This window comes from Neodiprion virginianus, chromosome 4 (assembly GCF_021901495.1).
Source record: "Neodiprion virginianus isolate iyNeoVirg1 chromosome 4, iyNeoVirg1.1, whole genome shotgun sequence".
Lineage (NCBI taxonomy): Eukaryota > Metazoa > Arthropoda > Insecta > Hymenoptera > Diprionidae > Neodiprion > Neodiprion virginianus.
The window spans coordinates 31,016,256-31,277,748 of NC_060880.1; the positions used below are offsets into that span (position 1 = coordinate 31,016,256).

The window sequence follows — 261,493 nt, forward strand, 5'->3', positions numbered from 1 at the left end:
ATAATGCAAGATTGGATAATCGCAATTATTTTTATTAACATATCTATAGTTTATATAGACAAACGATAAATAACTGTATATACATTACATGCATATAGTATATATCCTACGTACACGTGAAAGTTTGTACAACTGTTGATGGTAAAAATTTATTTCAATGATGAAAATGAAATAAACGAAAATTATTTAGTTATTTTTGGATAAAGAAAAGCAATATGATTACGTAGTTGAAATACATATGTACATACATATATTCATTTACAACAGGAGCAACGGTAAATAAGTGAAGGTAAAAAAAAAAAAAATAAACAATAAGAAAAACTCAAATGTAAAGTGATTGCGAACTCTCTCTCTTTGCGGTACGATCGTTTACGATTCACTTTTAACACAGAGCATCACACCGGAACTGACATACTACTCATTGGCAAAGGCAGCACTCATCGCCAATACCAGAGAATCTAGCCTGTGAGATATCGGATGCGACGTCACAAGTTAGGGTCTCAGGGAATCGGCGATGCGGCAGGCTATACACGCCCGCCCGCCATGCCTTCCGTTTTTCCTTATTTCCATCCATTCATCCTTCCTCCTCGTTATTTTCCTTCTCTATAATTTCTTGCAAGAATTCTTCTCTCATTCGTTGTTTGTTCTCGCGGTCAATATTTCTTTCCCCCTGTCTCCCTCTTTCTCTCGATAATTATTTTACACGGATCTATTGATGGTGATGATCATGATGATGAGGATGATGATGGTCCATCGTCGGGGCACCGACGACCGGGAAAGTTAGCAAGCTGTACAGTGGACTTCGTATCTTCGAATTTTCATTCCCTACTATACAACCTACTACCTCACCCAGGCATCGCCGCAATAATTTATGGATACTCGAAATTCTTTGCTCATTTATTCTCGTCGCTTTTTCGCGTTCGTATTCCGTTTGTTTTTTCGAAAATTTCAACATTTTTTCTCAAATTTATATTGCGTACTTTCCAGTGACAAAGAAAAAAAGCAACGTTTCCATTAAACAAGTTTTTTTTTTCTACGTAGGTATGGAAAGGTGGTCGAATTCAGAGTAAGAAAAATTATACAATAATCCAATTTTTCTCAAAACAGTATATGTATAATACGGAGGTGTTCGATTGGTTAGGAAGTGCAGCTATATACGAACTAAGGGTACACGTATCATATTATAAAGCAAGAGTTCAAAGTGACGTATATATATAAAATTGAATAAAACAAAAATGATATAGCAGGTATCGTGTTCTTACTATCTCTGATGAAGATACTATAGAATCAATTAAGAAGTTCCGGTAAAATTGTGTGCCGAATATTTACTTGCCCCGTTCAGTTTATAAAATTTATAAAGCAAAATTTCTAATTAATTTCGATATCTCACCTTACAATATCCCCTTATAATTTATGGCATATAATAACAAAATTTGTCACTCGTACATTTCATGAGTATGCAGTTTGTTTTAAAATGACAGTAACTAAACCCCGATTGCAAGATCTTTGCAACACATGATCACTTGAAAATCATTCAGTCTTATTCAATAGGTGATTTTGAATTTTTCCATTCTTCTGCAAAATTTTACACCTTGTATTATAATATAGCGTAAAATTCGACGGGAAGCAAACCATGTACAACAGTAAAATTTGCTGGATACATCAGGCCTGCAGATCTCATCATTGTAGATATGCATCGGTTAGTTAGGCACGTTGGAGATCACGAATCGCCTCTAAGAACGCCTATAAGCTCAAAAAGCATTTGAAATCTATCGTTGTAAGACTCTCATTCGTTTGGTCGTAGTTTTCGTCCGAAGGATGTATGTCATCAAATCGACGGCCTGACTACATGTACCGGTAGATAGGAGCTTGCGGTGTGCAAATTATATAGCCCACAAGTTCGGATCTACGGGTTAGTGTCATCAAGTAACTGCTGAACGGCTGGATCAGACGCCTGCCTCGCTGCCCAAGACAGCAACAGCATCATCCTCTCCGGTAGGATAACCAGTTTTCAAATTTTGCGCTTCGAAGCAGCTGGTCGTCGTCTGCAGCATGAGATACAAATCCGAACTGCAGGTCTGCAACAGCAAAGCAGAAAATATTTGTGCCATTTGAATTTGATCGGTAGAATATTTACTCCCCGAAATTTTCTGCTTTCAGAAACTTTTCTCACAGTCAAATTTCCAACATTCCATCTATCAAATAGCGATCAGATTTTTATAGCACAGCATGGCTAATTTGCTAACGCGAGATGTAAACTGTAATATCGAGGGAAGAATCTGCATAGAAGAAAGAGGTTGCGAGCTGGCGAAAAGACGGAAAGAAGGACGTAAAGAAAGAGAGGGGGGAAATTAAGGAGCAGGAAAAAAAATTTAATGACGAAAGAGAAGAACGTATACACACACACATATTACATATAAATATAATGTATATGTATATGAGCAGAGGTAAAAGAAGGGCTCCGGCCTTCTCGTTCTCGTTGATTTTTCCTTTGTAGACAGTTTAATGGCCGCTGCAGCACCGTGCAGCTATCTTCTTCACCGCGCGCAGAACCGGATAAAAGGGTCTATTTCAAGTGATCTCCGTTTATCCGCAAAGGAGTAGGGCATTAAAATTCCCACATTGGATGCTGCAGGAACCCCAAAAACGTTGAGAAAAATCCATCAAGTTTACCGATTCATACAAATTTACACCATAAACGGTGGTGAATGATTCAATAGAGGATGAAAAAACCAATCGCCTAACTTAAAATGTGATCCGACACATTAAAACACACGCCATCTGGTAGCATAATAAAATATGCTGGGCGAAAGAAGTAGTATGTAATTATAAAGGTCGTTTTTCGTCATACTTTTTACTCCGTATTATATATATTATATAAATAAAAGACTATCAGCATAGCAGTTTTTTGGCAGATGGTATTTACGTACTTTACTTAAAACCAGCGATCAGCTGATAACAATTTCCAGCGCCATGTTGCCGAGCCAATATCGCATCACGTGATTGTAATTTCAACGCGGAATGCTAAACGATTCTTCAAAAAAGGGCAGAGAAACAATGACGACAAGAGAAAAATGATTATCGTTTCCAAGACTGCCACCATAAGAACAAAGGCCATTGAACTTGATCTCGTATCTGTTATCGGACACCCAACACCGGACGCCTTTGTACTGCGTGACGCTTATTTTCTGTCGTTTGATGATAAACTACAGCTAATTTGAATATCATCACCACGTAACGTAACTAGAATTAAATGGGGCAGGCCCCAACGAAATAAAGTCGATAGATTCGTCCGGAAAATACCGAAAAATTTTCCATCTATTATTCATTCATCTATTGAATAAGTGTCATTACTAAAATTCGCAATGTTAAGATTAGGCTCCCAACGATTCAGAATTACAATGACTTCAGAATTTTCTTAAAGAATTACATTCTTATACTCTAGTGAATTGGCTTGTATATAAATTTCGGAGGCAAAGAAACGATATCGGAAGAAAAACTGCGACATCCGCACAAACTGATTTGACAAATTCAAGAGCTATAGGACTCTGTTCGCACATGAATAAGTTTCATTCATTCGAGACGTATGGCAAATACACTTGCAACATGCACAGAGGCGTGCAAATTGAATTAATCGTTGTCCGTTTCTGGTTACTCCAACTATTCACAGTAAGTAATACAGTTGTATATTGTGCATGATCAGAGTATGTGGCACATGAGTCTTTGACGTGGCCCGCGATGTATAACAACAGTTTACACAGCTATAGGTATGGAACAGGGCAAAGTGGCCACGGTGAACAATGTGAATCTTCCAAAAATATATCTTACGGATATAGGTGGGTTATACAGACTGTCGACAGTGGTTTTGACGTTTTGGTTCTTATTGTAAGAATGGTACACGCAATTGTATAATCAGTATTCGAACGAACGTATGGATGAAAAAAAAGGTAAAAAAAAAAAATTTACGCTGCACAAAACCTGAAAGGTCAAGTGGCGAAAGTCATCTCGATAATTTATCCAATTTTAACCCTTTGGAGCCCACATTTTTCTTCACACAGCTTTTGCAACTCTTAGTCTACCGTACCAGATCAACCATTTTGCATTTCGACATTTTAACCATAGGAATTGTAATGTAAATAAATTGAAAACGTTTTTTTTCTCCGAAATACTTACTAACTATATCTACGAGTATAAAGGCGTTACACAAGACCATAGTTGTTGGGTAAATTTTTATACGAAATAATTTGCATCTTGTGCTGCGGTTGACTTCATTCTGTATTAAATGTATAAGACTGCAAATATATGGTACACCATGTTCACGGATTAAAGGATTAACGAATTAACGGATTAACCAGTGCTAAATAATTCCACCCCTTTATCTACGCATGCAACGAGCACTCGATCATCCTTACACAGCAGACAAACCCGCGTACACGTCACATGAATCCGAGAATCACCCTACGCAGTACCAATAAGGACTACAACCCACAATTGCCTGCTCAAGTCAAAGGGTTCTTTCTACTCCCCGTTTCTCTCGGCCTCCCTGTCTGTCCGTCTCCGCGGTTACGTTCTTTATACCATATACACCACGCAATTGCATCCTCGCGTTCCATCTTCGTCCACGATTAAAATAGAACCATTATCTCGTCTCTGATTCCATCTGTGAGAGTCAAGTATTTGAAAGAGATGCGTGTAACCATGATCGATGATCCTATATCATACACGGTATAATAAGGAGACCGGGTGAAGAAAGGTTTGATTCGCTCATTGTGGATCTTCGATTTGTGCAGGTTTATTTTTTTCGACACGAGTGGGTCGATCAGTAGCAAGCGTTCTCCAACTATCGTCGACAATATAGGAAAAAGATGAGAAATTATCCGGGTGATCACGCGACAGAGACATAGGCGTACGGAACGCAGGTCGTCGATGCGTCGTATATAAGAATTGAGAAAAGAGCCCCCCCTCTCTCTCTCTCTCTCTGTCCTCGTCTAAAATATGTGGCTTTTTTATTTTATTTCGTTTTATTATTTTATTTTAGTGATTCTATTTTTAGGTTTTTGGTGTTTATTGTTCTCTGCCCTACTAGCCTTCTGTTTCTGTTTCTTATTGTCACGAGATAATTTTCGCCCCGGCTACGTCTTTATCTATAATCTTATTATATATATGTATATATTTTATTTATTTTTATTTTTATTTTTCAGTTTTTGGCTCACTCCCCGAGTTGTTATGCTCAATTACTGGCGATCTCAACTACTCCTATCCTGTTTCTTTCTCTATCTTTACTTACTTCTGCCTATTTATTGATTTATTTAATTATCTGTGTATTTATTTATTTATTTATTTTTATTTATTCATTTTATTTATTTTCTATCAATGTTATTGTTTTATTTTAATTTTTTTATTTTGTATTAATTAATTAATAACTTACTTATTTTCGTATTTATTAATTTTTCTGTTTTCGTTATTGATTATACATATGCCGCCTGAGGGGACTTGTCCCAGGGCGAATAAATAAATGCTTCTCTCTCTCTCTCTCTCTCTCTCTCTCTCTCTCTTTCTCTCGCCGGTTCTTCGTCGGCGCTTATCTACACACCGAAGCATTTCGTTCGCCTCGCGGAGGTTGTACTTTGAGCAGATTTTCCCTCCCGCCTCTGCCTGCCTGGCTGCAGCCTGCACGAGAGAAGAAGGGAGCTTCGTATTCGGTGGGCGTAGGACTGGAGGGTCCAAGGAGAAGGGGAAGGGGAAGGCGTGGGGGAAGGAGGGAGGAGAGGAAAGGAGAGGAGAGGAGAGGAACACTTGTAATCGCAGGGGCGTTGGATTAGGGGGACTTCGAGGTCCGAGTTCCACGCCGCGGAGTGGGGGGGTCTACGAACTACCGCCATATTATATTTAGAGAGCCCGCCGTGTGAATGAACTGCGTAACAGGGACGCACTTTGCGCTGGGGTTCCCCCACGGGTTCAGGGCGCTCAACTTTCCCAGCATATACCTCGCAAACAACCGCAGTTGGTATACGAGTAATCGCGTCCATACCGTCTGCGTTCGTTGCTCTGCGGTAATGTTTTTGCGACAATGTTTCACATGTTTTCCTAAATTTTCATTCGCAGTGTACAGAGTGTGTGTCATGAATCGTATCGCACATTTGTCCAGTGAGACAATTATCTTACAATTAGCGTAGAATTCAAACATCTCTGCATAGTTTTCAAGGGACGATCAGTGCATTAGGCTTCTTGGTCTATATTTTCTCTGCAAGATTTGCGTAAGATAACGAATGTCAACTTTGAGTACTACGAGACTTCGTGTGCTGATAAGTACAGTCTCCGACACGCTAATTTTAATTTTCAGGTTCTTGCACTCCGCCGAGTCTTAACGATTATTGATTTCTGGACGCAACGTGCAACAATAAAAGTTATTGTTACTTAAACCATAACGTAGTACGGATATTTGCATAATTTATGCTGTTCAAAGTCCCTGAATACTTATCATACAATCAAATAGCTGAGCATGCATTGTATGGAACAAACTTACTGATAATTTATTTGCGAAAAAAACTCTGCAAAGATGAATGCTCACCGCAGTACGACTTCGAAATAGACAGAACATAGAATATTCACTCGTTGAGAAAGGCATTCGTTAGTCAATCCCGAGTAACAACAGTTACGTAGGCAAATTCCCAAATTTTACTGTTGTGACTAAACTAGGTTTGCACTCGACGTTGGCATCTGCCTCGTGCATGGAACGAGGCGTTTGCTATAAACAGCCACGTCAAACCGTGATACATGCCGCATGGAGAATCATTCAACTTCTTATATTCGACAGACGTATCGCTCAAGCTTTGTACAACTCAAAACAGACCTCTACTCTAATACAAATTAACAGGCAATTTTATCAATGGGAGATGAAGCTGAGCAGATATTTTCTGGCCAAGCCCAGTATATCGATGTACGTATTCTAGTTACGTCTGCGTTTCGGCCAATTAATATAGTTTAATTTCCGGTCTTGCGTCACATACGACGACCTGAATTTTATCCTACAGGGCGATTTAATCAGGACTTATACTCTCTTCACCGGAAAGCCTCTGAACTGCATTTCGCGTAACGCTCATACATTCTTCGGCTTGTAATAATTGCTTGTATCGAAACATTCCTACAGCTGGTTATTAATACGTACATAGCACAGTAATGTTAATTAATCGCTTAACTGCCAAGGCAACAAAACAGCGTTAAGGAGTTTCATGGGTTTGGAAATTTCAAACAATCGGTTTAAAATTTTTTTTTATCTAATAGTACAACATATAAAGAATATTTTCCCAAGGTTTCAAGTCAATTACAGTAACAGTCTAGGAGAGAAAACCTTCGAAAATTCCTATTAGTAGGCTTGACCGGCCGGAGCGTTGCAAGTATATCGTTCTTTTCTCAAAACTGTATTTTCAGATGTGAACGACTGAATTTTCAAAATTTTTGCAAGAAAATTTTATGAAATATTGTTGAAATATTGTTCTTTCATATGTCGTAAGTTTGAATAAAATAATTGTTTTATTATATTTTTTTTCAATGAAACAAAATATGCTTTCTTTAACCTTCGAAACCCACGTAATCCCTACAGCGCGCCCGTGGTATAACTGCCAAAGATCGCGGAATCGCGTCATAAAGTAATTCAATGTTTTTCGTGTCTCAGGTGAATATTTACTTTTAAGAACTTGTGTTTTAAGTATATTCGAAGTCAAGAAATTCGATTATGACCATAAAAAGTTCTTTTCTCCGCGCATTCATACAGTTTTCAGTCCTCGAAGTTGACGAATTTTTTTATCATTTTCTCAAATGGTGTCATAGAACAAACTATCACCTTCTTTCTTCGGGATGAATTTTTCTTTTGACAAACACTGTATGAATTTTTTGAAACACTGAAAATATTCATTTTAGACACCCAAAAACATTGAATTACTTTATGAAGCCATTCCCAACGGTTTGCTACTTTTTTGGAATCAAACCTGAAACAAGCATTCTTTCTATGGAAATTTTATGTGCTTATGATCCACGAATCGTTTGTTTGTCCTGTCACTTGCGTCGCTAGTCTTTGGCACATAAAATTTACTTAGAAAGGAAACTCGTTCCAATTTTGATTCCAAAAAAATAGAGAGTTACTGGGAACCTATTAACGAACATTACTAACTGCATGATTGCCTAAACTTTTTTTCAGTCTGAAAAAAAAAAATGCGACTTCGATTCTATACGAATTATGTGACAATGCAACCAATGTTCTCACGTCAGCTGCATCGGCAGTCATCGTCACATAATTCGTATAGATTTGAACTCGCGTTTCGTCTCGAACCGAAAACAAGTTAGCCGAAAGGTTAAGACATTTATGCATTTTACTGTAACATATACAGACATTGGAAGTTACATCAAAACGTAGCATTTCCCCTCAAACATTATTTGATAGAAAATCAGGAAGAATTCGTATAATTGTAAAATTTCGATTGACGATGCTGGGGGGAACAATTATTTCGAAAGTACGTCTGACGAAAATTTTAGCAAGAGAGTAAATTAGAGAGACGACATAAGTGACCGGAACGAGAGAAGGAAGAAGAGTCGAGGCACAGTCTGGACGGAGAAATTCGTCTCCATAGCAACACGCGATATACCAGCATGCACCGCATTATGCAGGACTTGCCTGACCAAAGCATCCATCGCACTGATCCTTGATCCGTGATCCGGGTTCTATATCGAGTTAAGGTATCTGCTGATATCACCGGCGACCAAACGGAAAAGTCCTGTACGAGAAACACAGCAATGTTATTCGCCTGCGTGTGAAACCCGATTTTCCTAATACACAACAAAAAAAAAAAAATATGTGTCGTTAAATATTAAGCTCACGATAGCTAGGGTACGAATCATAAAATATTTTTAATTAATCCGTGAAGATGAAGTACCTAACTCATGAATCATCACGTATTCGTATAAGCCACTGCTGTACTGTCATTTTGACGAGATTCTTAGAATTATACGAACTAGTAGAAGTCTTGATATTGTAACGAATGCTTGTTTCTCTAATGGACTTGCGCATTTTTTCAATTATTGCTCTTGCCCGCATGACGAACCATCAACTAATCACGTAGGTAGAAAATTGAATGGTTACAGACAAATGCTTTTCCGCCTATTAATACACACTGGCTCATTTTCGTTATTGAAATGTTTGTACAATATCGTCAATAACTACTGAAAGAAACTACTGCAAGAAATAAGTTTCATCCTGATATTCGTGCGTGGTAAGTATAGCTATGCGTGATTTTGCGAACTGCGTAACGATACAAACACGCGGGTTAATTGCATAAGAAAATAGTTATTTATGAAAAATTTAATCGAACCATGCAATCGAACGAGTAGAAGGCTCTGCAGTGCTCTGGACATCCCGGCGAAGTATGGCTTCTTTTCGAATAAATTATTCCGTAGGGTGAACGTGTAGTGTTGCTAGTCTTCGTCTCCACGTAACCAGAATCTGGAAGACTGCAGTTTTTTGCCCTTCTCGTTGATTAGCCACCGCTTGATACGCAGCTCAAACTAGCAGCCAGATTTGGCAGCCAAACGTGTTAAACTTTTTGGAAATAGAAAAATGCAGTTCAGTGTTACCCTCATAATTCTATGAACGTATTGGGGGTTCAAGGAATTTCACAAAATTTTGTTTTTCGGATTTCACTCTCTTATTCGAATGAACGTTGGAACGTTGGGCTGCTAATTCTGGCTGCCAGCTTCAGCCTCATCCGCTTGATCGATTACGCACATTGCACAGTATAAAGACGTATCACTATCAGCTTCGCGAGTTTTCCTTTGTAGAGGATTCCGTAGCATCTATAATGTCGGATGATAAATTGTCTTGAAGTAGCTGAATCGCGGAGAAATTGAATAACCGATGGAAGAACAGAGTTCAAAGTTCTTCTCGCACAATTACGCCAAGAAATACGAAGCGCATTCACCGATTGTGAAATCTGGCCGGTTGATAAAATCATACCGCGGTGGTGGATGTCATTTACCCCTAAATGATATGCCGGATAGTATATTCTAATCCATTTAAATTTTACGAGAAATGAAAGAATTAGAGTCGGAGTGGAGCGTGGAGAACAATCGGCGAGGAGTAATTGAATTTTGAGAAATCCCCGTCCTTCCCCACAGACCGTGAACATATCCCTGCAATTGCGGTTAAGTCTGGCGCGAGTCTTTGATATTACCGCATTTCTCTCAACGTTCAACTTGCATAAAATACCGTTGACTCGAGATTTCATTACCTCACATCATGCAGACCCTTGGAATACGATCACCGAAGCAGACAGTAAAAGGGGTACATGTGAATAATAAAATTTTATAATAGAGACGAGAGGAATTAAATTTGACGGGCAATTCGCGGACCTGACGATGCTGCAACACGTCTATATTTCGCACCTTATACCCGTCGGCGAAGAAGCGCTTTAGAAGCAACGCCATAGCTAAAAAAATTTTACCCCGTGACAAGAACCGGTAAGGCACCATTTATTTTTTTTTTTGCCGATTTTTCGCAACGCCTCGATGTATGTATATACGTTGAGTATTACACAAGTGTATATATTTATATACACCATCGAACGAGAAGCTTCGCTGGGCGTAAGGGTGCGTTCACGACAACGGGTATATTAGTTACACGCATGGTACAACTACCTAATGAATTACGTAATGTATTTCAAGTCGGGCCTCATTTTTCTTGCGGGCTGCATCTGCAGTCTGTTCGCAATTGTTCGTCTGGAGCTTTAAAAAAAAACAAAAAACAAAAAAACAATACAAGTTGAATACTTCCGTAGCAAGACCAGAAAAGGCTGCAGCCATTGCCGGCTTCGCCGAGAGAATGCATTGCGTGTAATTATGGGATGTAAAGTATGAGTACAATTTTACTGGACTTCTTTACCTCGTAACTTTTATATGCACTGATCATTGTTATTTTTGCAAATTTGTGAGGCGGTGCGTGTAATTAGCTAATTCACTAAATAATGTGTAAAAATAAACCGAATGGATAACTGGTCTAGCATGCAAGAAAACACTTTGTGATATTTTACGATAATAAACAAATTACACGGTAAGAAAACTTCAATCTCTCAACTCCGAAATACAAATCCTTATAAGAAAAGCAAAGGTAAACAACTTTTGATTATAAAATTGAGTTTATTAATTCGCTGTTCATGATAATTAACTGATCGTGGAAAGATGATTATGAATACACAAAACAAATTTAAATATAGATAATCGAGTAAATTATTAGTCTTACAAAATTACAGTAAAAATGTAAATACACTTTAGAGAGATTCGTTCAACAGTTCCAACACGCAAAAAAAACAAAAAAAAAATCCTTCTCGACTACGTTACAACGAATTGTGAATTTCATTCATTAATAAGCAAACGTCCCAAGTGTCATAAAATGTCAATAAACAGTTCCCAACTTTGAGCAGTGCTATAATATTGAACATCAAAATTTTTTGTTTAATACTTGTACTTTTTTAAATTGTAACACATAGTTCTTTTTATGTTTAATCGTTAAGAAAATAAATAAAAAAAACAACATTCCGCACGGTTATACGATGCGGTATTTCAACCGAATTGAAACTTTGAGACGATCATATATGTATATGAGAAATGTTGCATGCACATTACCGTGAATGAGAAATTTTTCGGAAAAAGTCACGGATTCCAATTCTCCGTTAGCAGGGGACGACGTACATACCGCGATTCCGTATCAACAAAACCCATCACAAGATTGTTAATCGCGTAGTTACTACACGACGCGTGACGAACCGCACCATCGAAGCTGCACCGACGTACACGTATATTAACCGCGAAACGTTTCGCACTGCGAGGATGCGGCACATACGTGGTTAAATCGAAGACCGCGTCGTTGATGCCGCACGCGGAAGGAAGCCGCAGGGACAAGGTTCGGCGTCAGCGTTCCAGCCCTGCTGCACCACGTGCCCGACGTGTACAAGTCCGCCATTTTTATCATCAGACAGAACCAAGGTCCCCTTTGTGAGGGTCCAACACAACCGGCAGTGCAGCTCGACTCTCTAGGGTCTAGACGATTCCGGACAGTGACGCTCTCGCGCGCCTGCGTCCCATTCGATGTGGGTCGAGGGTCGCCCTGGGTTCTATGCACCGCCCAATTGCAGTTGCATCTCGATTCTAGCATGGCGGATCACTCTCGCTGAAACGCTTTTCCATGGGAACCCCATGTGGTGAAATCGCCTCGGCTCGTTTGCCCTTTCCCCGCCTACCTCCTAGCATCCTCTACCAATGAATGAACGCCTCCTCTAGGCGCGGTAGCCTCGCTAGATGCTGATTACAACTCGTGCGGCCACCGACTTCCTCGTTACTCGAAAAGGCTACAACTAGGTCGGCGTGTGCGACGAAGATTCTCATACCCGTATCCCAAAATCTAAATCGGCATTACGATCGGCGAATCTAACCCAACGAAATCATCGCGTGGTCTTCTTTCGGTTGAAAATTGTTGCGAATCGTAATTCCACGCTTTGCGGAAGTTGGTACTTTACAGTTGTTCTCTACGAATTAATACCGTGGCAAGGAATGCTTTGAAAAATAACACCCAACGAGTTTCAGAACTGTAGAATTTCAGTGACGATACTGTCCGTGGAACTTTCGCTACGATAATTCCGAAGTCGTCCAACAGATTGTTGAATGTACTGCCAAAAATCCAAAATTTTCAAGTCTGTAGTGTAGTTACTTTTCGAATTAGTTCGAAGAAAATCCATCACCTCTCCATATTCGTTTAGGATGTCACGAGAGATGTTTGACATCGATTCATCAGTCTACCCACTAATTTTAGGATTCTGTAGCATTTCTCTATGATCGCCAATTCGAACATTCTCTCATGACTATTATAAGAAACATCGGAACTACCCTCGTTACTGGACATCTTGTTTCGGAAATGGAACAATGTTTAGGAGACCATCGGACCACTTTGTACGAAATAAAATGGAACAAAGTGAGCAACGAATAGAAAGAAGAAACATGCGATATCGCGAGGCATCTCAACTTGAAGAGTTCGTGCTATTCCCATGATATTCTTCGATCACGTTCCTCAATGTTGAACGGGGCTTATTTACTTTTACTTCACGGCGATATATCACCTTACCTTCTCTGCAACAAACTGAATGGTAAGCTAATTGCAATTCACGGCATTGCCAACTGATCGTTCATACATATCAGACCGAGTAAAGGTATTCAAGACCGAGTGATTATACCGATTCTTGAGAGAGGGGGGAAAAAAAAAACCATAACAATCCAACCATCGTCCGCGGTATATAATGTAGGAACAAGACGTCGCTGGGGGGCGATGGATGCAATGTAATAGCGGTAGGATGTAGCCGAAACCCAAGGGTATAGAAAAGAGGCATTCGCACAAAGCGAAGCGTTCGCATAATTTGATTTTCATATCCGGTTTCGCTCCTCGCCGCGTATTATGCCTATATAACGTATACGTACGTAAGTACGCATAAGCGGCGATAGCGCGAAACTGACCTGTACCACGAATCTCTTGAGAGAAGAAAAGGTACAATATAATATCTCGCCCTTATAACGCGAAGAGAGCTTATGCGATTACAACCCGTACATACCTAATATACATATGTACGTGCATACATCCCCACATACATACATATGTACGTACATAGACGTAGAGGTGAAGATATACAGTACAGAAGAGACAGTCGTTGCACAACTTGGGTATTGATCTTGGGCCGGAACTAGTTTTCGTTTTCGTCATTTTAACCACCAAGTCCCGGACTACAGCTTCGATGCTCACCTGCGCGTACGCTAAAAAATGATGAGAAAAAATGACGCGAAATAAAAAAATAAATAAATAAAAAAAAAAAAACCATCATCCATACGCATAGAGTGTACCTGAGAGTTGTCTGACGATTTTTGAGAGAATGGTACTAAAGACTTGACCTTATACCTACTGTGTTCGGTATCGTGACTGAGATCGTGCGGAAATGAGTGCAAGCACAATTACATTGCACGGAACTACCGAGCCGAAAAAAAGCTGAATAAACCGTATGGACTACGGTCTGCAGAATCGCGAAATGCTATTTGGATCCGATCTTTTTACCTCGTTACACAATTTTCTCTCGTCTTCGTCTAGGGGCGCCAGACTAGCGCCGATGGCAACGACTTTGGGGTTGAGGTCGTTGCCTCCGTCCGCCGGACCGATTGTCGTTGGTTCGTTTCCACACTCCCGTCTCGTTCGCGGAGCTGACTCTCTCCGAGAGTTCAACCATCTATCCAGCTCTTTCTCTCTCTCTCTCTCTCTCTCTCTCTCTCTCTCTGAATCAGTTCCCCGTCTGAATCCCCCCCCCCCTCCCGCCCCTCCCACCCTTCCCCCCACATTTTCCTGCACCACGGATATATATTACGGTGTTTCGGAAAAAAATAATCAGAGTTTTCCCAACATGGCACCCCGCAAATAAGTTGTTCAGGTTAACGGAAAGGTTCTGTCATAAGATGAAAATTTTACGGTATGCGGAGGATCGCGCTCACTTGATTTTTCACTTTATACCATTTTTTTTTTTTTTTGAACTCACGAAGTATCGTGAATAAAATTTTTTATTTTATTTCTTACATCGATCATAACATCAATTCACGTCACAAGGGAGAACCACACTTTTAACATTAATTCGATCTTATATAATAGTTATTTTTCATGTTAAATGAAGTTTTAATTTAGGAAAATAAGATATATCGTTGTGTTATGGATCGTGATCTTTGGGCTGATAATAAATGTCAGGAAAGAAATAATAATTGAAGTGCTACAACGTGTTTCTTCATAAAAAAAAAAAAAAAAAAAAAAAAAAAAAATGTGAAAAGAAAGTAAAAAGTCAAATGAGCACAATCTTCAACATAACGTAGAACGCTCATCTTTTCATAGAATCTTTCTTTTGATCCGAACAAACTTTTTAGGAGGTGCCACGGTGGAAAATCGCAAAAATTATTTTTTTCTATATATTGTTATATTTTATACGTATATTATAATATTATACGCAATACTATGATAATAAGTTATAAGCCACATGAATGTAGGCAAGGTATTATCAGCGGTTATATTATACTCACTATTACGAGCTCCTGAATACTGCCTTTATACAGCAAATCGTTGCGCAATTACACGGCAGACCAGTTCTCATGGTTAGTAGGATTCGTATTATGGATGTGGCGCATTGTTTGATTTCAATTGATAAACACGATTCACGTTATTTACGGTTCATGTTCTTCATCTTTATACCGTTTAAGACGATTACGATTCAATCGACCGAAGATTCCTACATCTGAAACCTCGCTAAATACCCAAATAAAATGTACAATTTTCATTTGAAACGAATGGATACAATATTATATTTTGTTGTAAAAAAAATTACCGACAAAATTGCTTTTCCGACAACGATCTGGTTGTACAATTGAAAACTCACTATGGCAAGTTAATGGACATTGCATAACGAAGTAAAATGCAATACATTAATTTAAAATCGGTATTTTACTCATCGTCGACATTATATTGTACAAGGTGAATATAGGCATGCATGCATATCCCTACTTCTCGAAATCTACTAAACACAAGGGAACAAAAGTCAAGAGAAAAATATACATAAAGTATGCGTGATCGTTGCAGAAAATAATAGTAATAAGAATAATAAAACAATACCGTGGCGATAACACATGCACGTTTAATGCATGAAGAATATCTGCATATATTTATAGTATGAATAACCGCACGAGCATTATTAGCTGTGCTGCACCGACATTTTATCTAACAATAAAATGGATTTCATGCCGAGTTTCGATAAGAAAGTAGTACCGAGTCACAATATAATATGTATTGATACGTTCGGTATATGTATGTACCAGATAATACTTATGCAAGCGGACAAAGGAAATCGCGAGCAAAATTCTGCTGGTGATTCGAGCACCACTGCCGGAAAACGCAGCGGTTCGTCCGCGTCGGAATCGGACGTGCGAGGGCGTAAGCTACAAGTTATACGCGTATATATCATATGTATATGGTGTACTTATATACGTGAATTGGTCTCTTATGTAAATGCTCAAAGTATGTACAGTCCGATGTTACTTGATGTTTGAGAAAGTGAGTCCGATCCGTGTATCGCATGGCTTTACGTCAGGGTGCAGGGTAATTTGTGCCTGGTATGTGTGTGTATCTGAGTGGATGCACGAATTCGCCGAACACTCATATTTGACCGGAAAGAAAAAAGGGAAGCGAATGAAATTTCAGCCCTAATCTCGTATTGAGTATAAGAAAGAAATCATGTTTGAATAGAGAGGAATAGAGGTAAAAATTGGGTAATTATTCAGAATTAAGTTACAGGAACGAAAAAAAAAAGAACAGAACGCAATTTCTTTTTGTTAAATGAAATTTGTTTTTCGATCCGTTGCCTCAAAGCGAATACGTTTTTTCTTTTCACTTTTGTACTGGTTTACATACGTTATACATGTAAGGGATACGTCAAAGATGTATTGAAAAATATTATTTTGAGAGACTTCCGGGAGATAAGGAATTGCCTGTTATGCGCGATAAGATACAAAATCTTTCTACCTCACGGTAGCGAAGTTTTGATCAACTTTTGCGTAGTCTTTGTTATTGTTTTTTTTTTTTTTTTTGATTCTCTTCGTCTGGTTCGAGTCGAACAACGCGATGAATGAATATTCAAGAATTAATGGGCGAGACAAGAGGAAGAAGAAATTTTCGTTTTCGTTATCCGAGAACAAGGAAAGTAAAGGGGGTGGAATCTTATCTAGGAATAAATTGTACAAGGATTGATAAAGTGATGGAGAAACTATTTCAGGGACGGGCGATGCGACCAGAACAATTCGGCTGATTGTGAATTTAACTGCTACAGGATTAATTATTGTTCCAGGAGCACGTGAAACAGAAACTATTTGATCGTCGTTCACAGTGTAAAATACAACAAGTACTGAACGAATAATAGACGCACATCGATTTTCCGGCGAAAATCACCGCAGCACAAGTACTCGAATATCAGCCTTGGATAATATTATCACAAATGTAAGATTGTACAATTATGGTGCATGGTCACGTCACTTTCAAGAATTAATCTTTTTCATGCCTACTTTTATCAGCGGCGTTTTCAATTTCACGTAAATTACTAATGGCGGAACCAACCATTTTTATTTCCGGTTACCGCTCAGTCCTTAACTATTTTCATTTTTTACCAACATCGAAAACTATAGTTCAAGGTGCTAAGTGAAAATTAGTTTTGTAGCTGTTACCAGAAAGTCTAGTATCGGTTACTATTCTTTCTCATTACGATCACTGTTACTATATTTTCTTGTAACTGTTGCGAAAATTTAAGCTTGTGCAACAATAAATTGACGTTAAGGCCTTGTTTAACTAAAAAAGTAGAGAAAACCGAACAAACTGATTTTGCGTTGCAATTAGCAAAAAAGGATCAACGATAGGGCAAAATGGTTACGCGTACCTCGTTTTTTGTAATGCCAACAATATTCAAACAGTTTTTTTAACGATACCTGTTTTACTCAATTTTTCTAGTTACTATAACAAATGAAATTTTACTCAGTGCAGGATGGTGAAAAGTAAGTGGTTTTCGGGAATTTTTTCGAAAGGTAAGAATCGAATAGATATTTTCTAAACTCTGAGGATCTTTCATTGCTAGTTTGAAACACATCTGGTAATTTTTTCAATTCATTTTAACCATAATTGATCGGAGTATCAAGTATGAATCGTGTTGGCAATTTGCGTACACTACGGAGGTCCTAATTTCTATCTAAAACCAACGAAACTGAATTTTTCTTCGTTATTTAGATGCATTTCTAAGAAAATCACACAGTAGTTCAAACTAGTAATAAAATATCCTCAGAGTTGAGAAAAGATCCATTCAATTCTTCCCTGACGAAAAAATTCCCAAAAACCACTTATTTTTCAGCCTCCTAAGGTAGGTTCCCCTCTTAATTGGAAAGAATACTGAAAAGCAACGACGTAAGTATATAATAAAGTTTTCAACGTTACCGCAACAACCGTTGAACATTTTTCTTTCATCGGGAAAAATTCAATAATTCCTCCCCGTGTAATTTTTTTCTTAGATCGAACGTGCGCAAAAAATGTGCAGCGGCCCGTCGTGCACGGTGCAGTTCCGTACCGATGTCGCCATGTTTTCTATACAAGCACTGCGAAGGCATAGGTAACTGGCGAGGCAGGCGTAAATATGCGCTAAATCTCGAACACGAGAAAACTCACTGTACCTACAATTATGCACATTACAAATGTCCGTACGCAGAAATGACCGAATCACTGGACGCGATTTTTCCGCACAAATTACAACATACAGAGTTGTTCACAGTTTAAATTTTCATAATCTTAGATCAATCGTAAATGAACTTTGACCTGTTGTGGAGATTGTTTTAATCAATTAGTACCGAAGCAATGTAATACCTACGCAGATGCAGAGATGAGATGTAATATCGACATCATACGAACGGCACGTGCACGACGAAGTTCGGCGATGGTTCACTTTTGCACAAGATGAATATATTCTTAAGCAATAACAGTAAACAAACGATCGTCTACAACACGGTGAGATCCGTAATGTCCGTTGGTTTCCTTTCATTACGGTACGAGAATAAGGAAGAAAGAAAGTTCGTTGTCATTCGATTCGAGAGAAAGAAGCACGTATGTATAAAATTCGTGCAGAGAATCCGACTGTCACACGAATTTTGCACCACTAGCACGTCGAGCTGCAGCAGCAGAGCACCGCTCTGGTCTTTTACCGTTTTTCTCTTTCGTCTCGGCGTCGTTCATTCTCTCCTCGAGTATTACCCGGCAAAATCACTGCGTTGCGGCGTAACGATATTATACACTGTGCATAAAACGACACACACACGCACATCTGCCAGTACGCGGTATTACTGCATACACTTTTCTCCTGGGTTCGAATGCTGAACGCGTTAAGAAGAGCTGCGCGCCATCGAGATCCAGGAGACCAGGATGATATCGTCGCCGTCGCTGCAGCACGTAGGTATGTATAACGTATTTTGCAACGCAGTTTCCGACCGACGACTCGATAAGCGAGTTTCTCATTTATCTTTCCTCCGTCTCCGTGGGTAATCATTTTTCAAACTCTTCTTTCCAGCCTCAGCAAACGTGTGTGTAATAAACAATTCAATGTATCTTTCACGTTCCACCGACATTATCCGAAATCGCAAATGGGATTTATACACGTACAGCGTACGTAAATTTCTCTCTTATCTCCGCCTTATTTTTCCCTCTACCAAAAGTTCAACGACACGTACATACATACATACATACATATACGTACATGCATGCAGTACAGATGTACGCGTATTCAGTGTCGGTCCTCTTTGGAGTTGACTTTCCTACGCGGGGGTTGGAGTTACTCTAATGCTAGAATTGAGGCTGCAGTCGCCTCCGCCTCCGCCTCCGCCTCCGCCTTCGCCGCCGTCGCCGTCGTCCCGGTTGCCCGCCGGTCGAGCAAGAGTTGCGTCCGCGACGAGGAGCATAGGGAAGGTATAGGTGTATAGGTGGGTAGGTGCACTCAGGGCCGCCGCCACGCGCACACGCCATGATATTCGCCTCGGCGAACTTGCACGGGAGATCCTGCGAAATTTTCACTTTCAGACGCGACGCGTCCGCACAAATATAGGTACGTTGAAAAACGTATCATTCCCGTTCACGATCAGTCGTAACGTCGAAATTAGTACATTAGTACATCCGTTTTGAAAAGAGATACCAAAAGAGAAAATAATCACACGATTGCGTTATTAAACATGGAGGAAATAATGAAATTCGATGTTTTCGAATTATAGATATAAAGTGGACCGAGCTGCAGGAAAACGTCGAAGGAAAATTGAAAATTCGGTGCTCGAACTCGCAGTAGGTACCAACGATTTTTCGTCGATATCCGAGGGAAATCGCATGCAGAATAATCCGAATGCGAAAGAAGATGATTCAAGGATTGGACATAGATTTCGTACGAGGATGCGCGTTAAAAATTTCTTTCATGCAAAGAAAGAGAAAGAGAAAGACACGTAGAGAGAGAGAGAGAGAGAGAAAGAGAGAGAGAAGACGGTCTTTGTAAAAGAATACGACGATGCAATCCGGTTGCTGGAACGTTTCGGTACCAAGTGGCGTGTCGGATAGATGCAATGCACTCGTGTTTTCGGCCACCGGAGTAAAATCGACTAGGTACGTGTCTGGTGGCGAGTCTTCGTGGATCTCCGCCGGGCTTCGGCGCTTATATTGATCACGCGACTGCACGATATTCGAGAATATGTTGTAAAGACTCTATCCACGCGAAATATAATGGCGAATACTCTAGCGGCCGGCGGTGCTCGGCTGCCGTTCGTTCGCGGTGCACAGCAGAGGCCGGTGCACTCCGTGGCCGACGCGGAGGCTGGCTGCATCCACCGGTGTACCAACGCTTCTCCCTCTCCCTCTCCCTCTCCCTCTCCTCCACCATTTCTCGCTGTCTGTCTCTCCTCCCTCTCCCTTTCTACCCACACACAAAAGTACCCGAGGCTGGGGATACTCTCAAGAATTTCACTCCCGGCGTGATGATGGATACGTGTATGGAAGTGTGCGTGTACGTACGTACAGCGAGCAGCTGATCGCGGCCGCGTGTACCTGAGTGTATAACTTTATCCAAGATGGAAAGAAGAAGAAGAATATTGTAAAATTGAAACGTATTCGCGTAAACGCTCGAAAAATTTCGACGCCTCGATTTGCAATCGGATAAAGAAAAAGAGAGGGAGAGAGCGGGGGGAGGGGGGGAGGGGGGGAGGAGAGTTGGAAAAAAGGAATCGATAATGTCGTCTTGCTCTTCAAGATCAGCACCCTGCATGGACCAAGGCGTGCGAATTCATGCAATATAACGTATACGAGGGTATTGACGTAGGTATATGAAAAGTATTGAGACAGATTTTTCGATATCGAATTTGTTGAATTTTCGCGATTTTTAGACATGTATTTAAAGTGCGGCTGGACGTACAATTGTACGTGCGACGTGAGAATAATTCTGCCTCGAAAGTTTACCCAACAAAGATGGGAGAAAAAATTTTCAGCAAACAAATTCGTTGAGACAAATAATTTATCAGTTGCTGGGAAATAATCGTAGATATGTAGGTACCTATAAAAGTAGGCCGCGGCAGCGTGAGTAAAAGTTGAAAATTTTCACGATTCGACGGCGTTCGGCATGCACGTTGAAGATATGGAGAAAGAAAAAAAAAAAAAAAAACAGAAAAGCAAATGTCTGTCTGGCATTGTGTATCGCACATCAACGCCGGGGTCCGAGTAGCCGGCGATGCAGCGGCGACTAATCGAAAGGCTGAAGGTTCCTCGCAGCATCCCTCGTCTCGCTGTTGGGGCTGGACGGCGTGGAGCAATGACGGTGGTGGGGAGGGAGGACTCGCGAGGACCTTGGCCTTTTCGCTTGGCAAAAATAAAACCTGTTGATACGGGAGTGCATCGCTGCTGCTTTTGCTGCTGCCGTTTCTGTCGCGGCAGCAGCACCGGCATAACTGAACATCTCTTCCTCCTTCTGCAGTTCGCACTCGGAAATTCGCACGTTAAGCTTCACCTGCGAACCACGCAGCCTAGCTGCGCGTCGAATATAGGCTTCTTATTATGGAAGGCCTTCCAACTAACGAACGTTAATTTCCTACTTCGGTTACCCGGTGGCGGAATGTTTTGCTGCGCTCATGCTGCTCGTATGCTCATCGTTTAACCGTGTATAGGTTACCCACTTGCGTTTTATAAGTGTAAGAAAGAACGAAAGAATTGATTGGAGAAAAAATTATAACGATTATGACGATCGAAGATGTTACTTAAACTTTTCTTCACGATTTCAATTTTTTCCGTTCTTTCTTTCGAAAAATCTGTACACATCAAATCTGCATTACTTATATTAAGGTATCGTTCGTTTATTCGGTACTAAGTCGCAGCCTTGCACGGTTTCTTGGGTAATTAGGAATTATCAATATAATTCCGAAGACGTTTAAATTTATTTCCAATATGACGTCAGTCGTCGTGACGTACGGGTGCGACCGATACCGCGAATAGACAAAAAAAAAAAAAAAAAACGTAGATGATAAAACCCCACTGTGCAGTGTACAAGAGTACTCGAATTGCGATTGAATCAGGCACGAGGAAAAAACAACAAATCGAAAAAAAAAAAAAAACGTAAGAGACACAAAAAGAGCAGAAGAAGGTAATCTTTAGCCACAATTAGTGGGTAGCAAAATCGACCGTGATAAATGAAACGATTGATAGTACGAAGGGCTCTATCTCTCTCTCTCTCTCTCTCTCTCTCTCTCTCTCTCTCTCTCTCTCTCTCTCTCTCTCTCTCTCTCTCTCTCTCTTTCTCTCTCTCTCTCTGCACGAGGAGTCGACCCTCGTTCCTCCCTGCGAATAAATAATCGCGTATAAATCACGGCGTATACGGACGACAAGGCGCCGGGGGTTGCTAACTGGAGGGCCGCAGGGCATTGGGGCGATTGCCGAGCAGAGGTTAGGAGCAGCGACACCGTCGACAGGCTGCCGCGTTGGTCGTTCCGTCGGTCTTGCTGCAGGGGTACGAGGAGGAGAGACGCAGCCAACCACCGGCAGCACCGGTCGCTCGACCGGCGAGCAGACGCCTCGGCACGACCACCACCACCACCGCACCGCTCCCCCCGTCCCGGCGCGATCCTTTCCACCCATCGAGCCCGCAACCGTCGTTTCGGACTAGACAGACGTTAGACAGAGTCCGCGACCTCTTCGGCCCTCTCGCGATTCCACGACGACGACGAAGGATCGTCGACCACCCCGTCCGACGGCGAGGAGGTGGTGGTGGTGGTGGTGGCGGAAGGGCGCAAGCGCACCGCCGAACCGCGACCCTCGACGTCTTCTCGACAAAGGGAAGCCTTGGCCCAGAGGCCTACCACAACGTGCCTGTTCTGTCGCCGCTGAATGTCTGGTCTGCCCGGTGGCGGACCCGACTGGTCCTGATATCTATAGATGCTAACTATTATGCTGTCTTATACCGCTCTCGCGTAGGCTGCACTTCGCTGAGAAACTTACCCCATTGTAACGCGCGCCTAGATCCCGTGGCGACACCCTTCTTCGTGCCAAAACATTACGCCCCTGTGGTATTCTACTATGAGTGATTTTTTCTTTTTTTTTTCTATTCTTTTGCAAAAAGAGACGCGGATTCTCTCTTGACTATATGTATACCGGTTACCCTTTTCGATCCGATCTCTTTCAATGCTGCGGGAAATCTGCGATGTTACACGGTGGACGAACTTTAACCCGGGTTTATTGATCATCTGCACTCGGTGCTGACATTTTTGCGATACGTTCTTGTACGCGATCGGAGAGAGGAAAGGCTGTACCTGTGTTTTTGCACAGTATCGTCTCATTTGCGATTCAAGCGCCATCTCAGAGCAGGCGTAAACTCGGGTATTAACCTCGATTTTTTTACGACCTTAAATTTCGCGCTGGACTTGGAATATAAATTGCCGTATCCTACTAAGAGACTAATGTTTTATATATTCTACAACGTTCGGGGACGGGAATGATATTTTTTGCTAGATCAGGTTGGGTTGCGTTAGGATATTTTCATGAAACTTTACTCATTCTCGTTCTGGCTACGCCCGATTCCGTCGCAAAACAATATGGTGCCACCCGGGCTGGCAGGCTAGGCAATTAATGCAGATTTCAAAATCACGAAGTCAGTTTCATCAAGAGCAATTCCTCGGGGCAATTATTTTATCGTTATTATTGTTGTTGTTGTTGTTGTTGTTGTTGTTGTTGTCGTTGATGTTGTTATTATTATTCAAATTCATATCATCCCATGGTTTCATACGCCTCTTGAACGTTTATTCCACATGAGTGGCAAAATTTTGTCGCAAAAAAACAACGGCACCATCTGAGTTACACTTGCCTGACATTTGTCATAATACCTGGCCGATGTGAAACTAGTGAAAATTTCTAAAATATTCTCATTCCGAAGAATAGTATATACCTAGGTACAATGATTTATCGAAAAAGTACATATAGATATAATGTTGCGAATGAGCGGACACGCATGAAAGCGGGGGCGATCGCTCTCTTGATAATGGGAGCTTTTGTTGATGAAGCTGTAAAGGTTGAAACACAGGGTGGGACATGGTAGCTTCCATCGTGCATGATTTTAGAAGCATCGAATGTTTCGAAAATTGTCAAGTTACTAAAACTTTATAACTTGAAGATACTGGGTAAAATGTTTTACTAATATTAATCGTATCATTGACCGAAATAAGGAAAGTTGAACAAATATATTTATGCAACAATGCGAGCGTGTTTTACGCGTTTTTATAGGAGTGTTTTCTGTACACAAAGTACTCGTTTCTACGATTTTAACTCCTAGGACTTAAAAGTGGTCTTTTCAGTATTCCGCGCATACGCCGTTGCGAACAAATCCGACATTAGGCGACCTAACCTCAATTTCGTGCTTCGTGAAAAACGCGTAACGTACTCTTGTTATGTAAAGAATCAGGACTACAATCATTTACGCCAGTCAGAAATACCTAATTTCGGCCTTTTTTCGTCCGGTGCGGGTATCGCTTGCCGAATGTGTTCCATATCGCTCTCCTACATTATTATATAGCCTGACCGAAATCTGAAATACATAACGCAAACGGTATGTTGTTACCGAATCTGCCGGGAGTTGTTTCGCGTCTAAACAGGGAAAAGCAAACCTTTTTTCTTCTTTGTCCTAACAATACTTTCCTAAATACTTGTAACCTCATTATGATTAAATTGCTAAAATTGTTTGCGGCATCGTAGTTAGTATAATACCAGTACACTAGTGGCGGGTACATGTGTTTGCTGAAAATGCAGTCAACGACGTTATTATTTTAATAAAAGTCATCACAGCAGATAAATTATTGCGGGTGATGAAAGAAAAAAAAGAAAGAATAACGTAGTCTCTTAAGCTGCAGATCTGGAGGTAAATAAAAAGTATTCATGTCTGATTTATAATCCGGCGTAATTCGAGGGCATGATGCGTCTCGAAATTGCCAAGATCAGGTATCCGGAATTCAACTTCCGGTATGGGAAATATTTTTCGGGCTCCTTCAGCTGCGGAATGTTTCGGAATATTGATAATTTTTTAATCTAACGTAGCCAATGACGTATAGGATATTCCATATAAGGGCTATTATACATACTTTAAAACGTTCACTTTTTCTCATCATATCTGCATCAGTAAAGTGGTGTGAAAATAAGGAAGGAAAATAATAATAGAGAAGCACTTTTCAAGATATGTAAATCAAGAGCTTCTTTTTCCCAATATGGAATCGAGTATTTTATTCTGGCCGGTTAATTCTTTGAGGCGATCCCAACCGCAAAGGCTTGGCCAATATACATCCACGAGCCAATCATCTGCATGAGAATGCCCAGAGATTTGAAGTGAGTGGCCGGTATGCGCAAAACTCGTTTATTACGCGTTGGGAAGAAAAAAAGTAACATTTTTTTTTACATTACCAACGTCCTGTGGTCACATTTTATTTCTACAAAAGATGTAGAATAAAATTACGCCATAACGTCCGCGTCTCTGTGTGTTTTATTTTCTCTTTTTTCATTTATACCTTTTCGCAAACACAACGAGTTTGGCGTATCATCGGCAATTCAAGTGCAAAAATAAGTCAAGCCGGACGGAGCCAGCGGCACGGCGCGTTACGTATGGCTTGAGTAGGCTATAATCGCGTCTCGTGTTACTACTATCGCGAAATTGAAGTGCTATAACGGTTCGTCAAAAAATTGATTAGTCTTATAGAGTTTGTTTTAATTTCATTTCTAACCGCAACGTAATCGTACAATACGTACAAAAGCTGTTGTAATGTAACGTATGATAATGTTAAAAAAATTCTGGATCGCGTTTGAAAAATAAGATTAGAGAAAAATGCGTCTATGCTTTCATCTGGCATACGTATGAATAAAAAAAAATCTACCGTAATTGGAATTTTCTTTAAATTTTGATAAAGCCTTTGCAATATCATATAAGAAACAAGGCGTAATAAATATCGCGTGTGAAATATTCTGCCTTTTCCGTTTCTGTTCACATCTGCAGTAAGCTGCACATAAGAATATGCATGCAGTATACAGATACACGGGGACACATGTCTGACAAACTATGATCTAATTGTTCTGGCGTATTAAAATACGAGTTAAAACTAATTATCGCGAATATCGATGTGTTATATAAATAGAACGGAGGTGTAATGATCGAGGAAAAAATGTTAATGGCTGTACACCCAGCGCGTTTTACAAAATGGTGGATTTTACTCGTGGCAATGAAAAGGAGGAAGGGTGGATTGAGAAAACCACCAATACGTTCCACGTATACGATATTACGGTAATATTTGATACGAAAAATTCTATAATTAATGATTTATTCGTCTCAATAACCGAAACTTCGTACATAATAATCAGGCCATTTCATTCACTTTCATTCTTTTTTTTATTTTTCCCGAAAGACCACGAATCGATCATTCACTTGCAGTGTCAGATTAGCGTCGTTCCGACTGAGATATAACAGAGTTGAGACGTTTTGCTGTTTCATTTTTGCAATGTTGCAGAAAGCCCGGGGCTCGATCACGAGTCATATGATTTTCACATTTTTCTCCGAAAATAGTCCAGCAGTCTGATTATACGATCTTAGGCTTACCGATGAAACAATCATCCGATGTCGCACGTAATCGAGCGGCGTATAGTTTAATCTCGAAGTCGCGAAAATGCGCGGCGAATACCGCGACGGTGGTCCGCGTAGGCCTAAAATTCAACGCGATCACTGATCACCGTACGCATGTAGAGTCGTGCGATACGTACGGCGGTTCGCGTATCTTCGCTCCGTTGCGAAAAAAAATTTACAACCAACGCGATCAGTCCATGGACTCAATTGGAACCACGTTTCCCGTGTGTCATTTTTTTTACGTACTGATTAATATAAACGTTTTATTTTACATCCTGCAAGCTGATTGTCGCGTTATTGATTATCATGCGATTCGTACTCTCAAAGGTGACTAAAAATATTTTTGCTCCTTTCGTTATGGCTCGTTTACAGAAAGAGAAAGAAAAACAAAAAAAAAACGCAATTGGCAACGTTTACGCCGAGAAAAGTATTTCTTAAATTGTGTTTCGCTGTTTCAAAAGAATTGTTATTTTTATTCACCTTGAAATAAGTAGACGAGAAAAATAATAATTCACTCAGCTCGAGGAAATTCTTCTTTACGTACTTCTATCATTATAATATCTAAATTTTGCGGAGTAAAAACCGAGCCGGTCCGACAAGAGTAAAATTTTACGACAGAAAATTTACAAAATTAAAGAGCACTCCAAGGTTTCTTGGATAAAATCTCAGTCCTATCGGAGTGGCTCGGTTTTTACTCCAAAAGCGTGAAGTTTTATTTTACTAAATTTACACAGTACGGCGAATAATTTCTTCAAATTGAAGACAGTATTTCATTACATTTCAACATTATTATCAATCGTTCTTCTGAAATCGCAATTCCATCGAATAATTCATAGCATGCAATGTCAAAGAAATAGCTGCAGTTCGTAAGAACCGTTGAATGATATTATTTTATAAAACAAATAACAATTTTCTGAGTCAAAGTAAAAAATTCGGATAAATTTCTTCGTCACATCAAAGATTCGCAAACTGAACAATATTTTTTCCAGATCAGTACCACCGCAGCCGATTGCATAAATTTCAAACTGCAAAATGGAAAAGAAGCAAATGAAAAAGAGAAAATAAAATAAAAAAAAAACTTACAGGACATACGAACTTCGGCACATCCTCCAAATGTTCGATAATATCGAATGATTTTTTTAATTAATCACCAACAATTGTTACGAGGTGAATCGTAGCTGATGGCATCCGTTCAATTCTCACCATCGCCGACATTCACGCGTCGCATAACCCGTTAGCATGTAATACATAAAAATATACAGAAGCACGTACGGTACGATTTTGTGGTAAATTTGCCGAGCTCACGTACACATCGACAGAGTGCGTAGGATAATGGAATAATTAAAACGAAATTCATTGGCCGTGGACACGTGTCACCTCCTGAAACGACCCAACGATTCGTTCGATTTTTTTTCTTCAGCGTGTAGGCCTTATTATACACGGCTGGCTATACGTATCATACTCGCAGTTCGAAACTTCTCCACGCGACGTTCACGAGCCATTTTGTATTTTTTTACATACATTATGTACAATTTATGTTACGAGACAAAAGCTCAAGTTCTTCTATGCGAAGAATATTGAATCACACGGTGTGCGCGCCGGTAATTTTTATTTATTCTGGTTTTTTTTTTTTTTTTTAATCAATTTTTCCTTTCTTCCCCGACCATTTGCGATCAATCGTCGACTCGATTAATTGAAAATGGATACGCGAGCCATGCTGGCCAACGACGCGTGACATATACATACGTGTAACAACGTCCGGTATGCACACATATAATGATTTCGATGCACGACTCAAGCTGTTTTAAAATGGCGGCCATAAGAGCCGACGGTTTGAATTTTATGGAAAACTTGACGTAGCGTAAGCCGTCTCGTCTTATAGCTTCGTGGCTTCGGGAGATTGACCTAACAAATGGAAAGTATAAATCTACACAACTAATGACGATCCTTGGCAAAAACCCACGCAACTACACAATAGTCGATAATTTTTTGGAGATTTTATATTCCGAGCTCTGTTTCGCGCAACGATTTCATAAACGTCAATCTCGTCCACGAGCGTCGAGAGACGTTATCACGAATACGTTTTTAACTTTTTTTTACGTTAAGCGCGTCGATTTTTATTTTCTACAAGTGTACGTTATTAATATTACTGTTATTATTTAAAAATTGAGTGCATTTTGTGCACGGTACGTATACGTGTATGAAAATAATTACGCGTGCGTTAGAAAAGTGGAGAGGTTGAGAGAGAATATATATATATGTATATAATTCTCTCCGTGGAGTAGACGGCGAAACGGTGTTCTCCTCTCGGTTATACAGTCGCGCAGGAATATGTAGATAGGTATTTATAAAACTAGGAATAAGCGAGTCAGGCCGACCGAGCATATCTCGAAACCATTATGTGTGCACGGACACCAACGAGAGAGCCGCAGGACGGTTGGAGACCAAGTTAAGTCATGATCCCCACTTGCCAATTGGTACCGTTCAACAGTAAGAATTAAAACGTCGAATTACCGAGCGAATTTATACTCGCTACGCGTAATGTAGTAACGGAGAGAACTCGAGGAAACGGGGTGTAAATGGGGGCCACGATTTATACCCTGTGTGCTAATATACAATGTACAACAGCGAGTGAAAAACTGTGAGAAACGTGTAAAAATTATCGAGACTCAAATATAATATTCGCATACGCGCAGAAAATCAGCAAGGTTGGCGATTCTGAATATGTATGTATATATATTATACGTACATATATACATATGTATATGTTTTTCACCGCTGTTATAATCAGCGTCAGCGTGTTTTATTATATACATTTATTTCGATAAGCAAAGCCAATAACCGACACGCTGTGTTACGAAAGAGATTTTATTAATTCCTAGCTTAGATTATGACAATAGATGACGATGAGTTGTCCATGCTCGCGTTGAACCGCGCCGATGTCTGCGGATTTCAACGATGATACTATCTTCGATGTCGGTAGACATCTCGACGAATTTTCTCGATCCGGTTGCCTATCTCGGGACATTGGTCGCCGAAATGTCCGGTAAACATATTCGGTTATGTGAGATGTAGTTCTTTTTTTTTTTATAGTTTTTGCAAAGGAAAACGTAACGACCCATTGGCACATCTCGCGGTATAGATTCATCGATCAGTCTTCTCGCAGCTTCCGTTCAACGTGGAGGCTAATAAAAAGTATCGCGAGTTACGAAGAAGCGAAAAGAGATGCCTCGCGAAATTCGGTGTCTCGAACTTTGGTATAAAGTCACTGTACCTACAGTTGGTCGATATGATCTACCGATTGATCAGACAATTCTAAAAACGATACTGAAGAGAGAGAGAGAGAGAGAGGGGGGGGGGGGAGAGCCAGAGAGAGAGAGAGAGAGAGAGAGAGAGAGAAAGAGAGAGTGAGAAACTGATGAGACTACTGATAATGCGGAGTAAAATATAATTTTTTGATAATTTCTTTGGTATGTGTGAGTATTTTACCTTGGTTTGAAAAATTTGCTTTTCGAACGTGTGCCTCTGTCCTCGGTTACACACGCGAAGAGTATAGAACGTGGATATTGTGAGAGAGAATCCTTGTCCCAGACTCCAGTCTGCAACCAGCCAGCCAGAATCGCCAGTCTGCGTAACGAAGAGGAGAGTATATCCTATAGGTATATCTATGGACGGTTCGCAGGTCGCCGCTCCCTGAGAGATCACTGCCCTCATCCGTAGTCGTGCTGGCCTCTTCGTTCTTGGTTTTTGCAACAGGGTTTAACGATAAATCGTAATCCCCCGTCCCGGCGTCGAAACGATCGTCGAAGAGTGTTCGAGGTTCCGGTTAAAAGAAGTTATATTTGATAAAATTTCAATTCAATCTGTGCGTGGGTATTTATTACTTTATTTTTTCATTCTTTCGTTTTTTTTTTTTTCTCTTCTCGTAAATGAGAATTGTGAATTTTTTCGTCTTTTCATGTGTTAAAATCATGTTCTCACATACGTATTCCCGTCCTTTTAACAGTACTCAGTATTTCCGGCCTGAACCCAAGGCACTCGGCAACAGAGAGCGGCAGCAGCAGCAGCGAGCACGCGAAGGCAGCAGAAACACGGCACACAACGACTGCTGGGGCCTCTCCGAATCCGTTTCGGTGTTAAGCTCTGCTGCTATTTTATTATTTTATTTCTCTATATTGAAGCGGAGTTTCAGCGAGGTTCCCGGCTCGATTTGATAGAAATATGCGGGCCCGATACACCAAGATTAAATACCCTGACCCCTGGCGATCGAGGAGGACGTCCTTAAGCCCAAATAGCACTGAAAATGGTAGGATTTTTCGCGGGAGGTATCCCCTCCGAACAGCGGCGGCGGCCCGGCGAGGCAAGCGACACTCGCGAAATATCACTCACTCTACCAACACTGATGCAAACGGCGAATCTCCCCCCTCCTAGGCCGCCCCGTCGCAACAGGCAACGTGTGCTGATACAGGACACCGTCGCCATCTGGTCGAGAGGTGAAGAGATTATTCGCGAATGCGCGATTTCTCGTTTTCGCGAGTCGCGCGCGACGTTTGGAAATCAAGCTGCTACGCATTTTCCCCCCTTGGTTTTTCTCCGCCACGGAAACTCGGTGCGCGATGCGCTCTTTCCTTTCCTCAATTTATTGCTACAGGCTCCTTTACGTAAAGCTATCGAAGGTCTTTTCGTCTGTGTTGAAACTTTTACATTGCACGTGACTACGTTACTTCCAATTTTATTCTGTACAAGCGTGACGTAACACAACCGCGACCACGTGTAGACCTGCGATCGTATCTTCCTCTCCCCCTTGTGCGATCCGAAGATAGTCTGTTCGTAGATCGCCTTCGACCAAAACTCGAAATACTAATATGATGCTCCCAAATACGAGCCCTACCTCTTTCTCGTATACTTATTCGCATTAGCTAACCTCCTCGTACACACCCCGGCGTACATGCCTACGCAACCTATACATACCATACGTTATATCTGTACACTAGCGTTAATTTGCTATAGTATATTAAAACTCGAAATTAAATTATCGTGTAGTCGACAGCTGATCGATAAGAACTATAATACACAACTTCCGCTTGGGTTTTTTTTTTCATCGTTGCTTTTGTACCTTCTGTTTCGGATTTTTTTTTTTTTAACACTTAACGGGATTTGTTGTCCAACGACTTCTCAAGGAAATATTATTCTTGCCAATATAATTTTTACTACTTCCACTTTTGGTATGCATCGAAAAAACTGTTCGTCGTCACAATTTCTGTAGCATATACATGATATAATATAACGTGAATTCGTCTGAATCGATTGGTTTATTTCAATACACTTTGTATTTATGCGAGCAAAAAAAGATGTAGTCGAATTCTTGTAATTCCGAAAATATAAAAATAATTTACGCGTTATTCATGCTTTTTCCAGTCTTCTTCTTTAAGAGGGTGATATAAGTCAGTTCTTACCGACTGCGTCAAATGTCTTCTATTTTGGCTAATATTAGAGGTTATGCATCGCAATGTAAAAATGAACGTAACGGCCGAATTCTACATGCAATTCTGAATAAAAATACAACATGCATTTGTTAGTTTTACGCAAAAATAACTAAATGGTACGAAAAATACGAAACCGTGATCGCGATTACTTATTTTTCGTGCCATATCTTTATTTTTCCGTAGAAACAAAATGTATTTGTTCGTTATTGTACAGAATTGTATGTAGAATACGGTCGTTATACCCTCTTTCACATTCCGATGCATAGCCTCTGATAATAGGCACAATAGAAGACATTCAACACTGTCGGTAAGGACTGACTGTGACATTTCCTTGATTACCATTCCACGTATTCGCCAGAGCGGCTATCTCACGCTGGGATCCATTTTGGTGCCTCCATACTTTTTCACGTTTCTCGCCGCTGACCTAGCTCCATTGAATTTATCTATACAACTGCGTATTTTACTAATAGTTCCGGCTAGAAGCGATTACATGATCTCTTGCTTGATCGACATCGATTAAGGCTCGCAAATTGATCTACGCTGTTTTGTTTCATTATTTGATTTTTTCAATAAAAATATACTTGATAGTAAAGCACAATAGAAATAGCATGTTATATATATCTCGACACCTGGAATCATGCGTTCCTTCGTGAAAATAGTGGAATTTTATGTAGAATTTTGAAAAATGAAAGACTGTAGTACAAACGATTCCGCATTGACTGGAACTAATATACACGTGCACGCACACAATGCATACGTACATGTAGATACATGCGAATTGTTCAGTCATAGATCAACGAACAGGTGAAACCGTGTGTACAAAGGATGATCAAAATCGTGAGAACTTGATTCTCCGGTTAATTTCCGTGCAGGACGAAAGCGATTCATTACTTCTACTGAATTCGGCTAACCGAGCATAACATTGGTCATCATTTCAGCCTTTTTTGAGCCACGTGTTAGGTACGCAGCAACGTAATGTCCGACGATATAAGTTTTAATAGGTCAAGTACCGTTTCCATGTGTGTTCTATGCATATTTTACAGAGAAAAAAAAAACCAAAAAGGTAATCAACCGAGACGAACAAAAAAAATGTAATGTTTTACGAATAGTTAAAAAATTAAAGAAGAATAATATATCTTTGCTTTGCTGAATAACCACGGCTAACTGTAAAATATTAAAAGACGTGTATTCGCATGAATTGCATTAAAATTAGTAACCCTTGTTTCATATTATCACAATATTATACAAAGGGAGAATAATTTGGCGATGTACCTATCGAGTTACCGCGCCTTAATAGTCGTCAAACTTCATCAGTTTGAAATCTAGAACGAGGTGGAAACTGGCCTCCGTAATTGTTTGCGGAACTAAGCTAGAAGCAGCGGTACCGCAAATGTAGTTTAACTATACAACTATTAATAACGTTTTACCTTGATGTGTGTCACATATACGTGTAACTGTTAATAACTACACGTTTTCTCCTTCGTAACTGCGACGAATGTATCTTACAGCGTGTACAGCCGATTATTAGGGTTACGCTGTACAAAGAAGGATCGTTAACGCGAAAATAAATTAACGATAAATTAAAATATGCAATGCAATATTGGTCTGCCATGGGAGAGCATTATCTCACAGAACCTATTTAGCTCAAATCAAATTTACGTTATTCTCGGGTTAGAATAGTTACCTGTCTTCAGTTTCACGATTTTTGTTTTTTATCAAAAACAATTTTTTGTACAGATTCAATCTATAGATATTAGTTGAAAACTCATTACGTTTTAACGTTCAGCTTGTTCTTCTTCTTTCATTGAAGAATTACAAAAGTAAAAGTTGCGTTGAAATTTTCCGTTCCCACAATCATTCGAATAACAACGGTAATAACATGCGTGAATCAATTATCACTGCAAAACTGTAAGGTATTTTGTTTTTTCTTCGTACGAATATTGCAGAGATATATCCAAGAACCTTTTTTCTTTATTTGCAATAATCAACTTTTGTTAGGTTTTTATTCGTAATGTATTAATATACGTATAATAATATATATTATGTCCATAAATATCGTATATATTAATATTTTTATTTCCATAGTCATTACTCTTTTTTTTTCATCTGTTTTCATAAATTAAATAAATAACTCTTTGACTGCAATAATTAAACAAAATATTTTACAAAAGTAATCAGATCTAGACATATTAGTATAAACTACCAAGAGAATCGATGAAAAGGGGTGTGAGGTATAGGATAAAAGAACTAGTTACGTCGACAGCCTTCAAAGCAGCTACCTATACACGGGTTATCAGTTCGATAAGTTAAAAATTTAATAGACAAAGGAAAAAAATATATATGTAACAACTTAAAGCACGTAAATTCAGTTTTGTAAGGATTTCAATTACGTCAAACCAATAGCAAAAATCAATGGGTCGATTGAATAATTGTTTCGTCCCTAAACGACAAATATAAAGTCCTGCACCAGGCGATTTTCAGCAACGAATCAATGTTCCGAATCCGAAACTTGACAAATTGTATGAACAAATAATTTACGCCTAATTCAGTCTATGATTTTTCTTTTTTTTTTTAATTTTCTCAATTTTCATTTTTTTCTTTTGGTTTCTTTTACACATGTCCCGTCATAAAAAGTAGCGTATGTCAATAAATGATGACAATTTAGAACGTGCAAAGATGACCCGATAATTATTATGGTTAAAACGTTTTGTATAAAATAAAAATGCTATCAACCGCAACGAATAATAAATAAATATACAATTAAATTCTTGCAACTTTACAGTGTTGAGTCGCTTGTGATTGAAAAAAGAAATTCTACGAACCAAAGATGGTATCGGGAGGTTATGAACCTGAGGTACTGAGAGGCAAGGTGGTTCTAAGCGTAGCGAAATGTTACAAATTAGAGCTATGTGGTTGTTGTTCATAGAACAATACGTATCCCTCGCTGGAGACGACTGATCTAGCCGCTATTGAAGACACTCTGCTGTCGTTGTACTCATGCCACTCTCCCGAGTAAGGATGTTTACAATAGGCAGTATAGTGCCCCGAATAAGTTGTCCCCGAGTGATTTGCCACTCCATATAAGTTGTAGGTACAACCGGCCACTCTCGGTGCAGAAAAGGCACTCAGGTCCAAACCGGTCAGTGGAAAATCAACTAAAACGTTCAATTTACCACGAAAACGTTCCATGGGGGAGAAACGTTTCAAATCTGATCGTTGATTACGGTCATGGGAAAATCCGATATAATGAATTTGTCCTTGGAGAATAGGGATCAATACAAAATTGGCAATAATGAAAAATTCTGCAACAAATGCAGTTGATTCAACAAGAGTATTGATAAAATAAAAATTTCACCTGAAACCTGATTTATACCTATATAAGCAAAGTATATAAAATCGAGTAATGAACAGATATTTTTCTTCCCATTTCTCTTTTTCTCCAGAATTTTCTTCTTTCTTTAGAATTAACAACGGCAATCGAGTTTTCGAAATATATCCGATACTGATATTCATAAATAATCGATTGGTAAAGTAGACCACGTCAGTCTCAAAAAATTATTTGATGCCTTTACCAACAGTTTTCAAACTATTGGCTACCTTTGATTACCCTTGTCGGTTCAATATTCTAACTCATAAAAATCTGAGTTAAATTGGATTTCGCAATGCAGGTAATGTAGTGTTTTACGAATATCAAAATGTAAAAAGCATTATGTGAAGATACTGAAAATTCCAAAAACGGGTTTAAAAGGATACGAATAACCAATATCTTTGGAAATTTTTGGATGCTGAAACTTTTCGTGCACTTTCTTCTCATCTGACACTTGGAGCAGGTCGGCTTTTCGTCACCGTCAAGTACTTCCTCCTTAGTAAAATGCTCCAGACACTGATTCAGCTTTACTGTACCGCTCCTCGTCGGGATGGGCAAACTCAAGTCCCAGAATGGATCCAAAGTCACAGAAACGTGACCGCAGGATGTACAGTGCAACGAGGATCTCAGCTGTCCGACAAATACGTCGACGATCGTGCTGTCTTCGTTTCTTAGATACCGCTTCCAGCTTTCAGCAGCTTTCTGGCTATCCCTGCAGTGAAAAATATTTATAGATAATGAAGCAAGACTTATTTTACCATTTGATACGTAATAAACAATTCAATTTTACTAGTGATGAATAATTATTCAAATGACGTATGAAATCGATCTGTATATTTCAGTTGCTTTGGTCTTTATTATTCGAGAGTAATCAACGGCAGTTCCGAACTTTCTTTTTTAATTCTCTGACTTTCCTGTAACCATAAGATTCAGTAGTTATGCATTACGAGCCAAGAAATAATTGTGTCCGATACGCTCAATGTTCACATTATACACCTGCCATTACGATTGAATATAAAACGATCCAGGGATCATGACACAAGCAGAATCTCGGATCAGACCCGTTTTCGTTGAAGTTGAGATACAACTGAAAAAAATGTGAGAACTGCAATCTAAATTCGAAATTTTCAAAAAAAATTTCTAAATGTATCCGAATTTTCATATTTCTCACAACCCATCTTCATTTCTTCATTTTTATAGTAACGTCATCTTACGTGTAATGTTCGGGTATATCCGTGTGAATGGGCTGCGGTTTGACGGTGACCCTGTTAACATCTTCGTGCAGTCCTTCGAGAAGATATCTCAAAAACTCCTGGGCGTCTTGCTGACTGTAGCCCATAAAGCGAGGAGCGAATCTCTGGATTTGAGATTTGAGGGAAGTTGTATTGACAACATGCTCTCCACCCACTTCCCAGAGTTCTTGTATCACCTGAGAGAACGCCTTGATCAGGGCACCCTTCATGCCTGATGTCGAGGTGTTGATGTCAGCTAGATACTGCTCGTTTACTAAATACTCCAGCAGCGGTCTCGTGTTGCTCAGACATTGGATCACGCTGTTCATAAAACACTGAAATACAGTCATTCATATAGATGCCCATTGTCTTTGATTCTTTTCAATATGAATAGCAGTGAACAGTCATCAATTGCATAGTTCACGTAAGTAAAAAGTTGTATAATATTGAATGTAAAGAATTTTGCATAAGGTAATGGACAATACTAACTGTGTTTCCGATGTTTCGGAGGCCGTTCAATCCACATCGTTCGTCTCGAGGAGTCTGCAACCGGTTGCGCGGTGCCCGAATCGTCGGACTTCCCTCCTGTAATTGAAATGATATTTTACAAATTATTATTATAATATAATAGTTGGTAAGTTAGAGTGTTCGAATGACTTATTCTCGTTGAATTTTAATTTTTGAATAATTTTTTTCATTACATAATTCTGTATAATGTACATTCGCCTACAGTCTAGAGTCCGTGAAAAAATATTTACGTGTAATATCGGTAATGTCTCGTAATGTTCTGTGCACAATCGGAAGAAAGACGTAGAACGTGAAATAACAGTAAATTACAGATATTTTCTGAAGTTTTAAATGTCTTTCTAATCTTCGATAGTGTCAAAGGATAATGGATATGGATATGTGTTACTCGATAATAATTGTATAGAAGGCGTTAAAAAGCATGAGTTAATGTCTGTTTGTGAGTTGAAGAACTGAAAAAACACGAAGCAAAAAATAAGGACGCTGCATCTTTGATCAGATGCAAGGCAGAGAAATAAAAATTTATAAATAATTAAATTGCATACCTTTTATTTCTATAGCTGTCACATAACAGCGCTTTGGTGAAAACTTGACTAATACTTGTGCTGAATGAGAATGTATATTGTACAATAATTCGATAGTTATTTTTATACAACCAGTTGTTTTCAATTCGCTCCCCTGTTTTTCGACGATGTTTTATACTTATAACTTTGGACGCTACATGCGCAACTTCATCAATATTACAAAATCTCATCAATTTATATTGCATAATACGAATTACGATTGATATCGATAACACGATAAAAAGCTATGGAAAGAAAAAGTAGAAAGATACGGGCAAGGTTTAGTTATCGACTTCACAAATATTACAGGTGAATTATAAATAGAACATACTTAAGCCTTTAATTATAGGGCGACGGAGAAAGTAAAACTGTATCATTATGTTATCAAATTCATTTTCTTATCATACGATTAACGTGGGCCTACTTGACCATGCTGATTAAATTATCGATGTAAGTAGTGGCTATTGACAACTACCGGGTGACAAAATATCACAATCCGTATAAAACAAGAACAAAAACCAAGTTCGCACGACTATTGCCCTAATTTTTGGAAATTGAAAACAATTAACTATCAATACACGATGACCCAAAAATTGAAATACTGCTTCGAAATTTCATCTCACCGATGTACCAACCTACATTGGCAATAAAATGCATGTTAGATATGCAGTAGAGATAGAATAAGAAAATGCAACTACTGCAGAAGCGCAGGTAAAGTGTGAAGCCTTCGTAGTTCCGGTGACGTTATAACTTGGCAGGATTCTTCGATTTTATGACCGTTAAAGTTCTATACAGTACGTAAAAAAAAAGTAGTTCGTAACTGGATTCAAACCTTGCATCAAACTATTGAATAAAAAAATCAAACAGCAATTGCAAAAATTTCATAGGCCTAAAAATGCGAACGAAGGGAACAATACAATCAAATAACTTCTTTACCCTCACCAGTTGTCTATAATTTTTTTTTTTTTTTTATGATGCAAAACTAAATAAATAAATACAATTAAATTTACGTCAACGATATCTTTAAATTTTCGGAGTTGGTTCCATCTATCGCTTAAATTAGATATGCCCGTCCATCGATCGCTTCAATTCCTAACATATCACCGATTAAGCGCGAAAAGAGAGAGGTGCAAACAGTTGGACTCACCTGTCTGTCGTATGAGTGCGAAAATCTGCGATCAACGGCACGTGTTTGCGTCGTCGTTGTCGCGACCCGAATACTAGCGTAATTAGATCTTACGTAATTGCAGTGGGCAACAGTATCAGCAGCGCAAGCAGCAGGAACGGCGACGCGTTTGCGATTTTCGAGGGGCGCCGCGACGCCAAGCGCGAAAGCATAACCGACGCCAAGTGCGGCGGCGGTCCAAACGCACCACAAACCCCAACCCACGAGTTCTACGTAAGCCAGTTTAATATTTTACTCGTATTGAACCCCTGGTTTTGACGACGAAGAAAGTATTAAACTTAAGAAGAAGGATGGAAAGTCTTCTGTTCTTTCATCACATCTTGAGCATTCGTTCGTTATAGTTTTGTTTTTATTTTTTTTTTTAACCCAGTTTAAAAAAAAATTCTAATTTGCCCCGAAATCTAGGATTGGGTATACATATAAGAACAAATACACGGTGCACCGACACCGACGCAAATCTTATACAAGCATATAATTTCGTCCGACGCGAACCAGCGAACAAACTCACTTCGAATCCTCAAAGTTTAAAAGCTCAACGATCACCAGCAAAGTAGTAGTCTATTAATAAATCTTACTACTTGACGGGAGGACAGAATCATCGCAAAGCTCTGGTCACTCTGACCGAATTTTCGACACTCCCAGTGAATTTTTTCTTCGCCTCTTTCATTTTCTCAGATAAAATTCTACCTGCGAGCTAAAGCTTCACTGTCCTTACGTTTTTTTATTTTTCACAATTTGTAATTCGTTACAAATGAAACGACCAACAGAAGCTGGCCAGCAATCTTATCTTTCTCTTACAATTAGTTGAGAATTTTTCTGATCAACACGTTTTACGAGTTTTTATACATGTTAAAGTTTGCAATCCTATTTGAATGGAGAGTTCTACTATAAATGAAATAGAAAAATGCATCGAACTTTCAGAATTCTCGTTGTTCGATGTTTGGCTTGAATTCAATCTCTGTAGTCGTTTCTTCACCAGCAGCTATACTTGACCCAGTGAAGTGGCGAGCTGTCCTCCCATGTAGGTATACTATAGTTCAATAGAATACATGCCTATGCGGACCACCGCTCGTCCGGATTTGTCTACACTCTACTATATATGTTACGTATACATTATACACGTGTAGAAGCTACTGGCATAAGCGACGAAGAGGAGACAAATAGTGTCCCACTGTTCCACTAGTCGACACAAGAATTATATTTATATATCACAGAGCGAACCTTTCTAAATGAAGTAAATGATCGGACCAAACGAAAGACACGTGTGCTCGTCGCGAATATAGTAGCCACTTGATATTTATGAGGTGGTTGTGGGGGGCTGCGCAGCAACGGTATAATCATCAAGAAAGAAAAAAAAAATAATTTAATGAAACGCTCGCTACTCCGAGTGTTCAATATTTGTCGTTCAACGATCCGATTTTATCGGTTTCTTATTAGGCCGCACAACGAGCAATCTTATAATGCGAATCGAGACTTTACATCGGAACATACTTCGCAGCATAAAGTTTTCTGCACCAACCAGTTGACTCATAAAGTTTATTATAACTAGCATAAGTGTGCATTTACACCTACCTACATGCTACATCAACTGAGCAGCTATTTTCAATGCGCAACCTACATATATCTTATACCTGCAATACCTTGCCCGCCGTTCTGTTATGCACGTTAGATATTCAATCCCGGGTCTTAAATTGCGTAAAGATACCCTGGCATAGAAGTAAGGGAGTGAAATAAATAAATAAATAAATACAGGAACGCTATGATACTTACCGATTATTTACACGTTCGTCTACGACTTTTCTACTATATATCATTTAGTTTCTATTCAATCTTACCATAGAAGTAAAGTAAAAGCCAGACGCTTCCGACTCTAAGGGGTCCGTATACACCTTTACGGAAGTCAACATGCTCATGGGAATTGCATTCGGAGTCTGAGATTTTACCGAATTGATAAATTTTCGGAAGAATAAAAGTTATGCTAAATATACAACAAGTACCCAGCATGGGACTAACTTGATTTAAACTTTTCAATGTAAATGAATTTTCCAACTTCTTCGAAGAATCAATAACAAAAAGAGAACACTCTCAAATGTGTAAAAGGAACAAAATACAACGGTCGCGTACAAAACTTGGTTCTAGATTTGCTACGTATAACTTGACGTAAAAGTTACATAAATTTCTTTGGAGTTCAGTCCAGAGTCTGAACCTCAAAACAGGAAACAGAAGAAGCATTAAAAATGCTTAGTATGCCACAGTAACCGGATCTTTGTTAGATACATCCAACGATTGTTCACCAAAATTTTGTTTAACAAATCCGTCAAGCGTATGACGTATGCAGCACGGACAAAACGGAGGATCGATAATGTGCAGCAATGCATTAAAGGTGTACGGAACCCCTTAGACGACCACAGGACAACAAACAAACCAAAAAAAAAAATCCATGTCACTTACGATTTGATCGTTGATACCGCGATAGATGTTTTGATGGGTGGCCGCAGTAGCCGTTTGTGAGTTATTTCCAGCAATTCCGTTTGCCGCGTTACTGGTACTTCCGTTACCGGGATAAGTGTCACCCCGTCTCGAGGTGGAAGGTAACGAGGATAAGGACGAGGTATTATCTCCGGCGTGGTTCACGCCGCTGGGTCGAGAAACGACGGGTTTTCGTACCGCGGAGTTGAAACCATTTACCGGATCGTTTGAAATGGTATCCAGTAAGGAGGCGGCGTTATCGCCGCTACTCTCATCGATAAGGCCACCACCGGATATTATCCCTAGCTCTGTATCAGAACTCGGATCTTCGGGCGTTAAAAATCCGTTCAAACGATTGGTCGCCGTTGAGTTTCTTCCACCGAGCAAACCTTCGTCGTCTTCGGCTCCGTGAACTCGGCAAGTTCCAGCCGCGTTCTCGTCATCGGCGTTACGATCGGCGTTATTGTTGTTCGTTAATAGAGTGTTAGTCAATGAATTGTTAGACGTGTTAGTTACCGGCCCATAAATACAAACCGAGTTAACGTTCACACCATCATCATCAGCGTCAGCATCGACGCCATCGTCAGCGAGACAAGAGTTAGAGGGACGTGAATTGGTTTTCTGTAACCCGTTTGATTCAGGGATTCTCGAAGGGCACGTAGCGGCACCATTTGTCTCGTAACACCGTGTGGTATTAATGTTAACGAGTACAGGCGGTTGCAGCCTGGCAGCTCTCGACTGCAGACCCTCGGTACAATTTCCGTATTCGTGTTCGTATTCGTATTCGTTGTTGTTGTTACTGTTACTGTTATTGTTGTTGTCGTCGTTCTTAGGCCCCTTTTGCGACGTCCCCGTTACCTCTGTCGCCGCGCTGTCCGGCTGCGCATGATTGCTGCCAATCAGGTTGCTACCGATCGGAGATCTTCTCAATGCCCTGGGTGGTCGGCCCTGGAGCAGCGTGTTCGAGGTCGTCGATTCGTTGCCGGTGAATAGATGGTTCTTCGCGCTGGACGCGTTTCCCCCGACGATCGAGCTCGAGCTCGACGAATGCACCCCAGGACTCGTCCCCAACGATCCGGCGGTCCCGTATCCGTTGACCGTGGCTTTCCCGATTCCGTGTCGTTCGTTGCTGCCCGATATATTTGGCACGTAATTAGCCGGCGAATACTTCGCGATAAAGTCCGCTGTCGAGGTCGCCAAACTGCCTGGGGTTTCACGAGCCTCGCTGTTTCGCTGATCCCTCGATGACGAGGATGACGAGGAATATCTACCAGCACCCGACAACACTCCGCTTCCTGGACCACAACCACCACCACCGCTGCCCGTGTCCGAGTAAGACGCAGACGAGACTGATAGCGACCTGCGAATAAAAGCAACCGTTGCGAATTACCACTCTTCTCTATACCCAACCGACCAACCGCCCCCCGCCAACAATCTTTCGGGCCGATGGCCAAGGGCTCCCAGTAATGTTACGGCTGCACTGGTTATGCAACCCGCTCAATGTCTACTGGCATGCATTCGCGTAAGGGTATATAATAACCATTGCATACGTGTGTGTGTGTGTGTGTGTGCTTGAGATTACAAGAAATTTTACATCAACTTGCCACTTTGACTTTTCCGACTCGTGGTATCGGTGTAATCGTAAAGGTATACAAAAAACAACTGCTCAATATTCGGATACAAACATGTAATTTATTGCTTGATGAAAAGTAAAACTCTACCTGTGTAAAAATATATAACATCGTGATCAAGAACCCGAAGCAAATCTGCAAAACAGTTTAATGGACGGACAAAACTGTACTGCACTATGGACGTATGTACATGCATAGGTAGATTTATTCTCGACGGGTATACAACGTAAAATGTAGTTTTACTGCGTTCGTGCCGGTAATTGCGGTACCTCCGAGTGAGAGGAATGTTACGGTGTAAGAATGTATTTTTTTACGGTATAAGTTTCTCTGTACCTTGTAAACATGTTTTTACGCACATGCATATCGTGATCCAAACATCTATTAAGGACATTCTGAATAAATAACTACATAACAAAGAATAGACAACTGTACAATATAATTTAAACAAATGCGATCATAATTTGATCACCGTATAAATGAGGATGATGCGCACTTGGTCTTGAGGGTGAAAATTGGAAAACGAAAATTGGTTGATCGGAATTAATTTGTAAAGTGGCCGAACGAATTTAACATAAGCCAGAAGACGTTCTACGATGCAGAAATAATAATCTTTATTCTATCTATCCCGTTCAGTGCTTGCCAAAAATATTTTTGACCGGAAGTTTTAAATCTAGGACGTAGAGGCTACATTCACTGCAGTGCGTAAGGCCGTTCCAATACATGAAATTATACGGCCATGTTGCAGCGGAAATGTATGTACATTGCGCATATGTGTACCTAGTTTTATTATTACACACACCGAAACTTTCAAATTTATTTTATATTCCCTGTTTTTCTTTATCGCATTTTCTTTTGTCCTTATCAGTTTTATTTATTCATTAATATATGTTTGATATTTATTCCGTCGGCGTTGATGGAAAAACGATCGTCAACGTCGCTTTGACCGACGACTTACGCGACTGAATCGATCAGCGGATTACATAAAAACGTTTTGAATTCGTAACCGAGTTTCGTTGCTGTTTCTTTTCATGCATCGGGCAGACTTTTAAAATTTGTTTACTCGTCGGCCATGACTATGTGTAGATAATCGTGTCATTCCGGAAAAATATGTGTGTATTTACTCTCGAGGAAATGAAGATTAAATCTTTTTGTTTCGGGAAAACAAGTACTAGAATTGTAACGATGCTTCGAATTGGGGTGTGAGCCGTTAAACGAATTCAACGAACTCGGCACCAGGAACACTGAGGCATCGATTGCATCGTTTACTCTCGGATAATATCGCGTGACTCAGCTGACCTAAATTTTATATGAAAATCTGTGGTACATTAGAAGTCGCATTATCCAGAGGCGAAAGTCCAGGAAAATACGAAGTTGAAGTTCGTAACGTTATCGTAACGAAACATTGGGTAAAAAGTCACTATTTTCTTAATTGTACAATAATTTTGAAGTAACTAAGATTTTGCGATATGATCGTGTCTTGTTTGATTACGGTTTACCGAATATCAGACAATTCCAAAATCGCATAATAACGATTTTTCCTCAGCATGAATCGTTACGATAACGTTACTAACTTCAATATGCTATGGGAAAACGTGTTTTTTTGCATGAACATAAAAATGGAATGGACCTGAAAAATTGAAATACTGTGTAGATTCGAAAAGATGATTTTTCAATTTTTCTTTTAGTTTTTTCTCACATCCCACTCGAACACACAACATTTCGAATAACAACGGTGACAAATATCGACAGATTTCACAGCAATGATAACGGAATAAAGCAGAGATTTCAGGTTACCTGGCGGGTGAACAGAGGCGACGATAGTCGCAGGAAGAGTACGAGCTAGATCGATGAGTGGAGCCGTAGACGGAACCGGAACTGTGGTAGTTGGTCGAACGGTCGAAGGAACTGGTAAATCCGGAAGTTCTGTACGAGGCGAGCTTTGACGATGCAGAACTGCCAACCCCAGATGTTGTGGTGCTCGAACTGGAACCGCTAGAATATCGCCTGGGTGACAAAGATGTGGGCATCGCGTTCGTGCTGTACGATACTGCAACCGCGCCGGCATGCCCCCCTCTGTTGTACGCCATTGCTTTAAGCCACGAACAATGATTTCGTTTATATTTCGAACATAGACTATGTACATAAATGCCTCGAGGTATACGTGTGATTCAAATCATTGAATGATCAAGGGGTTGTTGGTTGGCCGGAAACTGATTCGTTTTAGTCGTTTCATTTATACGAATATAAACATTTTTTAATTAATTTGTACGAACATCTGTTTGAGATAACGAACAAAAATTATAGAATGTACAACAATTATGAGCAAAAGGTTAGATATCGATGCTTGATTTCACTCTTGTGCGATGCTTCGTTTTATTTCGATTAACTAACAATGAAACACGTTTTTTCCATCAGGTCGGCATCGGCGAATATTTAAATTTACAACGGTATGTGGATATTAATTATGACGAAAAAGTGACAATACTTACTTAATTGAATACTGCCGTGAAAACAAAGTCTAATTCAGTAATTGTGTAGAAAATATAGTTTTCTGAATTAAACAAGCCATCGTAGAGACGCATCTATCGATATCTAAGTTTCTGTCTATAATTACAGTAATTTCTATTTTGGTATTTTCAAAGAGCTTTCTTAGCTTACGAATACGACAATTTGATAAAACCGCAATGATTTTAGGCCAATCAACCCCCGCAAATGATCAGACCAGAAATATAATTTTCATGAATTCACAATAAGTACAAGGAGGAAGAGGAGGGACGGGATGCGGTTAAGAAACAATCAATGCGAAAACAACCTAAATAGGGTATTCCATGCCAACTCGACTACGGTCTAGTCCTTACACGGAGAGAAAAGTCTGAGAAAAATTACACTGCTGTTACTATAATCGTGATGTAATAGACACCTAATGCAGTTTTGATTGATGCAGTTACAAAAATTATGGGTTTTTATGAAAAAAATTACTACCTTGCTTAGAAACTATGTATTTCGGCAGCACAAAATGTAAAATGTGACGACGCATTTTTCTGATGCAGCACCGTAAAAACTGCATTAGGTGTCTTTTACATCACGATTATAGTAACAGCAGGGTAATTTTTCTCAGATTTTTCTCTCCGTGTACCACGTCTCGGATCATTTTTGACGTATGTAAGTAAAAACTTCTTTTTCACTGATACGTTCTTTTCAAAAACATTTACACTGTATTTTGTTCATAAAATTGTGGTATCAATAAATCAATGACAATATGCGATTATTAACAATAACAAAATCTTTTGATGATCGGTTTAATAAAAAGAAGATACAGAAATAAATTCCGTATTTGACGTAAAATTTCGAATGCTTCGAAAAACTTTTAAAATTCAAGACACTTTCTATAATTGATATAAAAAAAAAAAAAACTCTGAGAGACCTACAAATACATTTTAGAACTGAGACAAAGATACCCAAATATATAAATCCATGTTCAAATATGATCCACAGATCAAATCCGAAGTGATTATAAAGCTAAGGCGATGGTGAAGTTGGCACGGAATGCCTTGCATGGCATATAATACTCGAAGTCTTTTTTTTTCGATATCATGATAATCCAGTAGGCCTGCTTTTTTATGGCGCGGGTTACGATTGCTCGCCGTGGGATTGTCCAGGAAATAAGATGACAAAAAAATAACTATAATATACAAACGATATTAATAATTATATAGATAAACGTATGAGACGACGGTCAACGCGTTGACAGACTAGTATTTAAGAGACGATCCGTTATTGGCTGAGTCGTTTTCACAATTGTACGAACTGTACATACATGCGATTCACCAAGCTAAACATCCACTTCCGGTTTCGACTCATTCGTGCTTGAACGCTCGCTCGCTGTTACGGGATGATTAAAATCTCCTTCCTGATACACCGTTTTACAGAATATAATAAGGCAGCGAATGCCGTGTCAAGTCATAATGGTTAAAGTATTTTTATGTAACACCAGTATGATTTACGCGTCTGTTTCTGCCTGCGTTGATCCTTGCGTAATGTAATCGTTTCTGCGACGGTACAAAAGAGAGCATCCGAGTGAAACAAGTGGACTTTTCCGCCCTAGTACTAAAAAGTGTTTATATAACGAATGATTTTCGAATGTTACAGCATATAATAACCATTCGTCGTGTCATCTTTTGCTTAGAAAGAAGATGTACAACTTCAAAAACAGTCGACTAAAAAAATAACTGGCGTTGCGATAATTTTATATATAAACTATACATCAGGTGTATACAAGAGTTTGAAGCAAAGTTAATACCAGAATATTCGCAATCGGATGTATAATTATGTAAATTCTCGCATCATCTTGGGGTCAGCAAGGATTTTATAAATATGATTTTAATTGATTCGATAATTTCAATGTTAACAAAACGAATCGCTAAAAATAACCCGTGGAATGTTCAACGGTCTGGCGTAAGCAAAAAATGTGCAGTAGTTCACTGCTACACGTGTCTCGCGCGCTAAAGTGCGAAAAAAAAGTAATCAACGAAGCGCTTGTGCTGTAGGTGTATTATATGCGTCCACATACCTATAAAACATACTAAATGATCGAATGAGCGAAATACATATACATACCTACCGCGATGTAGGTACGTACGCGTATAAGGTAAAGTGATCTAACAGGAGATGAAAAAAAGAAACAGGCAAAAAAAAAAAAGAAAGGAATACAGTCGAGTATTCGAGGCAATGGACATCGCTGATGTTATAATCATGTGACAAAAATAGAAATAATATCCCTATATATAATGTGATTTACATGTTTTGTATATAGACATATCGGTACGTGTAATGACTGTATACATATACGGGTAATTAATTACAACAGCAAAGAATCTTTCTTGCGTAATGAAGAGATTAGACGTTGTACAAATCGTTCCATCCACGTGTTATCTATTCGTGTGTATGCGTTATTAAGAAGAAATGTGTTTTTTTTTCTTTTCTTACTCTTCGTGACAACGTGTAGCAAATCAAAATGATAATTGTTAAATCGTTGTGTATCAACGTATTTAGTGAAAAGTGAATTCAGTTATCATATACGTACACTGAAAGAAAGCATTTAACCGATAACGATAACGGATTGCGTAACAAATATTACGGCGTTCGTTACACGGGCTGAGAATCAGAAATTTGAATTTCAGTTTAGTAGGAAAAAAAAAATTGAAATGCAGTTTGAGGTTGAAAAATAAAAATTCTGAATATTATACCCATTTCTTTTGATGGATTTCAATCAATTTCCGGCACAGCTGATCACGGTTTTGTTACTTTTCAAGAATCAAGTGGGATACGCAGATATTTTATACACCTACTATAGCGTCGTCTCTAATTAGAGCGCGGCGGTATTTTGTTTTGTCAAATCCGAATTCGGTACAATAGATTAAAAAAGTGATCGCAGGTTTACAGCTGCCGGGCAAAAATTCATATCACGCTGGAAAAATCAACAATATTCTACACTCCCGAAATTTTTATCTTATTTTCAATATTCCCGGTTCTTTGCAATCGAAAGTCCGCCGTAAACGCGTTTGTTATACGCTATGATGATTTTAATTAACGTTCACTTGATCAGTTGATTCTACAACGAGCTATTATAGCAGCTGCTGCTCTCCTTCTAACAACTCACGTACTTCTATGACGTTTAGTTCCAACAAATTATTATGTAACAATAGACGATGAAAAAGATTTTAAAAAGAGAAAAGGCAGTTAAAAAAAAAAATTACGAACGTACGTATAATCGCGTACTTGTGATTCTGACGTATAACGAATTGTCATTTAGGTGTGTCAATGACGGCGGACGACACGTGACTAGACGACACAGCTGCTTACCTCATACATCAAAGGAACATTGATGCATGCGGAACACGACTGTGACGTTATTACATTGCCGCTTTAAAAGAACCGCAAACGAATCGAATAATGTTTAGGATTCACGTTACAAAAGAATTTTTTTTTTTGCAATAATTCTGAATCACAATATGTTTGCGGCTTTGGTCACGTGTCGTACGAAACCCAAAATTGAAGAAAAAACGGGGAACATAGCGGACCAAATGGCGTAGCAGCTTAAATACGTAATAACGCAGGCACAGTCGTATACTGACGAACTCTAATTGTAAACGAGGCAGAGAGAATGTTTCAAACAATTTTCTCATTGTTTGGCAGCTCGCCATTTTTCATTTTAGACATACCAACGAGTATCCGTCTACGGAGAACGTCATACATGTAGTATAACTTCTGCACGAAATTTTCCAACAAATATTATTACCGCGCGTTTCAGTCCCTGCTATGTGCAAGTTTTTTAAAATTCTCGTTTGCAATACCAATTGCGGTTCGCACGGCTTCGAGTTTTTGCAATACATACACATATTACTTCCCTGTCAATGTTATTTATGCTCTCGACATTTGTGCAACGTTTTTTCCTCTCTCTTTCCTGATCTATTTCTCAACTTCGCATGTTGCAAAAAGTTATGGCAAATATCGCGGATAACCCGCAGAGAGCGATATATTTACGTTCGATATATGCGAAAAATTTCTATTTCAAAATAAAATATCCACACAGATTATACACATATGAATTGCAGAGTCCTTCGGAAATGATATAAAAATATAAATTGAAGTCTGCAGGCTCGATTGTATACATAAATTTTCAAGGTATACGTCAAAAGATGGGAAGAAAAAATTTACAAATACATTGGCAACAAAATTTCTTTGAATATATCGAATCATTGGGTGTTAGAAACGTTTTCGCATTCTATCGAAGATCACCTGAAGCTTGGGTATCAATCAATGTTGATATAAATATATATAGTCTAGGAAGACGTGAACGTGTATAGGTAGAAAAAAAAATCTGTAAAGTTTGTGAAATTCTTGATATACGATTATAAATTAAAATAGTACATAAGATCATTTCATCATCGCAAAAATATCGTTTGAGATTTCGTATGTGACGATTGTGAAAAAAAAGAAAAAAAAAAATTGAAATTTCGCGACTCACGTCCTCCAACACGTGTCTTCTTATTATTCTTATGCATAAATCGGTAGCCCTCTTTAAACACGTCTAATTTATTACTTACGTGCGTGGGCGATAAAGCAGCTGATTGACGCTCAGATAATTAAACGCTGTTTGCATTTAGATACGTACAACCATCGTGAGATTATGATAAAAATCCGCGGTAACTTGATTGTTGTAATTAGTCGTTGCGCAAGGATCATTTGCACTTGAGCTTTGCACGGCTGGTGGTAAACAGCAGTTCTCACAATTTTGCAGAAAGGATGAGGTAGGATGGTTAAAAAATTGTTACATCATGGGGTAAAAGAATGAAGCTGACAATCAGTTACGCAAACGCAAATATATGTACAAACATTGTATGCGTATATACGCCAGGGCGGTGTTAACACAGGATCACACATACGGCATACGTAAATAATGTATATACGTAGTTTCTACAGGCTCTTATTGAAAAACATTACCGCTCCCGCAAAATCGTACACCCACCCTTGAGCGGTCGAATACCTTTCGAGATAACAAATACGACGATAAAAATAGGCATTGAAGATGACTCGACAAGAAAATCTCTTCCGATCAGAGAATCGGATTTCACTATTCCGGATTAAACTCGAGAAACTCGCGAGGATATATTCGGAATTGGGGGATTTATTTATAGCGTATAATGAAAAGAAAAGTGAGGAGAATACGTGAAATTCATTTCTGTACTCACTGTTGTAATGAAAAAAGCGTTAAATCGATGCTGCTACCGTGAAGCAATGACGGCGGCAAATTAATGCTATCAGGAAGAGACAGTAGTCAGTCGGCCCACGACCACGTGGTAGGCCTTCAAGGGTCACGCATACGTCCGCGCATACGCGACCCTCCCTCGATCCCCCCTCTCCAACCTGACTCTGGATCAGGGCTGGCAGGTGTTTCAGTAGGCCTCGATAAAATAATGACGCATCTTGCTAACTTTCGCTATCCTGGTTACCTTCCCTCTCGCACTTTGAGGTAAGGAAATACTTCGTCTCGTAAATTTGCGTACCGTGTCCTCGCGCACGTACGGGATCGAATCCCGTGACTTACTGAGCTCGAGTTGTTAGCTGGGAATATTTGAGTTAGCTAGAGCCACCACGGTTCTTCGGTCCGTACGATTCGCACGGGTTTTTTGAGACTTAAGTTAAGCCAACTTCTCCGGTTGCGGTGGCCTAGCGGCTGTCTCTCTCTTTGGCTATAACCTATACGCCCACCGCTAAACGAGGATGGAAAATGGGCAACACATTTGCCGATGAAAATACTCACAGAAAGTTTTTCGACGTGGTATTATTCCGCGGGTTTGCAGCTTTCCTTCGGCTGTCTATGATATCGCGCTAAACGCCGCGCGGTGTCTCGACGACGTTTTTCTCTCGCGTCACTAGAACTGCACTACTATCGTCGTCTGGTATGTAGCTACTAACGTAGAGGTACTGCTAGCCGCTGCTCCATTTGACAGAATATTCCAGACAGCCGAGGTCATTTCGAGAGCGCGGACGTTTCTTTTATTCTCGGCGTGGTTTTGTCAAGCCACTACACTTGGGTAGGAAAGGAAAACAAGGGAAAAAACCAAAGAAACAACAACGAACGAAGATTAGTAGAGCCTGGGTTAGAGAAGATCGGGAACGGAAACGGCCAGTCGAGACCTCCGCGAGTCGTTTCGCGTTGCCTGGAGATTCGCCGTGACGTGACGGGCCAATTCGGAAGCTGATGACGATGACGTCACCCTGGCAAATATTTAGATTTCAGCCGACCCTGAGGCGAGGACAGGAGTAAGAGAGAAAGAGAGAGAGAGTCGACTGTGGAGCTTGTTCTACATAAGCGATAGGGTGAATATAACAGCGATCGATTCACACAACCCATCGGCAGCGTGCGTGACGAGCAGGCAAAAATTCACCAACTTCACTCTGTTATAAAACATTTTCCCCACATTTCGTTCGTTGAAAGTTATCCTAGACAATCGATCAATCGACACATAACGAAGCACCGAATCTTTGCATCACCTGTTATATTTACCTTGTGTTTTATCTTGAGTTTTTTTTGATTTTTTTTTTTTGTTTGTTTACTACTGACACGATCTCCGAGGCCCGTGCGTTCTTCGAAAGTCCCGGTAAGGTAACGAGATACACCACCGCCGGATCACCAGCAACGTGTGTGAAAACAATATGGCTGCTACGACAAGGTGTCGGTGCCGAATTTCTGTGTTGATAATTCACCACGTTTCTCCGTTGCGACTTACACTATCTCTATACCCCTGCTGCCCCTCCCGCGGGTATTCCTTCTTTATTTCTATTTCCGCGCTAGCGCAGAATCACACCAAGTCAAGCTACCCTACCGACGCTGCAAAGCAGACTGCGACCTTTCCACCCAGGCATCCAAACACATCTAATATGCTCTGCGCATGCGCAGTGGCTTTTGTTTTTTATTCGGAATCTTCAACGCGTTGTTTCATATTAATTCACATAAAAAAAAGTGTGTACCTGACATACGCATGACTTCGATTTTAAAAAAGTAAATGGAGGGTTTAATGTTTCTTTGATTATGATCCAAGTGTATTTTCAACGTTATTATGTGTCACTCTCGCCTTATTCACGAACAATAATTTTACACATGTTTACTGAGATTGATTTTCAATGTAATTGCGAGCCATTTCTTGCACTTTGATGACATTTTCCGCTGTACCATGATGTTCTTCAAATGCGATGTACTTTTTGAATATTGTTTTCATTTTTCTAGCTGGCAGCGTTTGGGCTGCTGCTCTTTCCAAAACTTGCCTATGATAAAAAAAAAAAAAAAACACCACGGATTGATTACATCGTCGTATACGAAAAATGTATTTGAAAAATAAACAATTTATCCTCATCTATTGACCGGTTATACATGAACATCTATATAGATATAAAAGTAGAGTTGTTAAAACTTACCGGGCAATGGGAATGTCGGCAGATTTGATTAAGGCATCCACATACGCAGACCATACATCGACTCGTTTGGGGTATGAACTTAGAATTTTCTCAAATAACGTCTGTGCCCTCTCCTTGTCTCCGTATTTGTTTTCCAGCTGAGCAAATCTTACCATCAAGTCAACATCTGAAATTTTTTTTTAATATGTACACACATCATAAACGTATATTGTAAAAATCTTTTACTTACGAGAGTAATGTAATACAAATGCAGCCTTATTCAACTTATTCATGGTGACCATTTAATAGATTTATTCTGAATACCGTTATCTCATGTGTTGTATTATCATATTTTGTATTGGATGTACAATCCGTTTATGTTGTGAAAAAATAAAAATTTAAAAAAAATTTAAAGTGGTATATAAACCTTTCAATTCACCTTTTAAAACTTGATATAATAATTTACTAATATGAACAACTGTACATCACTTAGTCCGAAAGATCAATTAACGTGCAATATTATTGAATAAGTAACTGATAGACTCACGTTGGTGTGCAGGCAACGACTGCAAAGCTCTCTGCATGATGTGCCGTGATCTATCTTTGAGCCCCATTTTCAGTAATGCTATTCCAGACTCGATCCAAGCTAGTGGATTTTGTTTAAACTTTCCTGTGATTGTTGTAATCGTTTTATCCAGTGCTGCTTGCCTGTTAGCATTGGCGTGTAACGTTAACATATGAGTATATACTTTGAAAGCGTCATTAGTTCTCACTGCCTCCTGGAAAACCTCATTCATTGATTCTAGTGTGCCAAATCTTGACTCCAAATTCAGCCAAGCCTGCCAAACATTTAGTTTTTCATTCTCTTCTCGAAAATTAATGGTCTTAATAGCTCTCTTAGCAACTGCTCGCGCCTTTTCTATTTCAGTCGCTTGCAAATGATAAGCCATGTACTGTACCCAGACTACAGAACTATTGGGACTTGACATAACTAATCTGTCAAATTGGTCAACTGAATTTGGCAATTGATTACTCGCCAAGGCCTCTTCTCTCTCACGTATTTCGCGCTCTTTCTGCCTTTCTTGTTCCCTTCGTTCAGCAGCACTTAATTTTTTCTTCTTTTGTGGACTTTCTGCTTCTTCATCACTGTCGCTTGATGACTCAACGGCTAGTTCTTCCTGAGGTGTAGGTTCAGTGTTCCAATAAAATCCACATGCAGGAATGCTGAGATCATCTGGTTTCAAACTTTTATCGGTCACTTTTTCTTCCTGTCTTATGTCGATAATTGGTATCTCATTGACATTCGTTTCCTCTCTTTTGGATTCCTTCATTTTCTTTTTCTTTGACTCAATTCCAGATGTGCTATCCTTCATTCCTTGGTTATCACAGCTGCTATTCTGAATTATTTCATTATCTACGTTTGTTTCTCGTTCAACTTCCGTAGTTACTTTCCTTTTCGATTTTTTAGATTTTGTTTTACTCGTCGAATTTGTTGAAGTATTGTCATTTATAGATTCATCAACAATATCATGGTCAATATCTTTGGATAAATCCTTCTGATCCAACTTTGCCTTCTTACTTTGTAAATTTACTTTGGGTGCATCGTCCATTTTTCGTTTTTTTAGACTCTTCTGAGATTTCACACTTGCACTCAACTTACGTGGTTCAAATGTCGATGATAAGACGCAAACTGGTAACAAGTCAGACTCAACAGCTTCTATAATAACGTAACAATTCACTTTTCCTCCGATAAAGTAAGGTCGTAAGTCGGGTTGGACATCGTTGAGGTGTCTTCGGGCTGGAAGAGCAGCTAATCTTCCTTTTCCTTGCCCTTTTAAAACGATAAGGATGAACCAATTTGTGACCAAGATTATTTCCCCTTTTAATTTTGTACCCAAGGGAATGGAAGATGAGTCACTTTTATGAGTAGTGATATAATTTACCACTGTGGATTTGAGTGTTATCTCAACAATTTCGTGGACGTAATTTAACCATATAATTATACCAGAAACCTTGTCTCCCACTTTAAAATTCTGTTTGTACTGATCTTTGCGCACTGTACCGTGTAAATCATTGTCTAGACGTAAAACCAGGCCGTCTTCAGTAACTTTTTCAATTATACCAGATACTTGTTGCCCCAAACTAACCTTTGATATTGGTCTACTTTGGTAAAAATCATAATTTGAAAGCTCTTTAACTTTTCTGAGGTAGAAGCCCAAAATATCAACCGCATTAGTCATTTCAGTATTTTGATTCACAGAATCCATCCACAATTCATATAAATCGGTTTGCAACTCAATTTTTTTAGTATTCTCGTCAATGGAAATAATTTTTCCAAACAGCACTTGGTTGACATAAATCAATTCCAATTCAGATGGTCTAATGTAAGGAACAACACCAAGTTCACTGTAATTATCAATAGGTAAAAGGACCTTCAAACTATTTTCACCTATCTCTCTGACAGAACATGGTAAGTAATGTCCAACTCTTAGGTTTTCAAAGGCTGTTAATTCATCGAGCGGTACGAATGTTGTAGTCAAAATTATACTTGGAGTGGTGGAGAACACACTTGCTATTATTTCATCCCCTGGAGTGCATCTGGCAGCTAATAAGCTCGCTACTTCCAAGCTAGGTGACATGTGCGCAGCTGGCAGAAATCCAGTTTCTAAATCCTTGTGATTACACGTGGAATGAATCTCAACGTAGACTCCTTGTGAAGAAGATTCTGTGATGATACATTCGACAGTTTCACCAACACGTAATTTATTACTAGGATTCTTCTGTATGCCAATCAAGCTCAGGCTCATTTTATTATCTTTTTTATCTATTGTCACAATTGTTGCAGGAACTACTTGGCCGATCGAAAATTTCTGCTTAATCTCAGTTTTTTTGCAGCCAAGCAAATTCGGAGGGGCCCAGCCCTTCAAGTCTCCGAAAAATTTTATCAAAAGTCCAGTATTTTTTACTTGCACAATGGTGCCATGATGCTGGGAACCAACAGCTGCATCCTTAATATTATTTAAGATTGGTAAATTGCTATTAACTAATGACTGCTTCATTGTGAATAAAACTCTATTTCGTTGGTCGTCACGGTTTAAAGCTCTTACTTTCACCGACTGGCCAACTTTGAGTTCATATATCATATTCTTATCAATATCAGAAACATGTTCAGGGGGCACGTACCCTTTACTTTTATTAACTTTCAATGTGACAGATCCATAAGCTACATCAATTTTTGTTACTTCTGCAGTCACCAGTTCTCCAGGAGCAAAACTAGTAGCCGTAAAATATTCGTCGTTCAATATATTCTTTTCCATACTGCAAATATAGACTCTGTCGAAGCAATCGTAATTCAATACTCGACACTTATGTTTAGACTTGGGTTTAAATGTGGAATTAATCTTCTCGAAGTCAACTTCGGTTCTTCGCATGGGTATATAACCCCTGAACTTTTTTTGCAATTCTAGGAGAATCCCTTTTTGCTCCTTGCACATTACTGTGGCGTTTGTTATAATATCACCAATGTTCAATTTCTCAGTTTCACTTTCTTCCGTCAACAGACTGAAATATGCAAATTTTACAGTTGGCAGAACATACAAGAGCGTACCATGGACCGATTCATCTGTCTCATACGAAGATAATGGATTATCCAAGTAAATCTGATTGATGTAACCGATGTTACTTTCATTATACAGCACCTGCAATCCATTTGACAGAACGCTTTTGATAGTGAGAATCAATTTTGTTCCAGGTACTAGAGCATCTAATAACTGTGTATCCTGAGAAACTGCTTTGCTGCTGTGTTTTTCTTTTGCAGATAACTTGAGTGTCGATGCTGACTCAGACGTTTCAACCGTTTTAATTGCCAAAAAGAGTTGCTGTCCTATAACTTAGAAGAAATTAATTACTTTTCAACTAAGAATCACAAAATGGGGAATTTTTAATTTTTTTATTGATTTTCACACTAGTTTATGGTACTGAGATGAAACGTGCGAATCGGTCTTGTATATATACAAGACCGCATTCTGTTACTTTTGCACTAATTGATTTGTCAATTTCAGAATTCAATATCCGTTCAAGCTTGTTCAAAATTGTGACAAATAATAAATAAAAAGTGACAGGATCCCAACTTACAGTATTCTTTTTCTTCATCAACATCTTTAGAAGTTAAAAAAGCTCTGACATTAGCAACCCCAGTGTCAATGATATAGCCATGTTCTTCAATACTGGATACAGTGCCAACAATCTTCGATTTTGGGATGATCCGAGTGCGATCCAGATTTTGATTTATTAGTTCTGGTTCCAGGGACAAAGAGACTCTCCACTTCTCTGTCAAGTGCAGTTGCTTGACATAACAGATCAAGTAGTCACCAGGTTTGAATAACTCTGTCAGTGGTTTATAACCCTCAGGTTTGTCATCTTGTACGCTGATCATACTTTGCAATAACTTTGTGTACGAATTGCTGATGTCTGTAAGCTCCAATCGACCGATTAATCGTCCAGGAAGCGATACAATCAAGTCATAATCCCTGGCCTCTCGAATACGACCCAGGACAACCATTCCTTGTGTTAACGTAGTATAATTCAAACAGTCCGCTGATGTTGCCAATATATTTGTGGTATGCGAATCTTCATAATTAGTAATGGCAAAATTATCCTTGTGGATTCTTAGTTTTGATCTTGGCTTTTTTTTCAATTCCTATAAACATACATCAAGTTTTGGTGATATGAGCATTACAGGGGAGGGCAGGGGGTGATAAACTGAAAAAACTTACATTATTTGCGTGTACATTTTTTAGGGGTTTGCGGCCTCCGCGTGGAAAATTTTTTAACGTCATCTGTAACTTAATTTTAAGGTTAGACACATGAATTCTATTTTGCCCTAAAAAGTTAATATGTTTGTACTGAATGCAAATAAAATATAATAAAAACAATCACAATTCCGAGCAATAGTGCCTACTTTTTATTTCTTCGGGTTAACGTATCTATAAAATATGTGTTCACATAACACACGCACGGATCTTCCCAAGTCCGAACATTCAACTCACACTGGATGCTTAATTTTAGGTTATGTTGGTTTCGGCAGCGTCGGCTGCATGTATACGAGGAAAGGTTCGCGCATGGTCAACTTGACTCCGTGGGTGCGTTCCAAACCTAACCCTAGAGTTGAGTTGAGTTGGGTTGGGTTCATAAGGGTACAATCAGCTGATTCTCAAGACGCGCAAATATTTAAATTAAAAATGGGGGTTATCGTTGCGAAGGAAATTGCAGCGGGACTATATGATTTGATGGCGAACTCTGAGAGTTCTTGATCTGAAGACAATGATGATGATTTAGTGCTTGAGCAATATTCCATTCCGAACTCATCAATGACCCCCCTGCGAGAATTCGCAATTACCTAGATATTATTTCACAATACTCGCATACAGATTTCAAAAGGCATTTTTGCTTATCTCGAACAACGGTAGAATATTTGCACCAAAGTATTGGACACCAATTGGAAAACTAAAACACAGGTCAGTTCGCAAACAGCTATATTACATCCAACATGCAAGTTACTTTGTGCAAGTGCAACACTAGGGTGTTCCCATACTCGACTACTATCGAATTTCAATCTTGGCGCAGAAACACTGAACCCATCTCCATCTAACCCTGCTCCAGGCAGGGTTCATTTTAATTAGCTCGGAGTCACCCGGAGTTGCCACCTCGCAAGTTTCGGAACTATGAGAGTTTACGACCTATATTTAGACTTACAGGTTTGGAACGCGTAGAGTTGGCCAGAGTTGACTAGAGTTGGGTTTGGAACGCACCCCTTGCTTAAGCTGTTTTTAAATATGTATCAGGCAGGGATTATATAAACGTAATGGATGATGATTGATAAATGAGTGAATTACTTCACACTTTGTACATAAGTAATGTTGAATATTTTATTTGCTAAATATTCTATCAACAATTAATTAACTGTACAAGTTTCTACGATAATATTTTGCTTTACACATACATAATATTACTATGTACATGGATATAAATTATGTGTATATCGCATAGATACGCATATATTTTTCAAATTCATAAATAGCTACACTATCAATAACAATCCTTTGGATTCATTTACTGCAATAAAATGAGGTAAGCCAGTTACAGATGTGATATGACTTATGTAAAGTTAATACACTAACAGACACTGTGGATAGCTGTAAATACTTTAAATAATTATGAGCATTGAATCAAAATGCCAAAAGTAATTTTAATTGCTTCTTTCGCTTTTCAGGGCCAAGTTAACTAGTATTACATGTACCTTCACTGAAAAAATGTTTGTTGGCATACCTATAAGTTGGTCGAATTTTCTAAAGCTTTTGGACCCATTGGATCTTGTATGGAATTATTAGCATTAAAATCAAGATTTGCAGGTGGGATGAGCGCAGCTGCAACAAATCTTCCTTCAGCATTAAGGAAATTGAATATAGGACAAGCTTGGCATGTTGGAACGATCTCCATGTTCATTTTGAATTTTTTGGCAAACAGAGCCAGCTTCCTGTCAACTTTAATATTACTATGAGGGTCACCAGTTCCAATTACTAAAATGTCTGGTTTTGGATCAAGAATAGTAAATAGCGACAGAGTTTCCTCGTTGACATCATCTATAGTATTAACCTTCCAACTCAGTACGCTTCTTGGAAATATTGCAAGTGATCCAATGATACTAATGCCATTGTTTAAACGAAATCCAATCTACAACAAGAATTTTGTTAAGCTCTGTATTGGTACAAACGTTAATTTTATCCAAAAAACAAAGAAATATAATAGCTGATACCTTGCTGTAGGAATTTATCATGAGTCCATAGACTTCGTCCCTGTTAAGAATAGATATCGTCGTTTTTCCATCACCTTCGTAAGCACTTTTGCAAATGATTGATGAACTATGAATTTTCCTATAACAATTGATCGGTATTGGTAAGAATAATTTACAAAAGACGTGCAAATACGAAATATAATAAAAATCATTCACACATTTGAATTCGAGTAACTCACCTAATAGTTTGTCTCACGTTTGCCGAAATTATACGGCTAAATATGAAGGTAGTCGTCATCGTTTGCAGGTACAAAAAACACTCTTACGAAAAAATTGATAATTTATTTTCATGAAGTTTGAGGTTACATTGAATTTGAAATTGTATCTTAAGGTTATTTAAGGTTACGTTCTTGGACTTTGGGAGGTTATAGGAACCTACCGGTTTCGACGGACGCGTAAAGTGACGTCATTGGTCTTTTTCGTTCGCTAATTTCGAACTAATACTACTAAAGCCACTCGGCGGTGCGAGTCGCGCCAGTCCACTATCCAGTGAATATAGAGATCTGTATTTCCGTTAGATCGGCCTAAAATCCGGTGTGGACACGGCTGAAAGCTTCATTATTCTGCTTCACGCCGTACATGCAACGCTGCAAAGCTCTACCATTTCACTCACTTTGTGTATAAACTTTTGAAAGTCGAAATACCGCTCGACCTGCTACAGTTTGTGGCAATTTCAAGACTACCACTAGTCATTAGAGTTACGTGCGATGGTTTAGTACTAATCATTTAATTACTGCCTGGTCAAGCTGACAGTGATTGCGGACATAAGTTAGTTTTGGAGGGAGTTGAAGCGTTAAAATGGCGATGAGCCTTTGGTTGATTCGTCGGTGAACACGGCATACTACACACAATACCGGTGAATAATCTGGCGTCGGGTACGCGCTTCAAGTATTTTATTGAATAAATAAAGCAAGAAATTGACCTCAGCGACGAAAAATGTCCAAGCCGGAGACGGAAAATGCCGACGCTGTCGAAACGGGGGAGAATTCAAACGGATCGTCAGCAGAAACAACATCTTCTAGGGGTGGCGATTTCGAAACCAAACTGGAGACCGACAGGAGCAAGAGGTTTGATTACCTACTAAAACAGACCGAAATTTTTTCTCATTTTATGACGAATAATCAGAAAGACAAAAGTGTCAGTCCTCTTAAAGTTAAAGCTGGGAGACCTAGGAAGCAGCCCGAGATTCCTGTCAAAGGTGACACGTCGGCTGATCTCAGACATCGAAAAACTGAGCAAGAAGAAGATGAAGAGCTCCTTGCTGAGAGCAATGTCAGTGTTGCGCCAACGACTCGTTTCGAGTCATCCCCCCATTATATAAAATCAGGAGAGCTGAGGGACTACCAGATTCGTGGTCTTAACTGGATGATTTCGCTCTATGAGAATGGAATCAACGGTATACTGGCAGATGAAATGGGTCTTGGAAAAACCCTTCAGACGATTTCATTGCTAGGATACATGAAGCATTTCCGCAGCATTCCAGGACCTCACATTGTAATTGTCCCAAAGTCAACGCTAGCCAACTGGATGAATGAATTTAAGAAATGGTGTCCCTCGCTGAGAGCTGTTTGTCTGATTGGAGACGCTGAGACAAGGAACACGTTCATCAGAGACGTAATGATGCCAGGGGAGTGGGATGTCTGCGTAACGTCTTATGAAATGGTAATAAAGGAGAAATCAGTATTCAAAAAGTTTAACTGGAGGTATATGGTAATCGATGAGGCTCATAGGATAAAAAATGAGAAATCAAAGTTATCAGAAATTTTGCGCGAGTTTAAGACTGCCAATAGACTTTTACTCACCGGCACACCGTTACAAAATAATCTTCACGAGCTATGGTCACTCTTAAACTTCTTATTACCAGACGTGTTCAACAGCTCAGACGACTTTGACTCCTGGTTCAACACCAACAGTTTTCTTGGAGATAATTCTTTGGTTGAAAGGCTGCATGCTGTCTTAAGACCATTCCTTCTTAGACGCCTCAAGGCTGAAGTAGAGAAGGGACTTAAGCCTAAAAAAGAAATCAAAGTTTACATTGGACTGAGTAAAATGCAGAGGGAATGGTATACCAAAGTGCTAATGAAGGATATCGACATTGTAAATGGTGCTGGAAAAATTGAAAAAATGAGATTACAAAACATTCTTATGCAGCTACGAAAGTGCTGCAATCATCCATATTTGTTTGACGGAGCTGAGCCGGGCCCTCCGTATACCACTGACGAACATTTAGTTTATAATTGTGGAAAGATGGTGATCCTTGATAAACTACTGCCAAAATTAAAGCAACAAGACTCGAGGATATTGATATTTAGTCAAATGACTAGGATGCTTGATATTCTTGAAGATTATTGCCATTGGAGAAGTTTTCAATATTGCCGATTGGATGGTAACACGGCTCATGAAGATCGACAGCGGCAAATAAATGAATATAATGCTCCCGGGAGCGAAAAGTTCATTTTCATGTTATCCACAAGAGCAGGAGGTCTTGGTATTAATTTAGCTACAGCTGACGTAGTTATTATTTATGATTCTGATTGGAATCCTCAAATGGATCTGCAAGCTATGGATAGAGCACATCGAATCGGCCAACAGAAACAAGTGCGAGTGTTCAGGTTCATAACTGAGAATACAGTAGAGGAAAAGATTGTCGAACGTGCCGAGGTCAAGTTGCGCTTGGATAAACTTGTTATTCAGCAGGGCAGACTAGTAGATGCGAAACAAACAGCTTTGAACAAGGATGAGATGCTCAACATGATTAGACATGGCGCTAATGAAGTATTTGCTTCGAAAGACAGTGCCATAACGGATGAAGATATTGATACGATACTTCAGAAAGGAGAAGCTAAAACAGAGGAAATGAAACAGAAGTTGGAAAATTTGGGTGAATCATCCTTGAGAAATTTTACAGTCGATGCACCGACCGATTCAGTCTACCAATTTGAAGGTGAGGATTATAGGGAGAAGCAGAAAATATTAGGTATAGGCAACTGGATTGAGCCGCCTAAACGCGAGAGAAAGGCAAATTATGCAGTCGATGCTTACTTCAGAGAAGCGCTAAGAGTCTCAGAGCCAAAAGCTCCAAAGGCACCAAGACCTCCGAAACAACCAATTGTTCAAGATTTCCAATTTTTTCCGCCACGATTGTTTGAGCTACTCGATCAAGAAATATATTATTTCAGACAAACAGTTGGGTACAAAGTACCAAAAAACCCTGAACTTGGATCTGACGCAGGAAGGATTCAAAAGGAAGAGCAGCGAAAAATTGACGAAGCTCAGCCACTTACAGACGAGGAATTGACAGAGAAAGAAAAACTGCTTACTCAGGGATTCACAAACTGGACGAAGAGGGATTTCAACCAATTCATAAAGGCTAATGAAAAATATGGTCGAGATGACATTGAGAATATTGCCAAAGATGTCGAAGGAAAATCTCCTGAAGAAGTAATGGAGTATTCTGCTGTCTTTTGGGAACGTTGCCACGAACTTCAAGACATTGACAGAGTAATGGCTCAGATAGAGCGAGGAGAAGCAAAAATTCAGAGACGTGCCGGTATAAAGAAAGCTCTGGATGCAAAAATGGCCAGATATAGAGCACCATTCCATCAGCTAAGAATAGCCTATGGAACAAACAAGGGAAAAAATTATACCGAAGAAGAGGACAGATTCCTTGTATGCATGTTGCATAAACTTGGATTTGATAAAGAAAATGTATACGAAGAACTCAGAGCAACCGTAAGATCTGCACCACAATTTCGCTTCGATTGGTTTGTCAAGTCAAGAACAGCTCTAGAACTCCAACGAAGGTGTAACACTTTGATAACGCTAATTGAACGTGAAAATCTAGAGCTTGAAGAAAGAGAGAGACAAGAGAGACGAAAGAAGGGTGGAAGTATTGGATCAAAACCAGCGTCCAAACGGAAGCAAGAGAATCTTCCAGCACCTCAAGATAAACCTAGGAAGAAGAAGAAGTAAATGTACTTTTCATGAACTATGCAACACAATTTCAGTTTATCTAAATTTTAATAATTTCCAATATCACTTTAAGTTTATTACAGTGGCTGAACCCACGTCGGATACAGGCTGTTCATGTTAAAATAATTCAATATTATGATCTTTATCAAACTGGTCATCTATTATCAAACCACTGTAAACATAAATTAAAAAAATTTTAATTTTTTAACTGCACGTTAATTAAATCTTATAAAATAACTTCTATTAATTGTGTCGTTATGTGAAGTGAGGGGCACCAATTATACAAATTCAATACATTCTTCTAGACAACCTATTAACTCGTCACAAATAACTTGTTTGCCTGTAAAAAGAAGCGATAAACAGCATTTTTCATTTAAATGAAGAACACCTTCTTTCCGTGAAGTCTTACGTAATGTTTAGAAGTAACGTCTTTTCTAATTAGAACAGTACATTGTCACACACATTTGGAACCATAGTTATTTATGAAATATACATGTAAAACAAAGAAATGCTCTAATTGTTAACGCTGAAAGATTTAATTAAACATCAATCATATTTACAACATTGTCAAATGCAGTGTTCTGTGTACTCTCACTTAGAATTAATTTACTTGGTAAAACTTGGGGAGTTGATTCACGATTGATTGGTACGAAGAATTTTGTTTACTATCACGTTTATTGGATTTAAGAATTCTTATCGAGGAGCAGAGTAAATAAAAAGTATGAAATAAGATACATACGTATTATTTAATTTATATCCTAAATTATTTCACAATTTATAATATTTCTATAATTACATATATAATACATATATGTATAATAGTAACAAATATCTTGCAGTGAACACACGTCATTCGTACGTAGCGTAAATACTTGAGAACTATTAAATTATCCTCGTAATCGTCTTCATATAAATATAATAAAAATGAACTGTTTGATTTAAAGAAAGCATAATTTTGTAATACATATCGACAAATCAATTACATTTTTTACGATCAAGATTTTATCTGTAATTACCTGTGTGCAAAACATAAAAATTGAATATTTAAATGTACCGTCTCTACTGTCAAAATATCTCATCCTATACAAGCATATTAGAGATTATTACGGTAATTATGATACTACCCTACATAATCGTACAGAAATAAATGAATATAGTATGCACATAGAATGTGTGACCAGGTATAATACATACATAGGTGAATCCTATATACCTATAAATGCGTTTACACATACTATGAATACGAATACGTATGTTTTTGACAGTAGTTATAATTGTGATAATTACGCGAGTAATCTTTTATGCAATCTTATATTACGCATTTATTTCACACGTGTACGTAATAAATACCGCATTAGCGGTGCGAGATTTGTACATTATTTGTACAAATCTTGAAACTCTCACTCCTTCTCTAAATTGTTTGTATACCGTTCTATAAAACAGTAGGTATTACAATTAAAATTGATTATTCATTTCATTCACTTCAGATCATCCCAATATCATCTCATGTAGAATTCTATCAAACTACACACCCATAGTTTTCATTTAGTTATGGCAAGGGCCGGCCCTTCTCGCAATATATTTAAAATATTGAAAGACATCGCATGAAAAGTTAATTACAACAGAATCTGAAAGTACTGGGTATTCAGAAATTTCTAAATTCACCAAGTAGAATAGTGTGATTAATCCCAGATATTGATATGCATAGCACTTCTAATTCATTGAAGCACGTAAGTATTACAACATGTCCAAATTTATCTTTCACGTATCTCTTTATTCATCACTGACAATGAGCTATTTCAGATTGGTCATTTTCAGGTTCTGTTGCACTTTAGTATGTCTAATAACGAAAGAAAAACATTTTCTTAATTCATAAACAACTTGATATAATATCTTCTCAACACATCCGATTACCAGGCTTCACAGTGCTTCATGAGAATGAGGGGGTAGTAAGGTTCCAATATTTTTTTATAGTACTAATCAACTCGGGCAAAAGTAGTTGTACACTAGGGTGTCCGTTATTTTTATCGTTTTTTTTTTTTATCAAAAGTTTGAATGTAAAATACATTGATATTGTCGAAGATCTTTTTTTTTCATAAACTCAAATGAACTGAAAAAAATCTATCCGATCCTTGAGAACAACGTTTCGATTTCCAACTAAATGTAGGAATAGAATAATTTCGGTGAGTGCACATATTCTATAGAGAAGGACATTCAATAAAACCGTAATAGTTATGGTTTTGTGAAGTATAAGAGAGTTTTGAGATTCCATGTGTATTTTTATGTTCCTATGTTGAAAGTATAAACATTGCTCAAACATCAAACTAATTTTCTCAGTACATTCTAGTTTGTGAAAAAAAGTAAGTGACTGGCAAAAGTAGTGGGATTTTAGGGAAAAATGGACTGCTTTAGGGTACATTTAGGGAAGCCTTCAGGTTTACAGTGCTTATAGGAGAAGCAAAGAAAATAGGATACCTTTAGGGAACTAGGCGAACCACTGTGTAGCCTGGATTACGGAAAAACGTCATTTAAATGAAGAAAAATTAAAAGTAAATAAACCGTCACACGATTACAATTAAAAATCTAAATTTCTCATTGTGTTTTAACTGTGTTTGCTTTTTTTTCGCCGTTAAACATTATATATCAGTGTCAATACATTTCGAGATAAACCATTTCTATATATTACGTGAGATGCCTAGCGTTCAATATAATGTAATGTTAGTATTTTCGAATGACCATCATATCGTGGATTATCTATAGTTCAAAATTCGTTTAAGAATTAATAATAACAATAGTAATACTGGTACAACGTGTGGTACGGTAAGCGAAATTTTTTCTTTTAGTCTAAATACATGATACGCATTTCATTGCTCACCTAATACCTACACCGACATCTTGGATCTGACAATTTCTTCCATATTCCAACATGTAACGACACCCAAAACGTCAATGTATACCTACTTTATAAATAAATCAGCAAGCTATCTCTTGACAGCCAAGAAGTATTTAAATTTAACAGATAAAATTCGAAATTATAAAATTGTATGTTGGGGCCTGATAAAATTCGTTTCAGGTAATCTCAACACAATGTCAATTAGTAAAAGACAGTAAAATAGAAGTGTCACAGTTTTATAGATGCATCTAAAATAAGATACAAAAAGACTATAACTAAAAAAATGATCGTATATCTTATTGAACCTCGATGTTTGATCGACTAGAACACAAAATTTTCATTTCAGTTTAACGAATAATCAATTTTCCAGTTATTGAAATTACGCAGCTCCACATAATTTTTCAATGTATGTCATGTAAACTTGTTTGGCATCAGGATGGTTCAATATCCTTATAAAGCTAACTCTAATAATAACGTGAAATTAAAAACTGAATCTTATCGGACTTAAGAAATAATGTTAACGTGCGTACTACAGTTTATTTGGTAGTACCCGTGAAGTAAAAAAGTTTCACCTTGTCTCAATGGCATAAAAATCACTGGATATACAGTTGTAAGCAGTGTGAAAAATAATTATTACGGGTAAAAATATGGAGACTGTACACAGGGTGGCCACTAAATCTCCATCACGGAATTCCCTGACTTTTCTAGGTTTTCCAGACAAAAATCTTATAATTTTCCCTGAACAATTTGAATAAATCCGTTATAATAAATTGAAAAAAATATACGTATTTTCTATACAATTTTTTTTTTTTAACGAAAGTACGAATTGTCACTTGTGTCATACCATCCCATCTAGCCAATGCGCACAGTCGTTTGTAAGGTAATATTTAGGAATAATCAAAGTTTTAAGAGAACCTTCCGGTGATGGTAAGAAAATTGGTATTCGATCTAATTTATCTAAAGTTTAAAAAACTGTGGAACGTATTTGTATGAAAAAAGTATATAGTAAACGATTCCCTGACTATTCGAGAATTGCAGAATTCCTTGACTTTTCCAGCTTTCCCTAACCAGTGGCCACTCTGGTACAGACAGGGTAATGTCGAAATGACTTTTTTGAATTACAATTATCTGCGAATTTCAGAATGAACCTTAAAAATGACTGGATACATCTTTGTAGTCAATATAAATCAATATAAAAATGCAGATTTGTTTTTGCTTTGTTCGCGGGTATTTTAGTTGATTGCAAATTTTTCTGTGTCTTATAATCTAGGATAACTTATCATTGTCAGTGGCTGGAGTTACCAGGCCAACATCGTCGACATTTAAAAATAATGCTAAGTTTTATCTTACATCTTATATAATTAGTAAACAGAACATTTCAGCTGATGTGTTGATTACAGATATTGTGCGCAAACGGAACGATACCGGAGCTCTTTTTTTTTTCTTAAATCATAAATATCAGTGAATAGTTGTATTTGAAATAGTATGGGATTACTGGCATGTAACCTGCTTGCTTTTGGCACGAGGGGGTACTCACTGGTTAGAATTGCAAACTGCTTTGGGAAGTAGTCATTTTAAAATCACTTAAAATCACTTGAAATCATTGCAATTGCTCGCCACCTGATCTATGAGTGAATACATCCTCGCTTTTGCGCATCAACATGCGTAGTGATAAATATCACAAAAAGTGTTCATTACAACTGATGATGAATCCGCAAGGTATTTAGAAATTGAATGAAGAAATAAACTGTAAAACTTCAATCAATGAATACTTAAGGAAAATAGTATAATGGCTACAGATTGCTGTTATTAATTCTGCAATAATTGATAAAATTGAAGAAATTGGCTGCCATAATATACCTTTATACCTCCTCAATCACAAATAGTACCGGGTGTACTGAAAATTTAGAATATTTTAAATGAGATTCAAGTAACCGACATGGAAGTCTCTTAAAATTAATGTTTACCAAGCAATGGCTGCCCGAATGTGTTTGGATCCATCTACATTAGACAGCGACAAAATGGAATTTTTTCTCATAATAAAGATGTAGAAACGAGATAATTGAAAATTGTCTTAACTGTCACAGATATGAATATATCGTTAATTGCAAAAGCTATTGTGCAATGAATATCATACCGTGCATAATATACACTATACTTTCACATCATACTGTATGTACAGTCTGTAATAAATCGCGAATAACGGTAATAATAATGGGTACCTAATATTATTCACCCCGATAATAGCAATAACAATATCAACAGAATACGTTAAACATTTGAAGGAAAAATTTTTTTCTGATGTATAAAAAACGTATTAAAGCGATTAGGTCAATGAATACCGCAGTCAGAAGTAATAACTCAAGTAGAATAGTCTTTTTAGCTCACGTCTCTCACAAAATTAATCAGTTTACAATGGCTAATAGAAACGTAACATCATTCGTAGGTGTGTTTAATATTATCATTACTCATTCATCAGATAATCAAATGATGTGTTCCTAATCACATTTTTAATTTGTGTAATAGAATTATGTGTGTAATGGCCATTGTATACTCACTAGTTTATCTAAGAGTATAATACAAGCTCTAGTGCTAAACATTAGATAAACGCTGTACAGTGTAAACACTTCTTTCAAAAATCACACAGAGCCCCGTCAGTTTTAAAATAATGTTGAATATAAGTTTGGAGTTGTAAATAAAATGAAGCCTGACTGTTTTTACTATCATTTAGCACTGTTTGATTACACTCCAAGGCTCATCTAAGAGAAGGACATTAATTCAAGTGTAATTTAAAACCAGGTGCCTCCAAGGGGGTGGATCAGGGGGGGGAGGCAAGGGGGCTGGTTACGGACGACTGTGACCCCTCTTCCTGCCCCCCTCGTTCCCCTCATCGTCATCACCTCGCCGAACTTCTGTGTATCGTTCACCTTTTACACTCACGATCTTATTATCCAAATAGCGGACCAGTTTCTTCGGCTCTGTCTTAGGAGCCACTGGGCGATGTTCGCGTACAGCATTGTCACGATCCACGTAGCTATAGCGAGCAATTATGCGCGATTTCAACTCTTCATCATTCACTCTTGCCTTAGTACGAACGCTTGGCTGAAAATACCTTGAGTTAGATTTAGATAAGACCTTACTATCTCCATTAATATTTATACTTTCCCGAATAAAGTGGGTTGCGAATTTCGTGTTAAGCTGGTAAATTGTATCTCGATAGATTTATTCATAGAAATAATATGGCGAGACTTACGTACCGTGAGGAAAGTAAGATTGCCAACTAGACTCTGGCCTGCTTCTTGTCTATGCAACGCGAGCTGAGCTGCTTTCGCTATATCACCACCTGCTACGGCTAAGCAATGTCGTGCTTCGGCTGGACTCGCTCCTGGAAACATTTCCTGGAGAAGAGCAACCTGATGCCACGTTGATTCCTGCTACATCACAAATAAGCATTCATCAGTGTTAAATATGGAACACAGTAAAATCTGATAGATTCCATGAAAATCCGAGGTTTTGCTGTAGAGGATAATAATTATTTGGTAGACAAAGTTATACTGAAAAAATACAACGAAAAGATCCTTTTCACCTATTCAGGTTCACTTACTTCGGCAAAATATTCACCGCTAGAATCACTACCAGCATCGCTTGTTTCGGATAAATGGTGCACCCTGATCCTCTGAGCTTCAGGAGGCAAAAACGCTGTCAAACTGATATGACTCAACGGATCATGAGATTGAGGGTCCTCGTCCGGTTTGCTTCCCTGTCTGAGCTCACTCTCTATTTCCAACAGCCATTTGGATACTGCCTCTTTGTCAATAGTTGAAAACTCCGGAAGACAAGCAGATACCATTTCGCACAATCCTTCAACATCTAAATTCTCCTCGAGAGCATCTTCCTCAACCATGCTTACAACATAGCTGAGAACTATGTCATCTATCAAGCTAAAAAAATGATTTCCCTTATTTATGGCCGTCAACAATACATGGAAAATGACTAGATACAACGTGCTTCAAGATTAAACAAGAAAATTATTAACAGCTACTATCATTTTTACCTCTGTTTGTGCTGAGAGCTAAAATTGTAATGTATTGTAGATTCATTCTTTACGTGTTTCCTCAACAAAAATTTGTAACTCTAGCAAGATTAATTTTAATCCAATGGAGAGATAATCGGCGAGATGAAAAATTCAAACCTATATAGTTAGTATTAACAAGTGCCATATAAAACGTTAATTTATCACTGTAAAAAGTAACATTCAAAAAATTACCGTTTTTCTTTAGCTTTTCAGGAAAAAGACACGATGTAAAGTAATGTGATCAAATTTAAATTCTCACCTCAGTTGAGCAGTGGGAACCTGTTTCCTTACAAAGCTGAAAAGCGATTTCTTCACTAGCTCTTCCTTCTCATCCATTGTCCGATTCATTCTAAAGCAACAAAACAAACACGCTCTTATTGTTGGTCAGTGATATTGTAGAACGTGATCAGTGAAGGATAGATAGGTTAAGTAAAGTGAAAAGAAAAAAGTGCAGAAATTAGGTTCCTCGGCAGGGATAATGAAATTAGGAATTTATGCAACTTGTTATTTATTTTAAAAGCTAACGAGCTCGCCGTATATCGAGTTAAGGTTCGATTTCGCGATGTTGAAGCAGGTAAAAACGTCAAAAATGTAGAAAAAAATGACAGCTCTGTACAAGCATCGCCGGTCTTTTTTATGCTGAACAATAAACAGATGTGAAAAAATGGACATCAGGTTACAATATGTATTACTATTGCATATACTAACCTGCTGATGTCGGCTCAGCACAACTTCGTCTTATTTAATACTAAATACCGATAAAAATTTCGTATACAAACAACGTCTTGATATTTGACAGCTCGCTCCGTAGGAGGGGTGATACGCTACTATCGCCACCTGGCGTCCTGACAAATCGCAAGGCATCATGGAACCCGGGCCTCTTCAGATTCACAACCCTTTTCCAGGCCACCCCTGCAAAACAGATCAATACCTCACGGCCATGGTGGAATGCTCACGGCACTGACCAGCAAACTAGGTTTTCCATATGGGGCATACGCTATTCCAGCCACAGTGCAGGCGATGAAGACACAGATGCGAAATAGCACGATTTTATTTATCATATGCGCGATCATAGCTTCTCGATTAAGAACAATTTATTGCATACGCTGTTGTATGTGTCACGAAATTTAATTATTACTGCATCATCTACCTATATACTACGTACTTTTATTGAAGAAACATATTTCATTTTTGTTGGTCGCAACCATATATGTAATTACATATATGGTCGCAACTTGTGATTCTAAGGAATTTACACGCGTCACAATCAGAATAACCAAGAATACGTCGCAGCAAAAGGATCGTATTTTTCAATGCCCTGTTTAATAGATTTTTTGTAGCCCTCAAAATGGCCATTGTCCAAAACGCTACTTAACAACGTAAACAAATTAATTATGCATTCGGCTTACCAAAGAAGGATAAAGGGTGTGGACTTATACTGCTCCTCATTAATCTCAATAAATGCTGACCTAACTATTTTTAGTGAAATGCCTTGCTACCATCAACTTTTCTGCATTCAGCTATTTTTGAAAGACGGGAATTCCAAAAACGATGCTCTGCCTATTTTTGAACTCGGAGAACCAGGTTTACTAGATTAATAGAACATATATTTCTGTCATCGATTTGCTTGAGCTGATACGAAATTTCCGAATGCATTCATGTATTGAAATTAATAAGTCGATAGTGGCGTGTGTAATGTGTAGAGCATATTTTATCATTGCAGTTATGAACTGGGTACGTTTTTTTTTTTTTTTTTTCTAATTACGGCTGAACCGATTTAATCAAATTCATTTATCGGAAATCTAAACCGATATATATTTTACTACGGTCTTGAGTGATTACGGTTAGATCGGTCAGAATTTAGAGATTGCACAAAGCGAATGGTAGAAAGGAAAAGTAGTGTGAACGTGGAAAATCAAGTGTATTATGACACAATGATCGTTTATTTATAAGACTTTTGCGTTATCCATATTTCTTGAAATATGCACAACAGGTAGGTAGGTACATAGCTTTTATATTTATTACCTGATACCTATTTACGAACGATAAGACATTCTGTGACACAAATTTCAAACGTCGATACATACATATAAATACGTACTGCCGTCGTATGTACGTATCCGAATTGTCTTCCTTTTGCATATAGATATACACCGGAATTCATCACTAATTATTTCCAAGGAGTCTGTGATGTGCATATTGAATAATAACTTAATTCGTACTTATAACTAGTAATGTATACTATCATCAACTAGTACGTAATTTTAACATGATATAAAATGTGGCAACATTACAGGCTTCTTCTAATATTTGGATTTACCTTGGTTTTCTTTAAAACTCCACTCTGAATGAGTAATAATCTTTGTATAATGACTGAATGCAGAGAACTTACTTATCGTTACGACTAAATTGTATAAATGCATCGATTAAATCATAGATGTAGCAACAAATTGCATATTAAACAAACATAAAATCAAAAAATCACGTAAAAAATATTTAAATAAAACAGAAATAAAATAACAATTTTAGAATACTTTTTGGTGTCAGTAGAATCGTGTACAAATTCGTAAACATGTTCTTATAGCCACGCGACAAACATGAAACAAATGTGCGCATTCCAGTTGATTCAAATCCGGTACGAATAAGTTGGTTGTAGATAAAGTAGAGAAAGAGAGGTATTCGCAGTCCTCCGCGATGAGATTTGTCAAACGAACAAGGTCATCTATCGCGATCAGTGATTAGCGTTTCCAACCAGACTAAACCATACTGAGCAGTGATTAATACTGCTAATGTACAGACCAGCGTAATTTTACAATTTCTTGGCGTTCGGCTCGCAAGATTCAAGAAAAACACATTTAATTATGTCATATTATTATCTCCCGGGAGTTTTTCTGAATAGTTGTCGTCCTCAATTTCGTCATCGGGATCTCTACTCCGATCCGGTGATTCGTCTTTGTCGTTCAACTCGTGTATGTCATCCCCATCATCTCCGTCGTCTTCATCTTCTCCATCTTCCCCGTCGTGGTCCGGATCCTGTTCGTGCTCGTTTTCGTGATCATCTAAAATATCTTGTTCCTGTTCCAAAAAGTCCGTTGGTACGAATTCCATTTGTTCTTCGCTATCGTTGAGATCAGGCGGACCAGGTATTTCGCAAAAATTCAGATCTCGGTCCGTGCTACTCCGCTCCCGATCACCTTCCGGATCTTCCTCCTCGTGAAAGTCATCCAAGTTCCCATATCGTGCAGGAGATGACGAGCGGTTGTCGTGACCATCGGGAAACATTTCCGTAGGACTTAAAGGTATATCTAAAGGTTCAAGTTTCACTGTCACTGTCGGAGAAACAGGGCTCTGGGGACGCTGCAAGCGGATTTTCGTGAACGGTTTGCTTGGTTCGTTTGATTCTGAAGGGCGACGTTTCTGAGTACGTTTCTGAGCAGTTATCACATTGGCGGTATTGGGAGGTTGGCTTTTGGCTTCTTTGGTTTCTGATGAGATTCGCTGAATTATTGGTTGGGACGTCGACGGCTTTGATTGCGGGATTAACATCGGTGGCTTTGTACTCTGTGGGATAAAAATTGAAATATCACATTGGGTTTTTCAGAAGCTGCCATTCAATGATAAGCTCCAACTTTTCATCGACAACTACAAAGTGAGTGGGTGCGTATCTAATATTTGTGTAACAGCAATGACTGAAGAGGAATAGGAAATACCTGCGAGGATGGACTGGGACCAGCCAGTCCTTTGACCTGCAGCGCTTCGGCGGCATTCAATAGTTGCGGTAACTTGTCATGGGCGACGTTTACCTCGCCCCTGTACATGAATCTGACTAGTGCCTCAACTTCCCAAAATTTGATATCTTTCATGAGGATAATTGGATGCTGGCAAGGATTTTCACGCAGAAGATCAGCGAGGTAATCGCTACAGGTGGACAAAATCATTTTGTGACACTTCAAGGATCGACCCTCACAAGCTAAAGTGACATCGACGAATTGCTCAGTATCTAACAGAGAGGGAAAACTATTCTGCATGTTACTGTGGTAACTATTCCATCGCAGACAAACCTGAAATAAGTTTAAATGGCATTGTAATTTCCAAAAGCATCGATTTTCTTCTTATGAACATAAATTTGTAACTCATATACTAACCTCAGTTGGTTGTTGCGGTACAGTGGTTTGAGGAATTACACTGGGTGGTTGACGGGGTGCCATTTTTATGGTGGTTGGAGCAACGTGTTTCACCTTAAGGGGAATGGTTTTAAGGACTAAAGTCTTTGGTTGTTGTTGCTGTTGCAACGGCAGCTGGAGTTGTTGTCGCTGTTGCTGCTGCTGCTGCTGCTGTGGCTGCTGTTGTTGCTGTTGCGGATGATGTTGTTGTTGTTGTTGGGATTGCTGAAGGTGCTGAGAAGGTGCTGGCGCGATGGGTCTCGGCCTTATGAGCGATTGTCCTATCCTGATTGTTTTGCTACCGGAACTAGCCTGCGTTGGCGTAGGAAGTACTGGAACAAGAATAAGGGTAGTGCACGTTATCACATCGATGTGTAACTGTTCAAATGGTTGCATTGATGATAAAGTGCAAATTGCATCAAAGTGAAGAAGTTAAAAATAACAATTTCGCGGTGTTGCTTGGGGCAGAAAACGTAGTATTGTCTAGTTGGTTTTGTTGAGTGATTCTGAAATTTTTGTTCAAAGAAATTCAAGATGCTGGAACAATCTATGAAAGAGACTACACGCTACAAGGTCGATCCGAAAGGTTGGAATAGCATTCTTACAAGGTCCGAGATGAGACTGAAGAAGACCTTCCCAATCTCTGGGTATCATTAGCTGCTCATTGCCGCGAGCGTTAGTGGGGTCAGTGGGAGCGAAGTGGTTCTCAAGGGTGGAATCCTTGTTCAAAAGGATGTCCAGAACAGCCCTGGAAGTCGGGGTTCTACCCGGCTTGCTCGTGTGTCTCGCCTCCCATTTTAGATAAGTCCACTTCTTTCTACAGTCGGATTCGCTCCGCTCAACACCGTCGGCCGCCGATACAGCTTTAGCTACGGACTGCCAAGCTTGGAGCCACCCACGCCCGTTCGCAACGCTCATTAATATCGCGTCCCGATACTGTCTCACCATCGCCAAGAGCGTCTCGACTTCGCGGGTAGAGAAATTCACTTTCCGCTGCTTAACGATACCCGGGAACTTCTGCGACACCGGCGACGATTTGTAATTCGGAAAGGAAGAAGCTGCTGCTGTCGGGTGCATCGTGTTCATTGGTAACCTTCCGTTTAACCTTCCACCAGGTCCCTGCAGGTCTCCTCCGCGAAGCAACGATAACGCGAACAAGCTGTGCAATTTATTTTTTTCATACGAGCAAAGTTTTCATCAGTTTAGGGATGTTCGATTATGAATTGATCTTTTTGACGCGGAGAAATCGATCTTTGGTACAGATTCTTTTACTTGCTTCCGGGTTGCGGGTTCTGGGTTTTGGGACAACAGGACAATGAACAATTTTATTATGCCGAGGGCACGTAAGAATGTTCAAGTGTGAGAAGGCCTAACTTAAATTGGCCAAAATTTGCGACCCTACTAAGACTATAATTATAGATTTGACACTGGCATCTTACATGCCTAATGGTGATGATTCGAAAATCAATGTACGATTGAGAGAGTCAAGGTAGAAAAGAAAGTGCACTTGATTCTATCTCCCATTCTAAACGTATCGTAGGATTTGGATGTTGTTTATTTGTTGAGCTTTAGGTTTCGATCATTCGCCTACTTTAGAGTTTGGCTTTTTTGGAACACGTGACATGAAAAGATCGGTTTTATCAAGATCGGTTTTTTACCTTTAGATATTTAGTAGAATCGGATTGGTCCAGAGATCGATTTTTTTTTACAAAAGATCGAACATCCCTACATTAGGTATAAAGTGAATTGTTTTATTCAACGGAAGAATCGTACAACATAAGATTTGATTTCGTGGTTGTATTCCTCTTTGCACGGTTAACCAAGTTTTGCAACAACTCGATTGAACAAATATTCTTTCACGTGGATAAATCACTATTTTGCAAGATGATTCTGAATCCGTACCGTTAAATATTTACTCAAACAATCACATGCAATTTTCGACTAATAATCGAACGATTCATAGCTCAAAGGGGAAATTATAACTCGTATAATGCAACGATCATTTCGTGGAGTTGAAAATTTTATTAACTCATGATTTTTCTCGAAAAGTTTTGACTCTAAGTTTACAACTTCCAGTCAAATGCGACTGTCTTGAATATTATTTTTTGTTTTACTGCACCTGTTTGAATAAAGTACATATCACGGGTTGGGTACAAATTTTAATACACGTAATACACAAGTCTATATTTTTTATTCCCCCAATTGCGAATGCACTTACTTGGTCGTTTCATAGTTTAAAATAAACAATTAAGTTCTGCAAGCCATGCTGCAGAAAATTACAAAATATCAGGTACAAATACTGTAATAAATATTTTCTTATTCTTTGAATAAAAGATAGAAAATGAAAATGCAATCATTGTCTCCGAGGCTTTGAGGAGGACGTAAGAATACAAAAACAGATTTTCTTTTCGCCTGCTCTCTAGCTCTCCAGTATTATACATGAGTTATTTTCAGAGGCACGCGGCATAAGCAGCATCCGCGTTATATCTGGCATTCAACGTTCTTTCCCACACGTCGCGTTGCTCTGAACACACACGTACGTATACTAACGTGCGTATACGTAATTATTTTAATATAATAAACAGACAGGCGTAGGTGGGTTAGAATGTTTTTTTTGTTTTTATTTATTGTACAACCAACCCTTTGACATTTCAATTTTATACAGATATTTGTTTGTTTGTTTTTTTTTGGTCATTATTTCTGTTATCGAACAACAGCGGCAACGATTGAATATATACTAATTTTAACGACTCCGACATCGTATTATGTACAACGTACATACTTTAGACATAATATACGTGTTGTTTGCGCAATATCTCGAGGCTGAATTGACCTAGGTTATAGAAGAAATTAAAGCCGCGTTGCAGGAATACAGCCACTAACCAAACTCGTCGCAACGATACCTCTCCATGTCGATATATATATATAATATGTATATATATATATATATGTGTGTGTGTGTGTGTATATGCAGAAAGAGGCGCGAAGTCACGCGGGCGTTTGGCGATAAAAAACGATAGGAAAAAATATCGACGCTAGAGAAATTGCGTATGCACACAAAGAAACGTCGTTACCAGTCACCACACGCTCACTTTTGCACCGCACGACGATGCCTCGCGTATTAATGTATGGTATCGTATCGTATTATATTATGTTATGTTATATTATATTATATTATATCATCCGTGTGTAAGATAAGTTTTTATCGACGACGTCTAATCACCCGCAATTGCTACGACAATTCCTAATCAGCGTCGCATCTGCGCCAGTCGAACACGCGAGTCGTACTACTTGGCCGTCGACGTCCCTCTTTTCAAGTGCAGCGAGGGCAGCGGCGAAAGCCCAGAGAAAGCTACGGGGTTGCTGCACTGCGCACGTTCAGTCCCACCCACCCCCGCTTTTCACTCGCCTCAATACCGAGATACGCTTCCGATGAGAACCGACTTTTTCCCATTTCTCTTTATCCCCGTCTTTTCCCTCATCGGCGTATTATACGAAGATTATATAGGGCGGCCTTGTTCGATTTAACGATGTACTTGTATCGTAGCCGTACGAATTCTGCTGCAAAATCGTGTAAGTGTACGAATGAAAAACGTATAGTCTCGTCACAGAATCAACCTTGCTTGTCTCTTGAGTGTGGCGTTTTTGTCGCTTTAAATTTAGTTTTGCTCTACACGGCGATCGAGACTCAAGTACCTATTATATTTTGTTATCCAGGAGTGCGGCTTGTTTAACGAGAGGTATGAAAACTGTAACGCAGTCAAACTAAGACTTACGGTATACAGGCCACTGAACAACAATCAGTATAACTATGTGATTGTCGACTTCCTGTTGACCCGGAAACACAGTTTTATCACAGAACATATATGTGATATAAGCATAGCCGCAAAGTACGCCGCTGGACCAGAGCGTATATTGTGATAATTATTCGCACATTTAAATTAATCGCAATTTGAGCGATGTAAGGAAAAAGGTAAATTCGAAAAGGTCAATTGAATTAATATTAACATAATAATTTTATACTTCAAGTTGCAGAAGAATTATTTTCAAAATTTCAACAAAACATGGTACTATTTTCACCATATTTTTTTTTTCTTCAATTCACACATTGTAATTGTTAGTAACTGTATCGAACGAAAAAAATATATAATACACGCAATTTTTTGTCTCATGGAATTGATCCTGCGTACTACATGAAGTACGAACATACGCAAACGTACAATCGTTCAATTATCGGAGAAAATTTATAACCTACACGATACCGCGTATAAGTATACGCACATGTATGCGTTTATAAAAGAACAGGAAGTTTTTTAATATCGCCTAATTTCATAGGTCAAGTTTATCCTTATGCGTAGCTTGTAAAGCGTTCATCTTTATTTTTGAAACCAATATTTTTCAAAGATATATGATAACGTAAATGAGAATTCATCGACCCTCTCTCTGGAATATTGCATGGCCGGGTGAGTAGAAGGAATTAAAAGCGCGGACGGACGGAGAGGTGGGGGAGGGGGGAGGAGGACGAGGGGAAGCGCGAGATCAGGACTTTCAGCCGTCATTTTTCGAGGAAGTGAAGCGGTACGAAGGCCTTTGTTGATATTTTTTGCAATACGAGGGGGAAAGACAGAGGGGGGGAGAGAGAGAGAGAAAGAGAGAGGCGCCTGGCGCATATTCATAAAGCGATATATAAACGAGTAATTTCGAGCGGAGGCACCGCCCTTCGGTCCCCCTCCTATATAGCTGCTAGGTACAATAATTAAATTTTCAAACTTCCCCTCCGATACAGATATGCTCGGTTGAGACGACGCGGTGGAGAAGTGGCGGGGTTGTGGGGCGAGGTGGGAGGGGGGTGGGGGAGGGTCGGGTCCGCGACGCCCCCACTAGCCTCACTAATTTATACATTTTTTTAAATTATTGATTAAAAGACGCGAAAACCAACCCCCCTCGCTTCCCGACGACTCCCACTTCTTCTACGCCGCCATGTTTCACCTCTGTTGTCTGGGCTTCCTGTGCGGCTGTAATATGCCGCAAGGGTTCAACGATACTCTTTTTTTTTTATCCTGTATCATACAACGAGGCTAAAAAATTTCATCCTTTCTACGTGTATTTGATTATTCATGTAGGCGGTATGTGTGTGAATTTGTATAATCCTCGATCATCAGTCTTACAGACACCCTCGTCGTCGTTTTACTCTGCCTGGTATTTTTATTTTTTTATTTGATTTTTTTATTTATCTAAAATATGAACGGATGAAAAGTTTAAGTCACAGAAATAAATAAATTTGGTAGAATCGTTGACGATGCATTGAGGGATGAAATTTATTATGGCTGTAGAATCGTCAATACAAGCGTTGAACTTTTTCGCGCTTCGATTTTAAAACTGAAAATTTAAAGTCGTTATATCTCGAAAATTCAGTGCAATCGATAAGTGAAGGAGAGAGAAAAAAAAACGGAACCTCATTTTAGCTTCTAGCGACAATGTGCCTAAAAAAAATTTCTCAACTTTGACGAAGCTGGTGGAAAATTGAAATCCGTACAGCCAACTGTCAATCGATCATCGCTATGAGATTTTTACAAGGTTGGGTGGAATTTGCGGGGCTACAAGATACGACGGACGGCAAGATGTGAGAAAATTTAAATGTACAGAACGCAGGGAAGATGCACGAAAAGAGGTTTTTCGTCTTTGACCTATTACTTTTCTTTCCGTGACAAAAATTAAGGTCAATGTAAGCGATAAGCAATTTTTGTCGTTCTGCTACACGCCCATTCGTTGTATCGGAGGATCGTTGATAACCTTAGCCCTCGTGCTTTATTACGCCTGTAAGTTTGTCGTGCGTGTTCCTCTTAAAATTCTAATAATTCTCGTTTAGGTCGTCTATATAGTTCGAGTTCCAAAAGTATTCGCGTAGAAGTGCGCTCACCACGGTTTGCGCTAGGCTTTTTTGGGCGAAAACAGTGTAGAATTGTAGATTGATGCGTAATTTAGATAGCGAGAAAAAGTTCAAAACTGCAGTCTTTAATCCTGTTCTGTATAATACGTATTAACAGGATCGAAGGGATTTCTTATTTGTCGACAAGTGCTGAATATTATAGATGAGAATTACGAATATGCGTTCTCTTCAGATTCGAGGGGAATAAAATATTCCGGCAAAATGAGCTTCGTTGAAGACGCCGCTGCAGCAGTTCGTAATCGGTGTATTTCCCAACCCGTCCAGCTGCGGCGTTACGTCAAATGAGCCGCAAGACCGTCGAACAACGAAGCTCTCGTCGGCCAGACGGTTGGTATATGACGAATTAAAAAATTTCCCTCTATCCAGCCAGTGCAGAAGGCCTGTGCCTCATTCGTATAACAGCTGCCGTTCTGACCTGAACTCTGCATAATTACGAGCAGCCGCGAGGACTCGCAGGATTAACGGCTCACGAGTATTATAAGCCAAATTGCAATTAAGAGAAAGAGTAAAATTTGATCGATAAACGAAGCGAGCTCTCCTCGGTTCATTATACTTCCTAGAGGTTGTCTCATCACGTTCATGGTCTGCAAAGTGCGTTTGGAGGTGTATGTTTTATTGTCGCAGAATCGCAAGGCACGCGCAATGTTACGCATTTGTGGGCCGTGTCCTGCGACCAGCTCGCAAAGTTAACTTGCGTGAACCTGTAGGTACTTGGCTGCATCGCATTTAATTGCGCGATTGAAAAAGATAGAATAAATATTTGCAAGCGCGATTACCCCGCGTGTTTATACGCGGTGTAAGGAAACAGTAAATGCACTTTGTCGAAGGCGTGTTCAACGGTATTAGTCTATCTCACGTAGTATTACTCGTGATGTTGACGGTACGAGTGAATTTTCCTTGCCGGATATAAATGAAACAAAAATAGCATAGAAAAGGTATACCGAATATACATTTTACATGAAATTAGATAATGCACAAAATGGGAATAAAGCATTGCATGGTGTAGAATCGTGTTTCTCATTACCGTGATACCGTCTCCCGATAAGTCGTCCTCCGTGATGAACCCGCAAATGTCGATGCAAATTGGTGGTCCCGCACTGTCGGGGATTGGCGCCCCCTCTGACGACAACGGCACCGCATATACGGCACTGGGCTCTGAGAGGGTCGTTCAGGCAGAGATCGAAGTGGGCCCAAACGGCGCTGGGATTCGCCATGGCCCTGAGACTTCGAGAATGGGATCTAACCCGGCTGCTCGAGTGCCCGGAGGAAAATGCGGAGGTTGTCACGTGATCGACGAGGCAGTCGTCCTCGTCTTCCGGTTCCTGTTTCATGATGCCCGACACTCTCTTGTGCAAAATCTTACGTGATCCCGAAATTTTGACGCCTTTGTATTCTCCGGTATCTTGAGACGCGAGATCCTTGCGAGACGTGTCAATACGTCAAACCGTTTTCCAGTGAAACTGCGTACATACGTATATTATACTCGTTCGTGTACAACCATTTCGCCGAGTTCAAACACGCCCCGATTTTACCGAACTCGCCGTGAATTCAAATCGTTAAACTTTGCTGAGCCGGCTGCGTGGATATACGTATACGTGTACAAGCATGTCGTGCTGCAGCAATGATTCACGCGAATACGGTGACTATACCTTGACCCCTGAACCCCGATGAAAAGCGTTGCGTACACTCGGCTTCTCAGATTCTTACGACTCCTGCGGGAGTTGGACAACTGAAAAGAATTTCAATATTCCAATGGCGATATGAAAATCTCCGGCGTCCCGACAGCCGGGTCGAACGGTTATACGCGCACTCACTAGTGAGGATAAAAAACCGGGTCTAAGTCCCCTTGCCCCTTGTATTAGAGATGATCGAATGATCGGTCTAACGTCTTCCAGACGCGCTGGGCGAGCTCGACACTGGACTTTTTCATTTTGCCAACTCCTCGGTCGAGGGGTTCGCATTCCAGCATGCCGGGTGTACGCACAAGCCCTAGACTTGCCGCTTCGAATTCGGCTCTAAAACCTGGCGAGTAAAGCTGAACTCGCCGAGGGAAAAGACGGAGGGGGGCAAACGCGGTCGCCTAAGAGCAGAGGGACGTCCACCCCATTGTTCGTGCCCCCCTGGTTATTCCAGGACAGGTCGTGACCTCGTACTTTTCGTGCCTGAGGACAATTTTTTCATCTACAATGTGTCGCGCGCTGCGACTTAAGCGGTGTGAAATACATATTACAAAACCGGACGTTGCTGCTTCCTCGGAAGGAAATGAATTTTGAAAATTTACGCAGCGGGCTGGACGATTAATCACCGTATTCAAGCGCAAACTTTTTACTGCAACGGGACATGTACATGTACCATCTAATAATAAACAACAGATTTCTTCAGATACTTATAAATGAGAAATTGTCGGGTACGATTAATCAACAACGCATTGCAACTGTAAAATTATGCAGCAAAGGTGCGGCTGTCGTCAATTTTGAATCGCTGATTTCAACGAGTCTTCGTCAGCAAATCCACCAAAGTTCGATTTTTGATGACAATATTCACATTGTTAGTGTACAATTTGTGCAACGGCAATACTTATAATACGCTGTAAAGTAATGTTGTACGCAACATTTTTTGGAGATGATATCAATAATATGTTTTTATCATTTATTCAAACCGATTTCTGTCAATTATCATCACGCTAAAAGGATGCTATAGTCAGTCTTTACCGACCGTATAAAATATGTCACATATTTTCACTATTACCTAAAAATATAGTTGGTAAGTTTACACAGCATAGATGCGAACATGGCGCGGTTAGCGCACTTCTAAATTCAATGCCTAGCAAATCTGACCGAAAACATTTTCGGTTCATGGGAAAATAACACTAGGAAATGTATGCCTAGTCATAATTCAATTACAGGAATACATTTCTTGGCATCATTGTTAAGTAAAACAAAATTTTATTAGTACATTTATGTTCAGCATTGCATGTAGAATTGCGCTGTCTGCGGTAATTTCACATCAGCGATGCGTAATTTTTTTGACTATAAGATCCTCTTGAGGGTAATCTTGGAACAAAATTGAACCAAAATTGAATTCAACCGCACCTGCAGGTAATCCTATTCGTTTTCATCATTTATCTGTCCCGACATTTTTTTTTTGTTTTAATTCATTTTTCGGTTAGACTGTTTGTTGGTAAAACGCTGCGGAGATTCACATCGAATGAGGTACAGACGCTAGAGATTACGTGAAAATAAGATACCGGGTCGAGCAACGTGTCGGATAAGAAGCACGTAGCTTCCGTTCGTTACATTGATTGAATCAATAATAGTATTTAAATTTTCTTCCTTCAAGTCCCACCGCGGTTTTGAAACCGAGCATTCGTCGCCGCATCGTAGGACGCAACGTCGCTGCGGTTTGTTGTTTTGTTCGAACCGAAAATGCCTGTAATATCTGGACAAAAATTCCAATCAAATTTCGCGATAGTAACGAGCTTTCCTCGAGCGCCTAAAACCACCCACAATCATCGGTATTCATCGTAAACTTTATCCGAAAGTGTCGTAAATATACGGGAGCGACGGTACGTCAAGTGGTCACGTGGCCGCTCTGGTACGATTAGCGATATACGTCGGTATAAATAGTTTCAATTTGCGACGACGAGTCAGAGGTTGTCTGCATAGAGCTGGCCTGGTGCACGGGGTCCGTAACTCGTGCAAGTTTTTACCGGATTCGGGACCTGTACGACTGGAAGATCGCGGACAAAGAGTGTAATCTAAGTGTGAATTACGTCATCAACGATTAAGCCGACGCTCCACGTCGCGGCAGATGCCTGTTATTTTCTCTCGCCGATTTTCTTCGATATCGGCCGAGTCGGTGCAGCGGCGTTCAGTTTTCGATTCAATGCAGTCGACCCAGGGAGGATTACGATCGGATCAATAAGCGAGCGTCGCGAGAACCCGCCTCTATCAGGCACGTAGTAAATTTCGGTTTGTGCGCGCCTGGTTTTTCGGCCTGCTGAATATGCAACGGTTTTCGAAAAGATCGCGGAACGAGGTGCGAAAAGGCAATTGCTATAAATCGGCATCGAGCCGCAAACATCGATCGGGAATGAGACAATGACTCCGCGACGCTGGCGCGCTGTGTCTCAACCCGTGTACGTGTGTGCGTGAGCGTCTCTCTGTGTCGGATATGAATCTGCGGAGCGACGTAGTAGTCGATGTTTTCAATTCCGTCGAGGCACGAAATCCCGGAGCTTGAGGAAACGAGGAAGAAAAAAAAATCACGTCTCGTTTCCGACGCGATTTGGACAGTGGAGTCGAGAGACGGCTACCGATAAATTGGACGATTACGCGTACGGGAGAAATACGAATGTTGCGAGGCGATCGTCGTGCGTATTAGCCCCGCGTTTGTCGGCCGGGGGAGCCTTTACAACGAAAATATTGAGCGTGTATATAATTATTCTTAGAAGCAGGGGCTTTCTGTGGTTATAGCAACCCATTCCTTGCAACGAGACGTTCCGTCTATAAAAAGCAATCATTATCTCGCCCTGGGTTGATAATGTATATGTATATCTGTGCGTACTACGTATGCGCTTTATATAAATATGTTACAAATGCGTATGGATATGACTGTGTTGGACGCGTACGAGGGAGAACACAAGCTCGTTGCTCTTTTAGAGATCCAGTTGTAGGTATTTTGCGGAGATTTGACGGTCGCGTTGGCGTATCGAGCGCCGCTTTAAAAACGTGCTTTAAGAAAAACACTTTGGCGGCGTTGTAACATGTTGTAATAGGTGTCGGATGTATCTTAATCACTCACTGGAAATGTTATAACAAATAAAGAAAAGGTGACGATTGACTGCGGTGCGGTAGCCCGGAGAGTTTTGTTCGACGTTGATAACAAATTAGACGGAGTGAACGTAGTTGGAGAAGAGGAAACCGAACCACACGCACTATAAGCCACTCGTAATACTCTCGCTGCAGTCATTCACTACTATCATCATAACGACGAAACGCGCGCAAACCGGGCACTGTTCGAGCCGCACCGTATTTCCTCGTGTTTTTCAGCCTGATTCGGTCGAAGAACCGAGTCCATCGAAGCTTTTTTATATTTATTTGTATTTCTTGTTTTATGTATTAATTCGTTTACGTTTTACCAGTTAATATCGAAGCGCGGTTGGTGCGCGAAAAGCGGCAGGAGGACGATAAGAACACTGGGGAGAACGGATTTTCGAAAAAAAAATTTCAAAAACACACGGGACCGAGCTTCGCGAACCTGGGATTGACGAATATAAAATCGCAACGGGAAGAGCTTAGAAAATGGCCGATGTGCTTTGCACCGTGCTTCAGTGGTAACGATCCCCCCGACCCAGGAATGACTAAAATCGAAATCGGTGGCCGAGGGGCGTCGGGACGCGCATGTGCGACGGCGCCGGTCGTCAACGCATTATCTGTATCATATGTGCGCTCTACTATCCGACCTGATTACGTTGCCCGAACTTTGTCAAGACATCGATTAACATGTTACATTGTAACATGCGTTGCACGCTTTTGGCAGCTTCCGGAGCGTTGCAAAAATAAACCGCAATCTCAGTTTTCAAAATGATAACGACGCCTTTTGCGTTTTACTTACATTTCATACACCGCGTTACACATTCCACTGCAAATCGAAGTATGGAATATTTCACGATACTAAAAAAGGTTTGATGAGAAAGAATACACAGATATATCGACGGAAAGTGACGCAATTGCCGTTAAAACATCTAGTCACATGTATTTTATATTTATCATATTCTTAATAAGAGTTTTATTCTTACTTACGTACCAAATTTATACACATATCTATACACATCGCAGGTGGGTGTATGAAAATTTGATTGCAGATGTTGTTGTACGTATCACAGACATTTCTGTTTCTTCTTGACATCAATATATTTCTAAGAAGATGTACTTGGGAAAACAATCGCGCTATTGGTCAATTAAATATCAACGTTTGATGACGAATTTGAAAAACCGAAGACGAAAGCGATAAAAGGTGTCTTTTTTTCCTCTCGTTAATGAAGCGAGCGCGCGATAAATATCCGATAAGAACGTAAAAAAGAAACATATTCAAACTACCAATACACGTTAGTTTAATTAATTTTGCTTAAACTTGTATTTATATACGGAGCAGACAATGTCGTTTGAAACTCAATCCCACGTTGAACGGTAATTTGAAGATTTTTTGATGAAAAGAGGAAAGAAAAAGCTATTGGAATAACGATACGTCATGCCATAACCATCAGCAATATCTCAAATTACCCAATACCAGCTGAGTCAAACTTTAAAATTGGCGCAGATGATGTTTAAAGTGAGCCTTTCACTGCTGCCAGTTGGGTTGCATACTCCCAGGCGCCGAAATGAGCTGACGATAAGAAAAAGCTACGCGGTTCTTGCTCATAATACTCGCAATATTTTACACGAATTAGAACACTTTGTTTGTCGCGTGTTAAGGGGGGATTGTAAAATTACGTAATACGTGAAATACTTACGGTTGTGTTGTACGATACGTTGAATTTCCAAAGGAAGTAGAATAAACACGTGAAATGGCGGGATAAAAGGAGGTTGTTGAAATGTGTATGCTTTGAAGCATTGCAGGGAAATTCATTCATCTTAGGTACTTTAAACAAATCGAAACATTCCGATTGGTTACTTAATCAACGTCATTAAAAGTAATTGGCTCACCTTTTTGAAGTCCCGGTAAAAATTGACCTTCAGATTGATCACCGCCTTGCCAATCAGATACTAGCTCGAACTCACTATTATTTCTGCTCGTCGATCGTGTAATCCGCTTCGTTTCCACGTCTGCGATGTGAAATAATTACGATATCTCATATTAAATGTAAGAAATTGGCCGAGAATTTTTTGTGACATGTCTTGATAATTGGTCAGAGTTTTGAATAGATCAATGCAGCGTATAATAAAGGCAAAAGAAACTTGCGTCTCCTGAAATACAATCCATCGTTCATTTAACTCATTATTAATTTTGAAACGTAAATATAGTCCCTTATCACCGGCACTCGTCATGCAAATGAATGACTGGTTTAAATTACCGTTTGGTAGTATTGGCAGCATTGGGCACTGGAGTTGTAATTGATTCTGGATCTGCCAATCGGTCCATGAGACAAAATCACTAGGCTTTAGATTCCCAGATTGTACCATTCGTGTCCTAGGCTCATCATCTGGGACAGTAAAGCAGCTAAATTAGTAAGAACTTGGATGTACTAGTGTAGAATGTGTTACAAAAGTGAAACTCGACGCTCAAAGTTGCATTTAAAAATGAAATTCTGTTGCCAGCTACTGTTATCATTTTTCGTTCTCTATTTCTTTTAACAATAATGTAGACTGACCTGAAAGCACCGAAGGTTGACCTAAAGCAATGTATCGTTTTCTGGCCAATTGTGCTGCGGCAAAATCTGGACTATGATTGTGTTGCATTCGTATTCTTGGTTTTTTGCAATCCCCTGTAGTAATGAGACTTCCTCTACAGTGCAACGTTCTGCCAACGCATCGCCAGCGTATCGTATTAGGTTGTTTCTTATGCAATGTGTACATGAAACCCCTGTGAATGACTTTAGGACCTCCTTTGTTCGAGAGTACCACCTAAAATCAAGAATTCCACTTCATCGTACTTCCAAAAAAAGCGATTCAATCACTACATTTATATTCATAACTCGAAGATTGATTATCCAGTATCCATCGATTTTCATTATTTATATTTTCAGAAATTTACAATTAATCATCCTGTAAAATAGTTGAAAATAAAGTGTACACCAAACATGGAGCACCTCAGCGGTATTGGAATCGTCCTCATTCAGCAATTCCTCCATCTTAATCATAGACGATGTTTCAGCTTTCTGTTCCTTCGCATCAGAGTTTGCGTTAATTTTCGATGTACATCCAGTTTGTGCCAACATGTTCCAGAATGACTCTGCAGACAAAAAATACAAACCTGTTATAACTGGTAATGAACAAGCGACTACACATACCTTTACGTAAAATGCAGGTAGATTTGTTGCAACACATAGAATCAAGGTATGGAAGTAGTTGCCGTTACAATAGAAGTGAGCAAGGTTTGCGGCAAGTAGCAGTGCTACAACGATCTGGCAGCGGTTAAAAATGTAATTTGCACATTGAGATGAAGCCTATAAGGTGTTGAAAAATTCTAGGGCGTTCCGTTACTATTTTCAGAGTGAGAGACGAAAATACAGAAAACTATCGAAATTACTGTTATTCAATTATAGACCGTGTTTCTGATCCGTGCACTCTGTATCATTTTAGTTTCATTCTTTCAACACCCTTGCTTCGCTGATACGTTATATTACAAAAATCAAAGAAGTCTGTTCGGTCAAATAACTAATCGCCGAATTTAAAACAATATGCTTCCCGTGTGCTTATCCTCATTACGGCCACCAGTCATCATTTCATCTACAAGGTGACAGTTGTCGGTATCTCTTCTGTGTGGCAACAGCTGTGAACTAGTTCACAGAGCAGCAACAGAGTGCAGCACCGTAATGTTGTTCTGATTAAAAAAACGCGTAAGGGCGCTGGACGAGTAACCACCGAGCATCGAGCAAGTGCTCCGAACTGTAAACATGGTATTATACATACGTTTTCAAAGCTCGATAAAAAAGAACCCAACTTGTTGGAGACAATTAGGAACAAACGAAACTCTGACTGACGCAATCTTTGGCCACACTATAATTGGTAAACAAAACAAATCCGATCAGATACCGAGTGGATGAAAATTGCGCAAGCAAGGTACTTGTGTAACAAAAAATAACGAGATTAACGTACGATTACAGTAAAGAACTTTCTACGGCTGACAAATATATGAAACGATATACGCATATATGTTACACAGCAAATATGAATTTAACGTACGCATAAACAAATGAATATGAAACCGATCACCTGATACGGGTGACGGGCGTAAACGTCAATTATTCTGGGTAATATTCGAGTGGGTAAATGTGGTTAAAGGACGTGGCAATTCAGGTAGGCATGGCAGGACTATAATGAGACAAATTTGTACCTGACAGTCTAACGACGTTCGTCGGTTGACAATTGTCGGGGTAAAAAATTCGGAAAATGGAACTCGACGAAACGATACCGAAATGGCCAACGTCCTCGGTCGACTGGACGGCCGTCGCGGCGGGACGAGGAACACCAAGAAATATGGCACCGCTGCGCGGCGATCAATAAACGGCACCAAGGTTTCTGGTCCATAAAGGTCCGTTCATAGCGGAGCGGCGCGATAACGGACAGGCGGCGTTCGAATTTTTAAACGCGCCTGAGCACGCTCTCATTCTCATCTGACCATCCGACGCGTGCAGATCGAAGTCGCAGGGTAACTGCGCAATTCCGCTTGCACTCACAATCAGTGGCTTGGTTATGTTAATGCGACCCACATGCGACCGATCCGATTGCGAGTCAGGGGCCAATAAAAAAAAATTAAAATTATATTGAGCACGCTCTCATCTGATGATGCGAAGCGTGTAGACCGAAGTCGCGAGGTACCTGCGGGCAATTCCGGTTGCACTCTCAATCAGTGGCTTGGTTATGTTAATCCGACCCACATGCGACCGATCCGATTGCGACTCAGGGGCCAATAAAAAAAAATTAAAATTATATTGAGCACGCTCTCATCTGATGATGCGAAGTGTGTAGACCGAAGTCGCGAGGTACCTGCGGGCAATTCCGGTTGCACTCTCAATCAGTGGCTTGGTTATGTTAATCCGACCCACATGCGACCGATCCGATTGCGACTCAGGGGCCAATAAAAAAAAATTAAAATTATATTGAGCACGCTCTCATCTGATGATGCGAAGCGTGTAGACCGAAGTCGCGAAGTACCTGCGGGCAATTCCGGTTGCACTCTCAATCAGTGGCTTGGTTATGTCAATGCGACCGATGCGATTGCGACTCAGGGGCCACCTCCAGTTAGGCACAAAAAAAAGTTTTTTTTTACAACCATTTTGCGACTCGGACCCTCAAGACGAAGTAGCTCCGTAATTCGACGAGAAAAAAAAGTATCGTGAATTGAGCTCACGCGACTCGACCTAGAAAACTTTTTACGTTGATATGAATTTAACAACATTTTATATTGGAATAAGCCTAATTTGATGAACCTTTTGGTCTGCAGTTAATGTCTCATTTTTCACATGTCGTTTTCGAGAAGTTTCGTATTATTGTGATAAAGTTTTTTTCATTCGAAATAAATGTGAGCTTTGGCCATGTAATTTCCGGTATTCTACAATTTTGTTATCTACACGAAGTAAGAGTTTTTTAAACCCAGCTTCAGATTTCCACTGCCGATTTATCGTCTTAAGGTTGACGATCGACGTTTATTCAGCTGATCAGCTGAAATATGAGGAAAATACGCCACATAGAAAGTGTAGAATAACCCAATGGAAATCGATGATATTAATAAATTGAAGCTAGTTTATTATCCTTACGTTTTACTTTCCTAGTAAATTTGTATGGATTGCAAGGTACTCGAGACTAGTTCGTCTTTTTAAAAGTTGGACTAGGCGGAAGTATCCTTTTCTTGGCTACATAAAAAAATCGAGAAACATCGAGAAACCTTTGGATCGGCTACTTTTGGCTACTTCCGCGACAGCTTTCGGCGACTTGAGGGATCGAGAGTCTGGCAACCCTGGCAAATGACTTTATACGCAAATACAGTAAAATCTGACATCGGGGATTATCCTATAATTAACTTTGGATTTTAATTTAACGGCTTCTGTAGGTTCGAGGTTTGTTTAGATCATTGTAACAACCCATCACGCTCCATCACAAAATGTATACAGCTAAGGAATCGTATTTACGCGTTGGTAACCTCGGATTTATTAAAAACAAGTCGAATAAAAGAAGAGACAAAATTAATGATAATTCCACGCTTTTCAGTCAATTTCAGTGATTGGATAAGTTGATCGTATGCTGAAATATTACGAGATGAAATATTATGACATAATCCATATTATATTTACGTATTATAAATATGTTGCCTGTCTCATTACATATCTTTCTATATTTTTTTTTTAATCTAATATTTTATTTGGAATAAATTATTTATGATCATTAATTCGTATACCTTTAATGACTTTATACAACCTACGAAACTCCAGGTCCACTAGCATTGACCTCATTCCGTTTCATTTAAAAAATCTATTATCTACCGTTGGTATCACGCTCTGATACAATTATGCAACGAACGGACAAATGTCCAATGCTTAAGTCAAAAACGGTTAACGCACGAAGATCCAGTATTAGAAACGAGAGTTTACCTGCCGTGCAAGTTAAGGCATGGTGACAAAAATCCATAGCCAGAATTGTTGAGGTGTAGTTACGTCAGAGGTTGGATTGTTTTCTTGAAGAGTTTGTTGAGATAGCGAATTATTTTTCCGATTCTTTTCACCTCGGTTACCGTGAGATTCCAAAGAATCCCATTATTTGAGACTTTTTTTTCTGTTGCTGGAACAAAGAATACAAAAAACATATAGCCACAGACTTTTAATATAATTGGATGATGTGTCCGGCTAAGTAAGAGTTTACTCCCAAACGAAGGATGAAGTGTACTCGTATACGTAAGGACATTATGTGTTTGTTTGCCTTTTGCAATTGTGCGTCAGACGTCTCAAGTTCTTGGGCTGCTAGGTCAAGATAGAACCAAAAGTCAAACACTTCGGCATATAATATTTATTTTATACTTTCAAAAGACGATATGTCCCACTGTCGTGCGCAGTATCGTTAAAAGCTTTTGGGAAACTTCTTGAAGACGTATCGTATGACTGACGCGGTCAAATTTTCAATGAATTTATACCTGTACAGTCGGAAACGTATGTACCTTGCCCCATGTTTTCTGCTGTCTAATAATTGCGAGTTGCGATGTAAGAAAAAATCGCTGAAGATGATCCACATGGAATTTATCCCAATTTTCATGCAATTAGTCCAGTCAATGGGTCGTTATTCGCCCACCAGGATAATGATAAGTACGTCTAGATCAGGCAAGGTACTGCCTTTTTAAAGAAGAATAAAGATTCACTGGGCATCAAGTTTACGGAAGACTTACATACCTAAGGTTATTAACTGACACCCGAATACTTTAACCCAGCCTCTCAGCCCTTTGTTATAATGTGTGTAATCATATACCTTTGTGACGTCACCTAGGGGACACTGTCCCATGGTACTAAAATTCTATTCTATTCTCTCTCTCTCTCTCTCTCTTATTTATTCTCCTATTATTTCTTATTTTCATTAGCTACACATACTCTGTTCAATGTGTTATTATATTTATTTTATTAATTAGTTCATTTTTTATTTTATTGTTATTTAAATAAGTGTCTATTTTGTTATAATTTATAAATTACTATTGTTTATTTTTGTTCGCTTTTTATTTTTCAAGTAGCAATCGTTAGTTTAATTTGTTAACGTGGGTTATACTTGTGTATGTATTCATTTTGCCCCACAGTGTTCTAGGGCATAATATACATAATCTTTCTCTCTTTCTCTTGTATAAACTCAAGTTTTATAAAAACTCTCTTTCAACTGTGCTTAGAAATGGGTCTAATTGTAAGTTTGCTGTGGCTGTAAACCTTTCTCACATTGACTATTGTTGCCTTTTTTATTATGACCTTAGTGACGAACTCAATGCCGTATTGCAGAGAATAGTCAATTGTTGCATACGCTTCATTTTCGACCTTTGGGACGACGAGCATGTTATTCCATACAGACATCGTCTGGTATGTTTGTCTGTTAAAAATAGGGAGCTTTATTTTCTCGGCATTCAAGAATCAAGTTCATCGCATACTTCAAGTACAATCAGCAATAGCCGTGTTATTTACGTAAGCTTTTCATTTTTCTAAATCCCTCTTGTCGTTTTGCTACGCCGTCTGTAACTTTCAATATCCCTTTTCGACGCAGCACTCTATACAGAAACTCTTTTTACCTTTAATCTGTATATTTTCGAGCGAGAACATATTCCCCGGTATTTCTATTATACACGTTTTATAAATGTAAAAGAATAAAAGATCCAGTGCTGTACAGTGATAAGTTGTAATTATCTGATCTTGAAACAGCTTTATTTTTTAGAGTAACAGTATAATTAGCTTTGAACTAGAATACTGTTTATGTAAATCGGAGGCTTGCGCTTCTGTTAGGCAAACTCTTATACAGATCGTACCTGTTGCTTTTGCATATTACGTAGTATATGTAAAAGCCCGTACCAGTGTTGCGCTGGAAAAATAAGAATATAAGTACGTATAATATACGTGACACTCTTCTATCGTCCTTATTGACTAATTTATGATGCAACAACGTAGCTGGCTATTTACCCGTTCGAGAAATTGTATTTTTCGTTATATCTTATTTATTCGAAATTTTAAAATCCAGGGTGCTTGAGATCACTGATGATGCGTCTGAACTCAAAATATAACTATTTTAAATCACGAACTCAATAGTGAGAATCAAGATGCAAGCAGTTGTTCTACATGAACAAAATTCGATATCGGGTGGTTTCCTAGGTAGCTAATTAATTACGAATCTGAATCCAAGATTAAGAAATTTAGAATGCTTGACTCTTTGGATGCATTATTTTCAATTTTTGAAGTTTTGAATTTTTGAATTTCGAATTTAGACACCTAAGCAGCGCGGCAGTATGCCCACAAACTCCCGAATATCGAAGTTTCATCAAAATCAAGTAGTTTCTTCCATTTTAAACTGTCATATCGGATCCAAAATTTCGAATTTCTGTATTTTAAGTTCATATTGGTAATCAGTAACCTGAAAGACCCTTGATTTTCCAATTTCGAATCAATAAGAGGTAATGACACATGTTAATATACCTAGTACAGCTTTGTTGTATCGTATGCCCATAAAATAAGACGAGTTACCAATTGTCGAGCTAGTCCTTTCAAGAGATCCTCTCTGTGTAATACTGCACACAGGTATGTAGATCTATAAACGATAAATCACAGCCTAAATCGTCAGAAATATATTTCGTTGGTCCCCATTTCGTATGGGGGTCAAGTTCAGAATTTCTACGCATGATTGCAGGTTTTGATAACGCATTCTCTATATCTTTTCGATATGCCGTTACTATTAATCTTTTTTTTTTTTTACTATAGCTGAAACCTCGCACTGTAGTGAAATCAATTAAACTGACATCTCAAAATTCACTACGGTACCCTCCAAGAATATTTTCACACATACAAATCAAGAACAAGAAGTGTGTTTTTATAATCCACCGTTCATATTACATCATAGCCGTATTATAAGTAGACCTTATTGACTGCCACGCTTTATCATTATAAAGAAGTCAGTAAGAGGTTGGCAATTATATCATTGGATTGTAATTGGAATCTTTCATTTTGTGTGAGATTTTGTGCAGTTGGGATTTCACCTCCATTCCAAATGCGTATTATTAGGGCGGTTGAATGAAAGTGACAAAGTAAGTACTTATTATCTATGGCCAATCGTGAGAACACGCAGAGTTGAGCAATTCACGCACAGTATATATTGTCACCATTCTATTCAGACACGGGTAAGTGGCACAATACCTAAGGCTACTCTACACAAAAAGGCTGAAGGTTCGTCCTGCAAGATGGTTCAATAAAACAGAACATTTTCTGGTGACAAAAAATTAAATCAACTATGGTTAAGAGAAACATTTTTACTTTCACAACCTGAAACACAAGCGATTTTACTCTCCATGCTCAACAGAGACAAATCATTTAGATTTTCCTGCGGTACTAGGGAAAAAATTAGCAATTTACGATATTGTGTACACGTGTGTAGAAAGTTCTCGAACTCTACGTAGGGAATTCTTTGGAACCGGGTTACAGCGAGACACTTGATATTTATGCGATCTCTTTCGAACCGGATTGAAGCGAGACATTGATATTCAGGCGATCCGTTATTCGTAACGATTTAGAGTTCACATATCCGTATTTTCGAAAAACTAAGTACTATTTTGAAAATCGATGGGCCGAAAACTTCGAAGACCTAAGGCTATTATCGAGGGCGTTTTTAGCCTTGCGGTTAATCTGGGCTTGATTGTATAAATTTGCAAACATCCACATTGGTTCGCGGATCTTTCCTGTACATCCTTCTTATACATTGGTTGAAGTTCAGCGCATCTACGACTATCAATCTGTTAGTTTAAGTTTCTGCAGAATCTCAATAGACAGAACTGAAAGAAACACGACTCGTGATGTAAGATTAATTCGGTGCTCTTTGTTTCCTTGTGCTATTGTTCGTATTTGAAAACATCGTCGTGCAAACGACTCATTGTAGCAATCAGCTTAGAAGAAGACTGCGATAGTTTTTTTTTTGTATTTGAACCTCAAAACCATAAAAGTGCCTTATTAGTCGTCAAAAATTTAACGACTCAAGGAATTAGTCTGGAAATGTAGCATTGAGTGGGGGATTGATGGTGACAGGGCTCTCGATGAAAGGTGTACACTAGGGTGGGCCAAAAAAAATGAGTATTTTTTTTTTTACTTTATACTCTGGAAATCGGTTGCTAGATACCTCTAAAGGATTCTCACCAAATATGAGCTCTTAATTTTGATAACAAGGTCCTCCGCTTTACAATTTTGCATTTTTTCCTGAGTTATAGAAACAAAAATTCATATCTCTTTGACAACTGTTCGTTAAAAAATATCTCTCCTTATATTCTTGTAGGAAATCGAACGCTCTACAAAAAAGGTCTCTTACAATTTTTTCGTAAACCTTACCGTTTAAAAGATATCAAAGCTTGAAGTTTGATTATTTTAAGAGAAATTTCTGTTTTGCTTATGAATTTTTTAACTCGCTTACAAAAAATTTTGATGAATTGCGCAACTCATAGTTTTGTAGGAAATTAACTGCTCTACAAAAATGGTGTCTTATGATTTGTCGATTAAGTTAAGCGTTTAAAAGATATTCATCGTCAAACTTCAATGCATACTAATTTTAACAGTTTTTGATGAATAATTCGAAAAATTTCAATTTAATTTATAAGTTTCATGAAAATTTATTCCAATGTGAGTTCCTAAGAAAAGAGAAATGTTTTAAACTATTTTTCTTTTATTTTTTTAGTTCTATATATTATATATTTTTTAATTTTCAATTTTTAATATATATTTTTATACTATTTTTCTTTTATTTTTTTAGTTCTATATATTATACATTTTTTAATTTTTAATTTTTAATATATATTTTTATACTATTTTTCTCTTTTCTTAGGAACTCACATTGGAATAAATTTTCATGAAGCTTATAAATTAAATTGAAATTTTTTGAATTATTCATCAAAAACTGTTAAAATTAGTATGCATTGAAGTTTGACGATGAATATCTTTTAAACGCTTAACTTAATCGACAAATCATAAGACACCATTTTTGTAGAGCAGTTAATTTCCTACAAAACTATGAGTTGCGCAATTCATCAAAATTTTTTGTAAGCGAGTTAAAAAATTCATAAGCAAAACAGAAATTTCTCTTAAAATAATCAAACTTCAAGCTTTGATATCTTTTAAACGGTAAGGTTTACGAAAAAATTGTAAGAGACCTTTTTTGTAGAGCGTTCGATTTCCTACAAGAATATAAGGAGAGATATTTTTTAACGAACAGTTGTCAAAGAGATATGAATTTTTGTTTCTATAACTCAGGAAAAAATGCAAAATTGTAAAGCGGAGGACCTTGTTATCAAAATTAAGAGCTCATATTTGGTGAGAATCCTTTAGAGGTATCTAGCAACCGATTTCCAGAGTATAAAGTAAAAAAAAAAATACTCATTTTTTTTGGCCCACCCTAGTGTACACACTAGGGTGGTCCTTATTTGGGGTGTTGACGAATTCCGATAAGTGCGCCCCCTAGACACGTTTGAAATAAATTAAAAAAAATGTGTGCGAAAACGGAGCGCTGTAGTCCAATTAGAAGACGTGCCTGTAAGCTCGTTTTGTTTTTCATTTGAATAACATGGGATTTTCAGACTACTTCAGTCATTATGTTTTTGAGTTGTCCTCATGAACGCAAAAAATTCTTTTTTCACATAAATCTGTTGTTCATGGATCTCGGAATATCGTAAAATCTTTCCCGATCCAGAAAAACAGACGGCGATCAAAACATTTTAATTTTAATTATTACTTTTTAAAAAAGTATAAAGTATAAACGATGTGTTTTTAAATACACTAATTGAAATACATATTTTTTCCCACATGTACAATTATTTTTTTTTACAAACTTATGACGTAAATAAGACTGCCTTTTAATTGGTGAAATACTGTCAAGCACCAAGCGGCTAAAAAGAGGTATTCTCACGTTGATCAATTTGCCGTCGTGTATAATATCAGGGGGATGGGGGGCGTAAAGGTTGTGATAACGACTTGTGGAAAAATATACGCGTAGTTGTACCCATGAACAACAGATTTATGTGAAAAAAGAATTTTTTGCGTTCATGGGGACAACTCAAAAACATAATGACTGAAGTAGTCTGAAAATCCCATGTTATTCAAATGAAAAACAAAACGAGCTTACAGGCACGTCTTCTAATTGGACTACAGCGCTCCGTTTTCGCACACATTTTTTTTGATTTATTTTAAACGTGTCTAGGGGGCGCACTTATCGGAATTCGTCAACACCCCAAATAAGGACCACCCTAGTACACACATATGTGACTTGAGTCACAATACAGTAACTGAATGAATACTTAAACCACTAGAGAAGCATAAATATCATCTCATCTTGGGACACCGGCTGACTGTATATTTCAGAACTGCTCAAGGCGCAGGTCATATGACAGCTTGGAGGACCAGTGAAATAAGTTTGGCGAAAATAGTCTGGGAAGTGCAATTTTTTTCGTCATCCTCCAAGCCTTGTAGTGTTTACACTGTACTTCCCACTTCGCGAACCGACGCTAATGGCAATCAAACGGTTATAAAGTTTGTGCCCCCCCCACTTTTGTGCTTAAAAAATCAGTGGTCTCGTGCCGTGCACCAGCCGGAGCTACGATACTCCTTTTACAACAGCCGTGCTGACAAAAACGGGAGTGCTTCTTCACTTCACGCGTCATCCTCAGTCCGCGGAGATGGAACCGTCTTCTGAAATAGCGGAATGGTACCGTGGAAGATCGATCTTTATTACCGGAGCAACAGGATTCGTTGGAAAAGTGTTGGTCGAGAAGCTTTTGCGTTCCTGCCCCGACATCGGAACGATCTTTTTGTTGATCCGTGACAAGAAGGACACGTCCTCTCGAGACCGTGTCGAGCAGTTACTGTCGACGCGTTTGTTCGACGAGATTCGAACCGCTCAAGCAAGTCCGAGAGACAGACTCGTCGCTATTCCAGGGGATGTTGGGGTTCCAGGCCTGGGAATAACCGACGAAGACAGGCGGCTTCTGCAGGAAACAGTTTCGGTGGTTTTTCACGTCGCAGCGACGGTAAGATTCACGGAGCCTCTGCGAAAAGCGGTAGCCATTAACATCGAGGGCACCAAGGCGGTACTCCAGCTCTCTCAAGGGATGAAAAACCTCCACGCCATTGTCCACGTATCCACGGCTTACGCGAACTGCGGCAACCCCGTCATCCATGAATGCATCTATCCGCCACCGATGGACTTGTATAAGGTGCGGCACTGCGTGGCTGGCCTCGATGACGAGCTTTTGGACCTAATCACACCCAGGTGAATGTAGTTGCGTTTTCTGTATGGTTCTTGGTGCTTGGTTCCAAGTATAATATCCGCGTCGAATACAAACGTGGAAAAAATGTGCACACGATTCACGTGGTGAAATGGCTTATAGTGCACGTCTGCTTATTTACGGTTGAGGCATAAATCCATGTAGATCAACAACGCTTCCGAGACATACGCTGAGCGTCACGTACGTAAAGTTGGCCCACCCACCGCGGATTTTCAAATTTTTTTATGGCTTGGTTTGGTGGCGTTTCGTAGTCCAACTTTAAGGTTTGATGGCAAATAATTTTTTCAAAATTTTTCTTATGGAGTTATCCCCCCTTGCCCCCTCCCTCGTGTTAGAACGAATCATCTGAAATCCCGAAAAAAGTTTTGTAATATTAGAATTTCAAATCTGGGACGTTGACGAATCGACGACAAAGCTTGGGGAGAAATCCGTAATAAGTCGTAATGGCGGGTACCTGAATGCCGAGTCAGCGAAAGATGCGAGGCGTGATTTTGCGAATGGTCTTTCTTAGGGACATTTCTTTTTTCGAAAATCCTTATGGAATATTTTATTTCAATTTTTTTTACGAAATTACGAGTCTCCGCCGTGAATGAACTTTTTCCGAGCCACCTCCAAAAAATGCAAAAAGCTTGAAAATCCGAGGTGGGAGGGACAACTTTACAATAAGTTGACGCGTATTTTACTTTGGTTTGATGTTTTATTCGAAGGTTGATTGGTAAGCTCCCCAATACTTACACATTCACCAAAGCTATAGCGGAACACTTAGTCGCAGAGCATTCGACTCGATTGCCAATTGTTGTGGTGCGGCCTTCCATCGTCTTAGCCTCGTGGATGGAACCGGTTCCAGGATGGACTGACGGTTACAATGGCCCAACTTTGGCGGTGATTGGTACTGGCAAGGGATTGGTGAACAGTATTTACGGGAAGAAGGAGCTTGTGGCTGATCTGATACCCGTCGACGTGTGCGTCAATCTTCTCGTAGCTGCCGCATGGGAAATCGGTATGTTCTTCCTAGCAGTCGATTTTTTTTGCCTGTAGCTGTGGGTTTCCATGGGTAAAACTTCACCGTTGCTAGCTTTCGATATCTCACATTCTATATTATCTAAGGACACATACAGTGGCGTGGATTTTTCCCGCTCCTCGGTCACTCGGAGAAAATGACCGAGAACTTACCGCGTGCACAATAATTTGGCGTCGACGATGTACCGTGGATCTAAAACAATATCGCGAAGTTTTGTTGGGCGCCTGGCGTGATCAACACGCCTCGAAATCATTAATGCGCTATACCTCGGGCATATGCTCGATAGCTCACTACCGCGGAGAGGGGAAGGGTAATTTTTGGAGAGAGAGAGACACTCGAAATACACATGCTACTTAACAAAAGAAGTAAAATGAAATCTTATATTTCACAATAGCGGTGATACAAAAACAAAAAAAAAATAATCCAAAAGTCGCTCATCGCGATTCTAAAAGTAATCAGAAAATCACACGTAACCTACTCTATTTCTTACTCTACTGAGCTCGCGGCTCCCTAACTAAAATGCCACTCAACCATCACAAAATCGCCATACGCTATTCTCAATTTGCAAATTCGCCGTTTCTTCTCCACAGCAATAATTGCTTAAAACCAAAACTAAAACTACTTTCTCGACGCTGCGTCGTCGGGCTACCGAACAGACGGCGTCCTCAACCTTACCCGAGATCTCACCCGACTCGGAGCTTCGACGCTACCGCGAGCTGCCCTAAATCTAAACGTGACAACATAACTTAACCTCAAGCTTATTTCAACTAAACAAATCCGCAGCGCCACTTTATTTCAGACGCAACCAAAACTCAATACTCGAACTTCTCGTCTCAACCGCTACTCAACGCAACGGCAATTTCGACTATTCATCACCTCAACTCGACTAAACACTATCTTAAATAAACGGCAACTTAACTAAGCGCAAGCACCACTAAATGTAACTTCAACTAAACACAATCTCAAGGTAACACAACTCAATTAACATTATCTTAACTGAACGGGCACGGAACAAAGCGCAAGCGCAACTAAACGTAACCTAAACTATACGCTATCGCAACGCATCCGAAATCAAACCTTCTCAAAATCCTCGAAAACGTTATTCGCTAATCCGAGCACTCCAATTCGGCACTTCCCGACCTACACGAGAGGTGACACTGAAAAACCCGATAACGCGGCTCGACCCGGTACAGCTGAATTCGGCTGTACTTAATTTCAAAAACGAGAGAGACTCAACTAAAACCCCTGACTCTGCTCAACTTTCTCAAGAACTCAAAATTTACTCTACTCTAACTCGCGTACTCAGGCTACGGTCATCAAGCAAAAGAATCGGCAAAAGAATTTCGAGTACTTTTCTACAACGCTAATCCAAAACGACTATCCGTTACTCGGCAAGCCTTTTCGTAATTGGGCTCGAAATTCAATCGCGGGGATTGAAGCAATGCTTACCTTCTACATCCTTATAACCCCCTTTCCATTCCCCTCGCGATTTTTGGGCGACTCCATTACTTCGCTAAACTCCCCAAAACGCGACTAATTATCACGACCGCCAGAACTAGAGTGGTTTCAAAAACCTATGACCTGCCGCAACACGGATCTCGATACGCCATCCCATACGTGATGCACGTGACCCACAAGAATACGCAATAATCGATCCGTCATCGATTTCGTTGATTGCGCAACTCGACGCGCACCTTTAATAGCATCGCTGCGCAGAACTTGACGCTAGATCGCAATCTCGTCCTCCGCGCAACTCCATGACGACTTGGTGGTGAGCGTGGTGCTCCTTCGTCGCTAGTCGGTCCGTCGCAAGTTCGCTAGTCAATTGTTGGCGGGGTGTACGGGGAGAGGCTGCGGCGCGCCGGCCGCCAGCGGGAATCGCGTCCACCTTGGATTCCCGCGATGCGGGGATCAGCGTTGGCTCACCCTCCGCAGCCTCGACATCCGTCCTTCGCAATTGTCGCTAGTCCGCCTCGCCGCAATTTCCTCGAATTCGGTGCCGACTTCTGCCTAATGCCGGTGTAACTCGAAAAATAAAAAAAACGTGAAATATCTTACGCTATTCGCTAAGGTGTCCCCTCTCGTAGTTTCGGATGCGTGACTCCAGTCCTGGCGCTCTTTTGCAAAGACTTCGCGACTCAATTGCGAAAATTCCTAAATTTTGGTTCCGCCCAGGGTTCAAGGATCCTCTTGTAACGGGTATTAAAAATGCCACGTTACAATACATAATACAGTAGATGGTAATAGTAAAGGTTGGATGCTGAAAGATAATTTTGCTTCTCCTCCTGGGTCCGATCGTCTTAATTTGAGCGATGGCTTGGTGCGTACGCGTGATCACTTTTTATGTTTTATCAGGGAGCAGAGAAAATACGAGACTCGTGCCGGATCTACGCGTATACAATTGTGTCTCCAGACCATTCAGTCCTATTACGTGGGGCTTGTTTACAGAGGAAATCAATGATTGTGAGATGAAATATGCCCCAAGTGACGTCTTCATGATTCCAAATTTCACGATGACTGATTGCAGAATGACGCATATAGTGAGCGACGTCTTGAGGCAGATACCCGCTAGTTTGGCAGATTACCTCACCTGGATGTCGGGTGGAAAACCGAGGTGAGTGACATATACTGAAATACTGGGGCAATTATGACGGGGATAATTGAAAATTGAAATCGATTGTTTGCAGACTTCGCGCGTACCAAAAAAAGATTCATGATGTGAGCGAATCATTAGAATTCTTTACAACACACGAATGGGAATTTGAGTCAACAAATATCAAGCTATTGAGGGATCGGATGTCGCACGTCGATCGGGAAACCTTCAATATTGACATGTCGAAGATAGAATGGAGGAAGTTTATATACAATTACTTTATGGGCATTCGGCGAAATGTCTTGTGCGAGAAAGATAGTACTCTCGAACACGGCAGAAAGATGATTGCCAGGAAAGTGCTGATAGCGAAGATCATCCTCTCGAGCATCCTCGTCGGCATCCTATTCGGTGTCATTAGGTTTTATGAATTTCAGTTCCAAGATATTCCGTGAATCGTTTGCAATTTTTTGAAAATATATTCAACCTCATTGTCAGATTAGTCAAGTCCCGTATGCTCGTTGATACAAATCTATTTATTGTCAATTACAAGTATGTATGAATATTGAAAAATTGTATTTTCATTTCGAAACATCTGAAAACCGGGACGATAAAAAAAAAAACAATGCTTGAAAAAATTGAGAAAAATCTGAAATGTTTGGAATCAAAAATACAGTTTCTGACAACGCTTTGAGATTCAAGAAGAAGATCCTTTTCAAAATCATTTTAAATATTCGTACATAATTGAGCGGTTGAATAAATAAAAAATGGGTGCGTGTACTTATGTACGCGCGTGAGAAGTTATACTTCTTTGGCATCTTTGAAAAACAATAAAACAAATAACGGATGTCTTACATTATATTTAAATAATCTATTAAATTATTGTCACGAACCTTTTTATTAAATGTTCTATTAAATTTATTTCTTCATTTTGTAAATATTAAAAAACCAATAATAAATATTCAACATTGATAATTTAATAATAATATTTAGTATTAATTATATTAAATAATGATATTTTAATTTATATCAATAAATAACACATACGGATAACTAACCTCAATTATATTGGAGCACTTGAAAAAGTATTTCAGCACAATTTTTTCACTAATATTCACAAATAGTAAATAATATTAATCCAAATATTCAATTTAAATCACTACTGAATCTATTTTATTGCCACATATATAATTCGCACTTGTATGAAAATAAAACACGTGTTGTGATTGTAAAAACTAAAACCATGTGGATAAATATTTAGCTTTTTTTCGAGACTTAATGAATTCGGTTGAGTGGGCAACTTCATCCTGTTAATTTTGTGTTACAGTTTTGTGTTACAGTGATGCGCGCGCATCCTGAAATTTCACTCTCATCAGTTTTTCATAACGCGCCTAAAGAAGTATAACTTCAAAAATCTTAAAAAAATCAGTGAGTGGGCAACTTCATCCTGTTAATTTTGTGTTACAGTTTTGTGTTACAGTGATGCGCGCGCATCCTGAAATTTCACTCTCATCAGTTTTTCATAACGCGCCTAAAGAAGTATAACTTAAAAAATCTTAAAAAATTCAGGGTACTGTTTCAGAATTGGGACAAATGCAGAATTTTTTTTTAAACAAAATTAGAAACGGTGAGGGTCGGACGTTGGTTGGTTTACATGGACTTGCCCATATGCTCGTGCATGTGAATATAAATCGTCACAAAAAGTTGTTTGCGCAGAATGCATATCGAACCGTCGAAGATACAATTTACTCTCCCGAAAAAATTGCGATAAATGTACCGAGTTAATTGGCTCCTAAAATTGCTACGTACTAGCTGTTTGTCACGCAAGCGCTGAAATAAGATATTTCGAACGTAACCGCCAAGATTAGATATTTCTGACATAACTCCTAAGATAAGCTGTTCCTAACGTAACTGATGAGATAAGCCCTTTGGCTTAGCAGGTATCGATCTACGAAAATTTTCAATTATACATAAATTACATTATAGCGAAAATAGTTGGCGATCCGTCATTATCAAGTATCGGGGGCAAACCGAGATCGGCTAATCAGCGACACTTCTTTCAAACGATTAGAAAAGAATATTCCACAAAAGTATGTCTCAGCAAATGTACGCATGCACCAACAATATGTTATGTAGGTTTGTGAAAGACAAGAAATGCAACGACATGCTGGCTTATTAGTAACAATAAACTAATTTTAACGTTGCCTCTAAACAATACATGCAGCGAGAAAGGTGTTAAGGCCTTCTTACAAAGAAAATGAACCATCAAGATACATTATGCACGTATGATAGGGTCAATCAATGGCGCGATCAATGTGATTCCCTTACCAGCAGCGCGAGGAGTAAATCATCGCAGTTTGATTTCGATCTTGCTGCCTGTTCGGATTTCAACCTTCGATTTAATTTCATTCGCTTCTTAATACCACAGCAATCGTTGTTCTCTTTTAATAATGAGTATTTGTGACGTCTTAGGTATAATTATTCACCTCATGATTTTATCCCGCATACACATGTGTATTATAACCTATCGCACATAGTATCGAATATGAGAGTGCGCAATACGTATTTATGACCATTAACAATTTAATATATTTATATTTCTACTACCTCCGGTATGATCGAATCTACCGTGAGAAATTCGGCACCTCTGGGTCGTAAAATTTTTTACGTTCAGTCGCTTTGGTATCTATCATTGACTGAAAATTGCAAAGGTCGGTGGGTCAAGAATTGTTCCTACGTACAAGATCCGGCATTTAGAATTTCCAAATTCTGAGTTTAAATTCGTAATCATGCAGCTACTCTAAACACTGACGCTGCGATCTTGAAGTTTCGAATGAACAAGAGGCGAGAAGTACTGTGCGTCCTAAATGGGTTGAATAACTAGCTTTCTTTGAGTCATAGCTTCATCAATATGCGCCATGGAGAAATCTCACTTATATCCCTTAATATCATACATCATCATCATACATGATGCATCAAACATAGTTTCACAGTCCGAAACCAAATTTCGGACGTTCGGATGTTCGGATGTTCAGAAAGTGACGTCACCCAAAATTTTTTTTCTCTTGACGTCATCGATATATAGTACTCGACAGCGAAAATCAGCTAGCCGAATCACTCAGTCTGGAAACAACCGCGTAGTAGAGCGGACGTATGAGAACCGCGCTCCGCAGATTTCGAGTACCGGGTACTCTACCTCCTGGATCCTGCACCCCGGGTCCGCTTCCTGGTGCAACTCGAGTTCCAGGACAAGCGTTCCGTGATTTCTACGCTCCAGGTCCTTTATGTGCTGAATTTCGACCTCCAGGAGAAATGCTCCGTGGTTCCTCGCTATATTCCATATTCTTCCAGATATAGCCGAAGAATTAGATCTTGACATTCTGATAAACGAATCCATCAACCTCAACAACTGTAGAAAGGCAGCTTTCGGTACATCAAGGTGAAACAAAAGTGCACTTTGTGTACAAGAGACTGAGAAGCTTAAGGGTGTTATTTATCGCTAGTCGACCCCTCATCCCCCTCACACACACGCACACACACACACACACCTTGCACTCAGCTTCACACTTCGGAAATGAACGTTCAACCGCGTCTAGTCTTAATCAGCAGTTTTGGCAATGTAATTTTTTGCATCACCATTAATAGTCACGCTATTACACTGTACTTCCCACTTCGCGAACCGACGCTATTGGCAATCAAACAGTTATAAAGTTTGTGCCCCCCCCACTTTTGTGCTTAAAAAATCAGTGGTCTCGTGCCGTGCACCAGCCGGAGCTACGATACTCCTTTTACAACAGCCGTGCTGACAAAAACGGGAGTGCTTCTTCACTTCACGCGTCATCCTCAGTCGGCGGAGATGGAACCGTCCTCCGAAATAGCGGAATGGTACCGTGGAAGATCGATCTTTATTACCGGAGCAACAGGATTCGTTGGAAAAGTGTTGGTCGAGAAGCTTTTGCGTTCCTGCCCCGACATCGGAACGATCTTTTTGTTGATCCGTGACAAGAAGGACACGTCCTCTCGAGACCGTGTCGAGCAGTTACTGTCGACGCGTTTGTTCGACGAGATTCGAACCGCTCAAGCAAGTCCGAGAGACAGACTCGTCGCTATTCCAGGGGATGTTGGCGTTCCAGGCCTGGGAATAACCGACGAAGACAGGCGGCTTCTGCAGGAAACAGTTTCGGTGGTTTTTCACGTCGCAGCGACGGTGAGATTCACGGAGCCTCTGCGAAAAGCGGTGGCCATTAACATCGAGGGCACCAAGGCGGTACTCCAGCTCTCTCAGGGGATGAAAAACCTCCACGCCATTGTCCACGTATCCACGGCTTACGCGAACTGCGGCAACCCCGTCATCCATGAACGCATCTATCCGCCACCGATGGACTTGTATAAGGTGCGGCACTGCGTGGCTGGCCTCGATGACGAGCTTTTGGACCTAATCACACCCAGGTGAATGTAGTTGCGTTTTCTGTATGGTTCACGGTGCTTGGTTCCAAGTATAATATCCGCATCGAATGCAAACGTGGAAAAAATGTGCACACGATTCACGTGGTGAAATGGCTTATAGTGCACGTCAGCTTATTTACGGTTGAGGCATAAATCCATGTAGATCAACAACGCTTCCGAGACATACGCTGAGCGTCACGTACGTAAAGTTGGCCCACCCACCGCGGATTTTCAAATTTTTTTATGGCTTGGTTTGGTGGCGTTTCGTAGTCCAACTTTAAGGTTTGATGGCAAATAATTTTTTCAAAATTTTTCTTATGGAGTTATCCCCCCTTGCCCCCTCCCTCGTGTTAGAACGAATCATCTGAAATCCCGAAAAAAGTTTTGTAATATTAGAATTTCAAATCTGGGACGTTGACGAATCGACGACAAAGCTTGGGGAGAAATCCGTAATAAGTCGTAATGGCGGGTACCTGAATGCCGAGTCAGCGAAAGATGCGAGGCGTGATTTTGCGAATGGTCTTTCTTAGGGACATTTCTTTTTTCGAAAATCCTTATGGAATATTTTATTTCAATTTTTTTTACGAAATTACGAGTCTCCGCCGTGAATGAACTTTTTCCGAGCCACCTCCAAAAAATGCAAAAAGCTTGAAAATCCGAGGTGGGAGGGACAACTTTACAATAGGTTGACGCGTATTTTACTTTGGTTTGATGTTTTATTCGAAGGTTGATTGGTAAGCTCCCCAACACTTACACATTCACCAAAGCTATAGCGGAACACTTAGTCGCAGAGCATTCGACTCGATTGCCAATTGTTGTGGTGCGGCCTTCCATCGTCTTAGCCTCGTGGAAGGAACCGGTTCCAGGATGGACTGACAGTTACAATGGCCCAAATTTCGCGGTGATTGGTACTGGCAAGGGATTGGTGAACAGTATTTACGGGAAGAAGGAGCTTGTGGCTGATCTGATACCCGTCGACGTGTGCGTCAATCTTCTCGTAGCTGCCGCATGGGAAATCGGTATGTTCTTCCTAGCAGTCGATTTTTTTTGCCTGTAGCTGTGGGTTTCCATGGGTAAAACTTCACCGTTGCTAGCTTTCGATCTCTCACATTCTATATTATCTAAGGACACATACAGTGACGTGAATTTTTCCCGCTCCTCGGCCACTCGGAGAAAATGACCGAGAACTTACCGCGTGCACAATAATTTGGCGTCGACGATGCACCGTGGATCTAAAACAATATCGCGAAGTTTTGTTGGGCGCCTGGCGTGATCAACACGCCTCGAAATCATTAATGCGCTATACCTCGGGCATATGCTCGATAGCTCACTACCGCGGAGAGGGGAAGGGTAATTTTTGGCGAGAAAGAGAGACACTCGAATTACACATGCTACTTAACAAAAGAAGTAAAATAAAATCTTATATTTCACAATAGCGGTGACACAAAAACAAAAAAAAATAATCCAAAAGTCGCTCATCGCGATTCTAAAAGTAAACAGAAAATTACACGTAACCTACTCTATTTCTTACTCTACTGAGCTCGCGGCTCCCTAACTAAAATGCCACTCAACCATCACAAAATCGCCATACGCTATTCCCAATTTGCAAATTCGCCGTTTCTTCTCCACAGCAATAATTGCTTAAGACCAAAACTAAAACTACTTTCTCGACGGTGCGTCGTCGGGCTACCGAACAGACGGCGTCCTCAACCTTACCCGAGATCTCACCCGACTCGGAGCTTCGACGCTACCGCGAGCTGCCCTAAATCTAACCGTGACAACATAACTTAACCTCAAGCTTATTTCAACTAAACAAATCCGCAGCGCAACTATATTTCAGACGCAACCAAAACTCAATACTCGAACTTCTCGTCTCAACCGCTACTCAACGCAACGGCAATTTCGACTATTCATCACCTCAACTCGACTAAACACTATCTTAAATAAACGGCAACTTAACTAAGCGCAAGCACCACTAAATGTAACTTCAACTAAACACAATCTCAAGGTAACACAACTCAATTAACATTATCTCAACTAAACGGATACGGAACAAAGCGCAAGTGCAACTAAACGTAACCTAAACTATACGCTATCGCAACGCATCCGAAATCAAACCTTCTCAAAATCCTCGAAAACGTTATTCGCTAATCCGAGCACTCCAATTCGGCACTTCCCGACCTACTCGAGAGGTGACACAGAAAAACCCGATAACGCGGCTCGACCCGGTACAGCTGAATTCGGCTGTACTTAATTTCAAAAACGAGAGAGACTCAACTAAAACCCCTGACTCTGCTCAACTTTCTCAAGAACTCAAAATTTACTCTACTCTAACTCGCGTACTCAGGCTACGGTCATCAAGCAAAAGAATCGGCAAAAGAATTTCGAGTACTTTTCTACAACGCTAATCCAAAACGACTATCCGTTACTCGGCAAGCCTTTTCGTAATTGGGCTCGAAATTCAATCGCGGGGATTGAAGCAATGCTTACCTTCTACATCCTTATAACCCCCTTTCCATTCCCCTCGCGATTTTTGGGCGACTCCATTACTTCGCTAAACTCCCCAAAACGCGACTAATTATCACGACCGCCAGAACTACAGCGGTTTCAAAAACCTATGACCTGCCGCAACACGGATCTCGATACGCCATCCCATACGTGATGCACGTGACCCACAAGAATACGCAATAATCGATCCGTCATCGATTTCGTTGATTGCGCAACTCGACGCGCACCTTTAATAGCATCGCTGCGCAGAACTTGACGCTAGATCGCAATCTTGTCCTCCGCGCAACTCCATGACGACTTGGTGGTGAGCGTGGTGCTCCTTCGTCGCTAGTCGGTCCGTCGCAAGTTCGCTAGTCAATTGTTGGCGGGGTGTAGGGGGAGAGGCTGCGGCGCGCCGGCCGCCAGCGGGAATCGCGTCCACCTTGGATTCCCGCGATGCGGGGATCAGCGTTGGCTCACCCTCCGCAGCCTCGACATCCGTCCTTCGCAATTGTCGCTAGTCCGCCTCGCCGCAATTTCCTCGAATTCGGTGCCGACTTCTGCCTGATGCCGGTGTAACTCGAAAAATAAAAAAATAAAAAAAACCTGAAATATCTTACGCTATTCGCTAAGGTGTCCCCTCTCGTAGTTTTGGATGCGTGACTCCAGTCCTGGCGTTCTTTTGCAAAGACTTCGCGACTCAATTGCGAAAATTCCTAAAGTTTGGTTCCGCCCAGGGTTCAAGGATCCTTTTTTAACGGGCATCAAAAATGCCACGTTACAATACATAATACAGTAGATGGTAATAGTAACGATTGGATGCTGAGAGATAACTTTGCTTCTCCCCCTGGGTCCGATCGTCTTAATTTGAGCGATGGCTTGGTGCGTACGCGTGATCACTTTTTACGTTTTATCAGGGAGCAGAGAAAATACGAGACTCGTGCCGGATCTACGCGTATACAATTGTGTCTCCAGACCATTCAGTCCCATTACGTGGGCCTTCTTTACAGAGGAAGTCAATGATTGTGAGACGAAATATGCCCCAAGTGACGTTTTCATGATTCCAAGTCTCACGATGACTGATTGCAGAATAACGCAAATAGTGAGCGACGTCTTGAGGCAGATACCCGCTAGTTTGGCAGATTACCTCACCTGGATGTCGGGTGGAAAACCGAGGTGAGTGACATATACTGAAATACTGGGGCAATTATGACGGGGATAATTGAAAATTGAAATCGATTGTTTGCAGACTTCGCGCGTACCAAAAAAAGATTCATGATGTGAGCGAATCATTAGAATTCTTTACAACACACGAATGGGAATTTGAGTCAACAAATATCAAGCTATTGAGGGATCGGATGTCGCACGTCGATCGGGAAACCTTCAATATTGACATGTCGAAGATAGAATGGAGGAAGTATATCTACAATTACTTTATGGGCATTCGGCGATATATCTGGTGCGAGAAAGATAGTACTCTCGAACACGGCAGAAAGATGATTGCCAGGAAAGTGCTGATAGCGAAGATCAGCCTCTCGAGCATCCTCGTCGGCATCCTATTCGGTGTCATTAGGTTTTATGAATTTTAGTTCCAAGATATTCCGTGAATCGTTTGCAATTTTTTGAAAATATATTCAACCTCATTGTCAGATTATTAGTCAAGTCCCGTATGCTCGTTGATACAAATCTATTCATTGTCAATTACAAGTATGTATGAATATTGAAAAATTGTATTTTCATTTCGAAACATCTGAAAACCGGGACGATAAAAAAAAAAAAATGCTTGAAAAAATTGAGAAAAATCTGAAATGTTTGGAATCAAAAATACAGTTTCTGACAACGCTTTGAGATTCAAGAAGAAGATCCTTTTCAAAATCATTTTAAATATTTGTACATAGTTGAGCGGTTGAACAAAAAATCTTTAAAAAATCAGGGTACTGTTTCAGAATTGGCACAAATGCAGAATTTTTATTTAAACAAAATTAGAAAGGTGAGGGTCGGACGTTGGTTGGTTTACATGGACTTGCCCATATGCTCGTGCATGTGAATATAAATCGTCACAAAAAGTTGTTTGCGCAGAATGCATATCGAACCGTCGAAGATACAATTTACTCTCCCGAAAAAATTGCGATAAATGTACCGAGTTAATTGGCTCCTAAAATTGCTACGTACTAGCTGTTTGTCACGCAAGCGCTGAAATAAGATATTTCGAACGTAACCGCCAAGATTAGATATTTCTGACATAACTCCTAAGATAAGCTGTTCCTAACGTAACTGATGAGATAAGCCCTTTGGCTTAGCAGGTATCGATCTACGAAAATTTTCAATTATACATAAATTACATTATAGCGAAAATAGTTGGCGATCCGTCATTATCAAGTATCGGGGGCAAACCGAGATCGGCTAATCAGCGACACTTCTTTCAAACGATTAGAAAAGAATATTCCACAAAAGTATGTCTCAGCAAATGTACGCATGCACCAACAATATGTTATGTAGGTTTGTGAAAGACAAGAAATGCAACGACATGCTGGCTTATTAGTAACAATAAACTAATTTTAACGTTGCCTCTAAACAATACATGCAGCGAGAAAGGTGTTAAGGCCTTCTTACAAAGAAAATGAACCATCAAGATACATTATGCACGTATGATAGGGTCAATCAATGGCGCGATCAATGTGATTCCCTTACCAGCAGCGCGAGGAGTAAATCATCGCAGTTTGATTTCGATCTTGCTGCCTGTTCGGATTTCAACCTTCGATTTAATTTCATTCGCTTCTTAATACCACAGCAATCGTTGTTCTCTTTTAATAATGAGTATTTGTGACGTCTTAGGTATAATTATTCACCTCATGATTTTATCCCGCATACACATGTGTATTATAACCTATCGCACATAGTATCGAATATGAGAGTGCGCAATACGTATTTATGACCATTAACAATTTAATATATTTATATTTCTACTACCTCCGGTATGATCGAATCTACCGTGAGAAATTCGGCACCTCTGGGTCGTAAAATTTTTTACGTTCAGTCGCTTTGGTATCTATCATTGACTGAAAATTGCAAAGGTCGGTGGGTCAAGAATTGTTCCTACGTACAAGATCCGGCATTTAGAATTTCCAAATTCTGAGTTTAAATTCGTAATCATGCAGCTACTCTAAACACTGACGCTGCGATCTTGAAGTTTCGAATGAACAAGAGGCGAGAAGTACTGTGCGTCCTAAATGGGTTGAATAACTAGCTTTCTTTGAGTCATAGCTTCATCAATATGCGCCATGGAGAAATCTCACTTATATCCCTTAATATCATACATCATCATCATACATGATGCATCAAACATAGTTTCACAGTCCGAAACCAAATTTCGGACGTTCGGATGTTCGGATGTTCAGAAAGTGACGTCACCCAAAATTTTTTTTCTCTTGACGTCATCGATATATAGTACTCGACAGCGAAAATCAGCTAGCCGAATCACTCAGTCTGGAAACAACCGCGTAGTAGAGCGGACGTATGAGAACCGCGCTCCGCAGATTTCGAGTACCGGGTACTCTACCTCCTGGATCCTGCACCCCGGGTCCGCTTCCTGGTGCAACTCGAGTTCCAGGACAAGCGTTCCGTGATTTCTACGCTCCAGGTCCTTTATGTGCTGAATTTCGACCTCCAGGAGAAATGCTCCGTGGTTCCTCGCTATATTCCATATTCTTCCAGATATAGCCGAAGAATTAGATCTTGACATTCTGATAAACGAATCCATCAACCTCAACAACTGTAGAAAGGCAGCTTTCGGTACATCAAGGTGAAACAAAAGTGCACTTTGTGTACAAGAGACTGAGAAGCTTAAGGGTGTTATTTATCGCTAGTCGACCCCTCATCCCCCTCACACACACGCACACACACACACACACCTTGCACTCAGCTTCACACTTCGGAAATGAACGTTCAACCGCGTCTAGTCTTAATCAGCAGTTTTGGCAATGTAATTTTTTGCATCACCATTAATAGTCACGCTATTACACTGTACTTCCCACTTCGCGAACCGACGCTATTGGCAATCAAACAGTTATAAAGTTTGTGCCCCCCCCACTTTTGTGCTTAAAAAATCAGTGGTCTCGTGCCGTGCACCAGCCGGAGCTACGATACTCCTTTTACAACAGCCGTGCTGACAAAAACGGGAGTGCTTCTTCACTTCACGCGTCATCCTCAGTCGGCGGAGATGGAACCGTCCTCCGAAATAGCGGAATGGTACCGTGGAAGATCGATCTTTATTACCGGAGCAACAGGATTCGTTGGAAAAGTGTTGGTCGAGAAGCTTTCGCGTTCCTGCCCCGACTTCGGAACGATCTTTTTGTTGATCCGTAACCAGAAGGTCACACGAAAAATAAAATATTCACAATGGAGTTAGTCCCTACTCGGTGTTATTAGCTTCAATTAAGTTTGGTTCTAAAATGTTCGCAAATAATTTGCGGTTTTTTGAAAATGTAATAAATCCCAGATTAATCAAGTCCAGTATGCTGGTTTGTACCTACATCGTTAGTACAAATCTATTCATTGTCAGTTTGTGGAAGGAATTTGATCACGAATATCTCTTTTCCGTGCTTTGTAACTAGGATATTGTAAAACATGCGTATGTGAAATATCGTGAGAATAAATTTTGAATTCTACTTTCAAGAACACTGTATTGGAATCGAACCTTACGTTTCAGATCGATATTATTTCAGTTCACCCCGTCCATCATCTCAAAACTTTAACGGGTCAACTGGTATTTCATCATGTACTCGTATACGTCTAAAAAAACAAACCGTTCCGATCTGGTATTGTATAGTGTATAATTCGAATATCTTATTCAAATTTTAACCGATTCCCATAAAAATTGATGTACAACCGTTTTTTGGAATGCTGTATCCAAATATAGCCTCGGAATGATGAAATTCAAAATGCGAGTCTCAAAGTGGCGTTAGTAAGAATGGTAATTTTTTCAGTAACTTTGATAAAATTCGAATTTGTGGCCTGCGAGTGGTGTCATTGGATAAGTATCTCTTTAACCGTTTCCAGTTATTACTCCCGTAGTTGACTGGTGAAGTCACGGAAAAATCGGCGAACGAATTTCAGGCACAAGTCGATAACGCAAATCCATAATGGCTATCCGTTACTCGGCAAGCCTTTACTCAATTAGTCTCGGAAATCGGTCGCGAGGATATAAGCAGCGCTTAACGTTCCACATCCAGGCCACGAATTCTCCAACACCCTCGTGTTTCTTTGGCAACATCGTCGCAACAATCCACGCAAATGCTAAAAATTCGAAATCGTCAGACGGGCTCTGCCGTGCCAGGTCGCCAGAACAAGAGTGATTTCAAAATTGACGACCTGCCGCAACACCGATCTCGGTACGCTGCTTCCTACGTGACGTCATACCCGCAAGAATAGGCAACAATTGATCCGTCATCGATCTCGTAGATTGCGCAACTCGACGGGCGCCGTTTTTAATATAATAATACTGTAATATAATAAACACGTTGTTTTATTCAGAGTTTCGAACAGTTCTTTATTAAACATGCAAACAATACGTAGCAGTATGATAGATATGAATAAGGAGAGAAAACAAAAAACAACATTTTTGATTAAATATCCGCTTAATTCTGTTAAGATGGTGGTTTGATCCCGTAAGGAACTTACGCAAAAATTGGAAATCTTGGCATGTTATTTGTGGCAGCGCTACGCCTGCAAAATTTACGTTCAATAAATGGCTGGCATTTAAGTATACGCGGTTTCCACACGTTAGGCGTTTCAATGTACAGTATAAATGTATCCAAGATAACTTATTTTACACAAGACTCCGAAAATAGAGAGCGTACACAGACTTCAAGGGCGTCAAGATTATGTCACTTTTGAAAATAATTAATCGACGCCGTGCTTGATATCCGTCATAAGAACCCAGCGTAACTGATTCTACTTATAATAGCTTATACCTGAAAGATATTTGGAGTCTTGATACCTAACTTCTTAAGGATTCTTGATTGAGACTGTTCAACGTTTTGTATACTTCAATGAACAGGTATTTTACTTACACCCATTCCGCAATGAGTTTGAATAAAATGCTCGTTTTTCCCGGGATGATCAAATAGCAAGTTTTCATTGTAGTATTTCTCTGCACATGTATCAACGTATTCAAATCCAACTAATAGTAAAAGTCAAGAAATTCAACGATTTGCTTGCTTATCACTATAAGCTCGTCATTGCTCTACGATCATGAATTTGATCATCATGCGTAACAAATTATACTTATTGTTAGCCAATGTGTAACATATATGGGCTGCATGATTGCATTGAAAAAAATGTTGCGCGGTCTTGTGAATCTACAGTGATTTCAGACCAAAAATAATCAGAACGACATCTCATTTGCTTTCGATTAAAGAATTGATCCATACGTGAATTGTCAGGCAAGTATATCAATTGAACTCAACGTATAATTATATCCGAGGACGACACATCATTTTTATGATTGTTCAGCGAATAAAGTGTTTCTTCTCAAATTAAACGTTTAGACTATATTGCGAGGCTCACAAACTCAACCCGAAGTACCTACTTCAATTTACGGTGGTGTGTTGACTGTGTATATGCTTTGTATATATGTTTTTCGGATTCCAAACGGATGAATCGAATTAACGGTTCGGTGAAAAATCGAGCATTTGATTTATCGAAGTGAATTATTTTCGTTAAATAAACAAAGTGTTGATACATCTAATTGTGAGTAAAATTAAAAACGCGTTTTTGTTCGTTCATATTTGAGATGGCCTTCTTTGTTACACAAGTATTTGCCAACAACTGGATTTAATTATATAGTTTTGATCTCTACACTGGCGTATGAAACTTTTAGCATAAATCCTCAAACTTGGAGCGTATCCTACAGTGATCACTGTCGTTAGAGCGAAGAAATATCGGATTTCTTCAACATGTAATTCGTTTTACGAGTCAACACTTGCGAGCCGTTGCGTTAGCTTATTCTTTGGTAAATGAAAGTGTCGACTGTAAACCATGAGCAGTGAATTAGCATGCCCGCAATGAGACACGAAGAATTTTAGCTGGATTGTACTTTGGCCGTAAGTCTCCCACCCCAAGAGAACCTAACTCGGATCAGTGAAAATATACATCAAAATTCATTAGTATACTTCTCTGAGAGGAACTAATCGCCGTACGAGGGACACCCGCACATCAGGCGTGAGTACTTAGTCGTAAGTAGCGATTCAAACAACACGACCCTCACCGAGAGTCTCGGTTCGTGGAAAATTAACTCGCCGTTATCGTGCAGTCCTTTAAATTGACAAGGAATTGGCCGGTCGAGATGGCGGCTGAATCCGAGATTGCGAGATGGTATCGAGGAAAGACGGTTTTCATAACTGGGGCGACGGGTTTCATGGGTAAGGTACTCTTGGAGAAACTGCTACGATCCTGCCCGGAGATCGGACCGATCTACATCTTGGTCCGTGAGAAAAAAGACGTTCTCTCCCACGAGCGGGTCGAGAATATGCTGACATCCGATCTCTTCAACGAACTTCGGAATTTCGGGATCATCCATGGGGACAGAGTCCACGCCATTCCCGGGGACGTCAGCCTTCCAGAGCTGGGAATATCCCCCGAAGACAGACGCCTCCTTCAGGACACGGTGTCCGTGGTTTTCCACGTCGCAGCCACCGTCAGATTCGACGAGCACCTCCGACTCGCTGTGGCGATGAATTTCGAGGGCACCAAAGCAGTGCTACAGCTTTGTCAAGGGATGGCGCAACTTGCTGCCATAGTCCACGTCTCCACTGCCTACTCTAATTGCGACCTTTCCGTTATCGAGGAGCGTGTATATCCGCCGCCTGCGAACCCTACCAAGGTCCTGCAGTGCGTCGCGGGACTGGACGACGATGCCTTGGATTTCGTAACGCCAAGGTAATCGATCGACAACGTCAATTCGTGTGAGACGTACGTAACATGAAATGCCGATGCAAACGTGACCGGTACAATTAACTTCGAGTTGGACTCTCACTATCACTCTGTGCAAGTGATCATCCGCAACTCACAATCATTCGTTTGATATCGCACACAAACAATTGGCTGATTCACAGCCGGACGTAGACGAATAGTTAATTGCCATTGGATGGGTATCATTATTTGCAGACTTCGCATCGGCCGTATCAATTTGCAATTAGTCAGCGACGGACGTCCGGATTCTCCGAGCCAGGAAGCTTCGTAATGGTGTTTTGTGATTATTTACAGGCTGATATACGGCCATCCCAATACCTACACTTTCACCAAAGCCCTGGCTGAGGACATCGTCGCAAAGCACTCTACCGTTCTGCCAATTGTTATCGTGAGACCTTCAATAGTGGCAGCATCTTGGAAAGAACCGAGACCAGGATGGGTCGACAATTTCAACGGGCCAACTGCGCTCGTAGTTGGAGCAGGCAAGGGTCTGCTGACGAGCATCTACGGTCGAAAGCATGTAATAGTTGACATGATACCCGTCGACGTTTGCATTAATTTGTTCATAGCTGCCGCTTGGGAGATGGGTAAGCTATCGAAATTGTAATACGCAAAAAGCTAATCACAGGTCGTAATTTTAAATGAGAACTGACGTCTTTTCCCGCTTTTTTTGTAATTGATAATGGTGAAGCTCGGTACAAGTACATAATGGATACATGAAGAGAAACGGTATATTTTTGAAATTTTTAAGGTACGAGAAAGAGTAGCAAGCTTGTATCGGATATCCGCGTCTACAACTGCGTCTCTGGTCCATTTAGTCCGTTAACGTGGAACGATTTTATAACACACATGACTCCCTGTGGAACAAATTATGCGATGAGTGACACGATCTCGCCACCCGATATCGTTATGACGTCATCAAGAATCAGACACGCATTCAGGACATTTTTTTATCAATCGATAGTTGCCCACGTGGGAGACTTTATCATTCGGTCTTCAGGCGGTAAGCCAAAGTAAGTTTCTCTACGGCAATAAAAATTCCCCCTAAATACAGATGGCCTTTTTCCAGACTGAAACACTATCAACAAAAATTGAATCACATGGTCTCATTACTCGAGTTTTTTACCACGCATGAATGGGAGTTCAAAGCGAACAATGTTAAGCAGCTAAATGACCGATTAAATTCAGCCGACCAGGAAATCTTTGGTTTTGATATAAGTAAGATAAACTGGAAAGACTACGTTGTGAGCTACTACATCGGTATAAAAAAAAATGTGCTGAGAGAAGAAGACGACGCGATTCCTGCTGCTCAGAAAAGGATTGCGGCGTTTAAATTTGTGGGAAACACTTTCAAGGTTGGTCTCATGCTCTCTATCAGTATGTATTTATTGAGATATTACAATTTGTCGAAGTTTCGAAAAATCAGGTAACTTACAAAATGTTGACAAAATCAACCTTCAAGAATTCAATACGATGCTTTCTTGTATCCCTGCTTTGTTAACATACAGAATGCATTATTTGCATTTATTTATTGCTCTTATGTTTCCTCCTAAAGGAATGATAATGTAGATAACTATTGTTCAAAAATAAATCAACAACCACAATTATATTGATAGTAATATTTTTCCTAACATTTAGTTCGCATATCATCATACACATTTATATGTGACATGGCTACGCTGTTACGTGATTGAGTCAAGTATAATCCAGGAATCATTGATAAAATGCATCTTGAAACGAATGTGTAAAATTTGCGTTCTACATCCTTTATACGAAATTATCACATCTATCGGTTATCGACTGATATAAATGTCGCTTGAGCACAATGACGTATCCGCAAAGAGTAACGCGACTTTCGTATATTTTTTCATGATTTTATAAAGAGCCTAGGATTAGGCAGTCCCATAAAATTAGGATTGAATTGATTAATGACTAACGATAAATATCGTATTTACTGCTCGTGCACATACTTATAATAATTAACATATGTGCTGTATGAGTATGTGTATACATATGGTTTGCATATTAATTACCTCCATATCTGTACGTGGATTATGCAGTCAGCCCTGCAGAGTTGAGTGTTGCATGCTTTTGGTTTCGCAATCCTGGTTCTTGGGTGAGGAATTTTAATGTTACACGTACATTTACCATAATGTTGTTTACACTGTTAGGCTGTTACAACGTTTGAAGTCTTCCAACGTTGATTTTATCCTTCTCTTCTTGGCAAAGAGATTTCATTTACTCTAGGTAAATATAGTTTAAGCTCCATTGAACCGCGCCGCGGTAGGATAGTTAATATTTTCTACGAAGGAGGCTCAATTATTTGAAAATTTCAGGGAGACAGAAAATATTTGAATTAACGATTGTGCCCAGGGAGACAGGTGTTACTAATGTCGCAAAGCAACGAGTCGTCAGTGTTACAGACATATCTTTACCATGACGTCTCGTGCCATGTAAGTATGTATGTACGTAATTGAAAAGTTTGCAGAATCGCGTTTTTAACCACTTAAGCCAAACGAAGTCAAGATAGATCGGGATCGTTATGCGATTCCAGGTAATTTTATTTGCTAATTCTTTTTTCTTCAACACTGTCATTTGCACATTTGAAGTGAGCGATGCTTTTGCTGATTTATTCGTAATTACAAATACACACGACAATTCGAGGTCAGCTGTATTTTCTTTGAAGAACGCCTTCATATTTTAATAAACATTGGCTCTTGTGCAGTAAAAAAAAAGAAAGAAAAAAATAAACGCTTATTCACGTCTTCGCGAATTTGTTTGTACTGAAGAATTCGTTATACCGTCAATTACGTCATCAGTAACGTTTAACACCTATTTTTATAGAAATTATACCTTTTTTATATTCAAGCATTCCCGTTCGGAGTTCAAATTTCTTACACATTGATCCATCACTAACGCACTTTGACAAGTACATATGGCACAGACGCACATTCAATGCCACGCGGTAGGGAGAGCCAACCTCTGACATTATACTGAAATTAGCTAATTGTAAGTAGCTACGGTTTTTGTTTCCGAGTCCTCCCGTTACGCATTTGATGCGAATCAATTGAATATCAATATGCAGCTTTCATTCTGATGCTCCAAGAATATAGGTATAAGTACTGGGTATAACAAGCGCGTTCGTTCTATCATAATTCGGTACCACACGCCATCAAGCCAAATGTGATTCTGTTTTACCGATTAAACGACAAAGCCTTCTTGTTCTTTAATTTGTCTGGTCAACCGTCACTATTAGTTTCAATTTTGAGTTATACAGAGTGCATAAGCTCGTAACGGCGTAACGACGACGAATAAATATCTTGACATATTACATGTATAATTGTTATCAGAGGTTAAGGTGAACTTACTTTTGCTGAGGCTGATTCTCGCTTGAGATCGTTTTAGCTTTCAACGCGGTAACGAATACTCGAAATATTACATCACTTCGATATAAATCTAATTTATTGCTAATAAACCGGAATTTCGGGCCACTTGAAGTAAATAAAATTCGAAACGATTCGTCGATATTTTTCGCTGATGATACATTTCGATAATTCGATACATTCGAGATTCGATCGTTGCATCAACTTTTTAAGAGAGGATAGCGAAGCACAGGGAGAAAATGAGTTTCATGTGAGTAATCACAGTCCCATCGTGATTTTATATTTTTATTAAACGCACCCGTGATCGTAAGCTATGCAAAGAAAATATCACCGTGGCAATATGGATGTCCGTCACGTCCATCATGTTTGCACGCTGCATATTCTCGAGGATATTTAGCACCTTGGGTTATACAACCATAATGCAGGTAAGACACGCAATTTCGAAGACTGGATATTTGTTTAACGACTAATCAAACGCGATTCATTCATTATCCGTGGCATAATCGACACAAGTTGTTGGCTCTTGACAATCTGAATTACGTAATTTGAAAACTTAGTTAGTTCCATATTCGTCAATGATTTCTCACTATTACGTGACAGTTAAAATTGCTGTATGAGAAACAGTGATTTCTGAGTACTTGTACTTACGATTATCTGGCCATTTCGCATATAATATATGCGCGCTACACGGATCGTCGGTACTGAATCTAATTTTGCTCAATTAAGCGTGTTGATGCCACATTCACAATCAGATGCAATTACGGGTCGAATTACCGAAGTAAAGGATAGCATTTGGCCTGTGGTCAATATACCAATTCTTTCGAAAAATTGTGTAAATTAGTCCGAAGCAGTTGGTCCCAATTTTGTAGATAGTTTATGTATATTACGTAACTTTGCTACATAGGTATGTATCATTCAAATTTCTTTTTCAAAATATAAAAAGGGTCAGATGCTTCCACGGCCTCGTGGCATAAGTGCGACAAGTTTTCTTTTTCTTTTTATTACCTTGGGCGATTCCAGAGGCGCACGTTGATTATATTTTACAACTTCGTGGAAATATATTAGACGGGATCAGAGCTTTTCGGAATGTAGTTGACAATTTTTTTATAACAACTGACTCGATTGGATTTTCGAGCGTATATTGCGGGAAATTAAAAAGGAATTTGGTGGTTTGTATTGACAGAAAAATCAATAAATTTTACAGAATATTCTTGTTGATTGCCGCTTGGAGAGATTAGCTAAATGACACAGGGGTTTAACATCAAAAATTTTTAATTGAAATAAAATCAATTCCTTTAGATATTTATGATGCGCCGACAATCCGATATGACGCACATTTTTTTTCTTTCGTCATGCCTCAGGATAACCACTAGTTATCGCGCATGAGAGGAGAAAAGAAGAGTAGATAATTAAAAATGTTAAAACAAAACTATATAAATAATTAAATAGCGCGTCATCACACGGAAAGTGTCTGAAACACGAATATATGATCGTTGCTATGCTTAAAATTACGGATTATCATTAAAACTACTGCGACTGGTACGTGTCAGTAAAGTGAAGCAGACAATTTTTTAAATCTTTCATTTTTTTCAAAGTTTTGTCTTGTAGTTCTTCTGTTTTGTAATAGTACAGTACGATTATTAATTAAATTAATAATAATAATAAATATTGTTTTCTTGTATGCATCATGTGATTGGATAACATTACAGATGAGACTAGCTGGTGATGACCTTCACGGCGCTACCTTTTTAACCTTGGGCTCTACATTATCATTATTCAACATTTTCTTATTAATTATTAATTAATTTATTTTACCTTATTTTCATTTCGCTTACTTATTTCAATGAGTTGCTTGGCAAAGGTGAACAATGGGTCACCGAACAATGTTTTTCCATGGGAAGCCCACTTCGAAGTGCATAACAAACGGTCTTCTCTTGTTTTTTTATTTTCTTTTTTTTTAATTCTTAGTCTCTTCGAGAAAGAGTTTGTTTGGTAACGAACGATTATTAATTGAAAAATTACTCGCAATCTAATCATTTCAAAAGGCACAGGCAACTGAAATAATTAATGCCACATTTTAATCTAAACACATTTCCTTTTAGATCGAAATATTGTGATTTTCTTGTCACAAATTTCTAAGTATCATGTACAACTCTTCTAATATTTTATTTGCACGACGCAAGCTTAGTAAGATCGAAATACACTATACATGTGAACTCAAACGTAACTAGAACCAAAAATATGTTACACTCAATTTCGCCATGGCTTATACGAAGCGGAGTTTGGCCAAGTGCGTAAATCTTCTCAGTTTTCAGTTTGACTATATCAATTCACTCTTAGTTGCGGTGATCGATAATTTTATTCAGCATATGTACATTCCTTAATTTAATAACCTAGACGCAAAGTTGAAGCTATAGAGCGGCGGAAGTTTGAACTTGCAATTATAATAATTTGACTTCAGATTGGAATATTTTCTTTATCTACAACTACTGCCCGAGTATGTGATATTATGTATAACTTATTTGAAGAAAAATGCGCAATTCCCTATATAATAGAGTATAGGATTAAGTTGCCAATGCCTTCAAAAATTTTTAATATTCACATCCTACGATAATTATGTGACAACAAATCCGTAATAGATATAAATGGAGCAATTTTTGAACATAACGTAGCACTCGTTAGCTTTGAACACGAATTTTATACAGAACGTAATTAGCAAATTTCTTTTTATACGCGTTCAGGCTACGTTTAAAATTAAACGTCGTTCAGTTGCGTAGTGGCAGATTTGAATTACTACACGAATTAGCAAGTGATACAATTGACCATTTTTAGGTGCCTGAATCCATAGTATCAATCCGTCACTGAATGTGACTATAACTGGGATACAAAAAAACCCATAAAAAAATATCGAAGCCAACAATTAGGACGATTCAATTTTCAAAAGAGGTAATCGTTTAAGAAAAAATACATTACTATTCATTGATCGTTCTTGGGATCATGAGTTTGCACACGTAGCAGTTAGAAAATATTTACCTTACATCATGCACTGAAGATTACGGGGAAAGAATTCTGGATATCTCGATGGAAAAACGGGATTAGATTCTTCCACAGAATTATAAATACCATTGAAAACGGCAATTCTAAGTTATTATCCAATTATCCGACGGTATCCCAATAACGTAGCCACTAAAACGCGTAATAAAGCTTTCAATTACGAACTGTCATCATATTTCTCTATTATAAACGTTTATATTATTTAAGCTTCTATCCATAGATTGGCTGATCATATTAGATGATTACCGTAGGAACGGTATTAATTGGCGCACTAATCGATCCCTGTCTTAAATGAAACCACCACTTTTCCCTGCATAATACTCCACACCATTTGCTAATTTTATAAACAATGACCATAGTTAAAGTTGCCAACTTGGGAGAGTACATATACCAGCACCTAGCCGTCAGGGTAGCTGAGCATTGAAATCGTTGGGCGATTCGTCCCTTGATATTATGCTCAGAGTTTAGCTTTTGCTTATTTTCATTATGCGTGTTATCGTTTACTTCGGTTGGGGTTCTGAGCCGTCAAACAATCATGCGGCACATACGGAGTACGAAAGTCAGCAGGGAAAACCATGCCGAACGAGCCAGTGAACTGCGAGATAATAAAATTCGCATAACTACCAACAACGTTCCAAATTGTACCGCTCTGTGCAACCAGTATAATCTGCAAAAAAAAAAAACGGGTCTTTGTAATTGTCATGAACAAAAAGCACTTATCGAAGATGAAGCATATTCTTGAAGTTCCTGTACATTGCAATTACTTTCCAAGTGTTTCAGAACGTTTGAACTTGAACAATCGAGAATGTGATACTAGCGTAATGATATTTGAAAGAGTCCGGAAAAAGTCTCGGTCCAAAGTATGCTCAATACGAGCCTCTTAACGGGGATTGAACTTACTTTGTAATATACGAACGAGCAGCGGGCAAAGTTTCTGGACTCTCTTTTAGAATGAAATGTCGAATCCCCAATATGTACTGTTCAAGGTAAGCTGGCCAATCGATTTGGCTAACGTCAAACATGAACGTTTGCTTATCTTCAGGACTAAGCTGTTGTCCTAATCTCCTGACATTGTCATCCCTAAAATTCCATTGCTGAGTGGTAAAGTACTCCAAGCACTGAGCAGCCTTGCCCAATTTGGCTTGAACTCGGACCATTATGGGCCTGGAACCTCTGAGCCGTGCCAGAAAATCCAAAATATGAGCAGGCAATGTATGCTGCAAGGTATTGCACACAGAGTTGATAACAACGGAACTTCGGCAACAGCCATCTGGATACCAAACAGCATCGTTAACAGGGTGTAATCTGCTGTACTTAAACGACAAGTCAACAAACTCTTTCCACGTTATAGGGTTTTGTTGTCCTGTACAGCAATTATACACTGTGATACTATCGGAACGATGTGTTGCAGTCTTCCAAGCGGCACAGATCATCAGATTTATTACTATGTCGACGGGTACCAAATCTGCGACCTTGTTTCCATGGCAGAGCATAGTTCTATTGATAGAAAAGGACGGTTTCATATTAGGATCTTGACAAAGTTCCTTAATCCTTAATCCTACGTTGCTACCAAAAATGAATACTTGTAACGTATTCAATAATTTCAAAATATCAGCATTTCATCAATATTCAACATGTTAAAAACTTAAATAATACAAATACACGAGGTATAACTACGAGCGGAAATTGGAAATAAATAAAAAAAAAAAGCATTATGAGTAATTTCAATTGGTAATCTGTAGTCTGATTTTTATGAAAAATTAGATTCCTTAAATCATCATTACCTGAAGAAACCTTTTCCTGCTGCAGCAATAATTCCAGTTGGGCCGTTCCAATTGTCAACCCATCCTGCAACCGGCTCTCTAAACGAGGACAAAACGATCGAAGGTCTGACAATGGCGACTGGCAAAGAACCGCTTTCCCGAAGCAACATTCTTTCTGCTAAAGCTTTGGTGAACGTGTAAGTATTTGGACGTCCGGCTATAAGTCGAGGTGTTAACTCTTCCACCAACTTATCATCCATCCACTCTGTGCAGGCTATCACTTGTTCTGGTTCCTGCGGCGTCGCGTAAATCTCCTCCCCGACATCCTTGCGATCGCAGTTGCAGTATGCTGTTGATACGTGAATGACTGCCTATACACGGAAAGGAAATACACGTGAATTGCTGTAAAGGTAAGAGTTTACAAATTGACATTCTTGTCTTCAAGTACAATTAAACTTTTCCTTGTAAGAATAAAATTGCCCATTGAATTATTTGGTTCAATGAATCAGGTTATTTTTGCATGTTACAAATGATCCATATAATATGGATTAAGGATAAAATGTGCTTCATTTACAAGCATTGATTTTTGTCAACTCGCTGTGTTTATACGGAAATTGCGAAACTTTCGTACATTACAAAAATTTGTAGGTGGCGAAAGGCAATTAGCATTAGCATAGTAATGTGATGTGCAAATTATCGCATTTTCATAATACTTGTTTATACCTGCTGGCAACAGATGTGAAAATTAAACTTCAATAGACCCTGTCCTTTGATATTCAGCTACAATTGAAAAGTTTTTGACCTGACTCAAGTCAATTTTCATTTGAATAATAAATTTGATGGTAATGCGAGGTTGTTTTGTCAATACAAATTTACATGCTCAATCAAGGGAAAGCTGACTGCCAGTATAAATTAGCACGTTCATACAACGCTACCTTAAGACTATGTTAATTTGGTATTAAAGACACGGGTTGTCTGTGCGCCAACTCAGGTTCAGCAGCAGCGAGGGGTGGAAAGTAAAGTTCATTGAAACAGGGTGAAAGCTAGTTTTTACCGAAATTACAATCAAACTTTTAAACTGAATCCATTGAAAATCGAGAACACTTTCTATAAATATAATTACCTCGAGGTTTTGCATGCGGTGACAAAGTTGTATAAGACGTTTAGTTCCGAGCATGTTGATGGTTACAGACAGCTTGAGAGCCTCGTCGAATTTAACTGTCGCAGCTGAGTGAAAAACCACAGATACAAAGCGAATCAGAGTTGCCTGATCGCTCTCCGAGATGCCGAGTTCTGGTTCCGTTACATCTCCAGCCACTGGTATAATTTTAAATAATTCGTGCGGACAGTCTCGTCGAAGTTTCTCAAACAACTGCAAAAATACAGACAAAATATTATATTACAAAAAAGGAGTGAAAGAGAGATATCAAAAAAGACATTCGGCTCCTGCCATACTTTGCTCGCGTCTTCTTCGCCGCTGACTTTTATCAACAGAATCAGTGCTTGCGGGATAAAGTTTTCATTGTGTTTTGAAACTTACCGGACCGTTAAGAAGTTCCTGCAGCCTTTGCTGAACGTCTTGTCCTTTCTTGGGCCTCATAAGCAAATAAATATTTTTGATACCGGAACAGGAGCGGAGGAGTTTTTCTACTAATACTTTTCCCATAAAGCCAGTACCCCCTGTAATAAATATCGATCTGTCCCGGTAGAAATCCTTTACGGAAGTATATTCGCCACCTGCCATTGTGGCCATTTCCCTGATTGACTAGATTACACGAGGTAAGAAAGCGATACTTGTAGATGGAAGATGCCTATCTTATCAGATAGTGCGTTCGATTGAAGACTCAAATGCGAAGACAGTTACTACACGACGTTGAAATATTAACTTTGGTATTACTCTTCCTGGTGCTCGGTGTTCCTGTTGAAACTTGCCTCATTTCGCGTTAGTGAAGATTTGTCTCCTAAAACAGAAATCAAAGAAATTTATAAGCACATAAAATGAAACAGATAAATATTGGTAGGTATTTGAATTCGAATGCAAATGCAAGAAAAAAAATTCTATTACCACACTAAAGGCATGAAGTTGTTGTTTTGATCTAAAAACATATTCTGTTCGTAACAGCTCTGAAATTATTTGTATAGTCAATAGTGTAGAGTGTTTAGCCAACGGTCAGAACGACATGGGAATAGAAAAAAAAAAAAAAAACCCACAGTCAACAATGGATCCTATTTTCCGGTATATCTACTAATAAGCCATAAGTGAATTCAGCGAATCTTTCGGTCCTTACTCCCATTTTTGTAACCGGTATTCCGTATTGATCCTCAGTTCGCTAACGGAATGCTAATCTAGACAGACTCGTTCTTATTCGTCGTTCCTATGTATGTTTACAATTTAGAAAAATGAATATAAAGGTGATGATCTAAATCTAAATTCCAGCTATATGATTGCTGGCGAATAGTAGTGAAAATTATGAGAGCATATAAATTGTCGAAATCCTCACTTTATAGCTTTGATAGCGTATCTTCGAATAACGGTAAACAGTAAAATTAATAGTGCGAAACTGGCAGTCGTTACTGTTGACGATTGTTAATAAAAGTCGAAGAATCGTTACCACAGCCATCCGCGATTAAGAATGAATGGGTCCCACCGTCTAAAACAAAAGTTACATTCGCGTTCACTATCATTGGAGCAAATAACATCGCTGGATATTTTTTAAACGGTTTTACGGTTTTTTCTCATTTGCTACCTTTTAATTTACAATCAGACGATGGGCCCTATTCATCCTTACTAGCTATAAGTCAGTCCTTACCGATTGCGTTAGATATTTTCTATTTTGACTATTACCAAAGTCTATGCATGGATTTGCAAAGAAGGGTACAACAGGCGCATCCTACATGAACAAAAATAGATTAAATAAATTTTGGTTCTGATAATAACAGACAAAATAGAAAACATTTAACGCAGTCGGTAAGGACTGACTATAGCATCCCCTTAAGATCACGAGAGTCGCACAATCAGTTAGACGTGTATGTTTATCTGTGTATGTTTAGATACGTCAAATCTGGTAAGCATCCGCAAATCGGATGGAAACTGGTATAAATCGTCCCTCGAAATGAATGTCCCGTGTGAATGAATCAAGCGGATTACGGTAGACGCGTTACACCCGCCGAATGACTTACGAAAATAAACAATTCGCGGACGAAAAACCGCGTTCGAAACGAGAATGATTACAGAATGTTGGAACTGATTAGGTGAACCAATCAAGTACCAACTGCGATTTCATATCACGAGTATAAAGCACTTGTGCTTGGTCGATTTTTCGTTTCTACTTTCTTACTCTTTCGTTATTTGAGAAAAAAAAAAAGAAAAAAAAACTTATTCTCTCTTTCCGTTTTCGCAAATTGTTGACTAAGAACGTATGTGCGTTGTCATGAACCTACCTACTTTCCCCTGGCTCTCTTTATAAATTACATGTGTGTATATATATATTCTGCACGCGGCTAGGCACGTTACGCGTGACGCGAATCCACGCCGCGTGCGTTTCAATTCTGAAACTAGCTGTATGTACGTACGGACGATGCATTCTAAATACGTCCTCATCTTATTATACGTAAATACACCGTCTGTGAATACACAATGCATGTGACATATCAATAGCGCAACTTCCGCTGTCTTCAACGCCGTGACATAAATAAATAACCTCGTCGGTGATAAAATAAAAATATATGCTTCTTTTTCAAAATATCAAGATTATAAATATATTAAAAAATTAACTGCATAGCGGTGATTTCGGCTTTACCGTCTAGTCATATTCCTTGCTTTACCGAACGACAATTCTTCAACGCGCTCTATGTACGTGAAAATAAGCTGCCTGCGATAATTATATTATAGAAAATCGTTTCGACGTGACGAGTAGTTAAATTTTCTCTCGTCAAGAGAAAGTATATAATATGACTACATAAAAAAAAACAAAACAAAAAAATTAAAATCGCCTTATTTGAAATATAAATTTCGTTACAAAGCGTCGTCGACAAGCATATATTTAAAAATATTCCCAAAGATGAGAAAGTAAGGCGTCTCTCAAGGCAAGTGCAAGTATAACACAGCCATGTCACATCGTAATACAGGTATATGTATGTACCGTACGTTGTGCACATAATATGCAAGTAGGTATAACGGAAACACCCAAAACATAGAATAAAAAAAATGAGCCCCCCCGGCACACACACACACACACACGTACGCCCGCGAGCACACGAATACGTATCACCATGTAAGTATATGTATACGTGCAGAAGGGTAGTGGAGAGCAAAAAAGAGAGAGAAATAGTTGGGAAGCGAAAGAAAGAGAGAGAGAGAGAGAGATAGAGAGAGACACGAGGCACGCGAAGTACAATAGCGAAGAAGAATCGATATCTCAATTGAGAGATGCTGTAGCTGTTTGCAAGGCGGACTTTGCAGCACCAGAGCCTACGCGCATAGGTGTGAGCAAGATTCGGCGCGGCTCGTAGAACGAACGATTGCATCCAAAGAGGAAGGGTAAAATCGGTGAACAGGGTAAAGCGTAGCAACAAAAAAAAAAAAAAAAAGACAAAGAAAAAAAAAACAACGCTATCGAAGAACCTTGAAAAGTGTAAAAAAACAAAGAAAAAATAATTTGAAAAAAAAAAAACGAAATCAACCAAAAATGAAAAATTAAACGTGCTAGTTTTTTTTTCTCTCACGCACGCATACACGCGGAACCGGCGGACTTGTACGCGTGTACACAGATGGCCAGGGTCAATGTAGCTCCTCCAATTCGAATGGAGATCATCGAATGAGGGGGGAAGGTGGGAGGGACCAACGGACAATGAGATTCTAGGTCACCGTCGCGGAGGTATCGAAGCAGGAGGATCGACACCGTTCCTCCGGGAGAACCCGTTATGTGAGCACCGGTGACTCCGTTGCGGCTTAAACCGCAAGCGGAAAGGGGCGCATAGAGAGGATTCACCAGTGAATAGAACCGTGAACGTCGAGTGGACGGCGCATCGCGTCGCGACGCGTTGCATCCTCCGCGGGCGTTTGACGCAGGCTTTTCCGCATCCAGATTATCTGTTATAATACAAGCGTATGCATGCACGTACGTATAATCGTTGTCCTGCCACGCGATTTAACGCCGTGCGCGTCTAATATATGCATATTTACAATGTACGTGTGTATCGTATTTCAAAATATGTGCAGAAGCCATCCCTCCGGTGGGTATTTCAAATTATACATACCTACGCATTCTCGACTGTGAAGCCAACTCCGAAACTGTTGTTTTATGTCGTTGACTTTTTTTTTCTCACGTCATTTTTCGCTGTGCGTGTATGTACGATACGCATTGTGTATGTGTCTCGCTAATTCTCGCATTTAAACGGTCACGGCCACGCGTCACCTCGTCACGCTTACATGTGTATGTAGACATATACATATGCCTACAAATACCGTGGACGTGTACGAATTACAATTGTTTGTTTTTTTTACCCTCGCGGATGCACTGTACACTATTTGGGTGTTTTACATATAGAACCGTTATAAACGATTCAAACAATCCGGTGTTTGAATGAAAATATTTTACAAACCGGACATTGTCGTAAGCCGAGAGAGAAAGTAAAAATATTTGGGTCGTATTTTTCGCAAAAAACAAGAGAAAGAAAAAAAAAAGAAACAGCGAAAAAGATTTACTTGAATTACATTTAAATTGGAAAATCAGAGTGAAATTCGATTCCTTGTAACATCCGCAATTGTAATTTTTTTGTATTACGTAAATGAAAAAATACAGACTGAATCCTAGGCTTCCGATGTACCGGAAACGGATGATTATCGTTACTGTGACGGTTGCTCACGATTATTTGATCTTCTCTTCTTTCTCTTCTATTCTAGTACACGCTTCTCTTGTATCCTGAGTACTTACGCCTGTACATACTATTGTGCCTATAACAGGTGTATGTATACGGAGCGCGAGAGTTACGAAAGTTGTCGGTTTTGTTGTCTTGTCTTTTCCTTGTTTTGTTTTTATTTTTTATTTTTATTTCGTTGTCTTTTCACTTGTAGCCTCAAACCGGTTCCTCGCGCTGTCAGTAGCTGTATCAAGCTGACTAAAATCACGGACACGTACTATTCGGTTTGGGAAGAGATAACTAAGGAAAGGGGTCACTGAGGAGAACTTTTTGAACTTTATACGGGTGGTCCTTGATACGGTCATTATCGAAATTTCTTACTTTCGTGTGCTGGGATATCTTGAAATATGTATGACAGTCTTAAGTTCTGCCCAAAAGCCTCCAAATTTTCCCATTTTAATGACATTCAAGATTTTTGGCACTTTACGGTTAACTTTTCTCCCCATGTGTCAGGTCAAGTAATCTGAAAGTTGACAAAATTTCTTACCTGTAACAGTACGTAAGGTAGATTTGCTTGAAAACGTTGAAGATTTTAAGGGATTGAAATTAACCGCGAAGTGCTAAAAGTCCTGTTTTATTCAAATGGGAAAATTTTGACGGAATTCTTAAAAAATGTTTACGAGATATTTTACACCATGGGAGCAACAAAATTTGAGAATGATCGTATTTAGAAGGTTAGTTCGCCAAAAGGTCCCCGTACGTTGAGTAATTATCAAATCACTATACTCGTAAACTATGAAGATTTATTAAAAAAGAAAAACCTATTCAGCTCCTCTTTGTTACAATTTTAGCGTTTGCCCTTCAAGATAGATCTTCGTGGCCCAGAATCTGGTAGTAAAATTCCTAAAAGCTATCAATTTTCAACGACGGCATAAATGGAGTTTCATTTAAAACCTTACGCTCTAGCACCCACCACCCTCTACTTACAGGTACATAAGCATATTATTATACCAATATAGACGGTGCACCGCACCGCCGGTTCGTTCACGTCGAAATACCGGCGTCGCGACGCGGCGGGGTAAGGAATGGTAAGAAAAGGTAAAGAAAGGTAAGGAGTGGAATGGAAATGAATTAAGGATAGGGAACCCTGAGTTAAAATGCTGGGATGCATACACGACGCGTAGTTGGCTGAGCGATCGACGAGTTCACCTGGAAGATGTTCTCACAGTTTCTTCTTCTTGTTACTTGTCTTTTTTTTTCTTTATCTTCATTTTTTTTGTTTTTCTTTTTTCACACAGAACGGACGCGTCATTCCCAAGATATTTCGGTCTTACTATATTTCTTACTCATCTTTTTAACCGCGATGTTTCATAAGCACTTTTACCCGAACGTATCCGGCCACGTCAGTGCGTAATATAGGTCAAGAGGATTTTCTTCCGTGTTATCTACGTTACAGGTGGCATCGTATCGTGATCTCTGTAGCCTAGGAATGCGGTGTGATAATCATATTCTCCACGAGGTGTAACTCATACATAATGGGGCGTTCCACGTCAAATTAACATCCCATGTACATCGTCCTCTTTGATTTTAACCATTTTTTAGTACGATGTTCATACCGACTCAAAAAGGTCGCGGAATTTTTATCATGTATTTTTTTTTGGTCCCGGTGAAATTTGAAAAAAATCGAAGAAACAACTCAGATTAGAAAAACTGAAAACTCGCAAAAAAAAAAAGTAAATATCGAGATCGCGTTATCGTGTGCTGCTCAAAAATCACATTTTGAATCATAGAATCAGGTTGAATTTTTTAGGATTCAACGAACGGGCGTTTTTGTAATTGGTTTGGCAATTTTGTACAAATTTCGCCAACGGCTGACGAAAGTCTGAAAAAAATCCTTAGACCCTTTTGGGTTGGCAAGAACGTCGTATTAAAAAATGATCAGAATCGAAGGGGGTGACGGGGGTAAATGGGCGGCTAATTTTACGTGGAATGTCCCATATACATATTGCAATACGTAGGCAACGCACGGTCTGTCTGTATTTTAATGGAATATAAAGATATCTGATAGGAATGGGTCGTATTCGGATTCTCGACTTCGTACACATTATACTTTCGTATATAAGTCTACGCGTTACATGAACGACGTATTACGTGTATGCACGTTTGATTAGATTAAGCTTTGAGCCGGCAAAGAGGGATAAGATTCTGAGATTACGAATTAAATTACGTTAAATCGAGCTGCAGGCTAGGCATACATAGAATACATAAGTTATATTTGATTATAATAGTACTGAACTATAAATTGTAAGCGTTAAATGCCGCCTGTCCGACGTTTTTTTTCTTTCTCTTCTTTTTTTTTCTCTTCAACACCTATCAAATCGTTCATCACATCGTAACATCGTGTTTTTATGCATAATCATGGCAGACGTGTGTTCCTTATCGTAATACCTAATTCACGGAGGTTGTATGCGTTAAGAATATTTGTATGATAAATGATTGATCGTTATAAGACACGATTATGTATATCTATAAGCTGGTAAATTTTAGGCGGGATTGAAATTCCAAATTGGAAAAGCTCCGAAAGTGCCAAATTCCGTTTTTCTTTTCGTGGCAAAACTTAAAGTAAAGAAACCCGACGCACAAAATTCCAAAGGGCATAACTCCGACAAGTGAAAGTTCCGAAAGTGCGAAAATGAGAAAATTTCAAGATCTAACACATCGAAATTCCGAATGAAAGAAGATTTTTAGTTCTGAGAATTTCTGACTCGGTGAAGTTTCACCGTTTTTATCTTTCTTTGTTTTGGATTTTTGGTATTTTTACGTTCGGAATCCCGATCACTCTAACTTTCGGTTTTACTGACTTTTTACGCCCGCTCGTTGACTAAACTACGCTGTGCGAGTATATTTTAACTTTCGGAATTTCGCTCTATCGGGGCTTTAGTTTTCGGAACATTGCCCGATCGTAACTTGAATGTTTTTAATCTTATATTGCGGAAATTTGAGTCGTCGGCTTCCCGACCATTCGAAACTTTATTGTTTCGTAAAAGTTTAATTTCTTTCCTTCAAGTTTCGACATTAAATAATTCGGAATTAGGCGCTTTCGGGACTTTTCAAATTCGGAACTTCCACCCCACCCCTTAATTTTTCGCCCCATCATATCAAATGTTTTACTCCTTTTCCATTTCTCGAAGTAATACAACATCGTGTGTATAAAGCGAATTAATCTATGCTTGGAATTTGTTTAATGAATAGGCAACAGGATTTTCACATGAATAAGCAATTGCCGCAATATCAGGAAGTATAATTACACGTAATGTTATCCGTGCACTTTCATTGCATTGTAATTATATACCGATTACCGTCTTCAATAGCGTTTCAGTTTTTTGGTTTTTTTTTGTTTTTTTTTTACCATTCAAGGGTGGAAGTGAAGAGCCGGAAAACAATCGAAACTTTCCGTTTTTCGCGTACTTTATACATTATAAGGCTCTTGATGATACCGAGTTGTTATCTGTGTGCTGATACACAGCTGCGGATAATGATTCGTGCAAATGTTAAATTGACGCGTTATTTTTTTTTTTTGTTTTTTAAATACTCAACCAATTTACATCCCGTCTACTAATTGCAGCATCAATTCGCATCAATTCTCTTCTATAAGCGATACGGCATGTGCTGAACAGTATATTCAATACGGAAATACCAACAAAGTCGTACATAGTTTTTCTTTCGAATAAAAAAATTGTCAATTTGCACGTTATCATATTGAAATAGAACGAAATTTACGTTCAGTGTCAAATGAATAATTTCAGACTCGCGGTGTAACGTATTAATTCTATGTTATTCGAGTTGAGGCATTATATTTCAACACATAGTTTTTTTCATACCAACAGTATAACGCTAATTATGCGTATCTGTTATATAGACTCCACTTCACGAGTAGCTATATTTATTTCTATGTCAAATGTACCGTTAGTGTACTAGATAAAAACTAAAACAAGCACAAAAGAAGGAAGAAAAAAAAAAAAAAAACAGGAATAAAAAATAAAAATTGTACGCAGAATATACGACTAGAGTTACAGGGATATAAAAGTTACGGAAGTGAGAAATTATCTACCGGTCTTCACTGCAAAATACTGATGTTAAAAATACCGAGTTGCCTTATTGATAAAATATGAGATACCTAAAAGTCGTGCAATTCAGTGTCTTCTTAGAATTTATACTAAGATAACTAGGATAACTCGGAATGTTTGCGCGATTAGTAGTTTCATATCGAACTTTGAGAAGCTGCATTACGCATCAATATCTAAAGGCGAAAATCATACACGAACGTAAAATATGTAGATATATACGCGTGGGTAAAACACTGGAGGTCAGTTATTTGCTCGATAGTATTGAGCTTCTTCGCTAATTGTTGACATTTTATCTTTAATCTGTATGCAAGTGAGGTGAATCAACTTTGTATATAAGTATAATACGAATACATATAAAGTTATATAACGTGGATATACGAGGATCGCGCTCGACGAATGAGGCGATTAAACAGCGAGAGTGAATGAAGCGGAGGCAGGGGGAAAAAGAATTTGAAAAAAAAGGAGAAAAAACAAGAACCGAAAGAAGAGGAATAAAAAAGGAGAAAGAATCGTCAAAGGCGGTCGAGTCAGCTGACGACACTCTTGCGTTATAACCTGTAATATATCTACGCGGTTACACCGAACTTTGCGCAAAACGAGAGACCCGGAAGTTCTAGGGGTAGCATTTGATAATAATGTAAAGATAAGTATTCAAAATTTCAAAAATTTTTACATAGTTTTAAGGACTGTCATGAGTTTCCCTGTATGCAGTATCGCACAGGTATGGAATTACTCCCTACCTTGATCGACGATCATTTGATCATGCTCGTTTAGTAATCTCGGGACGTCTGACAGGCAGACTTGTACGCCGGTATCAGTGACAGCTTCTAATTGAAAATTGATCTCTGTGTTGCAATCGATAATATATATATATTTTTTTCACACAGTTGCGTATAAATTTTTCATATTATTATTACCATTATTGTTTCTTCGGAGTAATTTTATTGGAATTTAGACGCGTTGTCTGTCAGAGGTTCGATTTGGGCTCTAATCTTTGGGAATCGGAGTAACTTGTCGAATCTGTGAATACACATAGGGGGATTTGAATCCGGGTAAAAATTATAAATGACTAAGTCGAAATGAGTGACTAAGAATTTTTTCGGCAAACAAAATCAATCTTATCGTTTATACATACACGCGAGAAGCTTACACGTGTAGTTTCTCGAAAAACGACACGTGCAAATTACATCCGAATCGATTTAGCGATTCGCCTGAAGTTCTGCCTCCCCCCAAAAAAAATTAGACGAATCTCACATGCGACATCCTCTTCCAACATTATTTTCAAACTCTTTTTATTTCAATATTTGTTCTTAATCCAACGTTTTGTGCGATGGCAAATGTATACGGCGTTCCATTTACTAATGATCGTGTATCAAAACGAGTTTTATAGCCAAGTAAATTGACATTTTGGATCCGATTTTTCTACGTACTTATACACAAGAATATTATCGTTATCGTACAAATGGTGGAGGCCCCGAGTAAAGTTAACGAGCTGCAATCGCTGTAACCAGAAAATGCTGTACTCGTGTGATATAAAGAATTATTAAATGAATATTCGGCCGCAGTAATTGGAAGATGAATATATATACATATATATGTATATACATGACCGAGTGTACGAAATTCGTTATCATCGGGAAATAATTATCGTACACTCGGTCACTGAGCGGTGAATCGTACTTTTCACCATTTATAATTCATCCTCTAAAACGCAGAAATAGGAAATTCCATGGGAAGTTCTTTTCATTTGTTTTATAAACGTGAAAAATTTCTCTGCTGTTACATACTACGATATAGCGACAATTTTCAACCGTTTGCAAATGTGGGATTACATTTGTTGAATGAAAAAAAAAAAAAAAGAAAAGAAATCGATTTCTTTGCTTATATAATACATACGTTTAATGGAATAATGTTTGTTTAACCGACTTAGCGATTTTCTCCCCCCTTTATAGTATATATATGAAAAGGGGGAGAGGGATAAGATTAATTTTAGAGTGAGAGAAAAAGAGTACAACACCTTTTGCGGAAAATAATCTGAATAAAAGGAAAAGAAAAATCCAATTCATTTTGACACCTTGTACTTTCGCCACGTATTATATACATTTAAAAGTTTAAGAGAAACTATACTAAGTAAGGATGACCTAAAACACGCGCGAATATTATACGTATGAATGTACACAGGCATGTGTTACATGCATATAGCGAAGCACCTTACTAACCTGAAAATATTACCCAGCTCTAAATTGATATAACGTTGTGTGGACGGTGTGTATGTAATATGCAGTGCAGTATAGAACAGAAATCGCGAACACGTGATATTTGACAATCGCGTCTGAAACGAGCGGCTAATGCGACGTTGGATAAGAAAATAAAGAAAGTTGGCCCCTGGTGGCTGCCGGTGCCCCAGCACGTAAAGGAGAACCCACTTTATTCGCGGATATCCCGTTCTTCGGCGTTCCTACGAACTGCAAAGTCACACAACAACGGTGCATCGTGATCTCATTATCTTGTTTCACCTATTAACAGTATTATTATAGATTGTGTAACAAGGGTGAGAAGAGTCACGCATGCAGCTGTGGAAATCTCGATTTTATGGGGGATAAAAGAAGATAAATAATAACATAAAACGCGCAAGACGAACGAAAAGAAGATTAAGAAATCACGTTAGATTGGTATTAAAGTCGCCGGCTGATGATCGCCTTATTTCATTAAACCGTACGTACGGGCGTATATGCATACGTCGACTGAAAGTAGGATACTTTTTTCATTGCTGTATATTAGCGTACCGTAATATAGGTGAGTGTCCCAGTTTTATTCTCCAAACGATGGTAATAAAAAGAAGTGTCAAGAGCATGAGGAAACAAAATGATCGTTAATCGGGTTACGCTCACCTTAAATTTCTAAAAATGAAGAAATAATAGGCGTATGTATGACGGTGGGAAAGAGAGCGCTTGTTATACGCTGTGAAGTATTTTGGCGAATCAAGGGACGACGGTGATATTCGCGCACTTTGACGATAGTTGAGAGACACGCGACGATTCTCGCAACTTATCGTTAGGCTCCGAAAGCCGGAAGATGTAGGCGGCGTTCTGTGTCTGCGATATAGAAGCATGGAAGAAGCTGACGCGTCCGTCAGACAAAATGAGTTAATACCAGATCAAGTCGCTAATTAAGTTTTTAATTTTCAACGTTTCAACCATGAAATCTTCAGGTTGAACCAAGCGAAGAAATTTAGCATCCGCACTTTTCTCAACTTTTCGACAATATTAAAACTAATATCGCGGACGTTCGTTAATAAAAATACACTTGTTATCGCTTATCCGTAATAATTACGTGATAATTATAAGGGTTATAAAATAATTACGTGACAATTATAAGGGTTATAAACGCTCGTTGTGCGTGAAGAATCGAATATTTCAGCCGAACTTTCGAAAATTTCTGCACTTTAGAATTGCATTTTTTTTTTTTTTTTGCAAGAAACGATTTCGTTTCGGTTTTGTATTAAAGGTACACTGCAGTGTTTAAGAAAGTTCATTTCCATCTTCTTATTTTCTTTCAATTCATTCATTTATTTCAAGTTATCATACATTTCGGTGACTCATTTGTCGAGATTAACTTTCCGCACGTTATCGTAAGTTAAGCCTGTCGATTCACTCACGCTTTCGTTCATTCGTTGATCGTGTATATACCAAAAACGATGACAGATATACGCGTGTTTAGAACCAACTGCAGCACACAATGGTTAAATTCACTGACGGATACGTGGTAGAGAAATGTAGGAAGGAATTGGAAAATGCATCTTACCTGCATATCCGGTGCAAAGGTGTCAACACGGAACGAACAACATATCTGATATCAAGTAATCCACGATTGAAACAGAAAACTGCAGATCATACTATACAGACGTATCCTGTATAATAAAACAGGTGTTTAGGATGCGGATATGTATATATGATGTATATATGATATATATATATATATATATATTTGCTTATGCTTTTCAACGGTTATGATTTGCAAATCGCTAAATCGATCGATACTATAAAGATAACGAAGAGCCGGCGACGAAACGAACTGAGCTTATGCTGGGCCCACCGCGGGTCTTATATATCACGAAAGACATCCCGGTGATGCGTTCTTTGTCGGCCATCGGCTCCCCTTCCTCTCTCTCCCTCTCTCTGAAACCTCCCCCACCCTCACACTCATTATACCGTCGCCCCGACGGTCTTCTCCGTATCCCAAACGTGATACTGGACATCGAAAGACGAGGGTACATTTCCCGGGTGGATCTGAAATTTTGGGGCCCGATATTCTTCGCGTCTGTAAGAAGTTTACAATTAGTCCAAAAATTGCTGTGCTGCCGCAGGCGAGTATGTGTATTGTTACTTATTACTAGACAGTCGTCGTATATCGAGTATTTATGAAATTGTATTACACACTGAGAGAAATTTTTAGCTTTAGTTACCGCTCACTCCTTAACTACTTCCACTTTTTACCAAAATCGAAAAATATAGTTCTAGGTAGAAAGTGAAAATTAGTTTTCTAGCTGTTACCGGAAAGTCTAGTATCCGTTACTATTCTTTCTTGTTACGATCACTGTTGCTATATTTTCTTGTAACTCTCGCGAAAATTTAATCCTTGTGCAACAATAAATTGTCGTTAAAGCCTTGTTTAACTACGAAAGTAGAGTAAACCGAAGAAACTAATTTTGCGTTGCAATTACCAAAAAAGGATCGACGATAGCACAAAATGGTTACGCGTACCTCGTTTTTCGTAATTCTAACAATATTCAAACACTGTTTTTAACGATACCTGTTTTACTCAATTTTTCTACTTACTGTAAGAAATGAAATTTTTCTCAGTGCAGGTATTATTACGAAGACTCGCTTTAAAGATGAAAAAGAGATGATAATAGAGATGCTTCATTTCAAAATCTAATAGATTCGTTAGATTTCGTTCTACGATAAACTAAACTGATTTAATTTTGGAGTAAACCGAAAATGTAGTTTTGACAAGTTTAAGTAGACTAACAACAAATAGTGGTTTGTGCCAAATTTTTTGTTTTTGCAATCCAAGCAATATTTGAACGGTTATCGTAACGGTACCGATTTCGCTAGAATTTTTTGTTGACTTGTGTAGTGTTCTTTTACCGAGCACTCATTTTTTTCACCGTGCTTCACCATCTTTGTTGTAATTCCTCGTTTGATTGAAAGGGAATACTTGTAATAATTGTTTACGAAAAAAAAGTGAAGAAATTCATGACTTTCTGTATTTAAGCACTTTAAAAACTGAATAATTACTATCGATGATAGCGCTTCATATTAATGATGAGAATCGAAATATTGCATATGTGCAGACAGAAGTTTTATCGACCTCTTTGGATTTATTTTAATCAATACATCGTCCATCTTCTAATTTTTAGTACTCTATCGCACGAAAAGAAAAAAAAATAAGGTCAATGGCTTATAGGTAAAAGGATATTTCAGGATTTTGAGAAAAGTTTCAATTTTGATGTTCAGCCTCAAAAATCCGTGAAAAATTAGCGTTGGCGCAAAAATATAAAAATTCGTTTTTCATCATGTGCGACTCTTATTTTACCCTCAATTCGATATTTTTGAGATATATATGACATTCTGCGTAGTATCAATCAAGGTCAAAACCTAAAATCATAGATTCGCTCCAGAACTTTTTGCGTTGTATAAAAGTACAGGTTGAAATATAGATTCCCCAATTTGAAAAACCCATATTCTGACGGTAACAAATGTCAAATTGGGCGAATGATGGGCCGCAAACCATGAAAAATGTTATTTCCTCTGCGAAATAATGAATGTTTTGTTCTTCGGTCAGTTTTTAACATTTAAGAAATAACAACAACAGTAGATTGTGCGTCAATGTGGTAAAACAGTCCGTTTTACCTTTTTTACGAAAAAGACTTTGCCTCCATGATATACATGATACTTGTCGTAACGATAGTGTTGTTATTCAGAAGTTTTTTTTTACGCTGTGTTGTGATGTTGTTTTTGTACTGTCAGAGAAACGACTACTTAACGCAGGTTAAAAAGGATGTGCAAACCATACTAGTGTTACATAAAACAAGCGGCTTTAGGCTGACCTCGAACTTCCCGTTTTCACACCGCAGGTTCCAAGTTCACGTAACAAAAAAATATCAACATCCGATTCGAATTTCGAACTACAAATTAAAGATTCGTAATCGACGGTTAAAAATCCCTTGGATGCCATATTACATGAAAATATTACGATTTTTATCATTTTGAAACACTAAAGTGGTACCACCATTGTAAATTTTGAAATTCTGACCTTGGATTCATAATCGGTGACCCAAAACACCTCCGCTTATTAATTTCTACCAAAATGAGAATAATTTTAGGTTTTTGGTTTCTGCCATATCGGATTCGCCATTTTGGGTATTGCAAATCTGATCTCAGATTCGTGATCAGCGATATCAAAAACCTTGCGAAACTTCTCATCTCGAAACGTTGAGATGTAGTGATTATTCAACTTTTCATTTTCGGGGTAATTACAATAAATTCCATTCTGCCACTGAAAACAAAGAAACGGGAATTTTAAAATATACTTTAAACAAACGCAAAAGTTGTCCGATAACTCGCCAGTCTGTCACAAGATTGAGTACAATATAACTTTCGAAGCGAGCTGTAAATAACAAACCGCAACTTTGATCTTTGGATATACTTTTCAGACAAAAATCTTTGTATCAAAGTTCCAAATTTCTAAAAACTGAACTGAATTCTCAAGAATTGCAGCCCGAAAAGTTACGTGACACTTTACTCGATCGCTACGTGATACCTTAAACTTTTCGATTCTTCACCACGATAATATCCAATTGTATAAATACAATTTCTACGCTGACGTGTGACTCATCACGTAATGATAAGTCTTAATTTCGCACTAATCGTCGCATAATCTCTTTCGTGCAATTTTCGGTGTTAATAAGCAGGATGAAAAGCTTCTTATACATATACATTAAAAATTAAAATCTTTGCGGCGCCCGAAAAAATCCTTCCTTCTGATGAGAAACTACGGGAAAAATTTTGCTTTTGCGATTTAAACAAAAATAACACGTGCCGAGCGCCAGTTGAAGTTAATTTTTCGATCAAATTATAGTTTTTTTTAAATTCGTCACAGTATTCAAGTTTGGGTAAAAATCATTAAATACGGCTAATAGAAAATTAAATTCTCTGTAAAAATGTTCCTTTAAGTTTCTGATAACGTTCATATCCATCGCAATAATCTCAATATCAAATTTATAAATTCTAACTTATTATCAAAATCACTGCTGAAAATTTTGTAGAGAATTTAATTTTCTACAAGCCGTTTTTGATGATTTTTACCCAAACTTAACTACTGAGACAAATTAAAAAAAAAAAACCATAATTTTATCGAAAAATTAACTTCAATTGGCCGTCGGCACGTGTTATTTTTGTTTAAATCGCAAAAGCAAAATTTTCCCCGTAGTTTCTCATCAGAAGGAAGGATTTTTTCGGGCGCCGCAAAGATTTTAATTTTTAACGACCACCCTAATATACATGTACATTATACACGGGAAAATTCGATCTGATTCACGCGTTCTATCATTAGTTGTTCTTTGACTCGTCCTCTTTCATTTCATCGAGTCGAATATTCCGTGAAGGAAGAATTAGAATCGGGGAAATTTGAAAGAAAAATAAAACCACCACCACCACCACCAACGATAATGCACTTTGATGAATATTTTCCGCTTTCCGCAGCTTTCGGCTCTCATTCCAATCAACGCCCTTATCTCCACTCGCAGAATCTCTTTTGCGCAATTTGTATGATACAAGGAAAGAAGTTTGCAGATGAGAGGTAAAGATTCCGCTTTCGAATATATATATATTAACCTGAAAAAAATTTTTAGGGGTTGCCATGGTGGAGAATCGCAAATAAATTTTTTCTGAAGATTGCGCTCAGTTGATTTTTCACTTTTATACATTTCTTTAAATTTATGAAGTGTAATGAAAAATTTTTTTTTTATCGCTTACATCAAACATAATATCTATCTACGTCAAATAGAAGACCCACACTTGTAATATTAAGTCTCCAGCTGATGTTTGAGAAGCGTATCTGACGACGTTTTTATTATCAATTCAATCTCGTAAAATAGTTTTAATTTAACATGAACTTTTAATTTTGGAGAACAAGATTCCCGGATGATATATTGTTGTGCTACGGATCGTGATCTTGGCGTTGAATATAAATGTCAGGAAAGAAATAACATTTGAAGTGCTACAACGCGTTTCGTCACAGATTCAAAAAAATGTGAAAAAAATGATAAATCAAATGAGCGCGACGTTCCACATAACGTGGAACGCTAATCTTTTCACAGAATCTTTCTTTTAACTTAAACAAATTTTTTAGAGGGTGCCACGGTGAAAATTCGGAAATTATTTTTTTATAAATCACCTTAATATATACATATATATATATATATATATATATTATCGTTATATCGAAACTCTGTAGGCTCCGTTGGTGGTGCAGGTATAATAATACGTGCCTCAACGGCGAGATCGATATTCGTTATTACAACCGCAGCTAAGAGCCAAAAAGTTTACTGCTGGAGCCGGAGCTAGACGACTTTGAACGGCTTACGGATACGGTCGGCTGGTGCTGCGGTCTAGATACCGCTTACCTACATCTCGGTCCCATTACACGGAGTTAGGGATTACTTGGTGAAACCCTCTCACAGCCCGAGATCTCTAGGATCTAGACGTCCTTCCTACTGTCCTTACACCGACTAGACCCGAATTTCTACCTATATCCTCCCCAAAAAACTCGCTAATTCTTCTCGCAAAGTCCCGTATTAAAATGCATCGCGGATGTCGCGAGACCAGAGTGATTGTACAACATTTGAAGTTTGATCAATACGAAGAGAATTATTTCGGCAGATTCACAATCAGCAACAACAAGGTTCAGGCCTTATTAATGAATTTGTCACAGCTTATCGCCTGAGTAAGCGAAAGAATTAAGCGAATCGATTTTCCAGCAAATTGACGCAGTTTTCATTAAATTCAACGAGTACGTATATAACATTCCTCTGCTTTCAATAATGCCACGTACGGTCTCAAACGAATATCGAACCGAGAGTCAAATACTCGTTGCTAAATGGAATCTTTTCATCACACCTTCAGCGTATTTGCGTTTAGCTGAGAAATTATGATTTGCAATTAATCCTGATGACTGCCGTTTAAGTGGAACGAGTTTTAAAAAGCCTGAGCCTCCGGTAACGTCACCGACTTTCGGTCGTTGGTCTAAATAAACATCAGGAATGACGTCGAGCCCCTTGGAGATTCGAATGTAATAAATATATATTCTTGCATAACCGTAGAAGGCCCGAGTCAAGACATCGGTAGCAATATTCCATGAGTTATTAATAGAACTCACCGACTTTCCCCGCAGTTTACAATCAGATAATAATTGCGTTATCTTGCGCGGATGCGGCATGCGAACTCCGGGATGACGCTTTTCCGTTCGATTGTTCAACGGCGTGCAGGTTTCAACAATAAACACGTGCGCGAGTGTGTGAAAACGACGATCTCCATCGTGGGAGGAAAAGAAAAGGAAAGGAAACCGCGTGCGCGTATTACGAAACAGCATGTATTTATAATCACGTATAATGGTGATATAGGCATACATAGATGAGTTGATGTTCGTGGCCATGGCGAATTTTATCAAGATTTGAATACTTTGGCTACGGTCAAAGATAGAGGGATGCACGTTTGGCATTAAATTCTGTCAGGTTTATAAATCGATTGCCTGGTATGAGAGGAGGAATTCATGGAACGTCGTACGGAATAAATTGAATGCTAAATGTGTATCCGTCTATCTTTGACCGTCTGCAACGAATTCAAATCTTCGTGATGCAGGTATAACGGTCATAAGTGTGAGATATAAAGGAAATGACGAACCAGCTTCTCACATCAGTTTCAAACGATCGGGATAAAGTTCGTAATGTTATTGCATGAGTTATGCATCTTAATTTAAAAACGTTCGTTTGGTACATCGCTAGTTTGATATTGCCTGAAATTAAAACAAACTCATATTTCGCAAATTCGACTACATATTTCTACAAAGTTATTCCGAGGCTGAAAAAAATTTCCGATCAATTTTTAATTCAACGTTTCGTTACGTTACAAATTAACTTGACTACGTATTAAACTAAGGTGCCGTTCAAGTGCTAGATAACGCTAAAACAGGGGTAGGCCATTCAAAGAAACGTCATGAAATGTTACCCTACAGTAGTAGACACTCCGGGCAAACGTTAGCTAACATTGGAAATTTGAAGCGCGTGCTCAAAGCCAACACGCCACATGTTTGAGAATAGTAAAAAAATTTCTTCAAGAGACGGCGTTAATAATGCATGAATCGCTCAGTAATGACATCTTAGCAAATGTAATGTTTATTGAATGTATTTAAGAAAAAAGACAATACGTAATGTATATAATACACAATGAATAATGAATTCACGTTTTACTGACCGCGCTGACGTGTATTAATAATTAATAATACCCGATATTTAATAAAGTAGGAATAAATTGATCAGGATGTGACTATAAATGGTATTTTTGCCATTCCGATCAGGTAACTAATCGATTTACCAATAAACTTTTCAAAAAGCGTTGGCTAACGTTAAAAAACAGTAGCGGGCAACACCAGAAAACGTTACCAATCGTTATCACTAGGGTTGGGGATGGAAAAATTTGTAAAAAATGCGTTAGCTAATACTCGAACTGCCCCTAACTCGAGTCTAATGACTTTAAATCGCCTCTTGGTATCGAGCCGAAGCCTTCAAGGCGTTGAACCGCGTTACACAGACACGGCTAACAGGTGAGCCAAGACTGCAGTTGCGATTATGCGACAAAGCTGCACAGGGGCAGGTATCCGAATGCACGCGGTGCAACACTATGCGCTTGCAAGGCTTCCCCGCGGACTTTCTTCGCCATCTTTCTCCTCCTTTTCCTTTATTCGCATTCGCATGACACTTGCCTCGCACAAGGCGCTGATATAATTATTTATCTTTTCGGCGGCCACACGCACGTTGTCGGTTCGGAACCGCAGCTTCCCGCCGCGGTGATTACATCATGGGAACCAACCAGCATTATTGCTCGCTCGTGCATGCATCAGCGTCGCTGTAGGTATAAGGTAAGAGAGGCGAGCATCGGCACGATTTACAATTAGTCCAAAGCAACGTCATTAAACGGAGGATGAAAGTCGGCCGGCAAGAGTTTACTCATACTTATACAGGTGCACACGTATGTATAAACGGACCGCAATTTCTTCCAGAGGAAAGCGGAGGAAAATTATGCACGTGCGGCGGTAGCGGTATCTCACACCATGCTTTATGTCGACCACTATGCGGTATATTCAAAGAATACCTCATGGAGGGACGGAGGAAGTAAATTCGAAAAAGGCTAGAGAAAAAAAAAATGACAAAGCACCTACGATCGCGCACATGCGTGTCGGTCGAATGGTCGTAAAAAGGTTATTCAAGTTTCACTGTACTACTCTACATTGACGAATTAGTTCAGACGAGGTTAATTGTGTGAACGTGGTGAAGCAAATTCGTGCAAAACTTCATATCGTACGGTATAATACGTGTACAGGATGATATTATACGAATAGAAATTTTTCAGATGTCTCTGCAGTGGGATAAAACAACAGTCACTTGTGAGTTGGCACCGTTTGTTGGAATGCCTTGGCGTCTAGGAATATCGCGTGCGTGAAAAGCGAGAGAAAGAAAGAGAGAGAAAAATATAGATTCATTCGGAAATCGTTGCGTCGTTGTTTTACACGGCGGCTCGATCATTTTCGTCTCGGTTATGTGTGTAATTGTTTTGTTTCACATGGCGATAAAAACCTAATGACAATTAGATAAAAAAAAAAAACAAAAAAAAAAAAAAGGAGCACGATCGAACGGGGAAGAAGTTCCGCCGCAAAGGCGTCGGATGCGACGGTCCGTGGGAAAGGGGGGTGGAGGGGGTGTAGAAAAAGAGGAGAAAGAAGTCAAGCGATGTACGTTGCGGACGTTTTTGACGTGTGGTTTTAAATTCGAACATGGGTTGTATAATCGAGGAGCACTTCCGGGGCGGGCAGGTCGAGTGACGTAATTATTAAAGTCCGAGGAGCAGAGTCCGCAGCGAAAGGGGGATGGGATCGTCCGCAGTGGGCGGTGGTGCACCGCTAGCAGACAACCCGAGGCCGCGAGTTCCGTGTCGCCGCACCAAGTTGCGAACGCCACCCTCGGCGCCGCAGGGGGTTGAAAAAAAAAATAGGGAATTTACGGGAGACGGTCGGCGGATTACGGTAATAGAACGAACGGGTGTATCGTTAGAGGAACGGAGACTGTCCGGGAGAGGAGACTCGGCGGCGGGTCGCGTAGGCGCGGCTCGACCACCGAAACTCCGGACGTAAATGAATCTACGCACGTACCTAGTCCCCAAAACGCCGATTCCTGGCCGTACGGGCCCTCTTTCACCTCCAGCCAACCCCGGCTACACACCTTTAACACAGAATCGAGGTTTTCACGCTCTTTCTCGGCTTTTCCTCGGGTCCCCGTCGCACGCCAACCGAGTCCGCCATCTTGGGACAACTGCCAAAACAACACGCACCCTGGCGGCGCGGCGCCACGATCAATTTTCAACCTACCGTCCTCGTCGATCCGTCGACGACGGATTCCGCGATGCTAAACCGCGGCAAGGCCTGCGCTGCAACACCCAACGCCGCCACCCTCTCTTCGCCCTCCGTCGGGATCGTTGCACGCAAGCTCTCCACCCTTGGGCCAAGGAATACGGTGGTACCTAGAAAGGAGTCGCCGCTCTTGCCACTGTGGCGGCAAATCTTGCCTCCGGCACTGTATTTCAAACCGCGTTACACGGTCGAAGGGTATTCTTTCGTTTCTTGTTTTTAAATCGCAATAGGTTTACCGTGCATATACACTGCTGGGCAAAGTGCTTCGATAGATCCATTTAAAATGAGAAATGGAAAAGGATTTAAAAAACGTCAATTGAAATGGATAAGTGTAAATGGTTAGTTTGAGAACATTTCAATTGTTAAATGCAAAATGCCATTTACATTTTAAATGCCTGTGTTAGATGAAACCATTTAAAATATTACCCGGCAGTGGTTAATTTGAGATCATTTCAAATGTCAAGTGCAAAATGCCATTTACATTTTAAATGCCTGTTTTAGATGAAACCATTTAAAATATTGCCCGGCAGTGGTTAATTTGAGAACATTTCAAATGTTGAATGCAAAATGCCATTTACATTTTTAATGCCTGTTTTAGATGAAACCATTTAAAATATTACCCGGCAGTGGTTACTTTGAGAACATTTAAAATGTTAAATGCAAAATGTCATTTACATTTTTAATGTTTATTTTAAATGAAACCATTTCAAACATTACCCAACAGTGTATATGTATAAATATTACCTACTGCATTCGTGATTGAGCCGAATGTACTTTGGTACGCTGTGTACAGTACTTGCGTAAGGAGGATCACTACTCTGACAAACGCGACGCTTTTCTAGCTATCTCCGTATTCCTTGCCCTCGAACTATGTTACGCATTTAGACGAGGCGTTCGACCGTTCCTCGCACCAAGTAATACACCGCAATTTTTTCAACTCCCTGAAACAATGTTCATATATCAGGCTGAAGTTTGTAACGTTATTGTAACGACGCATCATTCGAAAAAGTCGTTATTTTGCAACTTTAGGGTTAGTTGAGTAAACTGTTGATACAGCATTGACGAACTCGGATTTTGTAAATTCAACTTCTTCGGGTATTCTAATGATGCAAAATAATAATTTTTGATTTAACGTATCGATACATCAACGTTACTACCTTCCGCCTCGCGTTCATATTTGGAAATCAAACTAGAACCCCTTTTATTTTAATGTGCAATCTTAACTTTTCGGAAATTCGAATTGCAGAGGAATGAAAAAATGGGTTAAGATTCCCGAGTTTCGAACCAGTCGAAAAACTGGATAACTAGGAAACTGCGATTTTTATGCACATATCCATGTGCAAGTTGATTACGTTTATTGTTAGTCGTAATCTCTTGCTCCTTAATTGCACTATCACACCTCCTTTTTTAGGGTCGTTTCACAGCTATAATAGCGTCGGATAAGAAATCTTTTTTGGAATTAGGTATACGGAAATATACCTTGATTACGACTGGAGGGCGCGGATTGTTCGGGCAAAGTTGCCATCAAAGATTCAGAAAAATAAGGCAGACGCTGGCTTGATCAGTCTAATAAAGCGAATCTGTTGAAATCTATTTAAAAAATCTAATTTCTTGTAGAAAAGAATTTGTAGAAACGAACTTGTAAAAACGATATCCTCTCGCCCAGCCGACGATCTCCCATCTGCGGCCTGATCGGTGAACTTCAATCGCCTCTAAGTCGAAAGCCATTGCTTTCAAAAAAAATTGTCAAGTGTAATATTAGTCTTATTTTTTTGTAAGAAATCCGTGAGTGTCCGATGGTCCCCGCATACCGAATCACCCTGCATATGTACGCATTGGGTCATTATATGCGAGCGTAATATTTCAACAAACAAATAGGTAAGAGCAAACAAAAGCATGCAAGTAGCTTGCTCTAATCACAGGTGAACTATCGTCTACGCGCGCATAAATGTAATATAATAACGAGACGCGTTATTCGCAATGACGTCTGCGATTCGCTACTTAGAGCTCATCAATAATTACAAAGCTTTTAACAAAACAGTTACAGCCTGAAACTATAAATATATAACGCATTTCACCATCCAAAAAGAGATAATTTATTTCCGGAGTAACCCAGCACCGCATCTAAGTTAGTCGAATTATAAGTGTAAATTTATGTTTCTGTGAATTGTCCGGTGCGCAAAATTGCACCTTTTAATATATCGTGACAAATATTTGCCAGGGTATTGAGCTTGTGTCACCTGACCATCGTCACCGTATAGAAATTTTTCCGACCGCGTCATAATAACACGTCGTGGAATTGTCCTTGTGAAGTATTATTGGATGCTGTCGTGGGATAAAATTTTTCGTGCGAGTAATACACGGCAGCATTTGTACTCCGCAGGTTCGCTAATTGCCTTGCGGATATTCTTTCATTAGTATCGTACTTACTCTGTTTACCCTGCGATATAGCAGCGTGGCATTACGTAATCATGGCATCTTTTTGCACGCAGGAGCAAAATCCAACGCACAGCCGAGGTCCTCAATCCCGTCATAAAATTTTCCAATCAATGCGGTGCCGTCTGCCATACTTAACATAACACACGACACGCTTAGGCAACCTTCCGCTTCGAGTCACCTCCTGGCACCCTCCTCTCCACGCGGTATCCATTCGATTTTTGCGAAACTCGAGTACTATCTAATAGTAGGTACGTAGCGGCGGAGCTTGCCAACTTGGGCGAAACTACGGAGCAGTTGTCATCCAGCGGCAGGACGTTTTCCCATGAAAATCCACGAGCTGCTGCCCGTCATCGAACTACATCATGTAGGGAGTTTTCTGTGAAAGGTCCCGACGCGAACGACGTTTCGCCGGAAAATAGACAACCGTTGTTACATCTTGGGTACTTGCTGGGTGTGAGATGTAACTTCGGTTGCCTGTCTGCCGGCGAATCCAGCGTTGCCAACCCTGAGGCAATTTCTTTAGATCTAGAGTCGATTTGAACAAAAAAGAAAAGTTGTTTTCTTATTAAGAAATATTGTCGGTTGGGCCGGAATGTAAAGAAAATCTGAAGATCTGTGAAGAAATCTCAAGACTGTGAAATCTCTAAGTATGATCTGTGAAATCGGAACAACAGATTAAAAATCAACCAGTTGTGAGGTTCCTGAGAATTACTGAACAAATATGCACCAATCAGATAGTTTCTTCAATTTTCAAACGCAGTTATTTGACAAGTTGGTGGTCCTAAATATTAAAAATAAAAACATGTTATACAAGTACCTAAAAGTTCCTGATATCTTTATACTTACAATTCAGATTGCAGGATATAAATCTTTCTCTGTTACTTCGTTCGATGATTATCATTATGTATTGCTAGGAAAATTGTCCTTGTTATAAAGCGAACAAAATAAGTATATTATGTGTTCCCGTATTTATTGAGTTTCAATACCGTCGAACATGACTCTTGAAAATGAGAAATATGAAGAATTATTGTGGTGCGATCTAAATAGAAAATCTAAAGAATTGTTTTGGCGCCATTAAAAGAAATATTCGTCTGATAGGTTGGCAATGCCGGGCGAAATATTGTAGTTCGTGCCGGTACCCTCCACCGAAAACTTCCGGTATACATATACATAAATATCTGTAACCATCCAGCCATCCGCAAGAACATTTCTACAATCTAAAACCTTTTTTATTTAAATTCGCCATGATTCCGCAACTGTACATTATAAGAAAATTCAATTTTTTACTACGCACTTTTGTAACACAAAGTATCGTCGCAGCCTTGGACTTCTAATTATTATTCTAGAGAATGCAATCCTGAATGCACGTTTGTCGGGTGTAGTTAAGGGGACCTTGCGGTCTAGCGGGTGAAAGTTTGACTGCTTTTCCAAATTTTTTTTTTTTAATGTAAGAAATGAACAGTGTTATTTAAATTTTATAGGTATGTTTTATTACTTATAAATTTTACGAAATTGGAAATTGAAAAAAAAAAAAAATTTTTATTATGTTAAAAATGGTGCTGAAGTCGTCCCTTCGAAAAAAGTTGACCTTGCTGCTGTTAATCGATTTGGTTCTCCACTTATCTGAAATCAAAAAATTAAAAATGACCGTTAATTATTATGAGTATATCTATCGCTGGAACTAAAATGGAAAAAAAAAAATGGCAAAATGGTGTATTGTCAAAATTAGAAGTCGGAAAACAGCCTGATTTTAACAATGTTTTGCTTATAAGAAAATTATAAATATTTAATGTAAAATTTTCGTTTTAGTCCCTGCGATAGCTGCCAGTGTACTTAATAACGTATTTTAATTTGAGATGAATCGGTCGAGTAGCTTTTTTTAATTGATCAACATAAGACAGAAAAAAGTAGTTTCGAGATAAACGCGTTTAAAATTTAAAATAAGTATTTTCTCAAAAAAATTTGATTTAAACGTGTACTTACATTAATCTGCAATTCCAGCACCATACAATATCCCATCAGTCTTCTCATACTCTTCTCTCATATTTTCACTACAACTCAGGTAGTAGCTGCTTTTCTACGAACAATGGAACCATTTACTGAGCGGACCGACCCTTCTACTTACTTTCGCGCCGACCTTCAATGGGCTGTAAAACTTGAAATACTGTGAATATCATTACCACATTTTCACAGTATATTCTTAAGATACAATACTTTCGAAATATTGAAAAAAAAAATCGATTGTTTGAAAATTCTAGACCGCAAGGTCCCCTTGTATGCACACGGAATGCAGCTGCGAATAATTTGCCTAATCGCCAACTGAGAACTATATGCTTAATCGAGACCTGATGACATCTCAACTGATTACTGGGCTCTGACGTGCGGGTTTTTCATTTAAAAAAATAACCTTGTAATGGATTTATATACTCAACTTGACACCCATGAATGCCTCTTAAATCGACATTTGCATCGCAGCATTCAAACTTGTTTTTACGCAGTCGAAAGATTTCCATAACACATTTCGACCATTTCGCTCTGGGTGCGCGCAGCCTCATGGATGTCAACGACTATTCGGGCTCACAATATATTTTTTACATTTATTTGCTATAATTTCTCGTCATTCAACGTGTAATATAAGACGAAGATTTATTGGCAATTTTATGGGCACAACAAATTGCGTTGGGACGTTTTATACCTCTGCTCCATTATTTCTTCCCGAATTTGTTATAAATGCATAATTTGACAGTTGCATCAAGCTTGCAAGTTTTTCAGACATTACCATCGTTCAATTCTCTGTTTTGTCGTCGATAAATGGCTTGGAAAAACAATTGAAAAATTAGCGACATACTATTTTTGATAACCAATTATTTTTTTGCCGGGGTTTGCAGATTATTAGGGGCCATTCAAGTATTAGATAACGCTAAAACAGGGGAAGGCCATTCAGCGAAACGTTATCAAATGTTACCTTATAGCAATAGGCTTTCCAGACAAGCGTTAGCTGACATGGAAAATTCTAACTGCGTGCTCAAAGCCAACACGCCTTGAAAATAGTAAAAAATTTTCTTTAAAAAACAGTGTTAATAATGCATGAATCGCTCAGTAATAACATCTTAGCAAATGTAATGCTTATTGCATGTATTTAAGAAAAAAAACCATGTATAACATATTTAATGCGCAATAAATAGTGGATTCATGTTTTACTGAACATGTTAATGTGTATTAATAATTAATAAACAAGAAAACGTTACTAATCGTTATCACTAAGGGGGCGGGGGGGGGGGATTTGTAATAAATGCCTTAGCTAACACTTGAATGGCCCCTAATATACAAGGACTAATGATACTGTGCGATTGTATTTTTATATAATGGTAATTCAAATTCACGAGAATAATCGTGAATTTTATTTCGCTATAAAATTCTTGCTCGAGTAAATTATATTGCTGTACAAATGCAGAGATGTGTTCGAAAATTGATGTGGTGGTAGCCAGTATGTATAGCTACAGGTTAATTTGCCGTTTTTACCCAATGGCACAGTCGCGAAAGCGTAATCCTGCATTCGAGATCAATAGAGTTATTTAATACGGTGGTCCGATCATTTTATAATTATTGCTCTTTCGGCTATGGTTCTCGAGGCGTAAAAGGCCTTGTTTAATTGTAAGTACGTTCGTCAACTTGCAGTATATATTTATATTCTGGCTATAATTTAAAATCCTGGACGAATGAACGTCTTTCTACTTGAATGAGTGCAGTGTTAATCGTCGAACCACCTTCTACGCGTTATGTGACTAATGCTTCCTTCTGTCTATAATAAGTCGACGCGGCAATCGACTGTAATTAGTATGATAAATGACCGCACGAGTGCGCGAAAAACACGTATGTGCCTGAATCGTGATTTGGTACAATTCCATTCTATCGATCAATTAATCAAAAATTGTTTTCAAAATTCATCGTATCCTTTTAGTTCGTTGCTGCAGCCGCGATGATGGTGATGACGAAATTTCGTACATCACACGCTCACTTCCGTTTTAACCGACTTTATGTATTGGTTTTGATTAAGAAAGTAGTCAGGTGACGTAACGGTCACCGAATGAAATCTACATATATCTCATCGTCTACAATAATCGTGTTGCGTGTATATAATATAAGGTTGCCAAAGGTTTGGCGTGATGTACTTTTTCTAGCATGTGAGTCTCTGCGAGTCCTTCGAAACAAGATTTACCTACTTTTTATACACACGGAATGTAATTAGGTGATGGAACTTCGATTGTCACGCAGGAAACACCGAAAAGTAAATTCACTTGCTTTCATTATTTATTACTTTTCGGGGTAAGCATTTTTCTGTCGTTTCACTCTAATATTTATTCTACAATATTCTTGCGCGTTATTGAAATTTGAATGCATTTGGGACGTTTGTCACAAATTTTGCGTAAATTGAAACCATTTGACCAATTTCGGCGTGCGGGAGAGTCTGACTACTGCCTTAAATGTAGAAGACGACCGCCACTTGGTTTCGTTTGTATCGTATTAGGTTCTGAGTTGAAGAAGGTCTTTCGTATTCGGTTTGTTTGATTCTTTCGTTAATTAATTTATTTTCAATGCTATGGACGAGAGGGCGAAAACATCGTGTTCTAAGTATAGTGAAAATATACCATTCGACGTGTACAGAGAATTTATGTATTCATCGCGTATTTGTTGAATATCGTTTCGAAATGTATGCGTACAAAAGTCAGTGTGTGATACGTGTAAAAAGCGATTAGATAAAGGAAAGAAAGGGAAGTGAAAGAGAGGAACGTTAACTCGGAGTATAAATTATTGTTTTCGTAATTTGTTAAATATCATATCAGCTGGTGCGATCCTTTTCCGCGGTTCGGTCATCGCCCATAATCATGCCGACTGTCGTGCTGTTTTTCTTTGCCGTAACCGGATTGGATGAGGTATATTTTATAAAACTTCATACACGCGCTAGGCTGCAGTTACGCAACCGAAGAAAATTTCTTACGCAATTTTATACATCACACTTTCTATTGATATAATATTTCGTTATGAAAACAAATAAAGTGCCAAGCAATAACGTACGCGCAGATTTCGAAAAATTTATTATTCCTCTCGTTTATAATGTTATACATTTCCCTTTTCAGTACAAACATGTAATATTTTACATTCAATTATCTGCATTGAATCTGTAAAGTCATACGATTATTTTACACAAGTTTTGCAACAGGTCGAATAATCATTTCACTCGTTGTATTATGTTCACGTATAATGTACGTATTATCGCTACAGCAAGCACATTCGATTTGCAAGTAACGTACTGTTATTATAAATTTGCTACAATTACAAAACACGCGTTACGTAAGTAATTCGCTGCGCAAGCTGCACTGTAATCGTGTTAATGACAATTTATTCACTAACCGAAATAAACTGAACAGAAATTTTCTTAGAATCAATTACTGCACCGTGCTAATTAATTGCAAGTGTGCTAATTCTGATTCAAATGTTGATTTTACGAATTATTTGCGTTTTGACCTTCGTTCTTGCGAGTGACGAGATTTTTTAGTAATCAACATTCGTCAATAATACCATGTCGACACTCCTTTACCATTTAATAGCGGTCAAGAATGGCGACAAAAAAAAAAAGAAAGAAAAGTACCAAGTTCCTTCCGCTCACCGAGATCTCACTTCGAAATAAATGATGATGATAACATTGAAAATTCTCAAGTTCATCGTGTTCCAGTGCCCCGTCTAATTTTGGCATTGAAAAAAAGCCTCGAAATCCGACGAGTGCATATTAATCACAAGCTTTCAATAACATCGTTATTGCTGCTCGTTAAGCCGCAATGGCGTCGATTCCGCCCGAAGGGATTCTCTAGCAACGGCTGGCCTTCGTGATTTAGGTATCATTGTCGAGTTGTTGAAGCATGAAAAATTTGCACGTCGTTTAACTGAATATTGAACTCTTTATACCCGGCTATATTGTATAACGTTACACGTATTACGTACCTACATAGATAGGTATGCGTGCGCGTCGCTCAGGATACGTTAATACAACATATTTTCATTATATTGCACACATCGCCACGCTCTTGTAGTCAATAGGCGAAAGTCTCGCGACCGGTTCACTAGCCTTCTATAGAGGAGAGACTGTCAGACACCTCATAGCCTCGGGTTCTATGGTGTAAATCGTATCCCGCGATGCTCGTGCCCGCCTTCTATTACCGTCATGGAAGAAAAGAGAGCCGACGATAGTAACATTCAGTTTAATGTTTCATCAGGACTGTAGGGCGCTTGCCTTAATTTGTTGCTGGAAATCGCTTCGCTTTCGGTATTACAAGTTGCCGGACTTAGTTGCGCCGTTTCGAATCCGTATAAGTTGTTATTATTCTACAGCTTTACGAAAATTTTCCGACACCTTCCAAAGTTCACCGGAACGAAAACGTCACCAGTACTCAAACAGACGATAAGATGAGCCAATGTTTGTCGGTCAATGCTGCGCACCTCCTCAGTTCCCAGTAAAATTGTCACGGACTGTTCTGTCCGCAGCTGGTTCTTGAAATTTTTCGATTCGAAACAGCTTTGATTGCAAGTGAAAGCGTTGATAACGTTATATTTGTCTATAAATTGCAACATTGTCACAGACAAAGCTACTTTCCTCGGTAAAGTCGCCATTGGAAGTTTCGCGATAACGGGACCTTCATGAGTCAGAATTTACCTGCGTCTTGTGGGGACTTGCGGGAGTCGACGGGATTTGGGACCGAATGGTTTTAATTTTTACTCTATAATAAACATAAGCTTGTAATATCACGGCACGTATAACGATGAACCTTACTTGGCTTTTTACCGTGCCACCACCCTTCAATTACTTTCGTCTTAAGCGGTTGAAGAAATTTTTTTTCTCCAACGATACCACCGACCGTCTTCGAATCGGTCGATTCCAAGTGAAAGTTGATCGAAGGTTGACGTAGCTTGTTTATAATCAGGCGAGACAAATATCGTGGTGAGGTGTACTTGAGCAACATCCGGTTGTTCGCTTTTGATCCGTCAATTTCGTTACTCGATAGTAAAAATATGAAGAAAAAGTAAATTATAGTACGTATGAACTTCCGAGTAAATTTCACGGCAGCTGGAGTCACACCGAGTTGTATAAGTACAATTATCCAGAATGGTGCAGAACCAGGTTCTCAATTTTAATCTGCGGTGTGAATGTCCTAGCTGTATTACCACGCGTTTTAAGTCTGCTGATGCGAGAATTACGTGGCCTAAATTGCCAGCGCAATTAAAGGATCCGGGAAAAAGGGGTCACACGTATATACGTATATATATATGTATATATACGTGTGTGCGGATGGTAAACGGAACGCGTCAGTAAGACGATGACTTTGGTATTCGTAATATCGTAAAATTGCTCCGTGCTGTTGTTGGCACGGTGCAAATAATGATTTCGAGAGTTATTTCCTCGCCTCTTGGAAACTAGGTAAATCTTTGAAATTTGCGGAGCGTTGCTAGGAGTCGACGCTAGTTTGTATCCGTGTACGCAGCTGCCTAGGCCTATTCATAGAGGCAAGCGAGGGAGAGCGTGAAACCCGTTGGTGGACTCGGAGGCACCATTTCCTTGGGTCAGAGAGCCGAAAGTCAGAGGGGAAGAGTGAGAGATAGATACAGTTACCTGCCTCGGGGAAACATACATACGCCGGTGTTGCGTGCGGATTGGTGGATATCAGATGACGAGAAATTCAGTGCCAATTTGGCAAGTTTGGGGCCTTAACGCGTCGAAATCGTCAGAGCCGTTGCCGTACGTGCATCGGAATTTGCTGACGGCGATGCATTTGGAAACGTGTCACAATGTCGCGGTGAGCGATAGGCGGTAAGAAAGAGAGAATCACTTTCAAAGACCGCGTTACGAGAGCAAGTTATGCGCTAGTAAGTGCCAAGGCTCGAAGCTTCTTGTGTATCACCTAGAAGACAGTGCACCGCCAACATGAGACATCCGGCTTCGCTGAAGGAGCTCGTATCCGATAGTACGATATTTTTGACCGGTGCGACCGGGTTCGTTGGCGGCGTTTTGCTGGAGCGTATCCTGACCGCCGCATCGCCGCCGAGGAGGGTCTGCCTCCTGGTGAGGAGTCGGCGTGGAACCGACCCTCGGGATCGTGTCAAGGACATTTTTTCATCGCAGGTAAGTTTTTCTCCACCCACGCATTCGCCCACGTGCATGGACGCACCTCGTAGCCGAACTCGTCGTAGGTATAGTGCGGAGGTTTCGCAAGTGCCCACAACATCTCCGGGAAGCGTAAAAGTCATGGCCACGGCCGCACGGCTCCGTCTGCCGACGCGGAGAGAAAAAAGTCGTTGAATCAACCGAGTCGATTTAGTCGGTGAAAATATTGTTGCGTAAGTAATGTAACGTAGTTGACGTAACAAATTCTGTCAAGTCAAATCAACCGGACGAGTTACTTGAGAACTATGCGGTTGATTTGATTGAGAACTTGACAGTTTCAAACAATGTTTTGTTGCGTCGATTCAACGATCCGGTCGAAGAAAGGGATACTTGCGATCGAATGCGTGCAATTGCTTCGACTAAATATTTTTTTGTCGTCAAAGAATTGGGTATTTCGCGGAGTCAAATTTTACCCTCTCGAATCAACCCCTGCGCGTGATTTAGTAAAGAAACTGATTTCGTCAAACTAAATGATTTTTATCCTTTCCGTTCGAATTTATATACATTGTTGAATACGTGCACTGAGAGAAATTTTTAGTTCCGGTTACCGCTTAGTCCTCAACTATTTTCATTTTTTACCACAATTGAAAAATATAGTTCTAGGTAGAAAATGAAAATTAGTTATGTAGCTGTTATCAGAAAATCTAGTATCCGTTACTATTCTTTCTCATTATGATTAATGCTACTATATTTTCTTGTGACTGTTGCGAAAGCTTAATGCTTGTGCAACAATAAATTGATGTTAAGACCTTATTTAACTCAAAGAGCAGAGTAAACCTCACAAACTGATTTTGCGTTAGAATTACCAAAAAAAGGATCGACATTAGCGCAAAATGGTTACGCGTACCTCGTTTTTCGTAATTCAGACGATATTCGAACAGTTTTTCTAACGATACCTGTTTTAGTGAATTTTTCTAGTTACTATGACAAATGAAATTTTTCTCAGCATGTGATTGAATGAACTAAATGAGCCTTCCGTCAGGAACTTTTGACGATTGGAAGAAACAAACTAAGTTTCTCAGTCTAAAAAAATCTACGTCTTGTAGACACCATTTTTTTTCGTTTATCCGTGTGAATAATTATAATTCGAATAACTGCAAATACTTTTGTTGAATCAAATGTATCCATTAGGCGAAACAAGAAGAAAATTATTTCCATGGAAATAGGCCAATGAATCTCTATCTACAATCACGAATAGGCGATTAAATTTAGCTGCGATTTTTACAACTGAATATTCAGTTCTGTTAACTCCGATTCTTTGAAACCAACAGAATATGATCAGTGCATTGACCAAACATTTGCTGGATGAAAAAGTAGGATATTCAGATTAACAAAATGAATTTCATGTTGACTATACCTATAAACACAGGTCGTTCAACTTAACATTTCGTCGACTGTACATCCTCGTCCTTGTATTAAATAGTAATTTACTCAACAGACCTATTTTTCGTTTACCATTTACTTTGCCGGCCGTGATCGTCGCATTCGGTTGATCGAAACATTTTTTTCTTCCTCTTCTTTTTTGTTTTGAGTCAACGACTTTTTTCTCTCCGTGTAGTCGCATCTTCCTCCCAAACATTATCTTACCGGATACATATCGGGTGATCTTTGTAACCATGATCAGCAAGGCTGCACACTTTCCATGCTGAAATTATACCCCCGCTTATGCCGTAGATGTAATATCCGAGGTTGCCTTCGGACGTAACACACCTTCCAGAAACAAAAGACAATATATCTGTTATACCTACAGTTTTTACGCGTCCTTAGCCGTTTTCAATCCCGCTCAATGGCACTTCCGTACCCTATCTCCTGACATACGTCGTAACCTACACGTCTAGTAGACACAGACAGAAGGTGCTTTTGTACAAGGGCAGTGCAATGGCCTTCGTCCAACTGACCTACTCGAGCAAAGGCCTGACTGGCAGTTCAGGGCTAAACTGGTCCACCGCTCCGGTAGGAAAAATCCATTTTTTTAACTTTTTATTCTTTCTTCCGTCAACGGTCGGCTACGATTTCGGCAATTTGCCTTCCCATTAGAGAAATGTTGATGAGATTACTGATTCGAAAATTAGCTAACCTCGCGCGACTTTCTCCACTCCTATACCGTTATTCGCTCGTTGTCGCTTCATGCACATTATGTATACGGACGTATGTACGTACCGTATAATAAATATACTTTCAAATGCGGGTTTTTGATTGGTTTGAGAGAGATGTTACGTGTTCGTTGGTATAGACGGCTTGCTGCAGTCTACATCCTTTGACAAACAGCGCCAATAGCTCCTGTCCTCGCACTGTACAATTGGCGTAAATATGATTGAACAATTGAAGCATCCGGTGAAATTTTTTCCACCATTCAATTTACGTGTTTAGATTTTTATTAGAAAGCATCCAGTTCCCGTCCTTTCGCGTGTCGCATGCATGATACCGTGGTCTGTGTACCCTGGTGAAAATGATTTCTATGATTTTCTACGAATTATTAGAGAAATTGTTAACATTTGGTAGAATTTTTCAGAAAAATTGTTTTCACAGAGTATTGTAAATATGCGTAGCTGCTCATAAAAATTTGTGTTTTTTCAGTAAAAAGTTTACAAGACAATACAATTCCTAATGAAAATTAACAATTCTTTATGAAACACTATGCGTATTTACAACTTTGTACCAAATAATACGAAATGTTCCAATTTCCGCAGATATTCTGAGTAGTAAAAATTTTTGCAAAACTGCAGTTCCGGTTTGAGATCATGTTGCACCCCGTTTTTTACGACCGATTCGATCTTGATCATTGTAGTTTTTTGCAACACTGTGACAACCGCAGATCACTGTACCAAAACTGTGTCGCCACTCCAACGTCTCTCTTTCTTTCGAGAAAGTACACGAACCTTATTTATATTGGGTTGAATGACTCTCCCAACCACGCTAATTGTTCTTTTACCGAACTTTGATTATACTCGGTGGAATATCTACGCGATCGAGTTATGCTCAACTCAAATTGATTCATTAACTGATAAATCTTTTAGGGAAGTTGATCTAACAATCGAACGCTTACGCTTACATGTAAAGAGACAGCCATAGTCGCAAAGCGATAACGATGTGACAAAGTACTTGTAATTCTGTCACTTCAATCATGCTCTCAACCATAAAGACTCACGGCGGCACACGCGGATGCGAATATAAAAGGTCCGTTAAACGCAGCTTATCGATGCTCACGACAGAACACATAAATCAATCGTACTTGGCGAGCGGTTAGTTCCTCGAGACAAATGCGGATTACCTTCTTAAAATTTTGTAATTTCTTTCACGGATTTACTATAGGAGTATTATGGATGCAAAAAAAGTGCTCAATCTCGTAGAGAAATGTCAATACTCAGCGTTAATGGATTACGTGACCTTTGCAACGAGCCTCGAAAAAGTATGTAAGCTGTTGCAGATTTACATAATAATTATATGAAGGCACAGAATCAGTTCTGTCGAAAGGTAATCAGATAAAAAAAAAAATTGCCTCTAGGTGATCAATATGCATTGATGTCTCTTTCTATTACGAAAACAAGGTGCTGACTAAATAATGACGTAGCACTTCTTCACGATTACGTATAACTTTGCCTGGCAGGTGTTGCATGAGATTTTTTCTACGGTGTAAGAGTGATATTGAGGCAATTGTCAAATTCAGATAATTAGTTCTTCAGTATTCGGTACAGATCATTATTTATTTTTAAAAAATTTTTTAAATTCTTATTTTTATACTTTTGATTATATAGTGGAAACTCCTGGTAATGACGACCTGTCGCAGAAGTTTGCGAATCGTTATTTGCATGAGTAAACACTGATTGCTATTACGCACACGTCAATATGGTCCAATTGCAACGGTTGTTGAATAAATTAAACTTTATACGGAAAGTGAAACTGCTCGGTATTACAAAACTATTAAACGCGTGCGAGAATGTGTCTAATCATCGTTTCGAGTTGGATTAAAATTGCGTGTTTATTGCTTGTTTTCAACTCTGCATATCGAGAAGCCTTTATTTAAATTGTCGAGGTTATCGAGCCTTGACACAGAATGGACGGTAGTGTTACCTGCAAGTTGGGTAAAAGCGATCCTGGGATGTTCACTGAACTCACCGAATGCCCACATCGCAATATCGGTTCCTACGATAACTCGTCCCAGGCACTTGCCTTGGCAAACATCGTCAACATGCAGGATACGTCAGATTCAAGGGCGAAATAAATTAAATACGTTTTCTTGATCGCGTCTACCGAGTTCGAACTTGTGCCTGATTGATGATTTCGGTGTTATTTATAAATTATTATATATTAGTGAAAATTTCCTCACGATTTTTTCTTGAATGCAGTTGTTCTCAGATGTTCAGCCCAGCAGATTGGATTTGGTGCAAGTGATGGAAGGTGACGTGGGTGAAGAGGGACTCGGACTTTCCGAAACTGATCGAAAACTTCTGGTGTCCGAGTGCACCTTGGTTTTCCACGCGGCGGCTTTCATCTCATTTGCAGCACGCCTGGACTTGGCAATCAGAATTAATCTCGAGGGTACCAGGCAAGTCCTGAACCTGGCCAAAGAAATGGCCAACTGCAAAGTCATGGTGTACGTTTCGACTGCCTATGCCAACTGCACCGTCAGGCACGCTGTTGTGGAAGAAAAGTTATATCCGACTCCGTGCGACCCGATAAAGTTTTTGGAAATGGTAGGTAGAACATAACGAGCAACGTTAGGGAGAATTGGCTTCGGTTAGATCGATGACAGTTCTATACTTTCGCGTACTTCTAATTGTAAGTAATTACCAGGATACTCGTGTTAAGCGGCTTGTTGAGACCCGATTTCGGTGGAGTGGAGCTTGCGTAAAGATTGCAAACATATATCGTGCCAGTAGTATTTGGATCACGTAAACATCAATGTGACATATTACGGACTCGCTAATGAATATTGGTGTTGTCACGAAATGCTAATGCGTATCTTTTGTAACGGCGGGACGGTTGTGAGATGATGTATTTAGTCACTGAAAGTAATTAAGATGAAGCATACGTTTTTTTTTAACTCGATGTTTGCTCGAGGGTTAACAACGTCGGGACAGAGTCACAGAGGTCTCATCCTCATTGGACAGAGTGTGATCCCAGTATGTATCTGCGTCAGAAGACACTCGAAACGCAATCAAGTCCAATATCAATATCAAACAAAGGCAACGCCACTGTCGTCATCCGTGAAGATAGCAAAACAAATCATTCGCAGTAATATTTTTCCACGATTCTTGAGGGGCTCAAGAGTCCACCGATGGCTAACGTTATGCAAATTTTACCCTCGATGCAGGTGAAAAATCTATCCGCTGAAGAGGTGCAGCAAAAAACCGCTGAACTGATAGGGGGTCATCCCAATACTTACACTTTCACGAAACAAATGGCTGAAGCCCTACTGGCAAAAGAACGTGGTCATTTGGCGCTGAGTATAGTGAGACCCAGCATCGTCCTGAATACTTGGAAGATACCGAAGAGAGGCTGGGTGGATAACGTGAACAACGGGGCCTGCGGATTTATAGCGGGAGTCAACAAGGGCATATTTCGCACGTAAGGATAACGATCACGATGATACAGATACGGTGCAGACTTTGAGTCGGTTGGACGTTTTTATTTTTTATTTTATTTTCTTCACTCGTTTCGTATTAAAAGTTCTAGTATTATTTCGATGAAAATCATTACATGCCAGAGTTCCGTCACGACCGGATGGTATCACCGATGTCATTCCCGCCGATATGGTCGTCTCTGTGATTCTGGCTTCCGCACTTCAAGCGGTCCGTGATCCAGAGACTCTGCATATTTATCACTGCACTTCCGGGACTGAGAATCCCGTGACTTGGGGAAGATACTGCAACGCGGTTGTCAAGGCAGCCCAGGATCACCCTTGCAAAAGGGTGCTCTGGTACCCCGAAGCCAAAACAAGACTGAGCGGATTCAGGAACTTCATTGTTATCTGGGTCTTCCAAATAATTCCTGCCTTATTCGTGGACACTTTTCTACTCCGCGGGCTGAAACCTACGTAAGTTATACATATCAACCTACAACTCAATACGATCAGAGCTTTGCTGAAATACGGAGATTTTTGTTTCAGCTGAAACGGCCAGAGTTAATGGTTAATGTGATTTGTGTTTATCATTTGCAGGCTATATGAATTGCAGCGAAAGTATGCCAGAGGCTGCAAATACACGGCGTACTTTACGATAAGGGAATGGCCCTTCGATACCGCAAAGGTATCGGCGCTCGCCTCGATATTGCCCGAAGAGGAACGAAGGGCATATCCCTTCGACCCTAAACTAATTAACTGGGATGATTATCTTGAGGGATGTGTCATTGGGATGAGGCAGTATTTCCATCGGGAACCGCAAAACACGACGGAAAGGGCGCGTCGTGAAATGCATAGGTAAAAATTGCGGACAGCGTAAACCAGGTTTCGTCTCGTTACGTTACTCGAAGGTTTGACGTAGGCTGTAAATAATCAATTAGGAATCAGTAGCTGCGGGCTACTCTGTCATTTTCGAAGTGTAACCGCGTAGGGTGTGTAAAAACGATACTTGTTTACCGTATCTTCAAAATTTCATCATCTGACCTACAGAACTAGTTTTATCGAAGGTCCCTTTGAAGGGTCTCCGAGTGATCTTGGAAAATGTTGAAATTGATCGTAACAATATTACGCAAGAGGTAATCGTGAGAGGTATGGTTTATGTGTGAACCTAATTCCTTTCTATTATAATTAGTTGCTTCAAGATTGTTGTAAAAGAGTTTAATATGACTTTTTCTCTGTTTCAGGTTGCGGATAATCGCTGCCGTCACTCCGTTTCTAAGTTTTTTCCTTCTTTGGGGAATTACTTCACTTTTTGTATGTTCTTCTTGGGTAGCTGCGTTCGTTGCTGGCTGTATCGTGCTTTTTTTGATTTGGGTTTAATAATGGTAATAGAGTTGGTTAAAAATAAAATGAGCATGACTTTCTCATTTCAGTATTTATATCGCAATGATAATTCACACGAAATCAATCATACGTTTATCTTTCTTGTGCAGATTACTCTTATAAGGCATGTATTTTTGTCATGTGAATGTCGTTGATTACACCGGCACACAAAAAAAAAAAGTTATTTGTACATTTGACCGGACCCACCTACAGACATGTAATTCGACCCGCTGAGTCCAAATTTGAAGTCCGTTTGGCCCAGTCACCCTCCAAATTTGAGTAAAATGCAAAAAACCCAAAAAAAAAGGCAAAAAATTGAGAAAAACTGCAATCACGGCGATGAAAAAATTTTTGTGGATTCGGATCAAGTATGATTTTCATGTATTTAAATTCACTGAATCTAAATCTGAACGTTCATTAGCCCGTTGAGCCGTCAAAGTTTGAAAGAATTGCGAAAAACAGAAAAAAATTGCATAAAATCATGATAAACCGAAACTTTCGGGATGAAAAAAATTTTTTGGACTCAGATTGAGTATGATTTTCATGTATTTTGATCCACTGAATCTGAACTGAAGTTTTTTTTTATCCCATTAACGTTTCAAAATTTAAAAAAATCTGAAAAAACCAAAAAAATTGGGAAAATTGCAGTTATAAATATAAGAAAAAATCTATAGATCTATTTCCAATTTTGTTGGTTTTTTGAGATTTTTTTAAATTTTGAAACGTTAATGGGACAAAAAAACTTCAGATTTAGATTCAGTGGAAAAAATACATGAAAATCATACTCAATCTGAATCCAAAAATTTTTTTTCATCTCGATAGTTTCGGTTTTTCATGATTTTATGCAATTTTTTTCGGTTTTTCGCAATTTTTCCAAACTTTGACGGCTCAACGGACTAATTAACGTTCAGATTTAGATTCAGTGAATTGAAATACATGAAAATCATACTTGATCCGAGTCCATAAAAATTTTGTCATCGCGGTGATTGCAGTTTCTCTCAATTTTTTTCTTTTTCTTTGGTTTTTTGCATTTTACTCAAATCTGGAGGGTGACCGGGCCAAACGGACTTTAAATTCGGATTTAGCGCGTCGAATTACATGTCCGTAGGTGGGTCCGGTCAAATGTACAAACAACTTTTTTTTTTTGTGTGCCGGTGTTATTATACGTAAGGCCATGCGCTGAATATCCAAATACAGAGTGAGGTTTTTTTTAGACAGTTAGGCATTACAGTTTACTTCCCTCTTGCTCGAAAAAACAGGGCCATTTTCATTATGTAATAGAAAATTATTATATCTGGTGTGCAGAAACTCTACTATTACTACTATTGTACATACTCTGTTTTCTGCAAATTTAAAAATATATATAGAAATAATCTAAACATTATTAATTCCTATTTATATTTTAAAACACCAGCGTAAAACTGTTCAAAATATTGATTAAAAGATTTCATTTTATCCGCAATAATTTTTACCAAAATTATTATAAATTTTCCCAAATACTCGTAGTATAAAAATATAATTGTTACGTGTACTTCATCGGAAATACGCACGAAACAATAACGTGCAGAGTGGTTCCGAAGTTATTCAAAGACAACTCACGGAATGAATCTTTAGTTAATCGTGAAATTCTCTTTCGTAAAATTCTCGAACCACGCTTCCCTTGCGGTGCCTTTCTTCCACTGAGCTTCAATCCGTCCAGGATTGTCAGGGCTGAGAATCTATAAAGAAATCTTCTACGTATTAATAATAGTTTCCATCCAAAAATATACCGTTTTTACAGCTTGGTACACGTCCTTTTGGAGGAAGTTCTGTCAGCGCTATGGACGATAGTTCTTCGGAGAAAGATTTTTTTGACTTAAAAAAAATAATTAATACCATTAAAGCTTCGGAGGACCTTTTCAAGCGTCAACGCTGGAATTGATCTTTTTCAAAAGAATTGTTTTAAGATATTTAGTAACTAGAGTGAGTTGGAAAGTTTTTTCAATAATTTTAATGTCCTTTTTCATACATTTCAATATACGATAGATTTCTTTTAATCAAAAATGAACGTTTTATTCGTCTTTCCGTTATTATTGGTAATAATACAATCCAAGATACGTTAAAATACGATTCACGATATTCAAATTCCGCGCCTTAACATCGGATTCCGGACGCGACATTTGAAACCTAATTGCATTATCGTGCCTATCATTAAAAATCTTTTTGGAACGGTTGGAAACGTCTTCTTTTCAACATATTTTTTTGGAAGATCATTATTCCAACAATCATCATCTCGTTTCTTGTCAAGGGGTATGGATTTTCTAAAATAATTCTGATAGTATTTCCGTTGAAAAAACTTGAAACGGCCATATGCGTTATGTTATATATCCAATTTTTAAAAAGCTCCTTTTCGCATTTTTGGCCAATAATCTGGTCTGATATTCAACAGGAGGATTCCCTTCATTCCTATTAATAATCAGTCCAAGTCTCATATCAGCTAAAAACTTTGAATTGACTAAAGAAACAACTTAATCTTGTGGATTCCTTTATTCATATTTTTAATATTTAGAGCTTTCCGAACAAATCTTTATCCCAAACAGAATCTAAAAATTTGACACCATCCTCGGCTCAGTTCGATAACTTTATTATCTGTGGAGACATCAACGCATTATGTCCTGGGCGGAACTTAATTAGTTAATCAGGACGGAAAATTTGTGCCTCACAACGGGGGCTAGTCGATTTCGACGTTATCGTATACCTATATCGCCAAATATCGAAATCCACGTATTTCTAACGCAAAAAAGATCTTAAGAGCCCCATTCTATGCGCAATTCTGAACAAAAATACTTCAACAAATTTTCATCTAACGCAGAAATAATGAAACGGCATAAATTCTACCAATTTACCGTCGCGATGTTATCTGTTCTCGCCCCCAGGAGTGAGAGGAGAAATTCAGCTTCCGCTCTCACATATACCGTAATAAAAGGCAATCTATGAATTGCATCCAAGAAAATGACTGAATCCTCTGTGCGTGATTACTAAAACGTCGAGTCAGTGAAATCTCACAGCACAAAATAATATGCAAAAAAAGCGGATATATTTTGTAATCGAAGTGCTTTTATTACAGCCTGGAGACTGACTATTTTTCCAATAATACTTCATGGCCGAGTAACCGCACGTCACACAAACGATTAAACATTTGATGAATATTACAGCGGATATACGCATATCGCAATCTCTGTTCATGGTCCGTGCATAAACTTAATACACAAGTTTTCAAAAAGACAGCAGTGGTTTTAAACAGGGTTTTTAAATACAAGCAGTTTTACGGCCGTTCTCATTCGCCAGGGTCGCCTCCGAGCAATTCCCCGCCACGCGCCATAGACACGAACGTCACGAACGAACCGCGTCTCTTCCCTAGCAGCAAGCGGTAGTCATTTTAGTGCTTTGGATTACCTACGGATGTTAGGTTCGCTCGCGAAGCCTCGTCGTCGCATCTCTGTTGTTTATGTTAATGGCGCGGAGAGAGTGGACACTTTTTACGCGTTGCCTGTAGCGTTTGTGGCGATCTGGGAGTAATAAGTAAATTGTCAAGTGCGCAACTACGACTTGTTCCACGAATCTCCGGCTCATAGGATCGTTCGAAGCGAGAGGGTTAAGGAACCAGCAAAGAAAATTCGAAAAATCGGAATAGAAGGACAGAGATGGCTTCATCACCGGTCACGGAATTTTATCGTGGCAAAACCCTGTTCATCACGGGTGGTACCGGTTTCCTCGGTATCTGTTTGATTGAGAAATTCCTGCGCTCCTGTCCAGATCTGAAAAATATTTATATCTTACTCAGGCCAAAGAAAGGAAAGAATATCGAAGAAAGGTTAGATGAGTTAACCAACAATCTGGTACGTTGTTGTCAACTTCATTATTCCTGTATAATAGAGCCTACTTTAACAGTTTCGGAACCGCCTCGGAATCCGTTTTCTCCCCTCACCTTTCAGCCGTCAGCTCTTACATTTTTTTCCTCTTTTCTTTTTCATGTCAAACCCGTTCACAAACCTGTTATGCCGACTATCATTTCTCGAACAGTCGCTCGGTTATCATTTACTTCGATTCCCGTTGTCTGAAGGTGCATTATCATCTTTTTTGACATGTAATTACTGTCTACACATTTCTCGTTTGTACTTATTTACCACATTTCAACCTACTTGTATTCATGATATATTACCGGTGTACGTAATATGTTTATGAAAGCAGATACCCCAATGTCTACGACTTTACGAGGTTGCTACAGTTTTAGTTGATTTGAAATGCGTATTCATTTTCGTTTCTTAAAAATCTCAGGCCTACATTATATAATAATAAAATTTATATGCCTTCTTCATCCCATTTTTGGAATAATGGCAAATATTATCTTTCCAATTTAGGTTTCTGTATAGTTTACTATCGCTTTAAAAATGAAATATTACTTATTATTGAACGAGTTTCTGAAATAAAAACGTCTTCTTCGACCTCAAATGTCTTGTACTTGATTACTAATATTTCTGTTGATTACTTTCAAGATATTTGAAACACTTAAGGAACAGGGTGGTTCCGATCTATTGAATAAGCTGATCCCAGTTGCTGGAGATGTTGGGGAAGATGGTTTGGGATTGAGTGCCTCTGATAGGCAAAGTCTGATTGATAATGTTCAGATCGTTGTCCATTCTGCAGCTACATTGGACTTTGAAGCAACCTTGAGGCCGACTGTGAACATTAATTTACTCGGTACACGCAGAGTTATTCAGCTATGCAGAGAAATCCATGATTTCAAGGTGAGCAACTTTTTTTAGATCTCTTAACCCTCTCTCATACACATAATTTTGCTATCATTCGCCAGATGCGTATACACATCAGTTTGAACATAATTAGTTTTATAATCGTTTTACAAATGTGGGCTGTGAAATCATAAATGTTATTCGAGACCTCGTTTCAACTTCTGTTCGTGAATATGTATAGATTGTCCATAGGTCTTTGAAATTGCCCATGGAAAGACTATTTACTGACCACTGACTATAGCTTTAGCTCTGAAGAAATAAGTAACTAATGAAGGATTAGATGTAAAATTGTATGATTCTTGTGAGCCATCAATGTTAATTGCTGTGGAATTATTTGCTACTTGTTTGTGATTGATTTGAATTCCAAATTTCAATAGAACGCACAGCATATTTTTAGGTACCCGTAATAAATATTAATTACAGGTACTCGTTCACGTGTCCAGTGCCTACGTAAATTCCGCCATCTCCGAACCAGTTGAAAAAGTCTATCCTGCACCTGCAGAGGTTGAAAAAATCATCAAAATGGTGAAGGATTTAGATGATAAGGAATTGGACATTGCCACACCTGGTATTCTGGGAAACCATGCAAATAGTTACACGTTTACAAAACATCTGGCTGAACACGAAGTTCTCAACGCATCTATATGCTCAGCCATCGTGAGACCATCCATGAGTTAGTTGAAATTCATTTTACTGCAATCTTTACAGGTTTATAAGGAATGAAAACCTGGTTTACCAAGGATTATGCAAAGTTTTAAGTGATTTAATGACACTACGCTATATAGGGCGTTACTGCAACGATAAAATACTATCAAACATTCGAAAGTTTAATCATACTCATAATATTTTGAAGAGTTCAAACTAGTTACACATTGCAGTTATTCTTAATTTTGTTTATTTTATGGTTAGCAGGTACTTTGATACGTTACTGCAACGTAACAGTAGGTTTGGAAATATTTTCTTATCATCTGCAAATTGGTTTTTTCCTAACAAAATCCTGATTGCGGCTTGGTAGTAAAAATGTGGATATCTGACAATGCGTGGAAAGAATTTTTAAGGGTGACAGCTTCTAATTATACAATACTAACTCAAATCTACAATTTCCACATACATCAACATGTTACTAGAAAGTGAAAGTCACTTTTTATTTATTTAGAAAATTTTTTCACTTTGCATTAAATCTTCATTCTTGGGCCTGTTAACTCCTAAAGAAACGAGTTCTGTTGGAAGCTAAACTTTGTTAGAGACCTCCTCTTGCAGAGTAGGTGTGCAGTACATTGTCAATAACAGAAAAGTGGGTGCAAAATCAACACTGTTAAAAGTGTTGGTATATGTATTGCGAATTTGAACTACAGCATGTTAAAATATAATTAGACACTCCTATTAGTGCAACAGCATCAGTATTTAAAATAACTTATTTACAATGAAATAGTTTTACAAACTTATGTTTTTATTCTGTGTTTCATCTGAAGTTTTAATTTATAAAAACAGACAGTGGAGTTGTTGATATGCATAAACTTACTTACCACTGATAAACACTCCACAATTTGTAAGATAGTAAATTATGCATTTGCTGCTCGGTTTATAGATACGTTTTTTCTTAATAACACAAAGTTTCTCATGCCTTGAGTACATAAGTATTCTGAAATTATTCATTTTCATGATTATTGCATCATACCTGAGCTGAGGATACTATTCCAAATTATTGACAAATTCTAACACCTCAAGCCTTGTCTAGAGTAATGAAAGAGAATTGAAGCATTTCTTGGATGATCCAGAGTCAAGCTGTTCAATGCACGATGAAATCAAAAAGATAACTTTGAGCAATGTAGATGAAGTTGACCTCCATTAAATATTACAGTAACTGCCGCGTGGAAGGAGCCAGTACCTGGATGGACGATATCCAAAAATGGTCCGCAAGGTTTTCTAATGGGAGCTAGTAAAGGTGTACTCAGACGACTGCCTGTTGCGTCAGCTCTGATTTATGACTACATTCCAGTCGATGTAGTAGTAAATAGTTTGATTGTTGCTGGATATAATGCGGACCGCGAACGGTAATTGTTGAGATTTTTGGATGGTGTCAGTGTTGCCTCAAGTCAAAGTTACCTTGTGATTGAATCGCTTTTCAGAAGAGTCAGTCATTCATACTTCTACCAATTAATCATATTGATTTTTTTTTCATGTCACAGTGAAGCTGGATTGAAGGTTTACCATTGTACGTCGAGTACCTGCAATCCCTTCAAATGGGAAAAGGTTGAAAGCCACATTAATACTTATCTTCATCGTTACCCTCTGCGTAGCGCCGTGTGGTACCCGTACCTTAAGCTTCTGCCTTCGTTGTTACTGTTCAGAATCTCTGCAATTTTTGTCCACATGATTCCGGCATATATTCTCGATACAGTTACACGTGTGTTTGGTGGACGGCCCATGTAAGTTTGTGCTCATGTTACGCTCTAAATTCTTTCACTATTGTATAGTCAAACTCTACTGTTAGAATATAACATTCTTTCTCCTACATTATATATATGGGGTATTTAACACCAAATCGACGAGGGTATGACCTTGAACCTCTTGGATTTGCTCTGCAATTTTTTATATTGTTCCGACTCTAAAATGCATGTTTTCAAAAATCATAAGTAAAACTGAGGAGAAATTCCAGTATATTAAGAGTTGGAACAACAATTGTTAACCAAATCCAAGATGTGGGGAGTCAGACCCTGGTTGATTGGGCACGGAAAGCCCCATATATATCTACCTGTATAATATTACCGAAATACTTAGGTATTCAGTTGTGCATTCAAAGCTCAATATTCAAAAACTTTATTTTTTCTTTATCGAGGAGATAACAGTAATAATAATGAATGGTTTTAATTTGGTTTGAAACCACAAAAAAAAAAAAAAATGAATAAATAAATAAATAAACTTGGAATACGATATTTCACAGATTGGTACGTCTACACACAAATGTTAACAAATCATTGAGTCGTCTAGAGAAATTCATTTTTACCGAGTGGAAATTCAGTAATGCTCGGCTTCTTGAATTAAATGCAACTCTATCAACAGTCGACAAGGATAAATTTATTTTGGACATTAGATCGTTAAAATGGGAAGATTATTTTAATGATCTGGTACAAGGAGTTAGGAGGTACCTGAGTAACGAAAGTCCAAAAAATCTGGGAAAAGCTCGTTCAAAAGATAAAGTGTATGTATAAACTAGATTCTGGTAAATCTTTTCATTCTTTCTATTTCTACTTTTTCGGTGTCTAAGGAGGTAAATTATGCGGTGATTTGTCCTTGAAAGTGACTTAATACAATTTTCTATTAGACATCACTCTTTCAGAATGCATGTGATGAATTTATTACAATATTTAATATATATTAGGAGGCAGTTAACAAATTTGGTATCCTTATGATTTCAGATTACTGGTCGCACATTTGGTTCTACAAGCTGGACTAATGGGTCTGGTTTGGTGGATCTTCAAATTCTTGTTAGCCTCAACTTGGACAAAAACAGGATTGGTTGTTCCCTTGGCATACATGATCTTCAGTTTATTATAAATATCTAAATATTTTTACGTCAAATATTATATTGCATTCGTCCTAGGTGCTTTGAGCGCTGTGAGCGCCACTTTCTATAGCATTTTATACGTGATGTATATATATAGATATATGCTGAAAGCGCGTAAGCGCCGAAGTCGAACGCATCCATAATAATTAAGTCAACTAAGTTTGAATGGAATATGGGAAATAGTTTAAGCAATATCATCGCCTATTCGAAGGTAATATTAGAGGAAGTTGAAGGTAATATTGGAGGAAAAGATATTTTGATAATTGGTGAGAAATCGTATTTTTAAGATTGCGAATAATTTTGAGTGGCTGCAGAAACTGTATATGTAGTTAGAATTAAGCTAAAAACGGTAAAGCAATTAGCGACATTCTTATATCTGATGAGGTTTTTGAAATTTCACTTCATATCCAACCAGATCATTTTATTGAGATCTTTTATTTTACAAATGTACACAATTTGATAATTTGCATCAACTGGTCTTTCACTCGAAGTCGACTCGTTATGTTTTGAGTAATTGAATCTCTATCTTTTCACGGCATTTGAAATGAACTTATTAAGTGTTATACTGTTGTTATTATTGTTACTATTAATCCCATAAGAGTTGGAGTGGGATATCTTTTTATATTCGTTTAGGTACACAAATACAAAGATATGCTTTGATAAAAGCCTACGATCGAGTTATTCTTTAAATAAGGAAGCTGCATAGATCATCATTTGCAGTCTTTCTCTCTTTTAATTAGTTCTCCGTGACGAAGTACTTTTGTCGAGTTTCATACAGCGACGGATTCTATTTTGCAATCTATCAACTTTAATCTCAAATATTTCTACCATTCAAGTGTGAACTTGTTTTAACAATCATATTCAGTTATTCATATTACATGTAAATGCGAATGCTACTATATCGCCTTTTTAAAATAATATATCCATGGATGGATGGATTCCAGTCAGATAAGGTAGATATGCCAGATAGATTCAAAGCGTCTGTCTCGGGGGGGTAGACTTAACAAAGGCTCGCGGAATATATACTTGACAATAGTTTGTATGCAATCTGCGTCTAAAATCAAAAAAAAAAAAGGTTATCGTTATTTTCTGAACGCCACTTTTTGCAATATCATGGTATTGCACCTGGCTGATTATGGTAAAAATGAATTTTGCACCTCTCGGGTTATCAATGAAAAAGTAAGTTAATGTCACCACGGAGCAAATGGAGAAGAACGACGTGTTTTGGAAAAAATGGACAATCGTGTGAATTATATAGGTAACCGGGTAGGTAGGTGGTCGTTTCGGGATCCGCCGTTTATGCATGTGCGTGCAAGTATCTTTCTTCAACGTATCATGGTCAAAATAATTCAATGAACATCCTTCAACGTTAGTGGAAATCCCATTGACAGGGACAAATTAGGCGCTATCTAGACTATCTGTAGGAACTCTAATGCCTTCAATATTTGGATTGAAAATTCAGGATTAACTGCTAACTGCGATGGTTATTGTGCTTTGCCTTACCCACTACTTTTGGGGTGGTAAGTAAGGATCGGTTACCAACATGCGTTTACAAAAATCTGTTTCGTGCCAGAAGGAATCAATTTGGATTCGCAATCTTATCGCGCTAAAAATAAAGAAATTGCCCGAGTAGAATTTCGATCCTCTGATGTCCACTGAATGATGTCTGGTATCCAACCCTAATAGCGTTGGTGATCTCATCCACGATTCAATGATAATATAAATAAGTCATTGTGATATATTGGTATCGAGACTGCTTTTTTCGTACTTCCCACGAGATTCGGGTTTTTTCGCTGATGCAATTTCTTGAATCAAATTGATCGTTATTTGAATAGTTAGCGCGTTTGCCTTGAACTTAGAAGCATATACGATATGCGACCTCTAATCGGAGGTGTGAGGAACGAAACTCATCGTTAGACGACTGAATCGTGATCAGTGCTGTGTAACCGATTAATGTTGACCGAAGCATTTTAACGCATATGAAAATAATATTATTTTTCTTTTTGCGTCGCGAAACTCAGGTGTATGGAATGTTTTCGCAATTTTCAGATGAATCAGGAAGAGAAAGATGCTGAATAAATAGTGTGAGGAGAAATCACGTCCGCTTATTATTGCGGAATGAAGCGATGAAGTCATAAAATACTTTCTTATTAAACATGAAACAATAAATCTGTACGAATATGTATGTCAATCATTATATGAAAATGCGGTACGAAAATGAATTTGAAAAAATGGCTTTTATTGTAATATAAATTGTTTATTGTGCATTCCGAGTCGAGAAAAAACTTTCTAGGTACAGCGGAAAAAAGTTTCGGAAATGTATCAAAACAATTTGTGTGAGATATCTTATATTCTACCTTCTGAAAATATTTTGAACATTACGTTTCAGACAAAACATAAGAAAGCTTTCGATATATTTTACGCGATATTACAAATTTCTCGACACAAAATATTCTATGATTGCTTTATCAGCAAAATTGAATATGCGACGTCACAATAATATATTGAAATATCCAAAATGAAATATTCCAGAAATGTGCTGCAGTGTGAAGAAAGTATTCAAATCATGCTCGCAATATTTTGTATATTTTTCACGAAATGTATAGCAAAATATCTGATATCAAACATCCTGCAAAATTTCGATTATTTTTGCTCACAATCGGTTTTCGTTTTTTCCTCCCATGAACTACGCTATACAATATCAATTATTATCATTGTGTTACTTACTATAAGTACCTATTTGATATAATTAGTGAAAGATAAATGAATATTTTTACCTGAAATTGAAAAATATTTCGAATGAAAATATAAATTATCAAAAAACTTTTCCGCCATCAAGACTACGTCCTGAAATTTACAAAATTTTGGCTTCAAATGCACTGTTCAATAAAATGCGAAATAATCGATTAATCGTTTTATTTTTATCGATTTAATAGAGTCATGTTTGATTATTTTTAGCTTATTGTTAGTGGCCATCGCTACCCCGCCGGCCCCTGCACAGGTGATCTCAAAATGTTGAGGAAGCAACTCACTAGCGACGAGAACTAACCAGATACCTCTTTACCGGATCATTCATAAGTTGTGCAAACGACGCTATTACGACCCTAGTCTTAAGGGGTAACAGCACTGTAAAAACAAAAGAAAAGCACCTTTTTGAGAATTTGATTTTGGATGGTAAAGAAGATAATAAGATGATAATATTTGAGGAAGTTATTAGGTATATATTTAAGTAGAATACAAAGAATTATTGTCAACCAATATTAAAAAATGGCGACACTGGACTCATTTTCGCGAAACATCATGAATTTCGCGGCACGCAGTGTAACTGGTGCAAATTTGAATTAGAAAAAAAATCACTTCGTTTAAATATTATTAGCTACAGAAATACCTAAGAAATTTTTACAAAATTGATTTTTGATTATTTGGAGAGTATTTGAATTTTGATGTTCAATTTTCGATCAAAGAAAGGGCACTTATTCGTTAGTAAACAATGTTTAAATTAACTTATCGAAAATCCCGTACGCATTTCGGTAGCTATTAATATGTAGATTAAGTGATTTTTTTCCAAATTCAAATTTGCACCAATTACACATCGTGCCGCATGTCTCGCGAGAATGGCTCCAGTGTCGCCATTTTTTAATATTTGCTGACACTATAATAAGTAATTGTATTACACTTAAATATATGCCTAATAAATTTCACAAATATTATTAGCTTTTCTTCCATCAAAAAAAAAAAGTAAGTGCTTTTTTTTAGGTTTTTACAGTGGTATACCCCTTAAGTTCTGCGCTACTGACATTACGGTAGGTGCCAGACGAATTGCACAATCATCGAATATGATCTAGCGTTGATTATTGCAAATTCTTGCAAGTACGTGACGTCACGGAACAAGTGGCGCAGAGAGTCTGCGTTGAGGCAGTCCGGAAAAAGTTTCAACACTCTTTGTTGTTACGCTATCGCTAATAGTCGGTTAGTCGTAGAAGAAAAATTTTGTAAGCTTTTGCGAGCGTTCAGTTGCGGCAAAGGCTTAAATTAGTGAGACGATCGGGAAGAATTTCGCAGCGTGGAGGTCGTCCGTTTCTTTTGGTTTCCGGGGATTTTTGGTCCTCGAGGACAAATTCCGACTCCGGGTTAGTTTTTTGACACGAATCGCGAGTCTCTTGCAAGCAGCGTTGTTGCGGGGTTTTCCGTGATATTTCGAATCTCGTTCCATTTATTTTTCGTTAGTTACAACAATTATGGTAGTTTTAGTTAGTTTACGCGATTAGCAACTGGCATAACGTCTTGCGTTAGAAGAGCGCCAATTCGCTAAGTTAGTTTATTTCTGATTGTATTGCTTTTCGATTACGTTAAATTTTAAGTTCTTTTCTTATTTGTTCGGTAAGCTAAGTCATTTGGTAGTGTTCGTGCTTACGCGCAGAATACCTTAGCGTTCTATCCTTTTGTTATTCATTTTGCAATCTCGATTGTAAACTGTGTACATTAGTCATCTTACACGTAATTGACACCCCTTACCCCCACGACTAAAGTACCCCGAAATTAGTGGTCTACACTCGTCAATTCGTACCCTGAAAATTTGCGTTTATCAGAAAATCAGTAAACTGTCGATTTTGGAAAATTTGAATTATACCGCAAGGACGTCAAATTTATTTTCCCGTATTTTCTCTGTCTTATTCTATGTTTCCATCAAATCGTCCCACCTCCTCTCCACAATACCGCGTTAGCGGGAGCTGTCGCTAAATAGCGGATTAGCCAGTAGCAAGTTCAAAAGTTGCCGTAGCAATAACACCTTGCGCCCAATAAAATTATTCGCGACGTTAACATCTGATCTGAGGATCATTGTGGGTGTCAAATCATTGTATGCCATAGAAAGCAACCATCTGTTTATCCGGGCTGGGCGATTGTAGGGAAAGCTAGATTACAACATATGTAATATAAATAATAGAAATATATGCATAAATATAGGTATAAAGTTAGAAGAAATAACGCAGATAGAACCGTGTTACAGAAATCCACAATTGAAATCGTGCATCAATTTTATAAGTGCAATGTAATGTCATATTCGAAATACTTTCACCCGTTTTCAGGCGTATTGAGCTAAAATATTTACTGTGAAATCTTGCTTGTACGTTTTTTGAGGAGTATTGCAATTATGACGTTTAACTAGGAATAAGGCTAAAGTGAATTCTTCTCAATTTATGTTTATAAATGACTTCATAGTCATATCGTTTTATGATTGCATGCGTAGCAAAATTGACTAATATTATCGAATGAATATGAATATGAGACGTAACTCGAATCAATATGTACATTCAACCTAACTCGTATAAACAATTCTATGAAATCTTCATTTATTGCTCATACGCTATATACGTATGAGTTAAAAAATGACAGATATATCTTGAGGTAAAATTATCAGAAGAGTAACAAATTTTTCAAGAGACATCGAAAAAAGTGTTCAGTATTTTATTTCTCGCTAACAAATGCTCGTTCTATGAAATGCCGAAACACGGCTCTGTTAGGATCGGCTAAAAAGTCTGTTAATTTATACTTGCTAAGAACAGCTTTTCCTTTTGTGCAAATTGCCCTTGTAGCTGCCTTTCTGCGAGACCAAACTTGGTCCTGACACTGATTGTGAATCAGACGATGTGAGTGTGTACGTAATCGGTAACCAACCGCCCCACAAAGAGCAGAATACAAACTAGCTTATAAAATATTCTGTGCTAAAAGGACGGTCTCCAGTACGCCGCAAATCATTCAGCTGGTGACTCTTCGATCGTACGGTCAAATTTCTCCTTTTTCATCACATTTTTAACGTCTCTGACAGTCAATCGCTACTCAAGCTATAACAATAAGTTCGCGAGGATACCCGAAGATTGTTGCAACAAAGCCAAAGTAATTGGCTCGAAACCATTCATCTCGAAACAATTAGTGAGTGACAAAATTTGTCAGTGATTAATCAATTGTTCAATATTACAAAAAATAACAGTGGGCAGGTACGATCGGTTTTAGAAGTCGGTATTGATATAGTGGAAATTTAACGCTATTAGATCATTTTTATGAATCTATATAATATTTGAGTCGACAAATTGATATCGATGCCATGTAAATGAGGGTAGCAATCTGTTATGGTTTTTGTTATTATTATACTTTTTGTGAACCATATTTTGAAACCGTCGAACAAAGTACCGGTTATAATTTTTTTCAAATCATTTTTTTTTTTTTTACAGTTGGGAAAAAGATGATTCGTGAACCATCGATACCAGAATGGTCGAAAAACAGAGGGATACTAGTCACTGGGGCGACTGGTTTTCTGGGAAAAGTTTTAGTTGCAAAATTGCTAATGTCTTGTCCACAAGGTGGAAATATTTATCTATTGGTCAGAGAAAAAAGAGGCCAGAGTCCAAAAGCAAGACTCCATACACTGATACAGGTAAAATATTTTTTTTTTCACCTGTCTTCTGAACTCTAATAGTAATGTAGGTAAAAAATTCATCTTCGGCTCACTGGATAAAATTCTAGGTTTCAGTATTTTTGTAACAATGTTTTTGATTTTTTCAAGTGGTGATATAAACAGTGATTGAATATATGCGGTATTTGAAAATCATAAAACATGAAAGGAATGTGCGGGTAGTTTTTACGAGATAAATGGTTTGATGTAGTCATTGATTTATAACAGTTTTCTCTACCGAGATTTGGTCTTAATCTGAATCCAAATTACACCAGCTGCAACGTATAGCTTTTTGGATTTGTAGATGACTTGAAAAAAAAGTGATAAACTCACAATTTACGTGCAACAATCTGCCTCAAAAGTTCAACCTCGGCTTCGGTATTGCTCAGCAATAACTATTTTCGTATCAAGGGCGTGAAGTGTTATAGCCGTAATGCGAACAATATTTTTCGTTCTACGTAGGCATAAAACGCTATCTTATGATCTGGGCGAGGGCGTGAAATCTCGTTTTCGGTCTTACATGACGAAAATATTACTTTTGAGCCTGCTCGATGCAGAAAAAAAGACCATGATGCAGCAGATCATATCACACATACTGATTTTCTGATAAACGCAAATTTTCGGGGTACGAATTGACGAGTGTAGACCACTAATTTCTGGGTAGTTTAGTCGTGGGGGTAAGGGGTGTCAATTACGTGTAAGATGACTAATGTACACAGGTATTATGCACTCGGGATTCATCCTCGAATTAGGTCAGATGAATAATATTTACTTAATTTTGGCTAAGAGACAAGGATGACCGTTAATATTTATATTGTATGGGTATGAAGCCTTGAAAATCGAATGTGCAAGTCGATGCGCTGACGATGTGCCAACGAGTATAAACACGCTACGAAAATCATAATTATTTTCCAGTGACAGTCACATTTTTTTTTCTCTCACTTTACCGTTTCGTTAGAAATTCGGTGCCGTATCCGCACTACGGGACGAGTTCGACTACAAACAAATAGAATGTGTTTACGTTTCCATTCATTGCACAATGTTTAAGAATTGCGCTTGTGTACACTTCAAAATTGAGTTGCGTACGAGTGTCAGTTACGTTTTCTTTTCAAGGTATCGCCAAAAAGCCGAAGTACGTTGGGTTAAGGACACAGGACACTCGACTAAGACCTGCACTGCAAACACTTGGTCATGCATTATAAGGTTGTTTCAATCGCTCAAGTGTAGTGCATGGCTGTAATATGGTGATTGCCACCCACGAATCATGATTACGATTGATAGTCGTTCATCATATTGATTAAAGTTATTTTCAATTCGAATCACAGGCTATCATCATAATCATGAGGACTCTTATACAGACTTTCACGAAGGGGTTGCGACTATAATTCCTTCAGGAGATCGTCTCACCAACGCTTCCAGAATTGTTTCACTTCCTTACTTATGTACCTACTTATTACTTACGCCTCGGCCTTTACTGTTGCAAATGTGAAAGTTTCAGCGTCTCAAAGCGATACTTAAAGCGAGCGAGATATACAGTCTATAAGGTGCCAAGAAAAAAAAACATGGGAATAGATGCTACGCACCAATAGTCAGTTGTTATCTTTGAACTATGGTTGAGCAATGGCTCATGGTAGTGAATGTCTTCACGTATTACGGCCGCTGAAATGGGCAAAGCTACATACTTGTATAATTACATAATATGAGCACCTTTCTTTACATTCAGTACATGTAAACGATATTTTTTTTATTTTCAATTTTTACCTCGCGTGGGTAAATTATACCCGGCGGCACATTGTCTTCGTCTCGGCCAACGTGAATAATTATTATTGATTTCTATGAAGCATGTTCCGTTTTAATAACGTATAACATAAGGCGACGAGAGAAAGTATGGAATGAATCTTATGATCGGTGTCATCATACCGCCCGTAGCTTTGGGATGCACATGCTGCTAATGCTAACCGGTTAATAAATCATTGGCATTAGACACGAGCGTGTACTTATACGGACTTGTTTCTTTTTCTTTTTTTTTTTAGGTAACATACGAATAGGAACGATCGTGATTTACGAGTTCATTCTTATTTTTCAGCAAGAACCTTACAGAGTGGTTCGCGAAAATCATCCTGAACGCCTGAAGCGACTTGTTGTCATTTCTGGGGATACAACCGTCGAGGGTCTCGCCCTTTCCCCCGAGGACAAGGATCGTCTGATGAAGGATGTTTCCGTTGTTTTTCACATGGCTGCCAACGTGAGATTCGATCTTTCTCTACGGGCTGCTATCAATATGAACACCAAAGGGACCGCGAATCTCATCAAAGTTGCAAAGCAGGTACACATCGAAAAAGTTCAGAGGCATTTTTATGCTGTACCTACCGTTTGACTATAACTTCTTTACCCCGAATCGGATCATCAGAGTTGAAATATCGAATTGTTCGTAACGAAGTGTACTTCTTAAAATAAAATACACGAAAACTTTACAGCAAGTTCAGAACTGCGAAATCGTGCCTCAAAATTTAAAAACCAATTTCTCGAAAGGTATGACCTTCTTGAATGTTTTTTTAAGTTTACCATTATTCTCAGCATGCAAAAGAACAGTTTACGCGAATGCCGATGATTGCCATATTTTTGGAATATTCCTCGTGAATTTTTATGTTATGATATTGCATTTATCGAATATCTCTCGCAACAAAAGAGAAAACACGAACTGCACTGTCGTCTTGAGAAATAACGCAATGCAGTTTTATTTTTGACATCCAATCGACAATAGATTTCTTGCCGTTTCATATTATTCTTTTAAAACGAATTGCAGAGAAATTTCATAAAATGTGGTACGGTTCGTGTTATAGCTTTATGCACGTATGCAGGTTTTTTCGAATTCGAGAGACTACGAATTTTAACATTGTAATATTACTTTCGAAATAAAATTAAACTAGGATTTTGAATGTTCATTGTTGATGAGTTTCCTATTGAAGTTCCGATTTGCTTGTATCATTCTAACACAGTGTGAAAACGATTTGAGAATCCTGTTGCTGTGGATATTCGATAAATGAAATATCAATAATTTAAAGATTTATAATATTAAAAGAAAAGATAGCTAGCATCGGACCCTGCTTGAACTATTCGTTTTTATGCTATAAGAATTGAATTTTTTTTTTAATATTATGAATTCCCGCAGTAATCACTATACTTTTCTAAAAACGTGGTTTCAATTTCGTATAGTTTTGAAATTATTGTTAATTTTTTTTGTGTTACTTTTCGAAAAGTTCATAACAATTTCTACAATTTGATGATCCAATTAATTAGGTATTCAGAAGTTATAGTCAATTGAGAATATTCTTCACAACGGATATCGTCAAAATCCATGATTTTATATCTCAAAAACTGCATGAGACAAAAACTTAAAAAATACCGAGAGTGTCTTCTTTGTCTTAAATAATGGAGTTAAAAAAAAATATATATAAAAAGACAGCCAAAAAATCGAATCGGGTGAGGGTTGGACGACGGTGGAGTTTGTATGGACTTCGATTTCCATTATTTATTCGATTCAAGTGTGTATCATGATTAGAATTCCAGAAGTTGCCACATGTACCCAGGTTTTTACCTGTTCAATTTTTGGTTGACTGTTGTGGGTTTAATGCTGATCGCGAGTATCGGAGATGTAATATCAAATATTCGCAGACGTAATTCATGAAATTGGCAATTATAACTTGTTTGGAGGCAAAACCCGCAGAACTATTATCAAATGATGAGATATTGCCTCGCGGGAAACTGGCCTATATCTTTGTGAATCGAATGTAATCTTGTCATTCACTTCAGTTTAGCTGCCGACCATGTGGTTTTAACCCATTGAAATTTAGGAACACGCCATTAATGCTGCATATCATTCGTTTTTGTGGATGCGTATCAAGCGTCCCCTAATTATAGGCAATTCAGGGTACCAGTTCACTCTAATTGTAAGCAGCTCCGAGCATGGTGTAAGGAAATAAGGTGGTTCTTCCCGTTCTTGCGCATCACTGCCGCTTCGGCCAACGAGAACGTTCCCCCACATGACGTCATTTTGAGCACTATTTTTAAAAGCTATAAAACACAGCCATTCATTCTTATGTCCAGCGAATCTTATTTTATGGGGGAATAACATTCAAATGTTAAATAATTAGTTACAGAAGTTATATTGTACTTTTTACGTTAGAAACGAAATTTTTGTCGTTACGTCATGTGGGGATCACGTGACTTTGCTAATGCGCATCTCCGTCTAGAGCTAACCTTGTGGCCTCGTACCATATGGTACCGAGTTTTGCAGCAGCAAATGTGTGCTACAAATGAAGAACGGAATAGCTCAAAGTGGTCATGGGGGTCATCAGGGTGGCTCATAGTCCGCATCTACGAAAACGCACGATATTTGTTTGAAACTAATTGTAGCCAATCATTTAATCCTACGCATCAAATTCTTATGGTCCTTTCTATAACTGCCTTCTTTTCAGCTGCCTAACTTGATATCCCTGATTCACGTGTCAACGGCTTACTGCCATTGCGGGCAAACTCGTCTCGAGGAAAGGGCTTACGCCCCAAACATGTCACCGGAATCTGCAATCGCTGCTGTTGACTCCATGAGCGACGACCTATTGAAGCCTGTGGAGTGCAAATTGCTAGCTCATCAACCCAACACCTACGCTCTGAGCAAATGTCTCAGCGAAGACCTGATGGTCAGGTCTGGACTTCCGGTAGGCATCGCGAGACCTTCCATTGGTAAGCCGTTCGCATTCCATAGTTGCGAATTGATCTCTCTTCGATATTTGTACGATCGCGGATGCAAATTATTGACTTCTCCTGCACAGTGATCGCGTCTTGGAAAGAACCAGCGCCAGGATGGGTGGATAACTTGAACGGACCAACCGGTTTGATAGTAGCCGCGGGAAAAGGTGTGATCCGGTCGATGCACTGCAAGAGTGAATATCTTGCGGACCTAATGCCTTGCGATATCGTGGCGAACGCCGTGATCGCCCTTGCCTGGAAGGTGGGTTTGGAAAGTTCCTGTGAACCGATTTTCGTCAACGTTACGGAGAGCGGACGAAATCCAATCACCTGGGCTGATGCCCTGAATGCCGGCAGAAGACATGCTCTGTCAAATCCATTTTCAGGTTTGTTATACGTGCATGAATATCGTGCACAGTCTACAGATCATCGATCGGTGCGCGAACGATTTAAATATCAAATTCCGACCTTACCGACTCATGATAATCCGTGATCGAGTCATTGAATCGCAAATTTTCTACAAATCACCGCCACTAACATTATACGTTTACTCCATTAGTCGGCATTGGCAATTATACAAATACCTACCAGAGTACGTGGGTATAATACGCATGCTTGCTCTGTTTTTAACTATTCATGATTTTCTGTTTAACTCGTTCCATTCGTTCATGCCGATTATTCGAAGAATTTAAATGAACAACACCACGATGATTCAGAAAACTATTTTTCAATACTTTACGCATGAGTTTCTTTCTTAAAATTACACTGTTTCGGTGAAAGTTATAATGAGAAACTGTACGATATTACAATGCATAATGAAATTCGGTGTGAACTTGCGTAAGTGTGTATCAACATACCGAGTGAATGGTTAACTATTTCCCTTCATTTTCGTAAAGACGCTCATCATTGTATGATTTGAACTTATTTTAATTACATCACCAATACATAATTCAATGGGCAATTGTTTGCAAATTATTTGGTTCGGTTGATTGTGCGATCACTGCACAATCCTTATTCTAATAATTTTTATTCTTCAACTTTTAGGCCCACTCTGGTATCCAGGCGGTAGATTCACTTCCTCAGCAGTTCTGCATTGGTTTGCTGTGATATGCCTTCACCTTCTACCTGCCTACCTGTTGGATCCTTTGATATACTTGAGCGGGAACAAACCTTTTTTGGTCAAGCTTCAAGGGCGAGTTTCTACCGGGTTGAGCTTGCTGCAATATTACACGACCAAGGAATGGGTCTTTTTGTGAGTAGAAATCTTCCTTTTACAATACGGCTTGATTTAGTTTTTTATATACAAAATTCAGTCACTAAATTTCTTGCCTTTTTCGAAAAGTTTCATTTTCTCACAGCTTATATATATTAATCAATGGTTAGAAATATTATAGTCTACAATTGGAATCCGATAAATCCCCTCGAAGTACTAGGAAATAAATTATTGATTATATAAGATATAATTGCAGCAAAGAAAACAAAAGTTAGATAAAAAAAAAACTTGGGCATTACATCTTCAAACAACTTTAACGTCACAAGAAGTATTTTTATATATTTGCATACCCGTTATAGTCTCGGGAAATTTCGTGATCATTATTCGTTCCAAGGTAAGAGGTCATAGTCTGACATACGTGACTACATTACACTTTTATCGTTATCGCCGTCCGGTTTAGAGACGTCGTTTTGTAATGGGACAATTGCAGGAAATAAAAGATCGCCCTGAACTCGCCTGAACATATTCAACTGATTGGCGTCCAATTACACAATGTATTTCAATTCAATTCTGTTAATTCCAACATTTCCTGAGTTTATTTTACCTTGTCTAACATCGCGATGAAATAGTATAATCTGAATAACTGAGAATCCTGTTAACCTTGATAAAGCGAGCGGGAAGTACAAGGTATCGATAAGCATCATATAAATACGGGCTGGTGGTTCGGAGGATATAATATATAATAATGTAGGTATAATTTCGCTAGTCTTATTTTATGACTTTATACCGTAAATTCTCAGACTATTAGAATCATGTGTGAAATTCGAGACACGAAGTTTTATGGTAATCCTGACCACGTCTACAAATCACTGGATTCCTTATGTACGTGAATTTCAGAGAAACAATTGAATTGCTCGCGAAAAAAAATTGCTGATTTTTGGATCTTTGTTGTAGGAATGACACGTTAAGAGATCTGCAGGATCAGTTATCCTCCGAGGATAGAGCAATATTCTTCATGGACACGAAGGACATATGCTGGGACGATTATCTCTACGAATACATTCTGGGCATCAGGAAATACTGCCTAAAAGACGACCCGTCGACTTTACCTCGAGCAAGAAGAGTTTTTCAGTATTTATACATCGCCGATAGAATATTGCGAATTGTTTTTGTAGGATTCATCGCATGGTTCTTATACTCATGGTTCGCGCCGGCAAGGGCGGGCACAGCGTCGATAATCGAGATGCAAGATTCATAGTTATATTTTTCCTTGTATCTTTCACGTCACGTCGTGCCCTGCGGGTATTTGCCGTCCGCTGTTTATAGTTTGCTAAATCACATAATTATACACATACTGCCAACACATGGACGTATTCAAATTTCACATCCAATTAGACCGCGTGCTCCAATCAGCGGAAGAAAAGGAGAAGAAACTTGTAATAAAAATATCGTGAAACGGTCTGATTGACACCGTATTGTAAATATAATATTTTTTTAAATAATTTTCAACTGCATACTTTGTATATTTCTCCTATACCTCGAGCTTTTATCACTTACGCACTTTTCCAATTCCTTGCTGTACTTCTTAGTCTGGAAATGAACCAATTACAATCAGATCGAACGAGTATAACCAGCACAGCGTCTTCGCCCTATTCTGCCACTCAAATTTAAAACTGGACTTAACCACCTTCTGAATTTTCACTTGTAACAACTGATTTAAGTGGCTTTACGTAATTTAGTTACACTCCTGGATAAACTTTGTACGATTTCAATACGAACCCTTCGGTTCTTTAGGACAAATATTATTGTTATTTATTTTTGCAATCTATAGAAATCGGTATTCATCTATATTGCTATCTATTTTTCAATTCCCACTTTCTTTTAGAGAACTAGGTGTCATTATGGCTAACCTTGATGGGGTCTTCTTTGGGTGATTTTCGTCAATCTCTTTTAAACTGAACGATGATTAAATTGTGGTATTCGACCGGTCCGGTTGTTTTCAAGTTATTTGAATAATGGTTGATAAATTCGAAACGTACCGGAGTGGGAAGTTTTTAGGCTACATGGTCCATTAAGATCAGCAAGACGAACCTCTGATTGTTTTTCATATCTGCGTAAGAGTTAATTTTCCTGTCGCGCCGGTTACACGCTGTACGGTGACATCAATCGACGTGTCTTGTACTAATAATGGTAAAAACAATATTTTGCAATGTTTGTTTATCAGAATTTGCGCTTTCAGGAATCGACGCGACAGCGGTTCTACTGGACATTCTGATTTCCCACATGTGCTGGGTCTCAGCCTTCGAATAGCATAAATAACCGTGAATAATAACAGACGCGATTAAAATCACTGAAATTAAAGGCTATATAAGAAGTCATCAAAACAGCATTCAGAAGTACAATCAAGTGTAAGATTTTACTTAAACTTAAGCTATGCAAAGATGTCTGTAAAAGACAAAAGGAAAGAAATAGAAGATGAAACGTGTCAGGTTCGCATCTTGACTAATTCAGTCTTAATTATGCGTCGTATATCCAAGATACGTATGTACATTATATCTTATACTCCACACATCGTGAATAGACTGCATCACTGATCTCTAGATTAACATAGATATATAATATAGCGGGATGTATGGCATTCTCCTTACGTTCTATTCCTACCGGGCTGATCTGATCGCTGCGAAATATCAAACGTTGGACCGATCTATTGTAGGTATTATAGTAACGGGAAGCCGTAAAACACCTTCGATGAAACGATATTGTCGCGAGAAATATGCCGAGATAATAGCATCATTGCAGGTGACCAACAGAATGATTTTTACTGCAAGACTCGTAAATCGAGCAAAGTTGAAGTCCGGTAGAGATTCGAGGTATCCCAATTCTTAGAAAGTTCTGTTACGTAAGTCAGGGATTATCATGGTATAGTTTAAGGGGAATCAACATGGTCGTATTGTCGATTGAAGAAACTTTAAAGCGAGTCAAGGCAAGGCAAATAGAGGAGGGGACGGTTTTTGAAAATTAATTACAGCTGTTCGGAAATTTTGTTGGAAGTATGACCGCAGCTTCTGGAAAGCTGATTCGTCGGCATCGTGACGTGTCGAAATCATTCACTCTCCAATTGACTCGCGTTCGCTACTCGCGCGGTCGTCGCGCACGAAAGTAAAATTGCATCATTGAATGAATAGAGGTCGGGCAGCTTCGCATACGCCGGCTTAGCTTGCCCGTCGATCTTGGAAAGTACTGCCAACCTTAGCGGTCACATTTTACGCAAAATGCCCACATCGCAGTATTTATTGTTAGACCTGCGAAGAAACAGCGCTGATCACTACGCGAATGTTTTGTTTTCTTGGATTAACCACGTGCCTTGTATTTCCTTAATACCGGGGGGTACGATATATCGGTGTGCGCGATGAAAAAATGATCCTTGCCTGTTCCAAATATTTGATGCAACGTAGCGAACGTTCCTGAAATTTTGGAAATATTGAACATGGAAATTTATACGCCTGCATTCGTACGAAAGGAACGTGGTTTCCGTTGGTGCAATCGCAATTTCATTTCCGCGGTATAGGGTTCGTTCCAGCACTCACTGCATAGTTGTTGGGCGTTATTTAACGACGAACAAACTGAATTACTGCAAGAATTGTTTATTTACGATTACACCATTACTGAACGCCTAAAAAGCTAGGTGTTTACAACTTTCGACGCTCGTGCAAACACGATATAGGATCAGTCCTCAGATGACGTGTAACATCCAGTGATTGACTGTAGAAGATCTGATTTTCCCGAAATTTTGACAAACTACCTTTTCCTTGAATAAAAATCAGTGCACAGATAATCAAGTCTGGAGAATTGCGACTGCGCGAAAAAAGTTAGTACATTTGCCGGTGTAGCAGATCGTATTGCAGGGGAATTGTTTTTAATGATCACAAGTAAGTTCCTCGGGGTATATTACGCAGTATATTTAATAGTTTTTTTCAAGCACCTTGAGTGGATTTTTTTGGTTTACAGACGTCTGCGATCGGCCCGCAAAGTTTGTACACCCAGAGACTGCATGCAGCGCGTGGTATTTCTGTTACGGAATTGCAGAAAAGCGGCACGAAGACTGGCGGGAGGCCCAAAGAAGAATTGAGGAGAGGTGGAGTCTGGGCCTTACCGAATGCAAGGTTCTGCGAGATCGTAAGCCAACCATAATGCCAGTTTAGTGCTCAGTCTGTGCCAGGCTCACCATCTGATCAGATCAGGTGGATGTCGTAACTCGCCGGAGGAATTCATTGCACGTACAATACGCGTCGTTAACAAGTTTTCACGTGGAATCGCAGCAAGGTTTTCGCTCTTGCCTTTGCAGTCGCGCAGGATAATAAACGCATCACCAGTAAGTGAAGTTTAATTTCATTTTTAATTTCTTCATGAGAACGACATCGAGTGTGAGAGCGAATTTAATGAAATTATCGACAGAAATCGCCAGTACGCGCATTTGACGAATGACGAAAAACGCGATTTCATTGCACAACACTAAACGTATCATGCGTGCTCTTTGCACGGATTGGTTGCGTCATGCGTGTATAGTAACAGCTTGAGACGACAACTTCTACCGCACATTTCAAGACATTTACTGATTCCAGGAGTGTGTTACGTGGTTGTTTCTACATCGTTATTAACAACGTGAAATAAAGATCCATGCGAAAATGTCAGGAGAGAATATTTATCGTCATTAAAACGTAATTTTGGATTGTTCAATCGTTTTTTACACTACTAATCAATCCTGTTGTGAGTTTGTTCGCCAAAGGTATCGGACTATTTTGCATCATACTCTTTACTGACTGACAAAAGAAATCGATAAATATAGGCCTTCAGCGTTTTCAAAACTCGAGACTTCATAAGCAATGGTGTTTAGTCTAGACTGTGTGAGCTTTTGTTGTCTTCTAGGTGTTGGTTTCATATTAAAGTATACAAAAATAATCTCTACAGTCCGTATATACAAAGGTGTCATGTCGATCTTTATATCAGTTGATATTTGTATATACTCGTATTATTCACTGTTTAGAGTAACGGGTATACTATATGTATAATCCCCTCTCGTACAGCCCCTCAGTTCGTCAGTCTTGTCGAGTACCTCGAATGAGGCACATCAAATAAAAGTTTAATATAAATCAGAATAGAGAACAGAATTTATTAACCCATTTCCAACACTAGGAACCGTCTAAAAAACAAATCTAGTACAAGCTTTAATCCTGCACATTTGATCGGCGAAAGAGCTCGAATAATGTGCTTAACTACTGAATGCATGTATTGTTTATTAGTAGTATCTAGACCTGTGTTCGGAACATGAAGAAGCTATGCACAAGTGGTGAAAAACATGCAAAATCAATTTTTTGTCGTCTTCATACCTTCCATTAATCAGTGAGGCAGCTCGTTAACGTTCTTTTGTCACCTTCAATACAAAAAAAAATGGATTCTTCAATCTTATTCGTTGTAATTATTGCCCAAGTTCAAATATTAGATAACATCTCGTACGGTGTATATAAAACTTATTCTAACCGTTGCGCCGTGATTGATTTTCTTCGATTTGCTTTTTTAACACCTGTTTACCTTGACATTTCTTTCTACCAGCTGTCTCACGTTTTTTACGCGCACCACTTGCCTCTCGGCACAACAATTCGCCACTGCTGTAATGTTCCACACTTCTGGCATAACTAGTTCCCTGTATCAATATGTGTGACTAGAAACAAGTGGAAATCATACACGTGAATCGGTTAGCGTCAAGCACTCGTTTCGCCGCTTGAGCACATGCAAATTTATTACCAGCAATGTATCACAAAGAAAAAGAAAAGTGGACATGTGAAACCAAGCATAGTTGCGAAATAGGTGGTATAATATACTCGGAACTCTTCTCTTCAATTCGTGCGTGCGATTCGACAGGAAAATCAGGATAGAGGAAAAGATCATTGAAAGCGTCAGCGGATTGCGTAGTAGTTAACAGCAGCGACTGGCTTACTGGTAAACCAGTTGGATTCTGGGACAAAAGGTAACTGTTACATCGAGGAAGCGTCATGTGAGACAGAACTTGCCGTCTGACAGGTTGAATCTGGGCTGCAAAGTTAGCCGTGCACGATCTGTTATGCCGTTTAATCAGTTACTCATTTACTTTCGCAGATCAGTCATACAGAGTAGCGTTAACTTTTTGAAACAATCAAAACCGATCAACATGTAACAGTAGAAGATCTCTTTTCTTTCCACCTATTTGTTTCTCAATATTCTTCATTTCGTAATTTTAGACTAATTCGAAAGGTTTAATTTACGCAGTATTGATTCCACAGCGGGAGGTTGAAACCTGTGGTCAAATAGCTGTCGAATAGTAATAAGCACAGTGACTCGGCTTTTAAAGTTGCTTGACGTCCACTCATTAGGAGTTGGTATCAGGCGCTTGTTCCAACTGGTCAATTATATTCAACATCGCTTTTTTGCTTTCCACCTCCGTGATCCGGGAGAGTTCGAAAACTAAATGGTTTAGAATATTACGCAATTGTTTATACTATACATATAACCTTGATCAAATGCTTTCTCACCTTGGGCAGTTGTTCGTCAAATAGATTCAACGTTATTTCGCAGCTGCTTGTATGAACATATATAATTGTGGCTCGAATGCGATCAATGTTTTTTCATATAAAACCATGATTTGCCAATCAGATGATTTGCGAAGCTGCAAGGTAGACTTGTTGTAGCATGAACGACAATCGATAAACAGATTCGTGCAGTGCATACCGAATACTCTAAATCGTAACCTGTGGTATAACTTCGTCAGTTTGGTTGTTCCTTTTCAGCTCCGGTAGAGAAGTGTCGAAAATTTAATTATACCATCGAAGGTAATGCGGTTCCTAGTAATTTGAGAAAGGTGTTTCTCGCGGATCTCCAGCGTGAAACGAACCTCGTGGCTAATTACAGACATTACATAATTATGTGAGCAAAATGCAGCAATGAGTGTAAACGGAATTGCGACCGCACTTCGCTGCAGCTGTATTGTATGCTGAAGCAGTGACATTCGTCAACGCATGACGACACGGGCAATTCAGAGAACATTTTGTACGTGCATATTTTAAGATTTGTTCCTTGCTTCAGGAAGGGAAAAAATGACAGAAGCAAACATGGACGATATTCCCGATAGGATCGCCGAAACCTTCAAGGGACGAGACATTTTCATCACCGGTGGTACCGGATTCCTAGGAAAAGTGATGCTCGAAAGATTCCTTCGTTGCATACCGGAAATTGGAACGATCCACTTGCTGATCAGGCCGAAGAAGGGGAAGGACCCGAAACTTCGACTGGACGAAATATTCAATGGACCGGTAAGTCGAGGTCCTTTGGAGACCAGTGTTCACTGGTACCAGAGTTTCTAACGCTCATGTTTGTTGCGAAATACAATTGCGAAATGGTAACGCGACCCACCTTTTTCTGGAAAACTTTTCTTCTCCACCGTAACTCATGAGATGTATAATACTGTTGGGCAAGTCAAAGTTGAAACACCGTTTTGCATTAGAGCGGAAATTATGATGACAAGCTTTCTTAGATCTTGCTATAGACGAGAGGCACATGTTACGTAATGTATTATTATGGTGTCTCTGCTCGTCTACTGCACGGAGGAGTCCTTTATATAGTATGTCACTCTTATTTCATCGTCGAGCTGAATAATCGTTGCATCTTAACGTGTATGAAACTTGATAATTCATACCCGTGCTCCATTCTACCAAGAAATTCGCGACGCATGAGGGAAAGTAAATTTTCTTCGAAACTTCGATGTGTTTACGCGTGAACTGCATTCCTAGTCTTTTTGCCAAAATAATCAACTCACACGCCAAGATTTCGAAATGAATACTTTTCTAAATAGCAAATGCCAGATAGTTCACTATCGATCCCGGAAAAATTGCGAATTGATTTAATTTATCTATTTCGTAAATGCACCAATAAGGGTATGTTAAAATCTTTGAAAAAATAATCCCAGAAAACGCAAAAGGAACGGCTCGTCAGAGAAATTCGGACTCAAGAATGTTTACGCGTCCTCGAACAAACTTCACAGATATCAGTTTCCGGCTCTGCGTGGCCGTAGTGACAATTTCGGATTACGCACGGTTCAGAGAAGTATAGGCGCATTTTCAGTATTTTGCAAGAATATACAAGAGATAGGAGAGTCGTATAACGAACATCGTAATTTATACATATAATTACGCGTACGTGTAATACGGGTAATAAAATTATCCTATACAATTTCGCTCGAACGTATAGGTAATGGTAAATGGTAAAAATAGGTAAATAACCCATACGGTGCGTCTGTGACGCAATTTCTTGTCTATTGTCGCTTTCGAATATGGTATTGTTAAAATGAATAAGTAAAATGAAAAAGTGGAATGAGTGTTGTCGTTTTTAATAGAGAGTCGTTATTGAAGTTGATATGCATGATCAGTGTATAATTTATTACATGTATGTGATGTATTCACTATACACGAACAGCGTGTTAAGTTTTGGTTTTTAAATATGCGGCCAAAAATATCCATACATTCATGCATTATTCAAACTTTAATTCAATAAGCATTCCAAATGTTTTACACGTGCAATTCTAAAATTTGATTACTAACTTTCCTCTTGTAAGAATTGTTGAAAGTTGTCAAAATATAAATAAACAAATTTCTCTCTATACTCCAGCATCCGTTATAATATTTGCACTCATTTCCATATTTACCAATACTTTCTATCCACAATGCATATCAATTACCATGTGATAACGAGTATTAATTCAGCATAATTCCGAAAAGACGTATTCAGTAGCGAAAACTGATCACTGGGAATAGCTGCTGCATATTACATACGATTCAAGAGTGCCGGCAAAGAAAGCGGAACCATAAAATAAAATTTTTAAAACCCGGAAGGTGTTCAAATTAACCAGTTAAACATTCTAAATCAAATTGATTTACTATTTGATGTTAGATCAAGTTGATTAGGAGTAGATAGGGATAAGGTGAGAGGGTACCGAAAATGCAGACGCAATTATAAATTAGTGGGTAGAGAAAGTGGTTAGAAACTTGAAGGACTCTTTGAGCACAGAGAGTAGCACGTGGGGACGCAAAGTTTTTGAGGAATGCAAGGAGCGTTAAAAAGGATTAGCTATGCGAAGAGTGGTATATACTCACAATTTCACAGACCACGAGATGGGTGCATGCTACGCAAGACGCATTACGAATGAGTATGCCCTAGAAATCCTTGAAAGCATGGCACCTGCGACTTATAATCCAACATGCAGTCACCCTTTCAACATTGGCAGGTATACGTGAAACATATAAAATACGTGTTCATGTTGCACCTCATTTCATTCGCCTAATCAGAATCAGGTGTATATATAAGCATGTGACGACATTCCCGAGAGGCAAGACTGCCCCTCGTTCCGGTTTTCTCATGCCGGACCATTTTCTAATCGCTCACGCCTTTCTAATTTAACCGCTAATAAATTGGTCCTAAACTACCGTATAGCCTGCACGTTGCCAGATCGTTATTCTTTCGAAATGGTACAAAAAATGATCTACGTTATACTCACGATCAATCGTGCGCTGCGTCTTCTGCTGTTGCATATCAGATTCAGGCCGCTGGGCGAGGGGATGAAATTGATTAAAAACTAGAGCTAGAGGTCGTCCGAAATCTCTCTTCTGACCTCAGCTCCTTTGGGATTATATGGTCGACGGTTTTAACTGAGTCAAGGACGCGTAAAGCGAAAAATTCATCGGCTGGTAGTGAAAGAGAAAGTTCCTTCTGCTGTTGTGCAATATTTTCTCCAGTTACTCGGTAATACCAATCCACACTAACGATACCTTCGCAGTAAGCAGGCGCGTTAGCCACGCATATATAAGCGAGTTCATCAAGGCCAATAGGCCACGTGGATTTAGGTTTCTGTATGGCATTTGTCTGGCCACACATGCAGAGAAAAAACACAAAACGGAATGGAAATTTATTACTCACGACTATTTGAACTCCCTTGAACCGTGCCGAAATTTATATCCGTCTATGCGTTATAAGATACTTTGGTTTACGAACGTTACATTTCGCGGATACGAGTGAATTGGCGATAAATAATACCAATAATAATCTCATACTTATGAACACTTGACATATTTATCGCAGGAGTACTCGTACTTGGCACAAAGGAAAAAACTGTCTCGCAAATTGATCTGAGGCTTAGATGCAACTTAATATGCAATAATTCACTGAAGATTCGGAATGTCGAGAAACACGCAACTCGACAAGAGTTCCGCTTGAATAGAATAAAGTTTGGTATAATATATGATATAACCCAGATAGTCAATACGGTATTACGCTATTTTGTAGAAGACCGTGAAACTAGATTTTGGGTTACGTATAATGCAGGTTACCAAGGTACAACAGCAGGTAACCAAGGTATAACAGCAGACCGGAATGGGTCTGGGGGTAAAAGATGATGAGGAAGCAGGTAGTGTAGCAAAAACGAGGATTTTCATATGCTCGTGTAAGCTTCAAGGCGTATAGAATTAGGTACACCGAAAAAATATGTGTCATGCATTGGAAGTAGCTGATGATTTACCGTGCTAAAGAATGTTTAGATGGTGTAAAAAAATCTCACTGCTTTTCAGTAATATAAGTGAAAGATCGTTACATCTTCAAATATTTATTTCACTTTGCGTTACCCAGGTAGGCAAAACTTTTCTTCGTATGTTGTTCAAATACTCACTATAAACACGCTCTTTTTGCGAGTCGGTAAACTTTTTCTCACCTTTTCGTTTTTATTGAAATAGCCGGGAATGAAACAACATTCCAAAACGAGACGTCCGCGGTTTTGAATCAACAGTATCGGTTATTTCGAGTCACGTATTACGTATTTATGCTAAATCAGAATCACACCAACAGCCGAAACGGAGTTTTTTTTTCTCTATGTAATAAACCCACGTGCTCATTGGCACGTACATAGGTATGTACGTATACATCCGTCGGCATAGCTCGGAGCGTGATAAAAGTAGACTTTTAAAATTGCATAGTTACACTCTTGCTTTCTCTTGGTCTATCTGACGAAATGAGACATACAGATTCATCAAGTCGGTGGATTAGCCAAACAAAATTCAAATCAACGCTGTGCGTGAATGGGTATAGGAACCCCGTGCCGATGGAGCATCTCACGTTCTGATGACGTTTGACTGACAGGCTGATGCCATTAATTAAACTCACTGATTATCAATCACTAAATATAGCTGGGTCTTAGATTGGCTCGCACGGTTAGCGAAGTCAAGCCGAAACCCATGCAACGTTTGAATTAGGAACAGTCTAAAATTCTCATTGTCAGACAGGAATGATTAATGTTGAGCGTTACGCGAGACGAGTATACTTACAGTGTGATTATGCGAACGATTCGACAGTATTCGTGACGTGGATTTTTGAACGGGAAAAAGTTGTTCGCGTTCGAGTTGAACGAACTGTAATATGAGTGGGGTTTGATCGCCTCGTGAGCATGTTGCGAACGGAAACTTATACGGTACGTCCCCATTCTCGGCAACGTGTAGTAGAACTGTAGAACAATGACCAATAGTTGGGATAAATTGTCACCTCGATTGATCTGTTACAGCTTTTCGAAAAAGTTAAAGAACAGAGGGGACTGCCAGCTCTTCACAAATCGGTCTCTATCATCAGCGGGGACGTCTCTATGCCTGGACTCGGCTTGTCAGCGGAAGACAGAAAACTGTTGTGCGAAAAAATTAGCATCGTCTATCACGGAGCCGCTACTGTCAGGTTGATTAAAATATGCTGTTTCTATACGAAATAAAGCTTGTGCTCATTTGCAGTTTAAATATTCAAGCATAGTCTTTACCTGATTTTGAAATTGCTGAGTCGAATCTGTAAGCTGAAATGCATGTATGTGTAGTAGCAGAGCTGTGTAAATATATACACGTGGATAGCCTGTATCTTGACCTGTCTTTACGATTGAATTATACGCGTTGAGGCGACTAAGCAAGAGTAAAGGAAAATTATGCAAAAGTGTCTCATTAGCAACTACGACTTTCTATCGCTTCGTTATTTTTTTACATTTATACTTTCAAATGACAAACTTTTCAAAAGTCATCCATTCTCTTAACTGTGCAAATCAATTTTACGACATCACATACGCTTGGATTGAAATTTTACATATATATCCTGTAGATTCGACGAGATGTTGAAGAGGGCCGTTCTGCTGAATACACGTGGTACAAAACTAATGCTAGAACTTGCCAAAGAAATGAAGAAGTTAGTTCTCTTCGCTCATATTAGCACGGCGTATTGTCATCTCGAGGAAAAGGTAACGATATCTCATTATCGCTTTAATTCTTCTGTAAATTTGTCCAACTTGAAATCACGCACATGCCAGAAAATCTTAAAGCCTGAGCCTTGGCCTGTTGGCATAATTTTTTTTATCAATTTGAAAACGAGACTATAGTTTTGGAGAAATGTTTAAAATCAGTAGTGGTTGCACATGCTAGCTAATTCTCGTGCTTACGAAGCATTACGCTTTAATACAGTCGGTCCAGTATGGCGACGGAATAAGTGCCAATTGTGGCTTGAATGGCTGTTGCAATCACCGTATATGTTGATTTGCCAATTGACAAGCAGATACATGATGAATATTCTATTATTCGTCATACGCGACTAACAATTTCTCCAATTTGATGTCGATTTTTCATAACATGGTCGGGTTCGTTAGGCCGTACCTATAATGATAAATCGCGTCTCTTTTCTACGGCTCTGCCAAACGAATGTAATTACCATTATTTACATGTTGTAATCCGTGCATTGTCACTGCATAGCTTCTAGGGGAAAAACCATACCCACCGCCAGCGGATCCGCATAAGGTGATAAAGTGCGTGGAATGGATGGAGGACGATGTGGTCGAGGCGATGACGGACAAGATCCTGGGGGATCTGCCCAACACATACGCGTTCACGAAGGCACTTTCCGAGGGTTTGGTCGAAGAAGCGATGCCTCATATCCCCGCCGTTATTCTTCGGTGATTATAATTACGTTACCGCCACTCGGTTACATCAGGTTATTTTGGCCAACGGCCATAAACGGCGAGTGTCTGGTATCCCTGTCTTCGTCCCTGCCGGCGTCGCGTCTGCAGTCCGGTATATTTTGCAATTTCAGACCGATCACCGTCCACGTGTGCGCCGATTCTCACGGCTTTATTATAATTTCGCAGGCGCGCTCAGCGGCTACGTGACTCTTTTCGCGTAAATTACGCCCTCGTAAACCCTTGTTTTTAACGATTCCGACTGCCAGAGATATATTCTCATCCTTACCTAAATGTAGACGGTATACCGTACAAATGCATTTTGTATACATGAATAATCGTTTGAGAGAAACGTTTAAATGGTACAGTATAATTTTATATGCGAATAAACGATCCACGTACAACCGATCGAACCCAACTTTTGGGCATGTTGCGATATTCTCGTTGATATTTCACAAACGCGAGCTTTCCTGACAAACAAAGAGATTCAACACTTTCCAAACGAAATATGCAGCCAGTTTAGGGTGGTACTTGTACTCTCCGTCAAATAGCTCGATGTTCGAACCGAATTTTATCGCCTTCTAATTGGTCTCATTCCCTTCCAGTCCCAGCATAATAATTCCGGTGTGGAGAAACCCGCTCCCTGGATGGACAGACAATATAAATGGACCAACGGGTCTCCTGATCGGGGCTGGGAAGGGAGTCATCAGGACAATGTACTGCAATCAGAATGGGTACGCCGACTACCTCCCTGTAGACGTTGCGGTAAACGCGATATTCGTTACCACGTGGAATTATCTGTCCAACAACGATCGTGGGAAAAACGTATACAATCTCACAAGCAGCACCGAGTTCAAGGTGACACTCCAATTGTCTAATATAGTATTACTTTATCAATACATTGTTAGAGGTTTCGGAAAATCATTTCGATTTGTGGATGCAATTGCGTGATATGTATAACAAAGTGAACTCTTTTTAATTTCAGGTGTCGTGGGCAGAAATTATCGAACGTGGTCGTCGCATAACGGAAAAAGTACCTTTGAACGGAGTGGTTTGGTACCCAGGAGGAAGTATGAAGAGCTCGCGCTTGATGCACAACATCTGTGTATTCTTCTTCCACATGCTTCCAGCTTACTTTATTGACACTATAATATTCCTCGCGGGACACAAGCCAATGTGAGTCTTGACAATTATCCATGGGATGCTCAATTGCGTGATTACGATCCTGAGAAAGACATACTCGGCGAAATCAGGTTCGGAATGTATGCGTGACTCGATAAGTTTAGTAATCGTTTGATGGTTACAGCATGTGCAGAGTGCAGCGAAGAATTCAAAAAGGATTCGAGGTGTTCGAGTACTACGCCAATAATCAGTGGGACTTTGACAACGCGAACATAAGGGAAGTCAGAGAGACGCTCAATCCTAAAGAGCAGAAATTGTATGTGCTTAACGGTGACGATATGGACATTGATGCCTATTTCGAAGACTGCATTAGGGCGGCAAGGATTTATATTCTTAAAGAGTATCCGGAGACTCTACCTGCAGCTCGCAGGCACATGAAAGTGTAAGTGTGTGATTGTACCCTCCGTGGTTTTTGCTCATTAATATTTTATTGTGATTGCTAGCTCGATACGTACACAGAAATTTCTTTGGATATTTTCATTTCATTTCACATCAAATTCGTTTCGTAGAAATCGCAACATCACGTTACGACATACGAACGAAAGACTTCACGATATGTTGAAAACATTCCGTTAATTGATTGAGATCAGAGTAACGTGTCGATAAAATAGATAAAATGAGTGATGATGACTAATTGAAAAAAGCATTCATAATTCGTATGATTGCTTATTTATACTGGGTTTATCATTATAAGTTTTAAAATTGCAAAGTTAAATCAACGCGAGTCTCTAGCAGTGAGCCATGCTGATCCAATGGTCGCAACCGTTTTAAATGTCTTGTGTTCTAGCAGGGTTATAGCAAAAGGAATTGAATATAACGAGATATGAAATTCGTTCGTTGAAATTCAAACGTTGACAAATCACGTATATATAATTCGTCGCATTTTTACAAAGAATTCCAACAACGTAAAAACCGCCAGTCATATTCTATTTCCTATTGCCGAACATCTATGTGAAGTTCTCAATTTCAAGCGGTGTTGAGTATCGAAATGTTCTTTCCTTGTTGCAGTATGTACTGGGTCGACGTTATCACGAAAGTCCTGTTCTGTTTGCTGATTATCTACACGTTGGCATCGTGGAATGACAGTTTTCGAGCTATGTTAGTAGGTGGATGGGCCCTGATAGCCGGAGTTTTATCCTTATAGCTGTTGTACATTACATTTCTTTTTTTTATAACAAGTTTGCAATACCTTTGTATTACAATATGAGTACCAAATGAAATAGATAATCTATGTATGTATATTTACATAGGTTAATTAAATAAATTCTATAAATCACTATCACAATAGGCTACCTCTAATCGTACTAATTATATATACTAGTGAAACTAAAACTGTATTTTAGGTTGTGTGTCTAGTTTCCGGTTTTCACGGTTTCTCTGCATTTGAAAGCACAACCGTAATAGACCATAGCAATACGGCCCGGCATCATGAATTGCCTATCAAAGAATAACCGAAAAAAGTTCGATCCACGTCTTGAGTCTATGTTCAACCTTGATCCTTGAGTAGCCAAAATCCCACGAGTCTGAACTACGTGGGTGAATAAGTGGTAATAAAATACTAATCTAAAAAGTAATAAGGTACTTGAAAGTGTGAAGAAACGGCAAAAATAGAGAAGCGAGAAGGAAATCGAATAAAAAATCAGTTATTCGAGGTAAGAAAATAATGATGAATAGTATTTTCTTGACCTCAGAAGTGTTGAATTCAAAATGGTTTTCTTCATTATAGAGGTCATTAAACGAAACACCGAAGAATTGTTGACGTTTCCGCCCGAGTAGGGGCCCTTCTCAGAACGAATATTTATTTATTGACCACATCTATGACAAGTATGAACAAAAGGTAACAGAAGGAAAAAAGATAAAAAGATAAAAACACAGAGGTAACATAAAGAAAATAAACTTAGATTTAAACTTATTGTATAGGAAAAAAAATATATCAATATCGAAGCAATGTGTGCCAAACGGAAAACAAGACGTAAATACCTGATAGTAACGCTGTATGTTGCAAAAATGCTGAACGAAAACACGACGAACATCACGAGATAAAACACAATAGGATGACTAGCCAACCGTTATAATATAAAAACAAAGCGATGCGTTTTTTCCAAGCGTACATCTTAGTCTACTAAATATTTAAAATTCAAGTTCATAGTGTTATAAATTTAAAAGTTTAAAATTATCATAATCGAGACGGACGAAATAATTTGAAAAAGCACGTGTGGATCTTCCGACGTGTAAGCGGGAAAAGAGTTAAATATCAAGGTAATGGGCGGCAAGGCAGTGACTCAAAGAGTTACTAACTTATTTGCTAATTGAGACCAACGTAACTTGACAGCGTTGATTGCTACCTCTTGTGGTACATTCGTAAACAAGGAGACTGCATCTTTCGAAACCAAAATACATATAATCGTTCGGAAGTGTGAGATTTTTAATAGCATTCACAAAGGCATAACTATCTTTGACCCGTGAAGCGGGAGGAACAATGTTATTTCCAATCCAATTACTCTGAATACGAGCTAGGTTGAAAGTCGGGCTGTTGGTGAAGTAGTCAATAATTCTAACACGTACATCTGGTTTATGAAGAAAAGAAAAAAAAGGTAAGAAAATAATGTAGTTCAGTCTCATTATTCCAGAATCATGCACTTGTGTATAAGTAAAATGCCTTTGCATACGCTTGTTACCGCATAACCGCAGTCTATACTGAAAATTTTGTGTCAAGGGCCTTTCTTCCGAACAATGAACAATGGTAAAAAGAAACATCGATACTTCACTCATTTCAATGCATTACATACATTACGATTCTAGAATTATTCAGAAAATTAGTTTAATCGATTCTCCAATGTACTGTATCTACGTAATTTTGTGAGAGCAATCGATAGGGCGCAGTTGGAATACGCTATTAGCTACTTTATCTCGCTTCGTTATTTTCTCCATTTCTTTACTTTTAAATAATACTAGTTTTTTCAATTCTGCGAATAAAAATGTAATTGAGAACCATTGACCTAACCATGTGGGTTTAGACGGGCGGCCTTCTGCTGCGGCGTCAGTATCCATTCTCATATGCAGCTATTCCTACCGATGAGCGTGGCGCTGCCGCGTTGATTTGACGCCCATGAAAATCGAGACAATAGGTGTAACGCTCGTTAACATAGGTCTGTCGACGGTGCATTGATTGGAAATATCCGTATGGGAAACTGGAGTTGAAATTGCATAGATCACATTCGAAACCCGTTTCAAAAAATAAATTCAGCAGTCACACTGATGAGTGGTTTTTATTTTTATAAGGGATGATAGAAGTACAGTTTGTTTTAAACGGACTCCTGAACAGGTGGTTCGTAGCCTTCGGGCCTGTCGACCTTTGAGCCACCTTCACCACCTTCTCCGCTCTTGCCGCCACCTCCATCACCGTGGAGCTCGAGAAGTTTGCTTAGTTCAAAACGCGGCTTCTTCAGTACCTTAACCTGAAATATATATCGTAGAATTAGGCATCAATAATTGAAAATATGTATGGAACTATGTATTGTTTATATTTAATCTAGAAAATTGCATGACACGGGAGCAGTGTCAGGCGTAAAATCCTTTACAAGGCAGTAGCCATTCACAAGGTATCTATATCAAGTTCAAGTAAATCAATTGAAACATGTCAATAGAAAAGTAAACATTACGAACCTTGCGAATATAAACGTCGTGAAGTGGGTAAATTCCTTGACAAGCTTTTTCAATGTCTTTAGCAATAGCGTCGGGCAATAGCTTGCTGACGACCCCCTTGAGGTCGCTGGATGTAATGTCACTTGTGATGATTTCAACCATCTTCTTCCGGATGTTGCGAACCTGCGAGAATGAAACATTTTAAAATGGATTATATATTGCAGCTGGATAAGGCGGGGCATATACTTTTGCTGGTGTTCCTTAATTAGTAATACTGATTAATAAGACTCCGTCTCAAATGAAACAATTACGCATTACTATTTAGTCGAAGAAACACGAACATTAGCAAGTCCAAACAGTATGACTTATTTTAGTATACAAATTTTTCTAAACATAAATGGCAATACAAATGTTTTAACCAGCTTAATTTGGAGATAATAGAAATTTATTAACTATGTCCGAGTTTCACTAAAAACTTTTATAAGCATTCAACATTAAAATTTGATAGTTACAATATTAAAAGTGACGCTACTTTAATACCAAATAATGAAGCAATTTGCATCACGATCGTTAGTGTAAACCTTAAAGATTTATGTGATTTTATTGAACCACGTTTAAGATACCTGGGCATGTTGGGCGTAGCAGGTCTTTCTTCCACTCATCTGGTCTTTGTTGGTAAATCCAATACAGAATATTCTGAGGAGGTATCCATCAGTTGTTTTAACATCTACATTAGCTTCAATAAGGGTTTGCCATTTTTTGACCATTGAGCGTAGCTTGTCGGTAGTCAAGTCCATTCCATGGAAGTTGGTCAAAACATTACGGCCTTGTACATCTTCGGCGATGAGTCTAAATTTGCGGAATGATCTTTCTGCATCATTATCGCTCTGAAGATCAGCCAAAGATACTTCGAACACACGGAATTTGAGACCCTCGGAGGCAATTTCTGTAGAATGAAAAGTTGCAAATCAGAGAATGAGATTACAGTAGTATCAATCATTAAATAGATTTCTATACACAAAAATGCACCATTGAGATTTCGATAGGTTTCATGTTATTTGTCGCAGCATATAATTTCACCATTCTTATTGACCAAGATATGGTGTGGTAAGCGTCTGCTTTGATTTACGCAACACTAAACGTCACACAGACATGAATGAGTACCAGTGTGAAGCTGGGGTTGCGAGTGAACGATTCAAATTTGTTTGAGACAACTGCACTGCAATTAAGTTTGATGGATGATGAATATTGAGATGAAAATCAGAGAAACAGACAGAAACTTTAATGAAAGAAAACAAAAGTTCACATGAAAATTAGTAAATTACATCACATTTTGATTTTGAGATAACTTACTTGTTCCCTGAGTTCTGTTCACAAGAGTCTTACCCACTTGGCGGGTGGTGAACATTGATGGTGCCTTGACATCGTACCAATCCTTACGAGTGAAAGGGTCAACACTAAAAATACATAAACCTGGCTAAAAAGGTGAAATAAAAACTATGAAATTACAGTAACGCGTTAATTCCCGAGTTTCTTGCCATTTCAATTCAAATATGTTTTTGGCGACCCAATGCCGGAGTAAGATAATATATAAGATACCAGAGGCCTCAACGACCATAACCTAGCTTTTCAAAAATAGTTGCTATTCACTTGGAAAAACACAAATATAAAAAGTTCTGCATAACCGAGTACTTTGGTCGCAGTATAATTCCATTTCAATAGGGATGGCCTATAAGTAATCGATATTTAAAATTCAAGTTCTGTTGATCGACTGCTTGAACGTGAATCTTCAGCCCCGAACTTTTTCAAATCCGAAACAAATTAGTACCGAGTAGTCGAAGAGAGTTTGAAAAAGTTTATAACGGAGTAGAATTCCTGTCGCAATGTTTAAAAATTAAATAGTTGACAGGTCATAATTGAAGAAACGAATAGTATCAAGTATGCCGAAAACACAGCATGGTAGATCAGTCACGGGACGTGGGAAATCCACTCGAATTACGTGCATCGCTCTACATATCGAAGTAGAATTGAGATGTTTTCACTCACGAAACTTTAGGTAAAGAAAATATCGTAATATTATTCACTCACATCTTCTTCTTTACTCCTTTCTTGCCTCCTTTCGACAGACCCTTGTTTTTCCCTACCGCCATGATTAGGGTTATAAACGGAAAGAGAAAATGTGTTTACAGCGCTGCGGACGGAAACGTGGTCGATGGGCCAAGCTCGAGTGGATGACTACATGGACTCGACATGCTGATGTCCTAGCCTATCGAATCTACCAATCTACTGGTCGAAGTATCGATACGCTTGAAAATCGATTCGGGTGATTGAAAAAGATAGAAACATGAAATGTATTTTGTAAGAATGTTTAGAATGCAGGTAATATTTATCGTTGGAGTTAATTATTCACATTATAAGAAACCGAATTACCAACATCGTTGACTGAAGAATATGAAGAAAGTTACCACTGGGTAAATTTTTGTGACCAGTCTTTGACTGAAGAATATACAGAAGACTGATACAGACAGTTCTGGACAGTTGCCCTAATGGGCTTTGGTGTGACAACCGAAAATCGTCGTGCGCTTGCGCTTCCTGAGATGTTCCAACGCGACGGTAGAGTTGAGAACTTATTGCAGAACATCAGAGAGTTACTGATTTCGACATGATGCTGGCTGCATTAACCTTCCGAGTAACACAGTCTTCGCAATGGTAAGCCCAAGCCAGTATAGGTATAGCCTGTGTGTACTTACCAACTTGTCGGTGATACAAGAGATTAATGATGAGAATAAATTTCTTCCGAAATTCGTAGCAAATCAGTGATTTAATTGAAGTATAAGTACCCGAGAGAAGAATTTATACATAGATCATAAATAATAATGGATCACATGTAATAATGATGCAGAGACCAAAGAGTATACATATATGGATATGCGGTCCATGTACGATATTATTATATATGATCCATTTACGATTAATACGTGATGCAAACGATAAATTTTATAATTTTCCAGGAGACAAACTAGATTATCTACATTAATACGACTATAATATGAGAATAAAAGAATTATTCATTTCGAAATGGGATTCTATTCGACACGCGCTCGATGTATCCATAACATTAATATTCATAATTATTCCAACAACTTTTCATTTGCTCTCTCGATCTTGAATTTTCATAGGCATAGAATCGAAACGTTGTTTTAGCTGGTCGCAAGTGAAGTATCTGCGTTGGGTGGATGAGCAGAATTGTTTTTCGAAAAGTATTCGGATGGAAAAAAATTCAGAGTAACTGTAATACATCACGGATGCGTTAATTTTGAACGAGATGAAACGGATGCTTCGTATATGAGACAGTATTTAACGCTGCGTAGTGATTTAAAGACCTAGAAAGGTAATAGGGAAAGAAAGAACGACGCTTCTTGACATTTCGAGTTTATTTTAACACACATTTGAAAGATACGAGCGAAATTTTTCATCATCCAACTGTCGCAGAACGGCAGCGTTATTAGCCGACCCGTTCACTGAAGAATATATCTTGAGTCAACGGCTGACCATCGAAGGGCCTGGCCGCTTGAGTCTGGAATCGGCAGGAGAGATAAAGTGTGTATTTCTTGTATGAAATGTGAAAACTAAAATCATTATACATCATATCATATCATCATACATCATACATCATACATCATACATCATACATCATACATCATCATACCTAGTATTACAGTTCGAAACCAAAGTTTGAATTTTCGGATGTTCGGAAAGTGACGTCACCAATCTAAAATCGGCTAGCCGAGTTCCTCAGTCTGGTAACAACCGCGCAGTAGAGCGGACGGTTGAGAGTCGCGCTCCGCAAATTTCGAGTACCGGGTTCTCAGCCTCCCGGATCCCGCGCTACGGGTCCGCTACGCGGTGAAACTCGACTTCCAGGATAAACGCTCCGTGGTTCCTGGTTCATGTTGACAATAAATTATTTCAATTCGTTTTTCGCGCAACCCCAAATTCGGTAGCTGTCGGTCCGCTAATAAAATTTCTCGACTTCCAGGATAAGCGCTCCGTGGTTCCTGGTTCATGTTGACAATAAATTATTTCAATTCGTTTTTCGCGCAACCCCAAATTCGGTAGCTGTCGGTCCGCTAATAAAATTTCTCGACTTCCAGGATAAGCGCTCCGTGGTTCCTGGTTCATGTTGACAATAAATTATTTCAATTCGTTTTTCGCGCAACCCCAAATTCGGTAGCTGTCGGTCCGCTAATAAAATTTCTCGACTTCCAGGATAAGCGCTCCGTGGTTCCTGGTTCATGTTGACAATAAATTATTTCAATTCGTTTTTCGCGTAACCCCAAATTCGACAGCTGTCAGTCCGCTAATCAAATTTCTCGACTTCCAGGATAAACGCTCCGTGGTTCCTGGTTCATGTTGACAATAAATTATTTCAATTCGTTTTTCGCGCAACCCCAAATTCGGTAGCTGTCGGTCCGCTAATAAAATTTCTCGACTTCCAGGATAAGCGCTCCGTGGTTCCTGGTTCATGTTGACAATAAATTATTTCAATTCGTTTTTCGCGCAACCCCAAATTCGATAGCTGTCAGTCCGCTAATCAAATTTCTCGACTTCCAGGATAAGCGCTCCGTGGTTCCTGGTTCATGTTGACAATAAATTATTTCAATTCGTTTTTCGCGCAACCCCAAATTCGATAGCTGTCAGTCCGCTAATAAAATTTCTCGACTTCCAGGATAAGCGCTCCGTGGTTCCTGGTTCATGTTTACAATAAATTATTTCAATTCGTTTTTCGCGCAACCCCAAATTCGGTAGCTGTCGGTCCGCTAATAAAATTTCTCGACTTCCAGGATAAGCGCTCCGTGGTTCCTGGTTCATGTTGACAATAAATTATTTCAATTCGTTTTTCGCGCAACCCCAAATTCGGTAGCTGTCGGTCCGCTAATAAAATGTCTCGACTTCCAGGATAAGGTTGCTGGGTGAGTAAAACACTTTTATCATATTTGATGGCAATTGTAATCATATTTCATCTGAAATATTACAAACTTGTCACGTTTACAATAAATTATTTCAATTCATTTTTCGTACAAGCACATATTCAGTAGTTATGAATAATCTTATACAATTTATTGTATTATTAATTAATTAAATAATATTCTTATAATATTTAATGGCAATTGTAATTATATTTCATCTGAAATATTACAAACTTGTCACGTTTACAATAAATTATTTCAATTCATTTTTCGTACAAGCACATATTCAGTAGTTATGAATAATCTTATACAATTTATTTTATTATTAATTAATTAATTAATATTCTTATAATATTTAATGGCAATTGTAATTATATTTCATCTGAAATATTACAAACTTGTCACGTTTACAATAAATTATTTCAATTCATTTTTCGTGCAAGCACATATTCAGTAGCTATGAATAATCTTGTACAATTTATTATATTATTAATTAATTGATTAATTACATTAATCCTTACACAATATTTTTGATGTGTTCCTATACTAAAAATATTCATTACTATTCCAGGTATTACCCGAGGTGGTCGGAGGTGGACGAGGAGGAGGACGAGCTGGACGAGGAAGAGGACCAGGTGGACGAGGAGGAGGCGGGGTGGGTCGTGGGAGAGGACCTCTCCTCTCCTCAGAGGAGGGGAGGGGGAGGGGCAGGGAAGGGGGAGAGGTGGGCGGGCAGGGGGAAGGGAAGGGGAGGGGCGGGGAGGGAGGCGAGGAGGGGGCGGGAGGGGTGGCGCGGGAGGGCGGGAGGGAGCGCGGGCGGGAGGGAGGGAGGGAGGGAGCGAGGGAGGGAGGGAGGGCGGGCGGGCGGGCGGGAGGAAGGGAGGGAGGGAGTGGACGACGGATGTCAGTACAAGTCCCCCACACGCCCACCCACCCGCCCGGCCCATCCCTCTCCCTCCCTCCCGCCCTCCCGCCCTCCCTCCCGCCCGCCCGCCCTCCATCCCCCGCCCCTCCCCGCCCCTCCCCGCTCCCCTCCCCCGCCCCTCCCCCGCCACTCCCCTTCCCTTCCCGTCCCTTCCCCCTCCCCGCCCGCCTCTCCCCCTTCCCTGCCCCTCCCCCTCCCCTCCTCTGAGGAGAGGAGAGGTCCTCTCCCACGACCCACCCCGCCTCCTCCTCGTCCACCTGGTCCTCTTCCTCGTCCAGCTCGTCCTCCTCCTCGTCCACCTCCGACCACCTCGGGTAATACCTGGAATAGTAATGAATATTTTTAGTATAGGAACACATCAAAAATATTGTGTAAGGATTAATGTAATTAATCAATTAATTAATAATATAATAAATTGTACAAGATTATTCATAGCTACTGAATATGTGCTTGCACGAAAAATGAATTGAAATAATTTATTGTAAACGTGACAAGTTTGTAATATTTCAGATGAAATATAATTACAATTGCCATTAAATATTATAAGAATATTATTTAATTAATTAATAATACAATAAATTGTATAAGATTATTCATAACTACTGAATATGTGCTTGTACGAAAAATGAATTGAAATAATTTATTGTAAACGTGACAAGTTTGTAATATTTCAGATGAAATATGATTACAATTGCCATCAAATATGATAAAAGTGTTTTACTCACCCAGCAACCTTATCCTGGAAGTCGAGACATTTTATTAGCGGATTGACAGCTACCGAATTTGGGGTTGCGCGAAAAACGAATTGAAATAATTTATTGTCAACATGAACCAGGAACCACGGAGCGCTTATCCTGGAAGTCGAGAAATTTTATTAGCGGACCGACAGCTACCGAATTTGGGGTTGCGCGAAAAACGAATTGAAATAATTTATTGTAAACATGAACCAGGAACCACGGAGCGCTTATCCTGGAAGTCGAGAAATTTGATTAGCGGACTGACAGCTGTCGAATTTGGGGTTACGCGAAAAACGAATTGAAATAATTTATTGTCAACATGAACCAGGAACCACGGAGCGCTTATCCTGGAAGTCGAGAAATTTTATTAGCGGACCGACAGCTACCGAATTTGGGGTTGCGCGAAAAACGAATTGAAATAATTTATTGTCAACATGAACCAGGAACCACGGAGCGCTTATCCTGGAAGTCGAGAAATTTTATTAGCGGACCGACAGCTACCGAATTTGGGGTTGCGCGAAAAACGAATTGAAATAATTTATTGTCAACATGAACCAGGAACCACGGAGCGCTTATCCTGGAAGTCGAGAAATTTTATTAGCGGACCGACAGCTACCGAATTTGGGGTTGCGCGAAAAACGAATTGAAATAATTTATTGTCAACATGAACCAGGAACCACGGAGCGTTTATCCTGGAAGTCGAGTTTCACCGCGTAGCGGACCCGTAGCGCGGGATCCGGGAGGCTGAGAACCCGGTACTCGAAATTTGCGGAGCGCGACTCTCAACCGTCCGCTCTACTGCGCGGTTGTTACCAGACTGAGGAACTCGGCTAGCCGATTTTAGATTGGTGACGTCACTTTCCGAACATCCGAAAATTCAAACTTTGGTTTCGAACTGTAATACTAGGTATGATGATGTATGATGTATGATGTATGATGTATGATGTATGATGTATGATGATATGATATGATGTATAATGATTTTAGTTTTCACATTTCATACAAGAAATACACACTTTATCTCTCCTGCCGATTCCAGACTCAAGCGGCCAGGCCCTTCGATGGTCAGCCGTTGACTCAAGATATATTCTTCAGTGAACGGGTCGGCTAATAACGCTGCCGTTCTGCGACAGTTGGATGATGAAAAATTTCGCTCGTATCTTTCAAATGTGTGTTAAAATAAACTCGAAATGTCAAGAAGCGTCGTTCTTTCTTTCCCTATTACCTTTCTAGGTCTTTAAATCACTACGCAGCGTTAAATACTGTCTCATATACGAAGCATCCGTTTCATCTCGTTCAAAATTAACGCATCCGTGATGTATTACAGTTACTCTGAATTTTTTTCCATCCGAATACTTTTCGAAAAACAATTCTGCTCATCCACCCAACGCAGATACTTCACTTGCGACCAGCTAAAACAACGTTTCGATTCTATGCCTATGAAAATTCAAGATCGAGAGAGCAAATGAAAAGTTGTTGGAATAATTATGAATATTAATGTTATGGATACATCGAGCGCGTGTCGAATAGAATCCCATTTCGAAATGAATAATTCTTTTATTCTCATATTATAGTCGTATTAATGTAGATAATCTAGTTTGTCTCCTGGAAAATTATAAAATTTATCGTTTGCATCACGTATTAATCGTAAATGGATCATATATAATAATATCGTACATGGACCGCATATACATGTATACTTTTTGCCTGTGCATCATTGTTACATCTGATCTAAATATGTATAACTTCTTCTCTTGGGTACCTATGCTTCAATTAAATCACTGTTGTGCTACGAATTTTGGAAGAAATTTATCATTATTAAGTTCTTGTATCGCCGACAAGTCGGTAACTACGCACAGGGTAGCAACAAGTACTGGCTTGGGCTTACCGTTGCAAAGACTGTGTTACTCGGAAGGTTAATGCAGCCAGCATCAAGTCGAAATCGGTAACTCTCTGGTGTTCTCTAGTAAGTTCTCAACTCTGCCGTCGGAACATCTCAGCGGGCGCAAGTCATGTGCAAGTGCACGGTGATCTTCGGTTGTCACACCAGTGGTCACACCATAGCCTATAAGGGCAACTGTCCTTATATTTTTTAGTGAACGCCAATGTTGTGTATCTACGTAATCGCTGTAATCTGATTTTTCCTAAAACAATACGTGAGACGAAAATTATTAAGCGATACGTTATAATAATTCATCTATACCGATAAATTTATCTTTTTCCACTTTTGCTTCTATTGAAGGATTTTATATTAGAATAAAATTAATTTAACGATGTTCAACTGCAGTTTGATTCGGGAAATTCCAAATCTCGAATATTGAAAGTCAATGCTGTGAAGTGGGCGCTCGTCCGTAATGTCGAAATTCGATATCTAGCTACTAATCTACAGCCATCGCCTAATTTCAGTTAACTGAATGTACGTGATTGGACGTACGGTTATTTCTTATTTGCGTAAATGCGCGAGATTGGGATTACGTGTTTTGCAATAATCAAGTGAAAAATATAGAGCATCTATATGATGAACATGTTCATGAATGACTATCGAGTCTCGTGAAAAGCCTAACCTAGTTGGCAAACCGTCACGCTAACCATGAATCTTCAAACCTTATTCCAAGACTTCAATCCTGGGTAATTTCATTAGTGCATATTCGTTACCTGCTCGTTCTTCGTTTAAAAAAAAAACTGCTTACACAGAAACTTGACAGTATTATTTCACCCCTTCATAATTATCTGTCAACATTTTCCATAGCACGCTTCAGCTTCAATAAAGTTCATCCACTCGCATTGGAACACCTACAACTATAACCGATGTTTTCCTTTCACCAAATCCGATTGATTTTTATCAAAATTTAGATTATAATGTTATAAATTCAATTCTACATGTTGAATCCATAATAGTATGTACGATTTTTACACATTTTTCTTCAAAAAGTTTCACTACTGCACCTAGGTGCCTTTTTTCTTCGATGAATAAAGCTAATGTCCTAGATATTTGGAGTATTACATTAGTCACGAATGAATTCTTTTCTATTGTTTGACCTGTGGAATCCAAAAGATTCTATATTTCTTAGACAACTACATCTAGCTTAACCTCTTTCTCTACACAATATTCACGCTTACGTCTGTATTTTTCTTCATAAATTCCAGCAAGTTCTTGGTGCACTGCTGCCTAATGGTATTCACGGTGTTATTTGCTCTCCGAAAGGACGATGAGATAGAATGGAGCTACTGGTCCGTTTTTAGTCCAATATGGTTTTGGAAAGGCATGGTAATTCTGGGGGCAACGGTTGGAAGCTATATCTGGTGGAGGCATCCCCATGCTAGGCTGGAAGGCGAATCCTATGTTCATTATAAAGCAATGCTGATCACTTTAGCACTACACCTAATTTTGTTGATGTTCGAATTACTCGTATGTGACAAGCTAGAATCCGGAAGACACTTGTGGATATTAGTCTTCATACCACTGATTTTTATATCAATCGTATCGATAGCTGTAAGTATAGAGCTTACTTGATTGAGGCACTTTACCCTAGAAGTACGATTTTAAGTTTTTTTTTCTGTATCTAATTTACCTTAATAATAATTTCTAATCTATCTCGAATACAACTGTAAAATTCAACTTTTTATTTTTTCCAGGTATGCATTTGGGCTGTGAAACACGATCGATCATTTGAGCTGGAATTATTTTGCGCAGTCAATGTGTTACAATTTATATTCATTGCTCTGAGATTGGATGGTTTTATTTCGTGGAGTTGGGAAGTTGTATTTGTGCCTCTCTGGGCGTTGTTATGTTTGTCGCTAGTTGCTGTTTTATATGCTATCGTTTTTGCTGCCGTCTTACTTAGAACTCCACAAATAAATGCGCGGCAAAGGCGGACGTCATTAAATTCTGCATTGGGATACACTTTTCTAGTAGTTCCCATTTTAGTATTTCAGGTGAGCCCTTTTTGCTATTAGAAAATAATACGTTGGAAATGAAATAAATCCATGAAAATTCTCATATCAAGAACTTTATAGTTCTAATTGAACTAACGTTTGTATAAAATTTTTTATGCAGGTGCTATTAGCTAATAAATTAGACGGTGACCCGATCAAGTATACAACCGTGGCGATGCCGTTGCTAGTTTCTCACATCACTCTTATAATAATGTCATTCGGAGCCAAAGGTGGAAATAGATGTAAGTCTCACAGTTTTAAAGTAATTTGTACCTCTTTAAGCTTAACTGTAACTTCCAGATTTACTGATTTTCGTCTTGTTATAGATGGAGGCACGTAACATTCGAATCTAAATTATTTTATTAAGAAACTTTTCGGACCACTTATGTTGTAGTATAATCACAAAGTCACAAAGTGGCAGTCGGGCTGGCGAACTCCGTTGCAGCTGGCAGGGGTGGCGTGTGTTCAAATCCGTGTTTATATATATTTCAATTTATGGCAAACACGAATTTGGAGTATGTAAGAGCATTTTTTTCTAAATTCGTTCAGTGAAGATTATTACTTTTTTACTACCATTACATATCACACAAGTTGGTTCAGTTGAAGCCATGATGACAATACACAAACAATGGCGTACACTATTAGCTGATTTGATGTAAAAAACATACGTAAGGAAATGTGCTAGAATCTATGAAAATTCGCACTTTTGACATGATCTGTCGGCATATTAGCCACGGGATTTTGGTCTGTCATTTTATGTCCGGCTTGCAGTATCTTGACAAGAACTCATTGGTCTGGCAATATCATTATACAATAGATCACATCACTAGTTATCATTTAAAAAAAAATCAGCTTTGATACAATGATTTATTTTTAATTTTCTTTTTTACTTGCAACGCGGTCCCTGCTAGTCACAACGGAATTCGCCAGCTAGGCCGCCACTTTGTGATCCAGTGATTATACTACCATTTCAAAAACTTCCTTAATAAAATAATGTAGCTTCGAACATTGCTGATTCTTAGACAATTATTAACATATCATATGAATAGAAACTGTCGTGTTAAAATTCTTGAATAGTTTTACTTATTTATTCATTTACCTTTGTCTTTTTAAGGGTGGTTTGGCATTAGAAAAGATTTCTATCACTTCCTCTTAGGGTTGTGCCCACTGCTTCAAGAGTATGGTAATATCTCGTATCAACCAAGGAGTGACGCAGATCAGCCACCATCCGAGCCGATGATATCTGAAAAAAGTCAAAAGCGTATTAAGAAACACGACCTAACTAAACCTGTTGTGCCTGTAGAGATCATAGACATGCCTGACTGAGCGTCCAATTATAGTTGCTTACACAAAACGAGTATAATCAGGTCTACCTGATTAACCACTCGGTTCAAATCATCACAATAATTGTTCGTAACACAATCGAATGTATAGTTCTTTCTCTTAATTACACCAGGATGAGCCAAAGTATCCTAATTATGAAAAGTCAAATCTTGAAATTCTGCCAGTTATCATTACAGAGTCCACATTAACTAAAACGATTCTCTCTAAATTCTCCTGTCAGAAATAATTGAATTAATATTTTTTTTGCTGCTTGGAATTACGCATACAGTACATAGAACTTTGAAATGAGTTACTTGAGGCAAGTTGAAGGACTCTTAATTATTAGTTTATTCTGCCAAATGGCCGCTGATTAGATTTGTGACTGAAATCAGCTGAAGCGTGTAGCGTTATCTCATCGTTTTTAATCAGATGGTAAGTTTCAATTGCAATATGATCGATCAATTAAATCCTACGCAATATTGGATTTCGTCCTTGACTGAAGTTTTTCAAAGTTTTCCCAAAAACTTCGCAATTGACTTCTCAAATGTATGAAATCTCGGGAAATTGTTTCGAATCACTTCAGATTATGATTAAGACGTTAAAAACTGCACAAGCAAAATATGTTCAACAGCTCTATGCTTTATTGGTCAAATTTCAAGAAGGTTCTCTTACGCGGAATACTAAGGGCAAAATTTCAAATAAGTTGACACCTGTCATTTGTGAAAAAATTATTAGTGTGGGACTTTTACCATCTATATGTGGATAGTTATATTCCTGAAATCAATGGTAGGTCAAATTTCCAGTCAGACGATCAAGTTTTGTCACTCGTCCATGACAGCTCAAGGGAATTCCTTTTTGAGTAATATATTTTGGAACTCTACTAACTCAAGTGGTAGAATATTACTTGTCAAGTGTTGAGTAATGATCAAGTAAATCAAAATGTTAACATGTTGCCTGACAATCGATATACGCCGGGATATTTTGTCTTACGAAAGATTACGAAACGGGCCATAAATAAAATACATGAAAATTCTTCGCCTGTATATTTACTCACCGTGCAATTGCAGTGTCATTAGTATCTTATTATTAAAAAATTGAAAAATAGGAGCTAAAGACTGTAGGTGTTTGTATTACGTATACTAACATTAAGAATCGTTCATGTATGTACGTCACGTGTCAAATAATTTTTATCTTATCAGTTTCGTTGAGGAAACGGATTGGACACAAGACTGAGTGCCTCGCATCTGTAGCATAGTATTAAATTGTACAAACAGAACTTGACGAAAAGGAAATAATGATGAGAGATGAAAATCACGTAAAAATTATTACTTTTAATGGAGTGTTGTTGGCGTTGGTATAAATGGAAGCATTAAAGTGCTCAATCATTCGTCACTAATTATACGTTACGTAAAAATTATGTACAGATCTTGTTATATTATAATAACATTATTATATAGTCTATATATGTACACACCATATATATGTATATCAGGGTGGACTTTAAAAAGGTTATTTTGGAATTTCGACTGTCCCGCCGCCCAAATCGACTCGAAATAATTCAAAAATAATTCCCTCATTTGTTCAGATTTTCACCTCAACTGTAACCCCACCCACCCACATGATGGATTTACCCATTTAAAATACACGTGTTCCGGATACATTCTCAGTATATATTTTATTGAAAGAGTAATAATGTTCAAAAAAGTCAGTAACTGCGAAGTTTTAGTGGGCACTAATGCTACTATCTGAGAAAAAAGTCACATCATCATACCAACCGATCTAGACGAATTGCACTTCCTCTGAATAAATAAAAAAGTCAGATTTCAAGGGTGTGCAATTCGTTGGGATTGCATGATATAATGATGTGAATTCTTTCTCAGATAGTAGCACTAATGCTCACTGAAACCTCGCAGTCAGAGATTTCTTTGAACGTTATTACTCTTACAATAAAATAAATGCTGAGAATGTATCCGGAACACGTGTATTTTAAATGGGAAAATCCATCCTGTTGGCGGGAGGGGAAAAACTGAAAGAATTAGGGAATTGTTTTCGAATTATTTCGAGCCGATTTGGGGGGTGGGACAGTCGAAATTTAAAAATGATCTTTTTAAGGATCATCCTAATATATGTATATATACACACCTACATAGGTATATATATATACATTAGGGTGTTTCAGAAACAAAAATTTTCCACCGTGACACCCCCTAAGAAGTTTATTTAGGTTAAAAGAAAGATTGTGTGAAAAATTGATGTTTTGCGTTATGAGGAAGATCGCGCACATTTGATTTTCCACGTTTTTCACATTTTTTTTGAATTTGTAAAGAAGCACATTATAGCACTTCAAGTATTATTTCTTGCCTAACATTTATATTCAGCCGAAAGATCACATCCATAATACAACAATATTTTAACTGGGAATCTTATTTTTCTAAATTAAAAGTTCATATCAAATTATAACTATTTTATGAGATTGAATTAATAATGAAAACGTCGTCAGATACGTTTCTAAAACATCAACTGAAGACCTAATATTACAAGTGTGGGTCTTCTTACATTGATATTATGTGATTGATGTCAGTAATAAAAATAAAATTATATTCACGATACTTCATAAATTTAAAAAAATGTATAAAAGGGAAAAATCAACTGAGCGCGATCTTAAATATAACGTAGAACGCTAATCTCTTGACTGAATCATTCTTTTAACCTGAACAAATTTCTTAGGGAGTGCCTTGGTGGAAAATCACATATTATTTTTTGTTGAAATACCGTAATATACATATACATTATTATATTGTATCGAATAATTATTATACATTATACACGTTTACTGATATAACAATTGATTGATTGATTTATTATTATTATTAATATTATTATTATTATATTATGTGTACATATATATAGTATAATATATATGTATATGTATTACGCGTAAGAAAAAATTACGACCTAATAAAGTTTATATTTTTTTGGTATGACGTTAATATATTGAGAATTGGATTTACTTAATATTGAATCATTTCAATGCGAAAGATGAAACAACTAGACACGTAAATTTCAGTTTCAATCAAATCCTTTCTCTCTGAATTGACACATCCATTATGACGTAGCTATTAAAATATAACTCGTTCAATATGCAGTTTGATATCGCTGCTGGGCTGTATGGATTTCCCGACTTATTATTAGTCTAACAATGATGGTACATAATTGTAATCTGTATGCTTCGGTTCGATCGTACGTTTTACCACATCGGAATGTACTCGGGTGCCCAACTTCGTCCTAGCAAAGACGATACTCTGCCGGCTGCACTTGCAACGTCGTACTTAGAGTCTTCCAGCAGCGACGTTTCGTATACGTACAATTCCCGAAGACGCTCTGCGCACAGAACTACAAAATCGACGAATCCAGAGCATCTGAAATATAACAAAACAATAACTTGAAAATTAAAGTCAACCGGGTACTGAATTCCAATTGCAATTTAGCATCTATTAACTCCTAAACAATTCAGACTTATTTCCAGTTCTGTAAACTGTAAAAGTTTCCGTAAATTTATGGAAGTCTTAAGATTGCGTTGATGTAACTGTTTTAAGATTTCTGAGTTGTATACTATTATAGGTTCATCTCTAGCAGATACTTTGAGTGAAAAATGTCTGTTAGAATGAACCAAGAAACTTGTGGAATAGTGTGCATACGTGAGTTCACAGTCACCAAGGCCGACGGCAGCGAGTTGGGGGCATCCTCTAGCAGCGGATATCAAAGCTTGATCAATTGGTCCAGGACTGTGTCTACTGATGACGAGCTCCACAAGCCGGGGACAAAACTTTCCAATCCTAGCAACGACCGCTGCAGGTGCATCTTCGCCGAAGTAGAGGTGAGTAACGGGTACATAGGAGGCAAGAAGTGGTGCGAAGTCGTCTTCGTCCGTGATGTAGGATAATCTGCAAAGGTCAGGTATAATCTTTTGCACTAACTGTCCATTAAACGATCGAGCGATAGCTAATCATTTGGAGCTAATTGATGCAAACTCACAATACAAAGTTGATGTTTGGCGAGTGAGTTGCCAAGGCAAGCCACGCTCTGTCACTTAGACGTGGCAGAGGTTTTGATTCAGGATACGCTTCGACCCTTAGCGTCTCTAGACGAACGTGTTTCTCCACGCTGAGAGCCACCAGAAGTTCATCGCTTAGGAGAGAATAAGATAGCGAGAGTTCACGGAGACATTGGCAATGCTCAGCGAGTGCTAGAATACCTTGCGTAATTGAATAAAATATTATATTATAGTTTACCGTGTAAAAGTGTTGATGAGCTGAGGCTTTGGTGATTCGTTTCATTCAATTAGCCCATTCGATTTTTTGTACACTATAGTGTGCAATTTTGACTTAAGTTTCTTACGATTTTCTCGAAATATCACTGCATATTAAATAATTGTCAAGTATGTGAAGTTGGGGGTAAAATTTTCTGACAAATCGATTGCCGCTATTTTTTTTTTGTAGAATTATTCTCACATTGCGAGAAAAGTGTAAATTTTGATTAAAAAAAAGTCAATTTCCAAAACATGTCCAAAATATATCATAATCGTCCAAAAAGTGTTTCTTTATTCAAATAAAGGGATTTTGGTGGCAATAATTTTACCTCTTGGCGACAATCGAGGGCAACTCTTGATCCGTAGAAGTTGCAGCGTTCCAGATGTACTCAATGCTAGGGTGGCTAAAGATGGATCATCCACGGGCGTGTGATCGATATCTAGTGACCTAAGCGGCGAATGATCAAGGGCAATAATTAGAGCTGACGTAAATTTCTTCTCCTCGATGTCCATGAATGCTGGCTTCGCAGCACTCATCAGCGTTAGTGTCTGGGGGGTTGAATAAAAAATTGTCATTCAAGAATGGTAATCTTAATTGTGTTTGTGACATTTAAAAAAACTATAATCTTCTCCCTGGGCGAATAATCACCTTTCTCTAATGTGCGTGAGACGATCATAATCGTACAGTCTTCAAAAACAAATTTTTGAATTTACTCCGTAATCAAAAAATGTAAAATCTACGAGTATACGAACCTTCAAGGAAGAGTTGACCAGGCGAGAAAGAACGATGCAGGCAGCCTCCGCAGACTCGACAGAGTTGTCCGTTTTGAGAGAAACGTCGCGGATATGGTTACCGTGACGCCGTAGTATGTAGTCAATCAGGTGGGGGTTGGTGGAGCTGCACAGAGATTGAAATGAAGGGAAAGGATATTTCGGAGTAGCACGTGTTGCTGGTCGTTAGAAGCGGACACGTGCTAGCAAAAAGAATAATTCTATGAGCCTTCTGCAGGTAGGTGAAAGAACGCGTATCCTTGACATCTCACTGCGCGTACAGCTTTGTAGCTCTTTCACTAATCGTTGCAGTATTCAATACGTCGACGAATGTATACACGTCAACCCCTTTCCCACCCCCAATCTATTTTTACTATTACCCGTGGCTCAATTGATTTCTCGACTTACTTGTCTGCTTGGCTCAAGTTGAATTCAACCGTTCGCCAGAGCGACGGACTATGCACAACCATCTCCCAGTGTTTGCAGACCAACGAAGCCGATATTAATTCGTCATAAGATAAATTGCCGAAGATTCGAGCCAGCGCTTCAGCTGGAAGCGTCGCCCAGCTAAATTTGCTGCCGTTGTAGTTCATCTTCATTGTAGCTTTTTATTTCACAAGTTCGAAGCTGCTGACATCAATTCATCGATCAGACGGTCGCTGCAATGTTTTGAACTAATTACACTCACGCTGTGTAAAATTAATATACCATACTAACGTACTATATTTCATACAGGTACATGAAGCATTGCGTATCGAATTTGAACGAACCGTCATCAGGACTAGAAAATATGTGTAATACAGAAATTTTATAACAACGTGTAAAATAGTATTCGTTCGAAGCGATTCTTATATTCTTGGCCTCAAAATCGAATTTCTAAAAGTTATTACGCTAATATGGAGTTATTGTTATGGTGTAATGATTATACCTTAGCGTTGTGTTATGTTGGATATAAAAATATTTCACATTATTCAGTATGTGTAGATTCATGTCAGTTTCTTCGAATATATTTCGCTTTCTAGTTTCACTTACATGTAGCCCAGATCACAATACAATCGCGATATATCAATCAGATTGCAACGCAGCTGCAGAGTGCTCTTTATTACAACTAAAACGGATGTTAGTAGGATGAGCAAAATTCTCGTTTTACCCTTAAGCGTGGTACATGATCAATTAACGACGCTAATTCGCTACACATTTAATGTCAAGTCGTATAAGCTGCTCTCACGTTGTATGATCATCGAATACGTAATAATAACGACCTATACCTATATTGGGATGCAAACGTACAACGAAGTAGGCTGAAAAATTATAAAGACGATTTACAGTTAAAAATCTGCGTTCACGCTCTAGTACGAATTGAAGTAGTTTCTATCGACGTTTAACGTTGCACCTTGTTTCCGTAGCCAGCTTATATCTCGACGGATATACCAAGCGTACATTGTCTAAACGAGGCAGCGACTCGCGAGTCTCGACCAAGTTCAGCGCAGCCACGTGCCAGCCGCTCACGTGCGCCTATCAATGGGAAATTTCTGTCGAATGCGGGACACAGGCATCGGGGTATTTACGTAACCTGTATAACTATAGTGCACGTTGTACGTATATTAGTACCTCTGAATATCAGGACTGTCAGCTTCTGCACTAGACATTGCGCAACTCAAAAATATAATTGGAATCGATTTCATTAAATTGTTTTTTTGGTGTTTTAGATTCGATCGGTTCGATGAAAGTTAAAAGCTGTACGCGCCGTTACAAATTGAGACTGACGCATAATACCGAATCTTAACATTTCATTAAAAATCGCTCACGTGCATTCTGAGATATGTAGCCATTTATAACATATTTAAACATTTGTATCCGAGTAATGTATATAACTTATAGTTATTATCGACATTTTACGTGCTGTTTCTCAAGCTGCAGTTATATTTTCTTTCAAAGATCAACTTTTACACCCAGCTGCGGTTGCTATTATAAACGCTACTTGCGAAACATCGATGCAGCAAAATTATTCCCGAAGGCGTGAAAACTCTCTTCGTAGTTTAGAACATTATATACACAGTATTCGCAATTACTTAGACATTCTTGTATTGTATTATGTAGCACGATAGTTTTGTATCCATAGATGATCTGTGGATTATTCGCGATGGTGCATGGTAAGCCTAAAAATGTTTCGTTATGTTTTCTAATACCCATCACATATTCCGTAAGTATTCAAATTTATGGACCTAATCTACGCGATGAAAAATAGAAAACGGACATGTTTCTACGATACGTGCAGTAATAATTTTGGAAGGGAAGGGAAAAAACGGTATCTTGCACAGTTGGATTTTGAGGCGGGTTCACTTGAGACGCCTTCACTATCTAATTCAATATAATACTACAACAAATCCGATTATACGATATCGTATTCAAATTTACCGAGATCATAAGATACTTTAATAATTATTTTAAAGAATGAGCAAGATGTGTAATTCATTAACGTTTAAAGAATTAAGTTTTTACTTTAATAACTTTGCACTGCTTTTATTCCAATATTAATATTTTTTTTATCCAAATCCGCAGAGTGCGGGACTGAGATCGTTCTGTGTTCAGCGAGGTTCACAGACTGTGGGATAACCGACTGTTGTAGGCATTGCGAAATTCGCACGCAGCGCTGGAGAATGACGGCCGGCATCGCGATTACGAAGTAATGATCGAATTGAAGTTTCGCGATATTAAATTTAGTAGAGATTCATGTGTACCCAAAGGAAAATCTGAAAACTCGTAACGAGATGAAATAACTATAATTACTCATTTTCCCTGGAAGTAAAGTGAAATTCGATATCAACGCAAATTTCTGTATCAATAATGTATTTCGATACTACACGAATTTGCGATTTCTCGTTGAACGAATTAAATCCTGTCCTTTACGTGATTATAATTGTAATTCATGTAGGTATAAATAGATGAAAATTACTGCAGTTATTACTTACTTTTACACGCATATAATTGCACAAATGAGGGAACGACCTGTTTGGAGATTATAAACATTTATTTACGTCACATAAGTACAGTTGAACACCGAGGGGGCACTAAAATTATTATTATTATGTTGTTATTATTATTCTTTTCCGCTACTCTAATCGTAAGAGTGGTTTTTTGAGGCTCGCACACGTATATATCTATATATGTGTGTATACTTAGGTATACAAATACCCATATTTATATAAATATATATGTACATATCCGTATATTAATATTATAATTTACTCTTTTAGATCATTTATACAAACACATACTACCTCTCTCTCTCTCTTCCTTTCTCGCAAATATAATCATTTATCATTATTATACAGGTATTTAATATATCACAATCTCTCCCAATCATTCTCTATAATCTGTGTATTCATTCATGCTAATAAAAATTACACGAAAATGACCATGATTTACGTTATACTTAAATTGTCTTATTTTTCCTGTTCCTGTTAAACTCGAATTTCGAAACAAATAACGAAAGAAGTTTGCATTTAAGTTTTTTTTTTCTTGCGAGTAGATAAATACTAATTCCACAGTTAAATATTTTACAAATATTCGGATACTCGCAGTCATGGATCTTCAAGTTTAATCTAAATATTCATTAATCACCAATTTTTATCTTGTAGGCATTCTACATTATTTATCTATCTTTCTAATTGATATTTTAGACATTGATTTCTTTTACAAGGATCCAACATATTCGTCACTTTGTTTATTCTGCACAGCTTTTCGTTTTCCTTTTTTTCTGATTCTATATGACATGGAATTTTCAATATATTCTCATTTGCATACAGAATTTTCAAAAAAATAAAGTAACAATAATAACAGTAGTAATAATCCATGATAACACATTGTACTACTCGCATTCAGTCTTGATCAATAAATAAAATAAAATAATATAACAAATGTTAGTAATTAATACTAGAAAAAAAAAAAAAAAAACATTTAGGAACTGGAATCAGGATGTAAGTATATATTCGTCGTGGGTCCCAAATTGTTCAAAGCATTCTCTCACTTCGCACAGAGCTAAATATTATTTTCATCCGCTCGTACGGTTTAAAATAAAATACTTCACGATATTAGAAAATTTTGTTTTTAAATTGAATAGCTACGTCAACTCTATACAATACCTGGTCGTTCACCAGTTCAATACTAAATTTCAGATCTTGTTCTAAATGTATAATTATACATGCCGGAGCTGTATGAAAAACTCTCCAAGATTTCGAGCATTCGTGCGAAATGAATAGTTGCCGCAAACGTAACTAGTAGGGTTGATACGAAAAACGAAAAAAAAAAACAAAAAAATACGAGCAAGTATTGTAAAAAAGATAAGCAAAATAAACATGAAAATTGTGAAGTTAAAATGATATGAAGAATATATCGATTGGTTCGCATGAAATTAATTTCTGGTCACAATATTTTTGACAATTGCCAGAATCTGAATAAATTTTGTTTATCTCTTTTTGGAATGTATTTGTAATGTAAAAATGTTCCGTTTCTAAGGGGATGAAAAGTTGATATTAGTGAAAATGCTTGTTAAAAAATAAATTTTCATAAAGCACCGTAATATACGTTAAAAATGTCATTCCCTTCGAACGAACATTGCGCTATCCAGCCGCGTTAATCTCAGGCGATTGATGATATTACCAAAAAAATATCCATCATTTTGATTTGGATCATGAATCGGTATAGTTTCGTCGAAAAATTCCCCACATATCCGCCGAATCCTAGATTTTCATTGAGCTTTACGCCTTTGAGATTAGGTGTCAAACAGTTCGACGTGGCAGTATTGGTGATGGCAGCTTGGATTGATATAGACTTTATACTTCTCAGTTACATCCACGATGGATTTTGTAGCGAAAAGTCCGTAGTAGCGCAGGTCAGAAGCCTAACATCCGAACTAGTATCGAACGAGCCTGATTTTTCTTTAGGAACCTTTGCGCTAACAATGTTTCAATCACCCGACGTTGGCGTCAAATTACCGAGTGTTTGTTCAAACAGATACAATGCCCTGTGTACAAACTCATATTGCTCAGCAGTTTGCACCATGCCACCTCTGTCATACCTGTAACGTCAAATCGCATCACAATGAATTTCAGGCGTAACGCGGGATTAAACAATGTATACAAGAGAAAACGGAGACTAAGGGCTTATTATCACTAATGAATTTACTTATTTACAGGTTTAAGATATTAGTGTAAATATTTCCAATAGTTTCGGTATACATTATCATTACCCCTTTTTAAACTTTTACGAAATAAACTCGACTTAACTACACATTTAAGGGAATCTATAAAAAATGTGTCAAACAATGACTGCTCTCACCTCATTTGGCAAAGAATACCGAGTACGTCGACATTTCCATCCCTCAATAATTGAGCCATTCCTGTGGCTATAGCTATAAAACATCCAGTTCGTCCAATTCCGGCACTGCAGTGTACAACAACTGGGCCTGGTAACGAGTTAACTTCGGCAGCTAGGCCAACCAATGCGCCAGCAGCCTGAGGTACTGCATGATCTGGCCACGTGTCATACCTGTGAACAAAAAGAGAAAATCATTAGACGTTCTTTTCTTAGAATAAGAGTTCAGTCTAAAATATAGAACGGATATTTTATCCTCACCAATAGTGCTGTATGTGTCTTCTTTCTCCTTCGTATCCAAGCTCTAATTCTCTGACCATATAGCCATCTTTAGATTCAACGGAATTTACGACGACGGTATAGGTACCAGCTTGCATTCGGCCGTTTTTCTCTAGCGGAAAATAAGGGTCGCACTTGGTCTTTGTTGCCTCGTGCAATCTGGTCATCATAACAATGGTAGAAACTCTTTCTGACCAAACCATTCTCCAGAAATCACTGATGGTATGCGACAATGGCCCTTGGGTCGCGATGTAACGAGTATCTTCGCAGTCATAGCCCTACGTCATAAAAAAACACAATGCAAATTTATTATTTCATTGATAATGACAGCGAGGTAGCTGAGTTTTCACCCATTACTCAAAATTTCACTTACACGAATATAATTGGCGTTAATATAACTGGCGAGGGGATCGTCAGATCCTGGGAGGACAACTCGTGACTGTGGATTTGGCAGGACCGAGCAATATCGATTTTTAATACCAGAACCACAGACGTCGACCTTGTGTGGTAGATTTAGAGGCACTTCCCAAAATTCCTTGTGTAACAAGGCAGGTTCTTTTAGTACTTTACACAGCTGGGCACGTGATAGAACATTTCCAGCACTCAATAAGAATTCTTCAGCTGTACATTCACGGGTTGGCGTCACCATCGATGGCGGGCTTTCCGGTGCAGGTGCCAACTCTATTGTCAAACTAGCACTAGAACCTCGGCGTTCTAGGAGACCTTTAGCCTTGATGCGAATTGGTTCAGGTCTTCGTTCTGGCGCAGATAACGTCATTACCTAAATAGGATAATTAACATTTTGTTAAGAAAAAAAAACATTGCAGCAGCAGCTGTTTGTATGTCACTGGAACTGGGTAATTCTATTTCGTATTGTAAGTAGTGTGCGAATTACCTCTGGAAGTGCAGCTGGCTGCTTAACAGGTCTAGTCGGTTGAATAGCAACAGGAGGTTTCATAACTGGCTGACAAACCCACTGAGCTTCAACAGGGTCTCTTAATTCCTTAGCTGGCTTTTCTGGTAGGCCAACTGCGCCTTCTTCTACCAATCCTCGCCTGTCTCCATCTTCTGTGTCTTTTTCACACGACATTTGCTTTCGAAGCCATAACAGGATCTGTAGATATATCGTTTCAATGGTTTGTTAGTAAATCTTACGTTTGGTCTTCCTAGAATTCATCATGATCTTTAAACCACGAATTGCTCTTTTTGACTGACTCAAATTGTTAAAAATTTGCCAACACTATAGGATTTTGATAGCTTAATTCAATGTACATGAAATTAGGAGTGATTGATTGACACAACTGGGCTGCTAAGAAATGGCCGGTGATTTCTCTCAGAAGTGGAAGAAAGTCCCTTATCAAATTTACTACTATTTCAAGATTTATATGCGATAGCATGGCATCAGAGCTCAACAATTTAAATGTGAAATGTATGGTATCTGACTGCAATAATGAATGAAATTACAGAGTCTAAACGCTGCACAATATTTCACAAAAAAAGTGACTTGCTAGCATTTTTGGTAAGCACAACATTAGGTTCCTGAATTTTGTATTGCAATGAAACATGTCGTTGTTTTCAACGATCAATTTCTGTTCTTACCACAAAAGTGAACAGTATGGCGCCAACCAAGGCGCAAAGTACTACGAAGAGTGGTAGTTGCCAGTCGAGCCAGGATAGCGTTGCGGTGGAACTAACCTCCTCTCCACCTTTTGCACCCAGTTGTGCCATCTGTAGATCCATTCCAGCATCGTTCGGTCCCGTAGAGGACTGTCGAATCCTGTTCAAAATCGAAAAACAAACTGTAGTTAAATAATGAATTCGTATTCCCTTTGGCATTAATTCATTATTCCCATCAAGTTTGCAAGCTTCTGTCAACAATCGCCTTGCAAGCTTCTGTCAACAATCGCCTCGCAAGCCTACCTGTGCTGGGATCTCGCCGACATACCCTCGGGTGCTGGCAGCAGGGATACTGGCAGCACTGCGTCCGAGCGCCACTTTGGCTCAGCAATTAAGTAGTGGTGGTTGTAAGTATCCGACGAGCCGGTACCATCTTCGATCTCACTTGGTTCTCCATAAGGAACTGCATCACGCTTATAGTGATGAGTTAAAGGGGTGCCGGTGCCTCCTGAAACACAAAGATAAAAAAATTGCAGGTTCATTTTACTCAGACGTCGATACTACCGATGATCACTCAACACTGACGACAAAAACGATACGTTCGAGGCGTTCCTTAATTCCCTTCCACAGTACGATATCTTTAATGAAACTAATACTACACCGGAAGTTTAAATGATGGTCAATTTTTTTAGTCTCGAATTAATACATAAGAAAAAAATAGCCTGAAACATGGACACGTCACCATAATTTCCGTAAAAATGTTTAACGGGTTTCCGTAACGTTCTAAAAATCACAATCTCCGAGAAAAATGACAAATGACACGTATTGGGAAATTGCTATGTTACTCATGTGTCCACTCTTTCGAGATAGCAGTAATTGCAACGTAATTTCATTCTTCCGGGAGGCGAGTGTGTACGTGTATGTACGAGATGCACAAGTGCCAAGGTGTGTGCGTACTGAAAAGACGGGAGTTACATATGTGACGAAATACGACAATAAAGACTGTTTGCAGAATAGGTTGAACGAAGTGACGAAGAGTTTGACCACCGTTACGGTGTTGACAAATTTAAAACACGTTTGACACAGACTCACACATATTGCGTTCTCGCGATGTTTTCGCAACAATTTTTTAACTGCCTACCCGATCAATAAATCGGTTTACCAAATCAAAAGCAGTCTAATCGCGATGTATGTATTTGTTCAGCACAGGCATTAACGTGCGTGTTGAAAAGCGTATAATATATGTATATATATAATATAAACACATGTGACAGCATAGCATATTCATCTATACACGTATCTATCTATTTGTCTATAACACGTATTCGTGTACGCGCGTATGCACGCGAAAAGGAACAGACACCAAGGCTGCTCTAGTCACCGCATATTGCCCAGACAGGAAGTAAACATTAGAGTTAATTTTATAGGAGACGTAGAGACGCTGGAAGAGTCGGGATGCATCATGCGCCGATTAGATGACTGCTGCTGCCAAACAGGATTGACGGAGCTGCTAGACGAAATATACCCAGATACCCAGATACACACATGCAATGTTCGTTAGATACAGAACGATAAGTAAGTAAGTAAGAAGGTAGGTAGGTAAGTAGGTAGGTAGTTAGAGAGGTAGAGTGTGAAATACATAGAAACGCACAGGTAATGCATTCGAAAAAATCCCCCGTATTATGGATTGCACTGTCATAAACACGAGCGTAGTACACATCCTGCAGTACGTAGTAATAGCGAGAAGACGAACGAAACCGTTCGGTGATGAAATTTATGTCGTTTTTTTATTTATTTTATTTCCCATTTCTCTCTTTGTAGCGAAAATCGTCGTGTTAGTGAACAAAGCGGAGTGGAAAAAACTGAGAGAATGAAAAACACAGTGAAATCCTGCAATTTATACCTCTTATCAAAATCACGCACACTAATATTGCGAGCGGTGCACTGTTCGCGGCTAAGCTCATTCTGCGTATCGCGTGTGTAATTAACGTCGTATATTCGCTCGTCGATCGGCTCTTGTTTCGTGTCGGTGATCAGGGATTCGCCTGCACATCGACGACCGACTCGCACGTCACAACTAACCGAGACATCCGTTCGAACTGTCGACCGTCGAGAGCCCGAACTGCCGACCGACCTCGCTACTCGGCTCGGCCTCGGCACGAAGCGAAGAGGGGGGGGGAGGCCGAGCTCGGCGAGCCAATCGGTGAACGGCGCTGAATCCACCCCCCGTGAATTTGGCGGGAAATTATCGCTCGCCCGAGGTTCGTTCGTGTGAGTGGGCGACGCCGTCTGTGATCGTATAACACGCATTCGCACCGTGCACACGAACCCTTTTGATATCCGCTCTCACATGCAGGGGAGTAGGTGTTGTGGCGGTCGAACGGATCAATGGAGTTTCAGAGTGTGTCTTTATTACGGGGATCGTTTTTGTTGTTTCTTTGTTTCTTGTTTTTTACTTTTTCTTTGTTCTTTTTTTTCTCTCGTCATCGCATCAATGATTCTTAGGAACGCGACGATTTCTTTGTACCGTTAAAAATGTTGCCACGACGAAGGAAGAAAAAATAAAAATGAACCCGGAAGAGTTAAACCTTCGACTTTGTATACCTGCGTATATTATATTACGTTGATGTTTGCGTAAAAACGACATTTCGCCCACGTTGTTATACGGAAGGACGGAAATAGACTACGTACTTCGTATACGATATCCGATTGACATGCGAGTGAGACAGAAAAAAAGAATACGTCTGATTTCAGTAGGTGTAGTAATATGTCGAAGCACATTTACGTTGATTGAGGACTATACGGACTTTGGCTGGGTTATGCGTGTATGTGATGCAGTTTTGAAAGTACTTATATAATCCTCTAGAACAATGGCTTTTCTACTTCATCTACTTCTTAGGCTAACAATATGTCCATGTGTTTGGATTAAAAAATTCCCTGTTCATGCACGTATATATGTACATTGAAATGAAACTGTTCTCATTCATAGCGGCTAAGCCGAAGAGCCTTGAAGAGTGTTGGGCTAAATTATTGACCTATCGCTGAGTGGGAGTTATTGTTAATGTGACCGACAGATGTCGGTAGCAGAGCCTCGCCAAATCTCATCCCTTGGATTGGATATTATTTTTCACCCGACTCTCTTTCAATTTCACATGTATGTGTCCGCTCTTCCAAGGGAATAATAATAATAATCAATTTGCACGTATAAATAAATTGTTATTTCGTCAAATTCAACAATCATTTTTACTGCTATAATTTATTTAATTCCATCCAAGCATTTTTTCCCGTTTGTTTTTCTTTCACAGCTCTAGCAAAAGGGAAAATATTTGTGCTGATTTCAGATTTTTCATCTCGATGAACCTCAATGTGAAAAGAAGAACAACAGAGCTACTCTATATTCTCAAGAATAATTAAGCCAGAGGAGTAACTAACGATCATGCATATAGATATAGAGGCGATAATAAAAGCACTATTTAACAAGAAAAATTCAGGCAAAGCTACAGAGCAATACGTGTACCTGTGATGTACCTAATTGTGAACGAAACCACATGAATATGATCAACGTGATTAACTCAAGGTAGAACAATAATCTGCAGCATATGCAGTGTATCATTTAAATAAATTTTACATTTATACTCGTAGATATGTACTAGTGACTATAACATCATGCTCACATCTATACGTACAGAAATAAATTCAAGACGCATTTGTAAATGAAATATTACATGCGTAAGGGTTTACCGTGAAACAAAACAGCATCAGCACACTGCCACATATCCCCAATTAAAATTGACTTGCAGATATTTTTGTATGTTTCAAAATGATTTCGAAGGTATCGATGACCATGTGAATTCAATCCCCTATGAACTTAGATGCCGTGACAAGGCGGGAATAGATAAAACCGGTCAGCATACGCTCACAAAAATATCGCCGTGGTTCGGACGAGAATTACTTAGGTGAAATTAATTACGTGCGAGAGCGAAGAAAAAAATGAAAATGACCAAATAAATTTCTCAGGGGAAGCCTGATACGAAGGCTTCGTTAGAGTATTTATTTCTTTATTGATTTGTCCGTTATTTAACGAGAATGAAAGATGAATGAATAAAAATAAAACAACACGTACAACTCCAGTCGATATATTTTTACATCGTTTCTTTCACGCGGAGGTGAATCTGTTTTATATATTTCCGATGGCTAATCGTCTATCAATCCCGTCAATTTCTACGATACGCGTCGATTCCCTCTGGAATTAGTGTGTACAGAAAATAAAGCAGTAGATGTATATAATTTAAACATTACTCATACGTTTTATTCGCAAAAAGTTTATGAGACAGCCATTGATTTCGATGAGATGCAACGATTGGCATCGTACAGTAAAACCTGTGTACACGGTTGGTTACCGTGCCAAGTTTTAGAAAATGAATTGAAAGTTTGGAAGCGACCAATTGAGCCGCGAACGATGCTGCGTGAGACCGTGCAATATACGCTCGTACAACGATATTGGCAAGTCTTCAAAATTGCGTGAATGATTGTATCGTCGTACGTTGATTTAGCAGGGAAACAAACTACGGTACAACGAGAAAGACAGAATAGATGGGGCGACAGTGAGTAACAGCACAGGGTTGACATTTGAATCGCGTATTAGTGACGGAATGAGGGAACGAAAAACGTATCTGCAAAATCAAGGGAGAGTTTCGAGCGAAGAGTCTAATGGCGAGGCGTAGCTTGTAGGGTCGCGATAACGCAGAACGGAAAGAAAGAAGACGCGAGCGGTGGTGAAAAACAGGGTCCCTGTTACCCGGCGCAAAGCCTCCGGCGAGGGTGGCTGTGCTACTGACTGGATTTTGGCGAAACGGTAGGTCCGAGTCGCGGCGGCATAGGGACTCCATTCAGTAATCGGGCTCTCGAGCCCTCGGCGGGCAGGCAGGCGGGCAGACAGGGGGCTCACACTTGCGTAAAGTGCGTGCTGTACGATTGGCCTCCGCTCCGTGTGCGTGGGCGACACGTCGAGGCGCGCGTCTTCGTTCTTCGCGAGCCCTTTTGACGCCGCGTAGTCGATAGGCAGAGCGGCGCGATCGGGAGCGATGGGTGCCGGGAAGGACGAGGGGGTGCAAAAGCGTGACCTTGGCTCACGGCCCATTGATAAGAGTCGCGCCCCGCGTTACAGGTAAGGCTACGGGGTATCAATTTGCGATCGCAGGAATGACTGTTGCGTAGGCGGTTCCTCGAACGAGACCTACACGTACACCTGTAATAGGTGTATGGACGAAAGAACGTCAGGAGTACCTAATTTATAATACATACATGTGCGTACATAGATATACGTACCGCTATGAATAAGGCTCTAGACATTCACACGAGTCGATCGGTTAGTTAAAAATCCGCCGGGTGTTTTACCCTTCGGCGTATATCGTGTTATGTATAAGCCAGTGCGTGTGGCTCAATCGCTTCTACGTTTACCTACAGGTATAGGTTTATAAGTGAAAAAAAAAATCGCGATCGAGCAACGCGGATTCGACCTGATTTCGACGTTCGTCCGAACAGGTTGCAGTCTGGCGGGTAACTGCGTTCAGGATTTTACGAGCTGCATCAAAGGAACGCGCGCCGTCGCATCGCCCTCGAGTCGTCCTCCTTTCCTGCTCGCATTAGCGTCTCTTCCTCCCGACATCGGCACGCATACATGTAAAAACGTACTATCGCCCCTTCTGCCCTCCGAGCTCGGTAGTGCGTCGTCCTCTCGTTCATGCCCAGATCTCTTTCTTTCACCCTCTGCTCCGCAATCCCGAAATCAGATCGAGCGTTACCCCCGACAAGAAGACATTTCTCTTCTCAACGATGCGTCATTGCACGGCTTGTGCGGTGTTCGAGTGAAATATCGAGGGTGCAGGGAAACCGGGAGCTAATTTCCATGGTAAAATAATACGTACACAATGTATAACTATTTGTATTACAAGTATAGATTTTTTAAACATATGTATCCTGTTTATCAAATCTTTGTAGATGAATGTTATAACGCGGAGGATTTAATTCCAATGCAATGGGACTGATAAATCATCGAGGACGATCCTGGTGAGTTGTTGGGGTGGCGCCTGCGCGGAGAGTCTTTTACTCCGGGTTAATATCGCGCGCGAATTCTGTACGCGTGTCTTGTAGGTGTAGGACACGCGCGACTCGCGATGCACGATCAACCCGTCGTTCAGAGGGGAGGTTTTACGCGTTTGCGCCGAGGGATGGCCGACCGAGAAAGGGGAACCGGAGGAAGAATTTGTTGAATGAGGCGGAGTGGAGCCAGGGGTTCGACTGGGTTCGAGACCACGCACGGGGGCGGGTGGAGTAATGTCGGCCAGAAGGAGAGGAAAGGGTCGAATGTAGGCTACTTCCGTCGGGGAACCGCGTCCCCGCCAATCGATACGCGAACGCAGCCAGAGCGGATGGTTTGTTACGACGAGGAGACCGAGGAAAACCAGGACAAAGTGCTAACTTCAGGAATAGGATTTTAGCAATTACTGTATATACATAATCCGATTTTCACGAAACTCTCTCGTAACCTTGCTTGATATAGCACCACTTTACAAATCGTATAATTGCATGTCGGCGGGATTGTCCGCGTTTCCGCAATCCTTATAGCGCTGAAATGAGAAATAAAAAGGTTGTCAATGGTAATTGTAAGTTACGACAGTATATATATAAACGAAATGTAGGTGATCGTTTTTATTCGAGCAACGAGACTTAGAAATGAAGTTGGACCGATATTATCAATTGAAAATACGCAAGATACTTTTATCCGTGAACAAATTGGGTAAACTACATAATTTTTTATTCAAATTATGCTAAATTGCATTCAAAATATTATTGTACTTGAAGACCAGCGGTAATTATTCGGAGAAATAATTTATCATTAAACACGAGACGCGAGAAATGAAAAAACGGTAGCAAAGTATTACCATAAATTTTCACACCACTCCGAAACGTAATGTGGGGTTAGATGTTTAAAATGATCGCCAGATTAGAGGATGATTTTCTAACAAGTATACATATGCACGCATATACCTCTAATCACTTCGGAAGCCATAATATTAGGTGTCTCGAGCAGAAAACGTGTCGAATTATAACCCAGCTGCACGGATATATTTTCAGACTCCACGCACCGCCTCCGGTCTCTCGGGGCCGTGAAGCTCGACTGGCTGCATAGGGAATCGGCGTTAGTCATCATCCCTCGCTTGTCGGCAGTGATTTAAAATCTCACTTTTATTTCAAACCTTGGTAGTAAGCGGCTCGAGTTGCGCGCTCCGAACAGTGATCCGTGTACCAGTTTCAACCTAAATGCACAACGAGATAACGCACTTGTGCGCATGAATCCTGGAAAATGGGAGAGTAATTTTGTTTGTAAGCATGGCAGCCTGAAATTTTGTTTAATTCAGCGACTAGGAATGTCTGGATGACACTAATTGCCGTCTGGTTTTGACATTGGCCCAAAATCAATATGGCCGCCCTTCTCCCACCTGGAGATCTTTTTCGGCTGTGGGATGGATTTCAGCAACTACTGTTTACCGCAGGCTATTTCAGATGAAACAAAATAATGGCAAGAGTGTTTCAGACAAGATTCCAGGCTTGACGTTGGCTCGGAAGGCGACAATTCGCCTGGCGAAATGTACCGACATTCTAACTCAAGCCTAAGACTTTTATCTCGTTCAAGCTTCGCTCGTTTCTCTCGCTACACCGTAGCTGAGCCTCCACTTGCGACCAGAAAGATTCCCGTCGGGATTCCTGGAAGGGCACCCACGCTTACTTAGATGACGAGACGAGGGTGGCTGTGACTGCTACGGTTAGGTTCTTCATACGTATAATCCTACGAACCTCCGCACTTTCTCGTCACGATCAAGGCCGATTCGTTATCAGCTCGTGGTGGTGCATGTACATCTGTGTACAAAGACGTGTTAACATCACTGTGCAATGACACTGTCACCCTTGATTTTATCTGGCTCGCGTGCGAGGTGCGAAAATTGAATACGCAGTTGGCCGAAAAAAAAAATGGAGCCAAAAATTTACAAATCCGGTTTCGGTATCACGAATAATTTCGTGCGCGTATGCTTTACTATACGTTGCATTCGACATACATATATATATATATGTATATTACGTTACAATACGTTAGCGGTATGAAGAGCAAACGCGATGGCTGAAGAATCATCGATTGCGATTTGGGAATTCGTATATTATATACAGACGCATGAAAACGAGTTTGTACTTTACAAATTGCTCGAGATGATAATCGTTTTGCCTATAATATGATCCTTGAGCAAAAGAACTCGTTCCTAACTTGTTTGAAAATTGATATCTCGCTCTGCGGCAAAGTCATAGCCACCTTCTCCCACTCGGCAGTACGACCGCGAGCCATCCTTCCGCCGTCTTAATTCAAACTGTTTGTATTATTTCTGCCGGAAATGTCTACTTCCGGTGTTGTAATCATGAACGTACACACACGTGCGCGTATATCATAAGTATAAAGTATATGATATTTCCGTATATGGGTTATACATAAAATTACAATACGACAAGAACAATGATACCCATATAATGACGACGTGCTAACAATATCGACGACGGTAACAATGAGATCGGCAATTGCGCAACTCGCGTATTTGTAATTAATTGCTGGATATGTAACGCACATTATACATGCATCTATGTATAGCGATACGAATCCGTCGTAGCGTATAATATCCTCGTGTACTATATTCGTTGTCAGCAATAACGAATCCGGAAGCTGAGTAAGTGTATTATTGACGGTTGAAAATACGAAGTTGAAATAAAATTTCGAATTGCCTACCGCTGCATGTATGAGACACGCGCGATTTGCAGCATTAAATTTCACTATAACACGATGGAAAACATGTTTGGTAAAATACTGCGGAAGGTAATTTAGAAGTAACAATGTGTCGCCGAATTTAGAATTAATCGGCTACCATGAATTCATCGAATTCACGGAGCAGACATAACACTCGCCATGCTGTGAATTTTATACATCGATGCACGACACAGAATATACACCGAGAATTCGAAAAACACCCGTACACAGTAAAACGTGATTACATTGTATTTCCCCAAGGGCACCGCGGGTTGGATTTCCTTATCAGCGTTGATAATAAGACACACGTATAAGTTACACCTGAACATACCGTGAGTGTGTGCAGGGCTTGACACGGTCTCGTCCGCAGAAACGACCTAATTAAGGCTATACAGTACCTACCAGGGGAGGAAAAAAGTAAAAGTCTCTCTTTTCAAAGTTACAAAAATACTTACCGTGACCGGCTCTTCGCCGCAGGCGGCGTCTTCGTAACATCATGTTACACAGGGCAATCATTTCGAACTTGTTTTGCTCGTCCGACTTCGGGAATATACGGAAGAAGTCGAGAAAATCGAGCACGACTTTATTTCACGCTTACAACCTGCTCTAATTTACTTTTACCGAAAATGAGAGTTAAGAAGAGTATAATGTGGTAATAAGTACCCGGATAAAAAGGATGGTAACTACATATATTGGACCAGCTTTATTTTTCTGTAGAATTCACAGCAATTATCATATAAGAATATGCGAAAAATGATTACGAAATCTAATTATTGCCGATAAATTTTAACCAATACAGCTAATGATCTAATTGTTATAGATTCTAACGAATACACTATTGCTGACATGCGTACGATAGTTGTACAACACCGCATTTTTTTATCCGTGATCTTGTAGTCTGTATACCTATTACTGAATTATTAAGGAGTGATGCGAGAATCGCGAAGATGGTTGAAAAATAATCAGCGACGAAAGAAGTAGACGCTTGCCTATCTATCGCCTTTCCATTATCCCAATATTCCCCCACGCCAGGATCTAGATCCGAATCCAACGGGAGACGAAAGTGTGATGAGGTTCGGGCCGAACCTGGGGCTCGTCGTCGGGATTTTACTTTTTTTTTTTTCTTTTTCATCAGAATTTTTTTTCTCCTCATCTTTCCTCTCAATTCTATTTTCGGTGGAGAAGGCGGCAGCGGCGAAAGATACCCGCGCGGATATCTCCGCACACTTCCACAATGACGTGCGGCGTGTGTCTTACAGCAGTGATACGCGTGTACACGTTTTACAGATATCCAGCAAACATCCGGGCCGCCGCCGAGCCGTTAACGATATTGCAACGTTTTTACGCCGCCGTTAACCGATCGGCTGGTACGTCACGTCCGGTTCCGGCCAAGTCTGACTCTGTTACTCCGGATCACGAACCGGCTGGCCTTCGGGTTGCGAACGCGCCGCGCATTAATCCTCACTCGACACAATTGCATCTAATATACATGCGTAGAACCCCGCAAGTATGGGTGTGCGAAAGTGCCTCCGACAGACGGATTACAACCTCGTTATTCCCCGCGGCTGCGGGCTATCATTGTAAGAAACCGGAAGGTCGCCTGCCCGTAACGTTGCATTATGTTATACTTCCCCCATTGACGGTGACTTTCATCGTACTCTAGGACTACAAAACGGGCCGGCTCAAAAACGCGAATGAGCGATCGACACGTGATTGCGAACCCACTTGCCGAATTAGCGTCACATCGAATTGTGCCAATTTATACGATATTTGTACATGATATTATGACTTGAGTGAAAAACGTTTTTTTTTTTTACCACAAGTTTAACCACATGTCTGCTAATTATCATTTCATTTGTCAAACCGATATTGTATTCTCTGCTTTAAAGACGATACACCCGATTTTTAAACATGTATATCTTATGCCTCCGACGGTCAATTAATAATCGCCGAGATTACAGTAATTTTGCTTGTATTACGAATATCCAAGATATGCTGCGTTCGATAGCTCGATATACAATACACACACACGTACAGGCGTGGCCTGATTTTGCAAAACTTTGCAAAACAGCGCTGACGTAGCGTAAATAAACAGTGATCCATGAATGGAGCGGAAGTCGTCAGCGAACCCGTGCATATCCTCGGTTCTAAGAATAGTTGTAGAGCGGCTGAGGCGCGGTGTAGCAAAAATCGCCAAGGTCTATGTGCCTGCAGACTTAACGTTCAGGCCTTCGGGGGATAATAAAATCGCACTGCAGACCGCTATGCAAGTTGTTAATCTTTTGATGGAAAACGGGGCAAACTGCTACGCCGTAAAAACACACGATATCATACGTGTTTACTTTGCTTAGGAAGTTAACGAACCCGCGATGTATATACTGGCCAGTGTTAAGCGCCGGCTTTCACTCGATTCCTTGGTTAGCCGATTCCCAGTTTAAATACAGGAATGAAGTCATCGCTTTTGCTGGGATGTTATAGACTACTGGTTGATGAACTCGTATTCCAGTACCTATGTTTCTCACGTCTTTAGAAAGCTTAGCCGCAATCGGCATCTCTGGACTTTACCAATATTTGCGAACTTCTATCTTCGCGCTAATTCAACGGAACAGTTGCGCTTGTTTCTATTGCTACCGTTATTTTACTCGGTAATTACACGGTGCGGAACAGGCGAAACTTGGCAGGCTGAATGACTGTCTGCGCATGCGCAAAACATCGAACTCTATTGGTCTACGAGTCAGGGCAGCCAACTTGCTCGAAACAGAGCACGAGATGTAAAACTGTCAAGCGTAAAGTGGGGGATTGAATGTATATTGTTATTATGATTATTCGTAGCGTACAGTCGTCAGTGATCAGTCAATCAATAACAAACTTAAGTTTGCCAAACCGTTCTAAATCACTACGTCAACTGTTTGAGATCTTGGCGAAAAAAAAATCGCATCACCAGAAGCTACGTTTTGCAGCTGCAATATCTTGAGGTGGCCAACCTGCACGAAAAGACGATAAAGCCACAGCGGAGCAATCCTGAACGATGAAGAATGCGGACGTGTACTTACATGGTTCGAGAAATATGTATCGTTACTTTTCTCGTGATTCGCTTTGAAATTTACGACAGTGCATTGATAGCGGGACCCCGAGTATTTTGCGAACTAGCACTAGGTGTGTACACACACTGCATATTTATAAGGTTAGCCACCAAACCCCATAGAAAAGCGAACAATACACCAAACAAAGAAGATCGCGAGGCACGGAAAGAACGGATCTTAACCTGCAGCAGTGGCCGTTCCAACCGTTTGTCAGAACTCGCGTTTAGTTGTAGATGTTGAGGGTTTCACCCTGCAGTAACACGCTGCAGTCCACCGCGCCGACTTAAGTCCTCACTTCCGCCCCGAGTTGCGGCCTTTATGCGGCTCCGGGGGTCATCCGGGCGGTTTTTTTTTTCCTCTGGCAAAACTGTTTTTGTTCGTGTCTATAATAGTCTCCGCTGAAATGGCAATTTGTGTATTTACCAGCATCCTGGAGAACCGACGGAAGGGTTCAAATCCCACGGGGTTATCCTGGGGTTGCCGTTGTGCAGGTGTGAGGGAAAGAAAGATTAAGTATCGTTAATCGAAAAATTCACTCTATTACCGAGATGTAAATTAGGGAACGTATATACACATGGTGAGACAATTGAAGGAAGATGGTATTGCGGTCTTCCGCGAATCGCTACCCGACGATTTCCTGCTGCGATTCTTCTTCTTCTTTTTACCCACAATCTTCTTTTTCATCTCACGCTCAACAGTGAGTACCGTAGTCTTGCAGAAGCCTCAAGTTCGCCATACTGCGGTCTTTGATTCGTGTTGCCGAAAAAGGTGAGAAGCTCTATTTTCTACCGGAAGTGTCGAGCGATACGATTTCTCCGCTCGGAAATTTGCTGCGCAACGATCGTACCTGCGGTTAGGTAAAAAAACGGTGAACTTTGAACTAATTCACGAATTAATTGAAAATTAACACATTGGATGTTTCAGGTGGTTTTAATCGTTCGTTCATCGTACTCTCTGAATGTCAATCAGTCGTAAGTATACCGCCGAAGAAAATCAGTGTACATGCACTGGTAATCCCTGAAATACCAGTAAAAAAGTTACTGAATCGTCAGTGCACATGCACTGGTTTATTTTCAGTGGTATACTTATAACTGATTAATGTTTAGAAATTAATCGATACAAGTGCGACGCGACGCTGGAAGATTAGATATATTTGACGATGCGAGGATTAAAAATAAAACCGAGTTTAATTGCATTTTTTATAGGAAATAATCCTGCGAATAAAATACGCTATCGCCCATTTTTAATCATTTTGAAGCGATTTCGAGCCGAGCATCGACATACCCAATCTTTTATATTAAAATACATATAATCCCATCATTGTCTATTTCTATATTGTTGAATAAATCTTGGTAGTCTACTAACATAATAATTTCATAAATACTCAGGGTGGGAATACCTCGTAATGAAATTTTACCGCAACACACACTCATTGTCAGCGGCAATTCCAGGAGGTCGCATAAATTAAGCGAAACTGCAAATGACGAGTGAAAAGACCCATGCGGTCGTACGTACCTAACGCCTTTATATTACCATGGGACTGTGTCTCTGAAATGTATAGCATAAGATTTGACTAACAATATCGTGGTGTTCACCAGTATAAGACTCACAATACTCGCAAACTTGGAATGCAATGACTTGGAAAATATATTCTTCCGGCAAACGTCCAGCACTTGGCGTAAGCCTTATATATGTATCTATAGACTTCTCGATGAGTTGCGTCGTACGTGAAATCCAAAGTTAAATCGGTAACGCGAATTATCGGGCGGCGATGTAACGATCATACAGTACAATAATGGTAATGATAATACGAACGAAGTATGTGCAGCAGTTAACTGCCGGAGATAGTCATCGGTCTGTGACGGTTAATTACTCAGTTATATACTTGGTAAGAGCTCCTAGCAGTGAGATCACTTCCGGTACGTGGGGTTACTTAAGGCGAACGAATGCGAACGAATCCCCCTCCCGCCCATCCATGTATACGTCGCGTTGCATGTTCGTATAGGGGGACCTTTGTGTCTGCCTACCTACGCGAGGAGGAAATAGCGAACAAGACGAAATGAAAGGGTCGTGGGATGGGAACCTTACGCATCGCCTTCTGCGTAATCACGGTCTTGCTGTAAAGAATTATCAAACGGTATTTCCGGCCGAGGGATACATCATCCCCTTAAAAATTGGCGACGTGTATTCGGTTGTTCGTTTCACTTTTTTCACCGACTCGCATTCAATCCTGGAACGGCAAAGTTATTTTTTTTTTTTTACCTGTTCCAGGACCTGGGTGAAAAAGCGCCCCAATATAGCAAATTCCATGTCTCGGGTACATCGTATCGTTAAAGGTCCTATAGGATCTCATTTTCTTTGTTTTTTAATAAAGAATCACGTGGGCGCAAAAAATTTTTTCCGCAAGTTTAAAATAAGTGGTAAAAAATTAGTACCTAAACGAAACCAGAAAACGTAAGCTGTTCTCTTGTGCGAAAAATTTAAATTCGCGAGTATTGTTTTTTCACCCCCGTTACAGTTCTAGGGTCAATATACTTAGAATGCATGGATTTCGAGTAAATTTCTTCGGAGTTACGAGAAGCAAGACTAATAAATTGAGAGACGCCTCGTTTCCCGAAATAATACATTTTCGGAGAGTTTCGTGCGGGGCAAGTCGTATGACATCGTTCATTCGAGGAATGCCACTTTTTCGTTAAATCGATACGAATTTGCAGAAATCACGTCGCCGTTCAATTGCCAGCCAAGTATTATCCAGGAATATATATTTCCACTACCGTTCCGACAGCCTGCTCACGCAGGTGTGGAATACGAAATGCAGGTCGCATCAGCTGTGACGAACCGTGAGCCCCGTGATTTGTGCGATACGCGTATGTATACAACGAAACAGATACCCGACGCGATGCGAAAAACGTGGAATACATCGCTCGACGGTAAGCCTTGAGCGCATTTTTATCTTTGTCTCTGAACTTTTACCTGTGCGCTTCGCTTCGCCTCAGACTCATAGCTCGCGCAGCTCGGATTTCAAATCTCTTTACACGAATTTAAATTCACTGTCAACGAGACTAATCGTTACATACAGCCCGAGACGTGTCTGAAACGGTGAGCCTTGAACTCCGATTCGATATCGGACTGCAACAATCTTTGTTTTTCAACTACGTACGATTTTTATCGATAAATCTTCGTCGAATTTTTTCTCTCGCTATACTTCTCACCTTTTTTTACGAAAGACGTACGCCAATTCACGCCGTAAATTATACCTATGCTTTTAACGATAATTATTACGCAGCGTTTCCGGGAGGGAAATCTCCGAGCCGATCAAATGTCTTGCCGGTCTATCCCAACGTACACAGGGGTTGTTCTCTCGCGTGAGACCGGAACTAGGCGCAGTAGCCGAACCACTTGAGGGAAGGCGCATCAATGCGGCCGTTCATAAAACGCGTCCGGGTTACGCGGGGCCACGCCCACGCCTGTGTGAACAGAGTTTACGACAGCGGAAGTAGCCGTCCGGAGTAAAAGATTTGAATCGTTGAGAAGAAGAGAAAAAAAAAACCGTATATATAGTTATAATAACACTAATAAGAGTCCCACGATTTCTCTCGGTCGGTTGTATAACCGTAAAATTTTTTCATTCATTTTTCTTCCTCTCTTTCTTTATCTTTCTTTTTCCGCACGCCGACGAAGACTGCAGCATTGCGCAGCCGGAACTTTGTTTTCAACACTTCGTTACATAATTGAGTTATTTTCGAGGGGGCGGACGCGCGGCCCGAATTTGAATCTTATTTCTATATAGCTGCAGATTCACCGATTTCGCGTACAATTCCAGAATTTTTCATCCCACGATTTTTTCATAATACAATAAACATTTATCGCACAGCCGAGAACGGTACGTGTATTGAAATTCGTAAATCGTAGAAATGAAAACGGAATAACAAACAGCGAATCGAAAGGGCCGTGAAGTGAAAGAGCTTTGAACCGTTGCAGCGTGATTTTCCGTTAGCTCTACATCGTAACCACGCGCCAAAATTCACGTTCGTTACTCCGAAAATTTCTGACGTCGTGCAGAGCTTTGCGCACGCACCCCGCCGGAGGTTTCCCATTGAGCAAGAAACCCATTCGCATTTGCAGCCATTAACCGCGGCGCTGTGTATGGGTTCAGGGGTTGTTGCGGAGGGTCCGGGGATACGGGGAACAGGAAGTCGGTGACAGGGGCGGGAGTTGCGGGGCGAGGACGGCTCCCGTCATTGAGCGGTGTTCCTGCTTCCGTTTTCCGTTCATGCCATCCCCCCTCCCCCATAACGCGCCATACCGCACGCGTCTGCATTTCCGTCTCTCGCATATGTATCCATGAAGCGTAATTTCTCTCAGTTGCAGCTGCATGGTGAACACATAGGTATACCTATACGCGGCTTATACCTTTTTCGATCCAACGTTTTTCCCCACTCTTTACCTAGTTCGTCTAACCTTTGCCGGGTTTTCGCCTTTGTTCGCCGTCCAAGAAAGATTGTCGCGTCGTAAAATAAAGGAATTGCGTTGCCTGCAGTGAAAGAGAATCTTTATATTCATCCCGCGCATAAAGTTCACCGCATATCGCTTTCGAACCGCGTTCCATAATCGCCGGCTCGTATCATGGCGTTGAAACTCAACACCCCATGGGGCGGTTATAGTGATGCTGGCCCATGCGTCACCGGGTCTATAACACTCCTCAAGTGATTCACTGATTTTTAGATAGGAATGCCGAGGTCTCCCGGTCCAGGGCTTGCGTCTCTTCTCGTCTTTTAGCCTCGCTGCACGTGGTCGTTGCGGAGTCTGAATCACTCGGCGGTTCACCCGCCGACGTCACTGACCGGAATAGCCGACGATGCTGGCAGAGCGGATCAAACGAGGTGTTTGAAACGAAGAAAGACCCCCCGCCAATATCTCATCGTCGCGGTTGTAACGTTGTTGGGAAACCGACGAATCGTTCGTGCCGGGAATGAAAATTCTTCACAGAAAGGCTCGATCATCTCTCTATCCATGCGTCTGTAAATTTTCGCTGCCATAAGTGCACGTATTGACGAGAATTAGTTAGAAATGAATTTCGCGTCAATAACTTGATGGCGATTTTAGTAATGGCTCCGAGGGTTGGAAGACGTGTTTAAAAAAGCGAAACTAGACTCTGATACGAGCTTGCTCTGAGCTTTGGATTCTTCTTTTTTCTTTTTTCATTTTATGTATTTTGCATGAAACGCGTTATATCGAATGCATGAAAGTGTACACAGTTTTGAAATTTTAAATCTCTCAAGGAGAGGAAAAAAATACGGCGAATGAATGATCGAAGGCCGACAACAAGGTCAAAGATTGCGGAGTGAAAGGAAGGAAGGAAGGAAGGGAGGGATCGCGGCCTTCCGCTGTGGGCAAATATTTGCGAAACTGGGTAAAAATTTGCGGTCAGTGTACACAGATAACGTATCTGGATTATGTATAATACATATTTCCCGGAGGAGGCGGCGGGCACGTAGATATACATGTAGCCATTATTCATGTATAAACTCTCGGACACCGTGTCCGATCGGCGAAGCAATCTCCACGCGCTTCTTCGCCATCGACTCGACATCGAAGACAACTGACATTGTTCATCCCACGACAACCGCAGTGGAAATAACACGGTCTGGTATACGAGCGCGCCAAACAGTCTGTACCGGACTTGAGAGTCGAGTCAGCGTGACGGTACGACGTGATATTACAATAATTTCGAATGATCATTTTTACTCTACTTTTTTAATTAAATAAGGCTTTAACGTAAATTTATTGCAGCACAAGCATTAAATTTTCGCAGCAGTTACAAGAAAATATAGCAACAGTGACCGTAATGAGAAAGAATAGTAACGGATACTAGACTTTCCGGTAACAGCTAGAAAAATAATTTTCATTTTCTACCTAGAACTATATTTTTCGATTGTGGTAAAAAATGAAAATAGTTAAGGACTGAGCGGTAACCGGGACTAAAAATTTTTCTCGGTGCAATTGTTCAACTCTTCACAATTGCTGACGCGCAGCAGCGGGATGATAATTCGTGTGTAATTAATGGTCAATGGTCGTATTCATCCGCAGATCCCGGGACCTGCGAGAGATGCAGGGCGTGAAGATGCGGCGGGGGACGGGGATGTTGCTGTTAGCGATGACCTATTTTGTCAAGGAATGACGTCAAACGAGACCATTCACCCTGGCGAGCCCCAGAACTCCGGGCCACGATCAAACTGGGTCACTGGAGTAACGCAACCCCGTTGTGCCGGCCCCGCCGATTCAACCCTCGTACCTCCAACCTTATCGTAGAATTATGCTTCCGCTGTATTATCCGCCTCTATAGTCGACCTATTTTCTTTGTATCGATTAGTGCTTTCAGACATTGGTGAGGAACCCTTGTGTTCTTCCGTTAGACAGGTGTGATAAGTATAAAAAAATTTCGATCATAGACTTTGCTGAGCAGGAATCGTACACTTTGACTTTGCTGCAAATTTTTTTTCCAGCATTCTCTTCGTGGTAAGGTGCTATTTTTACCACTCGATACGTACGATGTAAAATAAAGTCTTCGATTTTACGAATTTAGGAATGATTTATTATTAAATAATGCATACTTTGTGTACGTATATTTATTTCACTTCATAAATGGATAATGCAAGTGAAAGCTTATGAATTTCGTAGAGATGCACAGTAGCGAGTTTGGTTTATCAAATTTGTTCTGTTTTAAGAGCAGATGATAAACTGGCATGTGGTCTAAGCTGATCGACGATTTGTGACGATTCGTTCAAGTGACAAGACGTAATCTTTGCGTCACGTCGAGAGTGTTATGAATCAAAGTAAATGTGAAATACAGGAACTCGCGCTAATCAGATTTGTTCGCGAAATATGAGTAGATTATACACATACATGTAATGTATCTCATATTTATATTTGAAAATAACGTGTACGTGTATCGTGACTTGTCAATAACGACATCCGCTGCGGAATATGCACAATTGTTACGCAATTAAACTCGCGTCTGTTTTTCTTTGCTTCGATATTATTTTTGCCGGAAGTGAGCGAATTTGATGGTGACGTTCCGTTTTAGGAGGGAGTCATCGGCTGACGACGCAGTTTGGCCTTTGCCCGGTTTAAGCAAATTCACAAGTAATGAAGTTCAGTCATGGATCGAACTAAAAGAAACAGGAAATATTTGTATGAGGAAAAGAAAAGGATAAAGCCGATAAACCCTAGATCAAGATAAGATAAGATAAGAATTAACGTCAGCAGTGACTTGGCACCTCATGTGTGGATTGGAGAACCAATATAGCGAGCAAACAATGAATCGGAATGAAAAGCGACGAAGAATAAGAATAATAACAAGAGAACGAAGGAGCAAATGTCCTCTGAGTCATTATTTAAACGATATGCCGGCAATTTCCGGATGGCTAAGACACCTTCTTGCAACCGCGACGCCCTTAATCCGTGAAAAGATTTTTCGAGATCCTCATTTCCGGCGATTCCGTCAAACCCACGTGAAGCATTTACCATCTGTCGGTTTGTTCAGGCGTCGCCTAGATCTTGTCATATTCAAAGATCCGAAGGGACTGATGTTACAGAAAACGCTACGTCATAGCGGTTCGATTTCACAATCATCCTTACATCATGAAAGGGGCGCCCTTAGATGTAACCATTAACGAATCCAGGATCAAGAACGATCGGATAAAACTAGCAGCGAGAAAGCGGCGTCTTATTCCTAAGGAAATCGGACGCTTGTACGGTTTGAAAACTACCCAATTTTGATCAGCACCGATTAAGATGTATAACTAATGTAAATTAGTGTTGAAATCTACGTGGGTTTTTACGATTTATTAAAAATAAGATGATAAATTTATCGCGGGCTCAGGGAATAGAGAGTGAAATAGGGAGGCTGGCCGACGTTGCTGAATGAAAGCATCCTGGGAGAGCATCAATGCGACGTAGTTTAGAATGGATACTGTAGAATGCACAGCTCCGTATCAAGTATCAAGGTAACCGCGACAAGCTGCAAAACCGCAGGAATTTGTGCATTTCGCACGCGAAAAGTTGCCCAGCGGTTGTAAAGAATAGAAGTAAAAAAAAATAAATGAAATCAAATAATGTCGTTGCAACAGACCTATAAAAACACTGACAAAACAGACGTAGAAGCGTAAAATCGATGTAAAGTTAAAAGAAGAACAAAGAAGTAACCGCGGAAAGGGAAAAGAGGTTTTTGAACCGACAGCGACCGCAAGCTCTTGCACAAAGTGACGCTGATAAAATAAATAAAATGTTAAATACGCGGAGAATTATCGCAGCCCGACAATTTTTTGTGACAAGAAAGGAAAACAGAAATATTACAACAGTAATTCAGGGACGAGTGACGTCTAATTATAACACTGTACACTGTTGCCAATATTATTATGGCTTTGTCTCTCTCTCTCTCACTCTCCCTCTTTATAATGAGATGAGGATTCGTCGGATATGGTCAAATTTTGTTTATTCGATTCACATGATAACAAATGATAAACAAAATTTGATCATATCCAACGAATCATCATCTCAATTAAACTACCATAGTCACGAATCCCAATTCTATCTCTTTCCAATAGCCGCACCCTGAAGAAATATCGCGGTACAGACAGATACGATCACCTTCAGAGTTTCCCGCGCGCCCTATTTGCGTGTACGACATACATTATGTCTAAACTTTTCACCTCTTTCGAATGTATGTACGTGCGTCGGTGAAATATGCCATCGTCATTGTACCTGCTGTATATCCAATTCTTCATCGCACGTAGACGAGGCCTTGATGCGGTGATGTATGGACGTACAGTCGGTAGGTGTAACCTACTTGCGTTATATCGCCTAGCGATCCTCGAAGCCGCGCTTCGTGCGGGGAGCAACGAGGGATGCGATGCTGCCGGGACAAAGGTGCAGATGATGGTTAGCTCGCCCCTGTGACCTAGTTCATCTCTGGGGGTTGAATGAACGCCGTTTGCCGCGTGGTGACGTCACTGGCGACCTGGTTTCCGCGTCTCCCGACGCAACCAGCGAGGCACCTCCTCTCCTCCTCTCCTCCGTCCAGGAACCCCCTGTTCAATCTCTCGGGGTGAATCGAACGTAATTTTCATTCGGTTTCTCCCGGTTCTGCCCCGGTCTTGCTACCATCAATGAGATTTAAAACCTTGCCATTCATCCGGAGTTCTCTACGTGTTTCACCTTTTATTCGGTTTCATATTTTTCCCACTTTGATATGAATCATTTTGTAGAGCTTGCGGAACAACCTCTATTAATTTTCTGCGTACGGTTCTTTCTTCATATATTACAAGTATTCCATTTAACTAGCGCTCGAGCTTTCGTTAATAATGCTGGTTATTTTTTTTTTTTTTTTTTTTTACTGTGAATTTTCACTCGGTTTACTGCCCGCAACGTCATCGGTGATAAAAAAAGAAAAGTAGCAGATGGTTGCGATCGTTCGAGTCTTACCGAGTCGGTAGAATAATACAGCCTGCAACAAGATCCGTGCAAATGGTATAACCCAACACTTGACTGACGAGGTTGTGATCTGATATTTCCAAAAATTTGAGTATATTTTCAGCACTCGCGCTTTTTAGTGCGGTACATTCGTTTACGCATCTCTCAAAATATATATTATTCATGGAACTCTAAATTTGCAACGTATATTTTAAAATTAAACCAGTGACACCGGTACTTGGTGTTACTTATCCCCACGAATTGTAGGTTCCCCGAGTATGTTTGAGGTTCAAATTATATATAAACGTTTATATGCGTCGAGGTTTCCTTCAGGCGAAATGGATTTCCGAACTTCGTATTTTTGCGTACTGACGGTTTTCGCAGTTCCCGCATAATTTTTTAACATCGCGGCATTCACTTACACTGAGCTAAAAAATTCTGTACCTACGATTGCTGTACACTTTTTAGTTACATCCATTTTTCCAAATGAGTTTTGCCGCTGTAACAATAAAATCTAGTAAGTCTCACTTTTCAATTTTATACAATTGGTGTCACTCGTGTATATTTTGTTAGAAATATTGAAATAACTCGATGATGTGGTGCGATAATGTATTGATATGTTAAACCTTTATTAAGCTGAAAAAAGTGTAATAAACCAATCAGATTTATAACATCGGAATACTTGTACAACATTCGCTTGTATAATACTCGAACTATGTATATATTAAAGCAGTTATTTTAACGATATCCATTTTACCACAATTTACTGCTAACTGTAACGAATGTAATTTTTCTTGGTCTAGATTTACCTATGATCATTAAATTTTGTATTTTCGACACGTGTCGGGATGCTATTGGATTATGCGTAGGTAGGCTTTGTGGGCGTATAATTCGTAAAGGTCTTCACTCTTATCGCATTGTCGAGTCACAGGTATAACAAAGGCTGCAAGCCGGCCAATGCTATCGGAAAAGTTTAATTACACATCGGTCGACCGACGGACAAGCGGTGACTCCCTTCTCGTTCTCAAAATCCCATTTTTCATTTAAACAATGACAATGACGCGCAGGCATACGACAGCACCGGATCCTTGAATGAATTATCCTTGCGTACGTCCCTGGGGCTGACAATTGCCAAACAATCGGGACTAACAATGGCTATCGATGCCTCACGCACTTACCGATGCGCAACTAATATCGCCTTTTTGAAACAAGATATACTCCACTCGCACCCTGGCATTCGCAGGTAGGTACGTCTAGTGACGGAATCGAACAAACGCCGAGTCATTTTTGTGCCAAACTAACGACGAGACAAGAGTTTCCTTCATCGCAAATTAATCACCACCGTGTACGGCTTCATTTCGATGTTTTTTTCATACCCTCGGTGTCACGAAGTGCCGACAGAAGTCGAGAGAATCGAATGCACGACACTCGGGTTCGACCCTTGATCGAACCTGGTGAGTGGTCGGAGCAATCGTCACCAATTATTACCAGAATTTTCGGGCGGAGATTGCAGCAGCCTTTGTCACGGACACTATTACCGGATGAAAGAAGACACCTCGGAGGATAGCTTTTCACACGCTTTCCCGGGCCGAAAAACTTGGGACAAAGGTTTCGCTTTCAGGTTTCATTCCGTCTGCGAGGCATAATCGGGACTGCGGTGCGCTGCGTAACGCCACGGGAGATTTTTCCCTTAGTGCGAAACGGATTTGTGCGCTTATTGCCAGTCCCTCGGTCTTCGCTAAGGTAATGACAGTGCAGTATACCTTACACTATTCCATTGGGGGTTTCAGTACCAGGGATGGACCTCTCTTTCCATTCCTCGTAGCGAGGACCATTGTCCTTTAAAATTCACACCGTCGATTGCTGCGGATGGATCAAACTCATTGCAGAAATGCAGCTAGAGAGGAAGAGAGAGAGAGAGAGAAATGTACATGCGGCCTGTTTCGTTCAGCAGCTTGCGAACTCAAAGGTCCATTGTCGTATCGATATAGTGAAATTCAAGGTCTATGCCTGTTTACGCTGCGAGTTTACATGGTATAACACTCGGATAATACGTATCGGGTATCCACGCATGCAGGCACACACATCAACTGTATCACTTTCCTTTTCTGGAACGTGGGGAAAAAGTGTGTTATGCGAATATGGTTTCTCGGATTACGATAATAACGTGTCAAGTCATTTTTACCCGACATATATTTATTCACACGTGTTTTCGTGTAGGTTTATTTATATACGATTGACGACATGATATCGTATTTCTTTACTGGAAAATAAATATGATCGTTTCATTGGATTGAGGTGTACAATGAATAATTAATAGCGTTTTCGCGAAAGAAGGATTATCTCAGCGAACTCTAGTTGCAGGAGATTAAAATTACGATCTACGATTCAGAGCAGGCAGTCAATGTAATCATTGACGTAGTTCCAAAACGTGGGCGAGGTTTCTTTTTCGTTCTAGCGTATATCTGCGTTTGTACCCGTTCAAATTTCGCGGATTAAAATAGATTTTGAAAATGAACGGTGCAGCGTGTGCAGCGAAGATCGCTTTTCTTCGGCCCGCAGGCGTAATAATGGAGGACATTTATTTGAAACGTATAAAACGCTATACTATATTGGAGATTTTCTTACTCATCAAATGTTGTAACCTGTCACTCGTGTCTGTCACTCAAAGCACTCTGTACGGTATATTTATAGGTGTTTGAAAATTCATTTGCTTTGATCTCTCTCGTGCTTCCCACGTGAAAAATGAGCCGAACTGGAATGTTAGAGATGTATTTTTTTGTCCTTTCTCTCTTCTTTCTTTCTTTCTTTTATTTTTTTTCTTTTTTGTTAACGTACGCGTTTATCCGGCCTTTAATTCAGTGCATGTGTGCGCACACGGGGGATAAAAATAAAACCGAGGAATTATGACGGCTCTGCACTGCATAATTCGTTGATCGAGAATAAATAACCGTGCAACACTGGATCACCTTTTTCTGTTAAATTTGTTGCAGGGATTACCAATTCTACAGAGAATTTTACTTCACAGCTTACATAATGTTTCAATACTACAGATTTCAGGGTTCCATAATTTATAATTGCTTCGGGGGCTCAGATATTTGCTGCACTGACGCAGATGTGACACTCGAATGATTGAGGTCAACACACCGTCAGATTTAGTAACCTTAGTTTAACGTTGTCAATGAAGCTTTCTTCTTCGATCCTTAACGGCTGGTGCATTCATATTTACACTGGAACGTTATTCAATTGTATGTACACGCTATTTATATGCACGTTGCGCGTGTGAATTAAACGGTTGCGATACGCTCAACGCGACGTGTCCCACATTAAAGTTCAGTTACCGGTCATATAACGAGTCCCGATCCTCATTGAGCCGTCGCGTCGCAGCCAAGAACGAGATTATTAACCCTGAGCACGGAATAGCAGTATTTAGCGTAGAAGATGTAGTACTAGCTTCGTCTATTAATAGGTGCATAACATTACTCGCGCTGTTTCATCTCGAAAGAAACTTTCAATTCAACTTGCAGATCCGTCGGTTCGCAACGGATTTCGGCACAAGGTGGCTATAATATGTATGCCGTGTCACTACGAATAGCTTTCACCAAAATGCAAGATCAATAATTCTCATTGAAGTTTTAGCTACTTTCTCTTTTTAATATTTGGCTATGATGAGAACGATAGGTAAAATACGCTTTCTTTCGGATATGTTAAGACTGGATTTAGGCTAAAGCAGGCCGATAGCAGAGGCGAATCATAATATCGAAAGATGAATAAGATGAATAAGAATTCTTTCCAGTCGTTATTCACCTGTTGACCCAATTGGTTCAACCAACAATATTTCGTTAGACACGTAGGATTTAATTATAAAGAGCTTACCTCCACCTAATTGACACCTGTGAATTAATTTCATTGCTAATTGACTTTTTTCAATAACCTTTTAACACTATGACATATTGACTGTGAAAAAACATAGTTCTTTAATCTTTTAAATAAATGACTACCAACCTTTAACTCCTACAAAAAAACAACTGGAAGAGTGACATTGTCTACCTTCACCAAAAAGAACACTGTTTCCGCCAATTGTTATTGTGAAATCGACTACTTCTTATTACACCTACTTAACTCAAAAGTTTTTAAATAAATCGTTCTGAGGAGGGCCCATATCCGGGTCGAAACGTTAACTAAAATTACGTTTTCTTAATTGACCGATCACCAATAATATAATATATATAATATCGAAAGAGCTATGGTATACTTAGAAAAAACTTGTTGCTTTTTTGAAAAAATCAATCGTAGACACGTTTTGCGGAAGGCTTTCTTGTGATAACACAGTATTTCATTATAATACCAAAATTAACCAAATAATTGTTTCGAAATTGCAAAAAAATTTCATTGAATCAAATATACTCATATATACGTTATCTCGATTTTAATTTAGTCTATTTAACGAAATAATACTTTTTTCGTGGTATTATCAAAATATTAAATACCCTCTGGTAGATTCAACTAAATCGTTTCATACAATTCACTAAATCTATTCGGTGGATAAAGATTTAATCAAATTTACGAAATCATGCGAGCTACTAATTTATTACCACTATCAAATAATATGTTGTATCATAAGTCTACAAAATTTCCTCTTGAAGTGGCAAAATACATTCTGCAAGGCGTTGAAAATCCTTTCTCGCAAAAGAAGTAAGATTAGCAGATATCGGGAAATCAGCAGAACTGCATATCTCGTGGTAAAATATCATTGAATCAGCAAGTTCATTTTCATCAGCAAGAATCAGTAAGTTTGGCATGAGGTGCCAAACCATTTCTCAGACATTACTGAAACATTTTGTTTTCTGCGCACTACAAGATCAACTAAACTTTTTAGTCGTATGAAATGAACATTTGGTCGGATGTATATTAAGCCTGAAATTTCGTTTCCAACACCATATTTTGGTCATTATACGACAAAATTTTTTTCCGAGTGTAGACTTACTTTTTATTACGATGCTACCTTGAAGTGACACAGATGCAACCGAAAAATTTGGAACTCGGAAATCTCGATGTTTGCGTTCTATTATTGACTTACATTTTCATGATTTTGCTCTGCAAATTTGACGATCGACAGTACATGCTGTCTTTGCTTCCGTGTGCTAGGCAAGACGGATCGCTTTCATGTACTCTAGGTTGCCAGTCGTCAGGCGGCAGTTAATCTACAGCGTCAACCTCTGAAGTAAGGAAAGAAATTTAGTGAGATTCACTTAAAAAGACTAATCAGTTAGCACTTGCAAACTGCAATCGCAATATACGTCATTGCCGATAAAGTATGCTTATGCATTACACTATCTAATTTAATATTATACCATTGCCACATCTTACCCATAATAAAAACTACTTTTAAAACACTCGCTCGTTACAGCTCGCTCGGGGTCGGATGCCTAGTGTAACTGGTTTTTGTACTCGTGCGCTCGCTTACTAGTTGTCAGTGTTTTACCATATGATATAGTTGTAGGGGAGATTGGGGCACGATGGACTCCCCAACAAATTCTGATATTTGCTTCACAGTATACAGAATGAACACTGTCTTTGTGCATGTAACGCAAACCGAATCTGCCCCTAAGATTTTTCCTATACATATAATGTTACAAATCACGTTTACACATGCATGTAAGTATAACGTATTCTGAGTTTATGATAATAAATTTCGTCAAAAAATATCACAAAACAATCAGCTAAGTGCTGACGGATTTGAAACACGACGCACAGCCATTTTAGCTGTAATCGAACGACGTTATTGTCATTTATTCTTTATGTATACAATGCCAACCATTCACCAATTGCAATTTGTTGATCCTGGTCGTTCGGTTTTTTTTCCGATTTAAAATGTTATCTGAAGCATGCATATTGGTTTGATAGTATAAAACAGGACGTTTTCAATAATCAAACTTGTAAACTTTAAAATTAGTCCGGAAGGTCAAAAGTCATCAGGTCAAGGACCTGGACAGCCAGAACTACGGAGCGCTTGTTCTGGAAGTCGAGTTTCACCAGGTAGTGGACCTTGAGCGCTGAAATTACGGAGCGCTTGTCCTGGAGGTCGAGTTTCACCGGGTGGAGGACCTGGACAACCAGAACTACGGAAAATTAGTCGTGAAGGTCAAAAGTCACCAGGTCAAGGACCTGAACAGCCAGAACTACAGAGCGTTTGTCCTGGACATCGAGTTTCATCGGGTGGAGGACCTGGACAGCCAGAACTACGGAAAATTAGTCCTACAGGTTAAAAGTCACCAGGTAGCGTACCTGGAGCTCAGAAACTACGGAGCGCTTATCCTGGAAGTCGAGTTTCAGCAGGTGGCGGACCTGGAGCGCAGAAACTACGCAGCGCTTGGTCAAAAGTCACCAGGTCAAGGACCTGGACAGCCAGAACAACGGAGCGCTTATTTTGGAAGTCGAGTTTCACCAGGTAGTGGACCTTGAGCGCTGAAATTACGGAGCGCTTGTCCTGAAGGTCGAGTTTCACCGGGTGGAGGACCTGGACAACCAGAACTACGGAAAATTAGTCGTGAAGGTCAAAAGTCACCAGGTCAAGGACCTGAACAGCCAGAACTACAGAGCGTTTGTCCTGGACATCGAGTTTCATCGGGTGGAGGACCTGGATAGCCAGAACTACGGAAAATTAGTCCTACAGGTTAAAAGTCACCAGGTAGCGTACCTGGAGCTCAGAAACTACGGAGCGCTTATTCTGGAAGTCGAGTTTCAGCAGGTGGCGGACCTGGAGCGCAGAAACTACGCAGCGCTTGGTCAAAAGTCACCAGGTCAAGGACCTGGACAGCCAGAACAACGGAGCGCTTATTTTGGAAGTCGAGTTTCACCAGGTAGTGGACCTTGAGCGCTGAAATTACGGAGCGCTTGTCCTGAAGGTCGAGTTTCACCGGGTGGAGGACCTGGACAACCAGAACTACGGAAAATTAGTCGTGAAGGTCAAAAGTCACCAGGTCAAGGACCTGAACAGCCAGAACTACAGAGCGTTTGCCCTGGACATCGAGTTTCATCGGGTGGAGGACCTGGATAGCCAGAACTACGGAAAATTAGTCCTACAGGTTAAAAGTCACCAGGTAGCGTACCTGAAGCTCAGAAACTACGGAGAGTTTGTCCTGGAAGTCGAGCTTCAGTAGGTGGCGGACCTGGAGCGCAGAAACTACGCAGCGGTTGGTCAAAAGTCACCAGGTCAAGGACCTGGACAGCCAGAACTACGGAGCGCTTGTTCTGGAAGTCGAGTTTCACCAGGTAGCGGACCTGGAGCGCAGGAACTACGGAGCCCTTGTCCTGGAAGTCGAGTTCCTGCAGATAGTGGACCTTGAGCGCAAAAACTACGGAGTGCTTGTCCTGAAAGTCGATTTTCACCAGGTAGCGTACCTGGAGCATAGAAACTACGGAGTGCTTGTCTGGAAGTCGAGTTGCACCAGGAAGTGGACCCGGGGCGCAGGATCCAGAAGGTAGAGAACCCGGTACTCGAAATTTGCGGAGCGCGATTTTCGTACGTCCGTTCTATTGCGCGGTTGATTCCAGACTGAGGAATTCGGCTAGTTGATTTTCGCTGTTGAGTACTATAGATCGATGACGTCAAGAGAAAAAAAAATTTAGGTGACGTCACCTTCTGAACATCCGAACATCCGACATTCAAACTTTGGTTTCGAACTTTAATACTATGTATGATATTAGGAAGCCTCTCTATACCACATGCAAAATTTTCCAAGTTTAAAGCTTATTACATACTTGACTCCGGGATGTTAATAACTAATTGGTCTTATCGATCAAATTGACAAGCCGCCTGGACATCTTCATCGCATTGCGTTGAATCCGACTTACTATACGATGAGGCTTCATATACAGATATCGAGTAATTAAGGCCACGACACCGTCCGTGGATTCACTATAGCGACAGAATATTGTGAATGAAATACCTGTATTACGTCTATGCAGCGAGGATTATGATTCCAGGTGAAAAATGACGAATACAAGTTTCAAGTGCATGTCTATTTATAGCGTTAATACTTGTAACACCATTCCTTCAAACTCACGTATAATATATCAAACTTTGAATGTATAGGTATGTAGAACAAACGTAATCAGGTTGATAATACGAAGTCTATGACTCTTCCGCAATTACTTATATCATACAATTGTCACAATTCTTCATTTGTTAATAGTGTAAAGGCTACTATTATAAATAACAGTCGTCATTACGTGGTGTAAAAATAATCTCCCGCGTTATGAAACAACTGATCAAACAGTTTTGTAAATGATCGGCATGTTCTTGATTCAATTCCAGAAGGAAGAACATCTGGCAATCTTCAAAGCTTCGTGTTGTACATCTTTGAATCGTTAAATTTTTAACTTTATTCTGTCATGTGTACAATGTCATGTGCTGGAAGTTGCGATAGCTTCGTTTAAACAGGGCAAAGAGGTGAAGGTTCTGCAATTGTTCAGGAATTTAGTTCCGACATCTGAGATCGAAATGCCACCCGGTTATTTTAACTATCGATGCTTGACGACAGTCATTTTCTCGCATCGACGCTGCGTTCGTGTTTTGGATACGTGACTTATACCTTCACGATTAATTATCGAGTATCATTTACGCCATTCAACCCACGAAGGAATGTTTAGCCGATGAGATTTTTTGTTTGTTTATTAAACATGAGCTTTAACCGAACATGTTGACATAGGTACTTTCAATAACTATGGATTTGAGGTTCGGATCATGCGATCGAATCTGATGGCAAATTCGCAACTGCTAGGCACGAGAAGAGTGAATCCCGTTTGGACACCATTCAATAGGACACCAGTGTTACTAGACAGCAAAAAAAAACTGCAAGCAGCCCGACTGAACACCAAGATTTATTCGACACAGCCCGATTGGATACCGACATTTGAAACATCAGCGATTTTGGACACAGCCAGATTAGGCATCGAACATTGAACAAACTCCGACGGACCAAGAAATCAAATGAATCTTCAAGTATTCAATTGAAACCAAAATTCGTCAGATGTGGAAAAGTAATGCCGCAGTTCCATTTCTCAGACCTATTCATTGTTTATTCAATGTTCGGTGTTTAATATCGCTGGTATTTAATCAGGCTGTGTCACATAAATCTTGGCATCCAGTCTGTCTGCGTCTAATTAATATCGGTTCCAATACAGCTACCAAATTTTTTTGGTATCCAATAATGCTAATGTCCTACCAGATGTTGCCCAATGGGGTCTTTTCTGTCCTTCCTCTCCTATGTTGAACGAGGCTTTTGATCTTTGATAAATATTCCCACTTGTTCTGATCGTGATAATTCTAAGTCATGTTAAATTAATTCTTTTTTTTTATGCTGCATGTAGCATTAAGCAATGATAAAAATAATCTAATCGCAGTTATTTCGCTATCTCTGACTGCATTTTGGTAGATTCCAAAGGCGTCAAACAATCTTAAAATTCGAGCCCACCTATTCTTCAAACTGGTATCATTGAATTTGCAGCCATTAGCCATTGCTTCATCTTCTGGCATCGGTAGTGGTACCGCCGGTGGAAAGCAAATAGCAATTATCACCGTTTCATTAATCACTAATTAATGCGGTCAACATTTGACTGATGATCATTTTTTAATTGTCTCATTGAACTTTTTTAACGGAATATTATGCAAATAATACACCAACATGCCTCCTTACCCTGACCATGATACGAGGCCGATTAAATGTAACGAACGATATTGCACATAGTAGGTTTATGTTACAACACGTTCATCTTAATCCAGGCTAAAATTTTTATTTTATCTTTAGAATGAGAAGCTTAAGTAGGTATTGGTGCCGTGATCACAAGAATCACACAATCGTAACTACGTTATAACATTACGTAAGAGATTCGGTTTAAAATTTTCCTCGTTTCGAGTGTAATTAATTATTTGCGAATTATCGCTTGAGGATAATACGTATATTTTACTGTGTTGAAATCCCCAATAAAGCAGTATGGTATTGTCAGATTCATCGTTTCAAATTGTTGTACATCACCAGCTGCGATTGTGTAATCTTCAGTAAGCCTCGAACGTTTCAGAGTTATTACATCATTAACGAACAGATGGGTAGTACCACGATACTACTTGTTACCGTGTTTCTTTAACTCGTATCCTATTATTTTTTATACTTAAAAATTGCACTTTCTTCGACTCGAATACATGAGAATTGTAATCGATTGTAAGTGTAATTTTGTGATCTCGGGATTCATGCAGAATGCGTCCACATTACACGTCTGCATTTGCGCTTACAGATAGATAAAAAGCTTTTTGCAGCGCTGTCAGAAGCTCGT

General features: G+C 39.3%; 18 protein-coding genes across 49 annotated transcripts; 9 read left to right on the top strand and 9 right to left on the bottom strand.

Annotated features, from left to right (window-relative positions):
* Nucleotides 1-34,337: 34,337 nt before the first annotated feature.
* On the bottom strand, nt 34,338-52,502 carry LOC124303593 (ubiquitin carboxyl-terminal hydrolase Usp2-like). 7 transcript variants are annotated; one of them, XM_046760995.1, is made up of 7 exons: nt 52,328-52,502; nt 45,052-45,346; nt 41,609-42,986; nt 37,373-37,468; nt 36,866-37,218; nt 36,038-36,363; nt 34,338-35,493 (listed from the first exon to the last, which is right to left on the bottom strand). In XM_046760995.1, the coding sequence occupies exons 2-7, from the start codon at nt 45,342-45,344 to the stop codon at nt 35,177-35,179; spliced, it is 2,763 nt and encodes a 920-aa protein (XP_046616951.1). In that variant the 5' UTR covers nt 45,345-45,346; nt 52,328-52,502; the 3' UTR covers nt 34,338-35,176. The 7 variants fall into 7 exon arrangements, with proteins under 7 accessions (XP_046616951.1, XP_046616950.1, XP_046616949.1 ...); XM_046760994.1 differs by lacking the exon at nt 52,328-52,502 and adding an exon at nt 51,581-52,254; XM_046760993.1 differs by lacking the exon at nt 52,328-52,502 and adding an exon at nt 51,009-51,526.
* Nucleotides 52,503-52,845: 343 nt separating this feature from the next.
* Nucleotides 52,846-58,351, bottom strand: LOC124303585 (protein RRP5 homolog). 2 transcript variants are annotated; one of them, XM_046760969.1, is made up of 6 exons: nt 58,175-58,351; nt 57,990-58,052; nt 57,349-57,913; nt 53,762-57,103; nt 53,236-53,401; nt 52,846-53,085 (listed from the first exon to the last, which is right to left on the bottom strand). In XM_046760969.1, exons 2-6 carry the CDS (start codon nt 58,050-58,052, stop codon nt 52,926-52,928), a joined length of 4,296 nt encoding a protein of 1,431 aa, XP_046616925.1. In that variant the 5' UTR covers nt 58,175-58,351; the 3' UTR covers nt 52,846-52,925. The 2 variants fall into 2 exon arrangements, with proteins under 2 accessions (XP_046616925.1, XP_046616924.1); XM_046760968.1 differs by having other exon boundaries at nt 57,990-58,058.
* An 814-nt stretch (nt 58,352-59,165) lies between these two features.
* LOC124303624 (NADH dehydrogenase [ubiquinone] 1 alpha subcomplex assembly factor 3) lies at nt 59,166-60,607 on the bottom strand. Its single transcript, XM_046761068.1, has 4 exons — nt 60,447-60,607; nt 60,247-60,328; nt 60,029-60,146; nt 59,166-59,946 (listed from the first exon to the last, which is right to left on the bottom strand). The coding sequence occupies exons 1-4, from the start codon at nt 60,475-60,477 to the stop codon at nt 59,542-59,544; spliced, it is 636 nt and encodes a 211-aa protein (XP_046617024.1). The 5' UTR covers nt 60,478-60,607; the 3' UTR covers nt 59,166-59,541.
* A 39-nt stretch (nt 60,608-60,646) lies between these two features.
* LOC124303592 (chromatin-remodeling complex ATPase chain Iswi-like) lies at nt 60,647-64,773 on the top strand. Its single transcript, XM_046760990.1, has one exon. It carries the CDS (start codon nt 61,004-61,006, stop codon nt 64,037-64,039), a length of 3,036 nt encoding a protein of 1,011 aa, XP_046616946.1. The 5' UTR covers nt 60,647-61,003; the 3' UTR covers nt 64,040-64,773.
* On the bottom strand, nt 64,771-71,850 carry LOC124303622 (CUE domain-containing protein 2). 2 transcript variants are annotated; one of them, XM_046761066.1, is made up of 5 exons: nt 71,716-71,850; nt 71,267-71,356; nt 70,537-70,873; nt 70,190-70,363; nt 64,771-70,034 (listed from the first exon to the last, which is right to left on the bottom strand). In XM_046761066.1, the coding sequence occupies exons 2-5, from the start codon at nt 71,353-71,355 to the stop codon at nt 69,777-69,779; spliced, it is 858 nt and encodes a 285-aa protein (XP_046617022.1). In that variant the 5' UTR covers nt 71,356; nt 71,716-71,850; the 3' UTR covers nt 64,771-69,776. The 2 variants fall into 2 exon arrangements, with proteins under 2 accessions (XP_046617022.1, XP_046617019.1); XM_046761063.1 differs by having other exon boundaries at nt 70,190-70,366.
* A 1,001-nt stretch (nt 71,851-72,851) lies between these two features.
* LOC124303595 (general transcriptional corepressor CYC8-like) lies at nt 72,852-90,326 on the bottom strand. Its single transcript, XM_046761002.1, has 8 exons — nt 90,178-90,326; nt 88,931-89,073; nt 88,493-88,745; nt 88,196-88,324; nt 87,828-87,947; nt 75,153-75,502; nt 74,718-75,068; nt 72,852-74,568 (listed from the first exon to the last, which is right to left on the bottom strand). The coding sequence occupies exons 2-8, from the start codon at nt 89,057-89,059 to the stop codon at nt 73,867-73,869; spliced, it is 2,034 nt and encodes a 677-aa protein (XP_046616958.1). The 5' UTR covers nt 89,060-89,073; nt 90,178-90,326; the 3' UTR covers nt 72,852-73,866.
* A 5,071-nt stretch (nt 90,327-95,397) lies between these two features.
* Nucleotides 95,398-104,276, top strand: LOC124303607 (fatty acyl-CoA reductase 1-like). Its single transcript, XM_046761031.1, has 5 exons — nt 95,398-95,410; nt 99,205-99,806; nt 100,530-100,822; nt 103,199-103,457; nt 103,531-104,276. The coding sequence occupies exons 2-5, from the start codon at nt 99,214-99,216 to the stop codon at nt 103,886-103,888; spliced, it is 1,503 nt and encodes a 500-aa protein (XP_046616987.1). The 5' UTR covers nt 95,398-95,410; nt 99,205-99,213; the 3' UTR covers nt 103,889-104,276.
* A 2,293-nt stretch (nt 104,277-106,569) lies between these two features.
* Nucleotides 106,570-112,014, top strand: LOC124303608 (fatty acyl-CoA reductase 1-like). Of its 2 annotated transcripts, XM_046761034.1 has the most exons (5): nt 106,570-106,872; nt 107,183-107,882; nt 108,606-108,898; nt 111,284-111,542; nt 111,616-112,014. In XM_046761034.1, the coding sequence occupies exons 2-5, from the start codon at nt 107,290-107,292 to the stop codon at nt 111,953-111,955; spliced, it is 1,485 nt and encodes a 494-aa protein (XP_046616990.1). In that variant the 5' UTR covers nt 106,570-106,872; nt 107,183-107,289; the 3' UTR covers nt 111,956-112,014. The 2 variants fall into 2 exon arrangements, with proteins under 2 accessions (XP_046616990.1, XP_046616988.1); XM_046761032.1 differs by lacking the exon at nt 106,570-106,872 and having other exon boundaries at nt 106,964-107,882.
* Nucleotides 112,015-117,550: 5,536 nt separating this feature from the next.
* LOC124303605 (putative fatty acyl-CoA reductase CG5065) lies at nt 117,551-120,026 on the top strand. 7 transcript variants are annotated; one of them, XM_046761025.1, is made up of 5 exons: nt 117,551-117,587; nt 117,679-118,304; nt 118,632-118,924; nt 119,089-119,350; nt 119,407-120,026. In XM_046761025.1, exons 2-5 carry the CDS (start codon nt 117,712-117,714, stop codon nt 119,765-119,767), a joined length of 1,509 nt encoding a protein of 502 aa, XP_046616981.1. In that variant the 5' UTR covers nt 117,551-117,587; nt 117,679-117,711; the 3' UTR covers nt 119,768-120,026. The 7 variants fall into 7 exon arrangements, with proteins under 7 accessions (XP_046616981.1, XP_046616983.1, XP_046616984.1 ...); XM_046761027.1 differs by having other exon boundaries at nt 117,696-118,304; XM_046761028.1 differs by having other exon boundaries at nt 117,569-117,601; nt 117,696-118,304.
* A 3,977-nt stretch (nt 120,027-124,003) lies between these two features.
* On the bottom strand, nt 124,004-149,264 carry LOC124303598 (putative fatty acyl-CoA reductase CG5065). Of its 4 annotated transcripts, none has more exons than XM_046761011.1 (6): nt 149,083-149,264; nt 128,078-128,498; nt 127,661-127,909; nt 126,559-126,908; nt 125,675-126,271; nt 124,004-125,441 (listed from the first exon to the last, which is right to left on the bottom strand). In XM_046761011.1, exons 2-6 carry the CDS (start codon nt 128,288-128,290, stop codon nt 125,300-125,302), a joined length of 1,551 nt encoding a protein of 516 aa, XP_046616967.1. In that variant the 5' UTR covers nt 128,291-128,498; nt 149,083-149,264; the 3' UTR covers nt 124,004-125,299. The 4 variants fall into 4 exon arrangements, with proteins under 4 accessions (XP_046616967.1, XP_046616965.1, XP_046616966.1 ...); XM_046761009.1 differs by having other exon boundaries at nt 149,013-149,264; XM_046761010.1 differs by lacking the exon at nt 149,083-149,264 and adding an exon at nt 140,331-140,595.
* LOC124303603 (putative fatty acyl-CoA reductase CG5065) lies at nt 126,867-168,721 on the top strand. Of its 3 annotated transcripts, XM_046761021.1 has the most exons (7): nt 159,310-159,882; nt 164,271-164,618; nt 165,239-165,492; nt 165,632-165,961; nt 166,085-166,342; nt 166,729-166,869; nt 168,648-168,721. In XM_046761021.1, the coding sequence occupies exons 1-6, from the start codon at nt 159,685-159,687 to the stop codon at nt 166,862-166,864; spliced, it is 1,524 nt and encodes a 507-aa protein (XP_046616977.1). In that variant the 5' UTR covers nt 159,310-159,684; the 3' UTR covers nt 166,865-166,869; nt 168,648-168,721. The 3 variants fall into 3 exon arrangements, with proteins under 3 accessions (XP_046616978.1, XP_046616977.1, XP_046616976.1); XM_046761022.1 differs by lacking the exons at nt 159,310-159,882; nt 168,648-168,721 and adding an exon at nt 126,867-126,947 and having other exon boundaries at nt 166,729-166,934; XM_046761020.1 differs by lacking the exon at nt 168,648-168,721 and having other exon boundaries at nt 166,729-166,934.
* Nucleotides 168,722-170,273: 1,552 nt separating this feature from the next.
* On the top strand, nt 170,274-175,895 carry LOC124303599 (putative fatty acyl-CoA reductase CG8306). 2 transcript variants are annotated; one of them, XM_046761013.1, is made up of 7 exons: nt 170,277-170,745; nt 171,403-171,654; nt 172,081-172,330; nt 173,519-173,711; nt 173,847-174,086; nt 174,602-174,859; nt 175,077-175,895. In XM_046761013.1, exons 1-7 carry the CDS (start codon nt 170,551-170,553, stop codon nt 175,213-175,215), a joined length of 1,527 nt encoding a protein of 508 aa, XP_046616969.1. In that variant the 5' UTR covers nt 170,277-170,550; the 3' UTR covers nt 175,216-175,895. The 2 variants fall into 2 exon arrangements, with proteins under 2 accessions (XP_046616970.1, XP_046616969.1); XM_046761014.1 differs by lacking the exon at nt 174,602-174,859 and having other exon boundaries at nt 170,274-170,745.
* Nucleotides 175,896-180,755: 4,860 nt separating this feature from the next.
* On the top strand, nt 180,756-189,158 carry LOC124303604 (putative fatty acyl-CoA reductase CG5065). Its single transcript, XM_046761023.1, has 7 exons — nt 180,756-181,156; nt 181,456-181,658; nt 183,763-184,002; nt 186,155-186,419; nt 186,509-186,811; nt 187,470-187,677; nt 188,593-189,158. The coding sequence occupies exons 2-7, from the start codon at nt 181,467-181,469 to the stop codon at nt 188,894-188,896; spliced, it is 1,512 nt and encodes a 503-aa protein (XP_046616979.1). The 5' UTR covers nt 180,756-181,156; nt 181,456-181,466; the 3' UTR covers nt 188,897-189,158.
* Nucleotides 189,159-191,800: 2,642 nt separating this feature from the next.
* LOC124303597 (putative fatty acyl-CoA reductase CG5065) lies at nt 191,801-203,147 on the top strand. Of its 2 annotated transcripts, none has more exons than XM_046761007.1 (9): nt 191,801-192,010; nt 194,755-194,981; nt 199,268-199,431; nt 199,840-199,975; nt 200,481-200,680; nt 201,289-201,541; nt 201,669-201,859; nt 201,990-202,247; nt 202,874-203,147. In XM_046761007.1, exons 2-9 carry the CDS (start codon nt 194,766-194,768, stop codon nt 203,007-203,009), a joined length of 1,554 nt encoding a protein of 517 aa, XP_046616963.1. In that variant the 5' UTR covers nt 191,801-192,010; nt 194,755-194,765; the 3' UTR covers nt 203,010-203,147. The 2 variants fall into 2 exon arrangements, with proteins under 2 accessions (XP_046616963.1, XP_046616964.1); XM_046761008.1 differs by lacking the exon at nt 191,801-192,010 and adding an exon at nt 193,498-193,663.
* Nucleotides 203,148-205,117: 1,970 nt separating this feature from the next.
* On the bottom strand, nt 205,118-207,756 carry LOC124303623 (40S ribosomal protein S3a). Its single transcript, XM_046761067.1, has 5 exons — nt 207,599-207,756; nt 206,864-206,967; nt 206,134-206,456; nt 205,532-205,693; nt 205,118-205,323 (listed from the first exon to the last, which is right to left on the bottom strand). Exons 1-5 carry the CDS (start codon nt 207,658-207,660, stop codon nt 205,171-205,173), a joined length of 804 nt encoding a protein of 267 aa, XP_046617023.1. The 5' UTR covers nt 207,661-207,756; the 3' UTR covers nt 205,118-205,170.
* A 6,499-nt stretch (nt 207,757-214,255) lies between these two features.
* Nucleotides 214,256-220,012, top strand: LOC124303619 (transmembrane protein 185A). 2 transcript variants are annotated; one of them, XM_046761058.1, is made up of 5 exons: nt 214,256-214,770; nt 215,290-215,635; nt 215,779-216,078; nt 216,200-216,320; nt 217,193-220,012. In XM_046761058.1, the coding sequence occupies exons 1-5, from the start codon at nt 214,733-214,735 to the stop codon at nt 217,402-217,404; spliced, it is 1,017 nt and encodes a 338-aa protein (XP_046617014.1). In that variant the 5' UTR covers nt 214,256-214,732; the 3' UTR covers nt 217,405-220,012. The 2 variants fall into 2 exon arrangements, with proteins under 2 accessions (XP_046617014.1, XP_046617015.1); XM_046761059.1 differs by lacking the exon at nt 217,193-220,012 and adding an exon at nt 216,405-216,916.
* LOC124303613 (F-box/LRR-repeat protein 3-like) lies at nt 215,980-225,097 on the bottom strand. 6 transcript variants are annotated; one of them, XR_006907945.1, is made up of 9 exons: nt 223,410-224,879; nt 222,890-223,140; nt 222,464-222,608; nt 222,040-222,259; nt 221,437-221,656; nt 221,100-221,345; nt 220,646-220,820; nt 217,178-217,321; nt 215,980-216,092 (listed from the first exon to the last, which is right to left on the bottom strand). XR_006907945.1 is itself a non-coding variant. In XM_046761044.1 (8 exons), exons 3-8 carry the CDS (start codon nt 223,078-223,080, stop codon nt 220,649-220,651), a joined length of 1,194 nt encoding a protein of 397 aa, XP_046617000.1. In that variant the 5' UTR covers nt 223,081-223,140; nt 223,410-223,782; nt 223,875-224,878; the 3' UTR covers nt 220,318-220,648. The 6 variants fall into 6 exon arrangements, 5 of the variants coding, with proteins under 5 accessions (XP_046617000.1, XP_046616998.1, XP_046617001.1 ...); XM_046761044.1 differs by lacking the exons at nt 215,980-216,092; nt 217,178-217,321 and having other exon boundaries at nt 220,318-220,820; nt 223,410-223,782; nt 223,875-224,878; XM_046761042.1 differs by lacking the exons at nt 215,980-216,092; nt 217,178-217,321; nt 223,410-224,879 and adding an exon at nt 224,984-225,097 and having other exon boundaries at nt 220,318-220,820.
* Nucleotides 225,098-225,493: 396 nt separating this feature from the next.
* Nucleotides 225,494-233,695, bottom strand: LOC124303596 (tyrosine-protein phosphatase non-receptor type 7-like). 4 transcript variants are annotated; one of them, XM_046761004.1, is made up of 8 exons: nt 233,495-233,695; nt 230,057-230,261; nt 229,736-229,913; nt 229,032-229,250; nt 228,510-228,917; nt 228,119-228,414; nt 227,822-228,031; nt 225,494-227,561 (listed from the first exon to the last, which is right to left on the bottom strand). In XM_046761004.1, the coding sequence occupies exons 1-8, from the start codon at nt 233,526-233,528 to the stop codon at nt 227,450-227,452; spliced, it is 1,662 nt and encodes a 553-aa protein (XP_046616960.1). In that variant the 5' UTR covers nt 233,529-233,695; the 3' UTR covers nt 225,494-227,449. The 4 variants fall into 4 exon arrangements, with proteins under 4 accessions (XP_046616960.1, XP_046616959.1, XP_046616962.1 ...); XM_046761003.1 differs by lacking the exon at nt 233,495-233,695 and adding an exon at nt 231,657-231,883; XM_046761006.1 differs by lacking the exon at nt 233,495-233,695 and adding an exon at nt 231,405-231,632 and having other exon boundaries at nt 230,082-230,261.
* Between the last annotated feature and the right edge of the window lie 27,798 nt (nt 233,696-261,493).

Excerpts from the sequence above, each read along its gene's own strand:
- LOC124303608 (XM_046761034.1), top strand. The coding sequence starts at position 107,290 with ATGGAACCGTCCTCCGAAATAGCGGAATGGTACCGTGGAAGATCGATC. Across the intron at positions 107,883-108,605 it reads TTGGACCTAATCACACCCAG|GTTGATTGGTAAGCTCCCCA; the intron begins GTGAATGTAGTT and ends TTTTATTCGAAG. Across the intron at positions 111,543-111,615 it reads ATGTCGGGTGGAAAACCGAG|ACTTCGCGCGTACCAAAAAA; the intron begins GTGAGTGACATA and ends GATTGTTTGCAG.
- LOC124303599 (XM_046761013.1), top strand. The coding sequence starts at position 170,551 with ATGGCTTCATCACCGGTCACGGAATTTTATCGTGGCAAAACCCTGTTC. Across the intron at positions 170,746-171,402 it reads ATGAGTTAACCAACAATCTG|ATATTTGAAACACTTAAGGA; the intron begins GTACGTTGTTGT and ends ATTACTTTCAAG. Across the intron at positions 173,712-173,846 it reads TATAATGCGGACCGCGAACG|TGAAGCTGGATTGAAGGTTT; the intron begins GTAATTGTTGAG and ends TTCATGTCACAG.
- LOC124303598 (XM_046761011.1), bottom strand. The coding sequence starts at position 128,290 with ATGGCCACAATGGCAGGTGGCGAATATACTTCCGTAAAGGATTTCTAC. Across the intron at positions 126,909-127,660 it reads ACCGCATGCAAAACCTCGAG|GCAGTCATTCACGTATCAAC; the intron begins GTAATTATATTT and ends TTCCGTGTATAG. Across the intron at positions 126,272-126,558 it reads GCAGGAAAAGGTTTCTTCAG|AACTATGCTCTGCCATGGAA; the intron begins GTAATGATGATT and ends TTCTATCAATAG.
- LOC124303603 (XM_046761021.1), top strand. The coding sequence starts at position 159,685 with ATGAGACATCCGGCTTCGCTGAAGGAGCTCGTATCCGATAGTACGATA. Across the intron at positions 165,493-165,631 it reads AACAAGGGCATATTTCGCAC|AGTTCCGTCACGACCGGATG; the intron begins GTAAGGATAACG and ends ATTACATGCCAG. Across the intron at positions 166,343-166,728 it reads GCGCGTCGTGAAATGCATAG|GTTGCGGATAATCGCTGCCG; the intron begins GTAAAAATTGCG and ends TCTCTGTTTCAG.
- LOC124303592 (XM_046760990.1), top strand. The coding sequence starts at position 61,004 with ATGTCCAAGCCGGAGACGGAAAATGCCGACGCTGTCGAAACGGGGGAG.
- LOC124303585 (XM_046760969.1), bottom strand. The coding sequence starts at position 58,052 with ATGACGTTAAAAAATTTTCCACGCGGAGGCCGCAAACCCCTAAAAAAT. Across the intron at positions 57,914-57,989 it reads AAAATGTACACGCAAATAAT|GAATTGAAAAAAAAGCCAAG; the intron begins GTAAGTTTTTTC and ends GTATGTTTATAG. Across the intron at positions 53,402-53,761 it reads GTCGTTGCCTGCACACCAAC|ATGTTGACTTGATGGTAAGA; the intron begins GTGAGTCTATCA and ends AAAAAATTTCAG.
- LOC124303607 (XM_046761031.1), top strand. The coding sequence starts at position 99,214 with ATGGAACCGTCTTCTGAAATAGCGGAATGGTACCGTGGAAGATCGATC. Across the intron at positions 99,807-100,529 it reads TTGGACCTAATCACACCCAG|GTTGATTGGTAAGCTCCCCA; the intron begins GTGAATGTAGTT and ends TTTTATTCGAAG. Across the intron at positions 103,458-103,530 it reads ATGTCGGGTGGAAAACCGAG|ACTTCGCGCGTACCAAAAAA; the intron begins GTGAGTGACATA and ends GATTGTTTGCAG.
- LOC124303623 (XM_046761067.1), bottom strand. The coding sequence starts at position 207,660 with ATGGCGGTAGGGAAAAACAAGGGTCTGTCGAAAGGAGGCAAGAAAGGA. Across the intron at positions 206,968-207,598 it reads AAAGGAGTAAAGAAGAAGAT|TGTTGACCCTTTCACTCGTA; the intron begins GTGAGTGAATAA and ends ATGTATTTTTAG. Across the intron at positions 206,457-206,863 it reads GAACAGAACTCAGGGAACAA|AAATTGCCTCCGAGGGTCTC; the intron begins GTAAGTTATCTC and ends TTCATTCTACAG.
- LOC124303593 (XM_046760991.1), bottom strand. Across the intron at positions 37,219-37,372 it reads TCCGAAACATCGGAAACACA|TGTTTTATGAACAGCGTGAT; the intron begins GTTAGTATTGTC and ends ACTGTATTTCAG. Across the intron at positions 35,494-36,037 it reads TCCAAAGATATTGGTTATTC|ATTTGAAACGTTTCTCCCCC; the intron begins GTATCCTTTTAA and ends ATCAACGATCAG.
- LOC124303613 (XM_046761042.1), bottom strand. The coding sequence starts at position 223,080 with ATGAAGATGAACTACAACGGCAGCAAATTTAGCTGGGCGACGCTTCCA. Across the intron at positions 221,657-222,039 it reads CCCTCGATTGTCGCCAAGAG|GTATTCTAGCACTCGCTGAG; the intron begins GTAAAATTATTG and ends CAATTACGCAAG. Across the intron at positions 220,821-221,099 it reads CTTGGTGACTGTGAACTCAC|ATGCTCTGGATTCGTCGATT; the intron begins GTATGCACACTA and ends GTTATATTTCAG.
- LOC124303604 (XM_046761023.1), top strand. The coding sequence starts at position 181,467 with ATGATTCGTGAACCATCGATACCAGAATGGTCGAAAAACAGAGGGATA. Across the intron at positions 181,659-183,762 it reads GACTCCATACACTGATACAG|CAAGAACCTTACAGAGTGGT; the intron begins GTAAAATATTTT and ends CTTATTTTTCAG. Across the intron at positions 187,678-188,592 it reads ACCAAGGAATGGGTCTTTTT|GAATGACACGTTAAGAGATC; the intron begins GTGAGTAGAAAT and ends TCTTTGTTGTAG.
- LOC124303595 (XM_046761002.1), bottom strand. The coding sequence starts at position 89,059 with ATGTTGGCACAAACTGGATGTACATCGAAAATTAACGCAAACTCTGAT. Across the intron at positions 88,746-88,930 it reads ACGATTCCAATACCGCTGAG|GTGGTACTCTCGAACAAAGG; the intron begins GTGCTCCATGTT and ends TCTTGATTTTAG. Across the intron at positions 87,948-88,195 it reads GCTGCCAATACTACCAAACG|ACGTGGAAACGAAGCGGATT; the intron begins GTAATTTAAACC and ends TTCACATCGCAG.
- LOC124303619 (XM_046761058.1), top strand. The coding sequence starts at position 214,733 with ATGAATCTTCAAACCTTATTCCAAGACTTCAATCCTGG. Across the intron at positions 215,636-215,778 it reads TATCAATCGTATCGATAGCT|GTATGCATTTGGGCTGTGAA; the intron begins GTAAGTATAGAG and ends TATTTTTTCCAG. Across the intron at positions 216,321-217,192 it reads AGCCAAAGGTGGAAATAGAT|GGTGGTTTGGCATTAGAAAA; the intron begins GTAAGTCTCACA and ends TGTCTTTTTAAG.
- LOC124303622 (XM_046761063.1), bottom strand. The coding sequence starts at position 71,355 with ATGAATCGGACAATGGATGAGAAGGAAGAGCTAGTGAAGAAATCGCTT. Across the intron at positions 70,874-71,266 it reads GTTCCCACTGCTCAACTGAG|CTTGATAGATGACATAGTTC; the intron begins GTGAGAATTTAA and ends TCATTTTTTTAG. Across the intron at positions 70,367-70,536 it reads GCGGTGAATATTTTGCCGAA|CAGGAATCAACGTGGCATCA; the intron begins GTAAGTGAACCT and ends TTTGTGATGTAG.
- LOC124303605 (XM_046761025.1), top strand. The coding sequence starts at position 117,712 with ATGGCGGCTGAATCCGAGATTGCGAGATGGTATCGAGGAAAGACGGTT. Across the intron at positions 118,925-119,088 it reads AGCTGCCGCTTGGGAGATGG|GTACGAGAAAGAGTAGCAAG; the intron begins GTAAGCTATCGA and ends GAAATTTTTAAG. Across the intron at positions 119,351-119,406 it reads TCTTCAGGCGGTAAGCCAAA|ACTGAAACACTATCAACAAA; the intron begins GTAAGTTTCTCT and ends GCCTTTTTCCAG.
- LOC124303597 (XM_046761007.1), top strand. The coding sequence starts at position 194,766 with ATGACAGAAGCAAACATGGACGATATTCCCGATAGGATCGCCGAAACC. Across the intron at positions 199,976-200,480 it reads ATTGTCATCTCGAGGAAAAG|CTTCTAGGGGAAAAACCATA; the intron begins GTAACGATATCT and ends GTCACTGCATAG. Across the intron at positions 201,542-201,668 it reads CAAGCAGCACCGAGTTCAAG|GTGTCGTGGGCAGAAATTAT; the intron begins GTGACACTCCAA and ends TTTTAATTTCAG.
- LOC124303624 (XM_046761068.1), bottom strand. The coding sequence starts at position 60,477 with ATGACGTCACTTTACGCGTCCGTCGAAACCG. Across the intron at positions 60,329-60,446 it reads TTACGCGTCCGTCGAAACCG|AGTGTTTTTTGTACCTGCAA; the intron begins GTAGGTTCCTAT and ends TTTTTTCGTAAG. Across the intron at positions 60,147-60,246 it reads AACGTGAGACAAACTATTAG|GAAAATTCATAGTTCATCAA; the intron begins GTGAGTTACTCG and ends CAATTGTTATAG.
- LOC124303596 (XM_046761003.1), bottom strand. The coding sequence starts at position 231,717 with ATGAGCTTAGCCGCGAACAGTGCACCGCTCGCAATATTAGTGTGCGTG. Across the intron at positions 229,251-229,735 it reads CCATACTGTTCACTTTTGTG|ATCCTGTTATGGCTTCGAAA; the intron begins GTAAGAACAGAA and ends ATATATCTACAG. Across the intron at positions 228,032-228,118 it reads AGACACATACAGCACTATTG|GTATGACACGTGGCCAGATC; the intron begins GTGAGGATAAAA and ends TTTTGTTCACAG.